Here is a 288,358-nt window from a genome sequence, read left to right as displayed (position 1 = left end):
TACAATTGTCTACAGTGAACCTTCATTTGTTAAAAAATTCATTGACTTTATGATGTATATACACATATATATAGTATATATGTATAATATACTATCCATTTATTTATCTATCTATTTAATGTCCTTCATAAACAATTCTTTTTTTGCTGAGGCAACTGGGGTTAAGTGGCTTGCCCAGGGTCACACATTTAGGAAATATTAAGTATTGATGCCGGATTTGAACTCAGGTCCTCCTGACTTCAGAGCTGGTGCTTTATCCCCTGTGTCATCTAATTGCCTTTCTTTCTAAATATTTTATATAAAGTAGAAATTGTGCAATGTTAGAAATACTAGTTATTTCATCTAACTGAATTGCAAACTTTAGGCTATCCATATAAGCCTGATAATAAGTTTCTGGGATTAGTCATTAAATTTCAGAAATCAGTTTGGAAACAATATCATTTGATAAAGAAAAATGAGCTACTTCTGACATTTTAATAGCACCAGGTAAAACATGATATTTTCCTATTGGGTAGAGCTTTCAAGTTTTGCTGATAGTAATAAATTTCTCAAAATGTGCTTTTTTTAATTTGAAGATTTTAAAAATCATTCAAAATATTCCTTTGGTTTATTGAAGTATGCTGCATACTTGATATTAAGATGCCATTTTAATTTGGCTGGCTTCATGCTCTTTACACCCAAAACTTCATTATAAATTGAGCAAAGAAATTTCCCCACATCATCATCATCATTATTAGAAGTAAATACATATTGTAAAAATAATTCAATATACTTTCTTTTTCTTGTCAATTTAGGAGTATTACAACCTAGTAGTGAAGACTCTGTAACACTTTCATCAGTATTTTTTGTCTCTTCTATCTAAATTTAGCCAATTATCTATAACCCAAAAGTATGTTTGTCTTAAAGTATATACTAGCTTTGGTTTATGAAATTACATTTATTTTTGCTTAATTGAAAAACTGATGTTCATATCCATACACACAGTGGTGATCATGGGAAAATATTATTAAAGGGTTGTTGTCTTTGCTTGCTGAAATTAAACACATATTTTTGTAAAAGACAGAGATAACAGCAATTTTTAATGTTTATTTTTTCCTGCAACTCACTTAGCTTCTCCTCAAGGAATTTGCATGCTATACCATTTGGTACATCTTAGTTTAGTATTGATATTACTTCATTACCTATGGTACTCTTTAGAAAAATGTAATTTCCTCATCTCTTTTTATTAGATCTAGTTTTGCTTTTGCTTGATTTGAGATCTGGATCGCTACCCTTGTTTTGTTTTATTTTTTTCACTTCAGCTGAAACACAATAGATTCTGTTCCTTTACCTTTACGCTGTAGGTATCTTTCTGGTTCAAATCTGTTTCTTCTAAACAAAATATTATAAGATTCAGGCTTTTAATTGACTCTGTTACCCACTTCCAGTTTATGGGAAAGTTCATCCTATTCACATTCACTGCTAAAATTAGTAACTCTTTTCCCCAACATTCTATTTTCCCTGTTACACTTTTTCCTTTCACTCTCTCTTTCCTTACCAGTGTTTTGCTTCCTCTCTCAATCTGTCCTTTCTAAAGTCTCTTCTCCTTTTCTTATCATTTTTCCCTTCTACTTCTGCTCATCCTTCTATTAGCCTCTCCCTTTTCTTTCCCCTTTTCCCTCCTACTTTCCTATAGGGTGAGACAAGGAGAACAGCAATTTTCAAAAAGGAAACATACTAACACAATGCAATACAAAGATATACTAATGTGATACTTAAATCTTCAGGAATGATGGTAGGAAAATAACAAAAGTCTTTATTTTCTGTAATTAAACTATTATGTTTCAGTAAAAGCAGAAAACTTTGTGTGTACAATAAAAACACTGGAATTCATAATATACAATAATCTCGAATCTGAGCCGAGGTGTTTCTGGCAGAGTCTGTTGGCATTACATGGCGTGACAGCATATGAAGTATAAAATGAGCATCACCAAGGCTGCAGTGAATTTGCATGGTGTAACACAGGCAGGCACTGAAAGAAACACCTCAGATGCTAATAAGCATCTGAGACCAGATTTAAATTCAGGTCTTCCTGACTCCAGGCCTGGCACTCTTTCCATTGTACCAACTATCCTTTCCTTTCTACTATTACTAAAAATTGTAAAAGAAAACAACTGTGCTTAATCTATGATTAATGAACAAAATTTACCATTTTCAGATATGACCAATATGTGAATATATTTTGCTTAGCTAGACTTACTTGTTACAAAGGGAGAGCTTTTATTAGGAAGAGGAGAGAAAGGAGTGATGTTATAGAGAGTTATAATATTGACATAAAAAAAAAGAAGAAAAGAATGAAAAGAGAGTCAATGAAACATTTTTTAAATATGTAGAAGAGAGCAGAAGATGGTCCAAAAGGGGACATACTGAAGCTGGACAGTGTTGATACTACATACAACAAATATAAGGAATATATAATTCTTGGTCTCATTACATCCTTCTTTGAAGGTTATTTGCATATGGAAATGCTCATGATCAAATTCAAAATAAAACAAGAAAATCTTAAAAAGTAAAGGAGTAAGGGAGTACCTTGGGGATAAGAAGTTCCAATATCATCCTATGTCAGGGCTATTGTCTTCAGATTAGGACACCACATTTTTAGAAAGGATGTTGATAAATGGGAGAGTATCCAGAGGAGAGCAACTGAAATAGGAAAAAGTACCAAAGATCATGCCATAGAAGGATCATTTGACATATGGATTTACAGCTGGAAGGACCGTAGATATATACCGTAGATAATACCATTTTACCAATAAAGAAGGAGAGGACAAGAGAAATTATACATTAGCCGGAAGAAGAAAAGTTTTAGGGGGCATTTAGCAGCCTGCTGTCTTTTAGAAGAAAAGGATTAAATATATTCTTGTATAAAGCTTTTCAGGATAAAAGATTCAGAGTTGGAAAGGATTCCAGGAAACACCCAATACATCTCAACTTTTCTAAAATTTTATTCACCTCTTTAATTTTTTTCATGTTTATTTTGTGATTAGATTTATCTAATGCCAAGAGGAAGAGGCTGAAGTCCCACATTAATATACTTTTGCTGTCTTGAGTTACAATTTCTTATTGTAACTCATTAACTTATCCTCTTAAAATTTGGAAACCATATCACTTGTTGTATATATATTTAGTATTGATATTACTTCATTGTCCATGGTATCTTTTAGCAAGATGCAGTATTCTTTCTTGTCTTTTTAAATTAGATATATTTTTTATTTTCCTTTAGTCTGAGATCAGAATTGCTTTCTGCTATTTTTTTTACTTTAACTGAAACATAATACATTCCAGAAAGCTAGAAAAAGAAATTTAAAATTCCCAATTGAACCCAAATTAGAAATTCTTAAAATCAAAGGATAAATTAATAAAATTGAAAGTAAGAAAATTATTAAACTAATAAATAAGACTAAAAATAGATAAAGTTTTGGCTAATTTGACTTAAAAAAGAAAGAAGACAAAAATTAAAAGGGTGAATTCACCATCAATGAAGAGGAAATCAAAGTGATAATTAGGAGCTATTTTGCCCAACTGTATGCCAATAAATCTGACTATCTAACTGAAATGGATGAATATTTATAAAAAATATACATTGTTCATACTAACAGACAAGGAAATAAAATACTTAAATAATCCCATTTTTAGAAAAATAAATTGAACAACCCATCAATGAATTACCTAAGAAAAAAATTTCCAGGACTAAATGGATTTACAAATGAATTCTATCAAATATTTAAAGGGCAATTACTTCTAATATTACATAAACTATTTGGAAAAAATAGGTGAAGAAATCCTGCCAAATTCCTTTTATGATACAAATATGGTACTAATCTTAAACCAAAAAGAGCCAAACAGAGAAAGAAAATTATAGGCAAATTTCCCTAATGAATATTGATGCAAAAATTTGAAATAAAATATTAGCAAAGACATTACAGTAATTTATGATGAGGATAATATGTTATGATCACATGAGATTTCTACCAGGAATTCTACCAGGAAAGGTTCAATATAGGAAAACTATTAGCACAGTTGAACATAAGAATAACAAAGCCAACAAATCATATGATTATCTCAATATATGTAGAAAAAGCTTTTGAGAAAATATAGCATCTACTCCTATTAAGAACACTAGAGAATATAGGAATAAATAGAATTTTCTTTAAAATGATAAGTAGATAAGCTCAAAACTTTCCCAGTAAGATCATGGATGATACAAGGATATTCATTATTCCCACTAATGAGGGAAAGGAAAGGGGGAACCCCATTTGCCGGAGCATAGATAATCCCATGAGGCACACTATCCCCTGTAAAATGAATTTACAGGCCCCAAACCCTAGATTGATAAATAAAGGGTTTATTGTAGAAATTTGGAAGTAAAGTTCAGTTAGAAAGACGCCAGGGCCAGAGGTGGCCACTGGGTGGTCAGGAACCTTTACATGGCTGGAAGGATACCATGTGTTGGCTGGGAGGGCTCCTGCAATGAGAGCGCTCTGGCTCATTTCTTTTATACCTAGAAGATGATGGGCGATACCCCCCAAGTTCTTGGCGGGTAGGGCTTTTCAGTTAGCTCAGATCAGGTGAGGGCTGGGGGAAGCTGAGCTGATAATGGGGCTGGGCCCAGATATTCAAAGGATGCCTTTGACCAGGATTTGTGAATCAAGGTCAGCCATGGGTTGGGCAATTAGAAAGGAATCTTAAAGGGACCTCAACCCCCATTACCACTATTATTCAATATGTATTAGAAATGTTAGCTTTTTAAATAAGAGAAGAAAAAAGACACTGAAAGAATTAGACTAGCCAATGAGGAAGCAAAGCTATCCATTTTTTGCAGATAATATGATGGATATGTTTAGAGAATCAATTGAAAAAAACAACTTGAAATAATGAACAACTTTCGCAAAGTTGCAGGATATAAAACAAACAACATAAATAATCAACATTTCTATATATTACTTACAAAATTCAGCAAGGAGAGAGAAAGAGAAATTCCATTTAAAATAATTATAGACAATATAAAATATTTGGGAATCTACTTGCCAAGACAAATCCAGGAACTATATGAACCAAGTATATGAACACTTTTCACACAAATAAAGTCAGATCTAAACAACTGGGAAAAATAATGATTGCTCATGGGTAAGCTGAGCTAATATAACAAAAATGACAATTCTACCTAAATTAATTTACTTATTCAATGCCAAACTAATCAAATTTCAAAAAAAAAAAAAAAACAGAACTAGAAAAATACCCATATCAAATCAAGGGAATTCATTTTGATTCTATTAAATTTAAAAGTTTTTGCACAAAAAAACCCCACCAAAATTATTGCTATCATGGATGTGATGCATGATATTCAAATGAATTGGATTTAATTAGGGAAAGTTGTGCACAGTCACCAGCTTCACTTTCTCCTCTGGAGCCATTTCTGTCCAGTGACAAGATATAGATCAGGATGACTGGACATGGAACTGGATGTAGTGGGAGAAATTGGCCTTTTTAAACTAAGGTCTTTAATAGGTCTAAGTTTGACTAAGGCAACACCCAATTAGTAATTAAATCTAGGTAAGAAAAGAGGCAGAGAATGGCCTCTTTTGTCTATCTACCTATCTATCTATCTATAGATATAGATATAATTGATCTTCAATCTGGAAGGGAAAACCATAAGAGTTTCTGGCCAAAACAGAAACAACTGCTATTTACATTTACTTTGAGGCAATCAGGACCCAAACAATGAACAAGTGGTGGGGCTTGGCCTGGGAAATATTGTTAATCAATTCATCATGGTTTGACACATGGTACTACTCCATAAACCAGTGATCAAAATTTATATTCCTTTGGGCATAGCACCTATAGGTAAGGTGTGATACCCATATGGACAGATTGAATGGAAAGAAAAGAAGAGGAAAGAGAAGAGAAGAGAAAAGGAGGGGAGGGGAGAAAAGAGAAAAGGAGGGGAGGGGAGAGGAACTCCATTACCCAATCAATTGGGTTTCAATTGGATCACCAGTGATACAGCTCCTAATCTTATTCACTGAGGTTGTTTGTCCTTCATTCTCAAAGAGGACCACAACATCAGGGAAGGAATGCCATAAAAATAGAATATTATAAATGCAAAAATGTATAATTTTGATTACATTAAATTTAAAAGTTTTGCACAAACAAAATCAGCACAACTACATTGGGAAGAAAAGCAAAAAGCTGAGAAACAATTTTTATTGCTAGAGTTTTTTATTAAAAATCTTTTTTCTAAAATGTATAAAGAACAGCATCAGATTTATAAAAACACAAGCCATTTCCCAATGAATAAATGGCCAAAGGATATGAACAGGCATTTTTCAGATGAAGAAATTAAAGCTATATATAATCATAAGAAAAAATGTTCTAAATCACTATTGATTAGAGAAATGCACCTGTCAAATCATTTGCTGTCTTGAAGAGGGAGGAGGAAAGGAGGGAGGAAGAAAAATTTGGAACTCAAAATTTTACAAAGGTGAATCTTTAAAACTATCTTTATGTATAATTGGAAAAAATACTTTTAAGTGAATAAAAAAGAAATGCCTCCATGATTGCACATATATAATCTATATTAGATCACTTGCTATCTTAGGGAGGGCAGATAGGAAGGGAAAAGGGGAAGGAAAAAATTGAAATGCAAAATCTTATAAAAAAATTAATGATGAAAACTATTCTACATGTAAATGAAAATAGTAAATATACTATTTAAAGAAAAACTGACCTATACTTAATTTACATTTTATACTGAGTACCTTTCCTCTCTCCAGTATTGGGATAATCCTAGTTATGAGCTAAAATAAAGTTTTAAGTAATTTTTCCTCAGATTCTAGTTAGGATTTGTCAAGAGTTGGAAAATCTAAGGAAAAGAACACTATCCTTTTTTTCAGGAGGTAGGTTTTCCTAACAATGAAACTATTTCACCCAAGCCTATGACTATACAAAAAGTAAAGCCTTAGGAAGGAAGAGAAAGAGAGCAGGTGATTTAGTGTCCTTTAACATTTGGACTTAAATTATTTGATTTGGAGTTTATACACACATACACACACACACACACACACACACACACACACACACACATATACATACAGAGAGAGAGAGAGAACACTAACAACAAAATAATTTTTTAAAAAATGAAAGGATGAGCAATTGTAAGTAGAGGGAGCTCCTCTTTGGCTCTGTGTAGGAGAAATTCTTTAGGCCTTTGATTTTTTTTACAATTCTTAAAATGGAGGAGAGAAATGGACAGTAAGAACCAATCTGAACATCAGATAATCTACTAGAGAAGATAAGTAAAAAGAAAACAGAGTACAAAGCTAGCACAAGGTCATTCTTGATGAAAAAAAAAAAGCAATTTATCTTATTTTAAATGATTTTTTCTTCATCTAAAAATTCACCAGTGTTCCAATGGATCTGTGATCTCATTAATGTAGGTACTCCCTCTAGTGATATAAATCACAAACCATCCATGTCTGCCCATCTTTTTTCTTTCTTTTTTTTTTTTTCTATGACCTTTCATAAATCTGTCAGAGGATCTACACAACCTGCTGGGAGCCTTTCTCAGATTCTCTTAACAATGTGAGGATAGTAACAGAATACAAAGGCTGTCCACTAATGACAAAAATGGCTGATATATGTCACTTTAAGGTCTGCAAAGTGCTTTATACACATGATCTTTTCATTTTTGTTTTCATTTCTACTTCATGAGGTAGAAATTATTTTTCCCATTTTACAGATAAAGAAAGCTTGACTCAGGGAGGTTAAGTGATTAAGGTCACATAACTGATATCTGTGTCAGGATTAGATCCAAGATTTCTCTGACTCAAGTCCAGTATTATATCTATATCATGCTGCATCTGGTTATCAGTTTTGTAAGTATTGCTTTTTTATTTTTCCTTCTAGAATTTAATGCTGTGCCTAGCACATAATAAGAGTTTAATAATTACTTGTTTACTGACTGACTGACTTCTTATGAGAGTCACTTGCCTTTTCTTTCTGACTATACATTTCTCTGATGACATTTTTAATGCTGATTTTCCTGCATAATTGCTTGTTTGTAACTTGTGCCATCTGCAACTATCTGCTTTATGCCTCCAGCAATATGGGAATTATAGGTGGAATAATCATCAGTGTACATCCCTGTCCTTATATACCAAATGTGGTCATTATCATCATCCTTAAAAAGAATAATAGAAAGAATATTAGGCATCATTGGAAACAGCAGCACAGCCCAAGTCCTGCCTCTGACACATCCATTCATCTTTCCTATTATGCGAGCTGTCCTTGGTATCTCAGGGACACCTAGGAGGTTCTAAAAACAATTTCAATGGATCTGGGTCAGATCTCATTACCTAAATGAAATTGAACTAAGTGAGGTTAATGTCTGAAGTGGAACATTCCAAGGAAAATACAGGAGGATAAAGAGGATGCCCATGATACAGGAGTTGATGACATGCAGACTTGTGAGACATGATAAGCTCAGCTTGGTCTCAGGGGAGTACTCCTTGTTGATATAAAACTAAGGTCAAGGCTTTCTGTGGTCCTGTATGTAAAGTGTATTTTGCCAGATTGAGATTGTTAACCTCAATGATCCTACCAGGCTTCAATAGACCTAAGTATATAATGTTAATTTTAACTTATTTTTCAGTCATGTTAATATATTTGTGTTGGCCAAGTATAAAATAAGAAACACAATGTTTTCAGCTGAAAATCCTGTTATGTGTTTTATAACATTTACAGCTCCTCAGTCAGTTTCACATTCATCTTGTAATTTTTATCATGATTCTTAAACTTTTTGGATATTTGGATATTTAGTGCAGTACCTGAAATATTTGTTGTTCAGTTCACTCTTTATGATTCCATAGACTACACTCTCTCTACGGGAATTTGTTGGCAAGCTTACTGGAGTGTTTTTCTATCTTCTTTTTTAGAGGATTAAAGTAACCAAAAATTAAATGACTTGACCAGGGTAACATAGCTAGTAAATGTCTAAGTCTGGATTTGAACTTTAGTCTTCCTGACTCCAAGCTCAGCATCTATCCAATGAGCCACCTAGCTGCACCATCTGGAACATAGTGGGTACTTAATAAGTGTTTATTGATTGAATTCTTTAAAACTTTTCTAAAACAGGTTGTGTGAGAGATATAATTTGAATTATTTTCTTTTTTTATTTTATAATTATAAAATTTTTGACAATATATATGCATGAGTAATTTTTATAACATTATCCCTTGTATTCATAATTTGAATTATTTTCAAAATTTTCTATTTTTTTTTCTAATTTTATAATTACCTAATTTGATTTTATGAAATTAATTTGCCTAGTATTACACATCTCTAAAATTTCAGTGTGACTGGTTATAACCTGAGGGTAGTTTGGATTCAAAATTGTTGCTATATGCTCTCTCTGGCCCCAGAAAAGACAGAATTCTTATTTTCACTGCCAACAAACATCATTATCTGCATTGTAAAGCTTGAGGAAGTTAAAATCAGAAAAGATATATGGTCTAAGAACACAGTGAGCTGTAAATAGAACTTATCTTCTGATTTTAGATCTTCTCTTTTTTCACTGCCACTTTTTTATTATTCTTATTCTAAACTTATGACTGCATAGGTCTAGGAACTTGCTGCTATACCACCATCTTAATAGTGTCTCCCACAGAGATTATAAATGTTGTTGCTACGTTCCTAAAAGGAAATAAATCTTGTGGACAGTAGTAATTTAGAGAAGGCACTAAAATTAATAGGGAATGGGTATGATTCCTTGCAAAAGGTGGGACATTAGCTAAGACTTAAAAGAAGTCATTGAAGTTAAGAAAGAAAGATGAAGAGGAAGACAATCCTTGAAATCAGGAAGTACTCACCACATAAGTTTCTAAATATTTTCTCTCCTCCTGAGACTTCTCATGACTCCCCTAAACCCTACCCTCACAGCTATGAAACTTTTTATGACTAGAGAAAAATATAAAGCCATTTTCCAAGAACTCCCTCTTCTCCCCTCCTTCTCATCTCACATCACTCTGATGTGTTCTGTCATTATCTTTCCCTCTGCACATCTCAAATAATGAGGTGGCCATTCTCTTTGCCAAGGCAAACCTCTCTATGTACACAAATGACTTCATTCCATGTTACTCTCTCTAGAAGTTTGCCCCTTTTTCATCCTCACTCTCTCATTTATCTGTCTCTCTTTTTTTGTTGGCTGCTTCCCTACTACCTACAAATATGCCCATGACTCCCCCATCCTCAAAAAACCCTCACTTGATTAATCCATCCCTATTAGCTATTATCTCATCTCTCTCCTCCTATTTGTAGCTAAATTTGAGAAGGCTGTCTACATTGGCTGCCTCAACTTCCTTTCCTCTTGTTCTCTCCAATCTGGCTTCTGATCTCATCATTCAACCAAAATTATTCTCTCCAAAATGCTTTTCAGTTCAGTGACACTGGTCTCTTTGTTGTTCCTCAAACAAGACAATCCATCCCCTAAATCCAAGCATTTTCATTGATTAACCCCACACTTGGAATGTTCTCTCCTCACTTCTCCCTCCAGGCTTCTCAGGCTTCATTCAAGTCCCAGATTAAATTCTACCTTCCAAAAGTAGCCTTTCCTAATCATCCCTTTCAATTCTAGTGTCTTTCCTCTGTTGATTATTTCCAATTTATCTGGCATATAACTTATTTTTACATGTTTTGATTGTTGTCTTCCCCATTAGACTGTGAGCAAGGGTGATCTTACACAGTGCCTGGCACATAGTAGATGCTTAATGATTGCTAATTAACTGACTGATTGATGAAATTTTCTGTGAAGGAGAAACAATAAGGATGGCAGTGTCACTTGACCACAGAGTAAGAAACAGAAGAGGAAGATGTAAGACTAAAAATGGAAGAAAGGGACAGACTGTGGAGGGATTTTAAGAAATAACATTTTATTTTTTCAATTGAACACAATTTTTAATATCATTTTTTAAAATTTTGAGTTCCAAATGATCTCCCTCCATTCCCTCTTCTCTTCTCTGCAATAGTAAACAATATGATATAGCTTTTATATACATGCACATATATATATAATAAATATATATGCAAAACATTCTTCTATTGCGGAAGAAAACAGGATGACAGGAAAAGATAATGCTGAATGTTGGAGGGGATGTGGGAAAACTGGGACACTGATGCATTGTTGTTGGAGTTGTGAAAGAATCCAACCATTCTGGAGAACAATTTGGAACTATGCCCAAAGGGCTATCAAATTGTGCATACTTTTTGATCTAGCAGCGTACTACTGGGCTTATATCCCAAAGAGATCTTAAAGAAGGGAAAAGGTCCCATATGTGCAAAAATGTTTGTGGCAGCCCTCTTTGTAGTGGCCAGAAACTGGAAACTTAGTGGATGCCCATCAATTGGAGAATGGCTGAATGAATTGTGGTATATGAATATTATGGAATATTTTTGTTGTGTAAGAAACAACCAACAGGATGATTTCAGAGAGGACTGGAAAGACTTATATGAACTGATGCTGAGGACCAACAGGACCAGGAGATCATTACACACTTCAACATCAAAGGGTATGCACTATATGATGATCAATTCTGATGGACGAGGCCCTCTCCAACAATGAGATGAACCAAATAAATTTCATTTGTTCAATAATGAAGAGAACCAGTTACACCCAGCAAAAGAACTATGGGAAATAAGTATGAACATACCATTTCTACTACCTATGTTTTTGTCCATTTGCATTTTTTATTTCCTTCTCAGGTTATTTTTGCCTTATTTCTAAGTTTGATTTTTCTTGTGAAACAAAATAACTGTATGGATATGTATACATATATTGTATTTAACATATACTTTAACATATTTAACATGTATTGGTCTACCTGCCCTCTGGGGGAAGGGGTGGGGAGAAAGAGGGGAAAAGTTGGAAAAGAAAGTTTTATAACTATCAATGCTGAAAAATTACCCATGCATATATCTTGTAAATAAAAGGCTATAATAAAAAATAATTTTTAAAAAGCATAGGAAAAATAAAATGAGAAAATCATTAAAAAAAAGAAAACACATAAAAAATTGAAAAAATAAAGTGAAAAATATTGTGCTCCCATCTGCAGTCAGATCCCATCAATTCTTTCTCTGGAGGCATTTTTCATTATCAGCCTTTCAGAATTGTCCTAGAGCATTATAATAGCTAATTCCCTCACAGTTGATCATCATATAATATTGTTGCTACTGTGTACGGTGCTTCCTGATCCTGTTTACATTACTTAGCATCAGTTCATGTAAATCTTTCCAGGTTTTTCTGAAATCATCCTGCTTGTCATTTTTTATAGCACAATAATATTCCATTACAATCACATACCATGTCTTTGACCATTCCCCAACTGATGGGCATCCCCTCAATTTCCAATTCTTTGTCATGACAAAAAGGAGCTATTATAAAGAATTTGTGCATACAGGGCTCCCCCCACTTTTTTAAACTATCCTTTTGAGATACAGACCTAGCAGTAGTATTGTTGGATCAAAGGGTATGCACAATTTTATCACCCTTTAGGTGCAGTTACAAATTGCTCTACAGGGATGTGGGTTTTATATTTTATTCTGGAAGTGATAGGAAGCCACTGAAGTTTACTGAATAGGAAAGTGACATTGTCAGACTTATGTTGACTCAAGGAGGATCACTGTGGTGAGTGAAGGATGGACTGGAGTGTCTGGAGGCAGGGACATTAGCCAGCAGGCTATTTCAATAGTCCAGGCAGATGGTCAGGAGGGCCTGCACCAGGGAGCTGGTATTATCTGAGGAAAGGAGGGAGCATACATGAGAAATCTTATGAAGATGGAAAAAACAGGACTTGATGACTGATTGGCTATGGGGGAAGCAGATCCACACACAGGCTGTCTGTGCTTTCTGGAGTTCAGGAGTGTGGGCAAGACTGGTATGAGGAAGAGGAGGGAACGGGTAGGAATAATCCTGGAAATTCTGCTCCTCTTGTCGTTTTGACACTGGTATAGTCTCTGTACCAAAAATCACCATAAAGAAAGAGCTTTTCTCAATTAAGAGCTTTTTTCAATTACTTTACAGCATAGATAGAGCTCAGCTATGATGATGACCTTGGGGAAAAATCTATTTAGGTTACAGAGAAATGCTGGTCTGTATTCTGCAACCTAAAGACAAAAAGTGGTAGGGGCAGAGGAGTACAGCTTTCTCTTATGCCTAAAGGCACAAGTGAAATGATCCTTACCCTATCTATTTGCAAACACAAGGCAAGCTTTGATTTTGAAATGTTAGTCTTACAGCATTATTTCTGAAATATGAATCATACCTTACTCTTTTAGCATCTAAAATGATGCTATCATTCCAGCTGGGATCCTATACTGATTGTACCAGACAAAAGCTGCTTATCACATTATTTTTCCTTTTTATTTTTTTCCTTTCCTGGGCTAAAGATGACAATGACTCATTGAAGCAACGCTGAAAAATGGACTTTGGCAATGACTAATTGCTAAGGCAGTAATTCCGATAAAGCCTTCCAGTAGCGTCGCAGTTTCTGGCAGACAAATAGTACAGTCCTTACTAAAGTCCACTCGTGTTTGTCAATGTCATCCACAAACATTTATTGATTGCTATCAGATTCAGTTCTTTTGCTACCTGCTTTTAAGTTGATGGAAAACCTAAAGGATAGCTGATTAGGGATTAGGAGGAAAAGAATGGGACATGCATGTATTAAGTGCCTACTATATGCTAGACATGATGCTAAGTGCTTTACAAACAGTAATTCATAATAACAGTCAGGATTGAAAGCAAACTTTCTGAATCCAAAGCCAGTGCTTTATCTACTATATTACATAACTCATAGCTGATCAAGAGGCAACGATTACAAAACCTATTGCTAATGATTAGCCTTCTCAAAATCCCGACATCCTGATTTATACCATTAGTACAAGGATAGGGTTGAAGTAGGTAAAGGCACTAGGGACAAAGGAAGAGGGTCTCTTCTCCTGTTAGTTGCTTCTTTCAAAGCCAGGGCAAGAAACATCAAGGTTAGGCTAATCTCTACCTGCTAGCAGTTGCTTAAACAGAAATGAGAGTTGAACCTGGTTGCCCATTTGAATACAGGCTGACCTCCATTTGAAGGAAGATTTTTTTTTTAATTTAAGATCAATTTATAGTATCCAACATATGGTATGCTAGAAGGTGGAGCTATTCTGCAGTTTGAAAAAAAAGTAGGCCCTTATTGCAGCATTTCTGCCTAAATTTGGCAGCACCTGGCAAAGATGCTGAAGAGAGTGGGAGATAGGCCTGTCACCTGAGCATACGGTGCAGTTATAGGTCCTTGTCAAAGAATAGCTTATTTAAAGGTGACCCTGCTTTCCTATAACTCTGGGTAAGACAAATCAGCTCCTTTCCTACATGAATCAGGGCATGATAAATTTGCTTTGGATCTCAGAGGTTGTCTCCAAGTTTAGGAGCCAGATGATCTTTTTTTAAAATATTATTTTGGCTTTAAACTATAGATAAAATGTTCATCATAAAGGAGCATATGTTACATTAGATAACATTAGACATGATACTAAGTGCTTTACAAACAGTAATTCATAATAACAGTCAGGATTGAAAGCAAACTTTCTGAATCCAAAGCCAGTGCTTTATCTACTATATTACATAACTCATAGCTGATCAAGAGGCAACGATTACAAAACTTATTGCTAATGATTAGCCTTCTCATAAGGTTCCCAGGTTGATATTCAAATTAGGACAATGATATTGTCATTTGTATATTGATTTAAATTTTGTAATGTACTTATCTATATATGTCAGTTGAGCTTCATAATGGCTATATGAGAAGGAGGTTTTATTGCCTCCCATTTAACAAAGAAGAAAACAGACTCAGAAGGTTTGCCTACAGAGTAAGTACTAGAGGTAAGATATGAACCCTACATCTTCTTGATGTCAAGTGGGATACTTTGAACATGATGCCATGGAAGGTCTATAGATGAACCATGAAAGATTCTCTAGAAAGTCTCAAAGAAGAAACAAAGCACATTTGGTCAAAGTACTTCTTGGACCACATACAGAACAAATGGAAAGCTGATAGTTCAAATTTGCTTTGCATCCAAATACCTCCCCACCAAGGCCCACAAGAACAATAGTTCTTGGCAGCTGAAGCAAGGCAAGTGACAAAGAAAAAGACTGAAGAACATCCAGATAAGTACCCATTACTGCCTGCAAATTATGTTGCTGTCCAACCTTGCATTCTTTTTTTTTTTAAGTTACTAATGATAATTAATACTTGTATGTACATGAATGTGAAGAACAACAGACTTCCAAAGTTTAGGGCATGATTGTACCAAAAATATAAGGAAGTCACAATGAAATTGCTAGGAACTATGGCAACTTTGGGTTTGTGGAGCTCTGACTCAGAGAATCACAATGAAAATTGCATCCTCTGAATAGCAAGGCAGGTTGGCCCCTGAGCTATTGCACTTGACTAATTCTGCTGCTGGGAACCCAGAGTGTAAAGAAGCAGTTTGTCTAGGGTGATGTTGAAGGGTTTAACAGTCTGGTAAGCTTCCCAAAATACGTGTGACAGCAGTGTGTGTGTGTGTGTGTGTGTGTGTGTGTGTGTGTGTGTGTGTGTGTGTGTAAACCTGATATGTGTGCTACAGCAGTAACAGAAGCAGATTATACTGGTTCATGTCCTGACACCCATAATCCCTCAGAAAAGTACTGTCATTTTATCATTATCAACCAAGGGAAAGAGAAAGTGAATACCCTTTTGGTAGAATTTTACACTGATTCATCCATTCTAGAAAGGCAGAAAGTGATTACAATGGTGCTGTCTTCAACAACATATAAGCTAAAATTGGAATGATGCAGAGATTAGCAAGGCCCATGAACTATAGAGGTAACATCTTGAACAAATCAAAGGAGGAAGGAAGAAATCAGTTTTCATATCTATGAGTAAGATGAGTTAATTACCAAACAATGGATAGCAAAGATTCACAGAAGATAGAATAGATGAGTTTGATTACATAAAATTAAGCAAGTTTTACACAAACAAAGCCAATGACACTAAAATTAGAAGCTAAGCAGGTAATTGGGAGAATTTTTTGCAGCAAATCCTTAAGGTAAAGTTCTCATTTCCATATATTTATATATATTAGGTATTCAAATTTATAAGAACAAGAGCCATTTCCCAATTGAATAATGGTCAAAAGCTGTTAATAGGCAACTTTCAAAGGAACTCAGGCTATCAACAATCATATTAAGAAAACAAAGCTCCAAATCATGAATAATTAGAGAAATACAAAAAGTGCAAAATTTAAGGTTCTACCTTACACCCACCAGACTGATAAAGTTGACCAAAAAAGGATGGCAATTCTGCAGGAAAATGAGAACATTAATCCACTAATAGTAGAGTCATGAATTGGTCTGACCATTTTAAGCAATTTGAAATCATCTCTCAAAATTCATTAAATTCTGAATACCATTTGACCCAGCAATACCACTACTAGGCCTATATTCCAAAGAGATCATAGAAAGAGTAAAGGATCCCATATGTACAAAATATATCTTCAATAACTCTTTTTTGCATTAACAAAGAGCTGAAAACAAAAAGTGGGATGCTCTTCGATTGGAATATGGGCTAAGCTAAACAAATTATTATATATAAATGGTATATAATTATAATAGATATAATGTACCTTAAGAAAGAATGAAAGGAATAGCTTCAGTGAAACCTGGGAATACTGAGACAAGCTGATGAAAAGTAAAATGAGCAGAAATGGAAGAAAAACATATACAGTGACTCACAACAATGTAAAAACAACTTCAATAAATTTAACCCTAATCAAAGCAATGACAAATTTTGATTCCAGAGGACTAAAGTTTAAACATGCAATCTATCTGGATTTAAAATGAGACTCTTTTTTGACACAACCAAAACAGGAATGTGTTTTGCTTAACTTTGAGTATTTGTTACAAAGATTTTGATTTGTTTTCTCCACCTTCATTGTTTAAAATTGGCAAGGGAGGGGGAATGGAAGGGAGACAAAACTGATTATTGTTTAGTAAAAAAAATTGAGCAGTTTAAAAAAAAAAGTAACTAAAAAGTACAAACAATTTGATCCTGATGTCCCACCCTTAGGCATATATTTCAAGAAAATCAATATGTTTTTTAAAGGTCCTGCATAACATCAAAATATTTATAACTACTGTTTTTGTAGCAGCAAAGACCTAGAAACAAAGTAGATGTTCATTGATTAAAGAATAACCAAACAATTGTGATATCTGTAAAATATAAAATAACTTTACTACTAATAATTCTAAGAAACTATGAAAAGATAAAAACAGAGAAACATGAGAAGATTTATATGAATGAAATTCAGCATATAAAGCAAGCAGAACCAGAAAAACAAAATATACAAGGACTACAACAAAGCAAATTGAAAGATCAACAAAAAATAAAAACTGAATTCTGTGAGATTACAACCACCAAACATGGTCACAAAGAAGAGATATGAAAATGTACCCCTCTCCCTTTCCTTCATCAAAGTGATTGGGGACTTTGTATTGGAAGAGAAAGTATGAAAAATATTACATTTAATGCTAGACTTGGTTAATGTATTGGTTAGTTTTGTTGTATTAGTGTTTTATCCTCCCTCTTTTTACAAATCTCTTATAACAAATGGCTTTCTGGTTGAAGGTGGAGGATATATTAGGAAATGGAGGTACTTTTAAAATAAAAGGTATCAATAGAAATGAAAACAAAAATGAAAACAAAACAGGGGAGCATAGTTTATAATTTTACTTACCAGATGATAGTTTATTGCAGCTGGCATTCTACTGATCTACTCTTTGACATGTGTACAAAAGTCAGTCTCTAATCCCATACAGTCAGATCCTGCCAAGCTGCAAATAAGAGTATATTTGTAAAGTATAATGCCTGCATCATGGGATATGCTTAATAAATTCTTATTCCCTGTCTCCTTCCTTGCAGACTTCAAAAATCCCAACAGCAAGAAAATGTATAACAATCTGGCTTTTTAAATGAATCTATATTATTGTAAAAGATTAATATGTCTATTTTCTATAAGTTACCTTACCAGTCAGGTGCACTGGAAACAGAGTAAGCCTGATTATCAAAAGGAGCCAGTCGGAGCCTGCAGTGAACCAAAGTCTTTTTCAGACCCAGATGCCTTTGCTGATGTTTGCTGACTGACCTTACTAAACTGTATACACAAAATAGTTCTAAACCAATCGTGTTGTCAACTGTTCCTGCAAAATGTTCTGCTTCCACGTCCCATCTATTTCTGAGAAAGACTATCCATTTCTTATCCTAACTCCTCCCCAAAACTTCCCTTTGTGGTTTTTAATGATAAATTAACCTTCCCTCTTAGGCTATGAGTCCCTTCATCTATATTGAGTTGCCTTAGCACTACTTTTTAATTTTCCTCCCTCAGGAAACTTTTCTGATGCAAATTAAAAGAATTCTGAAGTATCACTGTATACCTCTCAAATTGGCTAAGATGTTAGGAAAAGATAATGACAAATTGGAGGGGATGTGAGAAAACTGGGACACTCATAACTGATACAACCATTCTGGAGAGCAATATGGAACTATACCCAAAGGGCCATCAAACTGTGCATATCCTCTGATCCAGCAGTGTCTCTACTGGGCCTGTATCCCAAAGAGATCATTGAAATGGGAAAAGAACCCACGTGTGCAAAAATGTTTGAAATAGTCCTTTATGTATTGGCAAGGATTTGGAAATTGAGTGGATGTCCATCAGCTGGAGAATGGCTGAATAAATTATGGCATATGAATGTGATGGAATATTGTTATTCTATAAGAAACGAACAGAAAGATGATTTCAAAAAGACTTGTAGAGACTTAGACGAATCCATGTTAAGTGAAATGAATAGAACCAAGAGAACATAGTATTTTCACCTTTTTTATTGTTGTTTGCTTACTTTTTGTTTTCTTTATCCTTTTTTTTCCTTTTTGATCTGATCTTTCTTGTGTAGCATGATAATTGTGGAACTATGTATAGAAGAATTGTACATGTTTAATATATATTGGATTATTTGCTATGTAAGAGAAAAATGGGAGAAGGGAGGGAGAAAAAATTTAAAACACCAAGGTTTTGCAAGGCTGAATGCTGAAAATTGCATATATTTTGAAAATAAAAAGCTAAAAAAACTCCTCTGCTTTCAACTCAGCTTAGATTCTCTGCATTTTGAGGGGTGGGCTTTGTGCAGTTGACAATATGATACAAAATCATTGCTTTCAGATTATAAAAAGAGGATAATTTTTTTGCTAGAATTCTAATCCCCCTGACAAATCCTGTAAACTAGCTTTGTCCTAGTTGTTTTGCTTCCAGAGCTGAGGCCATACTGAAAGATCTTAACCCTTTCGCCTCGAGAATTTCCATTCTTTGGATGCCCCTCAGTTAGAGATTGGCTGAATAAGTTGTGGCATATGAATGATATGGACTATTATTGGTCTGTAAGAAATGACCAGTGGGATGATTTCAGAAAAGCCTGGAGAGACTTACATGAACTGATATTGAGTGAGATGAGCAGAACCAGGAGATCGTTGTATACTTCAACAACAATAGTGATCAATTCTAATGGATGTGGCTCTCTTCAACAATGAGATGAACCAAATCTGTTCCAACTGTTCAGTGATGAATAGAGCCATCTATACCCAGAGAGAGGAATGAGGGAACTGAGTGTGGACCACAAGATAGCATTTTTACTCTCTGCTGTTTGCTTACATTTTCTTTTCTTTCTTTCAGTTTTTTTCTTGATCTGATTTTTCTTGTGCAGCAAGATAACTGTATAACTATGTGTATATATATATATTGGATTTAATGTATATTTTAACATATTTAACATGTATTGGACTACCTGCCATCTAGGGGAGGGGATGGGGAGAAGGAGAGAAAATTTGGAACAGGAGTTGAAAAATTACCCATGCATATGTTTTGTAAATAAAAATCTATAATTAAAAAAAGAGAATTCCCATTCTAGAATCCTCATATTGTAGAAAGTAATTTGAATTATAAGGTTGGCTACCACTTTAGGACCTGGCTATTGATTCTATGCTGGAAATGTGCAAACAACAAAGCATGTATGGATACAGGGGATCAGGAAAGTCTCCCAGCCTTTTCACTAGACACCCAAGTTTAGAAAGCACCTTTAGCTCTCCGCCCAGTCCAGAATCAATCCCAGATTACAAAGTAGTCCTTCATGCATGGTCTGACCGCCTCCCTAAAGTAGCTCTCCTGGTTCTGTTATTCTAAACTCAGAAACCCTGACGTGCCTCAGACTACAGATAGGAACGTAGGGCCCGGCAGCTGCTTGCCAAGCTAGGAGCTCCTTCCTGATTACTATGGTTTTCCCCATTCCTGCATCCAGATAGCTGCTAGGAAATGTCTCTTGGCCTATAGCCACAGGAGCCTCCATGGTCTAACAGTTCTAATTTCCAGAGTCATTTAAGATTAACCTGACTGGCAGTCAGCCAGTGAGCTCTGGCCAAACACATTCATCACCCTCCGCCCTATCCCAAGCCGCAAGGCCTCTGTCCCTTCACAAGGACTCTAGCTTATCAAGACTGAATGCTCCCCAGTTTCTGAAAACAGATACAGCAGACTCCCCCAAAAAGGGGGAGAATTGAGAGGAAGGAGATCAGTGCTAGAATCTGCATTAATGTTCACTCTCTTTAAATCATCATCAGTGTTATCCAGCTCCAGGGGGAACAGGACAGCCATTCAAATAGATGAGTGGGGAATTCATGGGCACTGGTTACACATATACATAGACCACATAGTATCATATTTCTTGATTTAAAAATCCCAGTGATCCACGATATATTTTCAAAAGTGATTCATGGACTTCTTTCTTTTTCTCCTTTCTGGGAAGAGCTGCCGCATTCTTCCCCCTCCACTTCTTCCTTAGCACTAATTCCAGTGCCCCAGAAATGTGTGATATCACTAATGTCGGTATTCTCTCCAGTTGATGTTCACAATGCATTCTCTGTGACTGTCATTATGTAACTCTAATTTTTGTCCTTCCATAAGGTCACCACAAGGGGGTCACCAAATATAATAATAACCACATTAACTAGCATTCATATTGGGCTGTAAGGTTTGCAGTTTTACAGTTCACATTATCTCATTTTATCCTCCAAATATTGCTGGGAGTTAGGTGCTATTATTATCCTCTTTCCCTGAGAAATAAACTAAAGTTAAGTGAGTTGTTCTGCCTATCCTATGCATGATGTTCATACCAGAACCTTCCTTGTTTGCATGAAACAGAGTTCATCTGAATTTCTCACCCTCTCTTCAAGATTGACTGTCCATAATTGTCTTCTTTGTCATATATTACTCTGGTGATGTCCTTTATAACACATGTATAATTCCTCATTTGCAGTCTGTCATAATCTGCTTCTACCCACCCTAATCTGTCCTTTGAGTGATCCTCAACTTCAGTACTATGGAAATTGTAGCATCCTATGGCACCACATCCCTAAAAGAATATTGGTGTTTTGGGGGAAATGAGCCTTTGTTTCAAGGTAAAGAACTATTCTATTTCCAGAGGTAAATTAGCTCTCTTTCCTCCACTTGTTCCATTATGCCCTGCCTCCATGTCAGCTTGGAGTATCTGAGAAACAGCTCTATATTTAACTATAGCATAGTCAGGACAATAGTCACCCTTCATCTCCTTAGTTCTTTTCTATGTGGAGAATTAGGCAGAGAGCAATTGTGGATCTCATTTAGAAGAATGTGCTAAATTCCAGGGTGTGATGTTATCAACACAATGTCACCTAGAAGAAGCAGAAGCGTCTGAAGGCCACCATCCATCAGGAATCCTTCTTGGGCTTGCACTCTGCTCTGGATCTCCTCTGAATGATGGCCAATGCTTTCGCAAAGATATCGATAAAAGATAAATGGCTAGAAAAGCTGTGGTTTATGAATGTGATGGCATGTTTTTGTGCTGTAAGAAATGAGAAAATAGAAGACTTCAAAAAGACATGGAAAGTATCACATAAATGATACAGAATGAAGGAGCAGAAACAACAATTTGTACTATAATATCAGCATCATAAAAATTAACAATTTCAAGGACTCATAAATTAATAAATAATTAAATAAATAGAACCAAGAGGATAAGATATATGATGACAAAGTAAAAATAAACAACTTGGAAAACTATAAGCAAATCTTGTTTTTCAGACATGTCTGAAATCTCCTGACTCCAGAGGCCATACGATACCAAGCTTTGTGCTCTCTCCTATCTCTTGAGGGATGTCCAAGTTCATTTTCATTCCTTCTGGGATACTATCTAATCATTTCCTTCTCGGCCACCCCCCTTCTTCTTTGCTTTCAATCTCTCCCAGCATCAGAGTTTTTTTTTTTTTTTTTCCCAATGAATCCTGTCTTCACATTATGTAGCCAAAAAACTTAAGGTTCCCCTTCAGTATTTGTCCTTCCAAAGAATGTTCTGAATTAATTTTTTAAGTATAGATTGATTTGATCTCATTGCTGTCCAAGACACTCTCAGAAGTTTTCTCTAATCAGAAATTGATTCTGCAGAATTCAGCTTTCCTTTTACTCCAACTCTCATAGTCATACATTACTCCTGGAAAAAACCGACTTTTGACCATATAGACTTTTGTCAGCAAAGGGGTATTTCTGCTTTTTAGTATGTTGTCCAGATTTGTCATAGCTTTCTTTCCAATGAGCAAGCATTTCATGGCTGCATTCTCCATATGCAGTGATCTTTAGGCCTAAGAATATAAAATCTAACACCACTTCCACTTCTTCTCCCTCTATTTGTCAGGAAGCGATGGGACCAGTTGCCAAGATCTTAGTTGTTTTTTTTGTTGTTGTTGTTTGTTTTTTTTTGTGTTAAGTTTCAAACCAGCTTTTTTATACTCTCCTCTATCACATTTATCAAAAGTTTCCCAATTCTTCTTCACTTTCTGCCATCAGAGTTATATCATCTGCATATCTGAGATTGTTGATGTTTTTTCTGGCCACCTTAATTTCAGCTTTTGATTCATCCAGTCTGGCATTTTACATGATGTACTCTAAATATATAAATAATAATGTTACAATAAAAATCTTTGCATAAGCCTTCTTTGTAGTGGCCAGAAACTGGAAACTAAGTGGATGTCCATCAATTGGAGAATGGCTGAATAAATTATGGTATATGAATGTTACGGAATATTGTTTTTTTTTATAAGAAATTGTAAAGGGCTAGAACTGAGCAATGTACTTGGATAATGGAGCACGTGAGACTAATTGCCAATTGGACAGTTCCCTATTAACTTGTTTGAAGGTTGACCCTCCCCAGCTGTTCTGTGCTGACTTGATTGGTGGGACAAAGAGGGGGAAGTGACGTGTGTGGGAGGAGTAGGAGGAGGAAGAGGAATTGAGATGCAGAAGCTGACTCAGTCTCTCCTGGCGTTTGAGGGAGGACTATGTGTGTGAGGTTGCTAGATCTAACCCCCTGACCTTGACTGTAAAAGATCAAGAATAAAGACGTTTAGTGATCCTGACTCCAGCTGATTTCTGGGAAGACAGAGTTCCAGCAAGAAACGAACAGAAAGATGATTTCAAAAAGACCTGTAGAGACTTACATGTACTAATGCTAAATGAAGTGAGCAGGACCAGGAGATCATCATATACTTCAACAACAATACTATATGATCATCAATTCTGATAGACCTGGCCCTCTTCAACAATGAGATGAACCAAATCAGTTCCAATAGAGCAGTAATGAACTGAACCAGCTACACCCAGTGAAAGAACTCTGGGAGAAAGAAGACTATGAACCATACATAAAATTCCTTATCCCTCTTTTTTTATCTGCCTGCATTTTTTATTTCCTTCACAGGCTAATTGTACATTATTTCAAAATCCAATTCTTCTTGTGCAGCAAAATAACTGTATGGACATGTACAGATATATTGTACTTAATTTATACTTTAACATATTTAACATGTATTGGTCAACCTGCCATCTGGGGGAGGGGGTGGGGGGAAGGAGGGGAAAAGTTGGAACAAAAGGTTTTGCAATTGTCAGTGCTGAAAAATTACCTATGCATACATCTTGAAAATAAAAAGCTATAATGAAAAAAAATTTTTTTAAATCTTTGCACACTCCATTTCCAATCCTAAGTCACTGAGTTGTTCCCTATTCAGTTCTTATTGTTGCTTCTTGATTCATAGGGTCAGAAGACAAGTAAGATGATCTGTTTCTAACTTCTCTTTGAGGACTTGCCACATTTTGTAGTGATTCACACAAAGTCTTTTGCTGATGAAGCAGAAAGAGAATTTGAAACTGAAAATAGAAACGACATTTTTAAAAAGAGAAAGTTAAAAAACTATGATCAATACAGTGACCATTCATGAATTGGTTAAGGAGAAAGGATAATGAAACAAACCATCCATCACAGAAAGGTGATAAATTTAGGGTACATAATGAGATATGTATTATTGTGTACAGCCATAGGATGGGAGAATTTGTTTTGCTTCACTGTGAATAATTGTTATAAGAAGTTGACTTTTTCCTTTAAAAAATTAGGTGGGAGGTAGGCGAGAACATAAATATATTTCTTTTTTTTTTTTTTTTAAATAGAATGGTGAGAAGGTATTATAGATGTGAAATGCTGTATGAACTTTCAGACAAGAATATTGTTTTATTTTACCTAAATTCTTTACTTTGTTACTAAGAGACCTCTCATAAAATAGGAATAACATGTAAGTATAATATAAAAACAACATAAAACTGGGAGAAAATGCCTTATGTAAAAACCTATCTCCTTTTTTGTGGTAAACACATTTGAATAAATAGAGATGGCATCCTTATTCCAAAAGCTGTCATCTTTCCAGGCAATATATTGTAAGAACTGGATAATCAGGGTACTAACCTTATTTTGCTCTTAGTTTTATGTTAAATCATTAAATTTACCATAATTTAGTGTAATCTATTTGGCAGGGAGTGTCAAATTTTAGCATTGTATCGTCAGTGCTATGTGATTTCATGACCTTGTTCCCATCTCTCTTTTACTCTAAAAGTGTTTGGGATGTATACAATGCAAATGCTTTCATATTTCTTCTGGAGTAATTTCTTGTTGTCCTGTTCTGTATCCTGACTGGACCCAGATGGCTTCAGAAGAAAGAGTGACATTACACAGCCCTGTCTCACTTAAAAACCAATTCACTAGCAAGTCACGACATCACCTTTTTTATATCAAAGGACAAACTACAACAACAATATTTTAATTCTCTAAGCATCCATAAATTTTTCAAGGTAGGCACTCCCTCCACCAAAACAACTGATCACAAAGCTTCTCAAACTTAGTAAATGAGAATTGTGGTAGCCAAAAATTTCATACCTACCCTATACTTATCCTGCTTCTGTGCCTCTCTAAATGTAGCTGAGCTACATTTGATGTGATAAATCAACATAATTGCTTTAGCTCTTCTCAGTAATACAATGATTCAAGACAATTCCAAAAAACTTATGGAAAATGCTATCTACATCTAGAGAAAGGAATTACAGAGTCCAACTGCAGATCAAAGCATACTATTTTCACATTTTTGTTTTTTGTGGTTTTTCCCTTTTATTATATTTCTTCTCTCACAACATGAGGGATGTTAAAATATGGTTAACATATTAACATAACATGTATAATCTAGGTCAGATCACTTGCTGTCTTAGAGAGGGGGATGGGATGGAGAAAGAAAAAATTGAAACTTAAAATTGTTTTTAAAAAAGGAATGTCGAAAACTTCCTCTTCATGTAATTGGAATAAATAAAATAAACTTACTTAAAAAAAATATAGCCAGACTGGTCCTTACATAACATACAGAGTCCATCACTGGGCCTATACTCTGAATTTTTCCAGTTTGGGGGACCCTGCCAAAGTTTATCTTCTGCTGGTAATCTTTGGGAGCCCAAGGTCACCTCTACATCACAATAAGGCAAAACTTTAGTAGAGAAAATATATGTGTGTAAATTTAACCAAAGTTTAATAAAATTCATTTTTTTGATAATTTTGTAATCCTCCAGCCTATGCATGCTCTGGTATCAAAAAATTAGAATTACAATGTAAAATGGACAAATCATTCAACCGGTGTGGGTTTCTCTGCTATGACTCTGTTCATGTGGCAAGGGAGAATGTTTCTCCAAGTATTTTGACTGAAACACATGGTTAGAGCAGAAGGAAGTACATCTGCTGAAGCAATTCAGACCTGCATGGTGCCAAAGCACCTGGACTGTGCTTGTGTCAACAACAAAACTTTCCAAACTAAGCATCAGACAAAAAAAGTGTACCAGGTGTCATGTAAAGTGTAATTTTAACTCAAGCAAAAAAGGAAGCTCCTAGCAAAGCAAGACTCCCGCTCAGGGCAACAGTCTAGGAAAACATCTCTCTCACCATCAGGGCATAAAAAGTCATTTGAAAAAGATTAAGCATTCCTAAAAGTATTTGGAATGAGGACTTTAAAACAAAACATCCTAAAAATAAATTTGTTTTGGGGAGGTATCTCTTTAAATAGAGTCCATTTTCCTAAGTTCAGGAAAGAAAAACTGACTCATGAGATGAGTGACTATTTTTTAAGATGTTAGATTTTTTTATTTCCCTGTGAGATCTACTTCCCTGTGAGATTTACTTCTAGTAAATGCCATAGTCCTGTTGTCTCTACACTATTAAGGGTGCTTTGTTATTAGCGTGAAAGAATGAGAGATGGCTTCACTTAAAGCAAGTGCCTCCTTTTTTTTTTTTTAAGATAATGAGGGTTACTACCTGCCCAGAATCAGGTAGCTTTTAAGTATCTGAGGTTCAATTTGAACTCAGGTCCTCCTAACTTCAGGGCCAATTTTCTATCTACTGTGCCACCTAGTTGTCTCTTCCCCTCTTTTCTTAAAGAAGGTTTTAAAAAAAAAGGTAAATTATTTCATTCTATAAAGTGGAGCTTTAAAGGGCTTTTTAGCTGACAATATTTACATTTGACAAGTCAGGAGTATAGCTGGACAAATACCTAGGCTTAATTTTGCCTTTTCCCTGACCACTCATGTATGTGGAGAACAGAAGAGATCTGGAGCTGCAAAATTGGGATCCCCAAGACCTGTTTTATTGTTATGTCATCTAGGCTTCAGAAATTTAAAATATCAGGAGATATAAGGCAGGTTCATTGTAAAATAGGGTGAGGTTTCTGACAGAGAGATGGAAGACTTGAGGGGACCACCTGGGACCATTGTTATCCTTCATGCTCACAGAGGAGCCTCCCCCTGCATCCAGAGCTATCTTCCCTCCTCCTGATCTGTATCTAGCCAATGCACCCAGATGGCTCCGGAGGAAATCTTGCATAGCTCTCCCTCACTTAATCTAATCTACTTGCATAGCATGGAAAGTATCATAATACTTCCCTGATGTCATAGTACTCTTCAAGAATAAATGACAACAACTCAAAGAGCACCAAAATGACATCAGGATGTGAGGATCAAATAGCTACTTAGCTACTGAAAGTATTTCAACTCTTTGTCCTAAAAGCTCAGTCCCAGAAGCTAACCTTTTCTATTGTACAAGGGAGATTTGAAGCTAAGACTCTAAAAATAATAACATAAGCTATTCCACAAGGTTTAAAAACAAAAAGAAATAAGGTCTACTTCCTAGGACTGTTGCTGGTCTTGTGGCTGCTTTCCTAAAAGAATTATGCAAAGCATCTCTGAATTTTGAATTCATAGAGCAGAACCTAGCTGTGTCCTTCATGCTCAAAGAGAATCAAATGGTATCATTATGTTGGGTCATGGCATTAAGTGTCCAACTATGGCTGATTAGACCAACATGAGTTCAGAATGCTCTAGTACAGGATGGGTGCAGATAGTCCATATGAACATTTGGAGTGGAGAAGTCTCTAAGTTTGTGCAGCTTATATTTCTCTTAAACTACTGCAATTGTGTTTTGCTTATGAAACACAAAGCCTTCTTTGATGATACCATGCTGGACAGTCCCATGCCAGTGTCTCCCATGTCTCACAACTGATTGCAAAATTTTTTCAGAGAGACCTTGAGCGTGTCCTTGTATCACTTCTTCTGGCCTCCTTGTTAGTGCTTGCTTTGTGGAAGTTCTCTGTAAAAGTCTTATGCAAACGTACCTTTGGTGTAGGAATAGCATGTCTTCCCCAGGGCAGTAGGATTTGAATGCTTGGAGTTCAGACAGAGAAAGGTACTCTGTGCTTGTATTTTATCCTGCCAGGTGATCTTCAAACTCTTCCTAAGACAATTCAAATGGAAGTGATTCAATTTCCTGGCATGATGCTGTATACTGTCCAGATTTCACAGACATGTAACAGTGAAGTCAGCCCAAAGGCTCTGTAGAGAATCAGTATGGAGGCAGCTTAATACCTGTTTTCTCTCTCAAAAACATGGATCAGCTCTTCACTGCTTGTGCTAATTTTGGCCTGACAATTCATACCTACAAAATATAGTTTCTCCACCCATCAGTTACAATGAATGGCAAAATTTTGAATGCTGTAAATAAATTTACTTGCTAGGACTTCTGAGGATGTCTAACTAAATGATAAGATTGATGCATGCATTGCCAAAGCCAGAGCAGTGTTTGAGAACACTAAGTATTCAAATGTACAATCATCTGTAAATAAAAAGTTCTGGGGCAGTTAGGTGGCGCAGTGGATAGAAAACCAGTCCTAAAATCCAGAGGACCTGAGTTCAAATGTGGTCTCAAACACTTAACACTTCCTAGCTATGTGACCCTGGGGAAGTCACTTAACTTGAATTGCCTCAGCAAAATAAATAAATAAATAAATAAAAATAAAACAAAAAGGTATGCATCAACTCTCCCTCTGCTTTAGTCTTGACTTGTAGTCTTTTCAAATTAAATAATTTATCATCAGTGTAGTAGCGAACCTTGATGACTTTTTTAAACTTATTATAGATTTCGGACATTGCTGAAAACATCATGCAAAAAGCATGAAAGCAAGCACACAGCCCTATTTCGCTCCACTGGTGAAAGCCTGAGAGCATTATCCATTATCCAGAACCCATGCAAGCATGGAACTCTTTGTAAAGAAGACATAGGCAAGGTCTTAAGCTAAAGCTAGAAGCTGGACACAGAAAGTAGTTCCCTAGTCACATACCCCAGTGGGTACTGACATCACTAAAACAGATCACTGGCCCTGTAGCCACTGATGAGGAGGTCTTAATTCCCCCTCTACTGGCCTTACATGTTACTTATGTGTGTCTCTGCCCATTCATAACTTATGAGTGCTGCTCTTCCACATGGGAGTGTTACTTGTGTCAAGTCTTGCCATTGATGTAATTGTGACAAAGTGTACCTATATTTATAGGAGAAAAAAATTTTTTGCTTCATTCTTTTACTATTTCCATTTCATTAAATGCCTTTTCTTAGAACTAACAATTAAAAGTAAACTTATCAGTGAGATTTTATGAGCCATGATTTTGAGTGGTAGCAAGTTCACAAAATATCTGGAGACCTGCTTCATGAGTTGAAGGGCCCCTGGGTACAAGCACTAAATCATTTTTTCACACATTAACCTGCTAATATGTGCCTACTATGTGCAAAACATTTGTTCTCTTAAAAGCTATAGGAGGAAAGGAGCTATTACTGTTTCATAAAATCTTAACATGTTTACTAAAATTTCAAAATTCTAAGTAAAAGACTGTAGTACTGTGAAATGCTGAATATTTCTCGATTTTTTATCTATTTCATGCCCATTAGTGAAAAGCAATTGTACCAAAAAAAAAAAAAAAAAAAAAGAAAGAAAAGAAAAGCAATTGGAATCAAACAGAATTTTGGAGTGAATGGAAAATGAAATTATCTAATCTACATAGATTAGATATAATATATATGTATATTACATACATATAATAGATATTATATATAATATGATTGCATATTATATAATATAAAATAAATCACATATAGTAATATATAATTATAACAATATGTATTATATTATATATATATATGTATATCTGGAGGCAGAAGACTTGGGTGTAAATCCTTAATCTATGATGCTACCAGTGTGAGTTTAGGCAAATCACTTGATGTCTCTGGGCCTCTGTTACTTAATCTATAAAATGAATAGATTAGTCTAGATGACATCTAAGTGTTTTTCCTGTTCTGACATTTTTTTTTATCTCTGATTCTTGATTTGTTACCTTCTCTCTAACTCTTCCTTATTCACCTCACAGAAAGATCACTAGTGTCAGTCTAAAGGAGGAGTACTGCCCAGAGACGCAGGACTGGCACATCACCATATGGGGATCTGAACGTCCCCAAGCTTTCTCTGACCTCTCACAAATGGCATGCAGGCAAGGGTGATTTAGGTCCTATTCTCCTTGCTTAGGTTCTTCTGAAGAGGCAATAGCCCCTGGATATTGTAAGCCTCATTTATATTCACCATCTACTACCTCTATCACTAATCTGTCCAATCACCTCTTTCTCTCCATATCCCTATGTAAATGCATGAATATATAAAAAATTATTTAGTACATTACTATATATAATTATTATATAATACATTTATAGATATACAAATGAACACGCACTAAAGTGTGTGTGTGTGTGTGAGAGAGAGAGAGAGAGAGAAACAGAGACAAAGAGAGAGAGAGAGAGAGAAAAAAAAACAGAAAGAGAGATAGAGAGAAACAGAGAGAGACAGAGAGAGAAAAAAAGAAACAGAGACAGAGAGAGAAAAAGAAACAGAGAGAGAGAGGAGAGAGAGAGAGAGAGAGAGAGAGAGAGAGAGAGAGAGAGAGAGAGGAGAGAGACAGAGAGAGACAGAGAAAGAGAGAGAGAGACAGAGAGAGAGAGAGAGAGAGAGAGAAGAGAAGAGAGAGAAAAAGAAACAGAGAGAGAGAGACAAAGAGAGAGAAAAAGAAACAGAGAGAGGAGATAGAGAGAGAGAGAGAGGAGAGAGAGAGAGAGAAAGAAACAGAGAGAGAGAGACAAAGAGAGAGAAAAAAAGAAACAGAGAGAGGAGATAGAGAGAGAAAAAGAAACAGAGAGAGACAGAGAGAGAAAAAAGAAACAGAGAGAGACAGAGAAAGAGAGAGAGACAGAGAGAGAGGAGAGAGAGAGAGAGAGAGAGAGAGAGAGAGAGAGAGAGAGAGAGAGAGAGAGAGAGGAGAGAGAGAAAAAGAAACAGAGAGAGGAGAGAGAGAGAGAGAGAGGAGAGAGAGAGAAAAAGAAACAGAGAGAGACAAAGAGAGAGAAAAAGAAACAGAGAGAGAGAGGAGATAGAGAGAGAAAAAGAAACAGAGAGAGACAGAGAGAGACACAGAGAGAGAGAGAGACAGAGAGAATGAGAGTGAGAGAGAAAGAGAAAGAGAGAGTGAGAGAAGAGAGAAAAAGAAAGAGAGGGAAAGAGGAAGAGGAGAGAGAAGAGAAAGGGAGTGAGGGAGAGGAAGAGGAGAAAAGAAAGAGGAGAGACAGAGATAAATGGAAAAGAGAGAGAGAGAAAGAGAGATATAAGAGACAGTGAGAGACAAAGGAGTGAGAGAGAAGAGAGAAAAAGAGAAAGAGAGGGAAAGAGGAAGAGGAGAGATAAGAGAGAGAGGGAGGATGAAGAAGAGGGAGAGAGAATGAGAGAGAAGAGAGAAAGAGAGAAAAAGATGAAGAGGAGAGAGAGAGAAGAGAGAGGAAGGAGGAGGAAGAGGGAGAGGAGGAGAAAGAGGGAGAGGAAGAGGAAGAAGAAAAAGAGGGAAGAAAGAGAGAGAGGGAGGGAGGAAAAGAGGGAGGGAGTAAGGGAGGGGCAAGAAGAGGGAGAAGAAGAAGAAGAGGGAAGAGAGAGTACCAACATATGATTATGTCTCTGTATGAGAGATGATCATGGTATTTAAGGAAACTTTAAGGAAAATTTAAGGAAACTGAGGAACTGGGAGATATCCAAACTGAAAATTATGATCTAGAATGAGTATCATTGTTTTTTATAGGTAGAAAAGAGTTAATGCTGTTTCATGGGAAGCTTAATGTATGGAGCCCGAATTTGCTGCTTGTCCAAGTTTCTTCAATTCTGGTTGACTCCCTTAAGCTCAGATTAAGTGGTCCCTAGTGTTTGGCACAAGAGGACCTACCGAAATTGACTACTACAGAGATCACTCATAGAAAGAAGAAATATTTATTAGAATTTCGAGAAGCGGACCCCATCCTGGTCTGTGAGCCAAATTCACAGCAGGAGAGAGCCAGAGCCTTGAAAATGTTCACAGCTTTTATACATTTATTTCAGACAAAGAACCTCCAAAGTCCCGCCCTCTATATGTTGTGATTGGTCACATCAGTCTACTGTTCCCCTAGTTGGTCAGTGGAATGTAGTAGACAAGGTGATATAAGCTCCTTGGGCCATAATCCCTTCTTTGGACAATAGGATGTAGTTCAGGCCTTATCTAAACTGGGGCCTACAGGCTTGATCTACTTTAGATAATAGTCTTTGATTAATATGTGCTTAATTTGTAAGTTCTTCACCTTTTTCCCACACAGTAAGATCCCTGAGCATTTTTCTTGGCAGGAATTTTGTGTAAACCCTGACTCTATTATTCAAAGGACCAAAGAAAGTCAGTTCTGAGTCTTTATTATCCAAATCCAAATAAATGTTTGGTGGGACATAAGATTCTAGAAATAATCCTTCAGAATTATTGAAGAATCAAGGCTACTCTTCTTATTTAGAGCTCAAAGGAATAAAAACAGGCCCTGGGCTAAGTTATTGTGAACATAGACAATGAGATGCCCTATCACTGAAGTGATACTTCCACTGACCTTTCCCTGACCCCACCAAAAAGACTGTTGTTTTGGGGGAGGGGAGTATATTTTAAGTGAAGTCAATTGAAGTCATTAAAAAAAAAAAAACTAGAGACACTTGGGATTATTGTCATATCTGGGGCCTATTTAGCCATGCCTATAGTAATGGAAGGAATCTCAGAGGGTTTAATCAAATGTTCAGCTAATCACTGAATTCACATTGTGCTGAAGTAAATAAGAGTGAGAAGCACTTTTCTGTTCCACAAAAAGTATATGATGTATGTGTGTGCACTAGATTTGAAATCAGGAAGAACAGAATTCAAATCCAGCCTCAGGGTACATACTAGCTGGGTAATCCTGGACAAGTCACTACATCATTTTTGCCTAAGTTTCCCTATCTATAAAATGGGGATAATAATAATAGCCTTTCACAAAGTAGTTGTGAAGACTAAATTAGATAATAATGCTAGCAGCTTTTCTCCTCTCCAAAGAAACAGATTGAAACCCACCTGTGCCTTCCACAAATTCACCATGAAATTTTCAATGAGTGTTTCCACATTCTCTCAACATCACAAGGATATCATTGTGTCACTTGGCCTATTTATCTATTATATCCTACCTTAACCAGCTCATCTTATACCTTTCCCTGGTGACATAATTTATTCTAAATAAAGTAGATGATAACTACTGATGTGAGTAATGATTCCCATATCAGCTATGATTCATTTTCCATTGGTTAAAACAATTTCATTTTGTTGTGATGTTATCTGGAGTTCACCTTGTCCAATACTTATTGATTCTTTTTTTTTTTTTAAATAAAGTATTCATGACATAGACATGTGAGAAGTAGAGGAGGAACTCACTCTTTCAGAGGAAATGGATCTTATGGGAAGGAGGGGATTTTTCTGTCCTCCCTGTGCATTAGCTATGTTAGATACAGTACATCCAGCAGGGAACAAAGATACATACTATAAGACAGATAATGAGAGAGGAGAAAGAGAGAGAGAGAGAGAGAGAGGAGAGAGAGAGAGAGAGAGAGAGAGAGAGAGAGAGAGAGAGAGAGTTAGAGAGACAGAGAGAGAGAGAGAGGAAAGAGAGAGATAGAGAGACAGAGGGAGAGAGAGAGAGACAGAGAGAGACAGAGAGAGAGAGAGAGACAGAGAGGAGACAGAGACAGAGAGAGACAGAGAGAGAGGAGAGAGAGAGAGAGAGAGAGAGAGAGAGAGAGAGAGAGAGAGAGAGAGAGGAAGAGAGAGATAGAGAGACAGAGGGAGAGAGAGAGAGACAGAGAGAGACTGAGAGAGAGAGAGAGACAGAGAGGAGAGAAACAGAGAGAGAGGAGAGAGAGAGAGAGAGAGAGAGAGAAAGAGAGAGAGAGAGAGACAGAGAGACAGAGAGAGAGAGACAGAGAGAGAGAGAGACAGAGAGAGAGAGAAAGAGAGAGAGACAGAGAGAGAGAGAGAGAGAGAGAGAGAGAGAGAGAGAGACAGAGAGAGAGAGGAGAGACAGAGACAGAGACAGAGAGAGAGAGAGAGAAACAGAGACAGAGAGAGAGAGAGAGAGAGGAGAGAGAGAGAGAAACAGAGACAGAGACAGAGAGAGAGAGAGAGAAACAGAGACACAGAGAGAGAGAGAGAGAGAGAGAGAGAGAGAGAGAGAGAGAGAGAGGAAGAGGAAAAAAGAGACAGAGAGAGAGAGAGAGAGGAAGAGGAAAAAAGAGACAGAGAGACAGAGAGAGAGAAAGATGAAGAGGAAAAAGAGACAGAGAGAGAGACAGAGAGAGACAGTCAGAGAGAGACAGAGAGAGAGAGAGACTGAGAGAGAGAGAAAGAGGAAGAGGAAAAAGAGAGAGACAGAGAGACAGAGAGAAAGAGAGAATGAGAGAGAAGAGAGAAAGAAAGAGAAAGAGGGAAAGAGAAAGAGGAGAAAAAGAGAGAAGAAAGAGAAGAGAGAGAGAGAATGAGAGAGAAGAGAAAGAGAAAGAGAAAGAGAGAGAGAGAGAGAGAGAGAGAGAGAGAGAGAGAGAGAGAGAGAGAGAGAGAAAGAGAGAGAAACAGCCTTCATTAACTGTGCTGATAATGTCTCGTGTTCCTCACAAATGTTATGCTATGTGTCCACACTTTTTTTGTGGACACATTGTGTGAGAGGGTATGCTCCAAGATTATAGGCAGAATGTTTTGTAGCTACCATTCTTATCATGAGGCCTTAAAAAATGCTTTTGAAGATCTCATTGTGACTATTAGCTGATTGTTCATGGGAAACACTTGTTAGGACTTGTGAGCTATAGTATTAGGAATCTATTACTTGGAATCTGGGAATAGTAGCTGCCTCTGAGGATCCAACTTGAGAATGTGATTGCAAGCTGATGAAATATTCCAGAGGAAGTGTTACAGAAGTGTGGTAGAATTCGCCAGAATTTATACTCAGTTGGTATAGCCTTTCAGAACCCAGGGTCATCTCTAAGCCATTATAAGGTATTGAAATAGGTCGTTATGGAGGTTCCAGAGATACAAAGGTGAAAAACAACATGCATAACAAATTTTCTCCTTGGTGCTTTCCCAAAGGATCAGAGTCTCAGTGGGACATATATAATGCAACAAGCAGAAAACCTAGATCACCAAGACAACCATCAATATGCTTTTCCATTTCATGAAGCTATTTTACCTGGGTAGAATACAAAAACTCATCAACAGTATGGTTCTGTGGCTGATTTCGAAATATATCAGCAAATGTAAGCACTCTTTCCCCTCTTTAAATATCCTAACTGAACACTTCTATTTGTGGGGAATGATAGCACAATCACCTGTTAAGTAGCTCCTAGCCAAGCTCTATGGTTAGCCAAATTATCATGTTAACAGATGTCATAAAACTCTAGTGAAAATTTTGTTTCAGTTAAAGTTTATTAAAGCAAGCTAATAAAAATTCTTGTGAAAAAATTATTGTGTATGCTATTAGGTTATGTCTGGACCCTTTAAAATGTTATGATGGGGGTGGAATATCAAAACAAAAGGCAAAACTATTTCTGAAACGATTACTTTAGCACAGTCACCTAGATCAAAGGGGGAAAAAAGATATTCTATCACTCTTGGAGATAATCGATTGAAATCACATCACAGAAAATGCCTGAGTGAAAGAAGTGTAGATACAATACACGGATTCTCCAGTTGCCTTCCTGATGGCCAATATACCAGAGAAAAGAGAGCTATTCTCTCAAAAAAGAAAACTTCCTGGAAAACCCCGATAGTACAACCATATTCTATCTAAAGGCTTACTCTCAATTTGCACAAAACTAAAAACTACCTAGTCAGTCAATAAGCATTTTATTCCGCCTCTACTATGAATTAGAAAATGGGTTAAGTCCTGGGAGATCAAAGAGATCAAAGATAACCCCTTCCCTCCAGGAGTTCACAATTTAATGAGGGAAACCACAAGCAACCAAATATTTACAGATAAGCTAAGTGCAATATAAATAGGAAATAATCAAAAGAGGGAAGGCACTAGAATTAAAGGAAATTAGGGGAGGCTTCTTGTAAAAGGGAATTTGATTTGGGACTTAAAGAAAAAAGGAAAGTCAGTAGTCTGAATGGAGAAGGGACATGAATGGTGCCATGATTGCCTGTAATATATTTTGCTTGATTTCTGAAAATCTGTGGAATCTCTCTAATTAGGAACCCCTTTCTGGGATTTGGTATTGCTCCCTTACATGTTCCTAGAGGGAAGCAAATCACACTAAACAAGGGAATCCATCAATGAACAGAGGAAGGATCTTTCCCTAATGTCAGCTCCAATCTAGCTATGACCCCAGACCCATACACTTTGGCAGTGTAGCCTGTAAGCATTGCCCTGGCATGGCACCCATACCTCATTCTCTCTCTTGGTTGACTAATTTACTCTAAATTGACCTCATACTGGAGGCCTCTATTTTTTTTTTTTTGTTTGTTTTTTTTGTTTGTTTGTTTTCCAGTATAGAGTTGAGGGGACATGACTAAAACCAATTAATCTTTCCCAGGGTCCTAAGTTTAACACGGGTAGAGGTGGGGGAGAGAGGAAAAAGATCTTCCTATGGCTTGCTACTCTACTTTTTGAGCCCCTACCAATGTGCTTCATATTTATGCAATATTAATCACAGCAGTGTCACTATTTACTGCCTTTTAAACATATTCTGAGCTGACTCTGACTCAGGCTAGTCTCCTAATAATTAAAGTTTTATATTGGAACAAAATGACACATTCATGGATGATTCAAGCCAGTTTCAATGATCTTGTGATGAAGAGAGCCATCTGCACCCAGAGAGAGGACTTTGGGAACAGAGCGTGGATCACAACATATCATTCTCACACTCTTTTTGTGTTTGTTTGTTTACATTTTATTTTCTTTCTCATTTTTTTCTTTCTGATTTGATTTTTCTTGTGTAGTAAGATAATGGTATAAATATGTAGGCATATATTAGATTTAACATATATATATATATATATATATATATATATATATATATATATATATATTTTTTTTTTTTTAACCACGTTTAACATATATTAGATTACTTGCCATCTAGGGGAGAGGGTAGAAAGGAGAGAAAAATTGGAACACAAGGTTTTGCAAGGGTTAATGCTGAAAAATTATCCATGCTTATGTTTTGAAAATAAAAGCTTTAATAAAAAAAATGAGACATTCATAAATCATTCAACGATTAGTAAAAAGATTAACTTAGCCATAGCAGGAGAAGGATTTTCAACAAAAATACGCATAGGTGAGAACTCAAATGGATTCCACTAAGAGAATCAACTTAGCCTGTAGTGCACTGAGATCCACTAATCATGCCTTGGAGTTTCTTATGGTTGCTTTATAATTGGGAGATGAGGAAATGTCATCAACAGTCTGAATATTTAGTTTTTTGAGCCAACCAAGTTTTGGGGAATATGTCAATGGCTTTTAAGGCAAGGATGGGTTATAATATTGCTTCTACCACAAACATAAAATATTTACTAAATGACAAAGCAAAAGCAATAGTAATCATGACATTGTTATCTGTAAAGGGCTGAAAACTGAGTTGCACTGAGTCCAAGCACTTAAGGCTAATTACCAATTAGACAATACTCTATTAGCATATGCTTGGAGAATAACCAGGCCTACCATCCCGTGCAGGCTCAATCTGTGGGTGTGTACTGTGAATGAAAGGAGGCATCCGAGGGTGGAGTAGGATAAGTGCGATCATTCTTGGTTGAGAGAGAGAGAGAGAGAGAGAGAGAGAGGTGTGGAGATTCCTATATCTATTCCCCTGACTGTGACCCCAAAAGACCAAGAATAAAAACTTTTGCTTATCCTGACTCCGGCTGATTCTAAGGTATCCAGGATACTAATGAGGACATTATAGTTATCTACTCTTGATCTTCATAATTCTGTGGACAAAGTCAAAATTCTTTTCCCCTTGAACTGAGGAAGCAGTGTCATGTACTTTTAGTTAAATGGGAAGCTAAATGTTATATTCTTTTAGAGAAAAAATAATATATCAACATAGTATTTATCAAATGATAAGCAGTTCTAGAAAACCGCAAAACGATTCAGAATGTTTTTCTGGGCAATGCAGAAAAGCCCATCCAATAGGATTCTGCTTTCTCCAATCAACTTCTAGAAAAGTAAAACCTTTTCTTCAAAAAAGAACACTTCAAAGTGAACATAGATGCAACTTAATATTTCCCCTCTATTTCTCCCTCTCAAAACATAGGGCAGTAGGGGTATATGATTTGGGCATAAAGGATGATACTATAAACAAATTAGGAGAGCAAGGGATAATTTACCTATCAGATCTTTGAAGAAGGAAGGAATTTATGATGAAAGAACTAGAAAATATTAAGGCAAAAATGAACAACTTTTATTACATTAAATTAAAAAGTTTTGCACAAACAAATCCAACAGAAACAAGGGAAATACAATGATGGGAAAAATCTTTATACCCAATGTTTCTGATAAAGGTCTCATTTCTAAAATATTTAAAGAACTGTGTCAAATTTATAAGTATACAAGTCATTCCCCAAATGATAAATGGTCAAAGGATATGAAAAGACAATTTTCAGATGAAAAATTAAAGCCATCTATAGTTATATGAAAAAAACACTCTAAATCACTATTGATCAGAGAAATACAAATTAAAACAACTCTTGAGGTATCACCTCACACCTTTCAAATTGGCTAAGATGACAAAAAATATAATAATAAATATTGGAGGCGATGTGGGAAAACTAGGACAATAATGCATTCTTGGTGGAGTTGTGAAATGATTCAACCATTTTAGAGAACAATTTAGAACTATGTTCAAAAGTCTATAAAATTGTGCATAACCTTTGACCCATCAGTGCCATTACTGGGTCTGTAACCCAAGGAAATTATAAAGGAGGGCAAAGGACCTACATGTGCAAAAATGTCTGTAGTACTTCCTTTGGTGGTAACAAAAAATTGGAAAATGAGTAGATGTCCATCAACTGGGGGTTGGCTGAACAAGTTATGTATGGTATATGAAGACAATGGAATATTATTGTTACATAAAAATGATGAACAAACTGATTTTAGAAAGGCCTGGAAAGGTTTATATGAACTGATGCTTTGAGAAACAAGCAGAACCAGGAATACATTATGCAATAACAGCAACAATATGTGATGATCAGCTATGAAAGACATACTTCTTCTCCATGGTTCGGTGATCCAAAGCAATCCCAATAGACTTTGGACAGAAAATGCCATCTGCAACCAGAAAGAGAATTATTAGAAGACTGAATGTAAATCAACACATGCTATGTTCACTTTTTTTCCTGTTTATTTTTTTAATCTCTCATGTTTTTTTTTTCCTTTTGCTCTTATTTTTTCTCTCAACTTGATTCATAAAGCAATGTGTTATTAAAAATAAATAAATTTACTAGGAAAAAACATAGGGTAGTAGAAGGTATTGGGTCATCTCTGAGAGGTTTCCTCTTTCTCAGACTATAGATGGAAGTTAAAAGCAGTAACTTCAGAGAGCTATAGAACTCAGTAATCCTCTAATCAGTATAAAGCTAGAGTTGTCTTTTTTCCAGTCAAGTGGTCTCTCAATTATCAGGGCAAAGCAGAGTAGGGTGGTAGTAAATATTTATGCAGCTACTTTCTAAGCTGGAGTCTTAAGTCTTCCCATCCATCCTGCTTTTTGTGACTTTTGTGACTGCTTTTTTTTAGCTCCTTTTTGGGTCTTTTTCTCATTCTCAAAATTTCTCTGAGTTTACATCTTCTAATTCCTCAAATCAGAAACTTTTGTTGGTTATTGACTCATCTATGCCCTACATAGGAGAATTTAGGAAAACTATCTTTGTCAGGTATGATCATAGCAATGCTTATAAAATCTTTCCATAGCATCCAAAAAGTTATTTCATTTAACATTTTCTTAATTGCAGCCTTCAAAATCTACAAGTAATCCCATTCAAATGAGCTAAAGAACCACTATATTATATCAGCTATTATATAATTCAATCTATCTTCAAGCAGGTCCTCTCATCACATTCTCTGTCTAGTCCTCAGAACAGCCTCCATTTTAGACCTATTTTCCCTTGTTGATATTTTCTTTTTGTTTTCAGTTTTCCCATACAAATGTTCTTTTTGCACCTTTCAGCAACCAAGCTGGTCACATGAGGAAGGGGTACCACCTCATATAGCTATTGCACATGAGTAAGACATATACTGCTAGAGAAGGAAACAGCAAATCACTCCAGTGTTGGCTAAGAAAACCCTAATTGGGGTTATGAAGAGTCAGATATGACTGAAAAAAAATCACGGAACAACAAGATCTGCAGTAGACTTTTTACTGTTTACATATTCATTCACAATCCATATTCTTTGCTCTTTCTTCCCAAGAATCTTCTAGTGAAGGACTGGTTGATGCTAATGATCATGGCTATTTTATCTGGAATCATAGAAACAGACTTAGTTATAAGTCTATAAGTCATCGTAGATATAATTTAATATATGAGGATATTAAAGAGCAGAGATGAAGTACTTTACTCAAGACACTAATAGTAGAGCCTGGATTTGAAATCTAACCCCATAACTTGAAATCCTACACTGTTTTTAAAATTTTTTTAAATTTACTTTTTTTATTATAGCTTTTTAGTTACAAGATATATGCATGGGTCATTTTTCAGCATTGACAATTGCAAAACCTTTTGTTCTAATTTTTCCCTTCCTTTCCCCCACCCCCTCCCCAAGATGGCAAGTTGACCAATACATGTTAATTATGCATACATGTCCAAACAGTTGTTTTGCTGTACAAAAAGAATCGGACTTTGAAATAGTGTATAATTAGCCTGTGAAGGAAATAAAAAATGCAGGTGGGCAAATATAGAGGGATTGGGAATTCTATGTAGTGGTTCATAGTCATCTCCCAGAGTTCTTTCGCTGGGTGTAGCTGGTTCAGTTCATTACTGCTCTATTGGAACTGATTTGGTTCATCTCATTGTTGGAGAGGGCCTTGTCCATCAGAATTGATCACCATATACTATTGTTGTTGAAGTATACAATGATCTCCTGGTCCTGCTCATTTCCCTCCATATCAGTCCATGTAAGTCTCTCCAGGCCTTTCTGAAATCATCCTGCTGCTCATTTCTTACAGAACAATAATATTCCATAACATTTATATACCACAATTTATTCAGCCATTCTCCAACTGATGGGCATCCACTCAGTTTCCAGTTTCTGGCCATTACAAAGAAGGCTGCCACAAACATTCTTGCACAAACAGGTCCCTTTCCCTTCTTTAAGATCTGTTAGGGAAGTAAGCCCAGTAGTAACACTGCTGGATCAAAGGGTATGCACAGTTTGATAACTTTTTGGGCATAGTTCCAAATTGCTCTCCAGAATGGCTGGATGTATTCACAATTCCACCAACAATGTATCAGTGTCCCAGTTTTCCCACATCCCCTCCAACAGTCTGCATTATCTTTCCTGTCATTCTAGCCAATCTTATAGGTGTGTGGAGGTATCTCAGAGTTGTCTTAATTTGCATTTCTCTGGAAATCCTACTCTTTTCACTATATTGAGCTGCCTTTTACCTTCTTTGTATATTTATACCCTCTTTTTTAGGGGGGGGGAAGGGTCATAATCTGTCAGTTCCTATATTTTCTTTTCTTCTGATAGCAAAGGCTAGAATTTGCCTTATTTGGTATTGTTCAACAGGGGATTATATTTTCTCAGCCTCATAAAACAAAAATCTCCTGGGGTAGAAGTATCAAACACAACCACAATACTCTCAAATGTGATTGTTTCAAGAATACTTAACATGAAAATATTTATTAGAGATACCCTTCTCCCTGATGTCCAGGCCTTAATGCTACAGTGGAGTCTTGGAAAGTATGGATAATTCATCCAAGTTAGATTTGGGTAAAGTACAATAACTTGTGTGGCAATTTAAACAGGATTGTAAATGCTAGAGCCATTGCTACTCAAATATTATCCCCCAAAAGACCATGTTAATTGACCACTTCTAAAACTACCCTGCCTAAACTACTCCTAAAACTACCCTGCCTCCAGCGTGCTAAGTTTCTACCCAGACCAACCAGTCCCTCAGGACTCTCATCAAATGTCATAGCTTGTTCAGGAATAATCTTCTTCTAAATAGAAAGACTATTCTACCTTACCACTAAATTGTAATTTCTCAAGATCCTAGAGTAAATTAAAGGTTAAGATTAACAGTGTGCTTTGGCCTCTTGGCTCGGGGCAAAAAATTCTCTTGAGAGTGAATATTAAAGAAATCTTTGCTATACTCCTGGAATTCTTTTCCTGATATTGGGGGGTTTTTCCCTTCTAAACATTAGCAGTTCAGGTGATTGGATTGGATAGTGGTGTAAGGAGAATGAGATTTTGCTAGATAATATATAGGATCAAACAAGTGAGCTTTGCTGGTGGCAGAGATTCATGTTGGGCTGGAGCCGGAAGAAGGCTGACTGGTATAATGGTTAAGACATTGATTTAGAGCCAAGATCTAGATTCCATTTCTGCCTTTTCCCCTCAGCCTCCAGAGGCTTTCTAGATGACGATCGGGGCAAGTAGTTAAACTCTTTCTGTCTCAAGGCCCTCTCCATGAAAATGAGGGAGTTGTATCTCAGGTTTTCAAGCTTCCAAATCTGTGATCCTATGAGAATAATTACCTATGAGAACACTTTTGTTTTGACTTGTTGTCCCTGATTATATAGTAACACTATTGATCTATACCCTTTCCCAGGTTAACTTCTTTCTCCATTAGCCTCAAAATCTCCTTCCTGGGTACCTGTCCTTCTGCTCTCTCAGGTGCCAGTTGCTTCCTGGAGCTACTCTATCTAGATTTTATTAGCTAGGTGTGGTGGCTGGTCAGTTTATCTTTATTAGGGAAGGGTTCCTTAAACTCTGGCAGAATTGAGCTAATGGTATGTGGGTGTTCCAGAAGATATAATCCCAGAAGCTGATTGAGAAACAATGTCCAGACAAGATTATGTTTTAAGAGCCACCAAGAGATCCTCAGAACAATGTATTCAACAATCCATCTATTATCTTTTTTTCTTAGTCATTATCTTTTTTTTTGGATTTCATTTTAAATTTTATTTTTTACATATATCTATATGTACATTCACTTTTTTACATATTTCCTTTTGAATCAAGTTAAGGGGAAAAAATCAGAACAAAAGGAAAAAAACCATGAGAAAAGAAAAAAACAGAAGGAAAAAAGGGTTCACCCTTTATATAGTATATAAATATATACAAGTATATAAATATAGTATAATAGTATGGTTCCACATTTAGTCTCCATAGATCCTGTCTCTAGATAATAAATGGTATTTTCCACCCAAAGTTTATTGAAATTGCCTTGGATCACTGGAATTGCCAAGATCTGTCTATTCTAGTTGATCATCACATAATCTTGCTGCTGTTGTGTACATTGTTCTCCTGGTTCTGCTCATTCATTCATTCATTCATCATTAGTTCACATAAGTACAGGCTTTTCTGAAATCAGCCTGCCCATCATTTCTTATAGAACAATAATACTCCATTATATTCATATACCATAACTTATTCAGTCATTCCCCAGTTGATGGGCCTCCACTAATTTTCCAATTCTTTGCCATCACAAAAAGGATTCTACAAACATTTTTGCACATGTGGGTCCTTTTCCTTCTTTTATGATCTTTTTGGGATACAGACTCAGTAGAGACTCTGCTGGATAAATGGAAATGCAAAGTTTTATACTCTTTGTCATCTATTATCTTAGAAGAACAATGACCTTATCTTTTTTTCCCATTCTAATTCTAGAGGATAAACAAGCCCAATGAGAACAGTTTGATGACATCATCAGAAGATAATACTGATATTACAGGCATGAGTTGCCTCTCTGCATGAGCCTTAGTCATATATTCCCTTCTTGTATGTCTTTCATGATTGATTCCTATATATGCCCACTTTCTCCACTGATTGTATGTATGTTTGTGAGGAAATGGGCCTACATTTAGTAGAGAAGTTTTATTTCAATTTTTATTAGGTTATTTAATTAAATAGTTATTTCATTAAATGGCTCTGCTTTGTATCTTCTAACTAGAAAAAAAATTAACATACTGCTTATGAGATATAGTTTGAACTTTGAACTTAGAGTACTATTATTTGGGAGACTCAGATGCCAGTGAACTCTATGATCTCAATTTGTCCATAGGCTAAGAAGCCTTTGGACTAGCCTCTTCTTGTTTAATCCGAGGGGTCTATTGCCTTTCTAAAGAATCCTTTCAAAAATAGATTTCAGGCCTACTGATACTGCCTGACTAGAAGACTGAAGGGTTGTCTCTTAAGGGACCATAATCTCTGACTAGCATAGGGCTTCTTGGTGTCTGATTGCCTAAATCTAATCTTCCTGTTTCCAGGTCTATCTATCCTCCAGATGGTCATTCAGTTGCATGGCCATATTAAACAATGCTGTTTAATCTCTAGGCCTAGGATGTCCTAAGAGAAGTCATTCCAAACATCTTAAGGGAGCCCTTTGAAAGCAGCAAATTCTATTGACTCCTATCAATTAAGTATAGTTTTCATTTGGGAGAATTCATTGTTATAGACTAACAATGAACACCTTTCCTGCCAGAGTCCTAACATGACGAAAGCCAGAACTTGTCTACAATGAGAAAAGAAAATTAATGTTATCTATTTAGGAAGAAAAATTTCTTTCATCAGAAGGAAGGAAAAAATTATATATTAAATACTCACTATGGGGACAGTTAGGGGGCGCAGTGGATAGAGCACCAGCCTTGAATTCAGGAGGACCCCAGTTCAAATCTGGTCCCAGATACTTAACACTTTCTAGCTGTGTGACCCTGGGCAAGTCATTTAAGCCTAGCCTCAGGGGGGGGGGGAAATACTCACTATGTGCCAAGTATTGTGATAAGTACCTAGATCTGGGAAGGGTCATGTGACCCCATTTGGGGTTTTCTTGGCTAAGATATTGGAGTGGTTTGCCATTTCCTTCTGCAGTTCATTTGACTGATGAGGAAACTGAGGTGAAGTGACTTGCCAGGGTCACACAGCTAGGAAGTGTCTGAGGTCAGAGTTGAACTCAAGAAGATGAGTCTTCCATCACTCTGTCCATGATGGTACCACCTAGCTGTTTTCTTTCTAAAATCATAGTTTTTGCAAACAGCAGAATCAGGACTTGAACCCAGGCTCTCTAACACCAATTCCGCCATTCCATTCTCAGAAGGGAGTGACAGGACAATGACTCCATGCGCTATCATATAGATATGTGACAACAGCAAACAGAATTATGTTTAACAGAACAGAACTGAGAATGTTTCATTAGGCAACCTGAGAGGGAAGAAGCCCAAAGACTGAGAAAAAAACAGCTGAGATAAGTTTTCTGCTCTTCCCTATCTTCCACTAAAGGCAGTTAGCCTGTAAGGGCAAACAAAAGAGAGATTTCTCATACTTTCCTTTTCTGCATTTTCTAAGCTCCAAAGAGATTCAGATTTAATTTAAAGTCAAGTTTCTCTGAACTATGCCTAGGGTCAACCTAGTGCTATCGAATGAATGAATGTGAAGAAACACTTATTAAACACATACCATATGACTAGCTTGATCCTAAGCAAAAAGGATACAAATACAAAAGCAAAGACAGCCTTTGCCCTAAAGGAGCTCATGTTCTAATAGAGGCATACAAGTCATTTGGGAAGTGGAGGAAAGGGAGAGACGCTTGGGTTCGGGAAGTTACCAGGACCATGACCACTGAGAATAGATTGACACTGTCCTTCCAAGAACTCTGTCCGAGTCTGTTTCAGCCTAGTTCCACAACTGGAGGAGGGTGGCAGGTGTCACGGTAACCAAGTATGTTACCGTGGTTGGATGACTGCCCATCTTCAGTCATCTTGAGCAATATCCTGCCACTAGATCCAGATGTGACCTTGCACAGCCTCCCTCCCTTAAATCTAATTCACTTGCACATCATGGTGTCACTTCCTTAAAGTCACGGTCCTCTTGTACCATACTTTGGTCCATACTTCGGACATATAGCTAAGTATGAAGCTCGGATGGGGGTCTTACTGAAGTCACAGAACAGGAAAGGCTCTCTCTGATCAAGATAGGGAGGCCCCAGGGTGGAAGTTCCAGAGATGAAGGGGTTAACACTTCTTAGGCTGGGTCTCTGGTGTGGTCTCCAGCTTGGAGGCTCTGGAGCAAAATTGAAGCCCCCATTTTGAAACTCAACCAGTAGGAGCATATGATCAAAATCATCCTAGCATAGGCCTGAGTCATAACTTGTCAGTTTAAACATCTCTCTTCTTTAGTGGGTTTGTGGAAGGAGGTTTTTGCAGCCTCATAGTGTTCCATTTGAGCATGAGCACATCTGCTGTCAGCGCTGACAGTGCCCCAAGGGCCTGTGAACTATTTCATAAGTGAATAGGATTAACTGACAGAAGCACAAATGTAGATAGGCAATATGTCATGGCTGTTGACTGACTTGCTAAGTGTGGCACATTACTAATGACTTCTATGCATGGCTGAGAGAATAACACTTAAGCAAATTAAATTTCTTACCTTTTATCCTGCTCTAAAAAAAAAATTGGTGTCTAAAAGGAAGGTGACCCAGCTAAAGTCAGAAGAAAGAGCACTGCTTTTTTTTTTTAATTACCACTCATCTCACATATTTCTGTTTTATTTTGCAACCACTTAATATTGCAGTGCCTTAGATTTCCTGTTTTTAAAAAGGAATTCAGTTGTGTCAGACTCCATGAAGCACTTTAAAAGCTTCAGATGAAAGATTCTAAAGAAGTTTAATGTATTTGTTCTCGAGCTTCCTTTGTTGGATACCCTTTTCATTGAATTCCTTCAATTACTAACTCCCTGTGTTCATTAATTAAACATCCTTATCAAACACATTCATCCTGTCCAGGAGCAAATTTTTAGTTGCTCCTTTGTTTTTTCCTTAGAGATCTAGGTGATATTCAAGTTGCGCATTCTTCTTGGTGTTTTATTGCAATGAGCTTATTCACAACATCCAGAGACAAATGGATTTCCTTCCTCCTTTGGTATGTGATGGTTCAATGGAATAAGGATTTGGTGTCAGTCTTGGGGATGGAATCTTGCTTGGCTAGGCCACTTCCTACCTATCTGTCTGACATTTGGCAAGGCACTTTTCCTTTCTAGGGGTTAGGTACCATCTGTAGAGTAATGGAAATTAAACTATATGATCTCTGAGATCCTTACTAGCTTTTCATTAGTGATCCCACACACATGAATTTTTTACAATTTTACATGAATCTTTACAATTGCTTGTTTTTTATATTGAAGATGGCAACTCATCTTTTTAAGATTTAATACTACTTTTTAATCTATATAATCAAGTCAACATAATGTTTTAAAATCCACCATCACACTTCTACCAATGGCTAGCATGTATATAATGCTTTGACTTGCAAAACATTTTACAAGTTGGTTTTTTTTTTTTTCCATTTTATACTCAAAATAATCCTGAGAGATAGGTACTATTATTATTCCTAGTTTGCCATAAAGGAAACTGAGTCAAGAGGGTTTAGGTGATTTGCCCAGTCACATTACTAGTAAATATTTGAGGCAGGATTTTATTTTATTTGAGGGGGAGGGGCAATTTAATAATTTTATTAACAAGGCCAGGTTATTAAAAAGGATGATCATTTAGCCATCTCTCTTTTAGACCAAGGACAAACATTTGATCAAGGATTTCTTGGGAGTTATGAGGGGAGACAAAATGGAAAAATGGAAAAATGGATGATACTTGACAGAAACCAAAGGGGGCAATCCTCTTTGATATTGACAAATTCAAAAAGGGCAATCTCCTTTGATAAGTAGACCTTATAGATAAAAGATGAAAAGGGAAAAAGTAGATGTTTCCATTTGAGGCAGGATTTTAACTAAGAACTTCTTTACTACAAGCTCAATGCACTATCCATGAATCACCCAGGTGCTTCCTAATCTTACCTCTACTAATCTAGATAGTGCTTTCAGATTTTTAGAATGGTTTACATATGTTGTCTCAACTCATTCAAAAAACAACCCTACGAGGTATGTGCTGTTTTTCCATTTTACAGATAAGAACATTTCGGCTTAAGACAAATGACAATTCCCCCCCAAAATCTACCTCCAACTTCAGGAGATCTTATTGGACCAAAATGACCTTAAGATCATAAGAAAACAAAACATTACTTCTGATGGTTGAAGCTATGGAAGAAACAAAATTGCCCTGTAGATTTTCTTCTGTCATAGTCAAACTAGGCTGTTTGTTGAAGAATGTATTTCTACTGTCCAAAAAATGACATACTTAGACATGGGTTAGATGATATTCAAACTGTCTATTATGATGATTTCTTTAGTGTTTTAAAAATATCTTCTATTTTATTTTTTTTGTAAGCATAATCTTCCAACTCACAGTCCAAGTAGATAAGCTTTTTTTGGGATCAACCTCAGCTTCTGATTTCTGCTGCATTTGGTGCTCACCAGCCTGATAGCCACTTCAGTTCTTTCTTCTTCATTTGAAGGCGATTCCGTTCAGAATAGTGAGTATTTTTAATCATGTTTTACTTTATCTCATCAACTGGGGATATAAACTTTATCCTTATTTTATTTTGTTTCAACTGAGACCAGATATTTTGGGAATATTATGCTGCACTAAATAGGACTTCTATTTTAAGAGCCAGAGAAACAGCAGCACAATGAACCAATGTCATTTGGGATTAGGATAAAACTGAACTTTAGAATAGAATTTAGGAATATATTATGATTTTGTAAGTACAAATTATGAATGAATGAAAAAAATTATTAATTCCTTACTAGGAACACAATATTTTACTCTAGTTGAGACTGAAAGCAGGGAAGCAAGCAGTCTCTGTTCTCAAGAGACTCTCATCAGTGGTACTTTGGATGCACACAGTGAATGGCAAGTCATCTCTTAAAATGTTATTTCCCCTCGTTAAGCCACATTTATTTCTGGCGCTGACAATCTGACGGTGCCTAAGTGGAAATAACCTTTTTTAACGTGACTGATGGTAAACGAGACTTTTATAGTGTTTAGAACTAGAAGGGCCTTTAGAGATCCACACTTGGATTTCACTTTACAGAGAACACTCAGGCCCAAAGGAATGAGTGACGAGCCCAAGGCACAGCAAAGCCGAGATTCAAATCGCAGTTTTTTTATTCTCCATCCATCATTCGTTTTTTCCAGCAATGTTGTCAAGTGATCTGCCAGAAGCCAAAGAAATACTGAATCTCCCCCCTGCTCTCCTTCCCGCGGTAACTTCTGCCTTTGTCCGGCTTGGCACGAGTAAGCCCCATCACCCAGGAGAATCCGGCCCTTTTTCTCGCCGGAGGGACCGTAGCTTTTGCAGAGAGTTATCTCTTGCTCTCGGACTGTGAGCGAAGGGGGCACTCCTTTCATAAGCCCCCTCATTCCCCAGGCCTGTGATGGCACCAGTCTGTCACCGCCGCTAAGTTAATTTTTGGGAGACACAGTACGTGTAGAGGGGCGCAGCGAAGGGAAGACGCGCTGCCTTTTTGTCGGAGCCAGGAGGCGCAAGGCCTCCAGTTTGGAAGCTAGAAAGAAGGCCCAATCGCTGGCACTTTAAATGTGACTTTTAAAGCTCCTTAACCCCACGCCGGAACAGCTGTGGACGGCCCCAGCCTGGTCCCCGCTTTCCTCGCCAAGCGCTTCTTTGCGAGGGCGAGAGAGGGCGGCAGAGAGCGCCTGCGCGGAGGGGAGGGGGCTAGAAGGAGGGGAGCCTGGAGGAGGAGGGGGCTGAAGGAAGGAGGGGGCGGAGCCGGAGGGGGTGCGGCTCTCTCGAGCTGGGCCTCCCTCTCCCCCTAGCCGAGAGTGAGCGTGCAGAAGACTGACTAGCGGGGATCGGGTCGCGGTCGTGGCGGCGGGCGGGGCCCGGGGGCTCTGGCGGCTGGCCGGTGGTGGTGGAGGCGGCGGGGGCCCCGCTCGGGGTGTTAGGGGACAAGATGGCGGCTGCGGCGGCCCTCCGCAGACCGGGCTCCTCCTCCTCCTCTTCCTCCTCCTCCGGCACTAGTAGCAGCCTCAGCCGCGGCGGCGCCGGTCCCATCTCCCCGCGCTCCGAAGGGGGATAGACGGGGGCCGCGGCAGGCGCGGGCGCGGGCTCGGGGCGCGGGCGGGCGGGGATGGGGTCCCAGACACTGCAAATCCTCCGGCAGGGGGTGTGGGCCGCGCTCAGTGGCGGCTGGTACTACGACCCGCACCAAGGCACCTTCGTGAACGCGCTGCACCTCTACCTGTGGCTATTCCTGCTCGGCCTGCCCTTCACCCTCTACATGGTGAGTGCGAGTGAGTGTGAGTGCGCGTGTGCAAGTGACCGCCTAGCCATAGCTCGGGGGCATCCCGGCGTGGGGGCGGGGGCGCTGACCCCGCCATCAGCGCTCCTCCTTCCCCGGGAGGACCCCCGCCTTCCTCCCCATCGCCGGCCACCCCCGGTCTCCTCGCCCGGCCCCTTCCCCCCGGGAGAACGCCTGCTTTGCCGGCCGCCTCTGCCCCTTCTTCCCCGTTAAGCCCCTCTCTCCATTGCTGCCCTTTCCTATGTAGGGCAGCCCTCCAATCACTGCTTCTCCATTTGGGGTGACATCCCCTGTCGCTCCCGTTTACGTTCTCTTTCCCCTTCCGTGGAAGCCTCTTCTTCCTTAGGGAGACCACCGCCTCTCCGGCCCCGTGCCCCCTCCATCCCCCGCCAGCCTCGCCGCCCATCCCCTGCTGGCTGGCTCCTCATCCCGCTCTCCCACGCCTCCCCTCCCTGGCGCGGCCGCTCCGGGTTCCTCTCTCAGTCTGCCCATGGAATTGGGTGAGCCGGAGGGGAATGAGGAGCGGGCCGGCTCCCCCTCTCTGCCGGTGGGCACGCTCTCCTCGGAGCTGGGCCCACCAGCCGGGCACCCCCCGAGGCCAGGCAGAACGAGCGGGCCCAGATCCTGCCATCTTCCATAAGCGAGCACCGGCCCCCCTTTTTTTCTCCCCGCGGCGCCGAGCTTCCAGATTGGGCTTACTCCCTCGGGGACTCGGGACACCTCTTTGGCCTGTTCTGTGTGAAAAGAATCTACTTATCCGCTTCCCCTCCCCCCCATTAACCGGTCCCAAGTACTGAGAAGAGCACACTCCGGGGTTTAAAACATTTCTGTAAATCCTTGGGTCCACGTGCTGTATTTGCTCTTTTTAAAGGTTGTGGATTAAAATCTGGCGCTTTATGGTCTCCTTAAAAATCACGCCCTTTCCCTGGCCTCCCCGGACTCTTGTATTTACTAGTCTACCCTGAGGAGGATCATTAATTAGGACGGCGTTTGAGGAGATTGGTTGGGTTGTTTCTAGGCCCTTTTTGCCCACTGGAAGAGGAAAGTACTGCCTGTTGCAGAATTTATCTTTAATCAACTTCCTCAAGTTCCAGTTTTAAAATTGTGTTATCCTTGACATTATCATTGACAACTCTTGGAGATATCGTGACCCCCTCAGATTAAGGTGGGGCGTTAGTTAGACTGTGGGGAAAGAGATGATACTTTAAAAATATGTGTAGCCTCATAACTGCAAGGGAGGAGAGAACAGTACTCTGTGGAATGCTAACTTTGTTCTGAAGGTGTTTTGCTGAAACTATAGTTTCTCTAAATTGGTAATTTTTTGTGGAATTAAAGAAAAGCTAAAAGATTAAAGCAGAATCTGTAAAAAGTACTGACTCCAGGAAGGGATAAAGGTATATTTTGCTATCGTTTTAAGTTTGACCTTATGGTTGGCTGTTTTTTTTTTCCCAGAGAGTTTAGTTCTGTTCTTAGAAAAGTGATAATTTTTTTTACATAAATTTCAGGTAAAAAGGAGATTCTCCATTGGTTTTTACTATATTGAAGCTTTTTTTTTTTTTTTTAATTTCGTGACTGTATTGGGTGGAAGTTTGAGGTGAAAAATGTCATTTTCATTATAATTTATTAAAAAACTGTTTTTCAAGGACTTTTTGCTTGTTATTTTACATTGTAGACTTATTGTATGTACAATTACATACTTTTAACCATTTGTTAACTTGGATTCCACTGGTACTTCATTGCTGTTTGTATATTCTCCAGTGTCCAGCCTTAATATTAAGCAATAAGGAAAAAAAAAATTAATCTGGGCAAAGAGCTGTAGTTGCTATCTTTCTAATTGTGACCTTATAAATATTTCTAACAGGGCATGACAGTTCACTTTAAGATTCGTGCAGGGAGTTGCTGAGCTTTTTCTGATATGTCCAGAGAAATCCTAAATTGAAAACAACTATTTGAGTCATATATGGGGATTAATGAATTTCTTCCATAAATTAACTACTCCCAGGCATTGTCATTACTGAGGAAAAGTCCATTGGCCTAATTAACAAACTTTGTTAAATGAGATTAGAAAAGGGAGGGAAAGAATACAGACAGTTCTTTACTTACCTGGACTGGGTCAGTGACAAATCTTGCTTTATGTAAGTGGACTGGTCCTCAGACCCACATAAAATGATTCACGTATTTTCACATAATGCCAGTTTGCCTGTATTGTGGAGAAGAGAGTCAGGAAGGAAAGAGGCTTCCTGCTTGTGAATCGAGGGAACCTGCAAGATCAGAACCCAGAAGAAGATTTGGGAGGGAAGGGGCAGCCACATGGGCCCAGGCAGGAGAGCAGTGAGACTTGTTAACAGTGGGGGTTGGTGAGCACAAACATGCAGTACCTGAGTGAAGACAGACAGACTCATGGGATTGGATACACTAGGCAAGTGGGCAGAGTAGGGCAAAGGTCTCTTTTCTCTATTCAGGAGGTCTCCTGTCAAGCCCCATGAACAGATGCAGTAGCATCTGTGAAGATCTCTTCCCTTCTGCTTTCCTTTGGAGTTTATTTTTTTTTTAAGGTTTTTTTTTTTGTTGTTGTTGTTGGGGTTTGGGAGGTTGTGGAGCACCAAGCAGAGGAGCAGGTGCAAGAAGAGGGGAAGGAATAGAAAGTGAACAGTAAAGTTAACATAGAGTTGTTTTTTTTAAAAAGGAGTTTCAAATTCTTTTCGTAAGCTGCATTTGTATGATGGGAATTTCTGTAAAATGAGAATTGTCTACTGAGTTGAAGTTAAGGGCATACCTTTTGAAGTTTATTCTAGAGAATTTTCCTTTGAAAAAGTTAGGAAATGTGCTAACTTTTTTTATTTTTTAGAGGATGCAATCAAGGCACTGTGCTGGGTGCTGAAGGGCAGTTAACAAAGATTGATATCACATGTGCTAGACTGTGCTAAGGATGGGGATACAAGAAAGGCAAAGACAGTTCCTATTCTTAGGGAGCTCACATCCTAATAGAGGAAACAACAGGCAAACCAATTTTGAAGTAGATCTTGACTTTAAACCAACTTAAAATCAATAGAGGAGATTAATAAAATAATACAATCTAGAACATACTTGAGCAAAAGATGTAAAATGACTTCTGACTAAGATGCAAAGAAAGCTTCCTGGAAAATGTAATTACATGAAGAGCTGGAGATCTTCATTAAATTTACTGCCTTCTTAGATTGTGAGTTTCTTAGGGCAGGAACTTCTTTTGTCTTTCTGTATCCTTAGCACTTAGCATAGTGCCTGGCATGGAGTAGGTACTCAAAAAATGTTGACTGGTTGGTTGAAATATGAAGTATAAGGCAGATCTGTATCTAGGCCCTGGGAATACCAACACAAAAGTGAAGTAATCACTACTTTTAAGGAGTTTATGGTCTAACCTGGAGAAACATGTAAGTTGATAGAAAATAGCTACATGATGATATTTTGAGGAAGGCATTAGAAGTTCACAAGCTCTATGTAGAAAGTGATGGTTTAAGTGAATTTTGAAGAAAACTGGGAATTATAAGAGGCAGATATAAGATGGCTAGTTTGACTGAACTGCAGCATGTGAAAGAGTATATTGTGTAATTGGAAAGTTGAAAAGGTAGATTAGGCTTCACGGAATAGAGATTATGGTTTATTGAGAAGGGGGCAAGTTGGGTTGATCTGTACTTTAGAAAAGTTTATTCAGCAGCTGTGAAGAAAATATATTAGAGTGGAAAATAATTGATTCAGGGAGACCAGACAGGAGACTATTATGACAGTCCATTTCATGTGACAAGTGATGAGAGTCTGAGCTAGGGTGGCTGTTGTGTAAGTTAAAAAAAAGTTGTGAGAAATGTAGGAACAATCAAGATTTGGTAACTGATTGATTAAATGGGCTAAGTGTGAAGAGTGGAGTATTATATCCAGGTTGTTAATTTGAGTAACTTGGAAGATGATGCTACCCTCAGCAGAAAGGAAATTTTGGTAATGGGTGAACTTTAGGGGAGAAAAAAAGATAATTCTGATTTTGACATATTGAATTTGAGATGCCTACAGAATATCTATTTTGAAATAACTTATAAGTAATGCTGGACCCCAATGGAGAAATTAGAACAGCATGGATTGATCTGCTATAGAGATGATATTATATTTGTGGTACAAATCCATGGCAGGACACACATTTTTTATGATTTTCAGAGAATTCTGTAGAATAAACACTAAAAGCTGTGCCTTTAATTTCAATTTCAGTATTCATTTCCTTGCCTTTTTCTCCATTCCCATTTAGCTAAGATTATAGTTGATGATGTTACCAAGAGATAGTATAGAGGGAGAAAAGGATGTAGTGCAAGGACAAGATAGAACCTTAGGATACCCTCAGAGTTAGGGGATATGATCCAGCAAAAGAAACTGAGAAGGAAAAACTGAAGGGGAGAGAAGTCCAGGAATAGAAAATAAGATACAAGAAGATTAGGAAAGCATAGTGAAAAGGCCAGTTTGGATTCAGTATAGGAAAATATATAGGACATATGACTAGAAAGGTAGGTTGTGAAGAGTAAAAGCAAGGCTAAGGAATTTCATCTTTATTTTTAAAAATTATTTAAAAATTGTCAAACAAGACATTTATTTTCTCTCCCTCCTACATGCATCCATTGCTTTAAAAAAAAGAACCGAAAAACCATTGTAACAAATATGCATAGACTAGCAAAACTGATTCCTGTTGGCCATGTTAAAAAAAAATTCTTATTCTGCATTTTGTGTCCATTGCTTTTTTGTCAGGAGATAGATAGCATATTACCATTGAATAAATTGAGCAGAGCTCAGGAAAGCATGGCTTTTTGTTTTCATTGATCATGGTGTTTGGTTTTTTTCCCTTGGTATTTTCAGTAGTATTTTATTTTCCAGATACATGTAAAGAAAGTTTTCAATATTCATTTTTATTCTAATAGCTTTTTATTTTTCAAAATATATGCAAAGATAGTTTTCAACCTTCATACTTGCAAAACTTTGTATTCCAAATTTTTCTCCCTGCCTCCCCTAAACAAGCAAGTAATCCAATGTAGGCTAAATGTGTGCAATTCTAAACATATTTATTTCTACATTTATCATTCTGCCCAAGAAAAATCAGATTAAAAAGGAAAAAAAAATGGGAGAAAAAAAATCAAGAAAACAACAAAAAAGGTGAAAATACTGTGTTGTGATCCACATTCAGCCCTATAGTCTCTCGATGGCAGTTGGCTCTCTTTATCACAAGTTTATTGGAACTGGCCTGAATCATCTCGTTGTGGAAAAGAGCCAAGTCCATCAGAATTGATCCTCACATAATCTTGTTGCTGTGTTCCATGTTCTCTTGGTTCTATTCATTTCACATAGTATCAGTTTATGTAAGTTTCTTTAGACCTTTCTGAAATCATCCTGCTGATTGTTCCTGATAGAATAATATTACACAACATTCATATATTACTAGTTGATAGATATCAATTCAGTTTTCAGTTCCTTGTCACTACAAAGAGAACTGCCACAAGCATTTTTGCACACGTGGGTCCTTTTCCCATTTTTATGATCTCCTTGGGATGTGTAGGTCCAGGAGAAACACTACTGGATCAAAGGGTACTTTTTTTTTTTTCCTGAGGTTGGAGTTAAGGGTCACCCAGCTAGGAAGTGTTAAGTGTCTGAGACCAGATTTGAACCTGGGTCCTCCTGACTTCAGGGCTGGTGCTCTATCCACTGCGCCACCTAGCTGCCCCCAAAGGGCACATTTTATAGCCTTTTGGACACAGTTCCAAATTGTACTCCATAATGGCTGGATCAGTTTACAACTCCATCAATAATGTATTGGTGTCCCAGTTTTCCCAACATACCCCCCCCCCCAACATTTATCATCTTTTTCTGTCATTTTAGCCAATCTGAGAGGTGTGTAATTGTAAGGGTCCATTAGAGAGGTTAGGCAAGTGCAATTGGGATGTAGTAGGCCAATGGTCTCAAGGTCCCTGGATGTGATTGGAGTTGAGTACTTAGGGACTTCCTTCGTGGGTGGGACCTTCAGCCATGGCCAGATTACTAATCACTCTGAAATTGTGTCAAGAATGGGATGTAATCTCTATCATCTATTGGCTTGTGCTTGTGACCCCATAGACCCTATATAATAAGCTCAGAGGAGGAGGGACTTGACCTCTTCTCTTTTCCACCTTTTCTACCTGGAGCTTGACCCTGGGGAGCGATACCAAGATAGTGCAGGAGGTCATAGAGTGAGGTGTAAACCATGTGAATAAAGTCTAAGCTGCCAAAACTCTCCAGTGCTCTGCTGTGTTCAAACTGCATCCACATGAGATAGCAGCCAGAGGACTTCTGAGGACCTTAAAACAGAGATAAGATTGATATTATATTTATCAGAATTTCTCTGATTAGGCCTAGGAACCAGGATTAACTGTAGCTGAGTGGGAGAGTGGCACTTAAAATGTAGTGGTACCTCAGAGTTGTCTTAATTTGCATTTCTCTGATCAATAGTGACATAGAACATTTTTTCATATGATTAGAAATGGTTTTAATTTCTTCAAGCTCAAAAATTGTCTGTTCCTATCCTCTGACCATTTCATTGATCATGTTTCCTAAGTCCGTTTGCTTTTCTTTGTGGTATTATTTTATAAATTATTCTTCTGGCTCTGCTCAATTTATTCTGCAAAAACTCATAATTTTCAGGGTGTGTGTGTGTGTGTGTGTGTGTGTGTGTGTGTGTGTGTATGTGTGTATGTGTGTTTTGAAAAGTCCCTTTGGACTTTGAGTCAGGAAGACCTGAATTCAGATCCTGATTCAGGACATTTGCTTTGTGACCCTGGCCAAATTTCTTAACCTTTCTTAGCCTCAAGTATGTATGTATTTATACATACTTATATGTAAAAATGGAGGTTGTGAGGATCCAATAAGATGACTAAATACTTTGCAAACCTTAACCCACTACATAAATACTAGCTGTTAACAATTTTCTTACTATATAACTATTTTATTACATTTGTATAATGTAATTTGTTCATCCATTCCTTAGTTGGTGGGTACCTCCTTAGTTTCTAATTAAATTTCTAACTTTTTTGTCACCACCAAAAGATCAGCTATAAGTATTTTTGTACAAATAGATTTTTTCCCCCTTTTTTTGTTCTCTCTTGGATATAAGCAGAGTCCATGAGGTGGCTACATCAAAAGATAAACAGTTTAATGACTTTCGGATATGTTTCAAATTACTTTGTTGTTTAGCCCTTTGTTTTTGAAAAGGACCAGTGGTATCTTGGAATAACTTGTTTGTGATTTAAATGAGGCAGAGTTACACAAAGTATTCAGTCTCACTTTTGTCTTATAGAGCAATCAAAGCCTAGGTCAGGATGACTAGCAATAGCCCAGGAAATAGTGAATCTTCAAAGTCCAACCAAGCTGAAGCACTCCATAGTTCTTCAGGTGTCTTCATGGCCATTGGTACAAATTGTTCTCATTTATTCATTGTTTGGGGGGGAGGACTATGGGACTTTGGGCTGTGGTGTAAGATTTTTCACATGCTTGGGATAGACATTCCCTCCAACTCATTGGGAACTGTTGGTTCCCCTAAACTTCCCCTAAATCTTAGTTTAGCCTATCTGATGAGAGGGATTTACAAGACCGGGGCCATTGCAGCTTATTGAAGCCACAGATGAGAGTTGGATGACAGGTAGACACCAAAGGTGGATGTGCCCTGAAAAAGGTTTAGCAAGTTCTCGCTGAATAGCTATTGCTTTAAGGAATGTTGGATTAATTCATAGCTAGTAGTTTATCAATGTGCAGATTTTACTCTAGCTCCATCACTTTTTCTTGTCAACTTTTCCAACCTGATGTGAGAGCAGCCTCAGAGTTGCTTTAATTTTCACTTTTTCTAATTATTGGTGATTTGGGAGATTTTTCACACGGTCCTTTTCCATCCTTTGAAAACTTATTGTTCATATTCTTTGACCATTTATTAATTGGGAAATGATTATTTCTATTTGGTAGTTAGCTCTTAAAGTTCCTATCAGGGAAGTAATAGTTTTGTAACCTTCAGAGGAAGGCTATAGTATAAAGTTTATTTTAAAGAGGTGGGAGTGAGGGCTAGTATAGTCTGCAAGTAGAGAAACTAGTTTTATGAAGTAGACTGTTCTAGCATGAGGTAATGAGGGTCTGAATTCAGTGATTGGAATGGGAATAGAAAAAGGACATCTACAAAAAGAATGAGGAGGTAGGGAGGCTAAGGCTTAACAAATAAATAATTGATGTGGGCAGGAAGGGGAAAGAGTGGGAAGAAAAAGGGGAAATCAAAGATGAACTTGAGATTTTGAGACTGGATGCCTGGGAAGATAATGCAATTTTAGAGCCAGAAGTGATCTTAAGAGAGTTTCTTCTGTAAAATGAGTTTGTCTCAGTGGGTTCCAAGATCCTTTCCATCTATAAATCTGTAATCCAATGTTGTAGCTCAGTACTGCCCCTCACCCTTTCCTCTGGAGCAAAGAGATTTGGGAACTAGGTTCAGAGAGATTAAATTAACCAAAATAGGAAAGGTAAGAAAAAGATGAGAGTTGAATGAAGAAGGTAAGTTTTGGTTATACTGAGTCTGAAATGGAAAAGTTTTACAACATTGGTCAAATAGTAGAGATTAGACAGTTTCTGATGTAAAAATGTTAGAAACCTGGAATAAATAAAAATTATGTAATTATTCACTGTTGTAATTTTTCTTTTTAGTAAAGAGGCTTATTCAAGACAAGAAGATTTAGGGATTTACATAAATTGTTTAAGATTTTTGTTATGTAGTAAAAGATTTTGTTGCTATTTTGAAAGAGGAGAGGTAAAGAGTAACCAGTTTGAGATAATTTTTCAGTGAAATTTGTATTTTCTGATTTATTGAAAATTAAGAAGCACTTCTCATTTAATTTTCATAGCACTTTGTACACTTCTAATGTACATTCTAATGTACATTCTGCTTTTCATTTTAGCCATTTTAATAGTTTTCTTATTTTTTTCCTGTTAGACATTAATGATCTGTGTTCAGAATCACAAGTTGTTGTAGTTGACAAGTAGTAAATATTTCCTCTACAACATGCCAGACAAGTCTTTAGTTTTTGCTTGAAGATCTAATTACCTCTTTAGGCAGACCAATGGAGGGAGATCTACTACCTACCTCTTTGTTGTTCAGGCATTTCAATTGTGTCCTACTCTTCATGATACCATTTGGGGTTTTCTTGGCAAAAATACTCGAGTGAACACTTTCCATACAAAGTCAGATCTAAACAATTGGAAGAATATCAAGTGCTCATAGTTAGGTCAAGCAAATACAATAAAAATCTCAATCTTATGTAAATTAATCTACTTATTCAGTGCCATACCATTCAAAATGCCAAGAAATTACAGAACTAGAAAAAAATAATAAAGTTCATCTGGAAGAATAAAAGGTCAAGAATTTCAAGGGAATTAATGAAAAACAATGCAAATGAAGATGGCCTAGTTGTTATCAGACCTAAAACTATATTATAAAGCAGCAATCATCAAAACCATTTGGAACTGCTTAAAAAATAGAGTTATTGATCAGTGAAAATAAGTTAGGTTGACAAAATACAATAGTCAAGGACTATAGTAATCTAATATTTGATCAACCCAAAGACTCCAGCTTCTGGGATAAGAATTCACTATTTGACAAAAATTGCTGGGAACATTGGAAAATACTATAGCATTGACCAACACTTAACTTCTTATTATAGTTATATATATATATCTACATATAGAGATATATATATATAGATATAGATATATATCACATAAAGAGTGATTCTATAAGCAAATTAGAAGAATATAGAATAGTCTACCTCTCATATCTTTGGAGAAGGAACAAATTTTATGGCTAACGAAGAACTAGAGAACATTATGAAATGCAAAATGGATGATTTTGATTATATTAAATTAAAAAGGTTTTGTATAAACAGAACCCATGCAGACAATTAGAAGGGAAGGAGAAAAATGGGGAAATTTTTTTTACATCCAAGGGTTCTGATAAAAGCCTCATTTCTAAAACATATAGAGAAGTGACTCAAATTTATATAATTTCAAGCCATTCTCCAATTGATAAATGGTCAAAAGATATGAACAATTTTCAGTCAAAGAAATTAAAACAAATGCTTTATTGTGATCCACACTCAGTTCCCACAGCCCTCTCTCTGGGTGTAGATAGCTCTCTCTATCACAAGATCATTAGAACTGATCTGAATCATCTCATTGTTTAAGAGAGCCACGTTCATCAGAATTGGTAATCATATAGTCTCATTGTTGCCTTGTATAATGATCTCCTGGTTCTGCTCACTTCATTCAGTATGGGTTCATGTAAGTCTCTCCAAACCTCACTGAAATCATCCTGCTGATCATTTCTTTTCTTTCTTCCTTTCCTTTCTTTCCTTTCTTTCCTTTCTTTCCTTTCCTTCCTTTCCTTCCTTTCCTTCCTTTCCTTTCTTTCCTTCCTTTCCTTCCTTTTTTTCCTTTCTTTCCTTTCCTTCCTTTCCTTCCTTTCCTTCCTTTCCTTCCTTTCCTTCCTTTCTTTCTTTTTTATTTACCACATATATGCATGGGTAATTTTACAACATTGACAATTGCCAAACCTTTTATTCTAATTTTTCCCCTCCTTTCCACCCCCCCCCCCCCATGGCAGGTTGACCAATACATGGTAAATATATTAAAGTATAAATTAAATACAATATATGTATACATCTCCAAACAGTTATTTTGCTGTACAAAAAGAATCGGACTTTGAAATAGTGTATAATTAGCCTGTGAAGGAAATCCAAAATGCAGGCGGACAAAAATAGAGGGGTTGGGAATTCTATGTAGTGGTTCATAGTCATCTCCCAGAGTTCTTTCACTGGGTATAGCTGGTTCAGTTCTTTACTGTTCTATTGGAACTGATTTGGTTCATCTCGTTGTTGAAGAGGGCCACATCCATCAGAATTGATCATCACATAGTATTGTTGTTGAAGTATATAATGATCTCCTGGTCCTGCTCATTTCACTCAGCATCAGTTCATGTAAGTCTCTCTAGGCCTTTCTGAAATCATCCTGTTGGTCATTTCTTACAGATCAATAATATTCCATAACATTCATATACCACAATTTATTCAGCCATTCTTCAATTGATGGGCACCCACTTAGTTTCCAGTTTCTGGCCACGACAAAGAGGGGCTGCCACAAACATTCTTGCACATACAGGTCCCTTTCCCTTTAACATCTCTTTGGGATGTAAGCCCAGTAGTAACACTGCTGGGTCAAAGGGTATGCACAGTTTGATAACTTTTTGAGCATAGTTCCAAATTGCTCTCCAGAATGGCTGGATGTATTCACAGTTCCACCAACAATGTATCAGTGTCCCTGTTTTCCCACCTCCCCTCCAACATTCTGCATTATCTTTCCTATTATTCTAGCCAATCTGACAGGTGTGTAGTGGTATCTCAAAGTTGACTTAATTTGCATTTCTCTGATTAATAATGACTTGGAGCATCTTTTCATATGGCTAGAAATAGTTTCAATTTCTTCATCTGAGAATTGTCTGTTCATATCCTTTGACCATTTATCAATTGGAGAATGGCTTGATTTCTTATAAATTAGAGTCAATTCTCTATATATTTTGGAAATGAGGCCTTTATCGGAATCTTTGACTGTAAAAATGTTTTCCCAGTTTATTGTTTCCCTTCTAATCTTGTCTGCATTAGTTTTGTTTGTACAAAAACTTTTCAGTTTGATATAATCAAACTTTTCTACTTTGTGATCAATAATGATCTCTAGTTCTTCTTTGGACATAAATTCATTCCTCTTCCCCTTGTCTGAGAGAGAAACTGTCCTATGTTCCTCTATTTATAATCTCATTCTTTAAGCCTAGGTCATGAACCCATTTTGACGTGATTTTGGTGTATAGTGTTAAGTGTGGGTCAATGCCTAGTTCCTGCCATATTGATTTCCAATTTTCCCAGCAATTTTTGTCAAACATTGAGTTCTTATTCCCAAACCTGGGGTCCTTGGGTTTGTCAAACACTAGATTATTAAAGTTATTGATTATTTTGTCTTTTGGATCTAACTATTCCACTGATCAACTAGTCTATTTCTTAGCCAATACCAAATGGTTTTGGTAACCGCTACCTTATAATATAATTTTGGATCTGGTACAGCTAGGCCACCTTCATTTGATTTTTTTTTTTTTTTCATTAATTCCCTTGAAATTCTTGACCTTTTGTTTTTCCGTATAAACTTTGTTATTTTTTCTAGATCATTAAAATAGTTTTTTGGGATTCTGATTGGTATAGCACTAAACAAACAGATTAGTTTAGGGAGTATTGTCATCTTTATTATATTTGCTCGCCCTATCCAAGTGCATTTAATATGTTTCCAATTGGTTAAATCAGACTTAATTTGTGTGGAAAGTGTTTTGTAGTTTTGCTCATATAGTTTCTGATTTTCCCTTGGCAGAGAGATTCCTAAATATTTTATACTATTGGTAGTTACTTTAAATGGAATTTCTCTTTGTAACTCTAACTATTGGATTTTGTTAGTGACATATAAGAATGCTGATGATTTATATGGGTTTATTTTGTATCCTGCAACTTTGCTAAAGGTGTGGATTATTTCTAATAGCTTTTTAGTAGAGTCTTTGGGGTTCTCTAAGTATACCATCATATCATCCTGCTAATCATTTCTTTCAGAACAATAATATTCCATAACATTCATATGCTGTAACTTATTCAGCCATTTTCCAACTGATGGGCATCCGCTCAGTTTCCAGTTTCTTGCCGCTACCAAAAGGGCTGCCACAAACATTTTTGCACATGTGGGTCCCTTTCCCTCTTTTAAGATCTCTTTGGGATATAAGCCTGATAGAAACACTGCTGGATCAAAAATGCACGGTCTGATAGCCCTTTGGGTGTTGTTGTTGGGAGTCAAATTGTTCTCCAGAATGGCTGGATCCATTTATAGTTCCACCAACAATGTATTAGTGTCCCAGCTTTCCCACATCCCCTCAAAAATTCATAATGGACTATTATTGTTCCATAAGAACAATGGTTCTATAAGAAATGATCAGCAAGATGAATTCAGAAAGACCTGGAAAGATTTACATGAACTGCTGCTAAGTGAAGTGATAGAACCAGGAGTACATTGTACATGGCAACAAGAAAATTATACGATGATCACTGATAGACATGCCTCTCTCATCAACAATGAAATGATTCAGGCCGGTTCCAATGCACTTGTGTTGGAGATAGTCATCTACACCCAGAAAGAGGATTGTGGGAACTGAGTGTGGTTCACAACATAGTATTTTCGCTCTTTTGTGTTTGCTTGCATTTTATTTCTCATTTTTTCCCTTTTTGATCTGATTTTTTCTTGTGCAGAATGATAATTGTGGAAATATGTTAAAAAGAATTGCACATGTTTAACATATATTGGATTACTTGCCATCTAGGGAAGGGAGAGAGAAAAATTTGGAACACAAGGTTTTGCAAGGATTAATGTTGAAAACTATCTTTGTATATATACATTTTGAAAATAAAAACATATTTAAAAATAAAATAAAAAATATTGGGGTGATATGCCATTTTCTTTTCCATCTTAGAGTTTCATGAAGATTATTCCATTTAATTCTTAATTAAGTTATAATCTTTTGCACAGATATACCATAGTTTTTTCAGCCATTTCCCAACTGTTAGAAACTTTAGTTTCCAGTTTTTAGCTACCTACAAAAGAGCTTCTATCAATAGTATCTTGTATATAATACATGCTTACTAAGTAATTGTTTAGAGCATCATACTGTATGACCCTAAATGCAAAGACATTTTACCTCAATGCTGCAGCTCTATGAAAGTCTTGAGTGGAAGAGTAGATATTGATCTGTACTGGTAGTGAGATTTTCCTCCCAAGGAGTTCTCTATACCAGTGCAATTAATTACAGGTCAGATTTCAGCCTCCTTCCAAATACCTATTGAATTGAACATAGATTGATCCTGAAAATAACCAGGATTCTACAGACAAGAAAAGGAAAAACTGAAATTGTAATTAGTCATCAATAGTAGTTTCAAATAGTTCTGAACTGAATACACATTTATAAGCATATAAATTAGGGTAAGTGTGCTTGAGGTGGAACCAAAGGAATTGTGTTCACATCTTCTCCCTGTTACTATGCTTTAGATGATTTGAAAAGTCATTTTTCTTTGGGCCTCAGTTTATTTATATGTAAAAAGTGACAGGAAAGTGAACCATTTGTTCTTTAAGGTTCCCCTCCATCTTTAAGCCTTAAAAACAAATTATTTGATGATTCATATAAAGGTGTGCACATGTGTGTGCGCTTACCTTTTGTAAGGCATTATAGGAGCTAATGATGACTAAAAAGTGGTACCTTGCTCTCCAAGCTAGGGATGCATTGGCCTACAGTCAGAAAAACCTTAGTTCAAATCCTGCCCTTAAGATACTTACCAGCTATGTGATGTTGGGCAAGTTGTTAACCCTGTTTGTCTCAGTTCCTCATCTATTAAATGAGCTGGAGAAGGAAATGGTAAACACTTTAGTGGTCTTTGCCAAAATAAATCCAAAAAGTGGTCACAGTGTCAGACATGACTGAAAAACAACAGACTTGCTTTCCAGAATATGAGTAGTTCAGGGTAGGGGTTGGGAAGGAAGTGAAGAGGGAAGGCAGATAATACAGTTATTTAACTATAGTAAACATTTTAAAGTATATTAAAAAGGGAGAAAAAAGTATTTTTAGAGAAAGGAGAAAGAAATTTTGTCTTGGAAGGCTTCATTAGAGGTAGTGTTAGAACATGAAATTTAAAAGAAATTAGGTGGAACTGGAATGGCAGAAAAAGCAGAAATTGTATAGCTCTGATATTTTGGAAAACATTTTTATATTATCATAATATATAAGAGTAGTAAAACTTCATTAATTTGTGGTTCAGCAGAGAGGAATACTGGATTTGGCCTCACATGACTTGAGTTTAGAAACATGGCTCTGAATCTTCCTACCAAATCATTCAGGTGGTGATTTAGTACTTCTGGGTTTCACTTTTTCCATCTGCAAAATTGTTAGTTTATTTTTAAAATCCTTTTTAAAAAATCCCTTAAATTAAAATTAAAATTGTACTACTGATGCCATCATTATGGAATGGATATTATAACTTCTAATTGCATAGAGTTTAAGTAATTCATGTAGTATTTTATTTTATTTTATTTTTATTTAATAGTTTTTATTTACCAAATATATGCATGGGTAATTTTACAACATTGACAATTGCCAAATTTTTTGTTCTAATTTTTCCCCTCCTTTCCACCCCCCCCCCAAGATGGCAGGTTGACCAATACATGGTAAATATGTTAAAGTATAAATTAAATATAATATATGTATACATGTCCAAACAGTTGTTTTGCTGTACAGAAAGAATCGAGCTTTGAAATAGTGTACAATTAGCCTGTGAAGGAAATCAAAAATGCAGGTGGGCAAAAATAGAGGGATTGGGAATTCTGTGTAGTGGTTCATAGTCATCTCCCAGAGTTCTTTCACTGGGTGTAGCTGGTTCAGTTCATTACTGTTCTATTGGAACTGATTTGGTTCATCTCGTTGTTGAAGAGGGCCACATCCATCAGAATTGATCATCATATAGTATTGTTGTTGAAGTATACAATGAACTCCTGGTCCTGCTCATTTCACTCAGCATCAGTTCATACAAGTCTCTCCAGGCCTTTCTGAAATCATCCTGTTGGTCATTTCTTACAGATCAATAATATTCCATAACATTCATATACCACAATTTGTTCAGCCATTCTCCAATTGATGGGCATCCACTTAGTTTCCAGTTTCTGGCCACTACAATCATGTAGTATTTTAAAGATAATTTTTATAATTTGTCATCTCTAGGTCATATTCTTGATATTTTGACATTTTGAGTATTTAAATTGAAATACTTTCAACACTTAGATTGAAAGAATTGTAGAAGAAAAGTTGGTGGTAAGAGTGATACCAATAAAAGACATAAGAATGATCAATTTTTGTTTGTTTTTTGCTGTCAAGATTTTAAAGTTACACTTGAAATCTTTAAAATCACTAAAGTGCAGGTATACTAAATTTCCCAATAACTTCATTAATAAGTTATAATTAATGTATTAGAAAATCCTATGTAAGGCAATATACTGTTTTCATGGAGCTAGCTGCTGCTTTTAACAGCTTTAACTTCATATTTTCAACTTGTATTTTGTTGAAACCAATTAGCTTATTAGTCAGGGTATCTTAGTACTTTGATATTAGACTAATTGAAGTGATAATTCAATTTTTAATAGCAGCATCTTTTACTAATTCAGTCTTAGGAATTGGGGAATTGAAAATGAAAGAAAACTTAATTGTTTCTTTTCTAGGTTAGGAATAGATTAACTACCTAATAATATTTACAAATTTGCATGTTAATCTAGCTTAACCAGTATCTAAAATCCACCAAAACCTGATTTTTAAATAAATTGGTTAAGATAAATTAATGCATATTTTTGTTATTGTTGTTAAAATAATTTTTAAAAATTCTAAAATAACTTTTAGTTAAAATGTTTAAATTGCCAATTTGGAGGACATGGTTGTTGACTTTCTGATAGACTTTGAGGTATCTCCCTTATACTCAAGATTATCTTTTCACATTAAAGATTTTTCACTTTCCAATGACTTCACAAGTATCTGCTTCAATTAACATGATCACATCAGATTTTCAAAGTCTCAGGAGCTTCTCTTTTCTTTTTTTCAGACTCAACAGTATTTTTTTTTCCAATTACATATAAAGATAGTTTTAAACATTCATTTCTGTTAAATTTTTGTGTTCCAATTTTTTTTCTCTCTCCCTCTCTCCCCAAAATGGCAAGCAATCTGATATAAGTTTTAAACATGTTTCCGGATTAGTTATGTTGTAAAAGAAAAATCAGAACAAAAAGGAAAAACTATGAGAAAGAAAAGGTGAAAATAGTCTGCTTTGATTAGCTTTTAATCTCCATAATTCTTTCTGGATTCAGATGGTATTTTTCATCCTAAATTTATTGGAATTGACTTGGATTAATATATTGAGAGTTAAATCTTAAATCATAGTTGATCATCACATAATCCTGCTGTTACTATGTACAATGATCTGCTTCTGCTCACTTTACTCATCATCAGTTCGCGTAAGTTTTTCCTGGCTTTTCTGAAATCAACTTGTTCATTATTTCTTATAGAATAATAAAAACATTCTCATACCATAGTTTCCTCACCCCTTCTTCAACTCCATTTTTAATTTCTTGCCACCACAAAACGACTTGGCCACAAACATTTTGGCACATGTGAAGGGCCTCTCTTTTCAATATAGATATTTTACTGATGTTTCTATATGGTAGTGAGACTTGGAAGACCATTGGTTCCCAAAAAAACTAAAGATGAGCATTACACAGGATAATAGAAAAAAGACACATGATGAGTTTGAGCATGCTTCATTTTGTAATTAGGGAGGAATTTTGAAGAACTAAACTAAACAATGCCTTCAAAGAATTATTTGGCAAAAAGACAACCTGGGCTGGTGATGTGGCTATATTGGGACATGATGGATGATTGAAATGCTCTACTGGTATATACCTTTATTGTGTCAGGAGAAAGGGAAAGAAGATGATTTCCAGGCACTTCTTTGGTGAACTTTTGGAAGCATATGGATGACATTTGTAGTCATTAATTGATTGCAACCTTCAGTGTTGGAAACAACTCTAATTGTAAGATCACAGATCCATTTAATTATCTGAGAATATGCCTTTTTTAAAAACCCTATTCAATAGTGAATTAGTGCACTTTAGAATGATGCTAAGAAAGTAACTTAACATGTCCTAATCTAGAAAAGAAACATTAAATTTTTTGGGTTTTTAAGTTCCCTAACAACTTCCTAAAAGTCCTGTTTAAAAGCAAAATATTGGGGCAGCTAGATGGCACAGTGGATAGAGCACCAGCCTTGAATTCAGGAGGACCCGAGTTCAAATCTGGTCTCAGACACTTAACACTTCCTAGCTGTGTGACCCCTGGGCAAGTCACTTAACCCCAGCCTCAAAAAAATAAATAAATAAATAAATAAAAGCAAAATATTCTTAGTGATACTTTTTGTGTTAACAAATAATTGGAAATAAAGTGCCTGTCAATTGGAGAGTGATTAAGCAAATTGTCATATGAGAGTATGAATACATTATAATGTAAGAAACAACAGAAAGAATTAAGAGAAATATCACTCAGTCAGTAAGACTTTATCAAATGTCTGCTGTATACCAGGCACCAGGCTAGAAAGCTGCTAGGGATACAGGTTGAAAAAGTTTGAAAACAATCCATCTTGCAGTGCATTTATATTTTAATGGAAAATTTATAAAAATGAAACAGAATGTAATTAGGAAAGTTATATATAATGACTATAATAATGCAAGTGGAAAGCACAACAGAATGAAACTTAACACTATATAATTATAAAGCTCAAACTTGATCCTGGACAAGCATTGAAAAAAAAAATTCACCATGCTTTTTGACCCAGCAATATTGACCCAGAGAAATGAAAGAAAAAATCTTTGTCTACAAAAATACTTAATTGCATGACGAATAGAATCTTTTTCAGGAAAACTTGGAAAGTTTATATTAACTGATGGAAAGTAAAGTGAGCAGAACCAGGAGACCATTATATATAGTAACAGCAGTGTTATATGATGATCAGCTATAAATAACTTAGCCATACTTCTTACCAATACAATTTTCTAAGATAATTCTGAAGGACTTAAGATGAAAAATACTTTTCATTGCCAGAGAAAGCTGACAGTCCTATTGCAATTCAAAGCATACTTTTTAAACATAGTTAATACGGAAATATGTTTTGTATGGCTGAGCATATATATTCTATAGCAAAATGCTTGACTTCTCAAAGAAGGCAAGGAAAGGAGGAAGAAAATTTGGAATTCAAAATTTTAAAGAATGAAGGTTAAAATATTTTTTTTCATGTAGCTGAGAAAGTTAAAAGATAAAAATATTCACCTACCTTCCTATATTGTAAAAGTAAGGAGCTATGGATCTGGAATATCACATACACTGTCATTCATGGTTAATTTATTGTTTAGTTTTGTTAAATTACACTTTTCATCTTTCTGTAAGACTCACTGGGTAGTGATAAAAGCAAGGCTTCAAAACTGTTTCAAAGATGAAACTTCTCTATATAAATTGTAAACTATATATGTAAGTATAATGAATTATACATATTGTAATGTATCCACAAATTAAAATATAGTTATTTTGAAGAAGACTAATTTTTGTAAGAATGGTTACATTTTCTTTTAGCAAATTGAGGTTTAAGTTGTTCTTGAATTAGGTTTGGTTTCAATCACATTTAATCTACTCAGGATCTCAGAATCTCCTGTTCAGATCGTTAATTTTTAAAGTGAAGTAACAGATCCAATGGGGTTAAATGACTTGCCCAAAGTTACTATTTATTAATAACTTTTGATCTCACCTGTTGCCTGTTGTCTATGTATGTCATAGTTTTCTGTGTTGGAGATCAAGATATCAGGTATATAATAAAAAGATTTTAATTTTCCCTTCTTGACTGCTTCCTTTGTTGGTTGCACAAATTTTGTTTCTGTAGAAGTTTTTCAACTTAATGTAATTAAAAGTAAATATTTTTATCTTTTGTAATTACCCTATATCTAACTTGGTTCAGAATTTACTCCCTACTCATAGCTGTGAGAAATGTGTAATCTTTTTGTATAATTTTAATAGTATAATTTTTAATAATTAGGTCACATCTATTTTGATTTTATTGTGGAATGTGGTTTAAAGTATTGGTTTAAACCTGATTTTTAAAAATGTGTTGTTTGAGGCAAGTACTTTAGGAAAACAGGCTGTAGCCATTTAAAAGTCAATATTTCAAGTACAGTATTTTTAGATTTTAGGATTTAAAAGTTGGAAAGGGCCTTTAGAGATCATATAGCTCAGAAAAACTGAAGCCCAAGATGAATGGTTAAATTACTCATTAGTAAGATCAAGGTAGAATTGGTACTAAAACCCAAGTCTCCTTACTCCTAGTCCATGGTTCTTACATTTTTTCTTTTGTATTTGTCAAGTTTCTGGAAGTTGGCTTTATTGTTTTGCCTCTCTCCTCCTCTTCCTTCCCCCCTCTCCTTCCCCCCTCCCTCTTTCCCTTCTCTCCCCCCTTCCTCTCTCCTTCAGAAGTTCCTTGAACTCTCAACTTCAGTTTCCTAATATATAAAATGGAGATAAAAATAGCACCTGTCTCACAAGATTATTGTAAGAATCAAATGAGATAGTATATGTAATGTGCTTTAGAAACTTTAAAGCATTATATAATGTTAGCTGCTATCTTCACTTTTAATGGATTTAATTATCTCCTTGCAAATGATTCCTGTTTTGTTTAGCCCTCACATTGTTCTAACTTCATCCTGCATCATTGTCTATTATTCTAGTTGTATATACCATACTGCCACATGGATTTCAAACTCAACATGTCCAAAACAAATCATCTTTTTTCCCCAGTTTATTCTTCTTCCTGACTTCTGGTTTTTTTTGAAGGTATCACCATTCTTATAGCCTCCTATATTACCAGAATCTATCTTTTACTCTGCTTCCTTTCAACTTCTCTTTCTAACTTGCAACCATATCTTTTCTACCTTGTACAAAATCTTTGTCCCATTTCTACTCACAGAATTACCACTTTAGTTCAGATTCTCACTGTACATAATCTGTGTAATTGCAGTAGCTTTGTAAGTGGCCTTCTAGTCTTAGGTTTGTTTCCCTTTTCTACTTCATTTGCTACATCACTGTCAAATTGATTCTCTTCAAACACAGATCTGACTTTTTCACACCCATGCTTGGAGAGCTCCAGTGGCTCCAGTTGCTTCTAGTAACATATACACATTTCTCTGGCATTTAATACCCTTCCCTGTGTGGTCTCCTTTTCATGCATTTTGCTCTATTTGCCACACTCGGTGTTCCAGCCAATTTGTTCCCTAATACTGATATTTTATTCTTTACATCCATTACTTTGCATTGGGCTGTTCCTTAAACTTAGAACAAAATCTCTTTACTTCTGCCTTGAAGAATTCCTATCTTCGTTTAAGGCTCGGGTGCCAATGCCTTTCTACTAACAAAACCCACAAAAAATCTAAACCCTTTTCTTACTTGTTAGTACCCTTCTGCCTTTCCCCTGAAATTACTTTTTAATTTACTTAACTTTGAGCTTATAGTTTCCTCTTAATGGGAACTTAAACTTCTTGAGGGTGGGAGTTTTAAAAATTTTTGTCTTTATATCATCAATGCTTATTAGCTTCTGATCCAGAGTTAAGTGCTTAATAAATGTTGAATGATGAGCCTTAAAAAAAAAATCATTAAAGAAAAAAGTACTTCTAAGCTTTATAGTGGCATGTGGTAACCCGTATTAAAAAGCTCAAGCTGTGTGTGTAAATTATAATAGCATTTATCAAGTCAAAGCATATATAAATAGATTAGCCTTTTACTAGAAGAAAGAATAGCATTCTTATTTTTACAAACTTGTTAGTATTGGAACTGGAGAATTTACTGGAGGTGAAATTATTATTATTATTAGGAAAAAGATTGTTGAGTTGGAAATCAGAACCTGTGTCTTTGAATCTTGGCAGTGTCCCTCATTTTTCAACTTTTGTAAAATTTCCTTTAACCTCTTTGGATCTTAGCTTTAAATTGAGGGGGGTGGGAGTGGTTGGGATTGATTTTTGAAGTCCCCTGGAGCTCTAAAAGTTAAGATTCTTAGTTATTTATATAATGCTTGATACTTTCTACACTTGCATTTTCCAGTAAAATAAACAGAATAATTTTAAACCAAGTTTTTCCTCTGGTCGTGTTATAAAAGAAAAAGATCAAACTAAGTTTCAGAAACAATCAATTTTTTTTCCCATTTCATTTTCTGTTGCATAGTCTTAAATTCAGTAGTGAAATAAAGGCTTAGCATTGAATTAAATGGGCATAAATGAGATCATTATATAGGTAAAGATTTTAAAACAGATTTGAAAATATGAGTAAATAAGTTGATATATGTTCTAATTCATGGAACAAAAGCAAAAGGTCATACATACTTCCTAGTACATTTTTTCTTGCCTCTTAGGTTCTTCTCTTGATAGAAAGAAAAAAGATATTATTGTTCTTATACCTCTTTGATTTTATGCTGCCAGATATTGGTTCCCTGGAACATTCTTCCACTTCAAGTTATGAGCCTTGCTCATCCCAATCTGGCTTTTTTCTTTCAGAGATTTATGAAAAATTTCCAGTCTCTGCTTACGCTTTTCCCTGAAATTAGTATCTAACACATCTTGAGATTTTAAAATGACTTTTATTGTCATTAGCTTAGAACATTCTTTGATATGAGTCACTCAACAAGCATTTATTAACCATATAATGCATATTAAATGCATGATGCATGTTATATGCCATGAGCTGTACATAATTCGAATAGTACTAATTCAGAGGCTTTCCAGTAGTGCTGACTGTTTGCCTATCTTTTACAGCTTCTCTAAAATTGACTCTTTTGATCTTTTATAATTTTTGTCATTTTGCTGGATATAATAGTCACAGTTGTTTTGACTTTCATGTCTCTTACTATTATTTGAACCAGTTTCATGTGGTTTTTAACAGTTTGTAAGTTTTCTTTTGACAGCTTTCTAGTATATGCTTTGACCATTTAACTATTGGGGATGATAGATGAGGAGTGGTGTTTGGTTTAACTATTTCTGTTAATTGACTGTATATTTGCTATTAATCCTTTATCAAAACTATCTGAAACAAGATTTTTCTGCAATTATTTGTTTTCTTATCCTATTTTCACCAATTTTTTTTTTTTTTTTTGCAAAAAAAGCTGTTTAGTTTTCACATATTTGAAATGCTTTACTTTATCTATAGTTTGGATAGTATGACAGAAACTAGGCATTAACTACCCCATGTCAAAATAAGGTCAAAAATGGGTTCGTGATTTAGACATAGAGCAAGAGAGAGTCTACCTGTCAGATCTATGGAAAAGGGAGGAATTTATGACCAAATAATTAGAGAACATTATGAAATGCAAAATGGATAATTTTGATTATATTAAAAATGGTTTACACAAACTAATTCAGCCATGATTAGATGAAAAGCAGAAAGCTAGGGAAATGTTTTTATGTCTAAGGTTTCTGATGCCTTCCTCATTCCTAAAATATATAGAAAACTGACTCAAATTTTAAGAATACAAACCGTTCTCCAGTTGATGAGTGGTCAAAGGATATGGATAGACAATTTTCAGATGAAGAAATTAAAGCCATTTCAAGTTATATGAAAAAAATGCTCTTAGTCACTATTGATTAAAGAAATTAAGACACTCTGAGGTAGCACCTCTCAGATTAGTTAAGATGATAGGAAAAAGTCATGATAAATGTTGAGGGGAATGTGGAAAAAAGGGAACATTAATACATTGTTGGTGGAATTATGAACTGATCCAGTTATTCTGGAGAGCAATTTGGAACTATGCCCAATGGGCTATCAAACTGTATACTCTTTGATCTAGCAATCTTTCTGTATCCCAAAGAGACCGTAAAAGAGGGAAAAGGACCCTCATGTGGCAAAAATCTTTGTAGCAGCCCTTTTTGTAGTGCCAAGGACCTGGAAATTGAATGACTACCCATCAGTTGGAGAATGGCTGAATAAGTTTATGGTATATGGTATATGAAGGTAATGCTATATAAGAATTGATGAGTACTTTGATTTCAGAAAAGCTGGGAAAGACCTTCAGGAACTGATGATGAGTGACGTGAGCAGAACCAAGAGAACATTGTACATATTAACAATAAGATTATATGACAATCAACTATGATGGATTCAGCTTTTCTCAACAAGTCAATTCCAATAGATTTGTGATTTAAAAAAAATGTCATCCACATTTAGAGAGAGAACTATGGAGAGACTTGAATATGTATTAGAGCATAGTATTTTCACTTTTTTGTTTGTTTCTTTTTTCTTTCTCATGTTTTTCCCCCCTTTTGGTCTGATTTTTCAAGTACAGCATGGCCAATATAGAAATATCAGATTTCTTGCTGTATTTAAGAGGGGAAAGGTGAGGGAGAAGAGAGAAAAATTTAGATCACCAAGTTTTACAAAAATGAATGGTGAAAACTTTCTTTACATGTATTTGGAAAAATAAAAGATTTTAAAAAGGGAGTTTGAGGTTGCATTTTTCTCCACTTTTAAATGAATAACATGTTATTTCACAAATATAAAGTTCTTTAAAAGTTTGCTAGAATCTATCTGGACCACAAGAAAATTTTTTTCCTTTGGTAATTCCTTTGTGACTAGTAAAACTTTTTTCTAAATTTGGATTATTGAAAATATTTTTGACATTCTGTTTATTTGGGTATTATATTTTTGTGAATAAAAATGTTTCTTTTAAGTTTTCAGGTTTGTTAATTGTCCTGATAGTAGGATCTTATACTCACCCTTTATTCTTTCCCTGTTATTTTACTTTTTTCATATTTATATTGCTAATTTGATTTTCCTTTCACTTTTTATTATGAAGTTAATGTGAATATTAACATTCCATGATAATCATAATGCCTTAATATTTTGTAAAGTGCTTTACATCTGTTAAATCTTTACAGCAACCTTGGTAAATAGTTGTTATTCTTAACCCCATTTTTAACCCCATTTAGAATAATTGGAACTGAGATACTTTAGGTGACTTAATCAGGATCTTACAGATGCTAAATGTCTAAGGTAGCATTTGAATGCAGGTTTTCTGGATTGCAACTCCAATATTCTATTCACTATGTCATGTGTAGCTGCCATTAAAATGAAAAAAGAACATATATAAAATTATGAATTATGTGTTTTGAACATCTTGTTTTAATTTTTTTCAAATTTAACATGTCTTACTGCTATTCTGCTTATCAGTGTCCCTTAATACTTTTTTTCTTCTGTACAGTAAAAAAAAAAGATACATTGATTTTTTTCATTTTTTCTTTCATTTTCTGGTATCACAATTACTACACTTAAGAAAACAAACCTCCCAAACCCTAATCTTCTCATTTCCAATAAGAATAGTCAAGCAAAACAACTGCAGAGATCAATTATTTGATAATGCTTATCTTATTCTGCATCATTTCACTAGCAAGAAGGGGGAAAATATCTTTTGGAGTCTTGGTTACTCATTTCATTGATCAGAGCTCTTAATTACTGTTTCTCCTCAATCTATTTTCTGGTTACCTGTTTTTCCAATGAGGTGTTTTACATTTTCTTTCAGTTTTTTTTTTTTTTTTTTTTTTTTTGTTTTTTTTGTTTTGTTTTTTTAGTTTGTTTGACTGATTATTGATGTGTCAGTCATTAACTTCTATTTTCCCAGTTCTGGTTTTTAATTTTTTAATGCATGATTTTTTTCAGTTAGTTTTCATATTTCCTTTTATATTTGGTTGATTTTACTTTTTGGGGGTTAATTCTACTTTGAAAGGTTTTTCTTCAGTTAGAATTTTTTTTTTTTTTTTTGCATTTGACCATTTGTATTTTTTAAGGAATTGTTTTTTTTTCCCTAAGCTGTTTACGTACCTCTCTTACATAGTTCTCGTTTCTTTTTCCAATTTTTCTATCACCTTTCTTATTTTATCTTAAAAATCTTTTAAAAATTCCAAAATGGCTCTTTGAGCTGAAGGCCAATTCATCTCCCTCTTTGAGGTTTTGTGTGTAGGCATTTTGTCTTCTGAGTTGTTTTTTTGACTTCTCTGATAGTAGTTCTATGGTTAAGGTTCATTTCTCTTGATCATTTTCTTTCTTCCTTCCTACTCTCCTGCCCCCATTTCCTGACTTTTAAAATCAAGCTCTGATTCTGGGGCACAGGAGGTGCTGTTTCAAACTTCTTATGCAGCTTTGAGTGCAGAGGCCCCTTGTGTTTGGTGTCCTGCTCCCATCAGGGAGAGTCCAACCTAGTGCTCAGCCTCTTGTTGCCTTGTTTCTTAGACTGACAATTTGTCTTCTGCTCTGGGACTGCAGGCTGCCCCACTGGTCTGCTCTGCTACTATTTTATTGAGTCAGGATCAGGGGTATTGGTTGCTGATCCTTTGATTAAGACCCTCCATTGGCTTTCCTGGACACTCTCTGAGCTGGGCTGTGCACTGTGAGACTGATCTTTCTGGAAGTCCTTCCACCCAATTTTGAGCTGGAAAATTGTTTCATTCTGTCTCTTTGTAGGCCCTGTCATCTAGATTCTTTTCAGAAGTTTGGTTTCATGTGGTTATTGAGGGAAACTGGGACAGTTCAAGCAGCTTCCTGGCTTTACCTTGGCTCCGTTTCAGAACTAGAGTTGTCAATTATTATATTGAGATATAAATTGTTATATTCACTGTTATAGTTCTTTATGATGTTGTAGTCAGTGTATAAATTTTCTGCTAGTTTTGCACATTTTATTCTGCCTCATTTATAGAAGTTTTCCAAAGTGTCCTTGAATCTGTCCCTTTCATTTTCAGAGCAATTATATTCCATTTCATTTCTCTATCATAATTTGTTCATCTATCTTCCAAGTGATAAGTACCCACTTTGTTATTAATATTTTACTATAACAATATATAGCTGTAAATATTTTTGTGTCTGTGGGTCTTTTCCCTCTATATTTAACCATTTTGAATAATATGCCTAGTAAGGCTTTTATTAGGTAAAAGAGTATACATAGTTTTGGGGTATAGTTCCAAATTACTTTTCAGAATGATTAACTCTAGCAGAACATTTGTATCCTTATCCTAACAAGTCCTTTGTAACAGTTGCTTTTTTTTGGGGGGGGTCACATTTGCCAACTTAGTAAGTGTAAGGTAGACCCTTAAGAGTTGTTATAATTTGTTTCTCTCTTCCACAATAAGAGAATTGTGGAAATTTTTGTTTTGTTTTGTGGTATAGCTTGAGATCTGGAATCGCTAGGTCCTATTCTTTTCTCTGTTTTTAATTTAAAATTTTCCAAAAATTTATTTAAAACTTTTTGTTTTGCTGAAGCAATTGGGGTTAAGTGACTTGCCCAAGTTACACACAGTTAGGAAGTGTTATAGTTGGAGGTTACATTTGAACTCAGGTCCTCCTGACTTCAGGGCTGGTACTCTATCCACTGTGCCATCTAGATGCCTCAAATTTATTTAAAACTTTAAAACAAAATAGAAAAAAACCCCAGAAAAATAAAAGAAACATTGTCAGAACATCAAGGATGATTCAAAATATATTAACAGTACATTTCCATTTCAAGAAAGCATATATAATAATAGAAGACATTGGATTTGTAAGTGCCCATCTTTGCTTCCTTGTAAGTTTTCTTTTGTTCTCTACTGAGCACTTTTTATTTTATTTTTTACCTCTTTCCTCCCAAGCAGACTATAGCTAAGCATGCATACCATCCATGGTTGGATTCAGCAGTGGAAATTTGAGAGTGATCATCGTAGAGATGATAATTGTATCCATGGAAGTTCTTGAGATTGCTCAATGAAAGAAAATATAGAAGTTGTTAGGACTCAGGATAGAATCCTGAGGGACCCCTAAAGTTAAAGAGGAGGTTTTGGAGAAGAGTCCAGCAAAAAAGAGAGGAGTGATCAGGGAAGTAGGAAGACATTCATGAGACTTTGGTGTCTTGAAAATCAGAAGAGAAGAGAGCTCAAGGAGGGAGGGTGATTAGTAGAATCAAAGGCTGCAGACAGGTCAAGGAGAGTTAGAATTGGGAAAAAGTTATTGAATTTGGCAACTGAAAACTCATTAATGCCTTTGGAGAAAGTAGTTTCAGTGGAATGATGAGAACTGAAGCTAGATTATAGGGAGTTTGAGGAGTGAGAAGAAAAATGAAGGCACATATCATAGACGATTTTTTTTTTTCATGGTGTTTAGCTACAAAGGACAAAAGAGCATAGTGATCTTGGATGGAAGGATTAAGGAGTAAGAGGGTTTTTTTTTTTTTTTTTTTTATTATTATATATATATATATATATATATTTTATAATATTATCCCTTGTATTCATTTTTCCAATTTACCCCCCCTCCCTCTATTCCCTCCCCCCCGACGACAGGCAATACCATACATTTTACATGTGTTACAATATAGTCTAGGTACAATACATGTGTGCGAATATCACTTTCTTGTTGCACAATAAACATTAGAATCCGAAGGTACATGCAACCTGGGCAGACAGATATTAGTGCTAACAATTTTCATTCCCCTCCCAGTGTTTCTTCTCTGGGTGCAGCTACCTCTGTCCATCATTGATCAACTGGAAGTGAGTTAGATCTTCTTTATGTTGAAGATTTCCACTTCCATCAGAATACATCCTCATACAGCATTGTTGTTGAAGTGTACAGTGATCTTCTGGTTCTGCTCATTTCACTCAGCATCAGTTGATTTAAGTCTCTCCAGGCCTCTCTATATTCCTCCTGCTGGTCATTTCTTACCGAGCAATAATATTCCATAACCTTCATATACCACAATTTACCCAACCATTCTCCAACTGATGGACATCCATTCATCCTCCAGTTTCTAGCTACAACAAAAAGAGCCGCCACAAACATTTTGGCACATATATGTCTCTTTCCGCTCTTTAGTATTTCTTTGGGATATAATCCCAGTAATAGCGCTGCTGGGTCAAAGGGTATGCACAGTTTGATAACTTTTTGGGCATAATTCCAGATTGCTCTCCAGAATGGCTGGATTCTTTCACAACTCCACCAGCAATGTATTAGTGTCCCAGTTTCCCCACAGCCCCTCCAACATTCATCGTTATTTGTTCCTGTCATCTTAGCCAATCTGACAGGTGTGTAGTGGTATCTCAGAGTGGTCTTAATTTGCATTTCTCTGATCAGTAGTGATTTGGAACACTCTTTCATGTGAGTGGATATAGTTTCAATTTCTTCCTCTGAGAATTGTCTGTTCATATCCTTTGACCATTTATCAATTGGAGAATGGTTCGGTTTCTTATAAATTTGGGTCAGTTCTCTATATATTTTGGAAATGAGACCTTTGTCAGAACCTTTGTTTTTAAAAATATTTTCCCAATTTGTTACTTCCCTTCTAATCTTGTTTGCATTAGTATTATTTGTACAGAAACTTTTTAGTTTGATGTAATCAAAATCTTCTATTTTGTGATCAATAATGATCTCTAGTTCTCCTCTGGTCATAAATTCCTTCCTCCTCCACAAGTCTGAGAGGTAGATTATCCTCTGTTGTAAGAGGGTTTTTTTAAGAATGGGGGGCACATAGGCATGTGTGTAGAAAGTAGTGAATCAGCTACTAAAGAAAAAGAAATTGAAAACGAGGGAAAGAAATGAGGATAATAGAGGAGACAGCTCGGGATTAGCTTTGGTAAGGAGTAAGGCCATTTCATCATGGGAGCCGAGAATGAAAGGAGATAGTGGCAAAAAGCATTAGAGTTAGGAGATGAAGAGAGAGAATGGCCTCCATTTTTTCTGTAATGTATGAGAAAAGATTCTCAGCTGAGAGAAATGTTGAAGGGTAAGCAATGAGGTCCTACTTCACAGATCTTCATTCCTTCAAAGATTGGAGATTAGGAAGGAATGGGGCACAACTGGAGATGGAAGAGCAATCTGCACATCAGCTTTCCTCATCCCTCCAAGGACAGGTGCAGTGAGAGATGTAAGGCTTGAAATCAAAAAGAAGGTTGTTCTTTGCACTAGAGGTTCTCCACATTTCTGCTGCCATAGGCAGGTGGTAGCAGGTAGATGTTGCCTTGCAGAGATGGAAATGGTTGCTTTGAGATAGAGGGAAGATTCCTGACCCAGCTTCTTGCAGCTTTTTCTTAGGGGATGCTCCAGTAGGAGATAGATCAGATGATTTTTCACTTGAGGACTCTGCCAGTAGAAACTTCCTATACAGGAAGGGGTCCTTTGGAGCAGATGAAAGCTACCCTGCCCAGCCTGTATAACCATACCTACTATAGTTATTTTGAATAGAATTTGTTTTTCTGTCTTTTCCTTCTGAATTTTGATGGTAATATACAGGAAAGTCCTATAATTTTTGTAGGTTTATTTTATATCTTGCTACTTTAATAGAGTTATTTAATTTTAGTTGAATGTTTAATTTTCTCTAAGGAAACCTTAGAGTAAAACTACTTCAAAAAGTGATAATTATTTCCTCATCTTATGCTTATTCTACCTTCGTTTATTTCCTAGTTTTTTTTAGAACTATATCAAATAATAATGGTGAGTTGGTGAGCATATATCAAGTGCTTACTATGTGCCAGGCACTGCAGTAAAATGCTGAAATATAAAGAAAGAAAACAGTTCCTATCTTTAAAGAGAATAATAGGAGAGAAAATGTGCCAAAATTTTTACATACAAGATATATACAGTGTTAGAAGGTTATTTCAAAAAGTAGGAACTTGGCAATATTGGGAAAGGGCTTCTGCACAAGATGAAATTTGGAATTTGGTGCTTACCTGGGACACTTCTGTTGTTAGTGCTTGCTGGCTTGCCTCTTTCTTGGATCCTGGACAAGTTACTGGAATTTGTATTGCCTTTCCTGCATTGACATTTATCTTTTCTACCTTCTTTTGGCCCTCATTTTGTTCTAGATACAGGAGGTTACTTTTAAGTCTTCTTAAGTTTCTTCATCTTATATTTTCTGGAACTGTTTTCAGGTATCTTGGAGTTTCTGTGGGAGCTCTACCACCTTTCATGTTATTATTCAATATATATTTATTGGATATCTATTTTGCCAGGTAATGTACTAAACCTGAGGGATACAAAAAGAGGTTAAAAAAAAAAAAAAACCAACAACAACAACAACAAAAAACTTACAATTTAATGAATATTTTAACTAGAAGAAAACATTCAAACAGATAAAGATAAATGTTAAATTTAGATGATTACTATAGATATTAATAAATTTAGATAAAAAAACCAGTTCGTTTATTCTTGAGCTTTTTAGTTTAAAAAAATGTTTGTTGTGGTCTGTCATGTTTATGGCTTCCTTAAAATTGAACCAATATTGCAGTCCTAATATAAATCCAGCTTATTCATAGTGTATTTTTAATATGTTGCAGCTTCTTTTCTAATCTTCTAGTCAGTATTTTGCATCATTTAAAAAATAATAGCTTTTTAATTTCAAAATATATGCAGATAGTTTTCAGCATTCACCCTTGTAAAACTTGTGTTCCAGATTTTTTCTCCCTCCCTTTCCTTCCTCTGTCTTAGACAGCAAATAATTCAATATATGTTAAACATGTACAGTTCTTCTATACATATTTCCACAATTATCATTGCATTATTATTCATTAGAGATGATGGTTTATATTTTTCTTTCTTTATATTTTTATCTGTACCACTTGGTTTAGGTGTTAAGACCATCTTTGTATTGTAGGTGAAATTGAGTGGATTCTGCTATCTATTTTTGCAAACAAACTAGAATTAGTTATTCTTTGAAGGCTCAGTTGAGATTATATAACATAGGGCAGCCGGGGTGGCGTAGTGGATAGAGCACCAGCCCTGAATTCAGGAGGACCTGAGTTCAATATGGTCTCAGACACTTAACACTTCCTAGCTGTGTGACCCTGGGCAAGTGACTTAACCCCAGCCTCAGGGGAGAAAAAAAAAGATTATATAACATAAATTTGCTAGGTATTTGACTAGTAGAATGAGAATATGAGCAAAGGTAGCAAAAGAGTTGTTAGGAGTTAGGAGTTCAAGGTTGGAGCATGACAGTATAGTCAGTGAAAGATAGAGAAGGAGAAGGGACTGGATAGTGGAGTACACTATAGAATTGAACTAATTCACTATGGGAGTTCAGGATGAAGAAAGGGTGATGGCTTGGGAAACAATTCAGAAGTAGAAGGATTTGAAATTATGGTGAGGATGAAAAATATGATTTAAGAACTACATAACAGAGGGGGTGATTAGTAAGATTTATGATCAGATACAGGGTTTTTACAGTTCATGGCTATGGAACACTCATGAATGATAATATACTCTTTTTTTTTCTTTTTTTTTTAAATTTTTTTATTATATATATATATATTTATAATATTATCCCTTGTATTCATTTTTCCAAATTACCCCCCCTCCCTCTATTCCCTCCCCCCGACGACAGGCAATACCATACATTTTACATGTGTTACAATATAGTCTAGGTACAATACATGTGTGTGAATATCATTTTCTTGTTGCACAATAAACATTAGAATCTGAAGGTACATGCAACCTGGGCAGACAGATATTAGTGCTAACAATTTACATTCCCCTCCCAGTGTTTCTTCTCTGGGTGTAGCTACCTCTGTCCATCATTGATCAACTGGAAGTGAGTTGGATCTTCTTTTTTTTTTTTTTTTTTTTAATGTTAAAGTTTTAGTTTTTTTTTGTTTTGTCTTTTTACAGAATAGTTGATTTCACTGTTATGGAGAGCTCTTAGTGAATCTTTTCTTCCTCCAGGGCAATTTAAAATCTTTTTATTTATTTATTTTTTTTTATTTTATATATATATATATATTATAATATTATCCCTTGTATTCATTTTTCCAAATTACCCCCCCTCCCTCTATTCCCTCCCCCCGACGACAGGCAATACCATACATTTTACATGTGTTACAATATAGTCTAGGTACAATACATGTGTGTGAATATCATTTTCTTGTTGCACAATAAACATTAGAATCTGAAGGTACATGCAACCTGGGCAGACAGATATTAGTGCTAACAATTTACATTCCCCTCCCAGTGTTTCTTCTCTGGGTGTAGCTACCTCTGTCCATCATTGATCAACTGGAAGTGAGTTGGCTCTTCTTTATGTTGAAGATTTCCACTTCCATCAGAATACATCCTCATACAGTATTGTTGTTGAAGTGTACAGTGATCTTCTGGTTCTGCTCATTTCACTCAGCATCAGTTGATTCAAGTCTCTCCAGGCCTCTCTGTATTCCTCCTGCTGGTCATTTCTTACAGAGCAATAATATTCCATAACCTTCATATACCACAATTTACCCAACCATTCTCCAACTGATGGACATCCATTCATCTTCCAGTTTCTAGCTACAACAAAAAGAGCTGCCACAAACATTTTGGCACATATATGTCTCTTTCCGCTCTTTAGTATTTCTTTGGGATATAATCCCAGTAGTAGCGCTGCTGGGTCAAAGGGTATGCACAGTTTGATAACTTTTTGGGCATAATTCCAGATTGCTCTCCAGAATGGTTGGATTCTTTCACAACTCCACCAGCAATGTATTAGTGTCCCAATTTCCCCACATCCCCTCCAACATTTGTCATTATTTGTTCCTGTCATCTTAGCCAATCTGACAGGTGTGTAGTGGTATCTCAGAGTGGTCTTAATTTGCATTTCTCTGATCAGTAGTGATTTGGAACACTCTTTCATGTGAGTGGATATAGTTTCAATTTCTTCCTCTGAGAATTGTCTGTTCATATCCTTTGACCATTTATCAATTGGAGAATGGTTCGGTTTCTTATAAATTAGGGTCAGTTCTCTATATATTTTGGAAATGAGACCTTTGTCAGAACCTTTGTTTTTAAAAATATTTTCCCAATTTGTTACTTCCCTTCTAATCTTGTTTGCATTAGTATTATTTGTACAGAAACTTTTTAGTTTGATGTAATCAAAATCTTCTATTTTGTGATCAATAATGATCTCTAGTTCTCCTCTGGTCATAAATTCCTTCCTCCTCCACAAGTCTGAGAGGTAGATTATCCTCTGTTCCTCTAATCTATTTATTATCTCCCTCTTTATGCCTAAATCATGGACCCATTTTGATCTTATCTTGGTATATGGTGTTAAGTGTGGATCCATATCTAATTTCTGCCATACTAATTTCCAGTTTTCCCAACAGTTTTTTCCGAATAATGAATTTTTATCCCTAATGTTGGAATCTTTGGGTTTGTCAAAGATTAGATTGCTATAGATGTACCCTTTTTTGTCCTTTGTATCTAATCTGTTCCACTGATCTACCGGTCTATTTCTTAGCCAATACCAAATGGTTTTGGTGACTGCTGCTATATAATATAGCTTTAGATCAGGTACACTTAGACCACCTTCCTCTGAGTTTTTTTTCATTAGTTCCCTTGCAATTCTTGACCTTTTATTCTTCCATATGAATTTTGTTGTTATTTTTTCTAGGTCATTAAAATAGTTTCTTGGGAGTCTGATTGGTATAGCACTAAATAAATAGATTAGTTTGGGGAGTATTGTCATCTTTATTATATTCGCTCGGCCTATCCAAGAGCACTGAATGTCTTTCCAATTATTTAAATCTGATTTTATTTTTGTGGCAAGTGTTTTGTAATTTTTCTCATATAATTCCTGACTTTTCTTTGGTAGATGGATTCCCAAATATTTTATACTCTCAACATTTGTTTGGAATGGAATTTCTCTTTGTATCTCTTGCTGTTGCATTTTGTTAGTGATATATAAAAATGCCGAGGATTTATGTGGATTTATTTTGTATCCTGCCACTTTGCTGAAATTTTGAATTATTTCTAGTAGCTTTTTAGCAGAGTCTTTGGGGTTCTCTAAGTATACCATCATGTCATCTGCAAAAAGTGATAGTTTAATTTCCTCATTTCCTACTCTAATTCCTTGAATCTCTTTCTCGGCTCTTATTGCCGAGGCTAGCGTTTCTAGTACTATATTGAATAGTAATGGTGATAGTGGGCAACCTTGTTTCACTCCTGATCTTACTGGGAAAGGTTGCAGTTTATTTCTATTGCATATTATGCTTACTGACGGTCTTAAATATATACTCCTGATTATTCTAAGGAATAATCCATTTATTCCTATACTCTCAAGAGTTTTTAGTAGGAATGGATGTTGGATTTTGTCAAATGCTTTTTCTGCATCTATTGAGATGATCATATGGTTCTTATTAATTTGATTATTAATATGGTCAATTATATTAATAGTTTTCCTAATATTAAACCAGCCCTGCATTCCTGGAATAAATCCTACTTGATCATAGTGTATTATCTTGGAGATGATTTTCTGAAGTCTTTTTGCTAATATCTTATTTAAGATTTTAGCATCAATATTCATTAAGGAGATTGGTCTATAATTTTCTTTCTCAGTTTTCGATCTACCAGGTTTAGGTATCAGTACCATGTCTGTGTCATAAAAGGAATTTGGTAGGACTCCTTCATCCCCTATTTTTTCAAATAATTTATATAACATTGGGGCTAATTGTTCTTTAAATGTTTGGTAGAATTCACATGTGAATCCATCTGGCCCTGGGGATTTTTTCCTGGGGAGTTGATTAATAGCTTGTTCTATTTCTTTTTCTGAAATGGGACTATTTAAGCAATTTATCTCCTCCTCTGTTAATCTAGGGAGCCTATATTTTTGGAGGAAGTCATCCATTTCACTTAAGTTATCAAATTTATTGGCATAAAGTTGGGCAAAGTAACTCCTTATTATTTCTCTAATTTCCTCTTCATTGGTGGAAAGATCCCCCTTTTCATTTGTAAGACTATCAATTTGATTTTCCTCTTTCTTTTTTTTGATCAAATTTACCAAAGGTTTATCTATTTTATTGGCTTTTTCATAAAACCAACTCTTGGTTTTATTTATTAATTCAATAGTTTTTTTTACTTTCAATTTTATTGATTTCTCCTTTTAATTTTTGTATTTCGAGTTTAATTTTTGGTTGGGGGTTTATAATTTGGTCTTTTTCTAGCCTTTTAAGTTGTAAGCCCAATTCGTTAATCTTCTCTTTCTCAATTTTCTTCAAATAAGCCTCTAAAGATATAAAATTTCCCCTTATTACTGCTTTAGCTGCATCCCAAAGATTTTGATATGATGTCTCATCATTGTCATTATCTTGGGTGAAATTGTTAATTGTTTCTATAATTTGCTCTTTCACCCAGTCATTCTTTAAGATGAGATTATTCAGTTTCCAATTACTTTTTGGTCTATTTACCCCTAACTTTTTACTGAATGTAGCTTTTATTGCATTGTGATCTGAGAAGAAGGCATTTATTATTTCTGCCTTCCTACATTTAATTTTGAGATCTTTATGTCCTAATATATGGTCTATTTTTGTATAGGATCCATGAACTGCTGAGAAGAAAGTATATTCCTTTCTATTGCCATTCAGTTTTCTCCAAAGGTCTATCATACCTAGTTTTTCTAATGTTCTATTTACTTTTTTAATTTCTTTCTTGTTTGTTTTGTGGTTTGATTTGTCTAAATCTGAGAGTGCAAGGTTGAGATCTCCCACTATTATAGTTTTACTGTCTATTTCTTCTTGCAGTTCTCTTAACTTTTCCTTTAGAAAGTTAGATGCTATACCACTTGGTGCATATATGTTTAGTATTGATATGGCTTCATTATTTATGCTACCTTTCAGCAGGATATAGTTTCCTTCCTTATCTCTTTTAACGAGATCTACTTCTGCTTTTGCTTGATCTGAGATAAGGATAGCTACCCCTGCTTTTTTGGCTTTACCTGAAGCATAATAGGCTCTGTTCCAACCTTTTACCTTTATTCTGTATGTATCTCCCTGCTTTAAGTGTGTTTCCTGTAGACAACATATTGTAGGGTTCTGCTTTTTGATCCAATCTGCTATCCGTCTCCGTTTGATGGGATCGTTCATCCCATTTACATTTACAGTTAAAATTACTAATTCTGTATTTCCTGCCATCGTATTATCCCCAGATTATGCTTTTTTCCCTTGACCCCCCTGATCCCCCTCCCCGATATTTAATTTACAGACCCCCCTTGTGACACGCAACCCTCCCTCTTTTTTTTTTTTTAGGATCCCTCCCCCCTCCTTCCAAGTCCCTTCACTTGTTCTCCTTTTCCTTTTCCCTTTTCCTCTCCCCCCTTTTAATGAGGTGAGAGAAAATTCTCTGAAAAACAAATATGTTAATTATTTACTCTTTGAGCCTCTCCTGATGAGAGTAAGATTCACACAATGATTCTCCCCCTCACTAAGTTCCCTCAGATATGGTGTATTTTCTATGCCTCTTCCTGGGATGTAGTTTCCCTCTTTTTATCATTCCTTCCCCTTTTTCTGAACCGACCTCCTTCCCTTTACTACACCCCCCTTTTTTTCTTTTATATCAGTAAAATCAAATTATCCTTGAGTATTTTTTATATACCCACAACAGAGTTACAGTTCTTAAGGGTTCTGTGTACCTTTTTCTGTTTCTCTTCAGTCTTGTGGATGTAGATCAAATTTTTTGTTTAAGTCTGGTTTTTTTCTTAGAAACATATAGAATTCCTCTGTTTCATTGAATGACCATCTTCTTCCATGGAAAAAGATGCTAAACTTAGCTGGGTAGTTCATTCTTGGTTGCAGTCCTTGATCTTTTGCCTTACGGAATATCAGGTTCCAGGCCCTTCTATCTTTTAATGTAGAGGCAGCCAGATCTTGGGTGACCCTTATTGTGGCACCTTGGTATTTAAATTGTTTTTTTCTAGCTGCTTGCAGGATTTTCTCCTTTGTGTGGTAATTCTGCAGCTTAGCCACAATATTCCGTGGTGTTCTTTTTTTTAGGGTCTATTTGAGAAGGAGTTCGATGAATTCTTTCCACATCTACTTTCCCTTCTGTTTCTATTATCTCTGGACAGTTCTCTTTGATAATTTCCTGTAAAATAGAATCTAGGCTCTTTTTTTGGTCATAGTTTTCTGGAAGTCCAATAATCCGCAGATTATCTCTCCTAGATCTATTTTCCAGGTCTATAGATTTTCCCAGTCAGTATTTGACGTTGTTCTCCAGCTTCTCATTTTTTTTGTTTTGTTTGACTGATTCTTGGGTTCTCTGTGAATCATTCATTTCTATTTGTTCCATCCTGACTTTTAAGGAGTTATTTTCTTCTTTCACAGTTTTTAGTTCTTTTTGTAAATGCCCAATTTCGTTTTTAAATGAATTATTTTGCTCTATTGAATTTTTTTCCATTTCCCTAATTTTTTTTTTTTGAGAATTATTTTCTTTTTCCAATTCAGAAATTCTATTTTCTTGAGACTTTTTTATCTTTTCCAATTCAGAAATCCTACTTTCCTGTGTTTTTTTAACCTTTTCTAATTCATAAATTTTGTTTCCCTGCATCTCCTGTGAATTCTTTATTTTTTCCAACTCCAATTTCAGGACGTTGTTATTCTCTATCATAGCTTCCCTTTCCTTTCCCCATTTTTTCTTCAATCTCCCTTAATTTTTTATGAGTTTCTTCTAGGAGAGAGTTATGTGATGGGGGGCAGGAATCGTTTCCCTTTAGGTTGTTATCTGCTGACTCTCTGCTGTTAACTTCCTCGGGGTTGGATACCCGCTCTTTCTCTGTATAGAAGGAATCTATGGTTTTTCTTGGCTTTTTGCTCATACTTAAAAAAACTTTTGGGGTCTGTCCCTGGGGTAGGAAATTATTTATTTACTTCTTTACCAGCTTCCTCCCAGACTGGATGGATGCAGCAGCGGCTCCTGCGCCTGAGCTAAGAGAGAGCTCTGGGAGAGAGTTCCCCACCCCCTCCCTGGAAGTGCCTCAGAGGTGATTAGCACTACTGTGCTTCGAGGACGTTGAATAGTAAAGACAGCACAAAGCCCAGACTATGTGTCCAGGTGGGGAGTGGATGTCTGCAGCAGGTGACGTGAAAAGCCCCTGTGCTCAAACTGGAAGTGTCTGCCAGAAACCGCGGTCCCTAGTTCAAAGGTTCCGCTTCTCTGGGACTTCCTGGAGCTGAGTTCCACTCCCTCCAGCTAAGCTAGGCAGAGTGTGTTGCCTTGGGCCGTATCCACCCACTTGTTAATCTCTTAACTATTCTCAGGAGGTAGCTGAGGCCACACCCCCTGGTGCCGAGATCTGCTGAGTCACCTCCAGGGTCCGGGGAAAATCTAATCTGAGTTTTAAAATATTTTGGCTTTCTCTTCTGAACTGCTAAATAATTAGCAGAGAAGAGCTAACAGCCTGTGCCAGATTCCTTTACCTCAGTGGCTTCTCTAATCCCAGAGCCCTTCCCAGCGCAATGGGCGCAGTATGCAAGCACCCAGCCGTCTGTGCTGGCCTCTCTTCTTCCTCCCCTGGGAACTGACCTTTCCTGTTGAAACTTCAGATTCTCTTCAGCTGGTAAGTTGTGCTTCCAGTCCTTGTGGTATCTATCAGTCCTGAGCTAATTCTGAGACTTAATTTATCTAATTGGTTGTGAGGGAGTGAGGACGTTCACAGAGTCATGTGTTTCTTCTCCGCCATCTTGAATGATAATATACTCTTGATAGGTTAGGACTATCTCTGTATGTAGCTGAGGTGGTTTGAGGAGTATCACATTGGAAATAAGTAAGTTGAGCCCACTGATTTTAGAGTAACATGGGAAGACTTGAACAGAATAATGAAAAATGAAATGAACAGAACCAAGAAAACATGTACAGTAATAGTTATTTAGTTTTAAGAATGACTGAGCAAATATGTTTTTTTGTGTATTATCAATTCTCAAATTAACTACAAAGAACATATGAAGATGGTATCCACATCCAGAAAAAGAACTGATAAGCAGAAATATGTTTAGATAGAATAATTTTATATATATATGCCAATTTGTGTCTTAATAGTAGCCATCTCTAGGGCAAGGTGGGGGGAGGAAGGAAAGAAATTTAGATGATAATTTTGTTGTATATTTGAAAGAAGTAGCAAGTTGTGCATAAGAAATTCACAGTTTCATGTACAATCATCTTTTTTATTGTACTATTATAGAAATAAAATTTATCTTTATATCCTCAGTGCTTAACATAATGTTTTATATGCAGAAAGTTTAATAAATGGTTATGGAATTGGGATATTTTGATTCTGATTGCCTAGCTTTGTGACTACTATATTTCATGAACATACCTTCTTTTCCTTTGTCCCTGTAATAGAAATGTTAGTTTAAGTTCAAGCACAGTTAATGGCAACACTCCACTAGAAAATGTGAGTGATCAATGAATCACTGAATGAATGATTTGTTAGAAATTGAATCACTAATGACTATTCTTTGGTTAAACCCATTCAAACAGTTCTGAAATTATTATGACATTGCATAATCATATCTTTCTACTTTATAAGAATAGCATGAAAGGCTTTGCTAAAATTTAGGTGAAGTGCATTTAGAGTTTTCTCTTATTCTATGAATCTAGTAATTTGTTCTCATTTTTTCTTTAATCCCTCTCTTTTCCTCCAAAAAAGATAGACAAACAAAAATCTAGATCCTGAATATTTTTAAATGCTTAGCTATAAATAGCAATCAATATTGATTTCCAGCTTTTGGTCAATTAATTAATAAGAAGTTGAAGTATAAAATAGATTCATGTATGGTCATGAAAGAATTTGCTGCTGTTGTGGAAGACTTCCCCAAAAAAGTTCAAATCAGAAATATTTTCAGTAGATGGATATTGTTTTCTAGGTGCTCTTGCTTGTGAATGAAATACTGATTACACCTATTCCTGGAACACTGAGGAGCCTGATAAGTGATAGCTATGTAAGATATCACTCAAGAATTTAATTATCATCAATACCAGTGAAAAAATGGAGATGGGGTAGCAACTTGATGTATGATTTTAAAAATGTCTGTTATTTAAACATGATAGGTAGTTTTGATAGAAAACTGATAGAGAGCAAACTTTAATGTTGTCCATGTACAGTCAATTGGGTATAGAAATAAACAATGAAAAGTGTCCTTTATTGCTTTTAAAATTGTACATTTTTCTTAGTGGCACACCTTTTATGGTTGCAAATTGTGGATCATTAGTTTCTAAAGAATTGAAGTGGAAGATCACCCAGGGAACATTTGAGAGCTACATGCTGAGTATGCAAGCAGTTACAAGGAATTATGCAAGAGAGACATGTGGAAGAATGTTATCAATCAAATATGAGTCAAAAAAAAAAAAAAAAAAAAGGAAGAGTTAATCATGAGATGAGAGCAAAGGATAACTGTTGGGTTTTTCATGTGTTCCTTTGGTATTTTCACATTGTAAAGAAAAATTAAGCAAGACTTCCAGGGAGGTAGATGGCGAATTTATGGGAAAACATGGATGACAGTTGTACCAGATTTACAAGCATAGAAGAGTTGTGAACTGCATCATTGAAAGTCATGATAAAGTTAGTGAGATCGCAGTTTCATTGTCATATTGGATTATTTTAAGAAATGCTTATGTTTGGTTCTGAGTCAATGGAGAAAGAGGCAGACAAGAGTCAGCAAGTCATGAGGAAATGCAACAGAATATTGTTGAAATCTCGTGCTCAATGGATAGGAATGGAAAAAAGGCAAAAGAAGTGAGCAATAAGATTCAATTCATGTTTCATCCTACTGCTATCCCCTCCATTTATTTTATGCTGTTGCTTATATCTCCAAAATCTCCATGTTCCCATGACCACAATTGCTGTTAGTAATGAAGTTGAGCAAGGTCTTGCTGTGATTTTTCTTTGTGTGATTGAGCTAAACCTGCCAATTCTCACTGTTAGCATCAAAGCTGAACTCATTATGCATTTTGAATATATGGGCAATATTAATAGAAGCTTTTACAATGGTTAGATGTTTTGAAGCTGGAGCTTTTTCTTTGATTGGGTTTTCATCTCAATTCATGTTTCTGTTGCATGAGCAGTCTTAAAATTGTTTTTATAGGAAAAAAAATGCCCTAATAGTAGGATGAGGGTTAAGGTATGCCCTCTTTCTCTTCCTTTTTGCTTTTCTTTGTTATAAAGCTTTTTCCTCTTCCATTTACTTACCCTTAGTCACTTAATATGTGATGCATAATTTAACTTTAGTTCATCCTTTTCAAGAAAGAAACTGTCTACAAAACATCTTTCTTTTCAGGCAAATAAAGTACATAAACATACACATATATAGGTTCTGTGATAATGGCATAGTATCATGGAATGAATTCTGAAAGAGATCTTATTATATTGCAGTATTAAATATGGAGATACACGGCTTATTGTTTGACCGAATTGAGTAAGCCATTAGTTGGGATTGTGACTTGAAGGTTTTGTTCCATTTATTAGACTAGAAAGAAAGTAAGTAGGTATTTTCAGGATATATTTAACATGGTTATTGCACTCTGGTTTGGGAGATTACTGTGATTTAGATCAGATGTTGCTAATTTCCCTCAGTGCACTGAGAGGTGATGAGTATGACAAGATTAATGGATTTTAACAAAATTTAAAATAGACTGATTTGTAAATGAAAATTTTGTAAGGGATGACACCTGATCCCAAAACAAAAATTTGTCATTTTTCCAGAATTTTCCTGTTTTCATGGGTAGGCTCTTTCAGCCCAACAACAACAACAAAAAAGATTCTTTAGTGAATTTAGAATTAAGGCACAGATATTTCTAGAAAGCTGTGATAGCCATAAAAATGTAGCCCTATTGTACAGAGAACAGATTTCATTATCAGGATAGGTTGGGTTTAAGTACCACATCATCATCATTATTGTCACTACCATCATCATCATAAAAATGAATATTTCTCTCATTTAGTAATTATTGCATTTAGGACCAAGGTTTTTCCTTTTTCTACTTCCTCATTCAGAAATCAGATAGTGTAGGATATCTCAGGTCAAAATCTAATCAGATAGTAAAAGAAATTCTAAGTTTAGACTAGTGGGTGTATTCCTGCTTATTATGTTTACATTGAGAATTTCTGGGGAAATGTTGATTTTTGATGTCCTAGAACTACATATTCTCTTTATTCCCTTGTTACTATAAAACAAATTCTCCCTTCCTATAAGGAAGGTCATAGCTTTCATGAAATTGTTTAACAAGAGGAGATGATGTATATTTGAACTTAGTATAATTGCCCTATGATTGTGATCTCCTTTTTTTCAAAGAGCCTTGTGTTTGAAAAAGTATATAAGGAAGCTGATTAATTCAGCCTCCACTAAAACAATTGTTATAAATTATATATTAATTAATTCCCCTATAAATCTTGTAGGACTTAGTTATGATATTAATAGTTGAACCTGTAATATGTTAGCTGGTGCAGTGAAAAAAGGATACACACCATCCTGAGCTTAAATATTCATTAAATAATTGTTGAATAAATCACCTTCCTCATGTGTAAAATGAGATTAGATTCTTTAGGTACTCTCTAAGGTCTCTTCCAGTTCTAAAATTCTGTGGTTCTGTATTTCTACAGATGAACGCAGTTTGAAATTATGTACTATTTGAATCTTAGTTTCTCATGGAAATTCATTTTAAGAATTTAGATAAAATATTTTTTCAGTATAAAAATATTTGAGCACATACTTAGTTTTAAGGAAATAAGGCAGATGTAAAGCAGATATTAAGTAGTATTGATATGATTATTTTGAAAATGTTTAATTGAATTACATTTACATAATAATTTGCTTTATTCATACTAATGCATGGCATTTATATGTATTCTCATTTAAACTAAATAGCAACTCTGTAAAATAGACCAGACGTTGCTATCCACAGTAGTTAAAAAACTAAATGATCTGACTTCCTACTTATTGCTTGTTTATTCCTTATTTATAGATCAGTTTATATCTTAGCTTAAAATATATACCATTTGAAAGAAATAAAACTAGATTGTATAAACTCTTATAGCTTTGATTTCACTTAACTTTGGAAAAGGTCTTCTTCCCTTTAACTAGCCATGCCATGTTCTTATTGGCAAAGATTGATTATATCAAATGCACGTAAAGGAGAAGCCATAAGAGAATGTTGCTGTTGTTTAGTTGCTTAATCATATCCAGTGTTCTCTCCCTTGAAATCTGTTCAAGGATTTTAAATACAACTCAGCTGGAATTCCCCTCTACTGGTGTTATTGTTAGCACTGCTTCCTAAGGCCCACTTGACTTTGTTCTCTAGGACATCTGTCTTTAGCTAGATGAGTGTAACTCATCTTCCAATGTCATCTTTAATCATTTTAGTACCCTCCAATAGGGTTTTCTTGGTAAACATTCTGGACTGTTTTGTCATTTCCTTCCTTCACCTTTTGTCAGAACTCTCCAGTCTGACCTGTGTATCTTGGGTAATCCTGCATGTTACAGCTTCCCCTGAGCTATGTAGGCCTCCTGCCATGATAATGTGGTGATCCAGGGCAGGCATAAAAGACGTCAATTGGCTTTAGAATGTTTAGGAAGAAGATGATCGTGGTCCATATCCAGGCTCAAAAACATATTCTGTTATTACTTAGTTAAATTCTGTATGCTTTAGTTTCTTCCTTTATAAAGAAGAAATGATACTTGCTTTTCTTAATCATAGTATTTTTTGTAAAGTGATAAATGTAAGCTTTTGTTATTAATTCTGGAGTTTCTCAATTGAAATATTTTTTAGACTACTCATTTATAATTCTTTTTTTTAGTATTCAAATGATTATACCACAGTATTTAATTACTAAGTGAGGATCTTTATGTACCTTTAGTCATAAGGAAAGGAATCAAAGAAATAAAAAAAGGCTGATCTTGGGTAGGAAGAAAAAAACTTAATAAACAAGATTAAATTTAGGTCTGTCATGTTTATGCAGTATAATTAACAAGTTGAATATTTTATTTTGAAAAAAAATTGATTTAATCATAATATGGAAGGTTTTATTTGCAGCACATAAAAAAAGGCCTATGGTTTTGTGACCTGGCCTCAAATTAAGATTATGGGCTGTATTTCAGGGAAAGAGTATAGAGGAAAACTTCATACTGGCGGTCAGAAGGCCTGAATCTTTTGAGGTATATCTTTAATTGCTTAAGACATTGGGCTATGACTAAATTTTTATTTTCATAATCTGCATAGTGAAAGAATAAAGATGTTGGATTAGGTAAAGATTAAGGTCCTCTCCAGGTCTAACTCTTGAAAGTCTTCTGTATAAACTTTTGTACCATTTCTAAGAGAAACTAAAAATTATGAAGCAGATATTAGTGCTGTTTGTAATCTGAGGATAAAGTTCCAAGAGAAAACTCCATTCTAGAAAGTTTGCTAATTGTTTTTAGAGTATATTGACATCTGTAAGGACCTGTCTTTATTTTGTGAACCTTCCCCTTCTTTTTGTGTATTTCTTAATGTATATTGACTAAAGTGGTTACTTGGAAAGGACATGCTTTCAGCATCATCACCTGGTTCTCTCTCTACCATCACCAGTTATAGTACTTTCATTCTTAGTCTTAAGTGCTTTCTGTAGAAAAAGTATAGAAAAGAAAGCATTTAATGATTGTTCAACCATTTGATTATATCTGATTCTTTGTGACCCCATAGTTTGCCAGCCCTTCTGTTCTTTTTTATCTCCTGGAGTCTCTTCAATTCTTGCTACTTCCATGACACACTCTCATCTTATTCTTTGCAATTTCTTTTTGCTCTCAATCTTTCCCACTATCAGAGTTTTTTCCAATGAGTTTTGTCTTCTCGTTTAGAGACCAAAGTATGTAAGCTTCAGCTTCTGGATTTGTCTTTCCAATAAATAGTTGAGTTAATTTCTTTAAGTATTGACCAGTTTCAAAAGTTTTCTCCAGCACTACAGTTTAAAAGCATTGATTCTATGTAGGTTTTTTGAGTTTTCTGGATAGTTTATGAGAGTAAAGCAAGAGCCAGATATTTGTTTGGAATGATGGACCTAGTTTTAATTACCTGAGAGAAACTTATGCTTTGTTTTTTCAACATTATTTGAAGTTTATATTTTTTAACAAAATGTTTTGTTTAAGGTGAATTATATTAAACACTGTAGTAAATATTATATTATTGAGCACATTCACTTTAAGCCTATATCTGCTTCCTAGAGAATCAAGTGTGAATTAATCTAGATATAAATTACCATTTCATGAGTTGAAAGGTATAAAATAAGCACTTTTGCTTTTTCAGTGATGAAGAAATCCATTTTCTCATTTATGAAGAATTTGTTCATAACTCTTAATGTCCTTAATAGATTTGGTGCCTCTAGACTAGAATCCAGATTAGTGATGTTTGGAAAAATAACTAAAACTCTGTAAACACAGATTATAAACAACATTATGTGGTTTCTGTTAAATGTTAGCGTGTAAAACGATGTGACCGAAGGAAAACTGTCTAGTTTAAAAGTTTATATCAACCTGCCATATATGTATATGTATTAGTCAACTTGCCATCCAGGGGAGGGGGTGGGGGGAAGGAGGGGAAAAATTGGAACAAGAGGTTTAGCAATTGTCAATGCTATAAAATTACCCATGCATATAATCTAGTAAATAAAAACTATATTAAAAATATGTGTAAATATATATATATATATACATACATACATACATATATGTATATGTTTATGTGATTAATCCTAAACAGCCACTAGCAACATTCAAAGCCAGTTACTTTTTGGGATTCTATTTACAAAAACTGAATTACAACAAAATTTTTTTGATCTATTTACATTCATTTCTGAGCTTTCTCCATGCCAACAGACAGCCCTGTCAGATAATACATATAGTATAGAGGGCAAGTTTAAACAAAGCTACAAAAGAACTCAGTTGTGTTTTTCCCACTTTACCCATTTGGAGAATTGATTTGTTTTAGCACAAATGTCCCTTGTAGCCTGGAAATGTTAAGGATAACTTCTAATGGGAAATAGTTATTTTTGAACTATGTGGCATAAAATAAATTACTTTGAATAGGAAATACTTGTCATTCATAGGACACTGGTTTCTAATTTGACATTTATTTCAGATTTTTTTTTCACTCCCTTTTTTTTCTATGTTCAGAAGTTAAAAGAAACAAACTATACTTAATATTATTCATTCTGTAGGGTCTTTTGCATTCAAACTACTCTTTATATATTGAGGAAGGGGAAATAGTTTGTTCAGCCTTTTGTTTAAATTTTGTTTTTTTCCTCCTATTGCCTCAAGTGTAATGGAAGTGTCTGTATGTGATAGCACATAAACACAAGCCCCCCCCCTTTTTTTTTTTTTTTTTTTTTGCTAAGGCAATTGGGGTTAAGGGTGCCCAGGGTCACCCAGCTAGGCAGTGTTAAGTGTATGAGATCAAATTTGAACTCAGGTCCTCCTGACTTCAGAGGTGGTATTCTATCTACTGCGCCACTTAGCTGCCCCAGCACCCTTTAAAGAACAAAGAAAAAAGTCAATTTTTATTTGTTTTTAAGACATTTTAAAAAACATCTCTTTGAAATAATTCTAGACAAGTTGGCTTAACAAAACCAGGAGTTGGGAATCCAGGAATGTAATATACCACTTTGAACAGACTGTCAGTTCCAATAGCCTTTTTGTGGCAGGAGAGTAATTCATCTGCTAAGAGAAATGTTTAGGTTGACTTATACATTTGACATGAAGTGGTAAAAAATAAAAGTATATGTATTTATATAACAGGAGAGAAAAAGCAAAGATGGACAGAGCCATTTTTAATTTTTTTTTTCTCCATTGCTTTAAACTGAATTAAAACACTAATAGCTACATTTTTACAGTTGGTTCTACTCTCACCCATTTTGTGGAAACAGCTAAAAAAATGAGCAAGCAGTTAAAATGTTGAAGAAAAATGGTTATTCCTTTGAAAATGCATGTTTTTTATATTCAAGTAAAATGCCTTAAAGAATTAATTTTGACTCCAGTGCAGCATTAAGCACTTTTAGGTTGCAAAGGAACATTTGCCTTTTCCCAATCCCAGCCCTCAATTTTTTCCTTAGATTTTACAAAGCAGATCTATTCTCCCCCATTTAAAAAAAAAAAAAAATTAAAGCAGACCCATTGAAAGTGCACAAACATAATAAAAGGCAAATATTATTTCTCTCTGGTGTGAAATCCATAATATATGACTTCATATTTAAAGACAAGTAGTATGTTACATTCTTCCTTAGTATTCTTTGATTTTTTGCTTTGAGAAAGCACCATAAATTCTCACAAGTGTCTCCTGATACTTTTCTAGACTTTTAAGTAAGGACTTAGAAGAGTCTTTTCCTCTTCTGGTCACTTGATATATATAATTCAGTGTCTCTGTCTTAAAATCTGTTATGATAGATTATAGTGTTGGTGCCTCAGAGTTTCCAGAGTGCTTTCATCATAATAAACTTGTGAATAAACTCGGCAGTACAGGAGTTAACTCTTATTTTACATAAAGTATAAAATGCTCAAAAGTTGTACAAACTTTGGGAGGATATGACTTGCCTATGTTCACATATTTTTGAGAGATTCTAAATCATGAAATCTTAGTTAATATTTTCTCTTTTGAATCTCTAACACACCTATCTTTATATATGATAAAACAACTAATATTCTAATTTTTGTATGAGATTTTAAGCTAATTTTTTAAACAGTGAAAAATATCAAATAAAGCAATTTAGATCACTTAAGCTAATTTTTTAAACAGTGAAAAATATAAACATTACAAATAAAGCAAATTAGATCACTTAAGTATCTAAATAATTGCATTTGGATTATATTTCACTAAATACGCCTTGTAACCTTCTAGTAGCCAGATAGCAAAGCTATAATTTAATTACTGTGTCTTCAATAATCCGTTTAAAGTTTACAATATGGAAGACTGTTGAATGCTTCTTTAGTAACATATTAGGTTCCTTCTGACACTAAAATTATATAGATTCTCATCAAAATAAAGACTTTATTATTATGTATGATAATAATAGAGGTAAGTACTAAAAATGGATAGATAATTTATTTATTTAATGTATCGATTAATGGTAAATCTTCCAGACCTAACTTCTGTGTTTTCTTTGCTGCCATTCCAGAATTTTGTGAGTTCTCACATTCATATATTAACACATCACTATACTTTATCTTTTTTCACTGTGTAGCATAACATTTTAATTATGTATGAGAGAGTACCTGGTGTACAGAAAGAAAAGTTGGAATTGGAATCTGAAAAGACTGGTTTTAACTTCCACTTAGGGGATATAGTAGGTGATTCTAGGCAAGTTACTTAACTTCTCTGTGACCCAGGGAACTCCAAGACTATTAATTGATTTGCATGCATTATGGAAGTTGTTTACCAAGTACTTTTATATATTGATATATAAAGATCTTGTTTTTATAGCTATGTATGAGTATGTATATATCCGTTTATTTGTGTATATATATATTAGTACATAATTCTTTTATATGTACTCTTGTTTAATAATTGTTTGATGCAATTAACTTTTTAATGTCAGGGACCCCTATGATGAAACCTTTGGACCCTTTCTCAGGATGCTGTTGAGTATGTAAAATGAAATGTAGAGGATTACAAAAAATATATAAATTATATTGAAACTCAGGAATCTCAGATTAAGAAGACCTGGTTTAATATATGTTTTTCTTTCCTTTCCAACTAAATGATAATATATTCTGGGTAGGAACTGTCTTTTTACTTTGATAACTCATCGCATCTAGAGTATAGTACTAAATAAACAAGTACTTGAAAAATTCTTGTTGATTAATATTTTTATTTCTTTCTTTTCCATAGGTAAAAATAATTCTATTTTGTCTTCCATTTTTCTTGAAGGCTCTTCCTTCTTCCATGATTATAGTAGCAGTTTATTGTCCAATGATAGCTGCTATCTTCATTGTTCTGAAGATGGTCAATTACCGCCTGCACAGAGCACTTGATGAAGGAGAAGTTATAGAGAAGAATGCTAATGAACTCACTGATCGGGGAATCAAGCCAGAAAAAGATAGCTGTTCAACCAGGAGAAAAGATAGCAATGGACCTAGGTAAGAAGTCTGCTTTTCTATACCGCATTTCTGAGTCTTATATTTTATGATTATAATTGTCAATATGATTGACTACGTTTATTACTCTATTAGTGGTTAGGAATAAATCAAAGCTAACTTGTCTACATGGAGTTTAGACCCACAAAGTTAGGACTCCCTCTAGAGCATATTAGAACATTATGAAGTCCACTTTTCATATCCTTGATCTTTTAATATTATAGAACTTATTTGAACCAAAAAACCTCTAGTGAACATAGGTAGGAATAATTCAGCATGCTCCATATATCTTATATAATCTTTAGTAACAAAAATGGTGAAATCTTTGGCTCAATTTGCACTGACTTTTTATTATCTCATGTAAAATTTTTTGTCTTCTTTTAGAATTAGGCATTAAGATGAAGATTTTTAGCTATTCCCGATTATCGACTAGGAAAGAAATTATGATCCACTGCACCTCATTGGACATTTGAAATCTTGTTCTTGAAAACTGAGTTTTTAGGAGCAGTAGAATGAATGAATTATATATTTGGAAATTGTGCCCCTCAATGGCCTCTTTGGTTGTTACTAACTTTTTGGGTGGGGAAAGTGTCATATCTTCACTTGGTTATACCTCTTCTTGGTAGTAAAATGCTTGTTTTGCCTAGATATCCTTTTCATGTTGTGATTTTCCCCATTGTGGTATAGTTATATCACAGATCAGCATAAGAAATTAAATTGGAATTTGGGGGCAGTTTTGGAGAAGCTGCAGACATATAAAGCCAGCAGATGACACAGAGCCTATGACCAAATACTTAACCCAAATTTTGCAGTAAAGTACTATAAACACCTTATAAAAGAAAAAAATTAACTTCTTCTCTGGCTTGAAGGGAGGGACAAAAAATTTTATGTGGATTTTCTAGATTGTAGGGGCACTTTACCCCTAACATCCATGAAGTGAAAGAGATAATTATAGTGGTCCTACGTGTAACTTAGGCTGGGATATGGTCCCATAGTGGTAAGGATTGTGCTACCTGTGCCATTAGTGCTGGGAACAAACTTTTGCATTATGAGCAGATAATTTGAGATGCAAATAATTAGAAGTTGATGGTAATGCTTGAATTAATCATTTCATCAAAAATTTCTTATGCTTTTATCATCATTCTTATATCCTAGAGAATAAAAATCAGTAACCCATTTTAGAATTGAGCATTACTAGTGGGGCCAAATAATACCATGGGTGCTACTGGGATTTAGGTATAAATAGGTGAGAAGGTGAAAAAGAGATAAATAAAAAAGGAATTGGAAGATAGAATTAGAAAAAGTAAACAAAAGTGGTGCATAGGATGGCAAAGTATTAATGAGTCTTAAGAATGAATGAAAGGTAAACAGAAATGATTTCATTCAGATATTTAAAACTAGATAGCATAAGTACACATGTACCAACAGTGCCAGTTTTTAAAATATAATTGTAATTTTCATGTTTACATAATATATTCTTAGGTAGTTTTCAAGTCAATATCTTATTTCCTCTAAGGCTGTCATTATTGATTTGTTTTCATTTTTTCCTTTTTACTTATCAGTTTGATCTTTTATGATTAATCTATTTTCTAAACTCAAATACTAAATATGAGATTGGGGAATAGACCCACAGAGCAAGGGAATAGGTAATCATAGCGAGAAATGCAAATGACTGTGAACTAACTTAAAAATGTTAATTTATAATATTTGAGTAACTCAGAATGATATAACCATATCAGATGCTAGTGTATTAGAAATTAATTTAGTAATCCTACCCAAAATAATTTTATTATTTAATTATCTGATCAGCTTCTATAGGTTTGTAACAAAACTTCTAGTTGTTAGAGATTGGATTGTCAGCTAGTTGTGAAGTGATCTAAATATAAGGACTCCTATGACTTCTAATCAATAACTAGTATCTATAAATTGGCATTTCTTAGAACTAGGTGCTTGCTGAGCTTTAAATATGATAAAGGAGAAGCCTTATGCTGATTTTTCTTTTTTGCCTTCCCTACTTGGTTGTTTTTCCAGCCCATTTTAGTAGCTGCAAAATCCAGAAGCATTAAATGAAAACCCAAACAAACAAAACAAAAACCAGATCTGCTGACGTGACTTTTTTTTTTAATTAATCTTATAATTATAACATTTTTGACAGTACATATGCATAGGTAATTTTTTTACAACATTATTCCTTGTACTCCCTTCTGTTCCAAATTTTCCCCCTCCTTCCCTCCACCCCCTTCCCTAGATGGCAGGCATTCCCCTACATATTAAATATGTTATAGTATATCCTAGGTTCAATATATATGTGCAGAGCCGAATTTTGTTGTTGTTTTTGTTGTTGCAAAGGAAGAATTGGATTCGGAAGGTAAAAATAACCTGGGGGGGGGAAAAACAAAAAATGCTAACAGTTTACACTCATTTCCCATTGTTCCTTCTCTGGGTGTAGCTGATTCTGTCCATCATTGATCAATTGGAATTGGATTAGCTCTTCTCTATGTTGAAGATATCCACTTCCATCAGAATACGTCCTCATATAGTATTGTTGTTGAAGTGTATAATGATCTCCTGGTTCTTCTCATTTCACTCAACATCAGTTGATATAAGTCTCTCCATGCCTCTCTGTATTCATCCTGCTGCTGACATGACTTTTTGACTGAAGATACTTGTTTTAGTCAGTTTTTTTGTTAGGTTAGATTGTAGTATCCTAAAGCCTAGTTTCATCTAGTTTAAGCTGAAATAGACCTTACAGCCTATCCAGTTCAATCTCCTCATTTTCCAGGCTGAAGACTGTCAGAAGCCCCACTGTTCTCCCCTCTCCACTCCCCTCAGTAATATAACCAGGAAATAGTAGAGGAAGAATTTGAATTCAGGTCTTTTATGTCTGGCATTCAATCTGCTTATTTTCTGAAGTGATTTAATTGATATGTTTTCTAACTGGAGTTTCTAAATTTAAAACTAAAATAGTAATTGAATTTTTCTTTTAATGATTGTATTTCTTAGAAGGATTCAAGTATTGGCAAAGTTACAGAGTTTCTGAAATAAGAATAGAAATAGGTTGTAAAAATATGGAGAAAGAGATTGAAGTTGGGATCTGGATAAATTATCCTTGAAAGATTCAACAAATTTTTAAATTGTTTCAGAATTGTACTCATTCCATATTCAACCATTTTTGGAACTTGGAAAATACATGGAACATGAGTAGATTTTCAGATTCTTCAGTCAGAATAATTTTAGCTAATATTTTTGGATATTGATTAATCAATTAAAAATCATTAGTTAACTAAGAGTACAGATACACATTGTAAGTTGTCTAGAATTTTGAGAAACTTAACTTTGGTGTATAGATTAAAAGAAATGAGATCTTATGGCCTCATAAAATTGAGTTTTCTAAATAAAGTATTACAATCATAAATAGAACTTGACAAGATGCCTACTTTGGAAATGTATGAAAGTCACTAATTTTCCTGCCACCTTTTCAAATATTTAATGCTTTTATATTCATGAATAATTAGTAAACTAAGCATTTATGCTAAATATTTTCAAATATACTTTTTCTTCCAGATTTTGTTGAGATTGGGAATTATTTATTGAGGATTGTTTTCAAGGCATTTCTGAAACCTTCCTTCAGTTTAATAGTTTGTTTGTAATTGAATTTTGAAATAAATACAATTTCTAGGAATGAATTTTGTTAATGTGCTTTGGGAGTTTAAAAATTGACTTTACATTGAGACAGGATATACCAAGTAAATATAATCACTGAGGTTGACTCAGTCATGAAGGATTATAACTGAGGAGCTGAACTATAGCCTAAAGAAAAAGTTTATCTATACTTCCCTGGAAGGAGTTAGTGGTTTTTTTTTTTTTTTTTTTTTTTGAGAAAGTTCAAAGCCAAAATGAGCTTTAGAAATTATTTGTTGATTCTTATTGTAGTTATCTCCTGGCTTACAAATGGACAGTCAGTGCTACATGAAGGCATCTGCTATATCTCCTTGAAAGGTCTATTGCTTGTCACAAATGAAGGATTTGGAAGGGAGATGCACAGCCAGGAGCCAATGTTGGCAGTGCCACCATATTTCTTTCAGTAGCAATGCATTTTCTGATGAGAATAGTATGGTAGTTAGATTCTAGGAAAATCTCATTACACCATAATATAGTTGAGTGTCTTTATTAGTAGATTCTTTTAAGGCTTTTCTGGGAACCTGACCATAGTTAGAACATTTTTAAAAATTGAAAATATGTGTTAAATTTCAAATTTCCAAACTTTTATAAAATAACCTGTTTAAGGTGAGTCTACCTATACTCATGTTTGCTTTGTCATAGGGTAAATTAGGTTATTTTTGTCTGAGCAACATTTCAAATCCTTGTTTCAAAGATTCACATGAGAATTTTCTCTTTTTTGAAAGTCATGATGACTAAAGTTTTTTTTTTTTTTTTTTTTAAGTGAAGAAGAATTTTTTAAGTGTCTGCTTGTGCTAGGTATTTATTGTGCTGACCACTATTGATAAAAAGACCCCCAAAAAAGAAAGAAAAAAATCCTTATTCTAATGAATATTCATTTTATTGGAGATAGCCTCTCTTCTTCCCTCCCCCCCTTTTCTTTCCTCTCTTTCTTCATCTTTCTCTCTTCTTCTCTGTCTTTCCCCCTTTCTTTCGTCTCCTCTCCCTCATCTCCTCTCTGTCCTTACACTTGGAAGAATCAAAAAAGGCTTCAGATAGAAGTTAGTTCTCTAGCTTTGTCATGAAAAGGCAGATATGAAGAAAGAATATTGATTAGATGTGGGATATGACCAGTGCAAAGGTACAGAAATATCAACCCCTGTATATGAGGAACACAAAGAAAGGATAGTTCATTTAGACTATATAGAGTATGGGAAGAGAATGCATGATGAATATAGTGAAGCTGGGAGCTATAATAAAGCTAAGATGAGCTTGCAAAGGGCTTTTAAAAAATCATTAAATAGAGGAGCTTATATTTTATTTTTTTACTCTTTTTTTAATTATAATAACTTTATTGGCAGAACATATGCATGGGTAATTTTTTACAACATTATCCCTTGCACTCACTTCTGTTCCGATTTTTCCCTTCCTTCCCTCCACCTTCTCCCCTAGATGGCAGGCAGTCTTATATATGTTATAGTATATCCTAGATACAATATATGTGTGCATAACCATACAGTTCTCTTGTTGCACAAGAAGAATTGGATTCAGAAGGTAAAAATAACGTGGGAAGAAAAACAAAAATGCAAACAGTTTACACTCATTTCCCAGTGTTCTTTCTCTGGGGTATAGCTGATTCTGTCTGTCATTGATCGACTGGAACTGAATTAGATCTTCTCTTTGTTGAAGATATCCACTTCCATCAGAATACATCCTCATACACTATTGTTTAAGTGTATAATGATCTCCTGGTTCTGCTCATTTCACTCAGCATCAGTTCATGTAAGTCTCTCCAAGCCTCTCTGTATTCATCCTGTTGGTCATTTCTTACAGAACAATAATATTCCATAACATTCATATATCACAATTTACCCAACCATTCTCCAATTGATGGGCATCCATTCGTTTTCCAGTTTCTAGCCACTACAAAAAGGGCTGCCACAAACATTTAACACTTCTTTAAGATCTCTTTGGGATATAAGCCCAGTAGTAACACTGCTGGATCAAAGAGTATACAGTTTGATAACTTTTTGGGCATAATTCCAGATTCGTTCACAACTCCACCAACAATGCATCAGTGTCCTAGTTTTCATTCATCATTTTTTCCTGTCATCTTAGCCAATCTGACAGGTGTGTAGTGGTATCTCAGAGTTGTCTTAATTTGCATTTCTCTGATCAGTAGTGATTTGAAACACTCTTTCATATGAGTGGATATAGTTTCAATTTCATCATCTGAGAATTGTCTGTTCATATTCTTTGACCATATATCAATTGGAGAATGGTTTGATTTCTTATAACTATGAGTCAATTCTCTATATATTTTGGAAATGAGGCCTTTATCAGAACCTTTAACTATAAAAATGTTTTCCCACTTTGTTGCTTCCCTTCTAATCTTGTTTGCATTAGTTTTGTTTGTACAAAGGCTTTTTAATTTGATACAATCAAAACTTTCTATTTTGTGATCAGTAATGATCTCTAGTTCTTCTTTGGTCACAAATTTCTTCCTCCACAAGTCTGAGAGGTAAACTGTCCTACTATGTTCCTCTCATTGATTTATAATCTCATTCTTTCTGCTTAAATCATGGACCCATTTTGATCTTATCTTGGTGTTCGGTGGTAAGTGTGGGTCCATGCCTAATTTCTGCCATACTAATTTCCAGTTTTCCCAGCAGTTTTTGTTAAATAATAAATTCTTATCCCAAAAGTTGGGATCTTTGGGTTTGTCAAACACTAGATTGCTATAGTTATTGACTATTTTGTCCTGTGAACCTAACCTATTCCACTGATCAACTAATGTATTTCTTAGCTAATACCAAATGGTTTTGGTGACCTCTGCTTTATGATATAGTTTTAGATCAGGTACAGCTAGGCCATCTTCATTTAAATTTTTTTCCCATTAATTCCCTTGAAATTCTTGACCTTTTGCTCTTCCAGATGAATTTTGTTATTATTTTTTCTAGGTCATTAAAATAGTTTCTTGGGAGTCTGATTGGTATAGCACTAAATAAATAGATTATTTTAGGGAGTATTGTCATCTTTTATTTTCGCTTGGCCTACCCAAGAGCACTTAATAATTTTCCAATTATTTAAATCTGATTTTATTTGTGTGGAAAGTGTTTTGTAATTTTGCGCATATAATTCCTGACTTTCCTTTGGTAGATTCCCAAGTATTTTATGCTATCAACAGTTATTTTGAATGGAATTTCTCTTTGTATCTCTTGCTGTTGGATTTTGTTGGTGATGTATAAAAATGCTGAGGATTTATGTGGATTTATTTTGTATCTTGCAACTTTGCTAACATTGTGAATTATTTCTAATAGCTTTTTAGTAGAATCTCTAGGATTCTCTAAGTATACTATCATATCATCTGCAAAGAGTGATAATTTGGTTTCCTCATTACCTACACTAATTCCTTTAATCTCTTTTTCAGCTCTTATTGAAGAGGCTAGTGTTTCTAATACAATATTGAATAATAATGTGATAGTGGGCAACCTTGTTTCACTCCTGATCTTACTAGGAATGGCTCCAGTTTATCCCCATTACATATGATGTTTACTGACAGTTTTAAATAAATGAAGAGCTTATATTTTATCCTAGAGGCAATGGGGAGCTATTAGAGTTTGGGGAGTAATAACTTAAGGAAAATTGCATAAGTAGCTGAGTGGAGAATAAATTAGAGTGGGGGAGAGAAATAAACCAGGATGATTAATTAGGAAGCAAGTGCAGTAATCTAGGTTGAGCTATGATGAAAACCTGCACCATGATGATATTGGGTGAGTAGAGAATGAAGGATTTTGATTTGAGATATAGAGATAGAAATGACAATATTTGCAAATGACAGGGTACATTAATGTGAGAGAAAGTATATCCCTGAGTTTACAGACTAGGGAGATTGAAGGAATGGTGGTTTCATAAATAGAAATAAAGTAGTTTGGAAGTACATTTTGGGGAAAAACAATGAATTTGAACATGTTGAATGTGAGATAGTTCTGAGACTACTAGTTTGGCACACCAAATAGGCAGGCAGGACTGAAGCTCAGAGAAGATACTGGTGATAGATAATTTGATTTGGTAAGGATTATTGGACTCCTGAGGCCCACTGGACCTATGAATTACTAAAAGAAAAAATATAGAAGGGAAAGATTAGGTGACGAGATGGCACTATGGATAGAATGAATTAGGTAGATTCATCTTTCTGAGTTCAGATCTGGCCTCAGACACTTAACTAGCAGAGTGACCCTAGTCAGTCATTTAACCCTGTTTACCTGAGTTTCCTCATTTATAAAAAGAGTTGGGAGAAAGAAATGGCAAACCACACAAGTATCTTTGCCAAGAAAACCCCAAATAGGGTCACAAACAATTGAATAACAATCAAAAGAGAAGAGGGTCCAAGAGAGGGTCTTGGGGAACACTTACAGTTTGGGCACATGATATAGACAGGGAGCCATGGAAGGAAACCAAGAAGATAAAAGAACCATGAAAACACAGAGGATTAAGTGTCTTGGAGAGTAGTATCAAAACAGAGAAACAAAGAAGTATGAGGACTGAGAAAAGATCATCAGATTTGGCAAATACAAGAATATTGATAATCCAAGAGAAAATAATTTAAATTAGTTGATGAGAGAAGTTAGATTAATAAGTATTGAGGAGTGAGTAAAAAAACATAGACTATAGGCAGTAAATATGGACGGTTTATTCTTGGAATTTGACTGAGGAAGGTAAGAGAGCTCAGGATAAAACCTTGGAAGGATAGTAGGTAGAGTCTAGTGAAGGTTATTCTTGTTTTTTAAAAGGATGAAGGAGAGAAAGGAGTGGTGATTGGGGAGGAAATCTAGTGAATAATATGAGAGAGGAATGAATTTAATTAGGTTACCTGTAGAGGCGTCAACCTAGTCTAGAATAAAGACCATTTCATTATTGAAGCCTGGAAAAAAGGAGAGAATGCTGGATAATTCCAAGGGAATTTTAGATGGTAGAGAAAGAAGAGAAAAGGAAACTCAGAAGAAATACACTCAATTTTCTTTGTAAAGAAATAACAACCTTGGCTGTGAAAAGTGGTATGGAAGGGCTTGAGGAAAGAAGAGATTTGGAACAACTTATGTGGGGAATGAAATTAGATCTTAGGTAAGAATAAAAGATGCTCTTGTTACAATGAGGGCCATAGTGAAGTTAAAAAGTATATTTGTAATATATCTTTTCAGGAAAGTTGTATTATTTGACTTTTCAGCTTCTTTCTACAGCACGTGAGATATATAGGCAAATGATGTAAGTAATTTAAGGCTGGGATTTTAAAGAAAATGAGCCTGGAGTATGTGGAGATGGATTAGTTAAATATGGTGTTAAGGGAAGAAAGTAAAGCTAGGGCAGGTCTAGTGGCTTAGGAAACTACTGAGAGTTGAAGGGATTAGAAAGTTGTTATGAAAAAAAAAAAAGAATATTCAGTAGTGGGTGAGGCATAGGGTGAGATTAAGTTTTTTCCTTGATTGTGATACAATTTATGATTGTAATACTTGTATATATTTCTCTTGTACTTTGGTTTACGTTGCAAATTTTGTATATTCTTATTGCTCTGAATTTCTGTGAATTATGGCAATGAGAATCAAAGTTTAGAAGTTTACTTAAAGAAATAGGTAGATGAAGAGCAAATTATTTCACTATGATAAATAACATTAGAATCTTTTAAACAATTTGTGGAATTTAATATAATCTATTATTACATAGCTATGTTTCCTTTATGCTTATTATTATTATTATTATCATCATTGTAACAAGAGCATCTCATAATTCTCATAATAATCCTCTAGAGGTAGTTAGAGGAAATATTCTCCTTATTTTATAGCTGAGGAAATTAAAACTTGGCAAATATATGATCTGCTCAAGGTCACATGGCTGGTAAGTAATACTTGAATTTTAATAAATCAGATTGAATCATTTGGTTTTTTAGTTGTTTCTGACTTGTTTTCTTGGTAAATATCATGGAATAGTTTGCCATTTTCCTTCTTCATTAAGTGACTTGCCCAGGGTCACATAGCAACTAAATATCTGAAGCTATATTTGAACTCAGGAAGATGAGTCTTCCTGGTGCCACCTAGCTGCCCCATATAGTGGATCGGTTTAAGGTTTTGTCTTTGGCCCTGTTGTTTTAAATAATTTTAGCAATTATTTGGCTGCAGAGAGATGGTAATCTTCAGAATTTTAAATAGTATAAAACCAGAAAAGGTAGTTAATATATATTTAAGGAAGTTCCTAAAAGAAATTGATTAATTGGAATGATGGGTAATTTAATAGGGATAGCTGTAAATTTTATATTTGAATTTTTTTTAAAATTGCATAAGAATGATATCACAATTCATATGGGAAAAATTTTATTGGTTTGCATGCTTAATATAAATAGCATGTATCAGCCAAAACAACTGGTGCACTCTATGTTGCATTAAAAAAATAAAGAACAAGTCAGGAATTATATGAGAAAAATTACAAAACACTTGCCACAAAAATAAAATCAGATTTAAATAATTGGAAAGACATTCAGTGCTCTTGGATAGGCCGAGCGAATATAATAAAGATGACAATACTCCCCAAACTAATCTATTTATTTAGTGCTATACCAATCAGACTCCCAAGAAACTATTTTAATGACCTAGAAAAAATAACAACAAAATTCATATGGAAGAATAAAAGGTCAAGAATTGCAAGGGAACTAATGAAAAAAAACTCAGAGGAAGGTGGTCTAAGTGTACCTGATCTAAAGCTATATTATATAGCAGCAGTCACCAAAACCATTTGGTATTGGCTAAGAAATAGACCGGTAGATCAGTGGAACAGATTAGATACAAAGGACAAAAAAGGGTACATCTATAGCAATCTAATCTTTGACAAACCCAAAGATTCCAACATTAGGGATAAAAATTCATTATTCGGAAAAAACTGTTGGGAAAACTGGAAATTAGTATGGCAGAAATTAGATATGGATCCACACTTAACACCATATACCAAGATAAGATCAAAATGGGTCCATGATTTAGGCATAAAGAGGGAGATAATAAATAGATTAGAGGAACAGAGGATAATCTACCTCTCAGACTTGTGGAGGAGGAAGGAATTTATGACCAGAGGAGAACTAGAGATCATTATTGATCACAAAATAGAAGATTTTGATTACATCAAACTAAAAAGTTTCTGTACAAATAATACTAATGCAAACAAGATTAGAAGGGAAGTAACAAATTGGGAAAATATTTTTAAAAACAAAGGTTCTGACAAAGGTCTCATTTCCAAAATATATAGAGAACTGACCCTAATTTATAAGAAACCGAACCATTCTCCAATTGATAAATGGTCAAAGGATATGAACAGACAATTCTCAGAGGAAGAAATTGAAACTATATCCACTCACATGAAAGAGTGTTCCAAATCACTACTGATCAGAGAAATGCAAATTAAGACCACTCTGAGATACCACTACACACCTGTCAGATTGGCTAAGATGACAGGAACAAATAATGACAAATGTTGGAGGGGATGTGGGGAAATTGGGACACTAATACATTGCTGGTGGAGTTGTGAAAGAATCCAGCCATTCTGGAGAGCAATCTGGAATTATGCCCAAAAAGTTATCAAACTGTGCATACCCTTTGACCCAGCAGCGCTACTACTGGGATTATATCCCAAAGAAATACTAAAGAGCGGAAAGAGACATATATGTGCCAAAATGTTTGTGGCAGCTCTTTTTGTTGTAGCTAGAAACTGGAAGATGAATGGATGTCCATCAATTGGAGAATGGTTGGGTAAATTGTGGTATATGAAAGTTATGGAATATTATTGCTCGGTAAGAAATGACCAGCAGGAGGAATACAGAGAGGGTTGGAGAGACTTAAATCAACTGATGCTGAGTGAAATGAGCAGAACCAGAAGATCACTGTATACTTCAACAACAATACTGTATGAGGATGTATTCTGATGGAAGTGGAAATCTTCAACATAAAGAAGATCCAACTCACTTCCAGTTGATCAATGATGGACAGAGGTAGCTACACCCAGAGAAGAAACACTGGGAGGGGAATGTAAATTGTTAGCACTAATATCTGTCTGCCCAGGTTGCATGTACCTTCGGATTCTAATGTTTATTGTGCAACAAGAAAATGATATTCACACACATGTATTGTACTTAGACTATATTGTAACACATGTAAAATGTATGGTATTGCCTGTCGTCGGGGGGAGGGAATAGAGGGAGGGGGGGTAATTTGGAAAAATGAATACAAGGGATAATATTATAAAATATATATATATATATATATATAATAAAAAATAAAAAAAATAAAAAAAAAAAGAAAAAAATAAAGAACAACAGTGTTAATTCCTCCATACTATTCAAACCATATTATGGAATTATGTTAAGGATGTCACAGTTTAGAAAGAATTGACAAGCTAAGCTCTGTTCAGAAGAGTTTGACCATGATAATCATGGTACTTGTAATTATCTCAAGTGAACCTTAATTATAGCAGCTTGTGATGCTTATCTTTGAATAGATATTCTTTCCCCCCACCATCAGGAGACATAAAGAAGATACAATTGACATTTCATATATTTCAAAATTTGTCATATGGAAGAGAGATTAGACTTGATGTGCTTGTCTCCCTTAAGGGCAGAAGTATAATCAATGAGCTGTAGTTACTGAAGAGCAAATTTTGACTCATAATAGATTGAGATGTTTATCTCTTAACAAGAGATGTCCAGAAGTACAGTGGGCTTCATGGAGAGTTGGAATAATTCTGTCACTGGATATCTTAAAGAGGTTGATCACTTTTTAAAGATGTATAAAGATGATTTCAGGTTTTAGGTAAAGGTTAGACTGGATGGTCTCTAGATCTCTTCTAATTCTGAGATTCTGTATTGTGATAAGTAACTTAAGTCTTCATATTCCTAATGTAATATTCCTTCTACTGTATTACGTGCTGACTCAAAAACAATGATTACTTTCACAGCTTGATCACTAGAATCATTGTTATAAGTGATGGATTGAAAGTATTATTTGCTTTACAAACCATAGTACAGAAACTACCAAGCTCTGGTTTGACATGTCTTCTATTTTTTGTTAATCTTTTTTGAAATCAACTTTTTTGGTGGGTGAGGCACAGCATAATATGATGAGAGAATGAATCCATCAAGGTAAAATACTAAGGGGTTATTCCTAGAATCTTGAAACTGGGTACCAATTTAGTCTAGTTTCTGTTGTTTTTATTTCATTTTACTTCATTTTAGAATTATGAATGTGTTTAACTATAAAACATGTTGTTTGATAATAGAACATAGCTTATCTTGGAGTTTTAGTTTTCATTGGATTTTGAAAGCCATTTTTGAAAATTTGAGCGTAGGATCCACATTTTATTACATAACAGAATTATTTTATAAAGAATTGACAAACTGAAGAACTCTGTGCAGAAGAGAATGCTATTATGTAGTAGAATGAAATGTACTTAGATCTGTGTATATCATCCTAAAAAGGTTTATATATTTTTTCCTTGTGATTTTCTTTATGAAGACAGTAACAGCTGTTATTATTGACATATTTACATTTTTAGGATAGTCTTTTTCACTGTTGTCTTTTCTCTTATAAGCTTATAAGTAGTTTCTTCTGCAGCATCTTGAGAGCATAATATCTTTTCTACTTATCTTTTATAACTCAGTAATACTAATAATGTGAGGTAAGGACTCCTCTCTCTTTTTAAAATTCAATTGTATTTTAATTTTCAATATTAATTTTTGTAAATTTTTGAGTTCCAATTTTTTTTCCTTCTCTCTTTCACCTCTCCCCTCCCCAAGAGAGCAAACAATCTGACATAGGTTATACCTGTACAATCCTTTTAGACATATTTCCATATTAGTCATTTTGTGAAAGAAAAATCTGAAAAAAGGGAAAGATAAAGCAAACATACAAAAGAGAGGGAGAGGGAGAAAATAGCATTCAATCTTCATAGTTTTCTTCTGGATACAGATAGCATTTGCCATCCCAAATCTATTGGAATTACTTAGATCACTGTATTGCTGAGAAGAGTCAAGTCCATCACATTTGGTCATCACATAATCTTGTTGTTACTGTGTTACAATGTTCTCCTGGTTCTGCTCACTTCACTCAGCATCTGTTCATGTAAGCCTTTCCAGATTTTCTGAAGTCGGCTTGTTCATCATTTTTTACAGACCAATAACTTATTCACCATTCCCCAAATGATAGGCGTCTACTCATTTTCTAGTTCTGGGATAATCCATGCAGGCAGGCTGTTAGATTAATTTTCTGAAGAATAAATTTATTCTGTTTATTTTAACCTTTAATTTTTGCTGTCTTCAGCAAATAAACTAGAGTATATTTTGCAATTTTTCATACCCAGGTGTCATAATCCCAATCTCTAGAAAGTTTTCTGAGATCCTAGAGAGGTTTGAATATTATCCTTTCTGATGCGTTCCTCAATTCCTTTCACTGAAGAGTCTTAATGAAATACATAAATGCTCTCAAATTCCCAAGTAATTAATTCAGTTAACCTATTTCAGGGGAATTTCCCTAATTGATAGTTCTGGAGATTACATTTGGTTTTAATACAACGACCCCTTATTATCTAAAAGTTTGAAGACTTTAAGGTTTGATTTTGGCTTAGGTGGGACTGAAGAGCTCTTATTGCATTGGTGCTGGTGTATTCTTACTAGTGTTCCCATGGAATCATAAGATCATAGAGTTGGCAAACACTTTAAAAATCATTGAGCTTTACATAGATGAAAATTAATGGGCATTCTAAGATATTTTCTAGGTGTTTGCATCTGAGGCCTTTCCCCTATGGCATATTATTAATAGGGCAATAGAGGAACAAATTGTATTTTGAATTTATAGTATGTTCAATTGATGGACTTCAAGTTAGATAGAACATCTTATGAAGCCTTTGACTGATTATTACTACCTTGCTGCATTCCCTGGATGGGTTAATGGGACAGGTTGGAAGAATATTTTTATAATTTCTTGACAACTAAAAAGCTGGTTTCCCTGTTTAGATTGAGCAGCTATTAGTATTGCTTTCCTTTAGCTTAGTATTGTATTGAAAATATCCCATTTATTTCATTTGCCTTTGGTTTGAGGGAAAGTATAAAGGGAACAGTAGGTGAAGGGGAAGTTTTTAATCTCTTATTGTTACTTTCCATTCCTCTTCTTTTGTAATTAATTCTTTTGTTTCTTAAAAAAATTGCTGTAGTTCTGTCATTTTGGTTTTATTTCAGAAGAGTGAATAAAATAAATGTAAAAAAGATTTTTTTTTAAGTCGTTGAGTTCAAACCCCTTATTTTTTTACTCATAAGGATACAGGGACAGTGAGATTTAAGTGACTTAGCTAAGATTATATAGCTAAGTCTCTGAGTCAGGATATGAACAGGGTTCTTTGTCCTGTCCTTACTACCAAACAGCCTCTTGATTTGCAGGGGATCTAATCCTTATCATCCCTATATTTCTAAAGCCATTCTCAAAGCAAAGCTTATTATGGGGGAGTGTATAATGCCATTTTCTGACTTAACAAGCAAGAAGTAGACTCAGTTCAGCAGCTCATTCTGCCATCTCTACTGTGTCTGCTGGTGTAGAGAGTTGTATTTGCCTGGAGAGCTACTGCTATGTAGCTTTTATGCTTTCACATAATAAATATGTCCCTCCTGGAGCCCACACCCTCACCATCGTATATGGTCTCTGCCCCTTTGGCCCTCCTTCTGATTGGACGGCTCCTCTTAAATTATTTAAAAGGGGTGTGCCAAGCCCAGCCATGTCTCATTCTTCTCCATGTTATACTACCTCTGCTGTAAGCCCAAACCTGGTGCCTTTGTCTCTCTCCCTGCCAACCTCTTCCTCCTCTTTTCCTTTTATGGATTGTCTTACATCCATGAGCATGTAAGCTCTTTGAAGGTAGAACCTGTCTTTCTTTCTACTTGAATTTGTATTCCCAGCATTTGTCAGTGTCTGACATACAGGAGATGCTTAATAAATACTGTGGTGGTCCTTGCACAAGGTGATATTTAATTGTGCCTACACTTGGTCATAGGGTGTACGATGTGGAACAGCATATCACACTTATTTATTTTATGAATTTCATTTTCTATCTTTAATTTTCACTAGGGAATTAGTTGTAAAAAGGTTTATTTTGAAGCCACAACTCCCCATCTCAGGCACCTAAAAATGACAGTCTTTTTTTTTTTTTTTTTAAATTTAGAATTTTTTTTCCACAGTATATATGCATGAGTAATTTTTTTTTATAATATTATCCCTTGTATTCATTTTTACAAATTATCCCCCCCCTCCCTCCACTCCCTCCCCTTGATGACAGGCAATCCCATACATTTTACATATGTTACAATATAATCTAGATATAATATATGTGTGTAAATACCATTTTCTTGTTACACATTAAGTATTAGATTCCAAAGGTATAAGTAACCTGGGTAGATAGACAGTAGTGCTAACAATTTACATTCACTTCCCAGTGTTCCTTCTCTGGGTGTAGTTGTTTCTGTCCATCATTGATCAACTGGAAGTGAGTTGGATCTTCTTTATGTTGAAGATATCCACTTCCATCAGAATACCTCTTCATACAGCATTGAAGTGTACAGCGATCTTCTGGTTCTATTCATTTCACTCAGCATCAGTTGATGTAAGTCTCTCCAACCTCTCTGTATTCCTCCTGCTGGTCAAAATGACAGTCTTGAATTGAAGTCTTAATAACTTTCATGTAAATTTATAAAAGTAAGTTGCCTGTGGGATTTTCAAACTGATAATGATCTTTTTCAGAGAGGAGATTTCTATTGGAACACATCTCTACCAAGGATTGTTCTAGTGTTAACCAGTTAACAGGTCACTCTGCCTAAAGAAATATAAATTTCTTTAAAATATTATTTCTGAAACTTCTCAAGATTTCACCGGACCATGCCTGAAATCCAAATCACTCTGGCTGCATTGATTGGCCAATTAGATATACCAGACCAAATTTGGGTAAATAGCAGTTGTTATTGTTTTGGCCAGAACCCCTTCCAAGCTGGTTTTTTTTTTTTTTTTTTTTTTGACTATGTAAGAGGATATTCTCTGCCCCATCTTTTTCCTAACTGTACTTCTGCTTTGACTGAGACCTGCTAAAAGTCTTAGTTTTGAAGAGGCCAACGTTTCCCACAGATCTATATCTGACCACTGGACCCAGATGACTCTGGAGGAGAAGATGAGACAGGTGACCTTGCGCAATCCTCTGCCACTTAATCTAGTTCACTTGCATTTCATGGCATCATCTCCCTGAAGTCTCAGTCCTTTTCTGACAAGTGACTTAACAACTTGTGTAAACTTCTGCAGCTCTATGAATTTCTTGATGGCAAAATCCCTCTCACTATTTGATCTTGTGACAAAAATAACCTGCTGGTTCTCAGGGGGCTCACATCAGCAAAGTGGATTCCTAGTACTTATCTTTGCTTGATTTTCTTCCCCTACACCTGATCTTCATGGGGCTTTCACATAATTTCAATGAAACTTCCTGGTTGAAGACCATATTTCTTGCCCTATGCCAGATTTCTGTCCATATAAGGATTTTCTCTTTCACTTCTTTTGTTAAGTTCAAGAGTTGCCCCTCTGCTTTTAGGGCATGGTCCTTAAAAAACAAAGAGTACATTCAAGACTAATTTTAATCATTGAATATAAATTTACTTTCATTTTCCTTATGTTGACAATTCAGTTTTTTTTTAGTACCATTAGCCAGAGTGGGGAAATATAGTCCTGGTGCTTTCTGTATTCTTCCTGTCACATTGAAAAGACGACATATGTTATCATATGGTGGCAGCCACAAGGTGCCTGTCCTCTGTATTGGACTTCTCTCTTTCCATTGTCTTTTCTGAACTGAATTAGAGTCATTTTGAGCCAGGCATGTCAGCTTATGCAAATGTCTTCAGCCATAACTGACTTTAGTCTAAACCACTGGTATAAAGTTCAGGATTTGACTTAAATGAGACCTTCATAGGCCATCTAATATTTAACAAAGGCTATTTATTTGACAATAGCTTGGCAAGAATATTCAGTAAGAATACAGTGTTGATTCAATTTGGGATATCCTTTTTTTGTTTCACATTTCCCAGATTAGAAGTATGAGTCAAGCCAAAAGAGTAATTTGAACCTTCATCTTGTGGACCAATTAATTCTTGAAGAAGGTTCTATTGCTTTTTTAGGGAAACTGATGTTCTATATGGAGTAGATGCTATTTCTATTACACTCTCTACTTAGTTGGTGTGTTTTATTTCTTTTTTTTTTTTTTTTTTTTTTTTTTTTTTTTTGAGGCTGGGGTTAAGTGACTTGGCCAGGGTCACACAGCTAGGAAGTGTTAAGTGTCTGAGACCAGATTTGAACTCCGGTTCTCCTGAATTCAGGGCTGGTGCTCTGTCCACTGAGCCACCTAGCTGCCCCGGTGTGTTTTATTTCAATAGTATTTTACTCTTCTAAATACACATATAGTTTTCAATGTTCATCTCTGAAAAACTTTATTTGATATAGGTTAAATATGTGCAACTCTTTCAAACATATCTCCATATTTGTCATGCTATGTGAGAAAAATCAGATCAAAAGAGAAAAATCCATGAGGAAAAAAACCCCCATAAAAACAAGCGAACAAACAATACAAAAAAGGTGAAAATACTATGCTTCAATCCACATTCAGTCTCCATAGTTATCTCTGTGGAAGCAAATGGCATTTTCTATCCCACGGAGATGATATATTTTTTTTAATAGATGGGGATATTGAAACAAAAAGAATTGGAGACACTAGTGATTTGTATAGTAGTATGCAAATCAAAGTGGAATACAAATCACTTGAATATAATATATTTCTTACGTTACTGGATATCATTGCCTCTCTTTTTTTAAAGAGAGTTTTCTCTCTTTTCTATTTTTTAACATGATCATAAGTTCATAATTTTCCTCAGTAACCTTTTTTCTCCCTTTCCATATAACAAAATTATTTAAAAAAAAAAAAAGAAAAAGAGGAGGAAAGAATCAGTATAGCTGAGCAACATATTGAAAAGGTATGAAAATGTTCAATGTGCAACACAAATTTTCTACTTCTGTGAAGGGGTAGGTTGTGAGGGCAAGGGGTCTTTTCTCATTCCAAGTCATACTTAAATCTTTATAAATTTGTTACATTTATGTTGGAACATTTGGTATATGTTTATTTTTTCCATTTATACTTGTTATAGTTGTGTATTTTTTATAAAATCATAGATCTTTTTGTGTTTCATCACACACATTATTAGCACAGTGTGGTATCCTTTTGTGTTCATATGCTACAATGTGTTTAGCCATTTCCCAATTGATGGGCATTTACTTTGTAATTTTTTGCCATCACAAAATATTTTGATTTGTAAATATTATGGTATATTTGGAGATTTTCTTCTTGTTGATGGCTTCCTTGGGGTATAATCCCAGGAATAAGCCTAATTCAAAGTGCATGGATATTTTAATCACTTCATTTGGATAATTCCAAATTGATTTCCAAAATGGTGGCCTTCTTTCACAGTTCCATCAATAGTATTATTGGTATGCCTGCTTAATCCCTCTAATGATTGATTGATTATTGCCAATTTTTTTTCATCGTTGCCAATTTGCAGAGTATGAGGTGGAACCTCAGTGTTGTTTTGATTGTGTTTTTCTTAGTGATCTAGGGCATTCTTTCTTGTGGTTGTGAATATTTTACAGTTTTTTTACCTTTCCCTCCCCTATTCAAAAGCAAAATAAAAAAGAATTTATAGTCTAGCGAAATAAAATATTACATTGACTACAATACTGATTTTGTCCAGAACCAGAGCCCATCACCTTTATCTGTCAAGGCTGAATATTATGCTTCATCAGTGATATTCTGAAATCATGGCTGATCAGAAGTAGATTCTTGTTCTATTGGCAGTTTTTCTCTCATTGAATTTTTTAGCTCTTTGTAGCCTGTTCTTGACTCTGAAATATTCTTTTTTTTTTTTTTTTTAATTTTATTTTATAATTATAACTTTTTTTTGACAGTACATATGCATGGGTAATTTTTACATTATTCCTTGCACTTACTTCTGTTCAGATTTTTTTTCCCTTCCTCCCCCAACCCCCTCCCCCAGATGGCAGGCAGTCTTATACATGTTAAATATATTATAATATATTCTAGATACAATATATGTGTGTAGAACCGAATTTCTTATTGCGCAGGAAGAATTGGATTCAGAAGGTAAAAATAACAGTTTACACTCATTTCCCAGTGTTCCTTTTCTGGATGTAGCTGATTCTGTCCATCATTGATCAATTGGAATTGGATTAGCTCTTCTCTATGTTGAAGATATCCACTTCCATCAGCATACATCCTCGTACAGTATCATTGTTGAAGTGTATAATGATCTTCTGGTTCTGCTCGTTTCACTTAGCATCAGTTGATGTAAGTCTCTCCAAGCCTCTCTGCATTTCTCCTGTTGGTCATTTCTTACAGAACAATAATATTCCATAACATTCATATACCATAATTTACCCAACCATTCTCCAATTGATGGACATCCATTCATCTTCCAGCTTCTAGTCACTATGAAAAGGGCTGCCACAAACATTTTGGCACATACAGATCCCTTTCCCTTCTTTAGTATTTCCTTGGGATATAAGCCCAGTAGTAGTAGTATGGCTGGGTCAAAGGGTATGCACATTTTGATAACTTTTTGGACATAATTCCAGATTGCTCTCCAGAATGGTTGGATTCTTTCACAACTCCACCAACAATGCATCAGTGTCCCAGTTTTCCCACAGCCCCTCCAACATTCATCGTTATTTGTTCCTGTCATCTTAGCCAATCTGATAGGTGTGTAGAGGTATCTCAGAGTTGTCTTAATTTGCATTTCTCTGATCAATAGTGATTTGGAACACTCTTAAATATGAGTGGAAATAGTTTTAATTTCATCATCTGAAAATTGTCTGTTCATATCCTTTGACCATTTATCAATTGGAGAATGGCTTGATTTCTTATAAATTAAAGTCAATTCTCTGTATATTTTGGAGATGAGGCCTTTATCAGAACCTTTAACTGTAAAAATGTTTTCCCAATTTGTTACTTCCTTTCTAATCTTGTTTGCATTAGTTTTGTTTGTGCAGAAACTTTTTAATTTCATGTAATCAAAATTTTCTATTTTGTGATCAATAATGGTCTCTAGTTCTCCCTTGGACACAAACTCCTTCTTCCTCCACAAGTCTGAGAGGTAAAACCATCCCATGTTCCTCCAACTTATTTATGATTTCGTTCTTTATGCCTAAATCTTGGACCCATTTTGATCTGATCTTAGTATATGGTGTTAAATGTGGGTTCATGCCTAGTTTCTGCCATACTAATTTACAGTTTTCCCAGCAGTTTTTGTCAAATAATGAATTCTTATCCCAAAATTTGGGATCTTTGGGTTTGTCAAACACTAGATTGCTATTTTTATTCACTATCTTGCCCTGTGGACCTAACCTATGCCACTGATCAACTAGTCTATTTCTTAGCCAATACCAAATGGTTTTGGTGACTGTTGCTTTATAATACAGTTCTAGATCAGGTACAGCTAGACCACCTTCACTTAATTTTTTTTTCATTACTTCCCTTGAAATTCTCGACCTTTCGTTGTTCCATATGAATTCTGTTGTTATTTTTTCTAGGTTATTAAAATAGTTTCTTGGGAGTCTGATTGGTATAGCACTAAATAAATAGATTAGTTTGGGGAGTATTGTCATCTTTATTATATTCGCTCGGCCTATCCAAGAGCACTGAATGTCTTTCCAATTATTTAAATCTGACTTTATTTTTGTGGCAAGTGTTTTGTAATTTTGCTCATATAATTCCTGACTCTCCTTTGGTAGATATATTCCCAAATATTTTATACTATCGACCGTTATTTTGAATGGAATTTCTCTTTGTATCTCTTGCTCTTGGATTGTGTTGGTAATGTATAAAAATGCTGAGGATTTATGTGGATTTATTTTGTAACCTGCCACTTTGCTAAAATTCTGAATTATTTCTAATAGCTTTTTAGCAGAGTCTTTGGGGTTCTCTAAGTATACCATCATGTCATCTGCGAAAAGTGATAATTTGATTTCCTCATTTCCTACTCTAATTCCTTGAATCTCTTTCTCGGCTCTTATTGCCAAGGCTAGAGTTTCTAGTACTATATTGAAAAGTAATGGTGATAGTGGGCAACCTTGTTTCACTCCTGATCTTACAGGGAAAGGTTCTAGTTTATCGCCATTACATATGATGTTTACTGAAGGTTTTAAATATATGCTCCTTATTATTTTAAGGAATAGTCCATTTATTCCTATACTCTCAAGCGTTTTTAGTAGGAATGGATGTTGGATTTTATCAAATGCTTTTTCTGCAGACTCTGAAATATTCTTTCTGCAATCCAGTAGGATTTTCTCCTTTATGGGCATTCTTTGCTATTTGAACTTAATTTCTTTCTTTCTCTCCTATATCTCTTAGAACTGACCTAAATCAACTTGCTTTATTAATAAATGACATTCAACATATGATGATTGTTAGTGTCCATAATTCTGTAAAATAAATTTACTGAAAACAAAAATCCCTGTAAATTTTTGATTCGATAATACTAATAACTAACTTAAATAGTTTTTTAAGTTTGCAAAATGCTTTATAAATTTTATGTCATTTTATTCTCACAACAGACCTTGAGAGAGTGAACGCTATTATTATTCCTATTTTTCTGGTAAGGAAACTAAAGCAAACAGTTTGGATCTTGCCCAGGGTTACACAGATAATGTCTGAGATCTTATTTGAACTCAGGTCTTTCTGACTCCAAATCCAGTGTTCTCTCCATTGGATCACCTAGCTGCTTCCCATTGTTCAGTTATCTTAAGCTCAGATATTGGAATCATACTGTCTGCTATGATGTAGACCAGGCAGTCATCTGCTAATTTTTTTATTCTTAAGCATCAATCCCTCTGTGCATCTATAATTAGTTTCTTGCTATTAGACATTGAAGTAATAGGCAGCAGAAGATGAAGAAGCATCATCTTTTGTTCTTGTTCATTTGTTGCTGGATGGCATATAAAGAAAATCTCATGCTTCTGCTTACTGTTTTCACCTCACGTTTAACTTAACCATTCAAGGTGGTTCCTTTATTTCTCTTTGATTCTCCATTCCAGTGTCCATGATGGCTTTTTCAAATCTTTTTTGTTTCCTCAAATCTTCCACAGCATCTCTTATACCCTCCTTTTCAGCTGAGATCCTGTCTTTGAGATATTTATTAAATACTTTACAAAAAAAATAATAAAAAATTGAAGATTTACCCTTAGAACTGCCTCATCTGATAATCCTTCCTAATTTCCCAGTGCCTTGGCATTATCTTCTTCAATTTATCTTCTTCAATTTCCTCTTCTATTGTAGTCTTACTTGAAGAGACCTGACCAGTCAGTCTTTCTACATTCTTCCTATATACTCTTCTGTCTTAACCTACAGATTGCTCTCATTGTCATCCAGTCTCCAATTTTCAATGTTTCCCTCTCTTTGATATTCTTCTCTATCTGCTGTCTTAAAACAAAACAGAACAGAACAAAGCACAAAAAATTTCACTTGAACCTATCACGTCTATTAACTGTTGGTTTCTGTCTTCCCTCCCTTTCAGTCTTAACTCCTTGAAAAAATTGTGTTTGATGTTTCCACTTCCATTTGTTTCTCCATAATCCTCTGCATTTTGCATTTTGAATTCTGACCTTATTACTCAACCAAAACTGCTCTCTCCAAAGCAAGGATTCCCGAATTGTCATCCCTGAAATAATACTTCCTGCTGACATCTGCATTTTGGAATCTCTAGTTTGTTTCAAAGCTTAGTCTAAGAGTCATTATCTATTTTAAGTCTTGTTTCCCCACAGTTAGTACACCCTTTCTAAAAATTATCTTGTATTCATTTTGTAAATATTACCTATTTTAATTGTAAATTAAAATTGTAAATTACATATGTTGTTTCCTATATTAAAATGTAAGTTTTAAAAGGACAGAGTATATTTTACTTTTGTCTTTCTATCCTTAGCATAGTGCCCTGCTCATCATAATGATTGTTGATTATTCATTGATTCTTCAATCAAGTAAGTTGAAGATGTCTTGCTGATCATGGTTATTATATAGTGGATTACTTATATTTAGACATCATTTCCTAGGAACAATACTCTTCCACCTCTTTCGCATTACTAGTAATTAATTATTGCAGTTTCCAGAATTCCCATTACTTTAATTAACATATGATTCTAATGTGTAAGGAAAATAGCTTGGTTTAATTCCATGTATTTATGTATTTATAGGAAAAATATTTTGGCTTGTTGGTGGAATAAGTAGGTAAATTTTAAAAAAATCTAGCAGGCATCAGCATAGATAAATCACATTGCTTTACTCAAATGAGTCTTTTTTTTTTTTTTTTTCACTTTTTTTTCTATAGTGACCCTGGTGGAGGTATTGAAATGTCTGAGTTTATTCGAGAGGCTACACCCCCAGTTGGTTGCAGTTCACGAAATTCTTATGCTGGTCTAGACCCAAGTAATCAGGTAGGAGCCTCTACTATTCTTTATGTTGTCACAGTATATCTGATGTGCCTTTTTTTTTTCCCATTTGATCTTTGTTTTGACTAATGGATTAATTTTTTTGGTTATTAAAAGGCTTTCCATTTATAATACTTTTATTTCTAATGGACTTCCATATAATCTGATGTTACACAATTAATATCTCAATTAGATAGGCATCAACAAATTTATAACTCTGTTTAAGGATGATAATATAGAGGAATGGTAACATCTCTTATCTAGGAACAGACTAAGTTTGTTGAAAGGCTTGATATATTGACGACAGTGTTTATCAACAGCATTTTCCTGTTGGAAGTCTGTACTCAGATGTTACAGTATGACTTTTATGGCCAAAACTGGATTCCTGGTTTTCTCAAAGTCAGTTTCCCTTTGTTTTTTGTCAGATCTATCTATCTATCACCTGCATTTGAAACCTTGAACTCATCCACAGTTTTTGAATTTTTCCTGAGATTTCTGAAATTACCAAGGCCTTTTGAATTTTATATAATCTGCCTCTTTCTTACCATTCCCACTGCTGCTGTAATATTTTAGGCCCCTATTCTATGTCTATACTGCTGGTATAATAGTTTTCTAACTGGTATTTCCACATCTTGAGGCTTTTTTCCCACCGTCTAGATAATTAACCATAAATTTCACTGTCAGATCACTTTCTATCCTATCATTTTGTACCTGTTACTTCCTGTCCAAGAATCAATTTTATTCATTCTCATTACCCATTGAATAATTTTCTGAATTCTTTACTTCTTCCTTGAATAAGGTCCTTCATATTCTGGTTTCTATTTATTTTGAGCATGTTCTTATGACTTGTTCATGCTTACATGGCTTATGCTGCTAACCAAATTAATCGTTTAATTTTTAAAGACACCATGTGGGTTTTCCTTTGTGCTTTTTACTCTTGCCTTTTTTTATCTGGAATAACCTCCTTTTCCTATATGTGCCAAAGTTCTGTTCTCCCTATCTGAATTTCTATCTCCTTTCCTACTTAGTATTGTCTTCCATAATGACTTTAGCCTTTGACAATTAATCCCTCCTGTGTAACACAACACTTACACTGATTCATTTAATACTTGCTATAATTTGTTATTTTTATTTTTTGGTTCTTTCTTTGCAACCAGATTGTAAAGTTCTTAAGAAGGAATTGTAGCTTTATATCTTCTTGGTGTCCCTGGCCCTTAGCAGAATCCTTCACACAATAAGCTTAGAGTAGCTGTTCAGTAGTGATAATGTACATCTTAGGTCATAGATATAAAGCTTTAAGGGACCGCAGAAAGCATTTAATACAATCTTCTTTTATAGAGAATAAAAATTGAGACCTAGAAGTATCAGAGGCAGGAGTTTTCTTCTTTTGCTGTGGCAATTGGGGTCAAGTGACTTATCCAGGATCACACAGCTAGGAAGTGTTAAGTGCCTGAAATCAAAATTGAACTCAGGTCCTCCTGCCTTCAGGGCTGGTGCTCTATCCACTGTACCACCTAGCTGCCCCAAGTTTTCTTCTTTTAAGAGCAGAATATTACTTATGATTCTTGTGAACAGTTACTTTCAGCTTGAGGAACTTGAAAAAGGGCTAGATTGAGAGTCGTAGAAAAACTTGGGTTTTATTCCTTCCTCTGCTACTTACTAGCTGTGTATCCTTGGTCATATTACTCAGCTTTCCTAAGTATCACATAAAAATAAAGAACTTAAAATTAGATTCCCTATAGTCTCAACTCTAAATCTATGACCCTGTGATCAGAGCTTTATGTACTTGATATATGCCAAGGAGAAAGCTATCCCTGAATCAAATTAATTAATGTAAATGGCAGCTATAAGATGCCATAAACATATAAGATGTTGTTTTCAATTAAAACAACATCTTATATGTTTATGGCATTTTCATGATTCATGGTCAGTGATGTGATTATAATTGGTGATTATAATTAAGATTACTCAAATTCAAAGAGCCAGAATTTAAAAAAATTATAATTCTAGTTATTTAATAAAGCAGATGGGAAAGTAATTTCAGTCAATAATGGTTCATTACAAGTAGATTAAGTGGTGAGAAGAATATTGCTTTATGATAGATAGTATATATAATTAGATTGGACTTCTCGTATGTTTTTAAAGAATACAATAAAAGAAGCAAGTATTACTCATTCTTAAATTCTTTATCCTAGTGGCAGCTGCTTCTATTTTGCCTTTTATGATGTATAATAAATGATTAGAAATTTTAGTTTCTTAGGAATTTGCATGGTCAGGCTCTTTATTTAAAAGTGTAATCAAATTTTGTCTTCCTAGAGACAAATCTACATTTATCCCAGGTTTGGGGAGAAGTCTACACTTTTTTCATTTATTTAGAAAATGAAAAATCATCATTGGTTCATGAAAACTGTCTGATGAATTCATATCCCAAAAACTTGTTCATTATATTTTATTGAGGTAATCCAACTCATAATATTGTTAAGAAAAAAACAACCAAATTTTTCCTTTTTAAGCAACAATTCTTTGATAGAAATGGGGGAAATAGTGAAAGCAAGTGTGCCTTTTTGATTTGTGGTTGCAGATTTTCAGAGTTATTTTTAACTAAAGACAAAATTGACATAGTCTTACTGTTTTTTTGTAAGCAGAACTTGTGTTTTTAATTACATATTTGCAAAGTTTTTTAATCAGTTCATAAAATAGAAAGATTAAGTAATTATTATACATGAAGGACATTTTAACCGTTTCTCCAGAAATTTTTTAAAATCTTGGGGGGGGAGTGTGTATGTGTGTGTGTATGTGCGTGCGCATACATGTGCACATAGGGGGGAAAGAAATCTTTACAGCTAGGAATTTTTGGTAGATTTATTGTGTTGCCTTAGTTTGAATGTTAAATGATGTGATTGCTTTGTCAGTAGGATTCAGAAGAATATTTAATATTTAATAGAATTTTTGAGTAGAACTTAAGGGAACTTTAAAAATTACTTAATTGCACTTGAAATTTGCAACAATTAGAGAAGTTAAGTGACATGTTCACTATCACAGAGATTGGCAGTAACAAAAATCTATTCTAGGTTTCTTGAAATAAGTAAAATACTTTGCCCATCATATCACATCTTTTCTTAAATTTTTATTTTTATTTTTTCTTTTTTGGTGATATGGTTATCTTTGTGTGCTTTTTTTGGTTGAAGATGCTTGTTAAGAAGGGAAAAAGTATAAAAATCTAATTTTTTTTATTGGTATCTCAGTTTGGGAACAAGTGAGAATTTTTTGCATATATAATAATGGTAGTCACCATATCAAATTGTCTCTAATAAGTTACTTGCACAACATGTGTAGTTTAAGAGCAAGATGGACCATGAAGATAAACTGCTTTTTTAGTAATATTTATAAACTTGTCATCTCTTGATTACTCTTTTCTTTCTAGCCAGAGATATATTTTTTATGGGATTGGTTTGAAGAAGAAATTGAGTGAAACCCTGAGGATTATGGTTAATTTTAAAAATAGAAAGGGATCAAAATAATAAGCTATGGTGCTTTTACAAAACTAAATTTTGATTAGTTTTTTCCAGGCAATTTGTTTTTGATTTTATGAAGATGATGGTCACTTGAATCAAATAACTAAATTTCAATTTTTTCATGTTGCATAGGTATATTAACAAATATTTAATGAATATTAACTCTATGAGTACATTATTTTTCTTCTAAAATTAAATTAAGACTCTTGAGTTCTCCTTTGGTCAATCTGTTTGAAATTATGTCTGCAGGAGCAGTTGCCAGGAATATTGTCCAATAGCTATACTGTTATACTTTATTTTATGGGATGAATTCTGGCATCTGCTATTCCTTTCTCCCTTTATATGGTTCTTGAGTTAATGTAATAGTTTTTGTAAAATTTTTGAAGGTGGTTTCACATCCTTTCTTTTTGCAATTAATTTATTTTTAGCCTAAGAAGAACTTTCCCTTCGTCTTCCTTCCTCCTCCCCTTTGTAAAAAAAAGAAAATCTGAGCCCCTGTAAGAAAAATATATAGTGGGACCGCTAGGTGGCGCAGTGGATAGAGCACCAGCCCCGAAGTCATGAGGATCTGAGTTCAAATTTGGCCTCTGACACTTAACACTTCCTAGCTGTGTGACCCTGGGCAAGTCACTTGACCCCAATTGCCTCAGCAAAAGAAAAAGAAAGATAAATATATAGTTAAACAAAACAATTTCTTGCATTGGATATATACAAAATACATGTCTCAGTTTGCATTATGTGTACCTCACTTTTGTTAAAAAATTGTTAATATCCTGAGTCTTCTGGAAATGATGTTGGGCTTCATGTTTGTTGTTCAGAATTCTCAATTCTTTCATAGAAGTTTTATGTACTTTTAATATCACTAAAACCCACATTTAGTGATCAGATTTTATTGTCAAAAATTATACAGTAGACCTGGACATTCTTTATTTTTTATTGCTTTTATCTTTCATTATTTTCAATGACATTTAGTAGTACCATTTTAAGTACAAATACTTTGTTAGTCTAGCACGGACATAAATACACATTGAAATAAAGAGGTATTGTAATGGTTGGACTTGACTACCTATCTTTTTGTAGGATATTTAGTTTTCTAAACCTTGACTTCTGAGTATACTATGGAACATAAGAACTTTTTGGTTATAGTACCTAATATTCTTTTTATTTTTTCACTCAAAATAACATAACACAGTTTGCTTTTTTGGGTTAGTTTAAGAATAGTTGAAAGTATATGACACCATGACCACATCAATATATAGTTCATTTATTCTGTAGTTTTGTAAAATTAATTTGTTTGAAACATAACAGTTAATAATTATTTTTTGTTTCCAGATTGGATCTGGCTCACCTCAACTTGGAACAGAAGCAGCCATTAAAGGTTAGTCTTTAACATAATTTGAAAATTATTAAGTTGAAATGTTTTTTGTTTAATTTTTTCTTAGTCAATCAAAAAGCATTTACTAAGGTCTGGGGATGCAAAGACAGTCCTTGCCCTCAAAGAGCTTACATTTTCATGGAGGAAACAACATGAAAATAATTGGGTAAATATAATATTAATATTAACCTGGTGGGAAAGACTGGTAAAGGTCTCCTGCAAAAGATGTTGTTATTGACACTTAGTTACTCTGAGCTTCATAATTTCATAAGTGGTCAGTGAAACCTTTCCGTGCCTTCTTATTTTCTGATGCTTGTTAAATGTCTTTCCATTTTTCTGTAGAGATTCCATCTAATGGGCTGGAGGCTTTTTTGTATTTCTTTTAATATTTTGGAGGTATAACCACTATAACATTTAGGCTGTTCATCTATTGCCTCTTTTTTTCCTTGCTAAATAACTAATCTACCCTTGTCCCCGGTCATAAATATCCTCAATAGCATCTTTTATATTGTTTTTCCTTTAGAAGTCATCCCTTGTCAAGTTTTACAGTTTATTTACTAATCCATATTATTAGTTTTGGGGCTACATATTATTTTGGTTCTTTTTCTGAAATTGCGGCAATTCATTATTTGTAGAGTCCTATTATAGCATCTTTGGGGAAGGGTTAAAGCATGTTACCTCTAGTACTTGTGTTAAAGAAGAGGGCTTTTGCACCAGAAACTAATTTAAAATCTATGTAGTTTAGCAATTAACCAACCCAAGGAATGAATAGATCAGTTAGCTTATATTTGAAAAAAAACAAAACAAAACAAAAAACTAGATGATGCTTTTAGTGACACCAGCCAATTTGCTGGTACAGACCTTCATCTTTTTAACATCATTATTAGCCGACATTTATTGTTTAGCTATATAATATATGCTGAAAAAAAAACTATCATTAAAAGCAAGTTAAAAAGCAATGAAACATTACACATGAAATTGAATGGATAGTCCATCATGATATTACATCCTCTCTGATTGGACTAAATTCAGTGGACTGCTTGTCCATTTGTATATCATAGTTTATACAATCAGTGGATGTTTTTCATCTACTTATGTGTAACTATTCACACTAAGAGTAATCTTTTGCATTGCTGCAAGGTAATCTTAAAAGAGTTCTGAAGATTAAACCAATTAGAATAATCTTATCTTAATAGGAACACTCAGAGACTGCCATGATCATCAGGAAATTTTTTGTTTTTTAGTAGTATGTTTAGAATGTTTCCATGTACAATAGGGTGAATATCACTCTGAATTGTTATCAATAATTAATGAGTTAATTTTATATCTTATAATATAAGAGATATATGAGAGATAATCTGTGACAAAATTCTTTTAAATCTATATTATTTTATTGAATCTTTAAAAAAAATTCAATAAACAGCTGGCAGATTTGATTCTCTATGCCCTGTCAATCAATTTGTGTCTTTATAATGATATAGTCTGCTCTAGAAAATAATCTGTGCCAATCCTACCTGTTCCTCATATTTTCTTCAAGGATACATTTAATGTGTGCCTACATAATATAATTTTCTATAAAGCTATTAGGTCTAAAAGCCCACTATGAAGAATCTGACAATGTATTTCAAGCTAAAGCAACACATTAATAATATCTTCAATGAAATTGCAAGAACCTTAGTGATAGATTTAGGCAAACTTAAAAAAAAATAAGAAAAAAAGTGGTCATCCAAAGAATAACCAAAGAAAATAGGAAGAGGACAGCAAATAGATGCTATCTACTAGGTAGATGGTACAAATTTGCCAATTTTTTGAATGCTCAATCTTTGCTGGTGGACAGTGGAATCATTAGTTTAAGAGTAATTAGAAAAGTAGCATATTACAAAGTGATTTAAATGTAAAAGAAATAGCAAATATTGTGCAGTTTTCCAAACTTCATTTCTTGGTTTACTGGTGTATTAGTAGTTCAGAATCTTACAGTTCATCCAGTATTTTTGCAGTTGCAACAATGCATTTACATTTTACCTTTTTTCCATTCTTTTAGCTTAGAATTGAATGATACCTTTAGTGAATAGATAACCCATATATTCAGTTCCTTAGTCCAGCCATGAGGTACAGTTTTTTTTTGCATTTAAGAAACAAAAATACACCCTTAATGTACTTCTTTTAATTTTTTTTTTTTTTTTTTAGGAGATACAGACACTGCCAAGACTTCTGATGATATTAGTTTAAGCCTTGGACAGAGTTCTAGTCTGTGTAAAGAAGGAAGTGAAGAACAAGGTGAGATTCTCCTATGTTTAAATATGGCATAAGATTTCAGGAATATAAGGATTTTTGTTAGGAGCTGGAGTCTTTGAGTTGTTAGCATTTTGGCAAATTTTCTGGTACTCTGATATACCTTTGTTCCTAAGCTGACAATTGTAATTTGTAATATTGTTTTGAATTTATTTGGTTTCTAAAAAATAAAATGAAAAATCACAGTCTAATTTAAGCTAAGGTGTTTGGCCCTGGGAAGAAAATTCAAAAGTGCAACATTTTTTGCTCTCGGAAAGCTTAGATTTTAATGTAAGAGACATTAGTGGTTCCTGAGGAAAACTGTCTTGGTCTACAGAATCATAACAGTAGTGAATGGAGCCAGAGGACCCTTTCCAAAAGCAGTGGTGGTATTGATTTGATTATTGTTCCCAGAGAAAAAAGAGGAAAGGAAGAGGTGAGAGGAGGAAGACAGTTATTTGGGCAGATGACGCAATATCCTGGGGGAATGGAGTTGGAAGTTTGGTCCTGGACCAGACACATTGATGGATTAAATGAATTTGCATAAGACAAGATTAGAATGGAAGCAATAAACTGGGAAAACATTTTTACATCCAAAGGATCTGATAAAGGCCTCATTTCTAAAATATATAGAGAAGTGATTCAAATTTATAATGGTTCAAGCCATTCTCCAATTGATAAATGGTCAAAGGATATGAACAGACAATTTTCAGATGAAGAAATTGAAACTATTTGTAGCCATATGAAAAGGTGCTCCAAATCATTATTGATCAGAGAAATGCAAATTAAGACAACTCTGAGATATCACTACACACCTGTCAGATTGGCTAAGATGACAGAAAAAGATTAAAACAAATGTTGGAGGGGATGTGGGAAATCTGGGACATTGATACATTGTTGGTGGAACTGTGAACGGATCCAACCATTCTGGAGAGCAATTTGGAACTATGTACAAAAAGTTATCAAACTTTGCATATCCTTTGGTCCAATAGTGTTACTACTGGGCTTATTATCCCAAAGAGATATTAAAGAAGGGAAAGGGCCTTGTATGGGCAAAAATGTTTGTGGCATGATTTCAGAGAGGCCTGAAGAGACTACATGAACTGATGCTTAGTGAAGTGAGCAGAACCAGGAGATCATTATGCACAGCAACAATACCATAAGAAGATCAATTCTGATGGACATGGCTCTCTTTAATAATGAGATCATTCAAACCAGTTCCAGTTGTTCAGTGATGAAGAGAGCCATCTACATCCAGAGAGAGGACCATGGGAACAGATTGTGGACCACAACATAGCATTCTCACTCCTTCTGTTACTTGCTTGCATTTTGTTTTCTTTCTTAGTTTTTTTCTTCCTTCTTGATCTGATTTTTCTTGTGCAGCAAGGTAACTGTATAAATATGTATACACATATTGGATTTAACATGTATTTCAACATATTTAACATGTATTGGACTACCTGCCAGCTGCGGGAGGAGGAGGGGAAAATTTGGAACAAAAGGTTTTGCAAGGGAAAAATGATAAAATACATTTTTATGAATCAAAAAGAAAAAATGAGCTTGCATATACCCTAGTACAAGTAAATTCTAGGACAGAGTTGCAAAAGTCTTTTAATTCTTGTCATTCCAAATACTTTTAGGAATGCTTAATCTTTTTCAAATGACTGTCTGGTCTCCAGGGATCTGTTCCAAGTGGTGAAAAAGTGAGCCATGTCAAATTAAAACATGCTTGTTTTACAGAGAGAAAAGCTGTAGTACAAATTGGTTAAAGGACTTTCTTAAGGTCATACATGTTGATGAAATTTGATGACCTGTCTTTTACCTTGTATAACTTTGTGGATGATATGTAGTAGAAATGTAAGATACTAAAATTTATTAAAGCTACTTTAATGCCATGATGTAGTATAGTGAGATTTCTTACTAAAAATCTCTAACTTTGAATTCTATTAAAGTTATTCATAATTTTTAATTACGTGAATATTATTGCCAAGTTCTTCCAAAAGTGCCTTCTTATTAGGAGGCAACATGGTTCTGTGGAAACATTGCTATCTCTAGACTCAGTGAATCTGAGTTCAAATCTTAATTTTTTTCTACCTTTGTAACCTACCACTACCTAATTGCTTGTGTAATTCCAATCTCTGGAATCTTAGGAAAATTCCTTAACCTCCCTGGCCGTCAGTTTCTTCATTTATAAAATGAAGGAACTGAACTAATTGTACTTTTGAGGTCCATTCTAGCTCCTGTCTGTGGTCTTATAATGTAGTTAGCATTTAGGGTTTGTCAGTCTTAGCAAATGTTTCCAATCTTTATGAAACTGTAGCAACTTGTGATTAATTTTGTTTTGACAGATCCAGTTCTAAAAATTCAGAAATCTTAGAAGTCACCTAGTTCAGGATAAATCCCTTTTATAATAGTCCCCAAAGTGTTTATTTATCCTTCAAAAAAATATATCAAAACCTCTTGAGATAGTGAATTTAATACCTTTTGAGGCACCTTATTTGAATAGTTCTGATTTTTAGGTTGTTTTTTTCTTTATACCTAAATGAAATCTGCTTGCCTCTAACTTTTACCTCCTTGTTTTTATGGGTTTTCTCCCTGGAGCCAAAGAAAGCAAATGTCTTTGCTTTTTAAAAATAAGAAATCTCTTCAAATATTTTAAAATGGTTTTCATATCTTCTCCCTTCTTTCTCTTCGTCACACATTGCCCAAGTCTTCTTATTTCCTCATCGTATATCTATGGTTCTTTCTTCTTATGGCATGAAATCCAGACCTTTCAACCACCTTGGTTGAATTTTATAATTTTCCTTATTAAAGAGTATCAAGAACTGAATATGGTGTTCTAGATGTGGTCTGATTATAAAGGTCTCAGAACAGCAAGCCTTTCTTGTTTGGGACAGTTTGCCTCTATTATTAAACTGACAGTTTGCTAAGATCTCTAGAACTTTTTCAGATGAACTACTGTCTAGTAATACCTCCTTGTCTTCTACTTATTCAGTTGAATTTTTAAACTCAAGTTTAGCACATGGTATTTGATATATTTGTAATATATTTTTATTGATATAATAATATACTTGTTATATTTTGAAGACTGTTATAGACACAAGGTAAAATGTAACAGGCACATAGGAAATGTAATTATAATTTATAAAATTTAGATATATTATAATTATTATTCATCTTAGTTTATTTGTATTGTCTTTAAAAAATGTTTGGATCTTGACTTTTGCCCACCAAGTTATTCCTCCTAGCATTGTATCATTTGTAAATTTTGCAAGTATGCCATCTATATTGGCATCCAAGTCTTTAAAAACTGTTTTGAACAGAACACAAACAACATAGTTTTATAGGACATTTTATTTGAGATTTCAGTCTTGGTTGATATTTTTCTAGTAACCACTATGATGTGGGTTTAGTTGTTTAATTATGGATCTAATTAATTGAGCTAACATATAGCTCACATCTCCATCTTGTTCACCAAGATTAACAAGTATGAAACACTTAGTATATGTTTGGTGAAATCTCATTATGAGTAATAGTGCAAAAAGGGCAGCCAAAAATCAATGAGATTGTAGGCATTTTTAGTAGAGGCATAGTGTCCAGAACTAGGAATATGTTGTTATTCTAGTCTGTCTTGCAGTCCGTTGGAACAATGGAGTTGAAACTAACAAAATAGAATTTCATAGGACAGATGTCCAATCCTATGACTGAATTTAAAGAAATCAGTTTTAGAAATATAAGGCAGAGAAGAAGGTGTGACTAAAAAAGGACCAAAGGTTTCCACAGCAATCACAATAAATGCCAGCATATCCATGTGGCAATTAAGAGAGTTCATTTGATCTTTAGTTATCTATTCATAGCAGTATGGTTCTTTTATCCTAGAAAGAAACTGCCACTGTACTGTGCTTTGTTCATCTGAAAAAAGTATGATGTCTTATGCTATTTGTTTATATTAGTTTTACTAAATTATATCACATTTTCTGAAACTTAGATTTTTTTTATTTTTTATTTTTTTAATAATCTGGACATTTTACTTTTGTTCTCACTAATAAAATGTAATCTCTTGACTTTTTTAGAAGCTCTAGATGGTGCAGTGGATAGAATGCTGGATCTGAAATCAGAAATACTTGAGTTCAAATCTAGCCTGAGAAACACACTAGCTCTGGCACCCTGGACAAATCATTTAATTTCTTTTTTTAATTTTTTTATTTTATTTTATTTTTTTTATAGTTTTTATTTACCAGATATATGCATGGGTAATTTTACAGCATTGACAATTGCTAAACCTTTTGTTCTAATTTTTCCCTTCCCCCTCTTCCCCCCCATGACAGGTTGACCAATACATGTTAAATATGTTAAAGCATAAATTAAATACAATATATGTATACATATATGTACATATAAAACAGTTGTTTTGCTGTACAAAAAGAATCGGACTTTGAAATCGTGTACAATTAGCCTGTGAAGGAAATAAAAAATGCAGGCGGACAAAAATAGAGGGATTGGGAATTCTATGTAGTGGTTCATAGTCATCTCCCAGAGTTCTTTCGGTGGGTGTAACTGGTTCAGTTCATTACTGCTCTATTGGAACTGATTTGGTTCATCTCATTGTTGAAGAGGGCCATATCCATCAGAATTGATTATCATATAGTATTGTTGTTGAAGTATATAATGATTTCCTGGTCCTGCTCATTTCACTCAGCATCAGTTGATGTAAGTCTCTCCAGACCTTTCTGAAACCATCCCGTTGGTCATTTCTTTCAGAACAATAATATTCCATAATATTCATAGATCACAATTTGTTCAGCCATTCTCCAATTGATGGGCATCCACCCGTGGGTACCATAAAGAGGGCTGCCACAAACATTCTTGCACATACAGGTCCCTTCCCTTCTTTAAGATCTCTTTGGGATATAAGCCCAGTAGTAACAAAGATTAAAATCATTTAATTTCTGTTTGCCTCATTTTCCTCAACTGTAAAATAAGAATAATAACAGCAACTACTTTGCAAAGTTGTTAGGATCAAATGAGATAATATTTGTAAAATGCCATGCCTGACACATAATAGATGTAATAGAAATTTTTATTCCTTTTCTCCTTTAAACAAACATAAAAGTGGCTCTGATTAACAAATTCTTATTAATGGGGGGATACAAAGATTTATAGGATACACATTCCCCTCTCCTGGTCTCAGGGCTTGAAATGGTAATTGGCTGCTCTGAAACCTTTAACCCAGTTAAAGTGAAGAGGTTTTATTTTATTCCTTCTCTGAATTTTCTGTTTACTATAGGGAAAAGATGATGGTATCATACAATTAAAAATAAAATAAACTGATTTGCAGCATTCAGCAAATTTGATGAAAGTGATTAGAAACACGAACTTCAAAATTTGAGAATTAACTTTTTTCTGTGTCTACTGGGAATTAGAACAGGGAAGATCTGATATATATTGTAGTAAAGAGTTAGAAGTATAGGATTCAGTCATTTTGTAGATTAGGGAACTGATGGCCTAAAGGATGAAGTGATTAGTATTGATTAAACATTAGAAAGACTTACCTGGTATTATGTTTGACAAAATCCTAAATGCTTTACCAAGAGCTTTCTAATTCTTAAAAAGTGAATCTAGCTTTAGATTTAAATAAGATCCTTAATTTTTAGGACTATCTAAAAGAAGGCAAATGTATTAAATAGTCTTTCAAGATCAGTTCTACCTTAATTCACAGGTGGCACAGTATATGATACCAATAAAAAAGACTCAGCTATCTTTGGATTTAGAAGACCCGGCTGGTCTCACTTCCTGACTATGCCCCTGGCTACAAAGCTCTTTGAGCCTGGTCAAGTCATTTAGCATTTCTTGACCTCAGTTTCTTTAGTGGCCTATAAATTGATTGTCCTATGATCATGTGATTTTAGAAGGAACATTGAAAAAAATGGAGTATATGAAGAAATGAATGAATAAGATAGGCAGAGGATTTTAGCCCTTGCAAATGAATCCTGGTTGAAGTAACCAGGAATGTTAGACATCATAGGCTTCAGGTATTTAAAATGCTGTAATATGGAAGAGGGACTGAATGGATGTAATATGGAAGATGGACCTAGGTTGTTAAGTCATTTATGTTGTGTTCTACTCTTTGTAACCCCACTTGGTGTTTTCTTGTCAAAGATACAGGAGTGATTCCCCATTTCCTTCACCAGCTCATTTTACAATTGAGGGATCTGGGGCAAGCAGGTTGAAGTGACTTTCCCAGGGTTATATAGCTAGTAATTGTCTAAGACCAGATTTGAACTCAGGAAGACAAGTCTTTCTGACTTAGGCTCAATACTTAGACTATACCACTTAGCTGCCTAAGTTTAGAAAATTAATATTAAAACATGTAAGTTGTCTTAGAAAGAAATGGAGATGAGAAAAGGTAGTACATTTCCAGTGACTAGAGGTGTTTTAAATGAATTTTTTTTTTCCATCAGACCACTGATTAGTTGAAAAAACTAGTATAGATGGAAATTAATTTAATGGTATATTTTTATGCAATGAGAAGTGATAAATTTAAAGAACTGAAGAATCTTTTGAAATGGGGGGGTCTTAATACAGAGTAAAATAAGCAGACCTAGAAGATCAATTTATACAATGACTACTAAAATGTAAATGAAAAGACCACTCTCTAAAAAGAAGTTGAAGTGTGAGTAGTAGAAAAACTTATGAAAATCAGGAGAAGAAAATAAAAAATGAAACTGTCATAACAGATGCGGGGAGGGAATTTCCAGTCTGGAATAGTGTACATCTTGTCAGATTAGGTTTTTACTTAATTTATTTACTTATTTTTCTTTATTATAAATGATGGTTCATTCTGGAAAGTATGACATAAATGCAAAATATATCAATAAGTATAAAAAATTTTAAAAATGCATATGTGTAAAAATGGATGAAAGTGAATTTTACTGTTTCTTTTGAGGCCTTTCAATGCCCTAATTAATGCCTACCTATAAAAATTACTATATATTCACATCATATGTATTTTGTATATATTTATAGCTTTAAGGGTTGTTTCTCCTGGTAGAATGTAAGTTTCTTGAGGGCAGACACTAGTTTTTGTCTTTGTATCCAGATGTTTAAGTATTTAATAAGTTTATTTAATTGATTGGGGATCCAAAAAGTAGTGTGGAAAATCATTACATTTAGGGGGAGAGTGCCATAGTTAGGAATGTGCTGTTTTGCTTATATTGCTACCCAGCAAGTGCCATTTACAAAGGAATATTCATACCTTTGATAATGCTAAGAGTTTATTCATGAAAGGGCATAGCAAGCTTAGCAAACTTGACTTTTATATAAATGTTGGAACATGTTAATAGCAATTAACACAAAATCAGTTCTTTTTAAAAATTACTTTTGAATTATTTTCATTAAGATTTTATTCTCTTTTACGATGTGTTTGTGATTACTTTTGTTATTGAAAGAGTGTGTGTGTGTGTGTGTGTGTGTGTGTAAGAATACTTAAGTTCTGGTTTATTAAGGTATGATCAATACGCTAATCAGTCAAGAGACTTGACATTTTCAAGTTTTTTATTCCACTTAATTTTGGGGGGACTCCAAAGGTATTTTATTCCTTTCTAATTCTAAATCCATGCTATTATGATACTAACTGTCATTCTCAGTTAATTTTAATTTCTTATCTGCAGTTGAGAAGCAGTCTGGCATAATACATAGAAAACTTGGCCTTTCAACCAGAAAGATCTAAGTTTAAGTCTCATCTTTGAAACATACTGAGTCGATAATTCTGAACATATCCTTTAATATTTCAGTTCTTGAGGATGTTCACTGAGTCAATAATTCTGAACATATCCTTTAATATTTCAGTCCTTGAGGATGTTCTCTAAAACTAAGTTGTAAAAAAAGATGCTGACCTGCATTGGTAGAGGGAATTTCCTGTTAAAAATTCCATGTCATTAAAACTACAGATCTAGGCCATATTCAAGCTCATTTGATTTAAGCTAATCTAAAAGTTTATCTTGGCAAAATGCAAGATCTATAACATTTTCTTAATTACATATTAAGATTGAATCTATTTAATTTTAATAGGAGTTTTTTTTTTTTTTTTTTTTTTTTTTTTTTTTTTTGTATTTAACATTGGTTATTAACCAGGTTAATTTCTTAATCTCTTATTCTCTACCTTCTTCCCTCACCCCCCTCAAAAGCTAAGTAATTACATTGCCTTAGTTCAGTTACAATCATTGTGGGTTAATAGTAAAATGTTTTCTCTTTTATAATCTTTCGCTTTGCATAAAGAAAGTTGATGGAAATTATTCAGATATTTAGTGTATATCTATATGTCATATACATGTTTCACATGTATATTTAGAAATACTCTAGACTTTTGATATAATGTGGCATAAATGTTTTTAGTAATATCCTTATTCAACTTTATGGTGTTGAAACTTTAAGATGAAAATGATACATTCAGATGCAGTCTTCTTTTTTGTTATTTACAAATATGAGAAGAGTCCTAGTTGGGTCAAATATGGTGACAAACAGAAACTGTGATTAGTTCTTCATCTTTCCTTTCCCTCTCTTTTACTAAATAGTAGAACTGTCTCATTATTGATCTTTTAACCCTACTGACTAGGTATTGTTAAATATATATTTTCCTGTTTCAAATTATTTCTCTTTTGATTTGTAAAATAGCTTTAATCTTTCAGAAGATTTCTGCATAATTTTAATCAATTTCACTGAATATATTAAACTCTTTCCAAGTCAGTTAGTTAACCATATAGATGTGATTTTTGCCATTCCATCCATAGAATGGTTTCTTTGTATAGTTACAAATTAGGAATCGTGACTGTCAATAGTGAGTGGTTGGCAGTTTGCCCCTGAACTACTTAAGAAATTGTTTATGCTTGCTTATTTTATATTATGAATTCCTTCCATTGTTAAGTATTAGAAAGCAGATAACAGATTTGTGTTAACCTTTCCAAATATGTGTTTGAAACAGATTTGGCAGCTGATCGGAAGCTTTTCCATCCAGTCTCCAATGATTCCTTCATCTCTATCCAGCCTTCATTATCTTCTTGTGGACAGGACTTACCAAGGGACTTCAATGACAAGGCGAGCTCCCCAAACCATCACCATCATGTGGATCAATCTTTGTCTAATGCCTGTGACACAGAAGTAGCTTCTCTTGTACCATTGCATTCACATTCTTATAGGAAAGACCACCGGCCTCGAGGTGTTCCAAGGACCTCTAGCTCTGCTGTAGCTTTTCCAGATGCATCTCTAAATGACTTTCCTCTCTATCAGCAAAGGCGGGGTCTGGATCCAGTCAGTGAGTTAGAAGGTTCCAAACCTCATTCAGGATCCAAAGAATCTTTAGGAGAAAATTCTTGTTTATCTGGGGATTTTCAGCTTCGTGGTGAAGTGAAAAGCTGCAGTCCACAGCCTCTTGTCAAAAGTGGAAAGAATAAACCTTTGAAAGCAGACAAAAGTGTAGACAGCTTAAGGAGCCTGAGTACAAGGAGTAGTGGCTCAACAGAAAGCTATTGCAGTGGAACTGATCGGGATACTAACAGTACCATCAGCAGCTATAAAAGTGAACAGACTAGTTCAACTCACATAGAAAGTATCTTATCAGAGCATGAGGATTCTCCTAGAGGAGGGAAAAAAAATGGTAAGAAAAAAGAGATTTTTGTTAACCAAGAGGAAGATAGTAGCTATACTAGTGATAAAAGGACTAGCAGTGAAATGACTGCTTTGAAATTGAGTACAAATAGTGATGTACAGGAAGTCACAGATTCCAATGCCTTAGATGATGTGCATAGTCAGAAGGGTCTTAGTACCTCTGCATCTGAAGAAGCTAATAAAAATCCTCATGCAAATGAATTTACTTCACAAACTGACAAGACTGTTGGAAAACCTGACAAAAGAGAAGAGCAGAGTGATAAATCAACTGTTTCAGTTGACTCAAGACTTTGTAAGGATATTGGTGGAAAACAAAAGGAAGGAGATGTGCGCCCTAAGTCCTCGAGCTTAATCTACCGCACAGCCTCTGCTCACAAGTCAGGCAGGAGACGAACAGGAAAAAAGAGGGCTAGCAGTTTTGATTCAAGTCGTCACAGGGAATATGTTTCTTTTCGAGGTATATCTGCTACCAAACCTCACAGTGCTATATTTTGTCATGATGAGGACTCAAGTGATCAAAGTGATTTGAGTAGAACTTCAAGCATGCAATCAGCTCATCAGTTCAGCAGTGATAGTTCTTCCAGTACCACCTCCCATTCATGTCAATCTCCTGAAGGAAAGTACAGTGCTTTAAAGACCAAATACATTAATAAAGAAAGAAGTGCTGATTCTGAACATACACATAAGGCTCATATGGGTCCTGAAGGCACTAGCAAAAAGCGGACATCACGTCGGACTAATAGCACAAATAGTGCCAAGAGTCGTGCCCGAGTATTGAGCCTAGACAGTGGTACTGTTGCATGTTTGAATGATGCAAATAGGCTAATGGCACCAGGGAGCATTAAACCACTAACTACTTCAAAATCAGATCTTGAGGCCAAAGAAGGAGAAGTGCTAGATGAACTATCTTTATTGGGAAGGGCTTCACAGTTAGAATCAGTCACTCGATCTAGGAATAGTTTGCCAAGCCAGGTTACTTTTCCCGAAGGGGAAGAGCAAGATGCAACAAGTGGAGGTAAGTAACCAAGCTACAAGAAGAAAACTTTGCCAAGTGAAACTACTGCAGTGTATTACTTAGTGCTTCATGTTATATTTCTCTGTATCCTTGTATATTTAGATAACTAAATATGTAGTTTGATCATTGCATTGGTCTTATGCCTTTTGCATCATTTGTTATAGACACGCAACAAAATGTTTCTGTAATTATTTAGTGAAAATAATTTTGAATCCTTTATTGATGTTATTCTTTTCCTAACCAATGGTAATGGCTTATTACATTCCACTCTTGTGACAGACTAGCTTTTTCTTTGTATAAAGTAAAGATTTCAGGCATTTGGGCATTTACTTTAGTGTACTTTGTCTACTAGTATTTCAAAATTCTACTTTTTAAGCATGTCATTTTGGCTAGAATTTTGTTTAATTACTTTATCTGACCCCAGTTACTTGAAGATATTGTGGCTTATGTCTGCAGCTTCTGTATTTCTTTAGTTACTTTTTTTTTCAACTTAAGTATGCTTAGTTTTTCTGTAACAAAAATTTTAAAATAACAGAGTTGAATTTTAAATTTTGTATTGGGAGCATGCTTTAATTATCAAACACTGAATATGAAATATCTATGTCAAAAGCAATAATCATGTTTTCCATTGTCATATTGTAGTTGAAAGAACAGCTTAATTAACTACTCAAATTAAATTTTGTTACAAACTCGCATGCTGTGTAGGAGAAAATAAGATCAATTTTTCCTTCTATCAAGTGGCTCTATATTTTGTCTATAATAGTAGTAATAACTGGCATCTATATAGTACCTTAAAATTGGCATAACGTTTACACGATTATTTGAACTTTGTGAGGTAGATATTATAGCTTTATTATTAGGCTTTTACAGTCTGTATTTGTTTTCCTAGAGCACATTGTTTTTCTCAAGCACTGTATAAGTAGGATCCTGAATATGATAAATTAAGGTTTTGGACTCCAATGTGGTTTTGTGTGATTTAAGTTTTAGTACTTTTTAGTTTTGAGTTTGAGTGTTTCCTTTTACCCCAAAAAACCACCCCCCAAAAGTAAGTTAATTAAATTGCACATGTATTGTCTATATAAACATCTTAAAACAAAATTATCATCTAGTTACTTTTTCTTTCAAACAATCTGTTGAATGAGAACTACTTTAAATAGCTTCTTTTCTGTCAAGCACAGTCTTTTAGGATAGGTTCTGCAAAAAGCTAATTCCTGTTAGAAATATTCTCAAAAGAACATGATTTCATATTCTGGAGAACTATGATTATTTTCAGCATGACTGCTGCCACTGCATATTGTTTGACAATTGCTCTAGTAAAAAAAAAAAAATAGCACTTCTTTTGATTGTTTCTTTGAATTCAGCTAAATTAGCTGCTGGAGCCTAGAGAGAAAGAGATAGACAGACAGAGAAACAGAGACCGGGGGTTGGGGGGGGCAGAGGAGAGAGACAGAGACAATGTGTGCTTGTGTGTGTGCATGTATTTCTTGGGCTGCTTTCTTCCCCAAAGCGTTCTTTGGCATAGGACCTATGATCTAGAACTTGTGATTTACTACTGTGGTGAATCAGGGAAAGACCCTAGTGGACGATTGGAAATATTAAGAAATGGTTTTTATAACATTCTATAAAACAAGACTTCTGAGAACTAAAGATAGGAGAAATAATTATTATCTTTAATGTTGACAAAACACTTGGGTCTTCATTAATGTGGGTAAAATATGTTCAATTGGTAGAGTTAAAATACTTTTAATGGTTTCTAACACAAACTACATCAAACTCTGTATTTGTAATATAGAGCCAAGTTTTGAAAATGTTCATTCTGGTATAATTTTTGCTGTTAAAATGTTAAGTAATACTGGGGGGAAAACCCCACTAAAAAGCTGCAATATAGTGCTATTGTGTTTGCATATTTAGACATCTTTTACTTCATATAGGAAGAATAAATTTTCTAATTTTGATAGAGCTTCAAGACAATATTTGCCACCAATTCTTCCCATTTACCAAAATACATGAATTTTGGGTAATGATGTAGGTTCTAGCTTCTATTTTACTGTGGGTGTCATATAAGATATTTGTAAAAGGATGTAAATAAAACATAAGTAGTATATGAAAACTTTCTCAACTATTGTGTGTGAAAGTAGTCTGCAAGTTGTGTGAATATACTTTAAAAATATATAATATGTTTTAGAGGCCATTTGAGTGGTCGTGCTCCATTTTTGGTAGATTTTGAATGAGAAAATAATGAGATTCTTATGGTTTTTGAATTTTGTATTTATCTTGTATCAGGAGTTCTACATTTCCTTCTATTCTTTTTGCTTTGACTCTTGCTGTGAATAAAATACACTGAACTTTGCCCATAGAAAAGATCTTTGTTTACATTAAAATTAATTGGGTTTCTCTGGCAATTTAGGAAATTCCCTGTGGTCAACAACCTCTTTCTTGGCAAATATCCATCTTTGGGCTTGTGGAAAACAAGAAATATCAGGTTGATAGAAAATGCAGTAAACACATCTCCAAAATCGAAGTTTTCAGAACCTTAAAATGCACATATTCATATGACCATGGAAAGTGCAAAAAGTTTCAGAATTTATCTTTTTGTTTCCTTTATTAGTAATTGAATTTGTTTTTAGATTAATTTGCTGCATTTAAGCTTAGATCAAATTTTTTTTGTATGTTAACTCATACTTACTGGATTAATTTTTAAATATAAAAAACAAACATGAAAGAAAATATTAAAGATAAAACAATTCTTTGTTAGAAACTTGATCCTCTGAGTTTGATCTCCATTATAGCTGTTCATAACACTTCACATTTTGCAAAATCCAAGTAATAACTAAGTGATTGTAAAAAAGCAAATACAAAAATACCACTTTAATAATCATAATTAATTGCATTAAAAACTCATGCTTTTGTAATGTTAATTTTCTTGATCCTTTAGTACTATGGATTTTTTCCCTTTAAATTTTAAAAGTATGTTGTATCAATAGCCTTGTGCTTTAGTTATGCTCAAACTGATTATTTTCTTGATTATTCATCATTAATGAACATTCCATTATATTGAATTGGATGAAATAAGATTTTTCTCCAAAATTTTATATTACTGCTTGAATGTAGAGGGAAATAACATTTTAAGTACCACAAATGCTAATTAATATGTTTTATGATTTATTTGTATAGAAATAGAAAAATACCACTTTAATAATCATAATTCATTGCATTAAAAACTCATGCTTTTGTAATGTTAATTTTCTTGATCCTTTAGTACTATGGATTTTTTCCCTTTAAATTTTAAAAGTATGTTGTATCAATAGCCTTGTGCTTTAGTTATGCTCAAACTGATTATTTTCTTGATTATTCATCATTAATGAACATTCCATTATATTGAATTGGATGAAATAAGATTTTTCTCCAAAATTTTATATTACTGCTTGAATGTAGAGGGAGATAACATTTTAAGTACCACAAATGCTAATTAATATGTTTTATGATTTATTTGTATTTCTCCATTTACCTGGACAGTTATATTACTTGGCCAGTAACCACAATTTTAGGGGAATTTAAAACAGTGTAAGAATTGTGTGTTGATAGTTTTTATAGCTGTTTAAAATTTTCTCTCCATTTGCTTTTATGTTTAAAAAAAAAAAAAAAAGGAAGTACTCAGAAACTTGGGTTTAAGAGTAGCTTATTTTGTCATAATTTATTAGTTTCCTTTTTATTAGTAAGCATAGTTAGTTCATTAGGTAAGCAGTTTTTAGATTCATACCTTGTTAATTATGCCACAGCATTTGATTAGAAAGTTCTTTTGAGAGGAAGAAGGCAAGTTAACATACTGGACATGGGAAATATGACTTCATAGCATCATAGAACCATGGATTTAAAGTTGGAAGAAGCCTCAGAGGTTATATCTAAACCCTTCAGTTTCTTGAGTGAACCCAAAGAGGTTATGTGAGTCACCTAGGGTCATATAACTAATAAATATCTTCCTGACATTCATAACTACCTTTTTACTTCAGAAAAGTGCTTGGACTTGGAATCAGGAAGGCCCCAAACCAAATCCCTCTTCTGACACTTAGTAACTTTGTGACCTTGGACAAGGCACTTAGCTCTTCCTTTCTTAACCCTTCCCTTCCCCACACATATCTGTCTACTACGTCAGATATACTTGGATGTGATGGAGACAGGTTACAGTTGATTATAGATGGGCTTCAAAAATTCCTGCATTGTTCTGGTGTGGGAAGATATAGTAGGTGTAGACAGTCATATATCCATACACATCTCATTCTTTTGAAATATTTGCAGAATTCTTCCCTTGACATTTAAGACTGGGGGCATTTTTACATGTTTTTTTTCCCTTGAAAAATTACATTTTTGGTTGCTTTTCATAATTCTAAAAATCATTCTAAAAACCTAAATAGTTTGGAGCTGAAAGGCAATTCAGATGCTTCCTAGTCGCTTTTAGTTTTATGTTTTAGGAAACGGAAGACAGAGGACTTAAATGACTTACCCAAGGTTCTATAGGTTGAAAATAGCATATTTGGGACTTGACCCTACCTCTTCTGACACCAAACATGGCTTTCTTACTGCACCATGCTGCTTCTTCTCTTGCCCTTGTATTGAGATCATTGAAATGCACAACCCCTCCTCCACCTCCCACCCCAAGTCTACTGCTCTATAAGTGATTTAGATCTCTGACCTTGTATATGCTTTCAGCTCTTCTGTGCTTGAGAGAGAGATCCCACCCTTTCCACGACTCTTTTCCTAATGGCATCCCAAAATATTTGAGAATTGTAATTTCCCTGAATATGGCATTCCCCCCCCTACATTTATGTCATATTGCATCTATATATTCTTTAATACCTTTTGCAGGCTTGCAGAATATTTGACCTGAAAGAGATCTTAGAGGCTATTCCCTCTAATCCCTTATTTTTTACCTGAGGGAAGTAATCCCCACAGTGGTAAAGTTACACAGCTATCCCATAGGAGAACTGGAACGCAAGTCTAAGTATTGAGATTCCAGGTATAAAGCTTTTTTTTTTACTATACCATACTATACCATTTTAATATGGATAAAGTACTCTGTAAATGAACTATATAATGATGAAAAATAGTTGAGAATTGCACCAATATAGTATATTTTAATTTTTTCTACTTATATAGGAAAGCTAACCATTGCACCTAGCTTCCAAGGTATGGTACTGACATTTTCTTGGAGGTTTTTAGACTATGGTTGGTATTATTTGCTTGTATCAATCAACAAACATTATTTTTACCATGTGCCAGGAGCATTATATGTGTGCTAGAAAGAATATAAATAAAAAGTAAACCCAGCCTGTTTTCAAAGAGCTTAAAGATAATTATAAATTGGTATTTACAAAGACTTCTTGTTAAGATGGTGACATGAAGAGCTCTGTGGACCCAGTTTCACTAAAAAAACACATTACTAATGAATAAAAACTCTATATGGAATTTTAAAATGAAAGAAAAACACCTCTGATCTTCTCCATTTCATAAAGTATAGAACAAAAAGACAAGACCTGAAATAGAACGGCTCTGGATTCTGGTGGTAGACAGCAGAAGAAAACCAGCCAACTCCAGCCTAAAGTGAAGAGAGGGGGCTGGCAGAGCCTGGTCCTGGAACAAAGGCCTAATTCAGGAACCAAAGCTGTAGGTTTGAGTGAATGGAGAAAAGAACCTTCCTACATAAAGAAATGCTATGTATTAAGGGAAACCCAAGATAAAATTCCAGAGGAAGAAAATAATCTCAGAGACCTCAAAAAACAATGTATTATCCACAAGGATACCAAGAGTGGATGGAAGAAATGAAGAGCTCAAAGAAGCAGTGAAACTAAATACTTGTGTTACAGGGTGGCACACTGTTACAGAGGTATGGGTTATTTGGAATGACCCTTTACATTAGTCCCCTAAAATATCCTTACACTAGGGATGTTGATGTCTATTTACTCTCTTGAGTTGGCTTAGAAATTCCAATCTATTTTCTCACTACCAAGTCCAAGATCCCAGAGAAGGACTATCACTTTACAATTGCTTATAAATCTTTACTTATAAACCTCTCAGGATCATAGGGATAACCCTATGGAGAAGAAATATACTCTTTTACAACTGTTTGTTGCTCTTGAGGCCCTTCTGATGTGTTTCCATTTATATAACCCATTACTCATAATAATAACACATCTTAAGTATAGCCATTTGCTTATCAATAAGGCAAAAGAAATAATATCATCGATACTTATATATAAAAATAATGTATCACAAACCTCAAATAAACCTCGATCACACTGATGGAAGAAAACTTTCTGTTCAAAAGTGAATTAGAACTAGAGACTACAGACTTTAAGGGCATCAGTCCATTTGAGAACAACTTTAGGATAATTGCTTATCTGTTAGTCCTCACTGTTCTTTGGCAAGGCAAACCTCTTTTGTAGTCCAAGCATTTTACAAGCTCATTTAATTTAAAATTAACCTTAAAAGAAAGTTTACTTAATTTAAATAGAGAAGTGAAAAATCCATCAGGTTGACTTTCTACTCTGTTATTACGTGCTGTGTTGTCCTCAGAAAAAAATCCTCATAGCTCAAATTTAATAAGCCAACAACCAATTTTTTTTGTCCAACAAAGCAGCAGCAGTATTTGACTTTTCCCTTTCTGGTTTCAAATCAGAAGAGGAAAAAATGGACCACATTTACTTATATGAGAAAATTAGCTTCTGAAGATTAAGTAGTCCTGAAAGATAATAGCTCAATTTGTTGTAATTATTTCTTCAATCAAGACCTACCATTTAAAACCACCTTGTCATGTGACTGCTAGTCATGTTGATGCTTTCTGAACGGCTCCCACAAACTGCTTTTTGATTCCTGCTTTTTCTTGTGTCATTATTTAGCCCTCAATCTCAGACTTCTATCTCCTCTACATTCTGTCTTTCAGTGACTTAAAGCTTTCCAGGCCCTTAGCCACTTGCCTTTCATTTGAAAGGCAACCCATAAAATTGAGTCCTTTTAAAAATTGTGTCTTTGGCCCTGAAGTCAGGAGGATCAGAGTTCAAATCCGGCCTGAGACATTTAATATTTCCTAGCTGTGTGACCCTGGGCAAGTCACTTAATTCCAAATTAAGTTGTTAAATTGTGTTTTTTGTATCAAAAGCTTATGTGCTTTCTTTTTGTTTTTTTCCTCTTAAGTCATAAACTAGTTACATGTTAATAGATTGATATGCTACAATTCTTAAGTTGTGTACGTAGTTCACATTCCATTTTGTATCCTTGAACTGTTTCTTTAGAAATCATGTTTTTCTAGATTTAAAATAATAAAAGTTCTTTCTCTGTTCCTTTAAAGAATTATACTATTTACATACATTCAAGTGCTCATCCTAAATCATTTATAGTGTGATTTTAATTCTATTTATGGTATAATTCATTTATTTTTTATTCCAAATCCCTGAAATCCCATCTAAAAGTTATGGTTTCTGTATACATGTTTAAGCATTTTTTAAAATAAATTAAAATCCTTTTCCTTTTTAGACATTATAAGATTCATCTGTAATAGTGGCAATATCTTATGTCCTTTAATAGTTCTTCAGAATTGTATAAAATTGTATAAAAAAAGGTTTTTTGATCATTTTATTACTAAACTGTTCCAAATGACCTTATTGAGGATAGTACATGATATCCTCCCCAATGAACAATTTCAGTCTTCTGAAAGTTAAAATTTTAAGTTGAGACTCACCCTGACATTTATAAAACAAAAAGTAAAATCTTTGTATAATTAATTTTTTTTTTAGTCATTTCAGTTGTCTCTTTGTGACCATTTGAAGTTTTCTTGGCAAAGATAATGCTTGTAATTGTTTGCTATTTCTTTTTCCAGCTTATTTTACAAATGAGGAAATTGAGACAGATAATTAAGTGGTTACACAGCTAGTGTCTGAGGCTAGGAAGATTAGTTTCTGACTCCAAGCCTGGCATTCTATTTACTGTGTCATCCAAGCTGCCCAACTTAAAGTTTTTTGGTAATAAAATTTTTTCTTATGCCAGGCAAATAATTATGTAAACAGAAATACTCATTCTCATTCATAATTATACATACAACTCAAAATTTAACAAAATGTACAAAATTTACATGTAAAATTTATATGCAGATATATTTTATAATCAATTAAAATCTCATGAATAAATTTTATAAAGCATAGAACAAAAGTTAATTGTACACATTTTTTCCCACCATGGAATTGCTTACCTCTATAAATAATTACATCTCCATATTCACTTGTTATATCTTATATAAATTCTCCAACTAGCTTGATGTCTCTTACACTTTTAACTTTAGTTCTTGAATGTCTTATTTTAGTATCATCATGTAATTGTAACTGACCTTATAAAAAGTTCAAAAAAACCTAACCTCGTGCTTTTAAATGCACTCTTTCTGCAAGTAGGATATTAAGATAAAGTTGGATTGTTTCTGTGTTTAATCCTTTTTCATCATATGAACTTTTTTGAGTGATGTACATTTGATTTTCTTTGTAGAGTAAAAACCACATCGTGTACATGAGCTCAAATATTTTATTGATGTTTTCTTCAAATATGTTGTATGAGTTGGGTAAAACTTTGTTCAACAATGAGCACATTTATTTATACATTATTAGGCATTTCGTAAGCAATGAAAATCTGTTTTAGCTGATAAAAAAACCTTTTTTTTTTTTTTTTTTAACAGAATGCTTAGAATTATTATATAGTGCCTTCATGGCAGTATCTAAAAGGGAATACTAATTCTTTCCTGATTCTCTGTAATATCAAGTTAGCATTTCATATAATGTTCTATTCTGAAACTCAAACTTTTATTATTTTCTCAGTATTATTCTCCCTAGAGAATAAAATGAGTCTCCAAGGGTCAAGTACTTGTTATATAGATTGTATTATTTATCATCATTCATTTCTTTTCATTGATTATAGGTACAGTAGATTTACTTGATAAAAATTATTGACATATAGAGTATATACCATTAAATGATAGTTCTAACCTCAGAACTATTCTTAGGTTAAGTGTAATTATCTTTCAGAATGAAAAATAGTTATTAATCCTTTATATTTCAACATTTCAGCATATAACTAGAAATTAATATCCATGTTGAGTATTTATTTTGTTACACATTTCTCAGTTACATTTTAATTGAATTTGGATTGTATTCAGGAGTTGTACTTCTGTGAGTTTGACACTTCTGCTCCTGACCATTATTTTCTTGATATAAAAGTGCTCCCCTAGGGTTTGGGCCATCTATCACCTGGATAATTTTTTTTAATTTTCAAATAATTTTATTTTAACCAACAATCAAATTAAATATCTATGTGTATTTGTGTATACTTTCCTGATCCAACTAGGTTAAAGATCTAGAATTTTTACCCCCCCCCCATTTATTAATAAGACTGAAGATGAATGCCATTCTTATAAATATGTATAGTTTAATGCAATCTCTTGCTATCATTTCCATGCTACAATATACCTTCTTTCAATTGATCTAATTGGATCCAACCAACTATAGAAGAAAGGTTAGCTTTGCTTATTTATTTATTTTTTTTAATTAAAAAAAAATTATTTTTTTCAGGTGAAATGTGCCGTTTTATTATTTATTTATTTAGTTTATTTTTATTTTTTTAATTTTATAATTATAAAATTTTTTTTGACAGTATATATGCATGAGTAATTTTTTTAAAACATTATCCCTTGTATTCATTTTTCCAAATTATCCCCTCCCTCCCTCTATTCCCTCCCCTAGATGACAATCCCATACATTTTACATGTGTTACAGTATAACCTAGATACAATATATGTGTCTAAATCCAATTTTCTCGTTGCACATTAAGTATTAGATTCCGAAGGTATAAGTAACCTGGGTAGATAGACAGCAGTGCTAACAATTTACATTCACTTCCCAGTGTTCCTTCTCTGGGTGTAGTTGTTTCTGTCCATCACTGATCAACTTGAAGTGAGTTGGATCTTCTTTATGTTGAAGATATCCACTTCTATCAGAATACATCTTCATACAGCATTGTTGTTGAAGTGTACAGCAATCTTCTGGTTCTGTTCATTTCACTCAGCATCAGTTGATGTAAGTCTCTCCAAACCTTTCTGAATTCATCCTGCTGGTCATTTCTTACAGAGCAATAATATTCCATAATCTTCATATACCATAATTTACCCAACCATTCTCCAATTGATGGACATCCATTCATCTTCCAGTTTCTAGCCACTACGAAAAGAGCTGCCACAAACATTTTGGCACATACAGGTCCCTTTCTGCTCTTTAGTATTTCTTTGGGATATAAGCCCAATAGCAGCAATGCTGGATCAAAGGGTATGCACAGTTTGATAATATTTTGGGCGTAGTTCCAAATTGCTCTCCAGAATGGCTGGATTCTTTCACAGCTCCACCAACAATGTATTAGTGTCCCAATTTTCCCACATCCCCTCCAACATTCATCATTATTTGTTCCTGTCATCTTAGCCAATCTGACAGGTATGTAGTGGTATCTCAGAGTTGTCTTAATTTGCATTTCTCTGATCAGTAGTGATTTGGAACACTCTTTCATATGAGTGGATATAGTTTCAATTTCATCATCTGAGAATTGTCTGTTCATATCCTTTGACCATTTATCAATTGGAGAATGGTTTGATTTCTTATAAATTAGGGTCAGTTCTCTATATATTTTGGAAATGAGACCTTTATCAGAACCTTTAACTGTAAAAATATTTTCCCAATTTGTTACTTCCCTTCTAATCTTGTTTGCATTAGTATTGTTTGTACAGAAACTTTTTAGTTTGATGTAATCAAAATCTTCTATTTTGTGATCGATTATGATCGCTAGTTCTCCTCTGGTCATAAATTCCTTCTTCCTCCACAGGTCTGAGAGGTAGATTATCCTCTGTTCCTCTAATCTATTTATGATCTCATTCTTTATGCCTAAATCATGGATCCATTTTGATCTTATCTTGGTATATGGTGTTAAGTCACCTAGATAATTTAAGGAAGCTCTATGATTTTTCAATTGATAATTACAGATCAATTCCCTCCAATAAGTCGTAACATTTTTTATCAATCTTTCCTCATATCATTTTAATGTACTTTTTTCCCCTGCCAAATACAATAATATTATACAAATAACACTAATCTTTCCAGATAGGTTGTGTCACTATCTACCTTTTCTTTCCACTGTCAAAAAGCATCAGATGCTCTAGAGATGATTTGAAACAGGCTCAAATTGATAAAATCCTGCTGGACACATGAATGCTTTGTTTTCTTTGGCTACTGAAACTTGGTAAGAGCTATTGCTTAAGTTCAAAATTAAACTAGTAACTATCTAAAGCATCTTGAATTCCTGGCATTGTGTGTTGATTTACTTTATTTCATGTGTGGTAATTCATAAACATGTCTTTGTAGCTTTTTTCATCTAATTACGATTATAAGTGAAGTATAAGGATAGAACTTTTTTATGATGGTACAAATAATGAGTGGTTCTTTTAGGTCATGGGTTCCATTGATAACCTTTTCATTATATATATATATATATATATATAATTCTCTGTATTTTATGTATTTAAAAACATTGGTCTGTAAAAACATGGTTTCAGCAGACTGCCAAAAGCTCCTATGATACAACCCCCTCCCCACAAAAAAAAACCCCAACACTTAAGAACCCCTGTTTTATATGGTTTAATCCATTACAAAGAAAATAGTTTGCTATGACTGATTTCTGAAGGGTCTAGATCAGGGTTTTTTGTTTTGAATTTTTTTTAATGTGTCCTATATTCAGTTTGTAGTCTGGTAAAGTCTTGTATACACAACATTTTTAAATGTACAAAATTAAAATACATAGAATTACAAAGGAAATGAATTATGTTGAAATAAAGGTGATTTTTTTCCCACATTCTATTTTACAGAGTCCCTGAAACGTATTCATATATATATATATATATATATATATATAATTTCAGGCCTGTGGACCACAGGTTAAAAAATCTGGGGTCTGTAATTTGTAAAGTGAGTTTTACTTGTTCTTTAGGCACATTCCAATTTTTATTTGTTTATTTATTTTTATTGTAGTGAGCTTATTTTTAGAACTCATTACTTTATGAATCGTATTACGAGAGAAAAATCAGAGTAAAAGGGAAAAGCCATGGGAGAGTTAAAAAAAAAAAAAAAAAGCCAGAAAAAAAAGAAGTAAACATAGCATGTGTTGATTTACATTCAGTCTCCTTAGTTCTTTCTCTGCTTGAAGATGACATTTTCTGTCCAAAGATTTATTGGGATTGCTTTGGATCACTGAACCAGTGAGAAAAACTAAGCCTTTCATAGTGGATCATAACACATTCTTGCTGTTGTATACAATGTATTCCTGGTTCTGCTTATTCCACTTAGTGTCTGTTCATGTAAATCTTTCCAGGCCTTTCTAAAATCAACTTACTTATCATTTTTTATAAAATATTCCATTACCTTCACGTACCACAACTTGTTTAGCCATTCCCCAATTGATAGGATCCACTCCTTTTCCAATTCTTTGCTACCATAAAAAGAGATACTAACAAACATTTTTGCACATGTGGATCTTTTTTCCTTTTTTATGATTTCCTTGCATACAGACCCACTAATAGCACTGCTGGATCAAAAGGTATGCAAGTTTTATAGCTCTTTGGGCAGAGTTCCAAATTGCTTTCCAGAATGACTGGATCATTTCTTCTTCTTCTTCTTTTTTTTTTTGCTGAGGCAATTGGGGTTAAGTGACTTGCCCAGGGTCACACAGCTAGGAAGTGTTAAATGTCTAAGACCAGATTTGAACTCCGGTCCTCCTGACTTCAGGGCTGGTGCTCTATCTGCTGGGTCACCTAGCTGCCCTGGTTGGATCATTTCACAATTCCACTAACAATGCATTAGTATTTCAGTTTTCCCACATTCCCTCCAACATTTATCATTATCTTTTCTTGTCATCTTAGCCAATCTGAGAGGTGTAAGGTGATAATTCACAGGTGTTTTAATTTGCATTTCTCTAATCAATAGTTATTTAGAACATTTTTTCACATAACTATAAGTGGCTTTAATTTCTTCATCTGAAAATTGTCTGTTCATATCTTTTGACCATTTATCAGTTTGGGATTGTAATGTTCCGGCTAGCTTTCTGGAGGTCCTCAAATGGGTCTTGGTTTCAATGGAGGAATGCAGGAGGCAGGAGAGCCACCAGGACGGTGGTCAAGTCTTCTCTGTTCTGGCTGAGTTTGTCCCCATTTTATATACTCAATTACAATTAAATCAATTCATCATACTGAATATAAGCCAATTATTATATCACTAGGGAACCTTTATTTGTTGTAAGATTACATCAATCATACTGAACTAGAAAATTATTAATTACCATTCTAAATTAGATAACCATTGTCTTATCAATTCCACTGAGTTAATACCTTGTAAGAATCCTTGTTTCAAGTACATTTCTCCAGAGTTCTGGCCCATTACAGAGAATGACTTGTATTCTTATAAATTTGACACAATTCTTCATATATTTTAGAATGAGATTTTTGTCAGAAATATTGTCTATAAAGATTTTTTTCCCAGCTTTGTACTTCCCATTTGATCTTGTTTCTGTTGGTTTTGTTTGTGCTGAAACTTTTTAATTTAATATAGTTAAAGTTGTCTATTTTGTCTCTTATAATATTCTCTAGTTCTTCTTTGGTCATAAATTTCTCCCTTCCCCAAAAATCTGATAGGTAAATTATCCCTTATTTTCTGAATTTGTTTATGGTATTTTCCTTTATATTCAAATCATGTATCCATTTTAACCTTATTTTGGCATAGAGTGTGAGATGTAGATTTATTCTGAGTTTCTGACATACTATTTTGCAGTTTTCCCAACAATTTTTGTCAAATATTGAATTCTTATTCCAGAGGCTGAAATTTGGGGACTTTTTGCATACTAGATTGCTATGGCCCCTGATTATTGTGTTCTGTGTATCTAATCAATTCCACTGATCCATACTCTATTAGCCAATTCCAAATGGTTTTCATTACTGCTATTTTATAATATAGTTTTAGGTTTGGTACTGCAAAGTCATCATCCTTTGTATTTTTTTTTTCATTAATTCCCTTGATATTTTTGACCTTTTGTTCTTCCACATGAATTTTGTTGTTATTTTTTTTTTGGCAGTTTGATTGGTATGGCACTGAAAAAGTAGAGTCATTTAGGCAGAATTATCATTTTTAAATTAGCTCAGCCTAGCCATGAACAACTGATATTTTTTCAGTTATTCAGATCTGATTTTATTTGTGTGAGAAATGTTTTGTAATTGTGTTCATATAGTTCTTGAGTTTGTCTTGGCAACTAAATCCCATTATTCTACAGTAATTTTAAATGGAGTTTCTCTTTCTCTCTTACTGATGGGCTTTGTCAGTAATATATAGAAATGCTTGATGATTTAAAGTGTGGCTAGTATCCTGCAACTTTGATAAAGCTGTGAGTTATTTCCAGTAGATTTTTGGATGATTTTCTAGGATTCTCTAAGTATATGAGCATATCATCAGCAAAGAATGATAGTTTTATTTCCTCATTGCCTGTTCTAATTCCTTTAATTTCTTTTTCTTTTCTTATTGATAAATCCAACATTTCTAGTACAATGTTGAATAATAGTGGTGATAATGGGCATCCTTGTTTCATCTCAATTAATTCCAATATTATGTAAACCATTTGCAAAAATAAGTAAAGAAGGAGTACTGCAAAATTCCTTCTATGATACAAATATGGCACTGTTACAAACCAGTAAAGGCCAAAAGTAAAGAAAGGAAGGAAAAGTACATCTTAATAAAGGGTACCATAAACAATGAGGTAGTAAAAAAATAATAAATGTGTATGCACCATATGGTAGACAAACACTTAGAGAAGATTTTAAGCCAGTTATAGAAAGAAATAGACAATAAAACTATTTTAATGAGGGACCTCAACCTTCTACTCTCAGAATCAGAAAAATCTAACCACAAAATAAAAAAGAAATTAAAGAGGTTAATACAATCCTAGAGAAATTAGACACTTTAGACCTCTGGAGAAAACTGAATAGAGGCATAAAGAAATACACCTTTTTCTCAGCAGTATGTGGCACCTACATAAAAACTGACCAGGAGCCAGGGTCTCAGTTGCTGATCTGCTGTGATTAAGACTCTCTCAACCGGCTTTCCCTGACCTACCTGAACACTCTTCATCCTAGTGAGACTGACCTTTCTGGAAGTGTTTTCATTCTATCTTGAGCTGAAGAGTTTTCATTCCAACAGACTGTTCAGAGGCTTAGTTTCACTTGGTTTTCGAGGGAAACTGGGAGAGTTCAAGCAACTTCCTGGGTTCACTCTGCCATCTTGGCTCCACCTATACTGATCCACATTCCATTCTTAAATTGAATTTTCCTTTTACTGAGTTACTCTTTCAGTTAGCCCTTTTCCAGGGGTATTGAAGAATCACCAAAATCAAATAGTTTTGGATCTGTCCTTGATTTGAAAAAGTTATTCAAATTATATTTCTCTACTATTTGCTTCTGTCTTAATTTATTTTGACAAAAACATTATATAAGATTAATAATTTTTATACTGCGTCTCAGCTTACTTATTTACATTAGGCTGCTCATATTTTAAATCCATTGGAATTGGTATTTGTTCAATCCGACCTGGCACAAGTATTTTCAGGATCTGAATATATTCACTAAAGTATAGGCTTATTAGGTACTAACCAAATCTTGAGTAAATTTTAGTCTCATTTTAAAACAATCTAACCACCATTCAATACATATAATCCTTTGATAGAGTTTAATAGAATTTTCCTTATGTTATTCATAAAAGGACTAGATCATAGAATTAGAACATTACCTTCCATTTCCTTGTAAAAGGAAAAGAAAAGAAACATAATTAGATAAAGCACAAACAGAAAACATAATTAACAATCAACCATGAATATTAATGACATTTATGTGTATAATAGAAAATGATATCAAATTGGATTAGAAAGCAAAATCTAATAATATGTTCTTTGTAAGAAATGTACTCAAAAATAGAGACACAAATAATGATGAAGGATTGGGAAAGAATCTTTTAAGCCTCAAGAGAATCTGGAAAAATCAGTTTAGCAATCTTGACAAAGTGACTATAAAAACAGACATGATAAAAAGTTAAGAAAATTAGATTTAAATTACCATATATGAGAAATATCAATACTATACACATAAAATCCCCCAAATGATAGAGCACTCAAAGAATATAGCTGAATTATGGTGAAATAATAACAAAATAGCATTGTTAGTTTAGTGTGTTTGCTTGAGACATAGATCTAACTAAAATACAAACAAGAAAAATGTTAAAAGGATTTTAATAAATTTTAAGAGTTAAATATAAGAGCTAGTACTTTTAATCTTTGCAAATTACTGTACAATTATCTGATTTTAACCTCAAAACGATCTTAAGAAGATAATTTATGTTATTCCCATTTTATAGATAAGAACTCTGAGACATATAGATTATATAACTTGCTCAGGTTACATATCTAGGAACTATTTAAAGCAGAATTTGAATTCATATTCCTAACTCTAAGTATACCCTAATAAAGTCAAGAATAGAAGTAAAGAACCTATATGTACAATAATATTTATAGCAGTACTTTTTGTTGCAGCAAGAAAATATCCATCAGTTGGTAAATGGCTAAATAAATTGTGGTATTAAAACATAAGAAATGGGAAATATCACCCATTTTTAAGAAATCTATGAAGAACTGATTCTGAATGAATTCAACAAAACCAGAACTATTTACTACATTAAATGAGGAAAACTTTTAAAAAATTTGAAACTTTGACTAAAATAAAGGGCCAATATCTTTCATTTCCTGATAGAGGGATGATGGAATATAGATCTGGATGCATTCTCAGATATAGCAGTATCTTTATTTTGTTTTGATAGACTAGATCATATTTATAATTTTGTCACAATGAAAGGCTTATTATTTAGGGGTGATGGTTGGTGGTCAGTGACATTTAAAAAGTTTTTAAAATAGAATCCATATTAAGTGATGACATGGTATTCTGGAAAGAGCAATCAATATATGCTGTCTTTTACCCCTCTCTTATATTTTGAAACATCTATGCTTTTCATTTTTAAGTGCCTAACAAAAATAATTAATTTTATTAAATAGATATATCAAGATACGTACAGAGTAAATAGAAAGTAACCTTAGAAGAGAAAGGAACTAGCAGCTGGAGGGATCTTGTGGGGTAGGAAGCATTAGAGCTGAATCTTTAAGGAATTCAAATTCTGAGAGTTTGAACTGGGGAAAGTGGCTAATAAGCAGTTGTTCAGGTGAGAAGCATGTGACCTTAAACTAAGATGGTATCTGTGAATAGAAACAGGATATATATAGAGGGGATGTTTTGGAGAAGGTAACAAGATTTGGCATTACATCAAAGTTGTTGTTAAGTGAGGAGTGAGAGGTCATGTATGACACTGAGATTATGAACTTGTGATTACATGATACCAGGAACAAAAGATATTTTAGGCCTTTTGTCTAAATTGTATTTAGTTCTTTAAAATAAGTGCTTTTAAGAAAACAAATACCTGTGTGACTACTTTATTACTGAATGAGAATGTATCTAAGCTTGCTAAGAGTGGATAAAATTTTCTTCTTGGACCCTCTTCCTTTTTGTCCTTTTCTCTTATGATTTCATTGCTCCCCTAAGTTCAGTTATTATTTTTATCATAAAATCCTCTAATTTTTATATCCAACTCAAATGTTTTTCTCGAACTCCAGTTCCATATTGCCAGTTTTCTGCTAATGTCTTGTTGACACTATTTCTTCATAGAACTTCTTAATCTTTTGTCTGAGAACTTTTTATTTTTAAAAGTTTTTTAATGACTGCATTTCTATGTAATCCACTTCTTATTTAAGCCCATATACATAATGTTACTCTGATTCATAAGCTTCACCATACCACTAAAAAGGTTCATGACACAAAAAAAGTTAAGAAGCCTCACAAGCTATATCCCACACTCTTCATAGCTGTTACCTAGTTACCTCATCATCTTTTGCTTGAATTATTGCATAAGCTTTCGGTTAGTTTTCTAATTTTCTGTATCTCTTCCTTCCAGGGTATCCTATGATAAAATTAATTTTCATAAAGTATCTTTTTTACTATGTCAGTGCTTTGACTAAGAAGCTTCAGTGGTTTCTTATTTCCTTTTAAATAAAATTCAAACTCCTTTTTGCATTTAAATCCCTTCACAATTTGGAGTCTGTTTGTATTTACAGCTCTTCACAGTTTGACTTCAACCTGTATTTCCAGATTAATTTCACATTAGTTGCCTCTTGTTACATATATAATTTTTAGCTAAACTAATCTTTTTCTCATATACCAAAGTCCATATGCCATCTTCATATTTTGTTTTGCACAGATTCTTTACCATGCTTAGATTTCTCACCTCTTCATCTCTGACCTTTTGGAATTCCTACCCCTTCTCAAGGCTTATTTTAGATGTCACCTCTTAAAGAAGTTCTTTCCTGATTTTACTAGTTATCCCCCCATATATTTTTTATGCTCTGCTGTGTGTGTGTGTGAATGTGACACACAATGTCAATTTCTCCAGGAGTTTCCTTTTACTTTTTGTATTCCTATCATCATCTAGCATATTGTCTTGCTCTTTATAGGTACTTGGTACTTGATGAATGGAATGCTCCAAATTTAGTTTTTTTTTCTTAAAACCAGAGCTTTAGCAAGAAATTCTTGCAACTAATGATCAGGTTTTTGTTTTTGTTTTTAATTTGACTCCTTGTGTTTCTATTCAGTTCCTATTTCTCTCTTGATTCAAGTTTTGCTTCATCACCCATTAGATGTTTCTGCCTGGGTGGATCCTTTAGGTATGTCAAGTTCCACATGACTAAAATTGAATTCATTGTCTTTCCTCTTAACTTGCTAAGTTCCCTTCTCTTTCCGATTAATTCTAATTAAAGTATTGCAACTTTTGAGTGATTTATACCCTTTTTTTTTTAACCTTTTTGTCCAGTAAGTTGCCAGATTTTGTCAATGCTAGCTTTTACAGCATCCCTCATATCTGCCACCTTCTCTCTTAACAGCTACTACCCTACTTCAAGTGTTCAATACCTCTCATATAGAGCATGTCATTTCCCTTCTCAGTAAGTGTCATTGTTGCCTTTTGGATCAAGTAAAAACTCCTTAAGTTTGCTATTTAAAGTCTTGTCATGATCTGACTCTAGTCTGACTTTACATGCTTAATACATGCTACTCTCCTTGACATAACGTGATAGTCCATCAAAATTGGCCTATTTTGGTTTCTCTTACAAATGACATTGTTTTCTAATTCCTTACTTGGAATATATTTCCTCTTTACCTTTGCATTTATAGCTTCCCTTTACCTCTGAATCTATAGCTCTCCTTTCATACTTCAGCTAAAGTTACTTCCTTTGAGACCTTTCCTGGTTTTGCCCTCCCCTTAGCTGCTTCTCCCTCCCATAAAAAATTACCTGCCATTTACTTCATATTTATTTGTATCTATGTGTATTTGTATTCTCATTGTAGAATGTAGCTCTTTGTTTATGTCTTTGCATCCCCAGTTCCTTTTCACATAGTAGTTTTATAAATGCTGAATGGATTTCAGCTGTTATCTACTTAGATGTTCTTCTTTCCTCTGTCATTTGGCAGGCTTAGTTTTTTTTTTTTTTCTTCCTTTTTTCTTGTTGCAGGGGAGGGGAGGGAGAATATGTCCTAGAAATGATCCTTAGTCAGTTTGTAAACTTGGAATTTTTTTTTAATGTAGATATTTGTTAAAGCATAGCATTTTGTTAAGCATTTGTTGTTGTTTGGTCATGTTCTATTCTTTGTGACCTCATTTGGGTTTTTTTGAGCAAAGATGCTATAGTGATTTGCCGTTTCCTTTTGTAACTCATTTTATAAGATGAGGAAACTTAGGCAAACAGGGTTACTTGCTCAAGGTCACCCAGTAGTAAGTATCTGAGGTCACATTTGAAGTCATAAAGATGAGTCTTCCTGACCCCACATCAGGAACTCTTATCTACTGCACCACCTAGCGATCACATTCATACAGCATATGTCAACCTTATTGGATTCCCTTAAGTCTTAACAGAAAAGTAGTGTATATTTATATAGTATATATGTGTATATACACATATGTATATATGTACAAATATGTGCAGACATATTTGTAACCCAATTTCTGTTCCAACTAATGTTGTCTTATTATTTTTTTAATATCAAAGGATTTAACTAGGTAAAAGCAATAAAATTATAGATTTATTTTGTATTTTTTTCAGCTATTATGAAACAACATCAAAAAAAAAAAACCACAACTCAGAAGTTCTTCCCAATTGTCGTACAACCAAACTCCTCACCTGGAACGATTCTATATTTTTAAAAGAAATGATAATGTTTTTTAAAAATTTAAATTCATAAATTGATACAGTATTTGCTTGAAAAGACAAACTATTATGTTACTTACACATTATTTTATCATTCTAATTAATTTTACTTATTTCTATACATCTGAGTTTTATTTGTACCTTATTGTTTTTTAAACAAACATCCAACTTCACTTTGCTGATATGTTAGTCCAGAGGCATATACGTTCATCAAACTAAGTTTGGCAGGAAGAGAACCTACAGTTAAAATTTATTTTTACATTCTTAAAATGAGATTTCAGTAAGTCAATTGTGCAACTTACTAGTTGTATTTGATGCTGCCAAAAATTGTGGAGTCAACATATGAGAGCACTAGTTAAACTTTTAAACTCACTTTTCTTCTAGATAAAGAGAATGAAATATTGTTGCCATAGTATAGTATCTTTTTTTTATCAGAAAAAATGATTTTCTCTTTAGAAGATTAATAAGAGTTATTACTATATTTTGCAGAATCCTTTTACACATAAACTGGAGTAAAAAAGGAATAAACCGAAAGACCTGCAGTAGAATTTTTAAGCATATCAAAGATCTTAAAAATGTATTTGAGATCAAAAATAGAAAGCATAGCAGATTTTAGTTTTTAAATAGTTTGGTAAACTTGACATTTACTTTTAAAGAAAGTAATCATCTTAGGTGTGTGTGTGTGTGTGTGTGTGTGTGTGTGTGTGTGTGTGTGTGTGTGTGTGTGTGTGTGCATGCGTTTTGTACTCTATATAGAATGAAACATAAATTATTTCTAAAAACAAATCGATATAGTTGAGAAGGCCACATTTCTTGGATAATGGGAGGCAAGGGAAAGACAGACTTTAAGCTGCGTGTATGCCCATGACTGGGTTCCTATTTGACCTGAGTCTGTCTTGATGCAGCAGCACAGGACAGCGAGGAGATGGTTACATTTCGCCGTGAACGCAGCACATTTAGGCGTCAGGCAGTTCGGCGCAGGCACAATGCAGGGAGTAACCCTACCCCTCCTACATTGCTCTTCGGATCACCCCTCAGGTACAGTATTAAAGTTCCACCATATTCAGCATGCATATAGCAGTTTTTAAAAACCTTTTCTTTTTTCTTCCTTCCTCACTCTCAATTCCAAGAAATCATTTGAATAACTTCTATTCTTCCTTCTAATCCCTCCTTTCTGTCTCTTTTGGTTCTCCTTGCATGTGATGGTGAGCTTGTTGAAATGCGCATGTCTGTGTTGCACCATTTCCCACTCCCCATATTCAGAAAAGTCATTTTTTTTTTTATTTACAGAAAAAAATTTAGCAGTCACATCAGTATAAAAAGCAACTTTCAGCCAGATGTTTTGTTAGTTATATTAGTATTTCTCTTACTAGTTTAATGTTTTTGTATGGTTAAAAAAAGAATGAAAAAAAAATGTACTTATGGAGATTGAGAGATCTGAGCACTATCTTGACTGCTAAGTACAAGTGATAAGACTTTTTTTTTTTTAACCTTTACAACTAATTTTTTCTTATTTGAAGAATGAGTGGGGTGGACTAGATAACCTCTCAGGCCCCTCCTAGCCTTAAATTCTATAGCAAAAGAAGCATTAGTTTTGACATTTCTTTCTCTTTATGATTTTGTGGAAAGAAATATGGGAGTAAGGAGTTCCCAATTCCTTGTTCCTGATTATGTAAATGATTTAAGCAATTGGCAGTTTAAGCTCCTAAACAAATATACCAGGTAAAAAGAATCAGCTCACACTATTAGAAAATTTATATGAAATTTTATTTCACTATTTTATTCATAAATTATCTTCATCAGATTTGAACCCAGTAGTATTTTGGTATAAAATTAATGTATGTATGATAAATAATGATTACTTGAAACTTATATTTGTATATAAATCTATCTAATTTCTTAACACTTAACATACATTGATGAAAATATATGTTGGTCTGAGTATTATAAAGCAAGGGAGCATGTACTGATTTCTCAGATGAGAAATGTTTTTCCTATTGAACTTCCATTATAATAATAATAATATCCCATGTAAATATTTTAGTTTATTCTCATTTTCATGTAGTGGTATTCATTTATATTCTAAACTTAACTAAAAATTTGTTATTAAAACAACAAATGGAAGAGTATTTAAAGACTTGGACTCCACATAGTTCTAGAGAGAGAGGGAAGGAGAGAGAGACCAGAGAGAGAGAGAAAGAGAGGAAGAGAGAGGGAGAGAGAGAGTGTGTGTGTGTATTCTAGCTTTATTTGTAATTCAGGTGTATTTTAAAATTTTCTTAAATTTTAATTTTACTATTATTATAAGAAGAATTTCTTCTTTTCCAGCTCCATCTCTTAAATAATTGGGTAAAGTCACAGTGTTGAACAAATGATTTGCTGTTCAGATTAAATGAATAATTAAGAAAAAGACTCTAATAAAAATAATTAGTTTAAGAAAATAAGTTTTTTTTGTTTTTTTTGATGTTGTTTTTTTTTTTTTTTTTTGGTGTATGTGCCTTTCATCCTTCTTTTCTTTTCTATTGTATTTCTCTCTTCCATTAACTTACTCTGCCTTTATTTAAAAAGAAAAAAAAAGACCAAGAAACATTTTTTTGTTCTTTTTTTCTGATAGATTTTTAGGCAGTATTACTATACTCTGAAATAGCTTGGCATTTTAACCAACTTTATCTCTTTGTTTCTTGACACACTTGTTTCTCCCTTAATCATTCCTTGAGACAACTTTTTTACCCATTCACTCAGTAAGATGCCACTTAATATCTTTTTGTTTATTAATTGTTTTTTCCTAGACATCTATCTCTTGTGATTTGCTGCTAGTGGGCCTGGTAGATGCACAGTTATTAAAACAACTTAGAGCTGTTAATTTAAATTGTTTGATAAAGTACATCCTAATGTTGCTCTCTAGTTGAATACCCTAATAAAACTTATAAAATTTATTTTAGACTACATTTGCAGGTTTTTGAATATGATCATACTATTACAAGATGGTAATGTGAGATTATATGGTATGTGGGATTTATATGTAAAATATAAAAAAGAATTACAGATTTCCTTCCTCAGAGTAAATGTATAAGGCAACAATTCTATTGTTAGCCACATAATTAATACAAGTATTATAGTAGGTTTACGAGCCTTCCAATCAAAGTTAGCTTCTCACTAAAAATTCTACCTATAAGTTAGCATAACCATGTAAAATTTAAAGTTTTTTTTATTTTGTTAAGAAGAAACTGAAAAAAAATAATATTTAATAATACTTTTATTTTTTAATAGTTTTCAGCTGATATAGTTTAGTGCAAGTTGCTTCAAATTATATGTTGAGATTGTTCTATGCACCAAATCAATTATTTTAGCAAGAGAATTTGCACATAATATGTAATACATGTTACAAATACATTTTAATATCTTTCTATATTCTTGGTGGTTTTTTTTTTTAAATCAGGCTTATAAATAGAAGGGTTTTTTAGCCTCTTAATTTTTACCAAAGTGTAACTAAAACCTACTAGTCTTTTCTTTTTTTTTCTCTTTTGAGGCTGGGGTTAAGTGACTTGCCCAGGGTCACACAGCTAGGAAGTGTTAAGTATCTGAGATCAGATTTGAACTTGGGTCCTCCTGAATTCAGGGCTGGTGCTCTATCCACTGTGCTACCTAGCTGCCCCCTACTAGTCTTTTCCATGGTACCTGTTATCAAAGAGAGTTAAAAATCAAGCATAGTAATCTTAGGAAATATAGTAGTAAGATTGAGGATGATAATTAGTTTTTACTTAATTTTAAAATCTACTTATATCTAGTTTGTGTTCATACTGAACATGTAGATCTGAGCCACTAGTATGATTGGTTTGAGGAAATTAATTTCTTTTATTAAAATAAATAATGGGATTCTGTTTATGTGTGGGAAGATTTCAGCAATTACATATTTGTTTTTTTAAAGCTTGATACATCTAAAGATCTATAATTAAATTCAACAGCTACATATATTAAGTACCTTCTGTATTCAAGGCACAGTAGTAGACACTGGAAGTACATTTACGAAAAACAGTCTGTGTTCTCAATGAGCTTACCATCTATTGGGAGTGAGATGGGGACAGATTTAAATATATCTAAATAAATCCAATACAAAATAGAATATGATAGGGTTGTGGCAAGGTTATAGTAATGAGTTCAGAAATCTTTCATGTAGACATAAGACAAATATTTTTGAGTACCTGGCATATGTAAGACAAATTTTTTGTTAATGTGTATAAAAAAATAAAATATGAGAACTGGTTCCCATATCTGACTTCAGTGATGTCTTTAAAAAATGATAATAGTTGGCAATATATATTAAGTTTCAAATGTAGAAATAAATGTGTGGTTTAAAAAGAGGAAAAGATTAAGAATTTTGATCTATAGTGTTAATTGATAAAGCTTTAAATGTCTCTGGGGCTGTTGAAAACTGACAATGTTTAAACTTCATCTCTTCCTTTATTGTTTTTTATTTTTTTGTCAGTGTTTTTTCTCATTTTAGAGGTTCTTGCATAAGATTGGATATTGCTGATTTGATCATTAATAACTATGGCTTATTTAATAGTGAACTAAATTAAAGGCTGTTAGAGAAATATTTCCCAGAACTTTTCTGTGAAAATTTTTCTTAGCACTTTTTTTTTCTTTCTGGAAACATTCTGAAAATATGAATTGATGGCGCTGCCTAACTTTTCATATAAAAATTCAAATGTTCACTGATTTAGAGCTAACATTTTTTCCTTAGTTGTGAATTTAATTTTTATATGATTGTGACTCAGTAGGAAAAACTGTGGGGTTTAAAGTAAAAGGACTTAGGTTTGAATACTTACTCTGCTCGTAGCATTTATATGATCTTAAAGCAAGTTACTTAACCTGTCCATGCTTCGGGTTTTTTTATCTGTAAAATAAAGAAGCTAGACTAGATGAGCTCTGAGGTGCCCACCAGCTATTAGTCTATGATCCTGTGCTATTGAAACATTCTTTTCTTCTTGTAATTATAATACTAAGTGTATTTATAACATTATGAATCTGAAATTATGGCACAATCCTAAATTTCTGTTTAGAATTTATACTTTACTTTAAAAATTACATATAATAGAATGTTAAATATTTCCATTTTAAATAACTACTTTTGTGCCTTGATAGCCTTTTCATTTTTGTTTTTTTAATGGATGAAATTATTTGGTTTGCTTCTGTCCATAATTTTTGATTCTGAAAGGTCACACCACTGTTAGCAATTAAATGTTTTGCCTCGATTTTTTTTCTACTTTAGGATTAATTTCTTTTTTTTTTTCTTTTTAAGCAAATCAAGAGATTTTGTTTTTTTTGTTGTTTTTTTTTTCAATGAAGAGGAACAGATCAGTTTGTTTTATGTATCTGCTTTGTAGAATATGTCTTTCTGAGATTACATTATGTATCTATTTAAACTGTAGTTTACCTTTAGCGGTTACATACATTAATGAGAAAGTTTGTTTTTCTATAAGTGCTCATATATCCACAGGCTAAAAGGTGTTTATCATGATTGGCAGTTCAATTTTTGTTGTTTTTGCAAATTTGCCTTTTTTGACACATTGTCCTGTGTGCATGCTTGTGCTTAATTTTGCATGTTTAAAGAAACCAAATAATTCTTGATTTTCTAATGGTTCTAAAAGAAGGGAGCTGAAAAACAGATGTTCCAGAATGTGTTTGTTGCTGTAACTTCGATAGAGAACTATATCAGGTATATTCTGCCCAGTCTTTTATTTATGCACTTGTTTCATTTTTATGTCACATTTTCTGACCTTAGAACATTTTTTAAAAAGCTTTAAAATATCTATATATTGGAGAAAAAAGCATTATTTATTAAATAGAGTTGGATTAAATGAATGAGGCTTTATAAAGTTTCATTTCTTCTCCCCTTGCAGCTTTTGAAAAATGGTTATTCAAATTATTTAAGGATGTATGATATTATTGGTATGGATAGTATTATTAGTTCAGCTCTCACCTTCCTCAAACTCAAAATTTATTCTGTCGGAAAAATTCATTACCTTGCACTCAACTTATGCTCCATTCTCTTTGAACTTAGTTAGTCTGGTCCTGGGATAACATATGTATGGGCTGTTAACTGGGTCCATTAATTTGCATACTCCAGTTAATTAATCTTTCCTTTAGTATAATGCAAAAGTGAGTTGTACAGTATATAAAATAATATGTAATGCACATCCAACTTAGCAGGCATCCATTAATTTCAAACTTTGGTAAAGATACTATACTTTGAACTAAGAATATTAAGATTGATACCCTAAAAACATCTCTCAAGGAGGTTACAGTCTAATGGTTAGGAGAATCAGGACCTCATTAATGGTAAAGGGTTTGGTTCTCCTCAGGGCTGCCTGGAACTCCCTGGGAGAGAAGATGCTCTGCCTTGTGATGATGAGCTTTTGGAACTTAATGTTGAAGGCTGGGTTTTAAACCTCAATGCCTACAGTGGTAAGCCTGGCTTTGTGGAAATTTGTCAGCTCCTTGCCTGCATGCTTCTCAATGACAGTCGTCAAGCCTGTGGGTGGCCATGTAAAATGAGATCCCTATGGTGCTTGACAGCAATGGCCAGCTTGTTAAACATCCATCTTTGTCAGTAACTACCCAGTCTACACTCATGATAAAGGCTACCACTCCTTTGTTATTGCATGGCTGCATTTACAATGTTGTCAATCATGAGGATGGCAATTAACTTCTCATATATCAGCTTGTAGACCATTAGTCATTCTTTTTGGTCATAGAGCTGTAGTATGTGTTTTCATGCAGAATATATGTTTCAAATGCCCTATGACATATAGGAAACATAACACATCTAGGATCATGCTGTAGCCAGCCTTTTAGATATTGAAAAATAATATATTCACTTTTGAGTCATTTTAAAACAAAAATTGCTGCTGATACTATGCAAAAGCTATGTAGTCCTTTGGTTATAATTGTCTTCCAAATTTGCTTCCTTTTTTAGTTTTTCTGAAATAAAAAACAAAACAAAACATATGTTAGACTATACTCTAGACTAGGGAAAAAAGAAAAAGATTTTCAAAATGAAAAATAGACAGTATGCTGTTAAGTAAAAAAAAATGATAAATTGTGGTGTTCAGATTGGCCTTCAATATGAATATTTTAGGCATTTAGTATTTGAATCAGAGATTGATAAGAATCTTACAAATAAGATTTCTTATCCTAAATTTTCTTTTGCCACCATCTCAGTTTATATTTTGTTTTATCTTTAAGGTTTTCTGATATTTGCCTGTTTTTTATTAGTCTAAAGGTTTTTTCCCGTTTAGTTCAATGAGAATTCCATAACTTCAAAGCAACCTGGGTTTATAATGAATTTGAGTACCTGGTATTTATATTGACCACTCGTATGACATATTTTGATATTGGACATCCATGAACTTGTATGGGAAAAAAAAATGACATCTTTTGTTTTACTGCCCTTTGATTTCTTTGTAATCCTATGTATTTTTATTTCATGCATTTAAAAATATTCTTCTAAGTGGTTCATAGATTTCATTGTACTTCTGAAGAATTCCATGATATAAAAAAAAAGTTAAGAACTCCTGTTCCGGAAACTGATCATGAGCTCTGATGTAAGAGGTCTGTCCTCAAAATTATTGGTTCTTTTTTTCCTCTAGAGACATTGAAAGGACTTCTTGTCCTTTTCTATTTTCTTTCTTAAAAGCCTATTTAGAATACACTGTCGAACATAAAAAACTGTAGTTAATGAAAACAAACTCCTTAATTTAACAAATAGTTGATGTTTTTTGTAAAATACTGTGATATAAATACTGTGAACCACATATAGAAGAGCATGCAGTGAAGAAGCAAAAGTCTTCGGAAGCTGTAACTTTTTAGGCCAAGTTATATTAGAGATACTGATTTACATTTATTTCAGCAGTAAAATCTGCATATTTTATAAAGGCTTTTCTCTTATGCTATGCTTTATAATAGATTTATCCTTTTGAAATGTTTTCTGTGTTGCTTCATTTCTGGCTGTTGTTTTCTCTTATTCTTCCCTATAATGTCTCCCCAATCCATGTTTTTTCGTAGCCTTCAAGATGGTCAGCAAGGCCAGCAGTCCACAGTCCAGGTCAAAGTCCAGTCCTGTCCCCCTTCCCAGGCTGCAGTGCTCAGTGCTAGTGCCTCCTTGCTGGTGAGAAATGGGAGTGTCCACTTAGAAGCATCACATGACAATGCATCTGCTGTAGGCGTTAGCAGTTTGCATCATGAACTTGGTATGCAGGCCTTATGTAACCTTGGTGACATGGAAGTTTTAATGCAGCAGATAATGGGTAATGATGAATTGAAATTCACTTTCCACATAGCTTCATTTCTGAATCCTATATAGGTATACTTTTAACAAGATTTGGGTTAAACATGAAGAAGAAAAATATAACTCCTGCTTTTCTTCTCATTTTCTCTCCACTCTTGTCCCACACTTTTTTCTCTAGCATGTTCAAAACACTGAAAAAAAAAGTTTTCTGATGTTAATGTTTTATGCTTTCTCATAAATAGTTTTATTCTTAGCTACATAAATATCTTGGACAAGAATGCTGAATTGCTCTCTTGAGTGTTTAATAGTTCTGTTTCTTGTGGGAAAGAGGCATTTCCTGAGATAGTTTATATTTTGAAGTAAATGTTAAATCATCTGTAGGGTTCATTTCAAGCTTGATTGTTATGCTCTTGAGATAATCATAGTTGCATTTTAATACCAAATACCTTTCTTTGCAACTATAATAATTTTCTGTTAGTGGATTTATCTATGGCCTCTAAATCAGTAATCATTTAAGACCATAAGATCATAGATTTGGAACTGGAAGTTACTTTAAAAGATATCTAGTCTAACTGTCTCACTTTACAAATGTGGATATGAGGGCTTGGAAAGGTTTAATGACTTGTCTAAAAGTCGCATATGAAGTAATAATACAGAATTTGTACTCCAGATTTAAACATTCTTTCTACTACATGCTGTTCTACTGCAACTTGTGGATCCAAAGACAAATTTTTTGTAAAAGCTCCTGTGCCCTTAAAGAGTTTATATTTATATTTATATTATATTAGTATTACTTTACAGATAAGTAGTAATAATGGTAACTGACACATGCAACACTTGTGAGTTTGGAGAAAGATCTTACAAACATCTTCAATTTTAACTTTATATTAAGTCTTAGAAGTCAGTCAGTAAACATTAATTAAATACTTACTTGGTGTCCTGTACTGTGCTAAGTGCCTGACTTAAGAAAAAAGACAAAAGACAGTCTCTGCCCTCAAAGAGCTTATAATCCAATGGGGGAGACAACATATAAACGTGTGTATAAAAAGCAGACTGCATGCAAGATAAGTAGGAAAAAACTAATATAGAGAAGGCACAGGGATTGGAAGAGGTTGGGGAATGTGGCCTATAAAAGATGAGATTTTCTTTGGAAGTTAAAATAAGCAAGCGAATTCAGTAGTTGGTGCAGAGGAGGGAGAATGTTGCAGGAGTTGAGAGATGGAGTGTTTTGTTTGTGGGACAGATAGGAGGCCAGTATCACTGGATCAGAGAGTACGTGGTGGGGAATAAGGTGTAAGGAGAGATTTGAGGGGGGTAGGGTTTGAATGGCTTTGAATGCCACACAGAGCATTTTGTGTTTGTTCCTGAAAGCAGCTGCTGAAGTTTGTTGAGAAAGGTGAGTAACAGGGCCAGACCTGCATTTTAGGAAAATTGTTTTGGTGAATGGATGGGAGTGGGTGCAGATTCACCAGCAGACTGTTGCATTAATCCAGGCATGAGGTGCTGAGGGCCTGTATTAGACATACCTCTTCTGGTGTGTCAGAGGAAACAAAGGGGCATATCTGAGGTGTGTTGGAAAGGTGTTGTCAATAGGCCTTGGCAACAGATTGAGTGGTAGGTGGGGGTGAGAGATAAGGACAAGTCCAGGATAACTTCTAGGTTATAAGCCTGAGAGAGTAGAAGGATGGTGTGCTCTCTACAGTAATAGGAAAGGTAGGGTGCAGGATTTAGGGGGAAAGATTAATTCATTTTGGGGCATAATGTTAAGATGCCTGCTGTATATCTAGTTAGAAATGTCTGAAAAAAAAATGAAAGATTGTAGGTCAGCAACAAGGTTGATTAGAGAATCATGCATAGGGAAGGAAGTGAAATCTGTGGCAATGGATGAGAGCTTCAGACAGACCCCTGAGGGTTACCTAGGAGCTAGAGGCTGTGATCTTGATGAGAATCCTCCAAAAGAGATTGAGAAGGAATAGTCAGATATGTAAAAAGGCCAGGAGAGAGTGGTGTTCCCAAACCTGGACAGAAGAGAATATCAAGGAAGAGAGGGTGATAAACAGTGTCAGAAGCTGCAGAGAGGTCAGAAGTAAAGATTGAGAAAAAAGACATTTTACAGATGACGAAACTGAGCCTCAAAAGAGGTTAAGTAACTTTTGCCCATGGTCAAACAGCTAGTGTCAGTGGTAGGATTTGAATAAGATCTTCAGATTTCCAAATCTAGCCATTCACTGGACTGTGAACTATCTGGGTTTTCTAAAAATAAATTTTTATTGATATTTTTTATTTCTTATATCACTGTAGTGTCCCATGTATCCTTCCTTCTTCCCTTCCTAGAGAGCCATCTCATGTGACATTTCCTTCCTTAGAAAGGAAAAAACAAGTCAGCCCAACTGATTGATAATGTTGAAAAAGTCCCCAAACATGAGAAATATGTGCTATTTGTGGATCTCTCACCTCCATAAAGGGTTTGGTGACGTCTTCTCATATCTCTTAATTTGAATCTCACTTGATCTTTATAATTTTGTTACATCTACTTTTGATTTTGTTATTGTGTATATTTTCTTGACGCTACTTAACTTTCCTCTCAGCATCAATTCATGCAGGTCTTTCCATTCTTCTTTGAACTCATCATAAATATAATTTCTTACAACATAGTAATTTTCCATAATATTCATATGCAACAGTTTGTCTGCCCATTCCTTACTTGATGGATATCTACTCAGTTTACAATTCTTAAGTATCACAGGAAATACTGCTATAAGCTCTTTGGAGTATATGCGGACTTCCCCCCCCCCCCCCCAGGGACTTTCTTGTATGAGGTGCAATATTAGTTAGTCATTTTATTACCATAATTCCAAATTACTTTCCAAAATAATTGTGCCTTTTCAAAACTCCACCAACATTATGCGTCTATCTTTTTACAACTCTTCCAACATTCATATTTGTAGTTTTTCACCATTTTTGCCATTTTGCAGGGTGGGAGGTATTATTGTTTTGATTTGCATTTCTCTTATTAGTGATTTGGAGCATTTTTTCATGTGACTATGAATACTTTGCAGTTCTCTTGAGAACTTTGACTATTGATTTGTTGGGGAATGGCTAATTAGTGTCTTATATAATTAATTCATTATTTATATATCTTGGATATTCAGCCCTTATCAGGAATTTAATAAAAAGATATTTTCCTATTATCTCCTTTTATTTGTCTTTTGTAAATATAGATTTTTTTGATGACTGATTCCATCGCTTACTTGGTAAAATATAATCACCCATAACTACAAGATAAAAAATGTTTATCTTTGAATATTTTAATAGTTTCATCTATAATATTAAGATTAAATATCCATTTTGGATAATCTCTTTTATTGAGTTTCTCTCTCTGTTCTTTAACCAATTCCTGATGATTTTAATGATTGGTGTTTTATAAGTGTAGTTTGAGTTCTAGTAGTAGTATTCCCTCTTCATGCTTGCTTCTTTTCATCATTTTCCTTAACATTCTAGATTTTATTTTGTTTCACCAAATGAATTTTGTTATTATTTCATTATTAATTTTATTATTATGTTAAGAAGAATTATTTTCTAGATATAGCTAGAAAAGTGTTTCTATTTTTGATATTATTAGTCAAATATATAATTAGAATTTTACTGTTGGTATCATTTTCAAGTAATAGTTACTTTTAATTGCAAATGTATCTAGTAAAGTAGTAACAGTGCCTTCATTTAAAGGTAATTAACCTAAATTTCTTTACAGAAACAATTCATTATTCATAATATTGGCATGAATCTTCATTTAATGCTACCCTGTGTCATAGCTTTTGCATTATGGTTACTATAGTAGATTAATTGAAGTATAAAATTTTAATTTGATTTTGAATCCTGAACTATTTAGATTTCTCAGTGGGTATAATATTGTAGTATTAGATGGTTTACTATTATAAAGATATTTGGTGTGCCACAAGCTTTGCCTAAGAATCCTTTATTGTTTGAACATCAAAATTTTTTAAAATAAAATTTTATTTATATCTTTTGTTCTTTTTATTGCCTAAATTTCCCCTATGTTCTCTCATTTCTTTCCTCATAAGTCATTCATATAACAAAGAATTTTTTTAAGATAAAGAGGAAAGGGGTAAGAGGAACAAAACTGAATCATACATCAAAAAAAAAAAAAGTATTATCTTTCTAACACTCATGAACTCTCTCTCATTTCACCTCTTCAGAGGAAATATTTCTTCTCATATCTCTTCTTTAGGAAAAAGCTTGTTTTTTATACTTTTGCAAGATTCATTTTCATTTGTTTTGTGGTTCTTTCCATTTACTCTGTTCTAGCCATTGTGTATATTGTTTTCTTGGCTGCATTTAGTTCACTTTGTATCAGTGCATATGAGTTTATACATGCTTCTGTATTTATAATTTTCCTTATTTCTTATGGCACAGCAATACTCTATTCTATTTATTCATCCATTATCCAGTAGTGAAGATTTTGGTAAATTTTATTATTTATTTTAAACTTAAATACAAAAAGAACAAATTGTCATCTGTACAGCAGAACACAATAGAGGACTCAATATAAAAAAAATTTACATTTCAAGAAAACCTATATAATAAATACTATGCATTGTAAAGCTGCCCAGCTTTTCTTTGCTTCTTTATGTTTTCTGTTCTCTGTTATGCACTTTTTTTTTTAGTAAATAAAAGCTTTTTATTTTCAAAATATATGCAGATAGTTTTCAACATTCACCCTTGCAAAACCTTGTGTTCCAAATTTTTTCTTCCTCCTTTATCCCTACTCTCTCCCATACACAGCAAATAATCCAATATAGGTAAAACATATATTGTGTTAAACATGTGCAGTTAGTTCTTCTATGCATATTTTCACAATTATGCTGCACAAGAAAAATCAGAGCAAAAAGGCAAGCAAACAATAACAAAAAAGATGAAAATACTATGTTGTGATCCACATTCAGTCCCCACAGTCCTCTTTCTGTATATAAATGGTTCTCTCCATCACCAGTCTATTGGAATTGTCCTGAAACACCTCATTGTTGAAAAGAGCCACTTTACATCAGAATTGATCATCGTAGAATCTTATTGTTCCACTTTGTTCTACTTTCTCTTAGTTCTTCTCACTTCACTTAGCATCAGTCCCTGTAAGTCTCTCCAGGCCTCTCTGAAATCATTCCGCTCACTTTTTCTTATAGAAAAATATTATTCCATAACATTCATATACCATAACTTATTCAGCCATCCCCCAACTGATGGGCATTCAAACAGTTTTGCACATGTGGATCCTTTCCCTCCTTGAAGATCTCTTGGGGATATAAGCCCAGCAGTAACACTGCTGGATGAAAGGGTATGCACAGTTTAATAACTTTTTGAGATTAGTTCCAAATTGCTCTCCAGAATGGTTACAGCCATTCACAGTTCCAACAACAATGCATCAGTGTTCCAGTTTTCTCACATCCCCTCCAATATTCCTCATTATCTTTTCCTGTCATCTTATCCAATCTGAAGGTGTGTAGTGGTATCTCAGAGTTGTCTTAAATTGTATTTATCTGATCAACAGTGATTTAGAGAATTTTTTTCATAAGACTACAAATGGTTTTAATTTCTTCATCTGAAAATTGTTCATATTCTTTGACCATTTAGGGGACCATGGTATGTGTGTACTATGACTTATTAAAGATGACAAGGGAACCCCAGTTTCATACCAGAAACTGGTAGAAAAACTCAGTTTCCTATCATAATTTTTACTTGTGTTTTATTAAATGCTTGACTATTTCAAAAGATTTTATTAATGGTGACCTCACTGGAGAGGCATGGGGATAACAATTGTCCTTTAGGATTTTGTAGCACAAATTACATTTAAATTAGTGTGCTTTTGCCTGGCAGAATAGGGATTATGGTTTCTTTCTATGTTTTGTTGATTTAAAAAAATACTAGTTGGGCAATTTTCACATTATTTAGGGTATATTTAAGTGGACACCCTTTCTTAAATTGAAAGAAACTAACATTCTGAAGAATGTATTCTTTTAGTTGAAACATCTACTTTCTTTATAAAAATCCTTAAGTTATAGCTTTGTGGAGCTACTATGTATGTCTTTGTATTTCTAGTATTTGTTCCTTATATTTAGAGAATCTTAGATTCAGAAGAGGCCTCAGAGGTTATCTAAGCCAAGACATTATTGATGAATAAATTCTCTCCTAATGAAAGATGATCAAGTCTTTATCCCTTTGCTTCTTTAAATCTCTTGCCTAGCTTTTAAAAAACTTGTTTTGCATTCCTCTACTTCTCTTCCTATGTAAAATAATAACTGCTCATTATTATTCATCATTCTTATTCAAGATTTTACCAGTGTATTTTTATTCAACATTTATTCCTTTGGTCTCCATCTTTCTTCATCTTGTGAAGTTAGTCAATTATTTGCTAACTAGGGCACTATGGGGAGGTTTTGGACTCCTTGGGAGTTATTATATCAGTTAAACTTCCATTAAAATTATTATTGATGTCAGTGTAATTTTTGTTGTTCATTATGATAGTTTTATGCTATTCTTTCAACTAGTTTTCCAATTTTACTAATTCCAGTGTTTGCTCTTATGATTTGATCACTTGATAACAGTAGAGACAGATTCAGGAATGAGACTCACATGAAAAATTAGTCATTTCCTGTCAATTTAAATTTTATTTTTTGAAGTGTTATGTGTTTGCTGTGTTCAATACTTCTCTTTTTCTTTTGTACTATTTATAGCTTGCTTTTCTTTTTAAATGTATAACAAACTCAAAATCTGTTTTCAAATCATCCTAAAACTGGGTACTGGGTGCTGTTCTGTCAGATGGCACCCAACCTTGTGCACAGTTCTGGCACAGGGGTCTCCTGGAAACTCTTTCTGGCCAGATTTTCTGCCCTTCTACTCTTCTCTGAGTGCTATGTACTCTTAATGCCTCTGCAGTTGCCTCTCCCACAGCTGGTACTGCTTCTACCTCACCACCTCTCCTAGTATCCATAATGACTGCTCCTTCTAGCTGTGGACTGGAAAAATGTCTCCTGATTTTTTTGTTGATTATCTCATTCATAATTCAGTTTGTCCTGTTTTTTAAATTGTTTAGAGGGGTGTGATGGGAGAGTTTGGCAAAAATGTTCACTCCACTCTGTTATCTTGGTTCACTTTATAAATTCACTTAAGATTGTTTAGTTTCTTTTTCTGAAATTGTATTATTTAGATTCCACTTTTCCATCTATCTGGGAAGTTTATGTATTTTATAAATATTTATTCATTTCATTTGTCAATTTTCCTGACAAATAATTTAGAAAAAATAGGCTATTTTTTTTTCTTGGCCTGTGATGAATTCTCTTCTTTCACATTTAATACTCAACAGTTTATTTTTTTCTCCTAAAAAAAAAAAAAAAAAAAAAAAAAAAACTGAAAGAAAATTCTTTATTTAATTTCTTTAATTTTCTTTATCTTTTTTTTTTTTTTTTTTTTTTTTTTTTTTTTTTAACAAAACCAACTACTAGTTTTGTCATTTTAGTAGAATTTTTGCTTTCAATTTTTCTACTCTTTTCTCTGATTTTCAGAATTTCTTTTTTGATATTTAGGGTTTAATGATTTGCTTACTTAGAGGTTTTTAAAAAGTTATATGTTATTTCATTGATATATCCTTTCTCTTTTGTGTTGATGAAAGAGTTTAAAGATAAATTTTTTTCTAAAGACTGCTTTGGCTGCATGCTCAAGATTTTCCAATTCTGTTAAAAGAAAATGTTCATGATATAAAGACAAATTGTAGATGCAATAAAAACAAACAAATAAAAGCCTTGTTTCTTATGCTCTGGACAGACTACATACAATAAGGGGGAAAAGTAACTCTGAGTTTTTCCTGTATTATTATTCACAGTTAGTGAATAAAAAAGTTTCACATTAGCTACTAGATGGGACAAAAGATTAGGATGTATGCTATCGTAAATATCTCTACAGAGAATACCTTTCTAGTTGATTTTGGTGGGGCTTCTTATTTTGAATGTTTGTTGTTAAGAAAGCTAAGAGAATTTTGCAAATATTTTTTTTGAAAATCCATTTATTCAGTTTCATAATGTTTCTTCCTTTTGATAAGATTAGTTAATCTTATCAACTTTCTTTGAGAAATTCTTTTGGTGAGGAGCTCTTTGAGGAATAGTGAGCTTTCAGAGAAAGGATAACTTAAAACAAGGAGCACCTTGTCCTCTTTTTGTGAAATAACTATTTCAAAAGGTGTAGTGAATAGAGCACCAGCCCTGAAGTCAGGAGGACCTGAGTTCAAATGTGGCCTCCAGCATTTAACACTTCCTAGCTGTTGTGTGTGTGATCCTGGGCAAGTCACTTAGCCCTAATTGCCTGAGCCAAAAAAAAAAAAAAAGTAAGTTCTGAGTTGTAGTTTCCTTATATGTAAAAAGAAAGTTATACTATGACCTTCAAGCTTTTTTCCAGTTGAAAGATTATTTGAAATACATATCTATCATGAGTTCTTTAAGGTTAGTTTATAATTTATGAGTTTCAACTTCTGACTTTTAAATTTATTTTTATAAGATCAGTAACTAAAATAATTTTAAGGGCTCCTTTGAATACTCACATATTGACTCAGTAATAAGCTGTTGAAATAAAACTTACTTTTAAAACTTGTTTTATATTTGAAATACAACTCTTAAGTTTCATACTATATTTCTTATTTAACATGAAAAGCTTCACAAGCCTTTACATGCTTTTAATAAACATCATGGTATGGCACATAATATTCATGGAACAGAATAAAATAATTTTATGTTTTGGTTCTAAGTTATTTAATTGTATATTGAAATGTAAAACTTAAAACACTTTGAAGAAATACAAGTGCATATATGTGTTTTTGATACAAAGTAAAAATGTATTTTTAATCTTGTCAATAAATGAAAGTACTGCATTTCAAACAGAAATATAGAGAGGTTTTGGGAAAGTACTTAATAGCATCAGTAAAATTCCATAAAACTTTTTTATTTCTGTAATTGTATAGTTGATGATTTACAGAAAGACTTTTAGGATCTTATATCAAGTAACTTTGAATATCTAAATAGCCTCCATGCTTTCTGAGAGATTGTAGGGTTACCTGACTCTAAGTGAGACTCCTTGGCATAGCTAGTCGACATTCATGGAGCAGATTGTATAGAGTGAACCCCTAAAAGACAGATGGAGCAAATATGGGAATGGAGATGGCAGCAATGGTCTTCTTGCTTCTGCCATTCCTTTTGTATACTTAGATTTATTTTCAAAATGTAACTCTCACAAAATATAAGCAACAGTTCTTCAGTGAATGTAATATTCTCTCTAAATTGTAGTATTCTCTGGGAGTAGCCTTTGTTTCAGTTCAGTAATCACCCCAAATGCAGCCAGGGATTAAAGTCCAAATCCTTTATTGTCTCTTTCCAAGTCTTGTCAATATCAATAGCCTATAATAATTCAGAATTGAAATTCACTGAATATGATTTTCAGTGTGTGAAGTTAAATTTTGTAACTAAAGAATAGATTTTTGTTTTGAGCTGGGAAAAGGAAAATGGTGGGGAATTTAGACGCACTTGTTTAATACCTAGTGAATTTCTATAGTCAAAAAAATAACTAGGTGATATAAAGACCTTTCTTTTTTCTAGTTCTTTATGCAGAAGCATCAAGTTTTTATAGTAAATCTTCCATGTGTTTCACAATGTTTTTTTTTTTTTTATCATGTGTATGTAATCTAGATTAAAATATTAAAATATCTTTGTTCTTGGGGCTTTGCATTTGCTTTAGAACTTAAGTTCTTATGTAATAAATGATATATGCCGAAGCAGTAATGGGATTAAATGTTCTGGAATGGAAGCATAATTAAGAAAGCTTTTATCTTTACTGATTAGTACCAGTATAAAAAGAGAGAATTGTATGGCACAGTTTGTCCTTGGTGTTAGGAAACCTTTTTCAAATTCTTCCCCTACCAAATAATAGTTTTGTGACCATGGTCAAATCATTTAACCTCTCTGTGCTTCAGATATCTTTGTTTCTAAGACTGCAAGTTGCAAATGAGGGACCAGCTCAAGTGCATTGGGGGAGGGAGTTTTCACCTAGATTGACTCTGTATTCCTACCCATCATTGGGGAAAAAAGAAAAAAATAAAAAAGAATGTGGAACCTTAGACCTTAAATACTTTTGCATAGTTTTAGTGCCCCCCACCCTTCTTCAGCCTTCTACTGCTATCATTTAGAATTCAGTACATTTAAGACTGAAGCACTGAAACTCAGAGTTAACTTCTACATTAAAATTTTCTTTGTAGTTAGTATCTCAGAATCAGTTATTTTAAATCTTTTATGTAAACACTCCATCATTTTCTGATTTTATTTTGTTGTTATCTGAATTTTCTTTTGGAGTCAAAGAATATGGTTCAAATCCTTGAGTCTCTAAGACATCTGCCTGACATTGAGCAAGTCAGTTCACCTATTTGTCTTAGTTTTTTTATTTATAAAATTAGAAAGTTGGAGTCGCTTTGAGATGAAGCTTTTCCAACTTTATATCTATGATCCTAAATATAATGACTTGTGTTGTCTTGTCCTTGTCAGAATAAGTAAGACAGGTCAGTATTAAAATAAATATTGTTATGGTATAAATTATGTATAATTTCACAAATGAATTGGTATCTTTCATTTTGCATTTGAAATGGTTAATATATAAATCTATAAAGTTTTAGAAAACTTTTTTAAAGTTTTAAAATGTTTTTAAAAATATGTGTATATATAAAAATTGGACTGTTATTTTTTCTTGGAGTATATTTAATATAAATGTATTTTTGACTTTCTGTATTTCAGTTCTATTCTTTTTATTAAGTTCAACTACCCAAAATAAATCATGGTCTTATTACTTTGTAAACTTTTTAAAAAAATATCAGATTCTTTTTCTGACCTCTCAAATCCCCATTTTAAGCAATGGTTTAATTCTGATTTCCTGAAATTTTTACTCTCAATTAAATTTCAGAATACTTAATAAAATTACCAAATATAAAGAGGTAAAGTAGATTCAGTTCCTTTTTGTATAAGATACACTAAATATTTATTAAGTGTCTGCTATGTGCCAGATAATTGTGCTAATACTGAGAATACAAATAAGAAAAAATAAAGAAGACAATCCTTTCTTTCAGGAAGGTTAAAATCTAATGAGAGAAGACAATGCACAAAAGGAAACTGAAAAGTGGAGGAGAGGGCATGTCACGGGGTAATATGATCTTTTGTTCATATAGTCTTGATGAGGTAAATATGATGAACCAAATGATGAAGTAACATGATGAGGTAAATACCTAATAATGAGGTATATACCTCGATAGGATTAAGTGAGGTCTAGTGGCAAGATTTGGGGTACAGGGAATCACATGGAGCTCCCCTGTAGCCCCCTTAGGATTCGGCACAAGGATTCAAAGTTAAGTCAGGTCTAGTGGCAGCGAGAGTCCCCTATAAATGAATTTACAGGCGAAAACCTAGATGGGTAAAAAGATGTTTATTGCCAGGTTTCGAAGCAAGCTTAAGGTCTGGTTAGTAAAAGGCATTAGATAGAGGAAGATATACGCCGAAAGCAGCGGTGGGGACAGAGAGTCTCGGATGCCAACATCTTGGCTGGCATCTTTCAAATCTCTGACCAAAGATGATTCTAGCTTTGCTGTTTTTATCTGCTTGAAGAAGCCATATGGGCAGAGCTCAGGTTAATTCCTGGAAGGCCAGATATTTTGGCGGGCTTTTCAGATAAAGAAGAAACTTTTTTGGGGAAACCTGAGCAGATAGTTGGGGGTTGGATTATTCAAGCCAGCTCAGATCTGGTGGGGGCGCTGGGTACAAGCCCAAACTGGCTCAGATATGGATCTTTTCCCCTAGGAATACAAAAGGGTGGTTTTGACCAGATCTTATCCCAAAGGTAGATCAGACAAGGAATCTTAAAGGGGGCTACGCCTACAACAGTCTGAACCAAGGAGAGGAGCTAAAATGGTATGAAATGAAGTATAGTTATTTTGTCTAGAGAAAGGCAACGAACCTTCACTGTTGATGTCAGGTTTATCCAGAAATGTAGCCTAGATGTTTTTAAATGCTTAAAATGTTGATGTACTGTTTCTTCTCCTGCTTAGGAAATTGTAACTTTTCACTACATCCATTTTGATTTTCCACCTCTTCTTTACCCAGTACATTCCATTTTTAATATAGTACTTGAACACTTGTCTCTTTCTACTTCTGAATCTCCTCTATTGGGTCTTAATAGTTCATTGACACTTTGCTTCCTATTTTTATTATCACTATAACTATTTCCCTTCTCCTTCCAAATCCCCCCTATCCCACAAAACCCTTCCCTTATAATGGCTAAATATAGATACCCATAATAAATCCACATGTTTATTTTCCATGTCAGAAACTGTCTCAATTTATATGCCTTGCCTATTATTCTTTATGTAATTTATTCTCGGTTCTTCTCACTTTTTCTCTGTAGTAAAAAGTCTTTGTTTTGCTCTGTAGCAACAAGTTTTCTAAGGTTTTTCTGAACTCAGTCCTTTTGTTATTTCTTATAGCATAATAATATTCCATGACTTCTTCATATACCATAATTTATTCAGTCTTTTCCCAGTTTATTCCTACTTTGTAGTAACTTATAATAAACCAAAGTTCTATTATTTTTTAAAAATTGTATGTATATGTCTTTTCCTTCTTTGATCTCTTTATGGTATGAGATAGTGAGATAGTACATGTGTGCTTGTGTGTGTGTGTGTGTGTGTATGTATGTGTGTATAATTTCATGGCTTTTTTTGATATAATTCCAAAATGCTTTCCAGAATGGTTGGACGAGGATGGTTAAATCAGTCAGTTCACAGATCTGCTTAAGGTGCCCTTAGTGTGGAAACTGTACTAAGATAATGGAATAAGAGAAATCAGTACAGCTCAGATGCCTACACAGTGATTCCAGCAACAAAAAAGAATGCCATTTGGAATAGTAATCAGAAAATCAAAAGAAAAAAATAATATTTTTTTCCAATCCAAGATAACAGATTCAACCTACAGCCAAGTGACCAAGGGTAGGATATATGAATGAATAAGTTGGAATCATGGATTCAGTACTTAATAGGCTATTAGTATAGGGACATCTTTGATTGATCTCAGATTTCATCCTGGCCCAGATCTGCAGCATGGATTCTTCCAGCTAAGCCAGGAGTGCAAATTCAGTGCCTGGAGTGTGAAGATGCTGAAAACAAATTTTGGACTTGGTTCTGTGTTCAAGATATCAGTTCAGGGAGGTCTCCTATTGGGTCTAAGCTTATAAACTCTGTCTCCAGAACTCTTTTTTTTTTAGGCCAGCAATTTCTGAGTGCCTACAACATTGCTAGAAGGATCAGAACATAAAAAGATAAAGAGTTATTAATAGTACCAGGAATCTCCATAACACAAATCCAAAGACAATAATTCTAAAACATCTACAAGCAAAGTCGTTAGGAACAAATATGACTTGCTCACAAAATTAGAAATAGTAGGAGAAATTATGCAAGAATTTAAAGATATGAATGAAATGAGAATAATAATGGGAAGAATTAGAAAAGATATAAAAAAATTAAAGAGAATTAGTAGCTTAGCACAGCAATACCGACTTCCTGAAAATGAATCCATAAGAAAAGAAATCATTATTAAAACAAAATCAAAAAATTGGAACAGTGGAAAGAAATGTAAGGTGTGTCATTAGAAAAGAAAATTGACTTGGAAATAGCAGATCAAGAGAGAATTTGGACTGTCTGAAAACCATTATCAAAAAAAGAGCCTGAGTATCTTATTTCTAGGAAGTGTGGGGAAGAAAACTATCATAACAGAATTAGAGTAAAGCAAAACTAAAGAAAGAATCCAAAAATCTCCTCCTGAAAAATCCCTAAGTGAAAACTCCAAGAAATATCACAGCCAAAATCAATTAAAAAAAAATACTAAAAGCAGTCAAAGTTCAAGTCCAAAGGAATCATAGTTAAGAGAAGATTTAGCTACTATCACAATAAAATAGTAAAATGGAAGACAGAGTTTATAAGCTTAGACCCAATGGGAGACCTCCCTGAACTGATATCTTGAACACAGAACCAAGTCCAAAATTTGTTTTCAGCATCTTCACACTCCAGGCACTGAATTTGCACTCCTGGCTTAGCTGGAAGAATCCATGCTGCAGATCTGGGCCAGGATAAAATCTGAGATCAATCAAAGATGTCCCTATACTAATAGCCTATGAAGTACTGAGTCCATGATTCCAACTTATTCATTCATATATCCTACCCTTGGTCACTTGGCTGTAGGTTGAATCTGTTATCTTGGATTGGAAAAAAATATTATTCTTGAAGAAGGTTCTATTGCTTTTTTTAGGGAAACTAATGTTCTATATGGAGTAGATGCTGTTTCTATTACACTCTCTAATTGGTTGGTGTGTTTTATTTCTTTTTCTTTTCTTTTTTTTTGAGGCTGGGGTTAAGTGACTTGGCCAGGGTCACACAGCTAGGAAGTGTTAAGTGTCTGAGACCAGATTTGAACTCCGGTTCTCCTGAATTCAGGGCTGGTGCTCTGTCCACTGAGCCACCTAGCTGCCCCGGTGTGTTTTATTTCAATAGTATTTTACTCTTCCAAATACACATATAGTTTTCAACGTTCATCTCTGAAAAACTTTATTTGATATAGGTTAAATATATGCAACTCTTTCAAACATATCTCCATATTTGTCATGCTATGTGAGAAAAGTCAGATCAAAAGGGAAAAATCCATGAGGAAAAAAAAACCCATAAAAACAAGCGAACAAACAATACAAAAAAGGTGAAAATACTATGCTTCAATCCACATTCAGTCTCCATAGTTATCTCTGTGGAAGCAAATGGCATTTTCTATCCCACGGAGATGATATATATTTTTTTAATAGATGGGGATATTGAAACAAAAAGAATTGGAGACACTAGTGATTTGTATAGTAGTATGCAAATCAAAGTGGAATTCAAATCACTTGAATATATTTCTTACGTTACTGGATATCATTGCCTCTCTTTTTTTAAAGAGAGTTTTCTCTCTTTTCTATTTTTTAACATGATCATAAGTTCATAATTTAGCTCAGTAACCTTTTTTTCTCCCTTTCCATATAACAAAATTATTTAAAAAAAAAAAGAAAAAGAGGAGGAAAGAATCAGTATAGCTGAGCAACATATTGAAAAGGTATGAAAATGTTCAATGTGCAACACAAATTTTCTACTTCTGTGAAGGGGTAGGTTGTGAGGGCAAGGGGTCTTTTCTCATATCCCTTCATTCCAAGTCATACTTAAATCTTTATAAATTTGTTACATTTATGTTGGAACATTTGGTATATGTTTATTTTTTCCATTTATACTTGTTATAGTTGTGTATTTTTTGTAAAATCTTAGATCTTTTTGTGTTTCATCACACATTATTAGCACAGTGTGGTATCCTTTTGTGTTCATATGCTACAATGTGTTTAGCCATTTCCCAATTGATGGGCATTTACTTTGTTTGTAATTTTTTGCCATTACAAAATATTTTGATTTGTAAATATTATGGTATATTTGGAGATTTTCTTCTTGTTGATGGCTTCCTTGGGGTATAATCCCAGGAATAAGCCTAATTCAAAGTGCATGGATATTTTAATCACTTCATTTGGATAATTCCAAATTGATTTCCAAAATGGTGGCCTTCTTTCACAGTTCCATCAATAGTATTATTGGTATGCCTGCTTAATCCCTCTAATGATTGATTGATTATTGCCAATTTTTTTTCATCGTTGCCAATTTGCAGAGTATGAGGTGGAACCTCAGTGTTGTTTTGATTGTGTTTTTCTTAGTGATCTAGGGCATTCTTTCTTGTGGTTGTGAATATTTTACAGTTTTTTTACCTTTCCCTCCCCTATTCAAAAGCAAAATAAAAAAGAATTTATAGTCTAGCGAAATAAAATATTACATTGACTACAACACTGATTTTGTCCAGAACCAGAGCCCATCACCTTTATCTGTCAAGGCTGAATATTATGCTACATCAGTGATATTCTGAAATCATGGCTGATCAGAAGTAGATTCTTGTTCTATTGGCAGTTTTTCTCTCATTGAATTTTTTAGCTCTTTGTAGCCTGTTCTTGACTCTGAAATATTCTTTTTTTTTTTTTTTTTAATTTTATTTTATAATTATAACTTTTTTTTGACAGTACATATGCATGGGTAATTTTTACATTATTCCTTGCACTTACTTCTGTTCAGATTTTTTTTCCCTTCCTCCCCCAACCCCCTCCCCCAGATGGCAGGCAGTCTTATACATGTTAAATATATTATAATATATTCTAGATACAATATATGTGTGTAGAACCGAATTTCTTGTTGCGCAGGAAGAATTGGATTCAGAAGGTAAAAATAACAGTTTACACTCATTTCCCAGTGTTCCTTTTCTGGATGTAGCTGATTCTGTCCATCATTAATCAATTGGAATTGGATTAGCTCTTCTCTATGTTGAAGATATCCACTTCCATCAGCATACATCCTCGTACAGTATCATTGTTGAAGTGTATAATGATCTTCTGGTTCTGCTCGTTTCACTTAGCATCAGTTGATGTAAGTCTCTCCAAGTCTCTCTGTATTTCTCCTGTTGGTCATTTCTTACAGAACAATAATATTCCATAACATTCATATACCATAATTTACCCAACCATTCTCCAATTGATGGACATCCATTCATCTTCCAGCTTCTAATCACTATGAAAAGGGCTGCCACAAACATTTTGGCACATACAGGTCCCTTTCCCTTCTTTAGTATTTCCTTGGGATATAAGCCCAGTAGTAGTATGGCTGGGTCAAAGGGTATGCACATTTTGATAACTTTTTGGACATAATTCCAGATTGCTCTCCAGAATGGTTGGATTCTTTCACAACTCCACCAACAATACATCAGTGTCCCAGTTTTCCCACAGCCCCTCCAACATTCATTGTTATTTGTTCCTGTCATCTTAGCCAATCTGACAGGTGTGTAGAGGTATCTCAGAGTTGTCTTAATTTGCATTTCTCTGATCAATAGTGATTTAGAACACTCTTAAATATGAGTGGAAATAGTTTTAATTTCCATCATCTGAAAATTGTCTGTTCATATCCTTTGACCATTTATCAATTGGAGAATGGCTTGATTTCTTATAAATTAAAGTCAATTCTCTGTATATTTTGGAGATGAGGCCTTTATCAGAACCTTTAACTGTAAAAATGTTTTCCCAATTTGTTACTTCCTTTCTAATCTTGTTTGCATTAGTTTTGTTTGTGCAGAAACTTTTTAATTTCATGTAATCAAAATTTTCTATTTTGTGATCAATAATGGTCTCTAGTTCTCCCTTGGACACAAACTCCTTCTTCCTCCACAAGTCTGAGAGGTAAACCATCCCATGTTCCTCCAACTTATTTATGATTTCGTTCTTTATGCCTAAATCTTGGACCCATTTTGATCTGATCTTAGTATGTGGTGTTAAATGTGGGTTCATGCCTAGTTTCTGCCATACTAATTTACAGTTTTCCCAGCAGTTTTTGTCAAATAATGAATTCTTATCCCAAAATTTGGGATCTTTGGGTTTGTCAAACACTAGATTGCTATTTTTATTCACTATCTTGCCCTGTGGACCTAACCTATGCCACTGATCAATCAACTAGTCTATTTCTTAGCCAATACCAAATGGTTTTGGTGACTGTTGCTTTATAATACAGTTCTAGATCAGGTACAGCTAGACCACCTTCACTTAATTTTTTTTTCATTACTTCCCTTGAAATTCTCGACCTTTCGTTGTTCCATATGAATTCTGTTGTTATTTTTTCTAGGTTATTAAAATAGTTTCTTGGGAGTCTGATTGGTATAGCACTAAATAAATAGATTAGTTTGGGGAGTATTGTCATCTTTATTATATTCGCTTGGCCTATCCAAGAGCACTGAATGTCTTTCCAATTATTTAAATCTGACTTTATTTTTGTGGTAAATGTTTTGTAATTTTTCTCATATAATTCCTGATTATTCTTTGGTAGATGGATTCCCAAATATTTTATACTCTCAACATTTGTTTGGAATGGAATTTCTCTTTGTATCTCTTGCTGTTGCATTTTGTTGGTGATATATAAAAATGCTGAGATTTATGTGGATTTATTTTGTATCCTGCCACTTTGCTAAAATTCTGAATTATTTCTAATAGCTTTTTAGCAGAGTCTTTGGGGTTCTCTAAGTATACCATCATGTCATCTGCAAAGAGTGATAGTTTGATTTCCTCATTTCCTACTCTAATTCCTTGAATCTCTTTCTTGGCTCTTATTACCGAGGCTAGCATTTCTAGTATTATATTGAATAGTAATGGAGATAGTGGGCAACCTTGTTTCACTCCTGATCTTACTGGGAAAGGTTCCAGTTTAAATCTATTGCATATTATGCTTACTAAGGGTCGTAAATATATGCTCCTGATTATTCTAAGGAATAGTCCATTTATTCGATAAGCTATTTCTTAAAGGCCTCCAGGGATCTCTGTGGTCTGTATTTCCCTCATCAGTTCCAGCCCTTTACCTTCAACTAGGTGAAGGAGAGACACCTTCCTTTTATATTTAAATTCCCAAATTTTGCTGCTCCTTTTCTCAGTTGGTAGGATTAAAGGCTCATATAAAATCAAAATTCTGTATTATGCATTTTTCTGAATGGAAATACATGATGTTTTATTTTTGTTTTTTAATGTATGTATTTATCCTGATATAGTGTAAGTTCATAGAGAGGAGAAATAACAGTTTTTTTCTTTCTCCAGCAGAGGCTTAATAGTACTTTTTAATAAATGTATGTTGATTAAATTATGATATTAAAAGCCAGTGTGATATTTTGAGTAGAATGCTGGAATTGAAGTGAGAAAGACTTTAATAGGTTCATATCCTAGCTAGGCAATGTTTACTGCCTTAACACTGATTGGTTGTTAGCTCATGGTATCTAAGGGAAAATAATAACTTAATGGCAGAAGTAAAAATACTCATTTCTTAGGTCCTTTTTTTTGGTCAGCCCAGTGGCCAGCCCCTGTCTTGCTTATAAACTCCTTTGGACTTTCTGTTTCTGAGTGTTCCCTCTTTAAACAGATCAAGGAACCAAACATAGAATTTTTGTTTTAATAATCTGACAAGTCAAGTATGCTTTTTGGAGGTCTCTTGGCCTGTGACTATCATTGAAAAGGAGCCTATTCCAGCCTCACGCCAACACTTCCCCTGCCTGTACTCAGGTTTTGGCCTAAGAGGTGGTCTGAGTGAGACTCCCCTGGTGATTAGCCATGGTAATTTCCCCCATACTCAGGAAGATGAGTAAAAATAAGTCTCAAATCCATTCATTAACATATGACGAAGGAGCAGACAAGGGCAGCTGGTGAGTACTGGTCCAATGTTAGGTTGCCCTGAACAGAAAAACTAATGGAGGTATAAGTATTAATATGAGATTGGCGCAGAATAAGTCCCCTGCTAACTCCCCCTTAGGCAAGCTGTTAAATGCTAGGAAAGGAAATAAGACTGCTAGTTTGATAGGGAATGTCCAGCATAGATGAGACTTGGTAATCAAGATTTATAATTGTGGGAAATAAATTGGACAGATGAATATGGGACTTTTGGTTAATGCCAACTGTGAATGTTAAAACAAAACTTGAAAAAATTAAAGCCTAAGAGAAAGAAAGAAAGAAGACTGTAGCATTCTTCCAGAAGGAGAGAAGGTGGGCTAGATGGAACTTTTACTTCAGAAGTTTTCTAGTGTATACAAGGTCTTTTTCTTTAGGAGAACTTTGAAGAGGAACACTTCCACCCATTAAAAAAACAAAAACAAAAAACAACTGCTGTGAGACAAATACAGAAAAGGGTAGCTTAAAAGGGCAGAATCTCAAAAACCTCTCTCCCAGCTATTAGTGATGGAGATTATTTCTACCTTTACAACCTTGGTCAAGTTGTAGATTGCAGAGTTTTGGGGAAAAGGCAGGGGTAGGGGGGAGAGAGAGAGAGGGAATCATCTTTTTTCCTCTTTCGTATGGCATTTTAAACTATAGACCAAAATTTGTAACTTTACTGTAAATTTCCAAATTGTGGTTTAAAGGTTTTAAAGTTTTTTGTAAGTGATGAAACAATTTAGTGGATTTTTGAGTTTTACAGCTAGGATTAAGATTGAGTGTTAGCAGTACACTCCTCCCTCCTCTACCTCTAAGGTGATACATTTTATTCTAATAGTAGACTAGTAGAGAATAAGCATAGGTAGTTTGAAATGATTCAACAGAATTTAATTATTTAGATAAAGTATAGCTAAATCACCTAAATTTTGGGAGAAGTGAGATTTTTAGCAATTTTTTATTGGGAATTATAAATTCAGATTTAATTTGGTTGAGGTTTGGCTTGAAACTGTTGTAATATGTTTCATTTAAATTGCAATTTGTTCTTCTAATAGGATAATTGTGGTAGATCAGAATTTAATGCAGAATACATTTTCTATTTGGGATTAAGGCAATATGCTGATCAAATACCATTATGAAATCTTGAGTTTCTTCTATGATTTAGGTGATATGTAAATCTCTCCTCTCAATTTAATACATGCTGAATTCTGTCAAGTAGTTTAATCTGTAACTTGTTTTAGTTTACTAGAGCCTACTTAACAAAATTTGTTTCATTAAATTATGTGTGAGATTATGACTTAATCTCATAATTTAGTCTTTTTAGCATTTAGGACTTTGAAGGAAACATGGAAAAAACTAGAAAACATTATACTTGTTTTCTATTTTAATTTGTCCCTTAGTTTGTAGCCATTAATGATACTCAATTTGATTTGGCACAAACAACTGAGATTAGGATGATGCATTTGAGGATAGAACAGTATTGATCTGATTGTGATGTTTCTCCATGATTTCCTTCTAGTTAGTACCAAAGATAGTAAATTGTGTAAAATCAGAGATATTCTTAAGTGACCCTATCTTTAACTTTGTTTAACTTTGAGGAGGACTGTCCTTCAGGAAAGAGCCTTAATGGTACCTCCTTGGTGCTAATCTCATCTCTTCATTGAAAGTAATAAGGCAGCAGTTGCTTACTTTGCTATCTCCCTGTCTGAGAGGTAGGCCAATCAAAATTACTTAGGGAAGAATTAAGGTGGCACTAACCTACTTTTTCATGCTTTCATGATCTAATAAAAAAACTTTTACTTTTATATGGAAGATGCTTTCTTCTCTCTATAAAATCAGTGTTCAGTCTCAATCCTTTATTATCTCAGGCAGGGACCCACCAACTGATCCTCCCTTTATGTGTTAATAATCTCTTTTTTAACTTTAAAAATATATAAAATAAAATAAAAATATTGAGGAACATTGCTGGATAGTTCTCTTATCACATATTCTCTGTATTCATATTACCATGGAGTTCTTAAATATTCAAATTATATTATTTTATATTAAAATTTATTTTCAAAGTGCAAAATACATACTGTTTTATCATTTCAGTTTAGACATTTTCTTTATATTTGAATTATTTTATATTTGTGAATATTCATGTCAACTATAAATTTTGATCAATAATTTGGAAGATGAAAGCCAATTGATAGATTGACTAGCTCTTAATTATCTGATGCCAATGGGAGAACAAATGTTGCATGGAATAGTAATGATAATAATTTACATGTAATCTCTAGTTTTTTAATGTTATCCAAAAAATTTTTTTGAATTTCATTTTTCATTATCCTACTATTCAGTTGTTGCACTTTTTTTCCCCCTCTCTTCCCCAAATAAAACAAAACAACTTTCATTAAAACTGCTGGGAAGTAGACAGACTGACTTCTGTTTCAGTTAGTTCTTCTGTTCATTTTCTGGCTGCTGATATGTAAATAAAGTGTTTAAAGCCAAGAGGATATGCCACAAAATGGATAATCATTCCTTTATGGAATTTGGGGAAAACAAAACAAAACAAAACAACAACTTTCCTCCTAACCTAAGAGATCTATTATTCAAGAAAGTTTTATTATGAAGGATACCTTGGCTTGAAAAGCTTACCGTGGCCCTTGGCTCAAGGTTCAAAGTAAAAGTGAAGTATCAAATAGTCGGAAATCAGTTCTAAATGTGAAGAACTCAGAGGCATTCTTGTAGTTAAAAGTATCTTTTTATTGATGTGAAAAAGGTTCCTGGGCAAAATCCAAAAATGATTTAGTCACAGGTTTTGAGTAAATGGCAATTTTAAAAGGAAAGAGAAAATAGTGAGATTTAGGATGAAATATAAAGAATTGGGGAGGGTTCTTAGGAACAAACTCACATGTGCATTATGTTTATGTCAGCAGTTACATGATGGGAAAGCCGGATGTGGAGTATGATAATACAGGATAATGAGATTACTTTTGTCTTGTTATTTGTGAGGCTAAACTGTGCCTAGATCACCTGTGCAGAGAAGTGGGGTCTGTTGTTTAATGTGATGAATTAAATATCCCTATCATGCTGATAAGACAGTTTTAGGAGTTTGACCTTCATTTGTGGATGATACAGTAGATAATGGGAGCAGGATGGACTTCATGGAAACAAAATGATTGGTTAAAGTTTACATAAAAAGTGCTTGGTGGTGTTTTTTTTTTTTTTTTAAGTAATTAAAAAAAAAAATCATGTTTAATAATCTTGATTGCTATAGCCAGGAGAAAGAGAAAAGAGAGTTGAACTTGTTTTTAGCTATCCTCACTTTACTGTTTAAAAAATCGTGTTACTTAAATAAGACTCCATTAATATCCCAGTCTTTCAAATTAGACACCACCACCTAAGAATCCAGGGATTTATAATTGGAAACTGAGGAGAGAGGAGTATTGCATTATATCTTTTTTGGGTTTGAAGGATTGGTTTTTTTGAGTATATTCAGATTAGAGCAATAGGCAGTTTGGTTTAGTGGATAGAAAACGGATTTTACTGTCAAGATTTGAAGTGTTAAGTCCAGTCTCTTGTCCTTATTGGCTACTATTCATTGGCCACTCTCTGTATCTCAGAGGACCATGATTTTATCTTAAGCCTTTTTGATATGTCTTTATGAGAGGGAGTTCCTTCACTTTGTAAATGGGGGAAATTACTTAAACACTAACAATTTTTGAGCACCTGAAAATCTTTCAGATTATTATTTAGAGCAGTATTTTTTTACTTAAGCAAATTTCCAAGACAACACAACAATTTGATGTCTGCCAAGTTCATAGTCATTTGTTTTTAAAATGTAATAATCCACTTAAGACAATTGTCATTTAAAAATTGTGGGTTTTTTCCCCTGAGTGTATTTTGGGGCAGTTTTTGGATTGGCTTATATTATGATGAATAATTATTTTTGCTGAATTTTCTTAAATTTCTAATCATCTTACAGTGGTTAGAAAATTACTATGCTATTAAGTAATTTTAATCTATTAACTAATGTGATATTAGCATAATTAATTGTTCTTTTGTTGAACTATTCTTACAAAGCTCTAAATTAATGAGCAGCAAAGTTAATTTGGAATTTTATTATTTGAGATTGAAGCAGCCTTGCAACATAATTGCCTCTTAACATCATTGGCAAATTAATTATGATCATTTCTAAGGAATATTAAATTCACTTGATTCTATCTAGATTTGTTGTGCTGAATAGGATAGATTTAAATTAGAGATAAGTCCATTTTAGAAACAACTGCAAAACTGACTGTGTATTTACTTTGGTTCCATTTTATATATGTTGAAGTTTTGTCTTATATGATAGTCTTTTCCATTTGTTATCACGTTAAATTTTATATTCTGATGATTTATGAAATAGTTAACCTTTAGAATTTTATATTTTATTTTTATCTTAATTATAGTTACATAAATTATAGGGCAAAAGGGGGAAGTGGAAGCTGCACCCATATTCTAATGACCTTTTGTCTTCACCCTATCCCTTCCTTTCTCCCCCCCCCCTTTTTTTTTGGTAGGTAAGTTCTCTTCTACACTTTATGAGACTGGTGGCTGTGACATGTCACTTGTGAATTTTGAACCAGCAGCAAGAAGAGCATCCAACATCTGGTGTGTGCAAATTCAGTTTCAAATCAATATCACTTGTCTTTTTTGTTTGTAGCCAAATGCTTTGAACTAAAGTTTCTAAGCCTTGAATCATAAATGTGGATATAAAATAAATCTTTATATTTGTGTAGATTTAGTTAATTTGTCAGAGCTTATTTTCCAGTTTTTTTTTTTTTTAAACTAGAAACACTTTCCTTGGAAATTGGAGGAAAGTATTTTAAAAAAAAGTTAGATTCAGGATTCAAATTTTTCTTTATATTTTTTCTTGTGCAGGGGAATTCTTTTGTGATATGGTTTCAGAAGTTAGCTATATTTCCTGAGTTTATGCTAAACTGTATTTATATTAAAATTTTACAATAAAATATTTTAAATTGCATGTCATCAACCATTTTTATGTATTCTCTTTTTGAAATCACATTTCCTTCTGAGGACTGTCAAGTGTGTTTTGTGTTTTTGTTTTTGTTTTTTTTAATAAAATAATTAGACTTTTATATGACAAGTAGAAGGTGGACTATTTCTGAAAATGGGGATTTTTTTCACATTTAGTTTTTAGGAATGAAATGCAAAAAAATGATGGCAATTGGGAGGGTGCAAATTAAGTTTCAATTACAAATTTTATTATGTATTTACTCTGTGGAAGAACTAGGTGCTACATGAAAAATAGATATCGTCCTTACCCTGAAAGGATTTTTATCTCCTATTAGGGAGATATGACATGTAGACAAATAAGAATACAGAGAATTGTGTCATGGGGCAAAAAGGAGATGGAGGGACAACTTTCTGCCAGGAAGATCAGAGGTTTCTTAGAGGAATTGGCAAATGAGCTGAATTTTGAATAAAGAAAAGAATTTCAAATTAGGAATGAGTTTGAAATATATTTCAGGTGTTTGTTTCTATAAACTAGTTATCATTGTTAATCAGGATTTCTCAGATTTAGAATCACTGCAAAGTTGTCTGGTTTTTTTTTGCCTCCTCTCAATTACCCTTTCCCTAGTGAATGAAGCTACCATTTAAATTATTTTGCTCACGTATAGAATGAGGATGTTATTTAAGTGATTGAGATTAGATTGAAGCTCTTGTCTTTTTTCTGTTGAACTTCATTTTAATGCTCTTTAAGATTATATATCATTGAAGAGTGTTTATGTGTGGTCAAATTAAAACAGCTTTATTAGAAGGTTATTAAACCAGTCTTAGAATAACTGACATTTCCGTAGGATTCTTAAGAATTTTGCATACATTATCCCATTTGAGCCTATAAAATAACTATAAAATATTGCTGTTTTATACAGAGAAAACTGAAGCTTAGAAAGATTGTCATTTGCTTATGGTAACATATGAGAAGCTAGAATGAAACCCAAGTTCCTTCTGTCTTAAATCAGAATCCTTAGTGTACCACCATTTATTATATCACCTTTCTGCTCTAAGGTCATTTGACCACTTAGAACCAACCATGTGAGAGACTTCATAGTATAGTAGAAAGAACATTAGATTTAGAATTAGAGGGCATAGTGCTCTAGTTCTGCTCTATATTACCTCTATCAGTTAACTTCTTTGGGCCTCTTGTTTCCTCACTAGTAAAATAAAAGAATAGAAGACTTAAGAGCCCTATATAACTACTTTATTATGCCTCATGAGTATATTTTATAGAACACTATAGTGACTTAATTCCTTTTCTAACTGACCTAGTAGTATATTATAATTAATAAAACTTTTGATTAAATTAGTATTGTGTGTAGATTCAGAGTATAGAGGAAATGGAAATATTTAATTGTTTTAACCTGACAGAGAGAAAAAAGTCGTACTATAAAAGTCAGAATTAGCTTGGACATTTAAAATATGAAAGTAGTTGAACTATGGAAATTAATTTTGAATCATGTATTTGTTTATAAAATTACTGTGTGTTGAAACTTGCAAATGGCAAAATCATTATATACTATAAGCATATATCTAATTTCCAGAGGATTGCTTACAAAAACTATAATCTTAAATGTTTTCATTTTATTTTAGTGACACGGACTCTCATGTATCCAGTTCTACCTCAGTTCGATTTTATCCCCATGATGTGGTAGGTTTTTTTATTTGGATTTACAAGTTAATGCAATTTTGAGGTTTGGTGAAATACAAGTGAATTCTGGAAAATAAAATTTTTCTGTTCTTATCTCTCTATTTGTTCTTATAGCATTATTTTATAAATGCATTTTACACTTATTTGTAGATCAATAACATTTAAAGGTTGATGTGGAGATTTAAAAAGATTCACTTTCTTTCTAAATTCAGTTTTTGAAATGTGTAGTAAAATTTTTAAATGTACAAGCTCACAAATAGAATTTTTGTATTATGATTTTAGCAGAAGTAATAATGATTTACTGAATTATAGTGATATCACTTAAAAGACTTTTACTCAAGAGCATGAAAATTAAAATAGTAAACCACTCCAGTAGCTTTGCCAAGAAAATCCCATGGATAACATTGACATACTATGGCCCATGGGATCACAAATAGTTGGATGTAACTGAATGGCAACAGAACTATATTTTGGCTTTATGAGATTAAAAAAAAAAAAAAAAGTAATAAATGACCTCTCCTTAGTCCTCAGATTTAAATCTAGTTGGAGAATACAAATTCACATAAAATTTATGAAGCAACAAATTCAGGCTAACATACATCTAGTTACTGTGTAGATAGAATGTAAGCTTTTTAGGGATAGTTGTTTGTTATCTTTGCAGCCCTAGTGCCAAGAACAGTGCTTAGTGAATAGCTTAAGAAATTGATTGATGTGTATATAATTGCTGAAGAACCATCCAGTAGTGATAATACGGGTTAATTGGTGCTAATGACAGAAAAGAGGTGAGTAATGAGCAAGGTCTTAAGGATTTTGAGAAAGATAGATTAGCAAAAAAGAGAGGGAAGAGAATTTCAGCTAGAAGAGAGTTGTATTGTGAATACAAAAAAGTGTTAGTTATAGAAAGAAAAATTATTTGATCAAATCAGACATTGCTGTGAGAAAAGCATAGTTGTAACTTTTTCTTAAAACGAATTTCTAGAAACTTTGTGAGGGGAGATTTGCTATGAGGAATGCCACAGCTATATGTTAAAGAGACATTATATCTTCATTATAAATAATCATTAGTTAGAACAGAAGAATTTTTAGGATACTAATGATTTTGTAGTGGTTTTAGTGAACAGAAAATTTTAATAGAAATTCATAAATGAACAAAAAACACTATCATGTTCAAATACTGCTGTTGTGGCTCCCCATATTTCTATAGTTATCCTAAATCCGTTTAAAAATTGTCTTATGACTATTTTAAGTAGGCAGGATCAGAAAGGATAAATCTATCAATGAAACAACCAATTATTAGCTCCTTCACAAGAGATGGTTATAACTAGCATGAAGTTATACAGTTAAATATTTTCCCTTAATAGCAAGCTACAAACCTTTCATTAAATCTTTAAGCCTTTTACTGAAAATAATTTTTTTAATAGAGATTTAATAACTTTCTGGTCCTTACTTCCTTGAATTACTAACAATGAGAGACATAACCCACAAATGGCAGGAGTTTTCTAAGGAACAAAATAAATGAAACTAGATTATTTTTGATTATCCAAAGTCTTTAACTGAATAGTCAGGTATTGAATTGTGAGTTGGATATATTATCACTAGTATATGATTCCAATGCTAATCTTCTTATAGCTCTCTCTTCCCCAGATTCGATTGAATAGACTGTTGACCATTGATCCAGATTTGTTGGAACAACAAGATATAGATTTAAGCCCTGATCTTCAGGAACATATGCCACCACAAGAAGAAGCTGCCCAAAAAGTAGAACACTACTATCGTTTTTGGATTCTGCCCCAACTTTGGATTGGCATTAACTTTGACAGACTTACTCTTTTAGCCCTTTTTGATAGGTGAGAATGTATTGTAATTTGTAAGTTATATCTATCTTTACTCTTTGTAATAAAAATAGAGGCCTTCTTTGATTACAAATAAACTATCATAGGGGATAGAAGCATTCAAATAAAATGTAAGTTCTTTCAGAGGAGGAATTGTTTCATTTTTGTTTTTGTTCTCAGTGACTAGAATAGTGTCTTAACAGATTTTGGTCATTTCATAAACTCTTGATGGTATAATGTTATATACAATAAGTTTGAGTTCAGATCCTGACTTTATCACTTAAGTTACCTCAATCACCATAGACAAATCATGTAACTTTTTTGAACTGCAGGTTCCTTATCTATAAAATGAGAGGATTGGAGTAGATGTTGTTTAAAGTCTTGTCCATTTCTAAATATGCTTAGTCTGTATAGAAGAATCAATGGGAATATTTTCATCATATTCAAATACTGATGTTGTGGCTCCCCATATTTCTATAGTTATCCTAAATCCGTTTAAAAATTGTCTTATGACTATTTTAAGTAGGCAGGATCAGAAAGGATAAATCTATCAATGAAACAACCAATTATTAGCTCCTTCACAAGAGATGGTTATAACTAGCATGAAGTTATACAGTTAAATATTTTCCCTTAATAGCAAGCTACAAGAATATAGATGTAGCAAATAGAATAGATTGGAATATGTAGGGTGACATAGTTTACTTTTATAGCAAAAGATGCCCTTTTGAACTTAGTGGAATGATTAGGAGGCCTCATATCTGTTGTTGGTAGCCAAAGCCAAGTGAGTAAAAACTATAAATTAAAATGGAATGATGAAAGATTCAAAATTATTGAATTTTTTATGAGTATCTTGTAGTTTACATGAAAAATAATTATTAATGTCTTTAGTTTCTTTCTGAACCCATCACATGTCCTGGCTATCATCACTAATATGTTAATTGTGTTTTATTATGATATCTTATTTATTGTAATGTCTATCATAATTATTTATGATGAAAATATCAATGTTCTATCAAGTAATATTCTTATAATTTTTGTATAATGTGATGAAACTTGATTTTACTCTAAATTGAATTAATACAAAGAGAAAAAGGTCAAATTTAATTTTATGTAATGAGGTTTTTAACATAGCATTACATTCAATCTTCCAATAAAGTATATTTTAAGAATTAAGTTTTCAGATTTTACTTCTTTTGATCACCTGCTTAGCATTTTTAGACTTTTAAGCTCTCAGCATTTATTTTGATAAATGGCATGCCCTCTAAAATGAAAGAATTTCAATAAGAAATGAATAAGAGGTGAAATTAATTTTTTTGTGTTAAAAAGTAATATTCCTGCATAGCAGATTTAGATTAATATAATACATACCCATTTTATTATTTAGGTTAACATAAAACATGCTAATTTTATTGGTTTCTTTAAAAATGTTAGCTAATTTAGAATGTAATTTATACATTATAATTATATATAGCATATATATAATGTATATGGTATATACATTATAATTTATCTTAACTAAATATTATACCTTTATATTAATAATTTCTCTTCCTTTTCCTTGTCTTAGTTTCTAGAACTTATAAATTATTTTTTTTTTACTCAGTTTAAATTTTTTTTTTTTTTCAGGAATCGTGAAATACTAGAAAATGTGTTGTCTGTCATCCTGGCTATTCTTGTTGCTTTTTTGGGATCTGTCCTCCTTATACAAGGCTTCTTTAGGGACATCTGGGTCTTCCAGTTCTGCCTGGTGATAGCCAGTTGTCAGTACTCACTACTTAAGGTATCCAGTTTTTCCCTTTTTATTTCTAGAGATAGGTAAAATACAGAGTGGTGTGTGTGTGTGTGTGTGTGTGTGTGTGTGTGTGTGTGTGTGTGTGTGTGTACACAAATGTATATGCATATATGGATTCATAGTGAAATGCTAACTTTTTGGTTTAGCTTACTTGGATATTAAAGTTAAATTGGGCAGCTGGCTTTTGGAAGGATTAAAAATCTAAAAATAAATGTTAATATGTAAATGTACTTCCTTAAAATGCTGTTTTCTAGAAGTGTCCAAGGAAAAAAAGCAAGAATTGCTTGAATATTAATTAAAAGCAGCAATATAAATAATCCTGACTTGCCTTTTTTCTTCCAAGTAATATCTCACAATCTCCATTTATGTATGTTTTGACCAGTTGGGAACCTGTTAACTTAAGCTGAGAATATATATGTATTTGTCTTGTAGAAGTTCTCAGTACCCTTTATTTTTACCACACATCTTCCAGAAATAAATTTGTTAGTTAAATTATCCTAAACATCTCGAGAAAGAAATTTAACAGGACAGAGATTTATCTTGCCTTCAAAAAGTTTTCTGACTATTCCTCTAGGTAAAGTGTATAAAGCTCAAAAACAAAAATTGCATACTCAAGATGAAATATAGAAGTATATGGGGTACAGAGACCCCAACCCAAATTGACAGAGCCAACCCAGATTAACCCCAACCCAGATTGAGCAGAGATATCTCAAATTGAAAGTAGAAAATTTTTATTAGAATCTTGTGAGAAGCAGGCAGTCTGCACTCTGTAAGTCAGAATGAGGATAGCTGGATCCAGAAATAGTGTGGTTAAATAGACAAGTACTACCCAACCTCCCAAAACTTCCCCTTAAGCAAAGCATTTTGTCTTGATTGGCTCTTGCTGTAACTTATATGCTGGGTGGGGTGACAATGGGCCTACTAGAAATGAGGTAAGCAAGCAAAGTTACAATTTTAAGATCACATGATTTCTAGGAAATTGAAACTAAGGCTTGAGGCAGTGGTCCTCAAACTTTTTAAATAGAGGGCCAGTTCACTGTCCCTCAGACTGATGGAGGGCCAGATACTCTGTCTCTGCCACCTCAGCCCAGTGCCAGAAGTGTGCATTGCTAATGGAAGTTTAGGTCGAACCTCACTTCCGATCTGATTTTGCCATAACCCGGTGGGCCCCATAAATGTCCTCAGCCAACACATCTGGCCCACGGCTGTAGTTTGAGGACCCAGCCTGGCCTAAGGCTTCACCTACTTTAGGGGATAGTCTCTGAGAAACCACATTGTTTGCTCACACATAAATACAAATTTTAGGTTAACAATTTTGATCTTGATAAAGTAATTTCCTGCATATCCCAGAGAACTATTTTACTAAAACTGCTTAATCCATCTTTTGCCACTTCCTAGAAAGAGTCTTCTTTCAATTTGGTTAACTCAAAATAGCTCTTTTATTGAATTAGTAAATGATACATTTTTGCTTTTTGATCAACTTAATCAGTTTCTAGGGAAATCCTATCCTAGTCTGGTCAGCCTTTAGAACATTTTAGAAACTGATTAATCTTTCAGTAAGAATGATCTGTACAGGGCATAGTCTCTTTAGATTCGATTAAGTTATAGATAAGATGTTCTGTTGAGGTGAAAGCAAGGATAATATATAAAAAACATGACATCTTAATATTTTAAAAAGGGGGATTGGTAGGAAGGGTGCTTTCTCAGTAGGCTTAGAATTGCTGTAATGCTGTGTGGTTCAGAAATGATGAGAGGTCACCAGTTAATAAAAAAGCTGGAGAGATCTCTAGAAGCAAAGCAAAGTTTATTATACATTCTTGAGAGAAGGGTGTCCATCAAGCAGATGGTGGAAGGGAGGAAGCACCACCTGGGGGCAGGGTTAACATTTTAATTCCTAACACAAATAACCCTTCTCACCATTGACCCTCATCCTCATTGGCTGATTACATTCTAAATGTAGGAACTACCCAAGAAATTGAATTTGACCAATAAGTACATAGTTGCCTATATTTGATTGAAATAGGGAAAAAATGATGTCATGGGAATATAGTAGGAAGGGGACTTAGAGTATGCCTTTGGATCCATGCTCAAAGTCCTTCAGGCCTACTGAAACTCTGAAATAGGTGAAGCCTTACTCGATTTTCACAACTGTCTTGAAAGATCTCACCTCATCTCTTTCAGTGCCAAAGATACAACAAAGAAATAGAACCCCCTGCTCCTTGGTAGTATATTAATCACCATCACCATCCCTTTAATAACCAACAGAACGAATTAATCAATTTCATCATTCTGAGAGGTGACAGGCACCGATTTCATTAACCCATAACTGTATAAAGAAAAACATTCAGGAATTATGGTTTGAGGATGTGAGGGATAGAAAATCCTATCCAAAAATGACTACTCAGAGATCACTCATAGAAAAGCAGAATTATTTATTAGAATCTTGAGAAGCGGACCCTGTCCTGGTCTGTGAGCCAGATTCACAGCAGGAGAGAGCCACTCCCTTGAAGATGCTTACGACTTTTATACATTTCAGACAAAGAACCTTCAAAATCCCACCCTCCATAGGTTGTGATTGGTCATATTTGCTCAGTGGAATGCAGCTGGCAATGTGATTTATAGCTTCTTCTGCCAAGTATAAGTTAATCCCTATTTGGCTAAAGGAATGCAGCCTAGGCCTTCACGTGACTGAGGCCTTATAAGCCTGATTTTATGTTAGCTAGCAGTCTCTGATCAATATGTGCTTAATCTGTAAGTTCTTCACCATACCTTACTCCACACAAGGATATGTCTGCAATGAAACTACAGAAAATGGAGATTTCAAAATATTTCCTCTACTACAATTTTTTTACTTTGACATAGCAAATATTTCTCAAATAAATAAATTGGTTTATGCCAAATTAAGTTGGTCTTTTCAGAAAAGATAAAGTATTAGAGATAACACACACTCATCTGTTTTACTTTCTCAACTCTATTTATGTAAAGCTCTTCCTATTTTCTCCTCCCTTTTCAAAGTGGGACTGTTTAGCAGGATTAGAATCATTGTGCTTCATGTAGCTGAGGAGAAATCATTGAGAGTACTGTTACTGTCTTATCTGCCTGGGCTTTTTTTTTTTTTTTTTCTCTCTCTTTCAGAGAGTTCTGGACATAAATGCCAAATTTGGAATGTAAAAATAAAGAATTTTTTTGAAATCCAATCTCCAGTAATATCATTTCTCCTCTCCTTCCTCTTGCACTTACAAAAGGAAATCCTCTATTTAGATTTAGCAACAAAGTATTGCCAAGCAAAGAAGTAGTATTAGATCTAGATTCCATTTAAGTTTGGGATCTTGCAGATTCCCAAGAGTTTTTAGTAAAGAGTGATGAGGATAATGAAAATTTCAAATATTAATTAGAATTATCCATGTAGAAGACTAGCATGTAGGTATTTTAAAAATTATCTCTTCTCTTCCTGAGAGTATAGAAGCCAGGTGAGAAAAAAAATAATCCAAGCAATTCATGAAGAGAATTTTTTTTAGCCCATAACTTCCATGACTTTATATGAATGAGTCTCCTCCTTAGTTTTAAATCTCTAACCTTGTTCTCTTAGTTTGACTTAAACTTTTGGCTCTTTTGCTGTCATGTATAATGGCAGACCCTCTGGTTACAACCAAATTCAGCATAAACAAATGGCACTGGGGACAGCTAGGTGGCGCAGTGGATAGAGCACCAGCCCTGAATTCAGGAGGACCTGAGTTCAAATCTGGTCTCAGACACTTAACACTTCCTAGCTGTGTGACCCTGGGCAAGTCACTTAACCCCAATTGTCGCAGCCCAAAAAAAAATAAATAAATAAAATAATAATAAATTTTAAAATGGCAGCATCTAGGGGAGGACATGGGGGAAAGGAAGGAAAATTGGAACATAAGGTTTTGCAAGCATTAATGTTTAATAATTGTCCGTGCTTATGTTTTGAAAAATAAAAAGCTTTAACAAAGAAAAAAAAAGGAAAAAAATGGCAACATGGTATGGTGGATAGAAAGCTGAATTTGTATGTAAGAACTGAGATCAGGATTTTCCTCTAGCCTTACGTATTGGGAGGTAGGAAACAACTCTTTTGTTCAAAGTATTGGTGCTCTGGCCTACTGTCCATATTTCCTATTTGTATATATATGCAGTATGCACACTGGGAATTATCCACACAAAGAAAACCACAGGTTCAAAAAACAAAAAACAAACTGATCATTATCTGTTCCATGTTTATCTCCCTTTTCCAGCTGTTGAGTCTTTTCATTTGTCATTGATTACAAAAATCCCACCCACTTTAATTTATTCTTTTCCTTGTTTCAGTAGTAGTAGTTTAATATATATCTTTTTGGGTCTTTTCTCTTTTCACTTAAATGAGTCTCTCCTAGCCTTCAGTTGGATGGCATGGTATAGTGGAAAGAGCATATACTCTGGTGGAACTGAAAACATAGGTCCAGTTCTGTATGACTTTTGGCAATTTACTTCATTTTTCAGCACTTCAATTTCCTCACCTATAATTATAATGATAACACATATATTGCCTATCTCACAAATTATTGTAACAAGGTTACTTATAGATTGTCAATTGTTATTATTATCATCCTATTTTTGCTGGCAGTTTTCTCAAATAGATGATACATGTCTTTTGTCTCCATTTTCTCAATTCCGTTTACTGATTATTCTGCTTCAATCTGATTTCTTTCTGAAATTACTAGTAATCCCTTAATTACTAGTTTTGGAAACCTTTTCTTATTGTTCTTTCTTTGATGATGACAGCAGCATTTGATCCTCTAACTCAGGGGTTCTCAAACTGCGGCCTGCAGGCCAGATGTGGCCCGTGGGCCAGATGCGGCCCACTGAGGATGTTTATGCGGCTCACTGGGTTATGGCAAATGGGCTGAGGGGCGGAGACAGTGTGAGTTTTTATTTTTAGTATAGTCCAGCCCTCCAACAGTCTGAGGGACAGTGAACTGGCCCCCTATTTAAAAAGTCTGAGGACCACTGTGTCTAAATCATCTCCTCCATTTAAAAACTTTTCCCTAGATGGACTGTATTCAGATTCTCATTTACTTCTTACTACATTTCTCTCCCCTGATTGCTTCCCCCCTTTTTTGCCAAGTTTTTCTGGATTAATCCTTGTCACTTTTGTCTTTCCATGGTTACTTTTTTAGTGAATTAATCCATATTTCTGATTACTTACTAAATTTTTACTATTTTAAAATTATATTTTATCCATTTTTATTTTCTGCCTTAATCTTGTCTATCAAGTATTATTTTATGTCTCTTGCCACCTACTAGGCACTGGAATGGCCTTTTATCTCCTCCTACTCAATAATTTTAAAACAGGACTTTCTCCTTACAAACATATATTTCCTGTCTTGACTTAACTATTTTTGTTTTTCGCATTTTTTCTTCAAGGTATTATCCTGTCAAGTAGGCTTTCAAACTCTCTCATCTTTGACATGATCCCTTCTTATTTTAGTCATTAAGTTCTGTGATGAGATTCTGTGAGTGAAATGTCTTTCAAATATGTCTTTTCCTTTCTGTTCCTATTGTCATCTTAACTCAGTTCCTCATGACTGAAGTATTGTAGTAGCCTCCTCATTGGTCTTCCTGCCTCTAGATATAGTATATTTATAGTGTAACTCTAAAGCCTTCACCATTTCCCCATTACTAAGAGGATTAAGTTTAAACTCCACAAGGTGATTACTATATATGCTTTCAATTCTTTTTTTTTTTTTTTTTAATTATAGCTTTTTACAAGATATATGCATGGGTAATTTTTCAGCATTGACCCTTGCAAAACCCTCTTTTTCAACTTTTCCTCTCCTTCCCCTCACCCCTCCCCTAGATAGCCGGCGTATCCATACATGTTAAATATGTTAAAGTATATGTTAAATACAATATATGTATACATATCCATACAGTTTTTTTGCTGCACAAGAAAAATCGGACTTAGACATAAGGTAAAAATAACCTGAGAAGGAAATAAAAAATGCAAGCAGACAAAAACAGAGGAAGTGGAAATGCTATGTTGTGGTTCATACTCATTTCGCATAGTTCTTTCGCTGGGTGTAGCTACTTCTTTTCATTGTTGAACAAATGGAACTGATTTGGTTCATCTCATTGTTGAAAATGGCCACGTCCATCAGAATTGATCATCATATGGTATTGTTGTAGAAGTATATAATGATCTCCTGGTCCTGCTCATTTCACTCAGCATCAGTTCATGTTAGTCTCTCCAGGCCTTTCTGAAATCATTCTGTTGGTCATTTCTTACAGAACAATAATATTCCATAATATTCATATACCACAATTTATTCAGCCATTCTCCAGTTGGTGGGTATCCACTCAGTTTCCAGTTTCTGGCCACTACAAAAAGGGCTGCCACAAACATTCTTGCACATACAGGTCCCTTTCCCTTCTTTAAGATCTCTTTGGGATGTAAGCCCAGTAGTAACACTGCTGGGTCAAAGAGTTTTGTATTCACTTGATTTTGGGGACATGTGAAAATTGGGCCCTGAATGTGATGGGAAAAAGGGCATTTGAGGATAACCCCAGTAACTAATTATATTCCTACATTTTGTGGACAAAGGAGTTTCTCCCTAGCTACTACTCCTGTCTGTGTTATTTCCTTAATTAGAATCTAAGAGAATAAGGATTGTCTTTGCATTTGTATTTTGTATTTCTCACCCCATTGCTTAGCATAGGGCTTGGCCCTAAGGTTTAATAAATGTTATTTTATTGAGGGAGTGAATAAATAGGAGAGAATCTAAATTCATGTCTTTGGAATTGCTTCCAGTTTAGTTTGAGTGGAATACATTTCAGGGTGCTTCAAAAATGTGATGGCTATGGAGCAGCTAGGTGGCGCAGTGGATACAGCACCAGCCCTGAATTCAGGAGGACCGGAGTTCAAATCTGATCTCAGACACTTAACACTTCCTAGCTGTATGACTCTGGGCAAGTCCCTTAACTCCAATTGCCCCAGCAAAATAAATAAGTAAATAAAATGTGATAGCTAATTTTTGAAATTTCTATAAATTATAGGATTTTATCCCGTATATAACAACCTCCTTCCACCACCACCACCACCACCACTACCACTACCCCCTGTCATGGTCAGGGAGGGAAGTCCTTGTAGAAGTGGTATACTGTGAGCTGAACTTTGAAAGAAACTAAAGATTCTAAGAGGTTATGGTCAGAATGGAGTTGTCCCATACATGAGGGAGACTGCACAAAACTATGGGCTGGAAAGTGGAGTATGTGTGAGAAACAGCATCAAATTGACTTGGCTAGGCAGAGAGTGCAGAGAGGGGAGTGGGGTGTGTGTGTGGGTGTGTGTACATATATATGCGTATATATGTATGTATGTGCATGTATGTATATATATATAATGATGCCTATGGTCTCATCGATCACAGAATTACCTCTCTTTCTGTGTGTGTTCAAGTAGAGTCACAGTTTGAAGTGGGAACAGAAAAGCTATGTGTAGTAGGAAACTAGAAATGCTAATGTGGAGCTTTAGAAGGAGTCTGGGGCAAGTTATAAAAATGGACAAATTGTTAAACAAGTGATAGTTGAAGGTTGAATAATGATATGAGAAATTGATAAATCTTTAAATGGTAATTGTAATGTTCTTGAATTGTGAGGGTCTGGTTGTCTGCTCAATTATAATCCTTCTCTGGGAGGAGATTTGTGTGCAAATTTCTTGGGAGCTCTGAATCTCCTCCAACTCTTGTCCTTCCTCAAATCAGACAGGTCTCCTTTCAGCCTGCCTAGCGTCAAAACTTTATCCCAGAGTCGATTCTCTCAGACCCAATGCTGCCCTTCTTTTATCCTCCCAGAGAATGGGTGTGGGATAACGCAAGGGCTTTACTTCAACCAATGAACTTGCTCCTCTTAGAATTCCTAAGGTGTAAACTCCCTTTAAAGGCCCGAACCAAAGGTCTGAGCCAGAGAACTGTCAAGTCAACCTGAGTTCTCACCTTGTCACTGTCCAGACAACCTGAGTTCTCACCTGGTAATCCTAACAGGTAATAGCTAGCATCCATGTGACAATTTAACATTTGCACTGATACCAACACTACTGTTCAATTTTGTGTAACCAGTTTAATATATCTGAATTAATATCAATTAATATATGATTCATTATTTCTATTATTATCCCAATTTTACAAATGAGGAAATTGATTAGGTTAAGTCACTTGCCCAGGGTCAAACAGCTAAGTCAGTCTGTGAAGCAAGCTTTGAATTTAGAACTTCCAAACCATGTGCGTCATTATATATCCACTATGCCACCAATGTGTAAATTAAATTGTGAAAAATGTTCCTAAAGTGGGCATAACCTCAAGGATGTAATTTATCTAATCTGATTCTTTGTTTCCTTTTCAGAGTGTTCAGCCAGATTCTTCTTCACCTAGACATGTAAGTGATTAATATCCATGAATATCCACATAAAATATAGCATTTTACCAAGCTTGCCTTAGTGTCAGTGCCTAAATGAAGGCTCACAATGCTACCACCTCACTGATGAGTCATGAAATATTCCTTGAAATGCCATTGAGAGATTGTTATCAGCTCCCAACAATTTGCTGATATTTGGGATAAATATTGTCAATTAAGTAAGAGTTGTCTAGATGAAACATTACATTTCAAAATTTATGTTCTTCCCTGAGAGAATCTTACCCTCCTTGTGATCAAGAAGTGTTTCATTTTTATATTTATGTATCTTCAACTTTGTATAATAGTAGCTACCACGAATTTTATCTATTCATTTTGATTGCTTTGTCCATTTCTTTCTAAAGAATCACTAAGAGGTGAAAAAGATAGATAGCTAGAAGTTTCTCTTTTCCTTTGTCCATCCTCTGGGAAGTTTTTTAGTACAGTAGAAAGACTAAAGATTTAAGAAGTTTGGATTCTAGTCCATAAGGTTGGGCAGACTATTAGAGATGATTTAGTCCAAACCTCTGGAGTGGAAAGAGCAAGTGGTGCCCAAGGACATGACATTTATTGCAAACTTACTCTGTCAGAAAACACAGAAAGGCAAAACAGGACATTGCCTTAAGGAACAAATAGTCCAGTGAAAGATACCATGTAAACAAGTGTTTGTTTGTAAACAACTTACAAGTAAAAACTTCCTGCAGTAGGTGGAATTTTTGCTAAGGATTGAAAGGAACCAAGGAAGTCGGGACTGGGGGGGGGGGGGTGAGGAAAGAGTAGTTTGTATTTCAGGGAGGGAAATTGGAATCCCTGTATTATCTATGTGAGCATAGAGTAATTATTTAACATTTCTGTTCCTCACTTTGTTCTTAAAAATTGTTGAATAGGGCATGGGCTGGATTAGCTGAACTAAATGTCCCTATTTGATTGATATAAGTTTAAACTTGAGGATTTTTTAAAGATGAGTGGGAATATATTTTAAGCACTTAGTTAACAAATGTACGCTATATAGTAATATCAAACATGCATATTGTTGATAAAATGAATTATTTTCAGTAACTAAACTATTTTCTGTCATTTCCAGGGTCACAATCGTATCATAGCCTATAGTAGACCAGTTTATTTCTGTTTGTGTTGTGGTCTTATTTGGCTCCTGGATTATGGTAGCAGAAACCTTCCCACAACAAGGTTCAAGTTATATGGAATGGCTTTCACCAATCCACTGCTGCTTATGTCTGCCAGGGATTTAGTTATAGGTGAGTCATATTTAAATTGTCTTACATCATCAACATTAATTTGTTAGTATACTAGCAGTATTCACTGATGAGTCAGACTAGCTGCTGGATGCACTATCAAGGAAGATCTATACCCACACTATAATTCTGTTTTGATTAAGATATTCTGTCTAGAAAAAAAGTATGGTTTCAGAATTAAAAGCTATGAGTGTCATGGAAATGTTTTAGAAAATGTTTATTTAGTATATTCATTAAGCAAAATAAGTGAAGCACATGCCCTTGTTAGTTGTGTATTTAATGAATGTTCCCATTTAAAATAACTGAAGTAAATATTTTTTTAGGAAGCTTAAAATTTTAGAATAATCATAAAGGATGATAGTGATTTCCTTACTTAAAGAAATTGAGGGGTATGTTAATATAAAGATCTTTATATTAATTTAATTTTATGTCATTTCTTGTTTTGGGGAGTAGTGTTCACACTATGTTTCCCCATAGTATTCTTTGTTGGGCTCCTGCCTCAGGTGAATACGTTTGTGATGTACCTCTGTGAACAATTGGATATTCATATTTTTGGTGGCAATGGTAAGTATATTTTATTTATTGGAGAGAACAGAATCAAAGTCTCGATAGCCATTAGTCAGTGCTAATGAATAGTCTCTAATGTAATTTAATTTACTTTCAGATCTAAAGTAAGATATTTTGTGTCCAAAAGTGACCAAAATTGAGTTTAGGCAAATGTATCTTTCAATTAAAGTCCCAAAGTTACTGTAATTAGAGTTTCTTATGTAAGAAATTATAAGATACCATTGTAATAAAGCTTGTAGTTTTTAAGTTTATAGTAAAATCAGATAGATTTAACACATTTATGAAACATTGTATCCTTCCCTCTACAACTCTAATAGTCTAAGAGAAATGATAATATAACATTTTTTATACAGTTTTGTATTTGTTTTCTTTTTTCTTTTGTATTTTTGGGGTTTGTTTTTTAGAAAGGGAATACCAATATTTAATCTAAAATGTTTTATTGGAAAAGATTTGGGGAGGAAGGAGCAGGAATCATACCTGTTTTCAGCCAGAATTTGTGGTTGAACAATATATTCCTTCATTATAAATTTTCTGTCTTTAAAAAATTTAAGAAAAATGTGAGAATGAGAGAAGAATACTGATTGCTCTATGAGGTATAATGACTTGATTAGCAAGAAGAAATATTATTCCTTAAAAAAAAAAAGAAATATTATTCCTTATAATCAGTGTTTCATCTGCTATCTAGTTCTAACTTTTAAAAAGGTGCTAACTTTGTTGTTTCTTTGTACTGCTTTTTTAGTTAAAATAGTTCTTTAGTCATTTAAAATTTTTCAATAAAATTAATGAACGGGCCTCATCCAAAGTCAGAGGATAAAATAACAAAAATGTTGCTACCATTTCATTTTAGTTTTTCCTTTCACCCTGTTTATTTAGTCTTCTTTATTGTCCGAATTATTTGCATTTATGATGCATTCATCCATTTTTACCTTTCAAAGAATTCTTCATAATCAAATTGTAATTTTATTTTTCTGATTTTTAAGTGATATACTAGACTTTTCAACAATACTTTGTGCCTAGTCCTCTCAATATTTTGACTTTAAAAATGTTAAGTATCATTATAACTAGTAAAGACTATTTAAGGTAAAGATCTAAATCTATATACTATTTTAATATGTATGTTCTTTTTTCCAAATGTCTAGCTACCACAAGCTTGCTTGCAGCACTTTACAGTTTCATCTGTAGTATTGTGGCAGTAGCATTATTGTATGGACTATGTTATGGTGCTCTAAGGGTAAGCAAAAATTTATGTTTATTTTGTTAAGTTACTATTGATAAAAATAGTTTTTTCATTTCTTGTCACTATAGTCATTTTTTAGTGAATATAATGTTAGCACAGTCTCAATATGTTGTATGTTGTTTTAATTGATTTAAGAGTGACTTTGGAAAAAACTTTCTTAGAATTGTTTTCTTATCTAAATTGTGTTTAAGGGAGAAATATGGTTAGTAGGTGTCAGATTTTAAAAATAAAATTTAGAAGTTAGAAATGCTATTGATTGCCTGATAATGTATTTGTATCCCAAGTTCCTCCTATACTGCCTGGCATATGGTAAGCATTTTGTCCTTGTTGATAGAATAAGATTAGTCATTTTAAAATTTATTGAATGTCCATCAATCAAAACTTTTTAATAGGTCCTATAAAACAAACCAATAAGTCAGCCAATAGATATAGAGATTGTCTACAACTTACATATTTGAGTACAACCTAAGTCCTTGAGATACAAATAATTTTTGAAAAAGATGTGGTAGCATTAGTATCTGTCCTGAAACAGCCTTGAATCAAGTGCAGTAGATAAGAGAGATAAATGTGATAACCAAGAACAATTTATAATTATAAAATTTTAAAAGGAAAAGATAAGATTAAAAATTTGGTAGTGAATTATAGAAATTATTTGATTCCAGAAAGTTGTCAGGGAAAAGAAAGTCTTTCTGACTGTACTTGCCAGGATAATAATTGTATAAATGAAATAGGATAGACAAATACTTACGAGTAGAAGATCACTTAATAAAAAGGAACTTTTAAGAGAAGTTTGTCTGAAATTGAAAATGTGTGCTCTGATGTAGAGGAAAACAAAATGAAAGATACTGTGGTTTTTCTTGTTGAATTTAATTTTTCTTTTCTCCATGTGTTAATTTAAAATTGTTAAAAGTAGAAATATTAATTGTAGATTTTTATTAACTCTATTATGCTCATTTTTTCCCAATAGGATTCTTGGGATGGCCAACATATTCCTGTACTTTTCTCTGTGTTTTGTGGTTTGTTAGTGGCAATATCCTATCATCTAAGCAGACAAAGTAGTGATCCCTCTGTACTTTTGTAAGTAAAATCAAAGACCATGTTTAATTAAGAAAATTCACATAAGGATTTAAGCATTTTGGATGAGTTTTTCTTTCCCTTAGTCCATCCCAAAGTGCTACTGCTGTGACTTTTTGTTTTAGATTTCTAAACATAATAACTTTGGATGATTATAGCCACATAAAGCTCAGAGGATTTGGCAGATTTGAAAGCTATTAAATTGTATATAGTATGATGAAGGCTAAATGTTATGCTCAATTAACTTTATAACATCCTACATTAGTATAACATCATTAGTTCATGATTAAACTAGATTCATCTTTTCATTTCCTTCTTAAAATTTTGATTCTTTGTTGTTTGAACTACTACTACTCATTGATATGCCTAATTAGTTTTTTTCTTATATTGTAGCTCTTTGGTGCAATCAAAAATTTTTCCAAATACAGAAGAGAAAAATCCAGAGGATCCTCTCTCAGAAGTAAAAGACCCGCTGCCTGAAAAACTAAGAAATTCTGTTGTAAGTTCCTTAAGGTTGTTGTCCTATTTTAAACCACTTGAAACTGTAAAACATGGACACTGAAAAGTTTGTACTTTTGCAGATTATGCACCTTTTTTTTTTTTTTTGGCTGAGGTGATTGGCGTTAAGTGACAGTGTCACACAGCTAGGAAGTATTAAGTGTCCGAGACCACATTTGAACTCTGGTCTTCCTGACTTCAGGGCTAGTGCTCCAGATCCACTGCGCCACCTAGCTGCCCCCAGATTATATACCATTTAAAACATTTCTAACAGATTAATATGAATTTCATTGAATTATAATGTGGTCTATTTCATTTAAGAAATATAATATGTACGACTTGCCTCTTCCCAATTCTGATTTTCTAATTCTAGTGAAACAGATAATATATAGAGAGGGGCAACAAGATGGTACAGTGAATAGAGCACTATCCCAGAAATCAAATCTTAACTCAGACATGTCATACTCGCTAGGTCTGTGACCTTGGGGAAGACACTTAATCCCAATTGCCTCAAAAGAGTAAAATATTATTAATAATGATAATGATGATGTGTAGAGAATAGATTTTAGAGCAGCTGAAACAGAGTGATATTATTAGTCACAGAATGATAAAATCTTGAACAATTATATTGAAATGAGAATAGCATATTAAAAAAATTAATTATTCAAATATCTAGATATTTTTTCAAAAACTTATTTTTGTAGTTTACTCCCTTTCCTCTAAGAACTTTTCAAACAGAAGTCAGGAGGAATCCGTGTGGACACTAATTGTTTTCTTCCTCTTACCTGTTGCTACAAATAAGATTTTCCAGGCTTTAGGACTGTTGTCATCACTTGCTGCCAACATTAGAGATTCAGAGCATGTTCTTGACTCTTATGGCTATTGACATTTCTTGTCTCCAGACTTTCAGGGAACACAAAGGTCTGTTATATTAAGGAACCTGAAGGAATAAGGGGAAAAATAGAGACCCATAGAGACATAACTATTCTCACAGTAGTTACAGGCTGGCTTGAATTCTGTTCTAAGCTCTAAGATTAATACAACTGTAAAACCAAATGTGAGACTTTAGGAGTGGCTCATACAGATATTAAAATTGAAAGATGGTAGGAAATATACAATATACAAATGAACAGGGTAATAGGATATTTTTAAAAATCATGTTTGGTGTTTTTCCCTAAAAATCATTAGGCATGTTTGAATTATAAATTTATGTGAAATATGAATTTATTTCACTCATATTATGTGTGAATATGTGTGTATGTGTTCTTTGTCTCTAGATTGATATTGTTACTTTGGATTGTTAACATTTATTGAACTTGTAAATTTAAATATGTAACTGATAGTGATAGTGGAAAATAAAGGAGTTTAGAGAAAGCGAAACAATAGATCCCATTAAGCTAGGCCATTTTAACAGCATGTCAAGATGAAATTTAAAAAAAAAAAAAAAAAAGCTGAAAAGAGAAAAATGCTCTCAGGATTTCTATCACTAACTTTGTTCCATTAGTAATAGTGGCATCACCACATTTGACTTCCTCTATCAGTAGTCTCTCCAGTAATGCTTGAGAATGTAAAATTGACACCAAGAAAACCAAGATGGGAAGAAGTGCAGAACTAAACTTGACGACACATGGAATGTCTTGTCAGAGATCACTTTGCAACATACTTAAAGAGGGGGAGGATAACAGATGCTGGGGAAAAGCCCATTTTAATCCTGAGAAAGATGATCAAGAAAATATCAATGATTTATTCATATGCCTAAAATTTCATCCCTGCAAATTTTATGAAAATGAATTTTACATTTTTTCAAGCTCCTTTGTGGTATACTCCAGCCTCAGGAGGGAACAGGAAAGGAGAGGGCCTTATCATCCTATGGCACTATCTTTTGCTTGACATCCAACTCCTATGAAGGGAGTTGAAAGAGGAGAAGTAGGTGTGTTTTGAATAGATTGAATTGGATATCCCATAAGTATCTCAAATTCAAAGTGACCAAAACAATCCTCCCTACCTTTCTCTTTTCCCTCTCATGAACTTTCCTATTACCATCCTCTTGGTCACCCATCTTGACAACTGGATCCATTCTTGATGATCTACTCCATTGGCAAATCATTTCTACCTTCACAACATCTTCTATCTTAATATCAAATGAAATAATGTTTAAAAAGTGCTTAGCAAAGTGTTTGATGTATAATAGGTACATAATAAATGCCCATTTCCCTTTCCTCTATACTCTCTTCCCCACCTAACCCCTATTTGCACATTACTCTTCTCTGATCATGCAATTATCATCCTAATTCACATTCTTCTTAACTTCTTACTTGGCTAGTACAGTCATCTTCTAATGGCTCTTATTGCCTCAAGTCTCTCCCAACTTTAATTTATCCTTCACTTGGTTACCAAAATAATTTTCCTTAAGCATTTGGTATGGTTACTATAGCGAATAAAACTTAATAAAAAGGTGAACTGTGTGTGGCACACTATTTCAAGCAGGGTAGCATTTTGTTAACAGGGAGCTATCTGCCAATAAAAGGATTAGTGGATTTTCTTCTAAGATACAGCTCATTTTTATAAGTATAGAACAAAGAACAGAATAAAAATCATATTATTGGTTATGTGATTGATGACATCATGGGAATGAGGGATCATGATTGGTGACATTAAGAAAACAGGCATATACACATGTGCCACCTCTCATCTTAAAGGAATTCTTTTTGAATTTATGGGATCCATCTGTATCCTGAGGCTATTGATAGTGAACCAGGAGTAGTATAGGGAAGCCAGGAGTAGCAGACTTAGAGGTACCTGGAAATGAAATAAGACTGCCATTAATTGACCAAGGAAGAGACCAAGATGGGACAAGATTAGTTTATCCATTCTCAAGAAGAACACACAAATGCTTTGAATTTTATGAGAGATAATAAGGCCTCCTTGGTCGAAAATGATTTGTGGATGGTTCTGAGATTCCCTTAAAATTAAAATGTTTTATCACTGTAAACATTAGCTCAGAGTTTTTTATTTAAAAAAAATATTATTAATCTGCCTTTATTTCTGAAATTATTGAGGGACTTTCCCCTCATTATTTAATATTTTTAAAATTTCCCCCACTTAAATGTAAAAGTTTTAAACATTTAGTTTTAAAACTGTGACTTTCAGATTTTCTCCCTTCCTTCCTTCTCACCCTCATCCCATTATTGAGAAAAGGCACATGTGAAGTGGAAATGGAGAACATTCCATAAAAGTTATGTTGTGAAAGAAAATATAAACATTCCTCCCTCCTAAAAAAAAAAAAAAAAAAAAAAACTCAAGAAAAATAAAGATAAAAAAAGTATGTTTCAATTTATGTTCAGACACCATCAGTTCTTTTTCTGGGTATGAATAGCATTTTTTCATCATAAGTCTTTCAGGATTGTCTTAGATCATTGTATTGCTGAGAATAGCCAAGTCATTCATAGCTGATCATCTTATATTACTGTTACTTTGTACACAGTACATTTTACTTTGCTCATGGAAGTCTTTCCAGGTTTTTTCTGAGAGCATCCTGTCATCATCTCTAATAGTACAATAGTATTCCTTCTTATGATACATGCCACATAATTTCCCATTCCCCAATTGATGGGCAGGCATCCCATCAGTTTTCAATTTTTTTTGCCATGAGAAAAGAGCTACTATAAATATTTTGTATATAGTTCTTTTTCCTTTTTTTTATTTTTTCCTTTAATCATTTTTGGGATACATGCATAGTAGTTGATATTGTTAGGTCAAACCATTGCATGGTTTTTATAGCCTTTCAGGCTACAGAATAGTTAATCATTTCATAATTCTATCAACAGTACATTAATGTCTCATTTTTCCCATATTCTCTCCAACATGTCATTTACCCTTTTTGTTTTATTAGCCAATCTAATAGGTATGACGTAGTATCTCAGAATTGTTTTAATTTGCATTTCTCCAGTCAATAGTGAAAGTATTTTTTTTTCCTTATGGCTATAAACAGCTTTGATTATTTTACCTGAAATTATTGCTATCCTTTAGTCATTCATCAATTGGGGAATGACTTATTTTTTATAAATTTGACTCGGTTCTCTTTATGCTAAAGAAATGAGGCCTTTATCTGAGAAACATGGTTCAAAATTCTTTTCACAATTACTATTGCTAACTTTATTTCCTCCCATTTATTCTGTTCTCTCTTTCCATTCATCCTCTCCCTCCTCAAAAGTATTTTGTTTCTGAGTACCCCTTCCCCAGTGTGCCTTCTCTTCTATCACCTTTCTTGTAGCACAATGATGGGGTTATATAACCTCATGGGCCACATAAGGCATGTGAAATCATTTGCTAAAACAATCTCAGGTGTTAATGAGCTTAAAGTTAGCTACAACTTCCTCCCAACTTCTTAAGTTCTATAAGTTGGTAATTCTCACTCCCCCTCCCATCCCACTCCTGCTCTCTCTTGCCAGATTTAAATCCAGGTCTTCCTGATGTCAGGGCTGATTCTCTGTCTACTGCACCATGTAGCTACCTCTAAGTTGATAATTTTGCATGTACCTTTAATGATTTTATAAATGGCCCATGGTGTAGAATAACATAAATTTCTATACTCAATTGAGTGTGTATGCTATTTCCTCTTTGAGCCACTTCTGATGAGAATAAGGTTCATTCATTTCTCCTTTCTTCCTATACTATAAAAGCTTTTCTTGCTCTTTTTATGGCAGATAATTTATGCCATTCTCCTCCTTCTCTTTCCTTTTATTCCAGTACATTCCTTTCTTATCCCTTAATTTTATCATTTTAGATGTTATCCTTTTATATTCAACTTATACCTGTACCTCAGTCTATATGTACTCCTAACTACTTTAATAATGAAAAAGTTCTTATAAGTTATAAGTATCATCTTCCTGCATAGAAATGTAAGCATTAGGTCCCCTATGATTTCCCTTTTGTGATTACCTTTTTATGATTCTCTTATATTTGAAAGTCAGCATTTCTATTCAATTCTAGTCTTTTCATCAAGAATGCTTGAAAGGCCTCTATTTCATTGAATGCCTATTTTCCCTCTCTAAAGGATTATACTTTGTTTTGCTGGGTAAGTGATCCTTGGTTAAAATCCTAACTCCACTGCTCTCTGGAATGTCATATTCCAAGTCTCCAATCCTTTAATATAGAAGTTTCCACAATACTTGAATTATTTCTTTCTGGATGCTTGTAGTATTTTCTACTTGACCTAGGAATTCTGGAATTTAGCTATGATATTCCTGGAAGTTGTCTTTTGGGATCTCTTTTAGAAGGTGATCCAATTAATTCATTTTGATGTTTCTGTTTTATTCTATAGAGTGAACGGTTACAATCTGACCTCATAGTTTGCATAGTGATTGGTGTGCTGTACTTTGCAATTCATGTAAGCACAGTGTTCACAGTTTTACAGGTAAAGTATTAATCTTTCTCTTCAAAAGAAATCCTATTAGCTTCTTATTGTTGCTTCCTTTCTGATTTGATTTGATTTGTAATGTTTTCTTGTTATGGTATAGTAGTTATTTAAAGAGGATGTTGTGTACATATCTAATTTTTAGACTGATTGTTGACTGACATTTGGTTTCATTTCATATATAACCATATGTGTATGTGTGCATATGCAAATATAGGTGCATATACAAATATAGGTGCATATGCATTATCACAAACCTATTTCTAAACATATATCTCTACATGAATCAGTAACTCTCTGAAGTTCAACTAGTAAAACTTCATCCATAATCTAATCCAATCTAATAAGCATTTATTAATGCAAAGCACAAGGGATACAAAGATAAAACAGATCCTCCTGGAATTTTTCTTTAATTGAGGAGGTACAGATAGTTAAATAAGAAATGCATGATTACTTGAGAAGGGAGAGAGCAGTGGATTAAGGGCTTTGGGTATTGCTTCCTTTAGTATGTGGTATGAAATGAATCTTGAAGGAATATTGGGAACTTCTTAGGTGGAGATGGGGAAACAGTATATTGTAGCCATGGAAGACAGTCTGTGCAAAGACACAGAGAAAAGAAATAGAATGTCAAGTTAGGAGAACAGCAAATAGGAGAGTTTGATTGGAATTTGAAGTATGTAAGGGAGAATAATGTGAAAGAAATCTAATAATCTGAAACCATATTGTGAAGGTCTTTAAGTGCCAAAGCTATTTGTGTCTTATCTTGATAGTAGGGAGTCACAGAAGGTAGAGGAGCATCAGATAAATTATTTTGGCAGATTGTGAAAGCTGGACTAGAAATGTGAAAGACTAGATAAAGGAAATAATTAGTCTATTTCAGTATTCCATGTAATTTATAATGGGGCCCTGAACCAGTATTACAATCTTATGAATGATGCAAAAAATGTGAAATCTGAATGGGCAAGAGTTGACAACTGAGTGATTTGAGGAGAAAAAGGGAGAGAAATGCTAAGGAATTATTTGTTGCTTGAAAAGATGGTAATTTTTTTTACAATAATAATTATTAATAAAGAACTCTGGGGCCTGGATGGAAAGATTTTTAATTTAGGAAGACAGATTAATTTCATTTTGGATGTGTTGGATTTTAGATGCCATTTGGACATTGAGTATGAGATGTCCTGTGAATTAATAGAATTCAAGAGGGGATTCATCACATAGAGGTGAAAATTGCATCCATGGCATCTGTTGTCATCCAAGAAAAGCTGTATAGAAATAAGAAAAGAAGCCTAGAATAGAACCTTATGGGATACCAGAACAATACAATAAAATAGGCAAGCAGAGTGCCTAACAAAGGAGACTAGTTATCAGTGTAAATTACTTAATAAAAGCAATTAGATTTTGCATTTAAAAGACTGTTTGTAATCTTAGCTATTTCAGTAGAGTAGTGAGCTTGGGATTCAGATTACAAGAGTTTTGGAAGTGAATGAAGGAAATGGGAGCAATGTGTACAGACAACTCCTAGAAGTTTATCAAGGAAAGGAAAAATAGATACAGAGCAGTGACTTGAAGTGAAGTTAAGGAAGGGTTTTTTAAGAATGACAAAAACTTGGGCATGTTTGAGTGGCAGAGATGGAACCATTGCATCTTGGGAAATTGAAAATTATAGAGAAAATCAGCAGAAGCTCAAGCTTTTAGAAGAGACAGAAGTGGATGGATCAAACACAGAAGTAAAAAAGAGAAGGCTTTGGCAAAGTAGAAGGACCAAATCTTCATTAGTGAGAGTAGCAAAGGAGGAAAGCATATAAGATGATGTTATGAAAGGTTTAAAAATATGGGCTTAGAGATGAAATATCTATTCTCTATTTCCTCAGTAAAGTAAGAAGTGAAGTAAATAGAGAAGATGATTTAGGAGGCTAAAGAGAGAAGAGAATGGTTTGGGACACTAGAGATTGAGTTAAAAACAAAAGGATATTAGAGTGCTTTGAGAACTCAGTTGAATTAGAAAATACAAAGTTTTAGTGGACCCTGTCAACAGGATTGTCTTACTTCCTCCAGCAGCATGTCCATTTTGTCTATTTTTTTTTTTAACGTATCATCTCAACCATTGCAAACTCAAACTCAAACTGTAAAGACTAAATTTGGATCACAACATAGTATTTTCACCTTTTTTTTTTTTTTTATTTGCTTGCTTTTTTTTTTTCTTCTCATTTTTGTCTCTTTTTGATCTGTTTTTTCTTGTGAAGCATGATAAATATAGAAATATATTTAGAAGAATTGTACATGTTTAACCTATATTGGATTACTTGCCATTTAAGGGAGAGGTAGGGGGAAGGAAGGGAGAAAATTTGGACACAAGGTTTTGTGAGGATAAATATTGAAAACTGTCTGCATATATTTTGAAAATAAAAAGTTACTAACAAAAAAACCACATAAAAAATAAAAAGTATCACTTCTCTGTTGCTAGCTGACAACAGCCTTGAAGGCCAAAGAAATTTCATAAATTATTCAAAAAGTCGACAAAGGATACTGATAGAATGGCAGCATTGCCCTCTCCCCGCCCCATTTTCTCCCCTTGCCAGATCAGCAATATGTCAAGATGTTATTTTCCCCCCCAAAGGAAGCATATTTATTGTAACCATTCAGTCATGGTATATTGGTTATTTCTTATTTCTGTATATGCTTTAAACTTAAAAAAATAAGTGTAGTAAATATTTTCTGATTCTGGAGCCTAGAGTTGACCTAGTAACAATCTATTACCTAGCCAATATTGGTGTCTTCATTGTGGCATGGAAATCAGATTCAAAGAAATAGAAAGTTAATTGTATTTCATTTTTGTCTCAGAACTATTTATTTATTTCATTTCCCCCCCAATTTTACTTTTTCTTTAGCCTGCTCTGAAGTATGTTCTCTATACCTTGGTGGGCTCAGTAGGTTTTTTAACCCATTACATGCTGCCTCAGGTCCGGAAGCAGCTACCTTGGCATTGTTTCTCTCACCCACTGCTGAAAACCAAGGAATATTACCAATTTGAAGTTCGAAGTAAGTAATATTATTAACATGTTCATTTTTAATTGGTAAAAAAAAAAATGATATTCAGCTGTACCGTTAGATGTTGAATATCCTTTGGTGTTAACATCTAACTGATTTCCTTTGGTGTCATTCTATACAGTCAACAAACTTTTCTATTGAGCAAATTACTCATTGTTTGAAAACAAGTTTATCAGGAATCAAACATTGCAGACTTTATTCAGTGGGGCTCTTATAGTTTCAAAGATTGAGTAGTCTTGGCCTACTAACTAATAAGATTATGTTAAAAGTACCCCCAATTTAATCCCAATAGCTTATTTAAAAAAATGCTCACATAGTTTTCAATAACTCAGACATTTCAGATTAAAACTCATTTTGCCTTGGGAATTTTCTTTAGTAAAACAAATGTTTGAGACATTTGAAAACATGTGCATTATTAATAGAGTTGTTTTTTTTAAGGTAGATGGAATCCTCCACTATTTTCAAAGCAGTGCTTCACTTCAGATAATGAGATATATTTTCCACATATTTATGCATGTCTGCTTATACATTTGGGTACAGCATTAGGAAGCAAATGTGGATTATTTACTTTTTGGCAAAAATCTTTGTGGAAGTTTAAGTAATATTTTCTAAATATTAGTCATAGAAACAAAATTCATGACTTTTTAGATATTTACTTGGTTTATTGAATTAAATTCAGAAAAAAATTAGAGAACTAGACATCTCATTTGTAATTGAGTTGAATTAATTGCTTCTATTAGATCTCTGATTTAAGCAGTGCTAATATTCTCTCCATAAAACAGATCACAACCTTCCTATGCCTTAATCTATAATCAAAACTAGTTCTTCACTAGGTGATCAAACATAATAATCTTTATAGTACTTAAAATTATTTATTCATTAGTTCTTTTGATACCATTTTGCCTCTTCTTCAAAATAGATCAAAGTGTTTATTTTACACATTGGTGTACCTTACTTAGCTTAAATAGGCATAGTATTTGTCTATCCCTGGGCATAGTTTCTAAAATCTTTACAAAGGCTTAGGTTGTGCTAGTAAAGCTTTCAGAAACCTTCTGCATTAGGATAAGATATTGAAATTAAACTTTTAATGAAGAAAATGGGCTACAATCTTTAATACTATAATCTTATAGTTATTAATTGTTGATTTTACAGATCACTTAAAAGTTAACGATGGATTAGATATGAATTACTGAATTTTAGATATATTTTGCTTGCATTAACCTTGAATTTGTTTGAATAGTATAAGATTTCCCTTTCTTATCCAGTAACCAAGCTATCTATAGTTCCAAGATGACACATAGTCTCTCTGATTTTTGTTACCCTGTTAGATGCAGCCCATATTATGTGGTTTGAGAAACTTCATGTATGGCTTATTTTTGTGGAGAAGAATGTTATCTACCCATTGATCGTTCTTAATGAGCTCAGTAGCAGTGCAAAGACTATTGCTAGTCCTAAGAAACTGGATACTGAGTAAGTATAAGTCTTTTAATACTAGGCTGCTCTATCAGGATCTGTTTTAGGCAAAATTATGAGGTAACTAATAAATATTTATAGATTCCCTATTATGTGCTAGACACCATCATAGCTGAGGCATTCTAAAAAATGGCTTTGTTTCCTTCCTTTTTTTCATTCTGCTTTTCACTTCTTGATCCAGGTAGTTTTATTATTCTCCCTATAATCTTTTAAAAAAATTGATGTTCCAAATGGCCAAACCACCATATTGTTTCCTATCCTTAAAACATTTTTGACCATTTAAAAAAAGATTACAGGCCCCCTATCTCCTCTTTTTTTTCCATTCATATTGTCCCTAGCCCACTTCATGGCCTTAGCACTTCTAGGCTGTATTATGCCTCCTAACTGGTTTCTTTGTCTTTTATTTCTTCTTTCTCTATCCTATTGCAACTTTCAAAATGATCTTTTAAGGTATAAGTCTGTCCATGTCTTTCTACTGCTCAAAAACTATTGCCTCTATATTAAGGTCAAAACCTCAACTCAGCATTGGGATTCTAGCTCTGCAGTCTATTTTCCCTGTACTTTCCCATTGTGATTTTATAGTGCTGCAGTGCTTGTCTTCATCTGTTCTATATTCCAGCCAAACTGTACCATAAGTTCCTTAAACTTCACATTCCCTTTTCCATTTCTATGGATTCATGAAGGCCATTTTCCATGCCTAAAATCCACTCTTTCTCAGTATGCTTTTCAGAATTTTCTTTCTTCAGGTTCTGTTTAAATGCCCTTTTTTTCCTGATTCCCCAAGCTACAAATAATTGTTTCCCCCACAGATTTTCTTGAACTACAGTACTAGTATCTTTCCTTTTCTCTCATCAAACTATTTCGTATTATGCTTAGATATGGGCGATATATTTCCCTCCATGCCTCCAAGTAGATTATAACTTCTAGAGTATAACTTATCTTTTTTTTGGTTGCTGTTCCTAATAGTGCCTGGCACATAGTAGACACTTAATGGAAGTTTGTTGCTTGAATGAATGAAAAACTCTAAATGTTGTTTAAAGGCTTTTAGTAGTCAAGTTACTTTTAGGATTTGACTTAATAGGATAAGCAAGTTTCATAATGTATAAAATCCAAGAATATTATTTGAGTTAACCAATGGAAAATCATCTCTATTTTATCCAGAAATCAAAAACGAAAGTAAATTTAACTTTTAAAGAGTGGTAATTAGTTTGCATTTGTCAGATTTATCACATAGTCCGCAACTGATGAATTTTGTTTTTATCCTATTATAGGTTAGGCGCTTTAATGATCACTATTGCTGGTTTGAAGTTGCTACGTTCTTCTTTCAGCAGCCCAACTTGTCAATATGTCACCGTCATCTTCACTGTGCTCTTTTTCAAATTTGATTATGAGGCTTTGTCAGAGACAATGCTATTAGATCTCTTCTTCATGTCCATATTCTTCAACAAGGTAACACAACATTGAAAGTTTTATCCTTAGCTTTAGAAACTCTAGCTTGAGCAATAACAGTAGAATACTTTGGATTCAGTATGCCAAAATTTGACGTGACCCTACTTTCCAGCAACAATTTTTTCCCCCCTCTGTGTTGAAGGTACAAGAGAAATGTAAGTCCCTGCCTAGAGAGCTGATATTCTTATCTAAGTGTTAAACTATGAATTTCCAAATAAATCCTGCAGAATTTTAGAAAAGAATGAAAAAGTCTGGTCTGGAGTAATCAAAAACAGCTTCATGAAAGGAAGAAAACTTCATGTGCTAGGCCTTGCAAAATGGTAATTCAGACAGAGAAAAAAAGATGGTTGTATAGTCCATGTTATTTTGAGGATAGAGAATGGCAAGCATGAATTAAAAGCAAAAGCATATAGGCAGAAACATGTAGTGTGTGTGTGTGTGTGTGTGTGTGTGTGTGTGTGTGTGTGTGTGTGTGTGTGTGTGTGTGTGTGTGTGTATTGGGCTAATTGAGGGAGTCAGTCTTGTTAACACATCATTATAGAGAAGAATTGTAAGTAAAATTGGATAACTAGAACGGCCTTGATTATAGAAGGCTTTCAAAACCACATGGAAGTAGGAATCTTAGATTCTTAAGGAGGTAAATGAGGTGATGAAAGTTACATTTCAGGAAGATCAGTCACAGTATATGGAATGAATCATAATAGTAGGATGATTCTGGAGGCAAGTTATAAGATTATTGTAATACAGTTCTTATTTTTCTTTTCAGTTGTTTGAAGTTGAGGACAGTTAGCCAGAAAACTGTAGAAGGAATTCAGCATTTCCTTTCTTAATAATATTTAGAGAAATAGGAATAGAGCTTGAATTGCTAGGTGAGAAACTCCCTCTGCCCATGTAGATTGGTTCCTTGTCTGCTGCTTATATCTTAGGAATCTTCCCAGAGCAATGACAATGTAAGTAATTTAATTTACTAACTGTAGTAACAGCTATTATTTGTCAGAGAGAAAAGATAAAACTTAAGTCTTTCTGACCTTTGAAAATAGCTCTCTATTTGCTATACTATGCTGCCTCTATCACCATTATGGATTATTTGCGTAATGGGAGATGTTACTACATCAGCTATTGTACTTTAGTTTCCTCTTCTGATGAATAGGTAAATTATCCAAATAGAAATGGATGGTGGAACATAGAAGTGTTTCAAAGATATTGAAAATCAACATGTAACTGCTGTAAAATTTTAAACCTTTAGATTAAAATTAGATCTTATTTTACTAATATGTAAGAAAATAATGTTGCAGGGGGACAGTTATTTAAACAAAAACCCCACAGTTTTAGTATCATTCTTTTTTGGTTGAAGATTATCTTCCCAGTCTATAGTCATTAGTCATAATGTATGAATATGTTACTATTAATAACAGTAACTAACATTTATATAGCACTTAGCCTACATGCCAGGCACTTTATAATTTTATCTTGTTTGGTCCTCCCAACAACTATCTGAGGTAAGTATTATTATTACCTCAAATTTATAGTTGAGGAAATTGAGGCAGATTAAATGATTTGCCCAGGACCACACGTTTAACTTCAGTCTTCCTGACTCCAAGCCACTGTACCAGCAGCAGCTTCAGCAAGAAGAATATGGTAGAATATATGAGTTTGTAGTTGAAGACCTAATGAAAATAATTACTATTAATATACTTTTTATTATTCTGAGAAAAATAGTTAAATTAGTTATTTAAAAAGAACCACCTGATTCTTTGTGTACACTTTATTTGTTTTCTACTAGGTACCACCTTTTTCCCATTGGCACTTAACTGCAATGCCACTGGAAGACATCATAGTGAACCAGAGTCAAACTCATGTACTGAAGTCTTAGAGGACATAGAATTTCCAACTGCTGATTCAGATATCAAAAACCCTGCCATTTTCCTGTTAAGAAAAAGATGCTATTGTCTCCTTTAATTTCTTAAATTACAAATAATTTTGATAATTTTTTTTACTAATTTTTCTTTTTTGTTCTTTTCTTGCAGCTTTGGGAACTTCTATATAAGTTGCGGTTTGTGTATACGTATATTGCACCATGGCAAATTACATGGGGCTCTGCTTTTCATGCTTTTGCCCAGCCTTTTGCTGTGCCTCGTATCCTTCTGTATAAAACTTTGCAAGAATACATTTACTTTCTTTTGTAGGAAAGGCATTTTGTATATTGTTCATTATGGACTAAATCACTCAACTAATTATCAAGTATTGATTAAGTACCTGGGCCAGGAACTGAACTAAGTGTTGGAGATACAAAGACAGAAATGAAATAGTCCTTGTTTTCTGAGATGCTTGCATTCTATTGAAAGACATGTGATACATATATCAATATCTAGAAAGTATATGTAGGATAAATATAAAATTGATTTATGATAGTTAATCAAAAAGTGGTTAGGCTGGGAATATATTAGCCAGTTGGGGAGCTCAAGGTAGAGGTGGTGTTGTAGTTAAATATTGAAGGAAGTGAGAAATGCCTTGAAGTAGAAGTGAAGATGGAGTCCATTCTATGGAAAAAGGACAGCTAGCCTATAAAAGTAGTGTGGAGTATTCTATACAAGGGCTCTAAAGAGTAAAATTGCCTCATACTTCACTGAAAAAAATTGAGGCCATTTACTTGAGAACCTCTCTCTCTTCATTCTTTGGCCATTTTCTCCTCCTTCACCACTGTTTCACATTAAGAGATAGTCCTCCTTATCAAAGCAAATCCTTTTACATTCACAAGAGGTCATCATCTTTTCCAGCTGATTGCTCTCTCTATGATCCCCCTTTCTCTTCAATCTTTCCATGTCTACTGCCTATAAATCTACCCATATCTCCCTCATCTTCAAAAAACACTCACTTGATCTAGCCTTGCTAGCTATCATGTTTTATTCTGGCTTAACTCCTTGAGAAAGCTGTTTATTTTTCAATGCTGCTTCTTTTTCCTTTCCCTTACTCTCTTCTTAACGCTCTTCGATTTGGCTTCTGACTTCATCAATCAGCTGAAAGTCCTCTTCAAAATTGCCAGTAATCTCTTTAATTTCTAGATCCAATGGCCTTTTCTCAGTCTTCATCCTTCTTTATATCTCTGGTCTTTGACATTGTTGATCACTCTTTTCTTGATAGTTTATCTAAGTGCTCCCAGTGTCTTTCTGAGTTTCCTTTGCTAGATCTTCATCTAGATCACGCTTGCTAATCATCTGTGTCTTCAAAGGCTCTGTCCTGGACTCTTCTTTTCTATACTATTTCACTTTATGAATTCATCAACTCCCATGGATTAGATTCTTATTTCTATGCTGATGACTCTCAGATCTGCTTGTCTATCCCTAATTCTCTGCTGGCCTCCCAGTCTCATATCTCCACCTACCTATTGGACATCTGAAACCAGAAATCTTGTAGACATTTAAACTAAACATACAGTCCAAACCTAAACTCCTTATTTCTATAAATGTTGCTTTTCTGTCAGAGATACCATCATTTTTTTCAAACTTCCAAGTTCCTAATTTACACATCTTCCTCACCTCCTCATTTTCTGTGATTTCCCCTATCCAATCTGTTGCCAACTTTTAAAATTTTATCTTCTTTAATAATGTCCTATACCCTTCTATCTTCTGAAACTGCTATTACCCTGGTATGGAAGCTTTTTCATCTCCCACCTGGACATTTCACTAGTCTGCTGGTTGGGTTTTCCAGCCACACTTCAATCCATCCTCTAAACTGTATCAGCCTCCTGTTCAATCAACTCTAGTAACAACCTGTTGCCTTCAAGATCAAAATATAATATCTTCCGTTTCATTTTAAATCTCTCCATAGCCTAACCATTTCTTGCCTTTTCAGTTTTTCTATACAATTCTACCTTGAGTGGCCTAGCTGTACCAGATCTAAAACTGTGTTATAAAGCAGTGGCTACCAAAACCATTTGGTATTGGCTAAGAAATAGACTAGTTGATCAGTGGAATAGGTTAGGTTCACAGGACAAAATAATCAATAACTTTAATAATCTAGTATTTGACAAACCCAAAGACCCCAACTTTTGGGATAAGAATTCACTGACAAAAATTGCTGGGAAAATTGGAAATTAGTATGGCAGAAACTAGACATTGACTCACACTTAACACCATACACCAAGATAAGATCAAAATGGGTTCATGATCTAGGCATAAAGAATGAGATTATAAATAAATTGGAAGAACATAGGTGACCAAAGAAGAACTAGAGGTCATTATTGATCACAAAATAGAAAATTTTGATTATATCAAATCGAAAAGTTTTTGTACAAACAAAATTAATGCAGACAAAATTAGAAGGGAAGTAATAAACTGGGAAAACATCAAGCCATTCTCCAATTGATAAATGGTCAAAGGATATGAATAGACAATTCTCAAAGAAATTGAAACTATTTCTAGCCATATGAAAAGATGCTCCAAGTCATTATTAATCAGAGAATGCAAATTAAGACCACTCTGAGATACCACTACACCCCTCTTAGATTGTCTAGGATAACAGGAAAAGATAATACTGAATGTTGGAGGGGATATAGGAAAAGTGGGACACTGATGCATTGTTGGTAGAATTGTGAATACATCTAGCTATTCTGGGGAATTAATTTGGAACTCTGCTCAAAAAAGTTATCAAACTGTGCATACCCTTTGATCCAGTAGTGTTACTACTGGACTTACATTCCAAAGAGATCTTAAAGAAGAGAAAAGGACCTGTATGTGCAAGAATGCCCTTTCTGAGTAGATGCCCATTAGTTGGAGAATGGCTGAATAAGTTGTGGTATATGAATATTATGGAATATTATTGTTCTGTAAGAAATGATGAGCAGGATGATTTCAGAAAGGCCTGGAGAGACTTACATCAACTGATGTTGAGTGAAATGAGCAGGACCGGGAGATCATTATATACTTCAACAACGATACTATATGATGATCAATTCTGATGGATGTGGTCATCTTCAACAATGAGATGAACCAAATCAGTTCCAGTAGCAGTAATGAACTGAACCAGCTACACCCAGCGAAAGAACTCTGGGAGATGACTATGAACCACTACATAGAATTCCCAGTCCCTCTATTTTTGTCTACCTGCATTTCTGATTTCCTTCACAGGCTAATTGTACACTATTTCAAAGTCCGATTCTTTTTGTACATGTATACATATATTGTATCTAATTTATGCTTTAACATATTTAACCTGTATTGGTCAACCTGCCTCTGGGGAAGGGTAATGGGGGGAAGGAGGAGAAAATTGGAACAGAAGGTTTTGCAAGGGTCAATGCTGAAAAATTACCCATACATATATCTTGTAAAATAAAAGCTACAATTAAAAAAAAAAAACAAAAAAAAAAACCCTACCTTCATCCTACCTTCTACCTCCATGTAATCTGCTGTCCTTGCTATTCCTTGTCCATGACATATTATCTTTCACTCAGGGCATTTTCCTTATCTGTCCTCCATGACTGAAAGTCTGTTCTTCCTCATCTCTTTCTCTTAGTTTTCTTGATTAACAATTGCTTGTTGACTAGTTGGGACAGATTGTAAAAGATTTTACAGACAAAATAGGGTAATTTATATTTTAATCTTAGAGACCTGCTGAAGTTTATTGAGTAGAGGAGTGACATGATGGGGCTTATGCTTTAGGAAAGCCATTTTGGCATGTTATGGGGAGAGCCTTGAGTCAGGAGACAGTTATTGCAGGTGAAAAGTAGAAGGTGTAACCTAAAGTAATGAGTATTTTAGGATAATGATAACATTCCAAATCTGGAAAGATTGGTGGCCTTTTTAGTAGAAATAGTTAATTCAGAAAAGGAGTGGTTTAGAGGACAAAGATAATGAAGCAAAATAATACATTATTTCCTAAGTGTTGCATTATTATTGTCAGCATTTCAGTATTTGCACATTTTAACAGGAATGTTTTGGCAGAATGTGAAGAAACAGCATTTATTCTTAAGTGTAATTAGTACCCATCACCATCATATTTGAGGAGTGGAAAGGAATCATGGGCACAAGTATATGGTAGACTGAGAAAAGGAATTCATTTAAATAGCTAAATCCATAGGAATTTGATGATGCTAATGATTTGATTGTTACAGTCCCCAGACCCTATCCCCATCCCCATTCCCTCTTCCATTCCCATCACATTGAGTGTAGAATATTTTATATTTTTTGCCTAGCACATAGTAAGTGTTAAATAATGTTTACTGAATTCCAAGATCATTTTTATGAATTTACTCAAACTCTTTTGTAAATAAAACTAAATATTAGGAAAGTAGGAAAGCTCCTTTACTTACTTTTTATCTCTTTGTTAGTTTTTTCTTCCCATATTTTGTCCTGTTGTCTAATGGAATCCATTCAATCATTTTCAAGAAATATCTCATTTGGGAATTTATTCCATCAAAGACTTTAGAAATTTCTTTAGTGAGGGTAGAATAGTAAAAATTTACTATTATTTAATTTAGAATTTAATTTAGAAATGTATTCTATTATTGAAACAACTGGCAGCTATACCTTTTTTTAATGGATTCATTTAAATATTCACAAAAACCAAAATGCATTTATAAGAAATCTGTTTTCCCGTCCATTTTCATAGTGCTATCACTTGATTACAATAAATGTTATCTTCTTTAACCAGTTTGCCCCACAGATTCAGCTATGTTATTTGTCCAAGCTGTTATATCTGCCTTTTTCTCAACTCCACTAAACCCCTTTTTGGGGAGTGCAATATTTATCACTTCATATGTTCGACCAGTCAAATTCTGGGAGAGAGATTACAAGTGAGTAAAATTAAACAATTTAGAAGCCTTTTAAAAGTTACTTTTAATATAATAAATGTTGGAGGGGATGTGGGAAAACTGGGATACTATATTTTTGTTGATGGAGTTGAGCTGATCCCAACCATTCTGGAGAGCAATTTGGAACTATGCTTAAAGGGCTATAAAATTTGCATACCTTTTGATCCAACATTGTCTTTACTAGGTTTATATCCCAAAGAGATCATAAAAAAAGGAAAAACAAACCACATTGTGGAAATGTTTGTAGCAGCACTTTTTATAGTGTCAAGGAAACTGAGTGGATGCCCATTAGTTGGGGAATGACTGAATAAGTTATGGTATGAATGTAATGGAATATTATTGTTCTATAAGAAATGATGAGCAGGCTGATTTCAGAAAAGTCTGTAAAGACTTACATGAATTGATGCTGAATGAGGTGAGTAGAACCAAGAAAACATTATACACAGCAACAAGAAGATTATGTGATAATCTACTGTGATGGACTTGGCTCTTTTCAACAATGAGATGAGTCAAAGCAATTCCAATACATTTGTGATGGAAAGAAACATCTGCATCCAGAGAGAAGGCTATGGAGATTGAATGTGGATCACAGCATAGTATTTTCACCTTTTTTGTTTTTGTTTGTTTGCTTGTTTGTTTTTTTTCCCTTTTTGATCTGATTTTTCTTGCACAGCATGAGGGAGAAAAATATGGAACACAAAGTTTTGCGAGGGTGAATGTTGAAAACTATCTTTGCATATATTTTGAAAAATAAAAAGCTATTATTTAAAAATATAAAAGTTACTTTTAAAAATTGCACATATTTAATCTATATCAGATTGCTTGCTTTTTTGGGAAGGGAAGAGTTAAGGGAAAGAGGGAGAAAAATTTGGAACCAAAGTTTTACAAAAATCAGTGTTGAAAACTTTAAAAAAAAAAAGGTATTTTAAAAAGTGAACACTGTCATATTAATGTTATTACTTAAAAACCAAAATTGTTTATAGAGTCTGACCTTTTTCTCTTTTAAACCTAAAGCATGCCTGGTTTTTGTTTTTGTTTTGTTTTGTTTTGCCTTGTCTTAATAGTATTTTTATTCTGTTCCTTAACTTTGGGGGTTGTATTTTTCAGGAAAGGACATTTTTTTGCTATGATAACAACAGAACAGATATATGTGTCCATAAATCTAGAACTAGAAAGGAGCTTCCAAGACTAGTTAGTACATGTGAGGTAATTGAGACCCAGGGATGTTACCTGACTTGCTCCATGTTACTAAGGTAGTAAGCAAGAGAGATTTAATATAAACCATGTCATCTGACTCCACACCCCAAGCTCTTTTACACTGAACCACAATTAAAAGTTACCAAAGTAATAATTAGCAAAATACTTCATGTTTTGCCAATAATTAAATTTGAGCTTATTGGCAAATAAGCCATTGATGTTCCATGGTGGTTAATTATTAGACAGAGATAAAAATAATTTTCTCCTCTGTATAGCTTAATGTCAGATGTTAGCAGGATGGGATGCTAGCTAGGCAGGTAAAAAATTTTTATTAGTCATATAAGATTTCATATCTTAATATTTTCCTGTAACTTGCACATGGTATCAGAGGGAGGCAGGCAGAACAATTATAAGTTTTGAAGATGCCAAATATGTACAGTACTTGAAAATCAAGAAGGAAGCATAACTTTTACTTTGTGTCAGCCTTACAAAGCCTTTTTTTTTTTTAAGCTGTCTACCTATTCCTAGTACATAGTTTAAAATTTTCATCAGCAATATTTTTTAAATGCCTAGCAAATGTTATCAACTTTAGGCATTTAATGGAGTTATTTTAGAAAATCTGTGTTAGATATTAATTTTTCTTTAAGTTTTCATGTTTTTCTTCTCTTCATTCTGCAATTTATATTCCCCATTTTGTTTCATTTTTTTCTACATAGTATAATATAATCTGTTAAGAATGTTTTTGTTTTATTTTCTTTAGCACAAAGCGTGTGGATCATTCAAACACCAGATTGGCTTCTCAGCTTGATAGAAATCCAGGTAATATCACTAATTTCTCATTGGAACTAAATGATTTTTGTATATCTCTGAAAGTAAAACATTTTAGGAAACTGAATAGATTAGACTGGATCTTCTTATTTTCCATATGTTGGAAAGGCAATAGCCACTCATGGGCTTAAGCTCACTACTACTGATCTGCATGAAAGTTTTGATTTGATCCATTTCTGACGTGGGCCCATTTACTCTTCCTTAAGCAGCCTGGTGTTATCCCCATTCTGAGGGAGGCTCACTATATTAATTTTAGATTTAGTAGGGAAAGCCAGTTGACTTTAGCTGTGCTGCAACTCAAAACTCTTGAGCTCAACTAATCTAAAAGCTGCATGCTTCTACTTTGCCAATTCCCTGGCCCATTCTTTGAGAAATGAACAAATTAAACTTAGACTCATGTTGTTTAATCAAAACCCAAAACTGTTGAATTCATTTTTATATCCAAATCCATATTTTATCTTTTTTTTTTTTTTGGTGGGGTGTTTATTTTAATAATTCTTTATTTGTTCTTTTCCCTACTAGTAGGATGGAAATGTTTTGAAATGGCCCTTTGCCATTTTACAATCATTTCAATATTTGTAATAGTGTAAGAAGAAAAAAATGGAGCCTGAACATTGACCAGAGAAACATTGTACATTAGTCAGGAAATTTAAATGAATAACCATGAAAGGACTTTATCTGATCATTTTAAACATTTTTAATAAAAATAATTGCATATTGGACTTATGTGAATTATAGGTAGATGGTTTCAAAACAAGAGAGAGAATTGAAAAGTGTAAGAAAGCAAATCTTAGACTAAAAATTAGGAATCATAAGTGAATAAAATGGATTTCTCTTGTCAAAAAAACAATCAGATAACTTTTACTGGCAGTGAGTTTGTTTTTATTATGCAAAGCAATATTATTTCAGTTAGACAGTAAAAGTAGTGAAAGTTAAGATTTTGTTTTTATTTTTATTCCTTGCAGGATCAGATGACAACAATCTGAATTCCATCTTTTATGAGCATTTAACCCGTTCCTTACAGCATAGTCTGTGTGGAGATTTATTGCTTGGACGATGGGGAAACTACAGTACTGGGGACTGTTTCATTCTTGCTTCTGATTATCTCAATGCATTGGTCCATCTTATAGAAATAGGCAATGGTCTTGTCACTTTCCAACTGAGGGGACTTGAATTTAGAGGTAAGGTACTTAACTACTTTATTTCCAAAGTTGCATGTGCCTTAGTTTGCATGTTTTATTTGTTGATAACCTAAATCCCAAAGTAGATGTTAAGATAAAATGAAGCCCTAGCTTTTGGAATGGAAAAATATAAAAAATAAAAATAATAACTTTTGTTCAATTACATATTTAGGAAAACATCTTAAACTGCCTCTATATATGAAGGTGATGCTGCTGATATACCATGAATAGTTTGAATTATTTTTCCTGCATTATATGGATTGATTTATATTTATTGAGGTGTAAGTTTTAGTCATAAAATTCCTTTTAAAAGTATATAATAGAAATTCATTACTATAGTGAAACAGGACCCAAGAATAGCTTCTTATCCATTAATGATGTACGGTCCATCTCTCTGACACTTTGTACATTGATGAATCGATTTTCCTCCAAAATTGGAGGAAATTCTCCAACTTTCAACTCATAGTTCTTATATTTTTCTGTATTCTTAGGCATTGTAGCTACTGTTGGATATTCAGTTCTCTTCCCATATGATTTTCCCCATATTTTGTTTTTATTAGACTGATGTATAAATTCTCAATTCATTTGTCCCTGTCAGAAGTTAGAATCAGAGAATTATGGAGCTGGAAATCACCTTATGGAACATCTAATACAGTTTTTACATTCCATAAATGAAGAAATTGAAGTTCAGGAATATTGAATAAATGAAAAAGTCTTTTAAATTATTTAAATTTAAATTATTAAATTATTTAAATTATTACTTAAGGGAAATGACACATATAAGAAAATCTGGAAATGTCTGTAAACCCCAAAGCTTCAGAGGTTGATGACAAGGCTCAGGAATCCTCATGGCACATCAATAGGTTACATGACATTTCCCAGGGCTTTGGACAACATATCATCAAAGCAGTCATTAAGAACTGGTGGCTCTCCATTTTACCATAAGCTTGCAATTTGTATCCATAACTGCACTAGGTATTATAAAACACTTATTTATATTTTGAAAATAAATGTCTATTACTGGACTCTCAATAGTTCTAGTATTTGGAAAAACTTAATGGAATATTTTAAAAGTTTTACTTTAGAAATAAAATTTGGGATTTGGCTTTGTTACATATTAGAATTTTTTAAAAAATTCATTTATTGAAATGAGACTTTCTTAGAAAGAAAGAAGCAATAATTCATCAATCTATTAATTATGTATAAAGTATTTTTATCCAGATCTATAATTTTACTGGTTCAAAGGAGTCCTTCCCCCTGCCTAAGAAACTGTTAAAAACAAGTGTGTTGATTTTTAATCCCCTCAGATTATCTGGAGAACTGACATAAATTTGTAATCTTAGTGTCAGATAGTAATTCATGTATGTATATACATATACACATAAACACATACTTATACATGTGTATTGGGGAGACTCAAAAACAGCAGCGGATATTGAGGGGAACAATCAGTTGGATAATTCAGGAAAAGATGGGATTAAGAGTGCAAATAGAAGAGGGGTTTGCTTTGGTAAGGAGAAGCCTTTTTATTAGAATCAGGAGTGCAGGAAGAAATAATGGGAGATAATGTGAGATGAGAAGGGGGAAAGAAGAAATTTGTTAGATGTTCATAATTTTGTTGGTGAAGTATGAATCTAGGTCCTGAGCTGAGATGATGTGGCTTTTTGGAGACTGGAAGGAGAGATGATAAGGTTTAGAATAGCCACAGTATTGGGTTTCATAGGAATAGAATAGATTTATTGTCATGAGTGTACAGTTTAGAAAACAATCTAAATTTGTAATGAATCAGCAGTTTTTTGACTTCCTTCAGCAGCAATGAATGTGGACACAGATGGATGATGGGAATATTATAAGATTAGGAACTGGCAAGTTCCAGTAAGCAACAAAAGTGTTAAGAGCAGAGAACTGTGTAGAGTTAAACAGGTTTTTCAAGAAGTTAAAGGAGCAGTTAAAGTTAAGAGACAAAAAGACTATCTGTGTTGGTGAGATAGAATGGAGGTATAGGTCAAAGGAACCAAGTAGATTGAGGAACTGAAAAGTTAGTATATTTATGTAGATAGCAATTTCCTTGTTGAAATTCCCTTCTGGAATTTCCCTCAGGAATTGGCAGACTCAAAAGTAGTACAATGAGCTAGATAATGAACTCATTGAGAAAAGAAAAATAACATATGGGTTGGTAGCTACCATGATCTGGGTTGGATGATACTAGATGTGACACTGAGAAGCAAGTAGTACTTCATTTCTTCCACCATGACCAGTGAATTAGGGTTTGAGAGAAAGCATTGCCTCAGGAGTAGGTCTCTTAAGCAAATATTTATATACATACCTAATTGTCTAGAACTTTTGCCTGTTCCAGTTAAGATATTGCTTCTGAGATATTAAATGGTCAGAGTTTTATTGCATGGTGGGGGTTTTTTGGTAGATGGTTGACTATCTCTTAATTATGTTTCTTTTAAGATAAGATTAATTAGTTTAGATTTAGATAGAGAAAATATAATTTAAAAAACAAAATTCTGCTGAATAGTAGCCACACACAAATAATCAGCAGGTGACTTGAATTTTTGTCAGCAACATAAACTATATTTCTTAAAGTGATAGAAGATTTCAGGATTTGTGGGACTTTTACTTATTTATTTTAATTTTAATCCTTGACATTTTCTATTTATCCACTTCAGTTTTTTTTTTTTTTCCTTTGTAATGGTGTTTTTTCTTAAAGGTACTTACTGCCAGCAACGAGAAGTAGAAGCCATTACTGAAGGAGTAGATGAAGATGATGGCTTTTGTTGCTGTGAACCTGGTCATCTTCCTCACATGCTCTCCTTTAATGCTGCATTTAGTCAACGCTGGCTAGCTTGGGAGGTTCTCGTCACCAAGTATGTGCTGGAAGGCTACAGCATCACTGACAATAGTGCAGCTTCTATGCTGCAAGTATTTGATCTTCGGAAAATACTCACCACATATTATGTTAAAGTAAGGGTTTTGAAGAACATATTAAGATATGATAATTTAAAATATAAATGATCTTTGGCATCCCAAAGCAGTTAACAAAATATTTACAAAGTCACATTATTCATTTCTTCAATAAAACTTCATTGAAGCATACAATATTAAAGATACGATACAAAGAATGGCTATCTCTTCAGTTAGTTATGTATTTTACAAAAATACAGTTTCCAAAAATGTATTTGGTCTCCCATTTAAAAATGTGCACAAAGTTTGAGTGATCAAAATAAGATAAATTTCATGCCTTCCTAAGATTATATGGGTACTTTGCCAGAACATGATAAAATATACTATTATCCAAGTTGAAATGTGCTCTCACTTTAACAAGTTACTCTTTTTATTCCTTCCTCCTTGATTCACTATTTCATTCCCCTCAGAAGCTATTACAGACTTCCTCAAGTCTCCCACTATAATATCCAGGCTAGCTTTCTGGAGGTCCTCCAGACAGGCTTTGATTTCAGCAGGATAGCCACCACGAGGATGGTCAGGAATAGAGTCTAAAGTCTTTATTTGTTTCCTTCGCAGTCTGTTTCTTCACAGTCTATTCACTCTGACTGTGTCCCCAGTTCTCTCAGTCTTTAAATACCCTATTATAATTACATTATTACAGCATATTTATTATGTGTGAACTAGAGAACCATTCATTATATCACTATACTAAGCCCTAAGTATATATGTAAACTAGAGAACCATTATCTCATCAATCACACTGAGTTAACATTTTGTTGTAAGTATTCTTGTTTCTTTGGAGCTCTGGCCCTCTTTATCTCCTGCTTTCTTTTGTTTTAGAACACGTTACTCCCTCCCTGATTTCTCAGGAAGGGAGGTGAAAATGCCCCCAAAAAGGAGGTGATCATGTGTTCCCTGACTTTTCAGGGAGGTGAGAACACCAAATTAGATAGTTAGCAGGATTCCTCTGGACTGAAGGGTCTTACTTGAAACGGGTATACAAAAATCCATCATCATGGGAGGTATTACACAAGCACAGAGTAATATAACATAGGTTAGTAGTGATGTAACAAACAATATAAATCAACATGAGGAATCATACATGTCTATAAGTCCTAGAAGGAGGATAAATAAACAACAGTCCTTCAGCAGTCAAGAGATAGTCCAAAACCAATCTATTGCTCATTGCTTCACATGTCAGGAAATCCATTGATTCCTGCAGATTTTGAAGTTCTTCAGCAGCCTCATTAACAATTTTTGATGTTCATGAATCAATTGTCATGTTTTTTCAGTGGCACTTGTAGTCAGAGATGGAACCATCTAATGTTTCTTGGGTCTTTTCCTTTGTTTCGAGAATCTTATTTTTCTTTCTCTGATGGACAAGGCGAATACGGCTCATTGGCAACAGCTGATTCCTTCTCCATCTGTAGAGATACAAGAAAAACCTTCTCCCCCTAGCAGTTAACCTATCTGGTCCCTTCCATTCACCACTTTCTGGATTTTTCCACATCACCTGGCAGTTATCTAAAGATAGTGGAGCTGCTTACACTGCCCTTCTGGGGGTATATAAAACTTATCTGCTGGAGGCAGTGCATCTTTATCAAAAATAAAAAAAATTAATGTTTAGAGAGCTAAATTTAGAAGTTCTCTAGGATTATCTGTGGCTCCTCTTTTTGTTTTTGGAGGAGCATCTTGATGTCTGTTTCTCTTCTCTACTATTACCTATCCTTGAGGATTAAAAGGTATACCAGTGGTGTGTGAAATCTTATACTGTGCGCAAAAGTGCGCAAAATGTTTAGAAGTATATGTAGGTCCATTGTCTGTTTTTATTGCTTGTTGCATACCATAATTGCAAAAGCTTGTATAAGGAATTGAGTGACCAACTCAGGCTGTCCCTTTTGCTGCTGCTATTGCAAAAGTAAATCCTGAAAAGGTGTCTCCTACAAAATGGATAAAAGACAGACGACCAAAAGATTTATAGTGGGTCACATCTATTTGCCAAATTTTATTTAGTCTCAAACCACGAGGATTTTTCCCTGGAGGGAGTGTAGGAGCGTGGGAAGAAAGGCAAGCTGGACAGGCTTTTACTATGCTCCTGACTTCCTCTCTTGTTATCCCAAATTGTAAACGTAAAGCTCAAGCAGCCTGATGATTTTTAGAATGAGATTCTTGGGCTGCCTGAAATAAAGGAGTATTGGCCAACATGGTTAGAAGGCTATCTGCCTTTGAATTTCCATAAAAAATAGGACCTGGAAATCCACTTTGAGAGTAAGATATAAATCTTATGTGAATGCTGTCTCACTAGCTCTTGAAGTTCCTTAAAGAGCTGATATATATTAGAAGCAACAAATTTTATTTGGGCTGTGGCAATTCTATCACACCTACTGAATAGACTGAATCAGATATTATATTTATATCTTCTGGATAATAAGCGCTAGAATGATTGCATACAATTAATTCTCTCTTCTACTCTTACTGTCCCCATTTCCTGCCCTCTTTTCAACCTTTTTCAATCTGAGTTCTGACTTCATTTTTCATTCTTTTCTCTACAAAATTACTAATAAAGTTCTAGTTGCCCAGTCTGATAACCCTTTCTCATTTTTTATCATTCTTGATCTCTCTTCCCCATTTGAAAAATTCTCTTATATATTCTTTTCTTCTTCTGTTTTGTTTTTGATACTCCCATCTCCTAGTTCTTCTAACTACTCTTTGTGAGACTCCTTTTTCTGATTTATTATCCAAATCCTAATCCCTTGTGGTTGTACTCTAATGGTCCTTCCTGAGCCCCTATTTCTCTTGATATATTTCCTCATTTTTTTTCATTAGTCTTGGAGGATTCCTTCTTTTGGCGACTTGTTTAGTTCTTGTATGTTTGATTAATAGAGCTATAAATCCAACCCTAGTCTTTCCCTTGAGCTTTAATCCCATTGCCTTTTAGACATTTTCAAAGTAGATATCCCATAGAAATCTCAGATTCAGTATCTCTAAAAACAGAATTTATTATCTTTTGCCTCAGTCCTCTTCTAAATCTCCCTTTTTCTGAAAGCACCACCATTCTTGAGGAATCGAGTGACACCTAGGTTGTGAGTCTGAAAAGTATTGCCTTTGACAATGATAGATAAGTTTAGAGTAGGGAACAGTTTAAGGAGAAAATTAATTAGTTTATCTGTTTTTTAATATATTATATTTAACATTTACTGGGCATAAAGTTTAGATATCTGAAATGCAGTTAAAAGATGCAAAACTGGAGGTCAGTAGATTTATGAGTCAACAATTATGAGATTTGGAACTATCTGTTAGCTGTTGAGCTCACCAAGTAAAGTGTAGTGTAAGAAGAAAAGAAAGTGACCTAGGATAGGACTCTATTGGACAGTATGGCCTAGAGGAGGATCTCAGAGAAGAAAACTGAAAATGAGCAATCAGATAAGAGAGAAATATCTCCAAAAAACTAGAAAATGACTATCTGATTATTTCCAAAAGGCCTGGAGAGACTTACATGAACTGATGCTGAGTGAAATGAGTAAGACCGACCAGGAGATCATTGAATATTTCAGCAACAATACTGTTTAATGATCAATTCTGATGGATGTGTCCATTTTCAACAATGAGATGAATCAAATCAGTTCCAATAGAGCAGTAATGAACTGAACCAGCTTCACCCAGTGAAAGAACTCTGGGAGATGACTATGAACCACTACATAGAATTCCCAATCCCTCTAATTTTATTCGCCTGCATTTTGGATTTCATTCACAAGCTAATTGTACAGTGTTTCATAGTCCGATTCTTTTTGTACAGCAAAACAACTGTTTGGATATGTATACACATATTGTATTTAATTTATACTTTAACATATATAACATGTATTGGTCAACCTGCCATCTGGGGGGTGGGGGAGGAAGGGAAAAATTAGAATAAAAGTTTTGGCAATTTCCAGTTTTGTAAAATTGTCCATGCATATATCTGGTAAATAAAAACTATTAAAATTAAAAAAAAAAAAAAAAAGAAAAAGAAAATGACTATCCGAGAACTAAGGAGAGGACAAGAGGATCAAGGACTGAGAACAGATCATTGGACTTACAATTAAAAGAATACCAGCAACTTTCCACTCTAGTCTATTCTTCACACTTTTTTGAAGTCAAGAAGCATTTATTAAATATCCTTTATGTATCAGGCACTGTGGTAAGGGCTAGTGATTAAAAGGGCAAAAAACACAAATAAAAAACTATCCCTGTTCTCAAATTCACAGTCTTGTGATAGCTATAAGAATAGACAAGAGCAAGCAAAGGTGAACAGAAAAGTGAACAAGGTACATTCAAAATAATCTTAAAGGGAAGTCACTATTATAAAGTGTTACAGAAATGAAAAGGAAGAAATACTGTAGAATTTCTGGATTGCAGAATATGTGAGGAAAGTAAGGTATAGGAAAATTTGAAAGAGAAAGGAAGGAACTCATTCTGGTTTTTCTTCCTATTTTTATTAGTATTACCTAGTCTTCTTTACTTGTCTTTAATTCTTTGTCTTAATTTTCATCCCTAATTTCCTATACATAATGCTTTTCTTTTCTCCTGCATTCTCTTTTCACAATCTTATTAGTTCCCATAGGCTTAATTATTATTTTTGTAGCTTTTCTCTAAATCCCTATGTCCAGCTATAATCTCCTTAATTCCAGTCCTACATCACCAGCTTCCTGTTTCACTGCATGTCTTGTAGATACCTTAAATATATGTCAAACCATTCCCTGTTCAAAATCCATCCCTCCTTCAAACCATTTCTATTGCAGACATCACCATCTTTCTAGTAACCCAGGTTTGTAACCTTGGAGTCCTTGGCTCTTTCCTGCACCTTCCTATATCCAATTAGCTATCAAATCTTGTCAGTTCTACCTGCTCCTTATCTTTCTCAATCATCACCTTTTCTCCACTCACACAGCCTGCACCACATTTCAGACCCATCTTAAAATCACCTATTTAGTTGAACTCTGCTTCGAATCTTACCCTTTTTTTAACTGCCATATAGCTGCCAAGTTGACATTTCTAAGGCACAGATGTGACCATGTCAGTCACCTACTAAAAATTCTTCAATGGCTCTGTTGCCTCTGGGAGAAATTTTTTAAAATGTTCACTTGTTGTTCTAATCTCTTCCTTCTATGGTTCCCACTTACCCTTCCAGCTATATTTCATCTTACTTTTTCCTTCATGCATCTAAGTCTATCAAACTGAACTGTTAGCTATACCCTGTCATTGACATTCCATCATTTGTTACCATTCCTTTGCAATGGTGTTTCCCCCACATCTAGAATTTACTTCTCCCTCACCTTTATTTTTTAGAATCCTTTTGGAACACATTTTTCTAAACACAGATTATGTGCCACCTTCTAACCAAGGCCTTCTCTCAAACTCTTGAAATTATTTTTTTTATTGACTCATCTAGTGTACACTTTGCATTTTCCCACTTCTACTTTCCCCAAAAAGAATATAAGCTTTTTAATGATAGTCTTTATCTCCAATCTTTAGAAAAATGCTTTGCATGTGATAAGTACTTAATGTTTTAATTTGGTTTTGCATTTTGAGGTTTTGTTATTGCTGTGTTACAACATTTTTTTTGTTATTGCTGCAATGTAGGGTATCATCTATTATGTTACAACCTCCTCCAAACTAGAAGAATGGCTGGCCAATGAGACAATGCAGGAAGGACTACGCTTATGTGCTGACCGCAATTATGTTGATGTAGACCCTACATTTAATCCAAATATTGATGAAGATTATGATCATCGGCTAGCGGGCATATCCAGAGAAAGTTTTTGTGTGATTTATCTCAACTGGATTGAATATTGCTGTTCTCGAAGAGCAAAGGTAGGTATGCTTCAGTATGCTTTGTACCCTTCTATCATAGTTTCTCTCCTATGTATATTGCTCACAGTATTTGTTAAATATGTGTGGAATTAAGTTGGATAATTTTTTATATATTTTCATCATGACCCATATATTTGGCTATTAAGACAGTTAAGTAAACTTCATGTTTATGAGGAAATAAGAATAGCCTAGCTATTAACCCTCAATATTGTTTATTGGAAGTTTTTTTATTGAATAATAAAATGCCACTTTTTCCCTAAAGGTATAATAAACTATTCTATATGCATATATTATAGTTAATAATGGTAATTTTATTTCTATTCTCTCAACTGATGATGGATAAATTATCTACTTTTATCATGTAGAACTGCTTGTTATAAGCTAGGGTTTCTCAATAGTCTTTATTGTAGTAAAAGGTATATTTACTTATTATTAGGATGAATACTTCTGTTGGAAACTATTAGAAAACTGATTTTAAAAGTTTTCTACTTGGTAAACTATAAAATAATGATTTTTATTATATTACATTTTTATAGCACCATATTAAATCTTGGGATCACAAAGTATTCATAGCTTATGTTAATGATTCACTTTCTCTTAAAACTAAATTTATTTTTATTTGGATTTTTGTTTGAGAATTCCTTTATTTTATCTTTCTACTTGAATGAGCCTTCCTTTCAGCCTGAATTATTAGGTAATTATCCATTCTCTTGCTTTTTTCCACTTTTTTCCAAAGCCACTAGATGCAGATAAAGATTCTTCCCTAGTAACTCTTTGTTATGGACTCTGTGTTCTGGGGCGAAGAGCTTTAGGCACTGCTGCTCATCATATGTCTAGGTAAGAAAATATCCCCTCTTTTTTTTTTTTTTTTTTTTTAAGATGACAGTGGGATGAAGTATATCATCTCTTTATAACAGTGTCAGTATTTTAATCTACAGAAATCACCATTTTTATTAGTTTAAATTCAATAGCTAAAAAGAGTTAATATTCTCATGACTTATGAAATTTATGCTGAGTATAGTCAAACAGAAAATACTTGATAAAAAAATTTAATTATTGTAGCATGACATTTATCCAATTCACTATACAGTGTACTAACATTATAAAACTAATTCTTTTCTGTAGTATTTTCTTGTAGTATTATTCTGTAGTATTTTCTTGTTTTAAAATATATTTAAAATTAATTAAATTAAATTAATTTAAAATAAATTTATACCTCTTATTTTTAAATATACTAAAACCATCATTTTATCAAGAAATTTTGAAATGTGATTTACTTTGTACAATTCTTTCACATAGTTACAAAATTAGCATTTATAAAATACGAGACTGATTGTTTACTCAAAAACTTTGGTGACAGAAATTTTGCACTTTCTAGGATAAAATATGAATTTTTTCCTTTGTCACTTAAAACCCCTCCCAATTTGTCTCTCATAGTTTCAGATAACTCGCCTTCACACATACGACATTCATACTATCAGCCTATTTGTAGTTTCCCAAAATTGGCCTTTTGCTTTTTGATCTAATTTTTCTTGTACAGCATGACAAATATGGAAATACGTTAAGAAGAATTGCACATGTTTAACCTATGTTAGATTTTTTGCTGTCTATGGGAGGGGTGGGGGAAAAGGAGAAAGAAAAATTTAGAATACAAGGTTTTGCATAGGTGAATGTTGAAAACTATCTTTGCATGTATTTGGAAAAATAAAAAGCTATGAAAAAATTTAAGCTGGAACAAATAGCTCCCCTCAAAAGCTACTCTGCCTTACTACTGTGTTCCTAGAACTTGTCTCCCCTTTATTTTTTAATCCTTTCTTTCCCTGTGCTTTTCTTTCCTTTCTCTTCCCATTCATACTGATTTGTGTTTATCAATGTCTGTCTCCTCTGTAACTCCCTTTTCTCTTCCTTTTTCACCATTCCTTCTATTCCCTCTTTATATCTTCTCCACTTCTAATTATTAGGTCTGAAATATATTTTTACTTTTTGTTTTTGCTGAGAACAGTTTTATGATTCCTTTTCCTAATTTAAAAATTGAGCAAGTTGAATATTTGGTTTCTACTTCTAAGGAAGAAAAGATAAGTTGTTTCTCTGTATATTATCATCAGTTGATTTTTTTTTTCCCCTCATGATTAATGAGAGAGACAGAAGGAGAGAGGAAAAAGAAGTAAACTAATAAATCATTTATTAAATTCCTTTTAAGTGCTGAGCATTGTACTAAATCCTTTAAGAAATCTCATTTGTTCTTCACAATAATCCTAGAAGGTAGATGTTATTATGATGGCCATTTTATAATTAAGGAAATTAAGGCAGACATTGATTAATTGACTTTTTCAGGTTTAAAAAGCTAGTATTTGGATTCGAGTTTTCTTGATTTTAGTCCCCAATACCTAAACCATCTAACTGCTAAATATTTTTTAAATTACCCTTCAAAGTAATTGTTTTTAAGCATTACAAATTTAAATAGTATTGTAGTGTCTTTCTGTTTTTTCAAAGCTTCTATGAAAACTTCCTTCATCCTTTTAGCTAGAAAGTCTATCCCCATCCAGTTTTTAATTTCTAATGCCTCTCTGAATCCTTTTGTACAACTTGATCATATTGTAACTTGTATTAGAGTTTTATGAATTTATTTTATCTTCTCTTTTCTCATTTCCCTTATTAGAGTACATGCTCTTTGAGTGCTGGCATTGCTATACTTTTATATCTCCAGTGATGTTTAATTAATAAAATGAAAATAGTATTTAGTAAATTGTTAGATCTTTGAAAGTAGTAAAGATTAAATAAGAAATAATATTAAAGATTTTTTAAATCAGTAGCCCATAAAATTGGATTTCATATTCAGTATGAGTCAACTGGATATTAGATGGTCAAGAAAGCTAATGGACCCTTGGACTACAAGCAGAGAAGCCAGTCTTCTAGGGAATAACTCCATTGTCTTTTTCCTGAGTAAAACCATATCTAACAACAACATGTACATGTGCTTAAAAATATGAAATAAATGGAAGATGATTTAGGGAGGAGACAGCAATATTTGAGGGGACACAGAGGGCTTTGCCAGGAAAGACTGGATATAGGAAATGGGAATTAGCCTGAGCTTTTAAGGAAACCAGGGATTCCAAGAGCCTGAGATGAAGGTGATTTGTGTTACAAGCATGGGAATTAGATAGCATGTGCAAATATGAACAGAGATGAAATTTCATCTGTCTAAAAAAAACCAAAAAAACAAATAGACTAGTCTGGCTAGACCAAACTTATTTAAAAAGATTGAAAAGATAAGTTGGGGGAAATTTTTGGTAAATTTTAAATTCCAAACAGCTGTATCCTGTACTTAGTAGGAAACCATTGGAGCTTCTTAACCAAGGAAAGACAGACCTGTGCCTTTTGGCAGTTGGCCACAGGGGAATGTTGTGGCATTACTACTTGTCTGAAGTGTGGTTTTCCTTCTGGACACCAGAATGAAGAAAAGGACATTGTAAAGCAGGAAAGTGGTCATGGGAGAACAAGCAGATAGGTCGGGACCTGGAGTCCTTGTCACAAAAGGAAAAGTAACTGGGGATATTTAGTCTTCAGAAGAAAATATTTGGAGGAAAAGAGTTGTCTTCAGGTATCTGAAAGACTGGCATGCAGAAAGGGGGTTAGACTTAACTCTGCTTGCCCTCACAGCACAGAACCAGGAATAATGGGTAAGAGTCATAAAGAGTCAGATCTGACTTCGGAGAATAGTTTCGCAAAGTGCTTTTCATGTTAAAATTATTTCCTACTCAGATTCAATTCACCCTCCATTTATTCATCTTGCTATATTTTGTCCTTCTGCATTTGTTTTGGTCATGTCCAATTCCTCATGACTATTTAGGGTCATCTTGGTAAAGATGTTGGAATGGCTAACCATTTCCTTCCCCCAGCTCATTTTATAGATGAGGAAAATGAGTCAGATAAGTTAAGTGACTTTCCTAAGGTCATCCAGCTAGTCTGCATCTGATGTCAGATTTGAACTCTGGTCTTCTTTACTCTAGATGCGGCATGCCATTTTCTATCTAAGTAATTTAAAACAAATATATTTATAAAAATAAAACATAGGGAAAAAAAGTTCATTATTTTAACTTATGTTTGACACTTTTTTCTTTTAGTCTTATCTTGGTTTATTTTAAGTTGTAGACATAACCAATGTTTAATTTCTATGGATATAATAGAAGGAATTGGGGGGGGGATATATATATATATATATGCATATATAATATGACTTTCTCTCTCTCCAATAATCACAGTAATTTGGAGTCATTCCTGTATGGCTTACATGCCTTGTTTAAGGGAGACTTCCGTATTTCTTCAATCAGAGATGAATGGATCTTTGCTGACATGGAATTACTAAGAAAAGTGGTAGTCCCTGGAATCCGCATGTCACTTAAACTTCATCAGGTAAAAAAATGAGATAAAATTAAGTTAGCCATAACCTAATCTTAAATTAAACTCACTATGTCTGCTTTCCAGAGCTGATACATCAGTATGCACTATAACAATACTATTTTTACTTCACTACTACTTTTATAGAATGGGTTGGTCTAAATTAATTGATGATTTTTATAAAACTTTCTCTTGAGAAAGAGAAGTCTTCATCTCTTTGTGATGGACAGTAGGAAGTCTTCTATGGGTTTCTAATATTTTTATGTTCGACTTATTTATATTAGAAGAAAATTGATCTGTTGATGAATTTTAAAAGAATAATTTGGCATTAAGGTAATTTTAGATATGTTGCTCTAGTTCATTTGAGGATAAGAACTGTATTGGTTGTTTGCATTTGTATCCCAGCACTTAGCATAGGGCCTGGATTATAGTGCTTAATACATGGGTTGTGTTTCTCCCCCCCCCCCCCCCCCAGCCATCCATTATTTCATAATCCTTCTTCCTTTGGGTTAATGTTAGCTAACTCAAAATGCAATATTAACCTCCTCTCCAGGGTATTAGAGCTTAGCCACTCATTGAATTGCAATGTTACCGAAAATAAAAACTTTTGAGTAGAGTTAGTTGTCCTTTAACAGTCTACACAGAGTAATAAAACACTCTTGATGAGACCAGATAAAGCTTTTAAGCACCTCTAAATCATTTAGAGAATATATCCCCAAATAAGTGCTGATACTTCTAATAACTCAACTTGACATTGTTATCAGATCTGATCATAACTATGATATGACTCATTGAAATGCATCTGCTGAGCTCAGCCATCATCATGTCTCTATTATTCTTTTGGAATAAAGGTTAAATTGCTCATTAAGTGATTTGACTATAGTTTAAATGTTGTAATGAAGTTGTTAAATTTTTTAGTTTCTGTTAAAAGCTTTATTAAAATGAAGGTATCATAAAAAAAAAAAAAATTCTATGAAGTATGGTTCATTGTTTTTTAAGGATACTAGTTAGGGGCAGCTAGGTGGCGCAGTGGATAGAGCACCAGCCCTGAATTCAGGAGGACCTGAGTTCAAATCTGTCTCAGACACGTTAGAGAAGGGAAAAATCCATTTGGGATTAGGTAAATTTCTCCAATTAATTCCTGTAGCCAGGAAACAAAAATAGTATCTAAATGATTAAAATACTAGTGCTTTAGTTTAAAACATTTGGCAGGTAAAAATTTCAAGCAAGTGTTTGTTTTATAGATAGCTACTCTATGATGCAGAATTTTTTTTTTACAAAGCAAAATTCTCCAAATGCAAAACTCATTTTCAGGAGGCAGCTAGGTGGCGCAGTGGATAGAGCACCAGCCTTGAATTCAGGAGGACCCGAGTTCAAATATGTCTCAGACATGTAATACTTCCTAGCTGTGTGACCCTGGGCAAGTCACTTAACCCCAGCCTCAGGGGGAAAAACAACAACAACAACAACAACTTCATTTTCAGATTATATTATTCCTGTGAAATAATTTGCAACATGTTGCTAACTTCCGTTAGTAAGAGAAGAAATTTTAATCATAATATGTCTTAGTATCATATCTGGACTCTTATCAGTGGCCTCCCAATTGAATTCCTTGTCTTCATTCTGTGCACACTTCCTGAAGTGCTACTTTGAGCAGTTTACTCTACCTTTAGTAAATCTTCCATTGTTTCTTAACGCTTTGCAGATTAAGTCCAGAGTCCTTACCATGACACTAAATACTGACCTGTTTGTCCATCTTTGTCTCTATTCACTTGTGCATCAAATTGGTGTATTCATTATCTGTCTGTCATGTGCTTGTACAATTTGACCCTTATACCTTTACTCATGTGCTTCTGCCTGCCTTAAATGCCCTCTTTCAGTCACTGCTTCTTGAAATCCTAATCATCTTTGGCTGTGTGTCCCAAGTTTTTCCAGTATGAATGAAATGAGTATTACATTCAGAAAAGATTGAAAATTCAATGGAGCCTTTATGGAGCTTTCTGGAGCCCTAAACTTTAGAGTCACTTTTCACTTGGATTACAGTCCCACAGGGCATAAATGCCTCTGGAGTAGCCCTTTTTCAAGAATCATTTCTCTCCTTTGCTTTAGTCAAGAATACTTACTTTTTTTTTTTTTTCTGAGGCAATTGGGGTTAAGTGGCTTGCCCAGCTAGGACACAGGAAGTGTCTGAGATCAGATTTGAACTCAGGTCCTCCTGACTTTAGGGCTGGTGCTCTATCCACTGAACCACCTAGCTGCCCCAAGAATACTTTTTAAAGTCAGGGTCATACTGATAATTATGGATAAGCTTTAATGGGAACACTTAGAATTGAAAGGGCCTGAAACCTATCATTCTAGGGAAAGGAGTTAAAGGCTAATAACAACTTAGCTACAGCTGAGGCAGAACCTTTAGCCAGTACCAAAGCAGCAGGCCTTTTTCCTCTTTGAATTATACAAATTATACCAAGCTAGCCTGCCACAAGCAGTTATCAGCAATCATAAAAGCATTAAATTAGCGACTGGACTGTTAATCACATTGAAGCCCCATTAAGATTTATTGGGTAGTCATGAAGACAACAATTAAGGCCACCTAACTTCATTTTCTTTTTTTTTTTTTATAAGGTTATTAGGGTTTCAGATCAGAGGAATGCCTTAGATCTAGTCTGTCTTTACAAAAGCATTTGAAATGAATTTCACAATATTCTTATAGAACACATATTTGATGAGAAGTCACTCATGTTATAGGTTGGACCATCTTTCCTCAGCATTTGCTAGGTCACCCATCCTGTTACTATTATCAGGTCATTTCTTCGAGACTGTCGTGTTTGCATAGAATGATGTGAAGAGGGATTCCATTGTTAGGCCTTCCAGACTGTCTTTAAGACTGTCTTAACATCCCAGTACACATCTTTATCACTGCCTAGATCCTTTCCACTCCTCCATCTTCCCTGAGCTATAAAAAGTCCCATCCCTCCCAAATCAAGTTGCTCAATTAGTATCACTTTGCCTTGCCTAGCCCTATTTTGTTGAACCCATGAGCTATTTTACTTAATAAACCGTAACTTGTATGGATGTCTCTGATGTAATTTCTTTGTACTGCAAATTGAACCAATATAATTTTGTAATATTCTTTTACAATTGTGCTCTCCCAATCTATTTCATATTTCTGTCACTTCTGGTGCCTTTATTTTTATGTCTTATTTATTAGAAATAAAGCTTTTATCAGAGAAACTTGATGTAAAATTTGTTTGCTGTTAGCTTTCAGCAAAATATAGTTTCCCTGATTATCTCCTTTAATTAGGTCCATTTTTACTTTTGGCACTCATATTTGAACCCAGGTTCAAATTCGTTTCTAATATTCTTTTTACTGTCTTAGTTCTATGACTTCAAGATAGGAGTAGAATATACAAAGTTTTTATATATCAAGAAAATACATTTATGTGAAGAAGCAGAAGCAGCATTGTAATTGTATCACACTACATACTTTTAGACAGAATAATACCAACCACTAATATTTAAGGTTTATTAAGTGCTTTTCATGTATTATCTATTTTATTTGATCCCCTTTCCTGATCCCAATTACCTGCTTTCTGTCTCTTATAAATGCCTCTACTAAATATCTTAGTACATGCGTTTTCCTTTGTAGAATGTAAACTCCCTGAGGGCAGAGACTATTTGGGGGTTTTGTTTCCCTTCCACTTAGAGAAATTGCTTTACAATTAGGAATTTAACAAATATTTATTAAATTAAATATGTTCTCTACAATCCTGTGCAGTTGTGGGTATTTTTTTTTTTTTTTTTACCTGACTAGTCATTTCATAAACATTGGGAGTTTCTGGTGAGTAGCTCCCTCTGTACAAATTTGTACCATTTCTTTTTTTTTTTTTTTTTTTTCCCTTGCTAAGGTAATTAGAACCCTAATGTGACTTACCCAGGGTCACACAGCTAAAAAGTATTAAGAGTCTGAGGTCAAATTTGAACTCAAATCCTCCTGATTCAGGGGGTGCTATATCCACTGCACCACCTCACTGTCCAAGATTTGCATCTTTTTTGCAAGTCAGTTGTGGTTCTCCCTGGCAGTCATTGGAAAGGGAGCTGACCTGCCAGATCACATCGCCAGCATGGGGCAACAGCAAGACTGGTACCTAGGGCTTCCTGACCTGTAGCCTAAGTCTCTACTACATTGTTCTGTCTCTGTAGTGGTAAGTCTTTTAATTATTGTTATTTACAATTTTATGGAGTAAGAAAGAATGTCAAAAAGCTAATCTTGTTACTCCTAGCCACTTAACTTTGTATGAGGCAGAGTTTGAATCCATATTTCTCCTAAGTTGAGCAGTACTTCTACTATATCACACTACTTTTCAGAAAGAAGAAATAAATGGCACTTGAGAAACAGACCATGAATGCAGGATAATTGTAATGATGGGGGATTTCTCTTATCTAAACATCAGTTAGGGGCAGTTAGGTGGCACAGTAAATAGAACACAGCCCTGAAGTCAGGAGGACCTGAGTTCAAATATGGCCTCTGACACTTAACACTTCCTAGCTGTGTGACTCTGGGCAAGTCACTTAAACCCAATTGTCTCAGCAAAATAATAATAATAATAATAATAATAAATATCAGTTAGAGCTCTTTTCTGCCAAAAGTCAAATAGCTAATAATTTCCTGGCTTCCTTTAATGATAGTTTTAGCCTTCAAAAGACAATGGAAACTATAAAAAAAGTTCCTTTTCTGAACCATATTCTCACCCTGAAAGAAGAATTTTTATGGAAATAAGTCAAAGTTGTAGCTATTCCATATTAAAATTAATCACTGTGAGAGAAAGGAAAGTTGGAAGTAGTTTGACATGGACACCAGGTTTTAGGACAACAGTTTTCAAAGGAATGCTAGTTGGTGTCCCATAGACTAAACTTTTATGAGGGAAATCACCTCAAATGAGGCAGGGAAACTCTAAATACTAATTAATTATACACACTTGCATAGTGTTTTAAGTTTCCAAAGCACTTTCTTCATAACATGAATGTGAGGTAAATGGTTTTATTGTAGATGTATAGATAAATGGTAGATTGTAGATGTAAATTATAGATGGTAGAAGTATATTCTCTTCCATTTTACAGATGAAGAAATTGAAGCTCTAAGAGAAAAAATAACTGCTCAAGGTTTCAGAACTAGTGTAAACAGGACTTTAACACAGATCTCCTATGGATCCAGCCTTCTTTTTTACTATGCTAGCAAAAGCGACAAATATGATTCCTGATATTTCTAAGATTATAGCATACAAGAGATCTAGAATGCTACAATATTATCTCAGAACACTAGAAAGGGAAATAAATTGAGCCAGTTTTCCAAAAAAGGGAAAGGTTGGAGGCAGCAAACTATAGATCAGTAAATTTCTGATAAAATTCTAGAATGCATTATTTAAAAGAATAGGGGATTATCTATAAACAAAACAGCTATAACATTCCATTGCTTATCTTTCAGAATAGCTGGACACACCTTTCTAACTTCATTTTTTTGACAAATATGCTGGATTGTTAGAGACAGGATATTATAATCACTAGAGATTTATGGGCTTGGAGTCAGGAAGTGTTGGGTATGATGTCTTAAACAAGTAATTTTATTTTTCTGAATTCAAATAATTCTCTTGGAATCTGCATTGGTGGAGGGACACTAATCCTGAGAATTTCCCATGCTGGTGAAATTACAGCTCCCCTATACTATTTTCATATTCTAAACTTATTGATTAAAAAAAACCATCTACTATGTATATAGTGTTCAGTAAATCTAGCAAAATATTTGTTGTAGTGTTCTGTTTGGTTTTCTGGAGGTTTTTGGACTAGCCTTCATTTCAGCAGAATAATAACCATGAGAATAGCCAGGGATAAAGCCCAAATTCTTTATTGTCTCCTTGCCAGTCTAGTTTCCTTGACTGGGACCCGGGCTAGCTTTCTTGAGGACCACCATGATAGTTTCTGTCTTGAAGTCTGTCTCAGTCTGAGGGATTGTGTGCCAGCCTCCAGCCACCACAAAGGTGGGAGATAGAATGAATGTCTCTCCTTGGCTCCGAGGGCTTGGGCTCCTGCCTCCAGTCTTCTGCCTTCTCTGAGTCTGTCTCTGGCTGAGTTTGTCCCAGTTTATATGCGGTATACTGAGTATAAGCCAATCATTATATCACTAGGGAACCATTATTTGTTGTAAGATTAAATCAGTCATTAGAGAACTATTAATCATCATGCTAAACTAGATAACCATTATCTTATCAATTCCACTTAGTTCTAATACCTTGTAAGAATCCTGTTTTCAGAGTTCTGGCCCATTACAATTTGACACGCTGTTCATATAAAGAAAATGCAGAGCTATAAGCTAGTATATAGTATAATTAGGTTCAAATAAACTTACAGAGCAATCATTAATGGTTCAGTGTCAGTTTGGAAGGAAATTTGTGATGGAATGCCTCAGGGATTTGTGTTTACCCTTTTCTTTTCAACATTGTGATCATTAATTTGGAGAAAGACAAAATTGGCATGCTTATCAAATTTGCAAACCTAAGGAGAGCTAAAATGGTGGATGACAGTGTCTGGATGTATTTGATAAGTTAAAGCATAGCGACTCACATGAAAAAGATTTGGGAGTTTTATTGAACTGCAGACTCTTATGTGTCAGTAATTTGTTATGTCTGTTGAACAAGCAATTTTATTCTACAATTGTCCAGGCCATTGGAAAAAGTGGTGCTGCTACCCTGGTCCTGTGGTCAGCTCTTATTGTCACATTTAAACTGCACATACTGCTGTATAATCATCAATTTGAATGTATCAGGAATGTTAGTCTAGGAATGAGATTGGGGGGACAGCTAGGTGGCGTAGTGGATAGAGCACCAGCCTTGAATTCAGGAGGACCGGAGTTCAAATCTGGTCTCAGACACTTAACTTCTGAGCTGTGTGACCCTGGGCAAGTCACTTAACCCCAGCCTCAAAAAAAAAAAAAAAAAAGAAAAGAAAAGAAAAAGAATGCCTTTAAGTATTTGAAAAGCTCTCATGTGGAAGAAGGAGGATATTTGTTCTACTTGACTATAGCAAATGGAACTTAGAGAAATATGTTTAAATTACAGGGGCAGATTGAGATTCTGTGTAATTAGAACTATCTAAAAATTGAATAGCCTCACTCTGCAGATGAATCCCTTTCAATAGAGGTTTTCAGGCAAAGATGCAGTATTGGAAAAGAGGGTAATGAGAGAACATAGATGATGAATTGTTTTTGTTTTTTGTTTTTTTCATGAAGTTCTCGTTCCATCAGCTTCTTCATTTTCTTCATGGGTATTGATAACTAGCAATGGGGCAGTAGGTGAGGTAGAAGGGATTCTCCTTTTCTTTGCCATTTTAAAGGTGTACCTCCTTGCTGGATGAGAAATAGCAGCTGTGGGGTGGGGAGGTATGGCAAAGTTTTTTTCCCCTCAATTGTATTTTTTCTAAATATTCATTTTTGTAAAACTTTGTGTTCCAATTTTTTCTCTCTCCCTTCCTAATCTCCCCCTCTCCAAGCTAGCAATTTGATATATATTAAATATGTGCTATCTTTTTTTTTTTTTTTTTTTGCTGAGGCAATTGGGGTTATGTGACTTGCCCAGGATCACACAACTAGGAAGTGTTAAGTGTCTGAAGCCAGATTTGAACTCAGGTCTTCCTGACTTCAGGGCTGGTGCTCTATACACTGTGCCACATAGCTGCTCTAAATAAACGTTTCTATATTTGTCATGTTATGAAAGAAAAATCAGACCAAAATAGAGGAGGGGGGGGACATAAGAAAGAAAAAAGCAAACAAACAAAAAGATGAAATATTATGCTTCAATACACATTCAAGAGTCCATAGTTGTCTCTCTGGATGTGATTGGCATTTTCCATTCCAAATCTCTTGGAATTGCCTTGAATCACCTCATTGTTGAGAAGAGCCATGTTCATCAGAGTTGATCATGACATAATCTTGCTGTTGCTGTGTACAATGATCTCCTGGTTCTGCTCATTTCACTTAGCATCATGTAAATCTCCAGGTCTTTCTGAAATTAGCCTGCTCATCATTTCTTATAGAGCAATAATATTCTATTGAGCTGTGGCACACTAAAACCAGATACCTTGTTTTGAGAAAGGAAGAATTGCATTCCAGTACCCCTGTTCATATGTAAGCTGAACACTGCTGTTTCTTTCCAGAACTTCCATTTAAGGAGATGATGAGATCATAGATTTTCTTTTCCTATCCAGCTGTTCTCATCTTGGCTTTGCCATTTTATCCCCAAACCTGATATCTTTCTCTCCTTCCCTCTTGAATTTTCAGCTTCCTTTTGTATGTGTTGTCTTCTCCAAAAGATTGTGATCTTCTGGAGGGTAGGGACTGTTTATTTCATTTTTTAAAAATCCCATCACTTAACAAGTACTTTAAAAAATGTTTTTTAATTCACTAAAAGATTAGATGACCCTCTTGTCAGAAATTTTGTAAGAGTGATCCTATGAGACAGGATAAAATGGCCAGTCTCTGAGGTTCCTTATTAAATTCCATTATCATTTCAACTACTGATTTCAGCTTTTTCCTCTTGGATTTCTATACAGTTGTATGGAATTTGCAATTTGTCTTTAGTTACAATATTGTCAAGAATGGTCCATGGGTTGCTTTGAAAAGGACTGCCAATTTGTTTTTTTTTCCATTTCAACATGTAGTCCAACGTGTAGCAAAGGAAAGAAAAGAGGCCTTGGTATTCCTGCCATAACACAACCTGCCTCCACTGTCCCATAACTGGATATAGGAAGCTAGGAAGTTTTGTTCCTGAAGAGCTGAGTTTAGGAACAAACTTTTGAATAGTCTCTTGTTATTGTTCTCTTTTTATCTTCTTTGTTCTTGAACCTCACAAATCCTAAAATCTTTATGGACCATCTAAGGCAGCTGCTCAGTGAAGACTGCCAGATTGGGATCCCTCATCCAGTGCTTTTGAATTTGATGTGTCAATTATGCATCTGTAAGGGAAAATTCTAACCGGATTTGATTTTTAAAAATCATCAGAAACCTAGGAAAAATTTGTTTTTTATGACAAGCATGTATGATATATAAATATCCCTCAATATTTATATTGAGATATAATAAGAAAATATCCTTCAAAAGAAATCATTTGCATATCATTTGTTTAATATGCAAAATCATATACTCTTAAAATTGTCATAATTAATGTGTCATATAACATGTAATAAAATTAGTCATAACACAGTTATGTAAGGAAAAGAAGTCATCTTAGGCAGCAATAGCACATTAAAATTAAAGCCAGTGCTCTAAAGCTAATCCTCAGATTGGTTATCATCAGAGTAAGTATATTGATGGAAGTTAAATATTACTTTTATGCCAATTCTAAAGGACTTTTATTCCAGAGACATAGACTTTTAGTTTTACATTAAACACTTTTCTTTGTTCTTTAAAAAGTGGATAAATGTTGTTTTCCTTGCTTAGGATCATTTTACTTCTCCAGATGAATATGATGACCCTACTGTTCTTTACGAAGCCATCATGTCTCATGAACAAAATCTGGTAATAGCTCATGAAGGGGACCCTGCTTGGAGAAGTGCAGTCCTCTCTAACTCTCCATCCCTACTTGCTCTACGCCATGTAATGGATGATGGCACCAATGAATACAAGATCATCATGCTCAATAAGCGCTACCTGAGCTTCAGAGTTATCAAAGTAAGTTCCTTAAAGACTGATTTATATCACTGAGAATGCTTCATGAGCTTGGAGGCTAGTCTGGCTGGAGGTTTCACTGAGATTATGTGAGCTCTTTATAAATCACCTCACAATATCTTTTAAAAAATGAAACTTTATTCCTTTTCTATGGATAGAATACTATTGCTCCAAAATACGGCAGTACTTATGAACATTAATATTGACTGATTTAATCTCATTTCTAAATTTTCATGTACTTTTAAAGCCTTGATAGTATTAATTTCAGTAAGCTTAATTATTGATTAGCTAGATTTTGGTACTCTCTTCCCCCCTTGCCCAAGAAGTCTGAGCAGTATTTGTCTTATGAAGTTTTACTACAGCAACAGTAATCCCTGGGTAGTAAAAACGTAACTTTTTCTTCATAATAATTAAGTTCCACTTGCAATTAATTCTTCGGTCCTCTTGAGTTTTTGAACCATAATGACTTCACTTTTCTTTTTTATGGCTACCATACTCTTCAGAAAGACTTAACTCTCACATTCATATTTGAGTAGTTTGATGTGCTATCAGTTATTTGCAGCTGTTTGTTTCAAAAATGCCTGATAACCCAGCTTCATTCTATGGTTTGCATCGTTTAAAGTACTAAATATAGAAGAAAAGAAAAAGCCATCATTCTTGACTTTAATATAGGTCAGAAGTAATTGGAACAAGTTTTGTGTAGTCTCATTAAATATTTAACAATAGCAACATGATAATGGTGAAGGAAATTGGTTAATTTATCTTCATTTATCTTTGTGTGCTGATATTCATAGTTTGTTCTTGTGATATCTTTTAGAGTTAGGAGAAAAACTATATTTGATTCTTAGACAATTTTTTCCATGTTTACAGGTGAATAAAGAATGTGTTCGTGGCCTTTGGGCAGGACAACAACAAGAACTAGTTTTCTTGCGCAACCGTAATCCGGAAAGAGGTAGCATCCAAAATGCAAAGCAAGCTCTCAGAAACATGATTAATTCATCATGTGATCAGCCTATTGGTTACCCCATCTATGTCTCACCCCTGACAACATCATACTCTGACAGCCATGAACAGTTAAAGGACATTCTTGGGGGTCCTATCAGTCTGGGAAATATCAGAAACTTTGTAATATCAACCTGGCACAGGTGAGCTATGGAGAACCAGGAAGGAGGTGGCTATGTGTGGTACATTTCATGATGTTAAATCTTAATTCTCTAGAATTTGATAGAATTAGTATCCTTATGACTGATTGTATTATCTATGGTTTCAGCAACTGAAAGCTAGATACAGTGACATTTGTTACAAGAGATCATAATTATTTCATTACAGAAACACAGGTCTTCTAGTTCATTGTTTTTCTCATTCTAAATTATGACATATACTACTAAATTGTGTGGGCCAGTTAGCCACACACATACAAAAAATAGATCATTAATTGAATGATTTTTTTTTAATTCAATCCCAGCAATAGGGAAAGTTCTATGTTTATTTAAGGCTCATGATTATGCATGTGCTGCAGATGCATGTTGTCTTTTCTGACACTGAGCCACTGCACAAGGCAAAGGAGTCTTTTCCTTTTTCAGTTCTCTATGTACTCAGCATATATACACATCCTTTTCTCTACTACTTCTCTTCCCTCACACAACCCAAGAAGTTTAAGATGATTGTAGCCTTATATTATAGAGCAGTTTTAGAGACAAGGGAGTTTCTGAGTCTTTGAAAAGAAAGTAAGACTACAGCCCCTAGAATAACATACATATCAACAATCAAAAAACTAGACCTACGGTCACAAATACCATTAACCATAATATTGAACAGAAAAACTGGAATTCAGTGAACTTGCAGATTTTCAGGACTTTGTCTCAACCAAATCTGAACTTGCGACATACAAGAGCCAAAATTTAATATCAAGGGACTCAATAAAGATAAATTGTTTGTTTTACATGAAAATGTATGCCATATGTTTAAGATTGACATCAATAATTGAGTAACTCAAAAGAAAGATTGAGGCAGAGCTGAATTTAAAAAGTCAAACTATCTAGGAAAAGGTAAAAATAGTCATAATGCTATGTGAATGAGGTACAGAAGAACTGACAGGCATTAGAGGGCAGAGGAGGGTTGGTAGTTCTGAAAAACTACTCACATCAGGAAAGAGTTAAATAAGGAATAATACATATACATATCATAAAGGATATAACACCCTCCAAATTTATAAAGAAATAAGAAGTGGGATTAGTGGGATAGGGTCTGTAGATTAATGAGAATGGGATAAAGGTGGGGGAAGAAAGTAAGGAAGGGATCCATGGGTGGGGGAAGGTTAAGTAATTGCAAGGCAAGTTAAGGTATAAAATTAAAGTAGAAGAATTAGCAGGGTCAGGAAATAAAAAATATATACAAATACTACAACAAGAATCAGGAAAAGAATTCATTAGGAAAAAAAATTAGGACACTACTCATTAATCTCAGATAAAGTCATTTAAAGATTCAATCATGAGAGAAGTCTATATGTCAACTATTGTTTCAGGTACATGTGTGTAAATGCATATTATATATATATATATCTGTATGCATGTAGGTGGGTGTATATGGGAGTGTCTGGGTATGAAAATACACATACACACATACATGTGTTTAATTATAGCCTGCTTGGGGAGAGGGGGGTCAAGAGGGAAGATGAAAGGAGAGAAAAAAAATAAGTAAAGAATGCACAGCAGAAAACAAGAATAAGCTACAAAGAAGTGACTAAAAGATGGACAGTTATAAATATATAATCTCTTCTATTATTATATTTGCTTTCCTGAAATTGAAATTTATTGTTATATCTTTTGAATCTTCCCATGTTCTGTTAGGTTATGTGGCAATATTTTGGGGTTTTTTCTAATTTTTTTTTTTTATTTTGTAATTAATCATAGAGGAAGAAAGAAAAAAATTTTTTAAAAAGAAGAAAGTCAAAGAAATAGACAACATAAATGTTTCCTTGATTCTTTTTAAAAGAAGTATTTGGTCTTATGACTTAAAGAGCTGTTTGACTTAAGAGACAAATAGATATCTTGAATTTTTTTCCCTATCTGTCACAAATCATTTTATCTCTGGCAAGTTGTATAACCTCCCACTCACAGACTTCATGTCAATTTAAAATTCATTGTAATATTATATTTTAAAATTATGAGAGTACTGCATTTGCTAATTAAATGCCAATATCTCTGAGGTTTTTCTCTTATTTCCTCTCTCTTTCTAATCATTTCTAGACTATGTCAGGACTCTGATATATTGCTTGCTATCTATTACATTTGCTCTATCATATGGCATTAAGGGACAGTCCTTACTATTTTAATGTCAACTTTAATCAGAAAAAAGGGAGAATAGAAAATGAGTTAGTGATGGACATAGGTACTTTCTTTTTTAGAATATTATATTGGAAGCTGTCTAAAGGGGCTGAGCTCTTTGTTTTCCCTGGGAGGAAGAAAAGAAACAATGTAAAATGCCAGAGATGGGAAGAAATTTGCAGATTTTTTTTTTAGAAGTGCAGGATAGCAGTACAAATTAATGATGTCTTAAGGTATGTACATGTTTCAGCCATCAAGCAGACATCATTTCAAATATACCTTTTTTTTTTTCCTGAGGCAATTGGGGTTAAGTCAAATATACTTTCTATGGTACCCCAGAGTATTACTATACTACCCTTATTAATGTAAGAAGGATTAAATTTAGGATATATAAAGTGAAGCAGATTGGGTTTGATGGAAAGGGGATGGTGGTTCCTAGTTCATTCTTTAAAAATATAACAAGATTTTTTTGTGTGTTCAGTGTCATTTTGAATAGTTCTATGTGGTAAGCATTATTAGAATTAACTTGGATAGAATGCATACCTTGAAGTAGTGTAATGCTCTGGGCTCTGTTTTGTTTACAGGTTAAGGAAAGGTTGTGGAGCTGGCTGTAACAGTGGTGGGAACATTGAAGATTCGGATACAGGAGGTGGGACTTCCTGCCCTAGTAATAATGCAACAAGTGCCAATGAACCTCACAGCAATGTGCTGCAAGGAGGCAATGGAAATTCAGGACAAGGGCCTGGAACTGGGCTCTACCCTCCTGTCACATCTCATCTTCCAACACTTGGTAATTATGAATTTTTTTTGTGTGATAGTGTTAACGTTTTTGCTACAGTGACTAACTATGATTGTGACAGATTCTAAAAGCCGACTTAGATAGCTTAATTGCTCACTCTCTTTAATAACTCATCCAGAAAACCCTCAAGCCAAAGCATTTTCAGATGAGAAAGGCCCTTAGGGAGAGTTTTCTGTAGCACTCTATTTTATAGAAGAGAAAATTTAGACACAAAGAAGTTGAGTCTCCCAAGATTGCACAGCTAGTGAGAGTTTGGTTTGAGAAGCTGCTTTTCTTTCTACTGTCCCATAGAGCCTCTCAATCAAGTTGATTCCTTTATCTATATTTGCTCTGGCAGTTTCTAGGAGTAGCGCCATTGATGAGCCCTTTCAAATGATTTTTATCCTTTTTGACCATTTCCTGTTCCTCAGAAAATTCTTTTCTTCATGATTTCTGCCCCACCATGAGATAGTTTTTATATAATATCTTAATCTAGAGTTTAGTAGAATAAAGACCCCCATTTTCTTTAACTACACTTGTGAGGTGTTTAGTTTAGAGAGTACCTAGTGAGGAATTTTCTTTACCAACATAGAAGACTATTGTTTGCAGAGAGTTGCATAGAGCCTTGAGAAATGCTCCTGTGTGTCAAAGGTGAGACTTGAACTTGTATCCTGCTAACTGCTTTCTAGCCACTCTACAACACTGCTTCCCAGGGTCCTCCATTGCTAATAACATCACAAGTCTCAATACCTGAAAGATATCTTAGCATATGTGAAATCATGCAAATCATTTCTGTACTAGTCAGCTAACAAAAAAGAAAAGAAAAATAAATAAAGCAAGGAAATCATATAAAAATTCATCTGGAGATGGTTGGCATTTTCCATCAAGAGTCCTTCAGACTTATCTTTAATCATTATATTGATCAGAGTAGCTAAGTTTTTCACAGCTAATCATCATTACAATATTGCTTTTACTATGTACAATGTTCTCCTGTTCATTTTGCATCAGTCAGTTCAAATATGTCTTCCTATGTTTTTCCCACACCAACTTCCTCATAATTTCTTATAGCGCAACAATGTTTCATCGGAATCATATACCTTAATTCATTTAGCATCTTCTCAATCTTTAATTTTTTGCTACCATAAAAAGAGGTGCTATAAATATTTTTTGTATGTATCAGTCTCCTTCCCTTCTCTTCTCCTCCCCACCCTGGCTTTTTTTTTTTTTTTTAATCTTTTTGGAATACAGATAAAAGCATTCTTCTAAAGGATTAAATCTGATCACTGCCACTAATAAATACCTTGAGAATCTGACTTCATCAAAATGTCTATTTTCTGTACCAATAAAGATCATAAAAATATCGGTAATTTACTGAAATTTGAAGAATTCATTAGCTTGGGGCCAGCTCAGATAGCTCAGATGTTAATTAGCATGGTTTCCAGATCATAGCTTCTATAGCCCAACTCCTTATGCCTTTTTAGGACCTATCTGAGCTTACATTTCCCATGTATAGCCTTTGAGAACATGGTCATCCTTATGCTACAATCTGCAGAAGTTCAACTTGTGTTGAAGTGATAGCTGTAAGTGGTGTGGGAAAATTTAAAGCCAAGATTATCTGATGTGTCATAGCCCACATCCTGAAAGAACAATGGAATAGAAAAGGGCTGAAGGAACAGGTATTGTAATAAGGGCCATTAAATGATTAGTGTTCATTTCTAACTGGAGCCAATTAACACTGAATATTTTATTTTTTTAGTTCAATCAATAAATGTGTCAAATTACACCAGTCTCCTCCGTGCTGTACTTATTTTTAACACTCTTGTTATGGTGACATTCTATACTGCTTCTTAATAAATATACAAATATATTCTATTCTTCTACAAGTGTATTCTATAAAATAATCTCTTAACTTCTAGTCCATCCCGTTATGTGCTGCATTCTCAACAAATTTCCTTGCCAATGTATTTTCCTCCTTCTTACTCTATTAATTGAAACCTGATTTTGCCCTGAGGACACTATTTCTTGCAACCCTCTCTAATTATCCATGAGAAGAAGTTATTCTTCCTTTTATTCTTCTTGATCCAGAAACACATATTCTTTGTTCTCCAGTGCCTTCTCAAGACTATTCTTCTGTCACTGTCTGCCAATTGACTTTTCTTTTATAAGATCCATGCAATTCATGGATTTTTGTTTTAATAATTCACTTTAGTGGTCAATATAGTTCAAACCCTCACTTCATTTTACAGTTGAGAAACTGAAGTCCAAAAAGGAGTAATGTTTTACCCAAGCTTGTAGAGCTATTAAGTCAGATATTCTTGGTCTCATTGTTTTTATATGAAAAATGAGGAGACTAGACTAGATAAGGTAAAGTCCTCTCTAGTTCTACATTATAGATCCTGTGAAGGAACTTTGAGAAATTATGGAAGATGAGAGGGGAAAAAAAGTCAATGATAAAGCCAAAGTTTTGAACAAAGAATACAAAACATGTCCAAGTGGATATGAAGGTAATATGAAGGTGAAGTTCGGTATATTGGGGTTAGGAGTTGAGATAGAGCTCATAGCACTGAGGCATTGAAAAAATTTATATTGCTAAAGTCAGAGGAAATAGTTTGTTCCTTATGAAAATAGAAAATAGGTTTTCAGTTTGAAAACAAATAAGAAAAAGAACTTGAAGAGACAGAGGAGAATCTTGACTTAATGTCAAAAGACTGAATGGTTGAAGAAGAACAACTATCTACCACTAGGGATGGAGCTTTTCTTAAAGAGGAGATAGCAAAATGCTTGTTACTTAATACTTGTTGAATCTATTCACTGAAGAAGAAGCTGCTGCTTGTACAACATAGAATGGTGGTATTGATTCGAAAGTACTGAGAGACAGAGGAAAAGGAGAAGAGAGAAATGAATTTGAAAACATTTATCAAAATTTGGGAAGATAAAAAATAAATGTGGTGGAAAGGGATAGGAAAGAATTGGGAAGAACAGATTACAAAGGATTCTGAGGAAGGAAAGATACACAGTAGAATTCCATAGAATAAAATTCTACAACAGAATTTTTTTTTGCACAACATGACAAATATGAAAATAAGTTTAAAAGGATGGTACATGTTTAATTTATATTAGATTGCTTGCTGTCTTGGGGAGGAGGAGTTAGCAAGAAAAGAAAAATTTGGAACACAAAATCATAGAAAAATGAATGTTGGAAATTATCTTAATTTGTATTTGGAAAAATAAAAGACTATTGAGGGGGGGAAATTCTACAGCAGAAGTTAGCCCAAGGAAGAGTAGAAAGCTCACAAGAATAATAAAGATACAATAAGAATCAATCCATTTGAAGAATAAAAAGAGAATAATTAAAAGAGAACAGTATTGATAAATAGGGAATTCACTAACCAACTCAGATTTGAGAAAGACATTTACAAATTCAAATAGTCAAAATAGATCCACAAAATGTAGTGATTTTGAATGAAATTTTCTATTCTATTCTTTCTTGTTTTTGTTATTTTCATATGGAAATGATGGATTTTTTATAAAATAGTTTTATTCTGGATCCTTTATTAAAGTTATATAATGGTGGGTTTTACTGACATGCCTTTTCAAAAAAGAAGGTTCTGTGTGTCAGGGAAGAATAAATTCAGAAACAAACATGATACAAAAACAAAATGCCTCAGTAAAAAAATAGATGACAAAAAGAAAAGGACCTACATGTATTCCAAAATATTTATAGCTTTACTTTCCATAGTTACAAGGAAATTGAAACAAAGTAGATGCCTGTTGTTTATGAAAATAGCGAAACAAAATAAGGAACATGAATGTAATAGAATATACTTTACTGTAAGAATTATTAAAAGGTGGCTTGCTTTCTTTTCAGGGGTGTAAGACCACAAGTGCAGCACACTGCATGTAATAATATCAAAACTGTCCCCATGTTTTCCTCTGTAATGGACAGGAATTAATGCAACATTTTAATCCCCCTTCTAAGCCAGAAAGTCCATAAAGGAAAAAAACAGCACAGTGCTTTGCCTACAGTAGACATTTAAAATTTTTCAGTGCAATGACTTGGTAGAGCAACAAACTTCTTTGACACTTCTCTGGAACCTCCAAATATAGAAATCTAAAACAAGCAGTTTAAGCATGGCAGCTTCTTCCCAGGGTCCCTGAGGCTGTTGAGCTGGCCTAGTTGACAAAGTATGACATAAACTTCTGTATGGAAAGTTAAAATGGTAGCTACTGGAACCTCAAGCCTAACATTAGTATATATGTGGTTTTTTGTTTTGTTTTGTTTTGTTTTAATCAAATCTGTGATTTCATTGTACATGGATAATTAAATGGATATTTTTTGAGATGTTCAGGTACTCGGGAGAATCTCAGATAATGAGCACATGTGAAGAAAAACTTACAAAACCTTAGTCACAAATACATAAGTACTATATATAATTAGTTATATCATTTACTACCATATACATATATACTTAATATAAAAGTTAAATTTTGTTATAAGTGTCAAGTGTGCTTAAAGGAATTGTGCTTTCTTTGGGTATTTCCTTTTTGTAGCTATCATCTGGACTTAGTTATGTGATCATCCTATCTTGTGCTTTTCATGGAAGGAAATCTGTGACGTAGTAACTTATTTGTTTTATTTGTTTTTTGTGTATGTGTTAAATGTATAAAATCAGACTTATTATAAATAAAGATTTGAGGTGGGGTCTAAAATTTTTTATATTCATAAGGTTTTTGCAGCCCTAATCTTTGTCTCCTTTTTCTCTTGTCCCTCATACCCCACAACGTTGAGGGAGTACTATATAGGTAGCATTCTATAAGAAAAAGCACCTCCATCTTCTTTATAATATATAAACTCAGAAAGTTGCCTAGGTCAGAATCAGGATACATCAAAAGTGGCACTTGAACCCAAATTTTCCCTTCCTCATCTCAGAGGTTAGTTCTCTATCTATGCTGCCTCAGAAATATAATACCATAAAGTAAATAGATAATTATTAAGTTACATGATAGAAGAGAATGGAGTAAGAATGATAGATACTAGAATTTGGAGGGATGCAATTAATCAGGAAATGCTTCCTAAAGGACTTGACATTTGAACTCCATCTTGAGTATTAGTGGAATATTAAATGGTGGAGATAGAGGAGTATAGATTGCTAAGCACAAAAGTATTGATTATATAGATTAGAGAATATGAATGAGTTACTTCATCGTACTATATTGTCCTAGAGACATATCTAGTCATATACATGATTTAAGAGATGCTATGCTTGTGCTACATGTTTTGAGTCTTAGTAAATCCAGATGTAATTGAAGAACTCTAATCTGTGGCTTGATGCATTCTTTGCGCCAGGTTTCTGAGACATCGAGTAATTGTTTTTGCATGGTTTTACCCTTCCCCCCAAAAAATTTAAGTGTGCATTGTATGTTTGGACATGATAATTTGAAAGGAAACCGTGGCTTTGGATATTACCACTTACTGTGAACAGTGAAGGAGAACTTCTCTCCCTGCTTGCTCAAAGTAGACCTAGCTTCTAGATTCAAAGCAAACTTGTAAGCAGTATTTTAATCAAATTTTCCATCCCTCCTATTCATTACTTTTTTCAGAGATGTTAATAAAATTTTAATAACTTTAATATTGCTTCCCATTATAAATTATAATACATTTTACCACCATAGGTTGTAAGTATTGATCACAAATGACATAATTAGAATTTTCCACAGTTAGGTTTAACTATTTAACTACTTTACTAATTAGTCATATAATCCATTTTATATTTATTAGGCCCACAATTTCATTTATTTAGAATATTTCTAAAATATGTGGCATTCTGAAGAAAGGACTTAGGTATTATTATAAAATCCTATCATTTAAGGTTAATATTGGAGTTTTTCTCATGTTAGAGTTGAGGATAAAGATTATTTTAGCAAGTGAAACTTGTGTTTCCTTATTAACTGTTTTGTTAAAACTACAGTTTTCAAGAATTCTACATGTGAGATATATGCTTCTTTATTTTAGCGGGGCTAAGGTCTCAACGATTCAGAAACTAAAAGTATTGTATTTTAGATAGTCTTACTGGAATGTTTTCCCCTCTCTTAGGTACCAGCCACAGCTCCCACTCTGTGCAATCAAGTCTGGTTAGGCATTCTCCTGCTCGTGCCTCAGTTGCCAGTCAATCCTCCTACTGCTATAGTAGCCGTCATTCATCCCTTCGAATGTCCACTACAGGATTTGTGCCTTGCCGGCGCTCTTCCACCAGTCAGATTTCCCTTCGTAACTTACCATCATCCATCCAGTCCCGCCTTTCCATGGTGAACCAAATGGAACCAACTAACCTGACTGGTCTGGCCAGTATGCAGCATGGCCTTCCATCTTCTAGCAGCTCCAGCCAAAGCATCCCAGCCTGCAAACATGCCCTTGTGGGTTTTCTAGGGACAGAAGGAGGACAGAATATTGCTGCTGATTCACAATCAGGCAGCAATTTAAGTCCTGCCAACAATCCACAAGCCAAAAAGGGAGATGTGATTTACAGAATCCAAGTAAGTAAGGAAAGAAGGCTTATGTTGTTGCCTCCAAGTTTGACTTTTCTGTCCTTGTGACCTTAAGCTGTACTATAAACTTGTATATATATATATATATATATATATATATATATATATATATATATATATATATATATATATATATATATATAATCTTGGCTATCCTGAACTTCTAATACCTTAAAAGTTATTTGTAAATTTTACTAAATGAAATTTGATTGGATTTTCTTTAAACATGGAAGCTAATATTTTCTGAAAACTTGAACACCTTAGAAAAATTGAAGCTAGTGCTAAAGCTTTTATTAGACTGTCTTTACTTGGAAAAAGCAAGCATATATCTTTGAAATGATAATTTTCTTACCAATATTTATTAGTTGTTCTTATTGGGTTACTGAAAGAAGCTCTTACAATAGGATAAAAGGAATTTGGAAAGAATACTTTTTAAATGTCTTTATTGTTAACATGAAATCTGGATCTGGACTTTCAAAGAGTACAATATATTAAGGATCCTTGTTACATTTTCATAAAATTTTTATGAAGCTAAGACAGAGGGGAGAAAGCATGATTTTAATCAAATCATTTCTGTTTACAATCTAGATTGTGGACCCCAGTCAGATTTTGGAAGGGATCAATCTGTCCAAAAGGAAGGAACTGCAGTGGCCAGATGAGGGAATACGGTTAAAAGCTGGGAGGAACAGCTGGAAAGACTGGACTCCTCAGGAAGGCATGGAAGGACATGTAAGTCCTATTGTAAAATTGACTTCATGGTTTGATGTTTAACATGTTCAGTAAGCATTACTTAGAATTTTAGAACATGGTTTTAATGATTGTGATGCTGCATGTTTTGAGCTTGATCTTCCATATTCTTGAGATCAGATTTCTAAAAAATACTTTGTCTCCTAAGCCTTTCCTCTCTTTATTCTTAAGCGTATGAGAGGTAAGTTGTATATGCTTAATAAAGTCTTTTTATATGAACATCGTTTTATTGTAAATACTTTTAATAGAAAAAAAGGCCTGAGTTCTATTTGTCCATTTCTTTCTTTCTTTCTTTCTTTTTTAGCTGAGCCAATTGGGATTAAGTGACTTGCCCAAGATCACACAGCCAGGGAAGTGTTAAGTGTCTGAGACCAGATTTGAACTCGGGTCCTCCTGAATTCAGGGCTGGTGCTCTATCCACTGCGCCACCTAGCTGCCCCCTGTCCATTTCTTTCATGAAGAAACTACATGTTATTCCTCATCCAGGAAAACATAATTGCCCTACTTTAATAAAAGACAACACTAGGGCTATCACTGTTATTTCTAGTGAGGACAAAAAAATAATAAAATTCTGCTTTTTTGTTATTTGGTTCTAAAAGTTGGTTTTGACACTGAGTGTATATAGAGAAGGGAGTAAATAGTCAAATGATCTTCTAGAAAGAATATTAAGTACAGCAAACCTTTTCATAGATGGTATTCTAGTGACCTAACTTTGAAATCGCTATTAAACATCTGGATTAAGAGTTAGTATTGGACATCAGTGGTATTAGTTTTTATGGCCACTAAAATCTTCAGAATACATTTAATACAAAAAAGGGCATAAATGCATAAATTATGCATATATTGCATAAATATATCCTCTTTCTTCTAGGAGAACAAAATTAAAAATTCAAAATCAACAAAAATGATACTAACAGCGAATTTGCCCCAAATGGCAGTGAATGTAGTATAGTAATTATTTAATATTCTGAACAAATAAGATCAAATTTGTGTCAGCACTCGTCAGATTTCGGTCGATATCCATATGCTATTGTCACCATAAGTTGACGGAGACTCACAACACAGCTGAGTGAGTTGTCACCGAATATAAACATGAAATGTGTAAATTCTCAATTAAATAACTTTTGCATGGCAGTTAAGTCCCATAATATCCATTCATTTCTTATATATATATTTGATAACTATAACATAATTACTCTCCTCCAAAGAATTTCTTTTTAAAAACTGAAATAGAAAATCATTTAAAGTTTTTTTTTAACAAGTAAATATAGATGGAATTGTCTTAAATTCTTTATTACAGTGAAATAATGCTGTTTTGCCATATATAGCTGGTTTGAAGAGAATTCACTGGAACAACTGATGGCAGTTTAAAATAGCAAAAATATAGAAACATAGAAAAGGCCAAATCCAGAAAAAAAATCCACTATGGTTGTCATTGGGATTCACATGCTCTATCCTTAACAGGAAATACTGCTGTGCTTGCTTTATATGAAGCTTTAGGTACAGACAGCATGGAACTTTAATAAATTGATGATATCTTGAAAATCTATGCTCAGAATTTTAGCAAGAAGAAATGGTCGCACACAAGTTTTTGAATTTTCAGAAATCATGTCTATGATATCAGAATGATTTGCTTGCATTGTATAAGATGTAAGCAATTGCTTACAGAATTGCTAAGTTGCAAAAAGTTTCAGTTGAGAGAAGAAATGGTATCGTTTACAGCTACTTATATGGTCAGAAATAATGCTTAGAAAATCATAAACAGAGCAATTTTGAATAGTTTCAGTCCTTTCTTACTAAGCTAAATTAGAATTATAGAATAAATTGTCATTTGATTTTTTTCCATACTTCTTATCTTTTCATTTGTAGTGAGCAAATATTTTGCCTTGAATTTTGCTCATATGGTAAGTATGAAATCACTAAAACATGAGATACTGTTAATACATTGTTAGGTCCTTCTGTTTTTTTTCTTTGTCGTGCTGTCATAATTTCTTCTTTAAGCTACATGTCTACCTCTCCAGCTCCAACAATAAAACAAAAATCCATCTAAAATTACTATTTCAACACTTTTAGGATTTCCCTTGACTTCATTTTTATTATTAAAAATAACCATGCTAGGAATACATGGAACAAAAAAATATATATTTAATAAGTTCCTCTTAGCTAGATTTTAAACCAGTGGTTCTCTTGAATTGTTTTTGTGGTAAATATTTGGGTGACTTACATATAATTAGTTTCCTTTGTAATGCTATGTGTTGTATTTTAGGTGCTTAAAAACATTAATTTGAGAAAGGGGCCATAAGATGATCCTACTCAGTCTCTTGGGCCTTCTACATGTACAATGAATGCTATGCAATAATAATCAATATTCTTAATGACCTTGAAACATTGCAAAATTCTAAACTAACTCTTGATTTATCATAGATCAGAGTTTGATGTTTAATGGTACATTCCTTATTCTTTAAAATTCTGCTTATAGCATCCTTTGTAAGTCATAAGGACTCTGAAGAACTTCAGTGACAAGAAACTCAAGACCCCATTCCATTTTAGAACAGCTTTCATTGTTAACTTGATTTCTCTTATACTAAATCAATAGCCATCCCCTGTAATTTCTACTCTATTCATTCTAGCTCTGCCTTCTGATCCCAAGTAGAATTTCTATCATTCTTGTCATCCTAGAGTTTTTTTTTTAAAACATTACCCTAGATGTCATGTGGCCAAAGCATTGTACAGTAGTATTCTGTTTCCTCACTAGCTAGAGATCACATTAATTTCTTATCAGAATTAATATTATCTCCTAGGACTCCTAGGTTGAGAACTGCCCAACTTCCAGGCTAAAGCTGCCTGCCTGCAAAGCCTCCACTTTTCTACTTTTTAGGGAATGTGAGCCAGACATAAGCTTAATGGGAGGATGTGAGTTCCTTTGTGCTTCACTGCAGTCTGAGTGGCATAATACAGGCTAAAAAGCAAGAAAAGGAGATGTTAGATTGCTCTTAAGTTTTTTCTTCTCCCAGAAGTATTACTGTTTTGTTTAAATTGTTGTGAATTGTCAAAATTTCAGACAGTGATCTTAAAACATAAGAATACATTCTAAAGCCAAATAGAGAATATTTTTTCATTATCTATATATATATTGTACCCATGCTTACTTTGATTATTCTGGAGAATTATGAATTAACTATTAAATGTTGGCTCTCTCCTGTGTATAAACTCCAGAGAAGATTGTTATTTCCCATCCCCTCCCCCCCAATTTGATAGAAATTAGAAAACAAAAAACTCTTATTAAATGATAGGAAATTAGTTTGAGTATTTGATTTGAATTTGAATTTTTCTTGCTGTAGTCAAAATTGCCTGTGAAACTAGCAACACCATCTTGCACACTCAGGATTCTACTCTGGCCTGCTTTTAGGTAATTAAAATCTTAAGCTACAGAGCAACAAAAATCATAAGCTCTTTCCCCACTAATTCTTCTTGCAACTAAAATAGTATTTCTCTAAGAATGTCCATACTGGATAGTTTGTGTTTCCCATGTCAGTGTATAGCTAGAAGCATTTTTTTTTTAAGGTACCCAACATTATCAGCCTTACAAAAGCAAGTCTCAAATCTTGAATGTTATATCGTGCTTTGTAATATACAGAATCTTGAACTGGAGTATTACTTAAGATCAAAGGATTTGGAGCTGAAAAAGAACCTTAAAAATCATGTAGAGGGCAGCTAGATGGCGCAGTGTATAGAGTATCAGCCCTGAAGTCAGGAGGACCTGAGTTCAAATTTGACCTCAGATACTTAATGCTTCCTGACTGTGTGACCCTGGACAAATCACTTAACCCCAATTGCCTCAGCAAAAAAAAAAAAAAAAATCATGTAATAAAAAAAAAAAAAGAGAAAAAAAACCTAAACCAGAAGATAATGATACTAACTTCAATTTTTTTATGGCTTCTCCAGGTGATTCACCGATGGGTGCCTTGCAGCAGAGATCCAGGTAGTAGATCCCATATAGACAAGACTATCTTGTTGGTCCAAATTGATGACAAATATGTTGCTGTGATCGAAACTGGAGTTCTAGAACTTGGGGCTGAAGTGTAAATCTATGTTTCATGACTACATTTCATCTCTTCTTCCCTTAATCCCAAGACTGGAAAAGGCACGGAGGATCTAGGAGAAGAATCGCCCAGGAATCACTTCAGGCCTTGGAGGACTTGACAAATAGAATGGGCTTAGATGAGCCACTTTCTCCCCTTCCCCTCACTCCTGCCACTGTTTCCATTCCCAAAAAAAGTTAAAATATTTTTTTAAGTTCGCTGCTGAGGAAACATTTTGCATGAAGGATAAAGATTTTATTAAGAAGCATCTCTTTAAAAAAAAAAAAAAAAAAAACTTTTTCTATGCATTGCATATGCTTTAAATCAACAAACTCTTCATTTCTAAAATATGAACTCATCATATTTTTCTAATTTATTTGCCAAAAATAATTGCTATGTTTGGTCACAGAACATATGAAATCCACTTACCTTAATTTTTAAAAATCAACTTGTGTACAAACTTTCAGTTCATCCTAAAGCAGTATAGAAGTTTAATGCATAGTAAGAGACTATGGACAGATTTATCTTATTCCTTGTGAGCTAAAAACTTTAATGAGAAAACTGCACTAATTTTTTTACAGCAATGCACTAAAAAGTCTGAGATTGCTCAGAACATTTATTTATATATATACATATATATATATGATTAAAAAAAACATTATTTAAATTGCCTCTGGGATTTGCCCCCCTCCCTTTCCACATAATCACAGATGGCAGGAGATATGTTGTTCATCCTTTTTCTTGGTTGGTTCAGTAGGTTAGATTTCATATCAATGCATTTGTTGTTTCCTTTGTATGGAATACTAAATCTTGAGATGAACCTATTTATATATTGGCATTGCTTCCCAAAGCCATTTTTCGTGGTGCATTCAGGAATGTGAACACTACTGCCAATTACTGTGTCCACATGAAGGATGAGCACCCAGTACAGTAGGAAAGATTCTGATTTTTTACAGACTTCCCAGAGATTCTGCTCCTCATCAGTTAGGTTAGTATCAATTTCCAAGAGAAAACACTTAATTTTTCAAGGGAAGGACAAATCTCAAAAGAGCTGAATGACAAGGTTATGGTACCTAAGGGCCTCATAAGGATATCTTGAAAGCATTCAGCTTCAATTCAATAATTTATCCAAGTAAAAAATCTTTTTATAAAACAAAATTATACAGATGGTGCAGCCCTTATTATCAAATCACCTTTAATCACCTTGCCTTTTATTTTCCTTTTCTCTTCATTCTTTTTCTATTACTTGAATTTTGTTTCCTATGGTTATATATTCTGTATAACTAATTTTGAATATTTATAACTGTGAAGTTGACTTAATTCATGTGTTGTCACATATCCTAGTTTTTATTAGGTTTTCTAATGTGTGTATTCAGGGATATGCATAACTTAAGCTTATGGTAGGTTAGGTGGGAGTTGCAGCTTAGATTTAATTTGCAGTTCTTAATATTCTTATCTAACTCCATTAGCAAAATTCCCCTTTTGTGAGTCTTTCCTCTTTTGATATGAGTGACTCTGTGAAGGACACTGCATATAGTTTATCATTTGGAAGCAGCCATCTTTCTACCTCCATATGATCTGACAGTTTAAATTGTCTTGGGAAGGAGGTATGATTGTTCTCCCTCAGGCACTGAAATGTCTCACAAAGAAAATCTTGGAGTAAATATTTCTGGGATGAAAATTAATGAATTAATACAAAGTATTATTGCCGTTCTGTTAAAAGGATCCCTCTGCTTTAACTCAGAATTATTTCTGAACTAAAAGGCATCTGATTTGAATACCCATTAATACTGCATTGGGTTTTTCTTAAGTTAGTACACGCTAAAATTACTTATCAGAATTACATATTCTTTAATAGCATATCAGCTATTGAAATCATATGTAAGCTGAGTTTTTTCCAACAAATTTTTGCATAGCCTGACATTTCTGAATTGTTTGCTCATTATTTCCCTGATACATATATTATAACATTTATAAATTTGCTTTATGTAAGTAAGGCACACCATCAAAGTTTAATGTTGATCCCTTTTACCATAAGGATTTGCGCATTCTCTTTTTGAAATATATGGTCTTCTTCATTGATGGTTAGGAATAAGGCTTAAGGATAAAAGAAAGATAAGTCCAGGTTTAGCAGGAGTTTTTTGATTTGTGCTCATAAAAAAATTTAATGTGTGTAGTGTAATCAAGAGCTGGATAAATTTTTTTTTCTAGAAAAATATTAAATTATCATAATAGCAACTTCAAAAGAAGTCTCAAGTGCAATATAATAATATTTTATTTCAAGAGAGAAATCTATGTTTTTCATCTGAAATGAGTTAGATTTTGTTAGAATATAATCCATTGATATAAAGAACCAAGAATTGTTGATCCTAAAAAACCTCTTTAAGTGAAGCAAAGTTATACATAATAAAAGCCCTCTCTTTTCCATTTGAAAAACCTAATCTCAGAATTTTATAAATTGGAATACCTTGAATGTTCATTTCCTCAGTGGTATTTTCTCCAATTTGTACAAGTGACTTATAACTTGGCATAATTCTATCACCAGTAGTTATGATAAATTCTTTTGCATCAGGTAATTGTAATTTAGAAAGCATTTATAAATTCTCTAGTGTAAGAAGGGGGAAAGTTGAGTTATTTTTCTTGTTTTTAATCCTCAAAAGGGTATTCTATTTTGTGTACCCTCTTAATCTTTTTCACTGATGCTCAAAATACGTACAAGATCCTACTAGACTGCAGAAAGCTATTTTGTGACTTTTATGTTTAAATTACTCACAACTTAGTTATTATATGTGAAAGAGTTTTAGAGACCCATATTTTGAAAGTACTGAAATTTATATGCTATGTAAACCTTTGTAATTCATAGAAATTACAAGTGTATCTTTGGTGTCTGCTTTTTCAGCTCCTTTTCTATCTGAAGTGGTCTATTGGACAGCTTATGATTTGTTAAGTTTTTCTTCTAGAATAGCCCCAGTAGGAAACCTCTAAATGAATATACTGGTTCACTTTCATGTTCTTAAGTCAGTATGATCCCTCCTTTTTCTGAATGTAATATCTATAAAGATCTTACATGATTACTTTTCACTACAGAAAGTTACTCTTTCTAAATCTAATTCATGTATCCTTTTTCCAAATATAAAACACTGACAAATTTTAAAGATTTAGAGAGAAAAGGGTAGGGGGACATATCAGTCTAAGAATTTTTCCTTTCGTTTTACCAAAAGTCATGAAGTTATGTCCTACCTTCCCTGCATTTCTTATATTAGAAAAGAAAAAGAGTAATATAAGGGAATATGAAGTACTACCAGTACTTATCCATATTGAGGTAAAGAAAACTATGTAGACCATGTGCCAAACCATGAAAGTAGTAGTTTCCGGGGGGTGGGGGGAATCTAACTTATTGAATAGATATACTTTTCCTTATACTTTTTGAATTTTTGGTTTAGTGGTTAGCTTTTCCAACATCCAACTTTAGTGAATTTTTAAAGACTCATCAAATATTGAGGCACACATCTTAACTTTAATAGATGGCACTTGTGTCAACTAAGCATCACTTCTGCATTCACCTTGGAATGTAAGTTGATGGATTGTTTTAGTGGATCATTAATTAAAAGCCTGAGGCATTTTTACGTGTGATTTATCTAGTGCCTGAAAAGATGTCTTATGCTATTAGTTGACTTTAAAATGTCTACCAGATGGATTTATCATTTACTACTGCGATTTATTTACGTTATTCTTCCAGGGATATTATTTGCGCTTGTCAATTGTTATTATTCTTGTATTGCTTTAGTTTATTTATCCTTTCATGAATGTGGACAAATTTAGGTCTTATAAAAGAATAGATATTCATGCTAATAGAAGTGCTTGACATATTCCTACTTTCATCATGTGAGATGATCATAAAAAAAGTTACTGGAACTATTGATTATATTGTTTGGACGTGGTCCCACTAGTGTTTTGTCATTGATGTAATTCATTGTGATATTGGATCTAAAAATGGTTTTTTATGATTTCTGAAGGCTTTTACTTGAATTTTAATTATGTAGATTTTTTTATATCTTTATATTATATACACACATACACACGTATATGTATATCTTACTTAAAAAAGTCATTGGATTATGTAAATTCACTTTTCAGTCTTATATGGAAATGGATGTTTGTTGAAGTCAGGGTTTGGATTACCCAAGATAATAATAAGGCATCACTGAATGAAGAGAATATGTTAATTGTTTCTTTAGTCCAAACTTCAGATCCCTGTTTTCTAAGGAACAAAAAGCCAACTATTTTATTATTTTGTTCCTTTCACTCCTTTTCACCCCATGAAAAGTCTGAATATGTTTCCAAATTTTTTTATTTCAAATTGGTTAAATGTTTAGCTAAAAGCTCTAAATGGGAAAGGACTAAATATGCAACTAGTATATAGTGTTTGTTAACTTTGCCTTGAAAGCTAAGCTAAACTGTGAATCTTTTCAACAGTGTCACTTGTCTGAGATATGTATCTATTTCTCCAATATTGTTTAAATGGACCACATATCTTTCCTAAACTAAGTGAATAATTTCTGATTTTGAAATGAAGTCCACATCTTCTAAATTGTAGAAAACTTTATATTAAGACTTTCAAAAATTGGGAGAAGCTAGAGCAGATTAAGAACACCAGTGTTATATGATAACTTTGTTTCAAGCTTTTATACCTATTATATAGGGTTATATCTATTCTCTTATTATCTTCATTATGCTCCATACTTAATGGCTTCTGACTTGGTAGAGCCAAACTGGAAGAAATGAAGGTCATGTAGCACAAGGGTGAGAATGGACTGCTAATTGTTGTTCCCCCAGTTTAGGACTTGTTCTGTTTTCAAAATAAAGAAATAGATATAAAGGATGGCTGCTCCAAATGAGCTTCAAGGCTTAGTATCGTTAAGTTTCATAAGCCTTCAGAATATAAAGCTTGATTTCACAATTGAAAAATAGAAATGGGGAAAAATCATGTCTGCTTTTTAAAAAAAAACTCACCATATAAGTAAAACTGCATCCTTAAATTGTACACATTAACCTTATGTATGAGCTTTACGTGAGGAAATGGAAGAAGGAATATATAAAATAGCATAGTAGGAAGGAAGGTGTGAGAGTAAAATAATGGATTTACTTTTTCTGATAATGGGCTCTGAAAAACATATATTGCCTCTACCAGCATATGGATATTGATTGGAAATAGGGATATATGTACTCATGTGTGTCTGTGAGTGTGTCTGCGTGTGTGTTATTGGAAACAGCCTGTAAATATTGTAGTTGTTTTAAATGGAAAATAAAAGCTGAGGTTTTTTTTTGTTTGTTTTTGTTTTTGTTTTGCAAATGTGTTGCAACAAAAGACAGTATTGACAGTGGGTAAAACACTGAGGAAATAAATTTTTTTTTTCATTTTTTGTGTGTGGTCCTTCTTTATCTCCTCACCTCTTAACTTCTAAAAAAAAAAAAAGATAAGAAAATTAATTTTACTATTTTATAGTTATCTTATTGGCTTGAACACTGACCCAAAAAACCAGGATTCAAACCCTATATTTCTGGTGTTTATTACTTGTGTGACTTTGGCTATGTCATTTAATATACCTAGGTTTTATTTTCTTCCTCTGCAAATTAAGGGGCTGTCCCTTATAGAGCTAAAACTATGATGCTGTAATAATGATGTGTCTTAAAAGACTAGACAAACAGATCCTTTTACCAAATACCAAGCACAAAAGAAGTTTAGGGAGATTATTATTGTTTCAAAAATCTAATGCAGGAGTGCAAAAAAAAAATTTAAATTGGCTACACATGGGCTAAGAAAATTATAATAAGTGTTTCTCACATAGGTAATGTAGGGGCATATGAAATTCTACATAAAGTTACAATAACACTTGAAAATACAGCCTTGTGTGCTGTCAAGAAAATTAGGCAGAAACCAAATTCCAGCTCAAGGACCATTGCAGAAGACAGAAGAAGGTTAAGTCTCTAGCAAGCTGCTTCCTGGTCTGCAGGACCAGGATTGAAAGAAATCACAAAATTGATAAAATAGTGATGGAATTGTATTATTAAAAGTTAACCATGCCACCAAATGAATATGCAGCCTAACTTTGAAAAGTAATAGAAAGTAGTATAGAAATCTGACCTTTCACAAGTACAGCTGGAAGAGTTAAGACAATATGAAATAGTAATTCCAAATGATAAGGTAATTTCAATGACATAAAATTTTTTGCATGAACAAAGTTGATGCATTTAATATTAGTAGAAAAACTATTCATGTAAAACATCTTTGCATTAAGTATCTGAAAAAGTTCTGAAAGCCAAGATGTATAGGGAACTAATCAAAAACAGCTAAAAACATGTATTTCTTTGAACTGGAGAAAAAATGGCAAACCAGTCCAATATATTTGCCAAGATAATCCCACGGAGAATCACAGAGTTGGACACAAGTGAACAACAAAAACAGCTCTTTGAAATTTATATGTGTACACATATAGTCTGATTGGCTTAAACACTGACCCTGGGAAAAAAACACAAATACAGTATTTCATCCTCACAGCAACTCATTTTATAGATGAGGAAATAGGCTGAGAAATGGATTTGTTCAAGATTACTCAGCTAGTAAATATCTGAATCGGAGTTTGAAATTCAGATGTTCCCAGTTCTCAAGTCCAGTGTTCTAGACACTATAGCAGCTAGGTCAAAGGGTTATAAACAATTTCCAAAAGAACAAACTATCCCTCAATAGTATACTAATCAAAAATAGTAGTTCACAAAACAACTAATTGACAATGGTGGTAAAAGATAGGTCTGTTCATTGTTACTGGACTTCTAGAAAGACAAAGCTATGACTATCCTGTTGATGGAACGTTCATTGGCCCACTCTTTGTGTGACCCACAGGCTTATGTCGCAGACCCGTGGTTTTTCTCCCACTAAACTACTTCTCTTAGACCATTTGCTCCTATTAATAACAATCTCTAAGGTAATTATTCTCAAATCTACCTATTGTGCCCAGACTGCTGCCCTCCAGTCTTACATCTCAAATTGGATGTCCAGCAGGAGTCTTCAATTTAATGTGTGCAAAGCAAGTTCTCTTTCCCTCTAAACCTTCCCTCTCCCCCTTCCCTATTACCATAGACAAAACTCTCTTCCCAGTCACTCAGAATCACAACCTCCAGGATCAAATATAAAATGCTGTTGGACATTCAAAATCTTGTATAACCTAGTCGCCCCCTATCTTTTCAGTCTTTACACCTTACTCCCTGAAAAGTACTGTCTTGCTATTCTCTGTTCCATGAACAAAACAGTTTCTCTGTTCTAGATATTTTTAGTAGCTCTCTTCCCTCTGTGCCCAGAACATTCCCTCTCCATCTCTTGTCTGCTGGCTTTAAGTAAATCCCAACTAAAATCCTATCTTTTACACCAAGCCTCTTTTAACCCCTCAGCAATAGTGCTTTCCCTCTCTTAATTCTATTTATCCTTTGTGTAGTTTGTTTGCATATATTTGCTTGTTATCTCCCATATTAGATTGTGAGCTCTTTGAGAGCAGGGAACTGCCTTTTTCTTCTTTTTGTATTCCCAGTGTTTAGCACAGTGCCTGGTACTTAATAAATGTTTAATTAACTGTAAAACATTTGGAATTAAGCCTTTTTAAAGGGACTTGACATGTCATTGAGACTCTTCCACTAAAAGGTCTCCCTATTAAGCGGATGCCTTAAGTCGAAATGAGGATGAAAGATAAATTACCCCCCAAATAGGGGGTATTATTTTTTGTGTGTATGAAATAATTGGAAACCAAGTCAAAGCTCATGGGTTGGAGAATATCTAAACTAACTTTGATTCATGAGTGCAATAGATTGACTGCACTATGAGAAAATAAGAATTTGGGGGAAGACAAAATTTTAATGAATTGATGCACAGAAGTAAACAGAACCAAGAACCAGTATGCCCAACTATGATAGGATTTTTTTAAAAAATTAATTTGAGCACTTGATGATTATAATGACTAAGCATGGAACTGAAAAAATATCAGAAAATTTGTTTCCCTCTTTGAAGAGGTATGACATGCTACATGTATAATTATCTTTATTTATAATGGAGAAACATCAGAAACAAGAACAAGATGTCCTATTTCCACATTGATGTTTGTCCTAAGACTAGAAATGATGGAGGAGCAGCATGCTGAGGCAGGGAAGAGTTCTACTTCTGACACATTGGCTGTGTGACCCTGGGCAAGTTATTTAACCTCTAGATATATTAGCCAACTTTCTTAAGATCTTAAGTTGTCAATCTCTTCTGGAAGTTTCTTCCTTTGAGAGGTCTCTATACCAATGAAATCACAAGTCTGGTCCCTGTTCGTATCTGGAAATTATAGTAATGACTGTCACACAAGAGAGAAAAAAATTAAGTTATAGACATTTGCAAAAAAGGAAATAAAATTAACAACGTTTTAAGGTTATGATAGTTTACTTAGAAAACACCAAGGAAGCATCAAAGAAATACAAATAGTAGCTTCAGTAAAGTATATGATACAAAATCTATACAATTATATCTTAAGCATTTCTAAATAGCAATAACAATATTCAAATGGAAATATAGAGGAAATTATATTTTATATTACAACAAAATTCATAAAATACTTGAAATTAATCCACCAAGACACTGGAGGCTTATATAAATACAATACAAAAATATTTTAAAGAAATCAAAATTGAATTTTAAAGATCAGAATAATTTGTTTATGTTTGAACCATAAAAATAGAATTTTAAAATGCCAATAGTAGTTATGTTAATTTACAGATTTAGTGTTTTTTCTAATCATTCTATCAATTGGTTATTTTATAGAGCTAGACATTAAGGGAAGAAAAAGTGTGAAATATGGAAGTAAATTATGAAAATAGTTTGGGAAAGAAAGCACTATAGAATCCAAATTATATTTCCAAATATTTAAAAAAACTATTTGATGATGATTTAAAATAGATGACAAAAATAGAAAAGTAGATCATTGTAATATTAAATATGCATAAATCAGAAATAATTATACTTAGTAATTCTGTTTGATCAACTCATCAACAAAGTATCCATAGAATTTACAAGAACTTTTGGGAAAAGTACAGTTTTTGGCAAAATAAAAATTTTAGACTAGTAATCTTCACCATATACTATAATAAATGTGATTGGCTGTCCGATATAAATATCAGAAATCATCAGAAAAAAGTTTCACAGTAATATTTTATCTTTCCAAATAACATGTAAAAAGTTTTCAACATTTGTTTTTGTAAGACTTTGTGTTCCAAATTTTTCTTTCTCCCTTACCTGCCTCCTCCTCCCAAACAGCAAACAATCTGATATAAGTGAAACATGTGTGATCCTTTTAAACATGTTTCCATATTTGACATGTTATGCAAGAAAAATCAGACCGAAAGGGAAAAAGCCACAAGAAAGAAAAAAAAAGTGAAAATACTATGCTTCAATCCACATTCACTCAATCTCCATTGCTCGCTCTCTGTATGCGGATGGCATTTTGAATCACCACGTTGTTGAGAAGAGCCAAGTCCATCACAGTTAGTCATCACATAATCTTGTTAGTGTGCACAGTGTTCTCTTGATTCTGCTCACATCACTCAGCATCAGTTCATGTAAGAATTTCCAGGCTTAAGGAAAAAACTGTATTCCAGCAAAGCTGACAATCTAATTGAAATAGATGAATATTTATATAAAAAATATAAGTTGCACAAATTAACAGAATTACTTAACTAATTCCATTTTAGAAAGAAATTGAAAAAGCCATCAATGAATTCCTTAAGGAAAAAATCTCCAGGGCCAGATGGATTTGCAAGTGAATTCTACCAGACATTTAAAGAACAATTAATTCCAATACTATGTAAACTGGAAAAATAGGCAAAGAGGGAGTCCTGCCAAATTCTTTCTATGATATCTAAACCAAGAAGAACCAAAACAGAAAGAAAATTATAAACCAATCTTCCTAATGAATATCGATGCAAAATTTTTAAATATTTTATTTAACAAAGAGAATACAGCAATTTATCAGTAAGTAGGATTTATGCCAGGAATGCAGGACTGGCTCAATATAAGAAAAACTATTGGCATAATTGGTCATATCTATAATAAAACTAACAAATTATATGATAATCTCAATAGTTACAAGAAAAAGCTTTTGGCAAAATATAGCACCCATTCTATTAAAAACTAAAGAAAATAGGAATAAGTGCAGTTTTCCTTAAAATAATAAACAGCATTTATCTAAAAGCACCAGCAATTATTATTTGTAATGAGAAGAAGCTAGATGCATTCCTAGTAAGATCAGAAGTGAAACAAGAATGCCCATTATCACCATCATTATTCAATATTATATTAGAAATGTTGGCCTTAGTGCTTGCATCGGCAGCACATATACTAAAATTGGAACAATACAGAGAAGATTAGGATGGCCCCTGTGCAAGGATAATACACAAATTTGTGAAGCATTCCACATTTTTTTAAAAAATTGTTGACTTTAGCAATAAGAAAAGAAAAAAGAAATTGAAGGAATTACAGTAGGCAATGAGATAAGACTATCAATCTTTGCAGATGAGATAATGACATCCTTAGAGAATCATTCAAAAATCTACTTCTAAAGCTGTTAATTTTTCAAAGTTGCAATGTATATAAAATAAATCCACACAAATCATCAGGATTTCTAGATGTTACTAACAAAACCCAGCAGCAAAAGATAAAAAGAGAAATTCCATTTAAAATAACTGTAGACAAAATAAAATACTTCGGTGTCTAGCCAAGACAAAGCCAGGAACTGTATGAACACAATTACAAAACACTTTTCACATAAAGTCTAATCTAAACAAATGGAAAAATATCAATTGTTCATGAGTAGACCAAGCTAATATAATAAAAACGATATTTCTGCTTAAATTGGTGAACTTATTCAACATCATACCAAACTGCCAAAAATTATTTTATAGAACTAAAAAAAAAATTATCTGGAAGAACAAAAGGTCAAGAATATCAAGGGAATTAATGAAAAAAAAAATACAAAGGAGGGTGGCTTATCAGTACCACACTTAAAACTTTAATATAAAGCTATAGTCATCAAAATCACATGGTACTGGCTAAGAAATGGAGTGGAGGATCAGTGGAATAGGTTAGATATGCATAACACGATGCTCAATGAATATAGTAATTTACTGTTTGATAAATCTTAAAACTCCAGCTTCTCGGATAAGAACTCACTATTTCATAAAAACTGTTGGGAAAACTAGAAAATATGTCAGAAATAGCATAAATCTGCATCTCACACCCCATAACAAAACAAGATCAAAATGGAAAAATAATTTAGGTGTAAAGGGTGTAAACAAATTAGGAGAGCAAAGGTTAGCTTACCTATCAGATCTTTAGAGAAGAGAGAATTTATGGTCAAAGAAGAACTAGAGAACATTGGAATGCAAAACAGACAACAAATTTGATTTTCAATTAAACTGAAAACTTTTTGCACAAACAAAACCAACACAGCCAAGATTAGAAGAGAAATACAAAGGAAAAAAAATTAGAACCAGTGTTTCTGATAAAGGTTCATTTCTAAAATACATAAAGAACTGATTCAAATTTATAAAAATACAAGTGATTTTCCAATTGATAAATGGTCAAAGGATATAAAAAGACAATTTTCAGAAATTAAACCATCTATGCTCATATGAAAAAATGCTCTAAATCACTTTTGATTAGAGAAATATAAATGAAACAAGTCTGAGATATCACTTCACACCTCTCAGATTGGCTAAAATGACAGGAAAGAATAATGATAAATGTTGGAGGGAATGCGGGAATACTGGGACACTGATGCATTGTTTTTGGAATTGTGAATGGATCCAACCATTCTGGAGAGCATTCTGGAATTATGCCCAAAGAGTTATAAAACTGTGTACCCTCTGACTCAGCAGTGTCACTCCTGGATTTGTATCTCAAAGAGATCATAAAAAGAGGAGAAAAGGACTCACATTTGTAGCAGTTCTTTTTGTGGTGGCAAAGAATTTGAAAATTAGTAAATGCTCATCAAATGTAGATGGCTGAATATCTTATAGTATATGAAAGTAATGGAATATTATTGCTCTATAAAAATGATGAATAAATTGATTTTAGAAAAGCCTGGAAAGATTTACCCAGACCGATGCTGAGTGAAATAAACAGAACCAGGAAAATATTATACACAGCAACAATAAGATAGATTGTATGATCAACTGTGATAAACTTGGCTCTCAGCACTTCAGTGATCCAAGGCAATCCCAATAAACTTTGGATAGGAAACACCATCCGTAGCCAGGAAGAAAACTATAAAGACTGAATGTAAATCAATGCATGCTATGTTCACTTTTTTTTCTACTGATTTTTTTTTCTTTCATGACTCCCTTTTGTTCAGATTTTTCTTTCCCAACATGATTCATAAGGAAATATGTAAAAAAAAAAAAAAAAGTGAATGTACATGTATTACCACAAAAAAAGAAAAGAAAGAAAATTCTTAGGAATCAGCAAATATATGAGGTGAGAAAACAAATTATTTCAGCAAAGTTGCAGCCTACAAAGTAAATCCGGAAAATCAATAGTATTTTTACATAATAAAATCCAAAACGTAATAATACAAATTTCATTCAAAGTAATTACAGAATACAATTAAAAACTTGAAGATTAATCTACCAAAATATATCATAATAATAGCTAGCATTTACATCATTCCACATCATGAGGGTAATGGGCAAGGAGTCCCTGCAATCAGGAAAATCCACATAAAATTTTTTAACTTTCTCTTTGTAAAAGAGAAAAAATATTTTGACTTCATGGATTTCCTTCTCTTTTTTTCTTGATATTATACATTACTATACATAAGTTTTATGCATTTCTGAATTTCTAATATTTTTTCTGTCATTTGCTGGCCTTCAGATTTTATTTTCAACTTTTTCAAAATTTCCCACAAAATACCATTTAATTTCTGTGCTGTCTGATATACTGCGCTAAATGCTTTACAGTTACTGTTTTATTGATTCTCACAATTGTAGGAGGTAGTTATTATATCTCCATTTTACAGATGAGGAACCTGAGACAAACAAACTTGCTAGGGGTCCCATAGCTATTATATGTCTGAGGCTGGATTTAAACCCTAATCTTCTTGACTGTAGATAATCTATCCACTGTACCACACATAAAATACTTATTCCCCCAAAACTAAAAACTAAGATAAAAGGAATTTATTTATAAATGATAGATCAGATTGATGTAGTGCTTTTTTAGAGAGGAAAATGAGGCTCAGAATATTTAATGTTCTGCCAAAGGTCCTGTACCTATGAAGTTTGACAAATAGGATTAAATCTTGATCCCCTGATCCCAAGTACACTGCTCTATCCACTACATATTATGCTGTCTCATCTCAATCTCAACTAAAAAAAAAAAAGTCAGACATGACTATACAGCAGTGAGATGGATACATAAAAAACTTGCAAAGATTCAAGTACAAGTTACAACTTAAAGACAGAACAACTTAAATACCTAGAGGAATATTCAGTGCCAATGGCTAGTCTGTGATAATATGACAAAAATAACAATACTACCAAAGTGAATTCCTAGTTTTTATGCTATACCAATGAAATAATCAAAGGAATATTTTACAGTAGTAGTGTCAAACTCACTCAAACACAGTGGTCAAATGCGCCACCATACCATACATAAAGATTACTAGGAGCTGCATATTAACTCTTAGGTTGTAATGTTATATTTTATTGTATTTTATGTATTTTGTTAAATATTTGCAAATTATAGTTTAATCTGGCTTTGATCATACTTGGGAATTCTGTGGGCCACCATATGACTCATAATTTTCATGTTTGATACTTCTGTTTTACATAATTTAACAAAATGCCACTAATTTGTAGGGGAAACATTCTAAAATATTAAAGAAAATAATGAAAAAACTATTAAAAGCTCTATTAAAACTTTACTAAACTCTTTTGAAACTCTTAACCTCTGAAATAGCAAGTCATCAAAGATAGTTAAAAATAGAGAAGTCAATGGAACAGATTAGATGAGAAATAATTAAAACAATGGAATTCAATAATTCACCATGATCTTAAATAAAAAATTATACTAGAAGATGGAGGAGTACCAAGAAGTACAGTGAGTTTTCTCCCTGCACCAAAACTGTCTGAACAGATTTAGAAAATATATGGCAGACTGCATAGATCTTTTATCAGGAAATCCAAGAAAAAGTTAATGAAAAGAGTCATTTATCCAATCTACATGGGCAAAGGCAGTTGAGTTTAATTAGATAGAAGGCCTAAGAGTGATTCTCTTATATCTTCTGATTTTTTAAAGAACATTGACAAAGCAGGTCAAGAGGAATAGGGTGGAAGGGAGAAGTATCTTAGAGTATACTAGTAAACATCTAGGCAAACAGGATTGGGTGTAACTGATACTTAAACTTGACTCTGGTTTGAACTGATCAAAGGAGACAAGAACATAGTTGGGTACAAAAATGCATTTCACGTAATAGGGAATCAAGAAAGAAAAGGGAAGAGGAATAGGAAAGAGGATAGATTTAGGGATTAATCCTAAACAAAATAAATTCTAAC

At 34.0% G+C, this 288,358-nt stretch overlaps 1 protein-coding gene and 1 non-coding gene across 7 annotated transcripts; both read left to right on the top strand.

Moving 5' to 3' along the window:
- Positions 1–50,384: 50,384 nt before the first annotated feature.
- PCNX1 (pecanex 1) lies at positions 50,385–279,150 on the top strand. Of its 6 annotated transcripts, none has more exons than XM_074290130.1 (36): positions 50,385–50,644; positions 100,083–100,291; positions 124,437–124,542; positions 129,384–129,429; positions 131,614–131,703; positions 140,678–142,375; positions 163,735–163,867; positions 170,897–171,138; positions 195,083–195,173; positions 197,178–197,235; positions 198,880–199,082; positions 200,694–200,847; positions 209,257–209,289; positions 210,389–210,560; positions 211,011–211,121; positions 212,264–212,355; positions 213,329–213,438; positions 213,829–213,934; positions 219,257–219,349; positions 222,238–222,388; positions 223,726–223,867; positions 225,142–225,319; positions 227,347–227,455; positions 231,980–232,109; positions 234,085–234,143; positions 235,118–235,333; positions 238,050–238,303; positions 243,908–244,138; positions 244,875–244,975; positions 248,401–248,551; positions 258,021–258,251; positions 259,119–259,393; positions 262,159–262,364; positions 268,447–268,886; positions 269,487–269,627; positions 273,591–279,150. In XM_074290130.1, the coding sequence occupies exons 1-36, from the start codon at positions 50,492–50,494 to the stop codon at positions 273,729–273,731; spliced, it is 7,056 nt and encodes a 2,351-aa protein (XP_074146231.1). In that variant the 5' UTR covers positions 50,385–50,491; the 3' UTR covers positions 273,732–279,150. The 6 variants fall into 6 exon arrangements, with proteins under 6 accessions (XP_074146231.1, XP_074146230.1, XP_074146232.1 ...); XM_074290129.1 differs by having other exon boundaries at positions 50,474–50,644; positions 163,738–163,867; positions 198,865–199,082; XM_074290131.1 differs by having other exon boundaries at positions 50,474–50,644; positions 170,897–171,081; positions 198,865–199,082.
- A 4,970-nt stretch (positions 279,151–284,120) lies between these two features.
- LOC141559319 (U6 spliceosomal RNA) lies at positions 284,121–284,227 on the top strand. The gene has a single exon (XR_012487367.1). It is a non-coding gene; the product is annotated as a U6 spliceosomal RNA (small nuclear RNA).
- The last annotated feature ends 4,131 nt before the right edge of the window (positions 284,228–288,358 follow it).

Source organism: Sminthopsis crassicaudata, chromosome 2, assembly GCF_048593235.1.
Source record: "Sminthopsis crassicaudata isolate SCR6 chromosome 2, ASM4859323v1, whole genome shotgun sequence".
NCBI lineage: Eukaryota > Metazoa > Chordata > Mammalia > Dasyuromorphia > Dasyuridae > Sminthopsis > Sminthopsis crassicaudata.
This window is presented reverse-complemented; position numbering and strand designations above follow the sequence as displayed.

Coding starts and splice junctions, on each gene's coding strand:
- PCNX1 (XM_074290127.1), top strand. CDS start 50,492: ATGGGGTCCCAGACACTGCAAATCCTCCGGCAGGGGGTGTGGGCCGCG. Junction 163,868..170,896: donor CTCTTCGGATCACCCCTCAG/GTACAGTATTAA, acceptor GTTTTTTCGTAG/CCTTCAAGATGGTCAGCAAG. Junction 222,389..223,725: donor TTACCAATTTGAAGTTCGAA/GTAAGTAATATT, acceptor TTACCCTGTTAG/ATGCAGCCCATATTATGTGG.